Source organism: Peromyscus maniculatus, chromosome 3 (genome assembly GCF_049852395.1).
Source record: "Peromyscus maniculatus bairdii isolate BWxNUB_F1_BW_parent chromosome 3, HU_Pman_BW_mat_3.1, whole genome shotgun sequence".
Classification (NCBI taxonomy): domain Eukaryota; kingdom Metazoa; phylum Chordata; class Mammalia; order Rodentia; family Cricetidae; genus Peromyscus; species Peromyscus maniculatus.
The window spans coordinates 104,109,988-104,398,345 of NC_134854.1; the positions used below are offsets into that span (position 1 = coordinate 104,109,988).

Below are 288,358 nucleotides of genomic sequence, written 5' to 3' on the forward strand. Positions count from 1 at the left end.
GAGGAGAAGCCGAGTCTCACTGTAACTTGATGTACCACGGCTGGCTAATATCCATGGAAGGCCCTACTGTATATGAAGGGAAACAGAGGAGGAGGAGTGGGATGAGGGTGGGGACTGGGTGGAGAGGAGGAAGGGGAAACTTTGGTTGGTATGTAAAGACAAAAATAAATAAATAGCAAAAAACGTAAATATATATGGAGAGTTGTACATCAGATCTACGCATGTGCATAGACATAATACTATATAAATATGAATATAAGTATTTTATATTAATTGTGTGTTGCCCATTGCCCAGCAATCCCACTCAAAACTGATCACACAGAGAAGAATCACCACTGCCTAGGAATGTAGCCCAATGCTGGAGTCCTTGTCTAAACTGTGCGAGGCCCTGGGTTCAATCTCTTGATCTGCATATAAGCAAGAAGGAAAGGAAAGAGGAAGGGTATAAGATGAATCTTAAAAGGTCTTATTAAAAGAAAACCCAGTGCCAGCTATTGGGGTAAATTCTGAAAGATCAGAGAGACAGAACAAGCCACAGCAAACCTCACCTCACCAATTCCTCAGCTGGTCTTGTTTCCTCAGATTGAAAGCTTCTGAGTCCTCACTCAAAAGTGTCTCCACTGAACTGCTGCCAAGAAGCCTAAAAGCTTAAAAGCCCTAGTTCCTGGTCCTCATGCCTTATATACTTTTCTGCTTCCTGCCATCACTTCCTGGGATTAAAGGTGTGTGTCTTTCCCAAGCAAGACATGAGATCTCAAGTCCTGGGATTAAGGTGTGTGTCACCATGCCTGGCTCTGTTTCCAGTGTGGCCTTGAACTCACAGAGATCTCAATGGCTTTCTACCTCCGGAATGCTAGGATTAAGGGTGAGTGCCACCACTGTCTGGCCTCTATGTCTAGTGTGGTGGCTGTTCTGTTCTCTGACCCCAGGTAAGTTTTATTAGGGTTCACAATATATTGGTGGACACAATATATCACCACAGAGGGGAGAATGAAAGAAAACATCACAGCCTCAGGCTTTGGAGACATAAGTGAAGAATGTCTATTGTAGCCTTGTCTTTCGTAAGGCTTGTTTTTCATTATGTGTCTGTGTGTGAGCATGTGCATGTCATGTCCGTGACGACAGAGGCCAGAAAATGGTGCCAGATCCCTGTAGCTGGAGTTACAGGCTGTTGTGAGCCCCCTGGGCTGTGTGCTGGGGACTGAACTCTGATCCTCTCTCTGCAAGGTCGAAGAATAATCTGAACCACTGAGTCACCCTCCAGCCCTGTAGAGTATTACTCAGTGGCAAAAACTCAAAGTGAATTTTCATGAATAGAAAAATGTATATGTGAGCTAGACTGCATCTATAGCATAAAAATAACACTTAGCCATTGGATAGAATGGGTTAAATCCATACCTGCTGGCTTGGGAGTGTTTGGACAAGATTTCAAATGAGGAAAAAAAAAAAAAAGCATGCAGAGCACAATGGAAATCCCCTGTTTGCATTTACCAGCATTGGTATTATGTGTTTGTGTTTCTGTCTGTCTACAGAAAGCCTGGGCAAATAGGCAAGGATTTAGACTACTTTGTCAACAGGATTTACTTTGGGATGGGTGACTGTCTTGTGTGTCAAGGAGGAACAACAGTGGAATGGGAACAAAAGGAATAAGAGAATAAAGTGGGGAAAAAATCAACCCTCAGAGGAAAATTGCATGCTTAGTCAGGGTGTGCAGTCAGTCAGGCTGTGCAGTCAGGGTGTGCAGTCAGTCAGGGTATGCAGTCAGTCAGGGTATGCAGTCAGTCAGGGTGTGCAGTCAGTCAGGCTGTGCAGTCAGTCAGGCTGTGCAGTCAGTCAGGGGTGTGCAGTCAGTCAGTCAGGCTGTGCAGTCAGTCAGGGTATGCAGTCAGTCAGGCTGTGCAGTCAGTCAGGGTGTGCAGTCAGTCAGGGGTGTGCAGTCAGTCAGGGGTGTGCAGTCAGTCGGGGTGTGCAGTCATCAGTCAGGGTGTGCAGTCAGTCAGGCTGTGCAGTCAGTCAGGCTGTGCAGTCAGTCAGGCTGTGCAGTCAGTCAGGGGTGTGCAGTCAGTCAGGGGTGTGCAGTCAGTCGGGGTGTGCAGTCATCAGTCAGGGTGTGCAGTCAGTCAGGGTGTGCAGTCAGTCAGGGTGTAGTCAGGGTGTGCAGTCATTGCCTAGGTGGAAAAGCTCTTATTCAGAAGAAAGCCCCAGAGAACATCCCTCCCTGTTCACAGCGTGAGTGACACCTCTCAATTTGGGCTGAGGCTTTTTTGTTGTGGTTGTTCCACTAATTGCAAACCCAACGTGAGAATGCTTGGTTTTTCCTGGGAGAGATGTTAACTTCAGCAAGTGCTAAGTACTCCTGGTTCAAATCGTCAGTCCCGCTCAAGCCAGCTTCATCGACGCAAGCGTTGAAGCTCAAGGCAAGACTGCAGATGTGGTTTTAAATGAAAAGGGTGTTCTCTGTGGACTTCAACCAATGTGACATGGGTCAGTTTATAGAGCCTCTGGAATATTCTTCTCTATCTCACCCTGGCTTCTTCTGGTGCTAGCTCATCCTTCAGGCTTCTCCCTGCATTTCCCTCCTTGGGTAAGGCTGCCTCCCTCCTCTCTGGGGCCTGAAATAATGCCTATCTTGTATAACCATTGCCTCTTTGTTCACAGAACCATGGGGCTTGTTTTCTCCACCCCTCTCTTCTCTTCTCCTCTCCTCTCCTCCTTCTCCTGTATCCTCAGCTCAGCAGTGAGAGATCTGAGGTGGAGAAGGCAAGCGCTTCCACAGCCACTCACTCCTCTTAACTAGGGAGCTGAGAGCTGTCCTCTGAAAGACATGCCAGGAGTTTGTGCCCAGGGGCTTAGGGGTTTTAGGGATGCCTGGGAGACACCTGCAAACCGGAAGCTCGGTTCCGGTAAGTGCCGAAAGCTCAGCCTCCAACAAAACCGGAGTTTAGTATCCCTCCTCTCCACACTGGAGGAACCAATATTAGCCTAGCAATACATTTCAGAGCCTCAAAGCACCTCATGTGCGACACAGTGCGCGGGCTTGCTACACTAGTGCGTAAAGGCATCTCTCCCAGCGCCAGGAGGGATGCAACCCATAGCAACGGGACCGGTGCTCTCCCCACCCCCGCAGGCATCTCACAGATCCTAGAAAGGCTGCGCTAGAGGGGACCCGCTGAGGGGCAGCTGGGATCCCCTGGAGCCTCGCCAAGGGCAATCTGCCAGGAACACACTCCTGAGCTCGACCCATCTAGATTTCTTCAAAAGGGCTGATGTTGCAGGGGAGGCTTGTCCATCTGCTCCCTGTCCAGCCACCAGCTTGGCCCTTTGAAACCGCCTTGGAGTCAGGCGGAATGGGGAGAAAAGACAGGCAGAAACTTGTCATTCAGTCCGGGTGCAAAACTGGAAACTGGCGAAGACCCTTCTCATGCTTCTTCAGTTCCACCTAGCCTCAGGACACGGACAGGCTCAGAGAAGGAGGCTGCGAGGTTGGCAGGCGAGGCAGGGGGCGGGGCGGTGTGGAAGCTAGTCCGCAAAGGGTGCTGGCCAAGAGCCCAGAATTGTCTGTCCGGGCGACAGGCCATCGGGCTTCTGCCCGCTCTTGCACTCACCAAGCTTTGCAGAGAGCTGCGCATAGTCCCCAGTGTCTGCAGCTGAGAGGGTAGTCGCTGGCTCTGTTGGAAAGCACAGACTAGCAGCTCCTAGAGAGGGACCAAGTCACCAAAGTGACATGGGAAGGTATCCCAAATGCTTGGAGCCCATCACTGCTTCAGGGGTTGGGGAGCAAGGGAGAGGAATCAGTCCACCAGAGCTAGGTATCTAGGGGTTTCCTTAACACAAGGAAAGTTGTCTTCCGGACTTCTGAAGCAGGGTGTGGTCACCTGTCACTCCGTGGTAGCAACCGGAGCGCAGCAGCGGCTCTCCACCCCCACACTCGCCCGGCTCCCACCGAGACAGTCTAGCGTCTCCGTAGAGGTTGTCGTGGGGCACCGGGGCTGTTTACTCTGGGGTACCGGAGGACAGAGTTAACTGTCCTCCACTTCAGCTGTTTCCAAAATCATTCCTTTTCTGCTAGCATCCCTGGTACAACCGCGATTCCAGCTGAGGACCCTATCTGGGTCTTTTCCTTCCAGGCCACCTTGTCGCCCCCTCGCGGAGTGCTGGGTTCATCTGGCCTGCAGAACGCCCACGGCAGGTCACGAGCAGCAGAAGGCGTGGTGGTTGCGGTGGTGGAGCGACACAGCTGCCAACAGCTGGCTCAGCTGCTGCGCTGCGCTCGGGGACCAGCGAGTACGCAGCCCAGGTACAGCCCCTTCCCAGTGACGTCTCTGCAGCGGGTTATAAAAGCCTAGTGCGCAGCCTGCCAAGGTTCTGCTAACTCCTGAGCCCAGAAGGACCCGCGCCAAGACGGAGAAGCTGCTGCGGGCGGCAGCAGAGGAGAGAAGCAAAAGGGAACTCACCCGCTGGATGCAGACCCCAGAATCCGGGCGGAGGATCAGAACTTTTGCAAGCGGAGCTGAGAGCGGCCCTTCTTCCCCCTCCAGCCTTCACTCAGCACCCAGCGTTGCCTTTCCCGCCGCCGCACGCGTGTTAGTGGGAGTTGCTAGCAGCAGCAGCAGGTGCAGAAAGACCGGGTCTTGCCATCTAGAACTGTAAGGAGTACAAGTGTTTTAAGGCAAACGAGAGCCTACCTTGAAAGTGGAGGAATTTAGAGGCACCAGGGCCAGGCAAAGAGCATACACAGGAGAAGCATTGCTCCTCTGAGCAAGTCTCCTGCTAACAAGGACTGAGTTCTGCCCAGGAAACTTCCCACCTTCTGTGTGGCAGGACCTGAAGCCTCAGGCGACTGCAACAAGGTTCTGCAGCAAAGAGGGGTGCGTGGTGTGTGTGTGTGTGTGTGTGTGTGTGTGTGTGTGTGTGTGTGTGTGTGTGTGCCTGTAAAGAGGCCAGGGCTTTGCTGCCTTGCTCCAACATGGATAATGTACTTCCTGTGGACGCAGACCTCTTCCCCAACATCTCCACCAACACTTCTGAGTCCAACCAGTTCGTGCAGCCTGCCTGGCAAATTGTCCTTTGGGCTGTTGCCTATACCGTCATCGTGGTGACCTCCGTGGTGGGCAATGTGGTGGTGATGTGGATCATCTTGGCCCATAAGAGAATGAGGACAGTGACCAATTATTTCCTGGTGAACCTGGCTTTTGCTGAGGCCTCCATGGCTGCATTCAATACGGTGGTGAACTTCACCTACGCCGTCCACAACGAGTGGTACTATGGTCTCTTCTACTGCAAGTTTCACAACTTCTTTCCCATTGCTGCTGTCTTCGCCAGCATCTACTCCATGACTGCTGTGGCCTTCGACAGGTGAGTCTGTAGAATTGAGAAAGCACCCAGAGTACCGCGACTTGACTAAGGAGGTCTGGGGCTGGAGGTGTGGTCTGAGAACCAGACTGTGCATCTAGGCCCTGGGGCTCTGCCAGCCTGCCTGCCTGCTGGGTCCCTTTGATCATAGGAGCCCATTGTCTTCCTCATCATTTTTTCCCACTCCTCACCAGTCTCTCTTCCTTTCAATTCAATACTTCCATTTCCTTTACTTAGCGTCCCTTTCTGCAACCATCCACCAGCCCCCTCCCCCAGTCTCTGTAACTACTTATTCTTTCCCATACATTCTTTCTCTCCTTTACTTTAGTGCCTGGATGTGGGATATCAAGGGCTTGGCCAGAGACCTAGGCTCTGCCCAGGGCATCATGAACTCTGGATCTGTTACTGTGTCGCACTTTGTTGTGGCTTTGTGTTTTAAGTATACCTTAGCAAACTCCTCATTTTTTTTTTTTTCATTTTTTCCCCCCTGAAGATTCAGGAACTTTCCATTCCCACTTCAACTCTCCAGTGTTACATGAGAGTGGAAAACGATTTGACTGCAGTATTGAAACACTTCAGACTGATTTAGCCTCCTCCTCAGATTGGAGAAGCAGGTTCCTTTCCAGGGCTTCCCCAGGCAGGGGTCCAGGAAGCTAGCCCAGGGAGACTCTCAATTTCTTCTTCTATGAAAGGTCAATGTTTTTCAGCCCATACATCCACAGAGAAACGTGCTTGTTAGAAATAATTGAAAACTCATCTCCTCCAACCCTCAGATTAGGGCTTAAGACGCCTCTTGGAATTACAAAGCTTGGCTCTTTCAAACAGAGGGCCTGGTACTCTGGAATTAAGGGCTCCTCAGGTGTCATGACGGGAAACTGGTGACTACAGCACAGATTCATTGGTATTGACTTTTCCCTGAGTGTCCCAGGTCTTTCGTGTATGGTTTATATAAACAGGGTTACCCGGTGTTTACTGAGATGTAAAAGTGTGTTTAACAAGTGCCGCAGGGACCTGAAAGTGGATTGTTTTGCCATTACTGTTGAGATAAATGAATGTGAGAAATCTAAGGAAAGTGTTAGGTAAAAACATCAAGGAAAAAAAACCCAAAATACAACCCTCTTTTATATGGAGACCATATATTATTTGTAGTTTGTGTCTGTGGTGAGTAAATACTTTTAAAAGCCAAGGAAAATCGTCATTCCTGTCTTGATAGTGGCATACAACTGTTGTTTATAAGTTCCTCACGATGTGTCTTAGATAAAACATGTGTGAATCAATTTGTATTTTAAATGCAGGATGTAAAATAACTATTCAAAGTGCTAGTGAAGGAACTATTTTACAAGCTTGTCATTTGGACTGTGCAAGCTCTCAGATACTGATTTTGCTGAAATGAGGTGTGCCTGTAAATATTTCTGTGTTGACATATTCATTGAACTCATAGAAGATTCCTTAAATGAATAAGCCCTAGTATGATGTGTAGCTAGGTATATTAGTACAGTGAAACGTGGCGTTTTTGTTCCATACATGCATGTTTACTCATTCTTCCATGAATTAGAGCTGAGCTGATTTTTTTTTCCCACTGCAATGGGGCCTTGCCTGAGCTTCAGGGAGACCTGTCCATTGGTGTGAGCCTGAGCACTGGACAGCTGATGGAGCACCAGCAGACACCCTCTCTTTCTCTCCCTAACTTGCACAGGAACGTGTTCCACAACCTGCTTTTTCTAGGGAACTTAGGAGATTAAAATAGGGAATCAGAGTTGGGGTCTTCACAATGGATTGTTGCAGAAAGCCAGATTTCAGCCCCACAGCTGTTTACCTTTATAAATCATGACTGGACCTTAATGCAGTGGGACAACTGCCCAGTGGCTCTGAGGACCTCAGATGCCAGAGCACAAGAAAGGCCAGGTGTTTGCTATGTGCAGATGTGGCTCAGGGGTGCTAACAGGAACATGCTCTGGGTTACACTTGAAGTTAGAGTTAGGACCCAGGTTTGTGAGCAATTCATGTCCCCCAAGGACATGTTCCTGTTCTTGCTCAGCTTCAGGAGCACCTGATGAAGGGGTCTTTTGCATGAATGCCCATTTTCTCCCCCCAAAACCACTGCAGAAAGAAAGGGTAATAAGTTGTCTCTGAGGGAGTGCTCACTCACAATATATCACCACACACTCCTTCCACCAACATGGATATGCAGTTACAAGAAATGCTTACAAGAGATGCTAAATATTTTAATGTCCCTTGAATTATTAACAGAAAACTTCTGAACCAAATCTTCGAAAATGACAGCATGGGTTTTTTTTTCCTGGCTATAAAATCAAACCTTATTTATTGCAGAAGATTTTGGAAATAGAAAGAGCATAGACACAAAAAATTAAAATTGTTACCTCACCATCCCAAATAACACCTGGTAACATTTGAAATTCTCGTTTATGAGTATTCACTACCCCATGGAGGTCACGTTCTGTGTTTCTGTAACTCACATTTTCCATTGGTATTAACAGGAAACATTAATAACTTACCTTCTTTAGACAGGAGATTCTGATTAAACTCAGTAGGTCACATACAAAAGGAAGGCATGGGGGGGAGCTGAGGAGAAGGGTCCTCATGGAGAGAGGGAGGTGAGAGAGGAGGGTGGGGGAAACATAACTGAATCCATTTTATAAATGTATGCAACTGTCAAACAATAAAAATTTAATGTCTTCAGAAATATATTTAATGTCTTCATGGTATTGCATTGTAATACCATGCAGGTGGTATGCAATTCTAGAAAATTTTTGCCATTCTTACCAATGCTTTCGTGAACATTTCCATATAATTTTGTTTTATATTTTTTAAACTAGAAAAGATTCCTGGGAGTAGACTCACAGGATCAAATGAACCATCTGATAAAAAGCTATTCCACTGTATTTTTAAAGGACTGTAAACTCTGGGCAGAGCAAGGAGTACATTGTGCTACCTGGTTCCTTTGAATCTCCGGAGCACAAAAGAGAAGATTTGATAGCTCACTACCTGTTGATGGAATAGTTCCATGAATTGATAAGTAAAACATCCCTAGAAGGACGTTTGGAAAGAGACATAATATTGTAAAGAGAATATGCGTAGTACCTGAAGATCCCGTTACTGATAGTTAGCCAGCTGAAAATCCCACCACCGCTGGCTCACAGTTGCTTTTCTGGATGTGCTATACACCTCCATTTATGCATTGAGGAGTAAATTTTAGATCATAACAACAACTGTTAATAGGTGACTTTCTTGATTTTATTTTCTCAGGCTTTTGATTCAGTCACTGTTGTTGCCTGATATTGTTGCACGGGTACATTCTGTGTCATGAAATATTTTAAAAAATAAGATTCCTGGCATGTAGCTCAGTGGTAAAACACTCACACAGCACACATAGAGTCCTGGGTTCAATCCCTAGGACCGTAAAAAAAAAAAAAAAAAAATGGAACACTTAGTAGATGCATTATATTACAAGACTACAATAATTTTCCATTATTCCAATAACTTTGAAAATTAGTGTCTTAGACATAAATATCTTACACTTACATATTGTATGCCTAGGCGATAATTGTTTGTCATGATGTGTGTGGAGGTCAGAGGACAATCTGCAAGGGTCTGGTTCTCTCTTTCTATCACGTGGGTCCTAGAGATAAATCTCAGACTTGGTAGCAAGGACCTCCCCCAGCTCCGCCATCTTGCAGGCCTCTAGACCTAAATCTTCGAGAGTGCCTATCTTTCCTGAGAAGAAACTCCTTGAAGTGGTTTGGTTAAGCTATCCTTCTAAAATTTGCCAACTTTCTTCTTAGGACCAAATTATATAAAGAGAAATAAAGCTTCAATTGCAGACTGCAGCATTAATTCAATGCTCCATGCAGTCACTCTGTAAATGGAGGTGGGGGTAGAGGAGGGTCTCTCCTCTAGAAGGAGCATTTTTAGAAAGATTTATGTGTGTCTTCTTCTGTGTGTACAGATGTTTTGCCTGAGTGTATGTTTGTGTGTCACGTAAATGCCTGGTGTCAAGGGGCTCAGCAGAGGGCATTGGATCCCTGGAAACCGAAATTACAGATAGTTGTAAACCGCCATGTGGGTGCTGGCAACTAACGCCAGCTCCTCTCTACAAGAGCAACAGGTGCTCTTAACCAGTGAGCCCTCTCTCCAGCACCAAAATACCCATTTTGTGAAGGCAGTGCTTAGATTTCTGAGGCAAACAAAGCTGAGTGAGTTCAGCTTTCTCCAGCTAAACTTCAACAAGCATAAGGAATTTTGCATGTGTCACACTTAAAATTCAAACATCTTGTTAGGTGTAAAAGGTACAGGTGTGTGTGTGCGTGTGTGTGTGTGTGTGTGTGTGTGTGTGTGTGTGTGTGTGTGTGTGCTGTTGAGAGGTGGGACCTCAGTTTACAGGGGCTGTCGATGATGAGCATTTTATCAGTGGACCCTAAGGAGTGAGTAGGCAGCTGGACCCCAGAGCCTAAAAAAACAGGGAAGTGGATCAGGAACCAGGCCCACAGCAGCAGGAGGTTGTGAGAAGCAATGGCTTCTCTCCCAGAGAGAGGCAGGTGTGACTTCAGTGAGATAAAAAGATATGCATTGGTTGCTGTTCAGACTGGTTCTGGACTGTTGTGTTTTGAGTGAAATGAAACAGCCCAATGGGACTACCTCTAGGCGGCATGAGGATGGCCAGGGCTGCACAGAGAAACCCTGTCTTTAAAGAAACATTTAAAGAAATGCTTACCTCCTTTCTGGAGCAGCCCTGTTATGCTCTGTCATGTGTTCTCCCAACTTATGGGACTCTCTAGTGTCACGTTGGTTCAAGGAGGGCTGCATAAGGTGGCGACCCCATCTGAGAAAGGGGTTATTTGTGTGTCTATGTCCATGTGTATAGAGGGGGCTATTCTGGGTGGAGGAAACCGCACGGCAAAAGCATTGAGCTCGCTCAAACATATTTGTTGGAGGAGGACAGATGTAATGAATGAATGGATTTATATTCACATACAAATGTGGGGTGGGTGACTAGAAGGGTCAGTGGGAAGAGAATGTGCCCAGTCTATTTTGGGGTTTGCTGTGAAGATGCATTGATAAGCTGGAAGACCAGATAAGCAAGTATTGAGGGATGGGTTAGAAATGAGTCAGGGATCAAAATACAGACTGGTGAGTTTTCTGCACACCGAGGTGGTAGCCATCTGGCTGCCTAGAATTAGAAAACACCTCTTGGTTAGGCATGTCCCAAGAAAGGCTTGAGAGTCACAGGAATGTCCTACCAGGCACAAGGATGAGAAAAAGCAGATGGAGAGGGAGAGGAGACATCAGGACAAAGGTTACGAAAAGCAACCGGTGTTGGACTGTGTTCATTGTAGTCAAGGACATAGAGAACACTGGGCTTTGAAGTTAGAGAGCACTGGTGACCTGCAAAGCGACAACATCCACAGGCTGTGGACAGCATGGCAACATGGGGAATGAATGAGCTCCTCCTCAGTTATCCACCCACGGAATCATCATTGAGCGTCTGCTCTGTGCCAGATGTTGAAGCACTAACCTTGGCTTTTGGCCCCAGATGTTGAGGTTGGTGTCTTTGCCCCTGTTCACTCAGTCTTCAGGGATCAACAGAGATGTAGAGAATGTGTGACCAATACCACACTGGAGATGGGAGGCTGAAAACAAAGCAAAGCACTCCCTTGGGAATGTGGGAAAAGTTTACTGGTTCCAAGGGAAGAAGGGGGAGGAAGGGAAGGAGGCAGAAGAGGAGTGGGTTGCAGAGAAAAGAACATATAGCTTTGTATTTTAATTAAGTTCAAGGACATGGGATTGGAAATGCTCATAATGATTTATTAATATTTGTTACTTGGAAACTAGGCAGATTTCATGTTAATAAAATTGATAGTGATGTCTTCTTTCTGTATGCTTTCCAATTTATTGTCTCATCTAGCCTTCCTGCTGCCAGTAGGATGCTTTGCCTACCTAGCCAAGGCAATTAGGTGCAGCATCTTTTATCATTGTCCGCCAACTCTCCATCTTCTCAGAGCCTGAAGATCATGGACATTGTGTCTGTGTGCCTATGCATGCCACGGACTCATACATGACTACTCATGGTGGCCTTTGGATGATAGCTAAGGAAACTTGCCATTGAAAGAAGAGGCTGTAAGGCTTCTCTAAATACCAAATGCAACAGGTGCAGCAGATGCAGCAGATGCAGCAGGTGCCCCCTTTACAATTTTCTACCTCCAAATAAATTCAACCTTTCAGACAGGGGGAGGGCCAGAGTTTCAAACACATCTTAAATGGTTTTTTTTTCTGTTTGCTAATTGGCTCAATTTGATTGTCGCATCATTATAAATCCTTTACCTGTGTGTAACTGAAATCCGCCTATCTGGGTTGGGGTAGCTTCTACTGGTCCCTTCTCTGTGTCAACTTTTACAGTATATCCTTCCTGGAGCTTCCTCATCCTTAGTTCACTCACTGCCCATGACTCTTTCATCTTTCCATTTTCATGATTCTTATTTGTTGATGGGATCCTTAGAAGAAGGTGACCAGAATAAAGCATCCATCCTGTCAACATGACCCTGTCCAACACCATGTGCTGTAGGACTCATATCCTCAGCTCAGAACACTTCTGATTAGTGTTAGAAGCTGATTTTGACCTGCTGTTCTAAATGACATGTCATTACCCATGCCCATAGCCTTCATCCAATAGCACTGCAACTGTCTAGAATGTGCCGCTTTCTAACACTCCTCCCTGCTCACTTGGCTGCAAGCTCTATGCAAACAAGGGTGCTCTATATGGTTCCTGTTCCCAGCGCTTACCCAGCACAAAGTAAGAATTCACTAAACTGTGTTCAGTATAGATAAACTGACTGTGCCTCCCTCTACACACTAGAAGATCTGAAAACCAAGCTCAGTGCATGAGTATTACATCCTAAAGCATGTGTAAAATGTTCTCTGTTGAACAAAAGAAAAACCTTGCTAAGTGTCTGCTATATGGAGCTGTCTGGCAGGACAGAACACTTTTCATCAAGGTTTCTTCATTCTAAAATACCTACAAGTTCTAATTCACACCTGTCTCTTCCTCATACCACTTGGCAATCCCCATGGGGTCCTCATCATTCCCTGATGGTCCCGATATACACTGTTACAGGAGTAGAGCTGTAGTTGGAAATGTGTTGGTCATTGCCACCACACCCCCAATCTCTCCAGGCATACTGGGATTGTATAGTCAATTATCTTCCCTAGTCTATTATCAAACCCATAGGTTTTTTTCCAACTCTACTTTCATCTGCCTTCTGAATCAATACCTACAGAAACTACCCTCCATCCAGTCCTCCAAGCACTGCCCACAGCAGCCAAGTGCCTAGTCCAGGGCTGGCTATGTGGCTTTGTAAATAGTGTTCACCTCAATGTCTAGCACTCAGACACGGGAACATTCCAGCACAGAGTGACCCATGAATGCTATGGGATAGGAGACCGAGTGCATGACCCTCTCATGCCCCCACAGGAAAGACTACAATTGTACTTCAGAGGGTGCAGTAGCAGGAGAGACTCCCGGAGGAGAAACCCCAGGGAAAGGAGAGGGACTTCTACTGTGACCCCAAGGTCTCAGCCCCAGCATGAGTTTGCTGCAGCACATGAACTGCTTTAAGAATTGGATCTAGGATGGGGAGTTGGCATGGTAAGCATCAGGACTGGGTTTGATTCTCAGAACCCACACTTTTTTCATACAGAGCCGGCTGCGCTCAGTATGAAAGAGCTCAGGCAGCTGGGCGGTGGTGGTGCTTGCCTTTAATCCCAGCACTCGGGAGGCAGAGCCAGGCGGATCTCTGTAAGTTCAAGGCCAGCCTGGGCTACCAAGTGAGCTCCAGGAAAGGTGCAAAGCTACGCAGAGAAACCCTGTCTCGAAAAACCAAAAAAAAAAAAAAAGAAAGAGCTCAGGCAATAGGTTCCAGCACTGGTTCTACCATGCCCCAGCTAGGCAAACTTCATCAAGACACTTGATTTAGCTGAGCTTGACTGTCTGATAAAATGCACCCAATAAAACTAACCCCAGGCTGGCGAGGTGATGGCTCAGCAGTTAAGAGCACTTGCTGCTCTTCCAGAGGACCAGAGCTCAGTACCCAGTAACCATGTTCAGTGGCTCACAACCACCTTTAATTCCAGCTCCAGGGACTCTGACATGATCTTCTGACCTCTGTGGGCATGGTACTCATGTATGCAAATCCATACACAGACATGCACATACACAGAAATAAAAAATAATAAAAATAAACCTTAAAGAACCTAACATCATAGGATATTATCACAAAGAGAGAGTAAAAGGTATGAAAATGTCTCAGATCATTGACTGACACCCAGTGAGACCCCATTAGTGGTAATTAGCATCCTGACCTCTAATAAACCCTGACTTATCCTGTCTCCATTAGACACCCCCATTTCTATCTCAGCCTCCCCTTGGCTTCCTTGCACACCAGGTATAATAACACTAGGTGAAGCATCTTTCCTCGATGAGAATACAGTTTAAGGTCGGCCTGATTGAGCCGCCTGTCTCTGGCTAAATGCTTTTCAGCACCACTGCCACCCATGGAGACGTACACACTCCGCTAGAAGTCCATCATCTGCATAATTACAGCTCATGCTGCAGAGACACTAAAAGCTTTCTTCAATACCATGCATTAAACGTGCGTGTTCAACCTTCTGGCACTGTAAAATGACATTGTCTTCTGCCGGATTCAAGTTTAAGAACCGCCAAATTGAGATTTAAAAAAAAAAAATTCATAGGGTTTTAAGTAAGTTTATGGTTCTGTGTTGGGTCCACAGTCACAGCTATCAATAGATGCGTGATGCCTGGGGGCTGCAGGTGGGATATGCCTCCTGCCGATCTTTAATGGCCCCCAACACCACCTTCTCAAGGAGTGTGCATTTTGTTCCTTGCATGGATTCTGGCCTCTGTGTGAGTTTTCATTGACTTCTAACTCAGCACAGCTGCAGTGTTTATTTGGCCCTCAGCACTTCCTACATATCAGGAAACGACCCCATTAAGCATCACTGTCTCCTGACCTTTGACTAAAGCTCAAGGAGCTCTTACATGTGAGGTAGGGCCCCACCCCTAAGCATCTCAACACCACTTCTGAACCCATCAAGGGTTCTTTACATATTTTCAGTTAGTCACAGCTCTCTCAAATACAGCAAATCAAAATGCAATCTTTAAAAATCTAAGCACCACTTATAAGCTTGACTAATTAAGTTCTTCCTAAACATTCCAAGCGATAATCACACATTTAATACATCTGATTTTTCTTAAAACCATCAAATCCCTAACAGGAGGATTTATAAGCGTTAGGAACAAAATTGTTCTCAGGACTTAGCATAGATCATATAAGCCAAATAGATCATATAAGCCAAATACCTCAAAACTCCCCCAAGTTAGCATTCTCTTAAAGCACTCCAACTGCCTAAGAATTAAACTTGCAAATTCAGCAAGCATGCATCTAAATATCAAGTACAAAATACATTTGTTAATCCTCTTGAACACGGCAATTAAAATTACAAATCTCATAAATAAAATGCTCCTATATGTTAGGTTCTCATTTCTACAAATTCATAGAAAATCACACACAGCAACTTACGACCACCACAAAACTCACTTCCCTACACACACACACACACATACACACACACACACACACACATACACACACGTTCCTTACACAACATTGCTATTTCTTTGTCTATTTCATTTGTGTATATGTGTGTGTGTGTGTGTGTGTGTGTGTGTTTCTGTGTGCACATGTGCACCTGTAGACTCTAGATATATCTTCTTCAGTTGTTGTCTACTTTAGTTTTTTTGAGACGGTATCTCTGCTTGAACCTGGAGCTCATCAATTCAGCAAGACTGGCTTGCCAGTGAGCTCCAGAGATCCACGCCCACTGGGCCTACTTTTGTATGTGGGCATCTTAACTCAGGTCATTAAGCCCTTTCCTGACTGAACCACATCCACAGTCCCTTTGTTTTTTATTTAATGCCTTCCCAGCTTCCCAAGCCGTCCTCTGCAGAAGGCCTCTGAGGTCCTGAAATCAGGGGCTGAGTCAGAGGTGTGAATCTGAGGGTTCCATATGGAGTCTTGCCCAGAGATGCACCCCAGATCTGAGCTCCTTTCCCAGCAGAGATCTGCTTACCCAGTACCCTTAAGATTTGCCTACACTTTTCCCCTAGAATTATTTTAAAGTTCTGAGAAACCCTGTCCTCTGCTCCCTTGGCTTCCTTCAAATTTTACTCTTTCCCAAGTTTTACCTTAGCATTTTATCAAGGATGGATGGGATCATGTGAAACCATGTCCTACCCACCCTGGTTTACACTTCTTCTTCCTTCCCTTAGTCCTTCTCTTATTTTACCTTATGGGGGTCAGTCCTCTGTTGTCAGTAATGGTGTGCTACACACAGAACAGGAGTTTATTCTGGCTCCCCATTCTGGAGTTCCAAGTTGGGGGGCCACTTCTGGTGATGAGCTTCTTGTCAACAGAGTCCAGAGGTAGTGCTAGGTGCATCATGGCCAGAACTGATAGAATTAATATACACATATACACACATTATGTGTGTGTGTGTGTGTGTGTGTGTGTGTGTGTGTGTGTGTGTGTGTGTGTGTGTTTGTATGCAAACAGGCTGTGGTCCAGCTAGTCTACCAAAGTCCAAGAATCCAGTCGTCGTTCGGTCCACAAGGCTGGAGGTCTCAGCTGGTCTTCAGTATACACCAGAATTGTGAAGAAGTACTCTCTAATGCCAGTAAAGGAATGAACTTGCCAGCAAGAGCTAAAACTTCCTTCTTCCATGACCTTTAGATAGGCTGCCAGCAGAAGGTGTGGCCCAAATTTAAGGTGGATCTTCCACCTCAAAAGACCCAGATTAAGGGTGGGCCTTTACACTTTAAATGATTTAATTAAGAAAAAATCCCCCCACATAGTTGTATCCAGCCATGGAGATTTTTGTTAATTCCAGATGTAGTCAAGTTGAAAACCAAGAATAACCATCAAACATGTGATGTGTGTGTGTGTATATATATCTATATCTATATAGATATATTATATATATAATTGTTGAAATATGTATTTCTCCCTATGTATTTCATATATGCATATATATGTACATGTGTACACACACACACACACACACACACACACACACACACACACATATATTTCAACCAGAACTGAATTTATGGGAGCTATGGTATACCTCTCCAAAATAAAGAAACCCCCAGATATGGTGTTATGCACTTGCAATCCCAGCACTGGGGAGGCAGAGGAGTCAGACAGATCCCTAGGGCTTACTAGCCAATCATGGTAGGCTACCTGACCAACTCCAGACAAGTGAGAGACCCTGTCTCAAACATCAAGGTGGGTAGCACCTGAGGAATGACAGCCAAGGTTGTCCTCTCGCCTCCAAGCTCACACACCTACACCTGCACAGACACTTGCGTGGACACTTGCACTCACATGAACAAACATACACAAGTAAATAAAGTCACCACAGACACTCTTGGCATGCACCTCTGATGTAGAAACAGCAGTGCCCTTTCCCCTTGAGAGACTTCCTTTCTGGAACCTGGAAACCACCCAGAATCAACTACTAGTTCTTGTGGCAGTCTTTCATCAGATCAATGAGTTGAAGACCTTCTTGTAACTCTGGAAATGCTGGGATCCTCCTCTTCCCTTTCACCTCACTGCCTTGGATTTTAAACAAATACATTTATTTGTTCAATTCCAGCACCTGAGTGTCCTCCTTTGCTACTCCATAGATGTATGAGCTCATGTAGGAGGCCACGGAATAGTCAGGGCAGCCTCCTCTCTGCTCTGTCTATCATAAAATATAACTTAGACATTCATCTTTAAAAGCTTAATATGCACATTAGTAGCATGGGAGGGGATTGGGAGCATAAACTTAAATACCCACCTTGTATGATTTAATAATTTTATTTTACTCTGGAGAAGTGACCTCTTGATGAATTAATATGTTTTCATAAGAGGATTTGTCTGATTCTGAAATCCGTTAAACAAAAGGAAACCCTCCTTAAATACTCTTCTAAATAGTCCCAGAGATACAGATGGAGCTAGAATTTCAAACAGAAGCAGCCCTGAGTGTGACTATAATTAGTCAGTGTAGTAACTGAACTGGGATATCCAAAGAGATACCTCATGGGCCAATCGTCTGGAGTCATCATTTAAGATGGTTTCCTTAATTATTTTCTCTCCCCACCTGGGATGCTGAGGAGCTGGGAGTCAGTCACAGGTGCGGCATGGTGGTCTAAAATGCTAGACACACTGCAAAGGCAGAGACAGTGCCCTTATCTTCCTGGAGCAATCCTGTCACTGCCGCTATCACCAGCTCAAGTCAGCTTTGAGATGCTCCTGGGTCCTGCTTCACAAATCCATGGTCCCAAATTGCTGCTCCATTCTCCCCACAGCCTCAGACTGATTTAGCAAGTTAAATTGAACCAAGAGACATGCAGCTGTTAAAAGAACACCAAGGTGGAGTTCATGGGGACCTTTTACTACTCAGAAGGTCTCACCTGTACTTCAAGGAAAGAATGTGCTCTTGATCATTACCTATTCTTTGAATGGTGTGAAATGCGGCTAATTAGCATAGCGGAGGACTTGAGCTCTTTAGAGAGGTACCATGAGATGATCCTCCCTGGAGCCACACTTTACATTTGTTCCCCAAATGCTTTCCTCTTCCCGTGTGGAGTGGCGAGGATCTGAAAATCAGAAGGCCAAGATCCAACTGGAGTGTCAGCAAAACTTGAATGTTCTTGGTTTTTCAGTGGCCTGGTGTAATGACACAAATTAGTCACCTGAGTAGGGGTCTCACCTACAGGATTGTCCCTGGTTGCCTTAAAAGATGTGGGGAAATAATGACACAAATTAGTCACCTGAGTAGGGGTCTCACCTACAGGATTGTCCCTGGTTGCCTTAAAAGATATGGGGAAACCCACCCCCAAATGTGGGTGGCACCCTCTGGCAGCAGCCCAGAAGAAATGTGGCAGATTTTGACTCCTTGGCCTCTTCTTGCCTCTCAGTTAGTTTACCCTGCTGTTGCTGCAGCTGCTGCTGCTGCTGCTGCTGCTGCTGATGATGATGATGATGATGATGATTCCTTTGCTGGTATCAGAACCGGCATTTCCAGGCTTCAATCACTAAGGATCAGTGGATCTCCAGGAAAGTCTTAGGTCCTCGGTGCCTGGTTGGGACTAGTGAAGCCCTCAACCTTACTGACTGAGCAACCTCCCAGGTTGTCAGACTTTCCATGGTGAGACAGGCAACATGGGGCTACTATCCTGACTGCTGAGGGATTCATTTCAAACACTGAGCAACCCTTGGCTCTCAGCCTCTCAGGTGTGAGATAGCTGTTGTTACTGTTTCAACAAAAGCTGACTTAATAAATTCTATTCATAATATATTCATCCTGTGGGTTCTGACCCTCTAGAGAACTCTGACCAATCCACCCTGAGAATCATTGAGGAGGTAGAGAATCAAGATAGCTAAGCTGAGCGACTAGAGCAGTGTGCAGTGTAGACGGTAACAGAATCCGGATAGTACAGAAGTATCTGGAGCTGCTTTCTAATGGAACGGTACTGCATACTATGCCAAGGAGAAGACTGGGGGCCTGTTGCTGTGAGCCCAGATTGCTACTAAAAGGCTTCCTGTCTCCATCAGAGTTCTCTTCACCCTGAGTGCCAAGGAACTCTGAATTTAGATCTCAAATGAGGTTGAACATGCCTTCTCTTCCTCTCCTTCCATCTTTGTGAGTCACTAATGGTCTTGGCCATGGCTCTAACCTAGAAGAAAGTCATTATTAAGAAGTGGCCATACTTCAACCTGGAAGAACGCTATCATTAAGAAGAGACTTTAGGGCTGATGATATGGCTCAGCAGTTAAGAGTACTTACTGCCCCTGCAGAGGACATGGGTTCTGTTCCCAGCACAGGGCACCTTATCCAATGCCTTCTTCTAGCTTCATTGGTCACTTGATACATATGGTGCATATATACCTATGTGCAGGAAAAGACGCATACACATAAATAAACCTTGAAGACATAGAAACCGAGATAGACAGAGAGGGCAGGGAGAGGTGGGGCGGGGAGGGGACAGACAGACAGACACTTTGGACCACAGTTCCACACAGCCCCCAGGATCCAGCAGATTGGGATTGAGATGAGAGGTGCAGTCCTGCTGGGAGAGCAGAGTTAATTCTTCAGCTCTCCTGCACCTTCATCAGTGGAGCGTGCTGCTCAGAGTCCTGGGGTGAGGCCAGTTTTCCAAGCGCTGGGCTCTCTGCCAGGGTTTGTCTTCTCCCCTCCTCTCTCCTCTTCCTCCCCCTTTGTCTGCACTTTTCTTCTCCTTTCCATCCCTCCCTAAACAAAACCCTCTGTGTCCTCCCTCGTAGCCCTGCCTCTGCTTCGAGAAAACAGCACAGATTCAATAAATGTCAGTGGCTGAAAAACCGAGACAGAGCAGGTGAAAAAACAAGAGCTGTTATGTACAAAACATTTACACAGCAATATAAAAAATCAAATTACTGGTGTTCTCATTAAGCAAATGAGCCCATAAGAATGCCGAAAAGATTCTTGGAGGCTGTTCATTATCGAGGTATGAACATAAGCTACTTTTTCTAAGGAAAAAAAAATAGCTTATTCTTTAACAACATCTGCAAAACTTCAAATTTCTTCCTGGTCTCTCTTGATGTACCTGTTTTATGCCATAAAAATCACAGATGTGTTCAAAAGAATTGGCAACTCACCAACAACTATAGTATGCAGCGAAACAAAAAGCAAATCAAACCTTGTGTGAGTCCAAATGCCTCCATCACCAATCCTTAGAAATTTCATTCCAAAGCAATTTTTCTATGCGTGGGATTGTTTCCACATTTAGAGCCCTTGTCTTAGCCAGTTTTCCATTACCATGGCAAAATGTTGGCGATAACCAACTCAATAAGAGGAAAGGTTAGTTTTGGCTCATGGCATCAGATGCATCAGTCACCCCATGGTCACATGTCCCCCTTGCCTCGAGGCTGTCACTACAGGCTCACACAGAACATCCCAGAAGGAGCACAATGTAGAAGAAGCCTGTGGTCTTCAAGGCAGTGGGTGGATGGGTGCAGTCCTAATACGCCCTTCTACGCACATTTCCTGTGATCTTACTTCCTCCCACTAGGCCCCCATCTCTTGAAGCTTCCACCCCTTCCCAGCAAGACCACAGGCTGGTGACCAAAGCTTTAACAGATAGGCCTTTAGGAGATGTTCAGGATCCAAACAATAGCAGTCACCCAGTATATGTTTTTAACTTTTTAATTTCACATAATATATCAGTTACTGTTCTCACTGATGTCACAAAATACCTGGCAAAGGCACTTAAAGAAGGAAGGATTTGTTTTGGCTCACAGTCTGAAGGCACTGTCCATCGTGATCAGGAAGGCATGGCAGACAACAGGAGCATGAGGCAGTTGGTCACATTTTGTCTGTAGTCAGAAAGGAGAGATGAATTCTGGTACCCAGCTCATTTTCTCCATTTTCCCTTTTTATTCAATCTGGTACCCCAGCATATGCTGTGCTGCCCTCCTCATTGAATATGGGTCATCTTGCTTCAGTTAAAACTCTCTGGAAACACTCTCACAGACATTCCCAGAGGTGTGTCTCCTAGGTGACTGCAAATCCAATCAAGCTGATGAGAAAGATGAACCATGACACAAAGTAACATAAGAAATATTTCATGCAATAAATATTTTCCACAAAATTATGTTGGATGTTTGGAAAATACCACCATTTAAATGATTTTTTTATCCTTAATTTAATGGTGTTTTTAGTTCTTTGACACAGTATATAACTTGTCAGTGTTTTCACTGAACTTGCATGTGTACATAACTATCGGGATAAATTCTTCAGAGAAAAGTCTGTTCAGAATGTTAAATGCTTTCAGACTTATGCTTTGTTCAGCTAAATCAAAACTAAATTAGGAATATCTAAACAACTGAGCAGCAGCTTGAAGGGGACTGTTTATATACAGCACACAGGAGTGTTGCTTTACCTATTTTCTAAACATGGTCTATGTCTTTTTTTTTTCCCAATAGCAAATATCTAAAATGTTGTTTAGGGACTGGAGAAATGTTCAACTGTTAAGAGTACTAGCTGCTCCTGCAGCGGACCCAGGTTCAGTTCCCAGCACCCACTGGATGCTAAACTCCATTTTCAGGGGATCCAATAACCTATTTTCGCCTCCATGGGGACTGCATACATGAGGCACATGGACACACATTCAGACAAAACATCCTCACGTGTAAAATGCACTTCTTATGGATAAGTATCTTTTTATAAATTTATTACATTTTTCCTCAATTACATAGCCAATTTTAAAATCTTCTTTTTAAAGAACCCATTCTAGATTAAGAATCTACCCTTTAACTTTCATACCATGCAAAAAGTCCCGTGTTTCCAATTCCACTTTAAATTTCTTCTTTAATGGTCACTCTAAATAAAGTGGTTATATAATTATGACATTCGCCTTTAAAAAAGTGTTTCTCTCTTTTGTGTCATGCTTAGGAAAACCTTTCTTGATCTAAAAGTAAATAAATGTGCACAAATAATTTCATGCTATGGTTCCAAAGGTCTTCAGTTTTCTACCCATCAGTAATTTAATTCAGCTTCCCTCTTTTCCAAAATGCTATACAATTATTGAATGATTATTTCCATACTTATTTGAGATATTACCTTTGTCCTACCTTGAATTTTGCTCATCTTTGGGTGATCTATATTTTTAATTAAGCAAACTGTTTTGTTAACACATGTTAATTATGTATATTAATGGAATTTCATGCAATGTTTCCAAATACATGATGCATTGACCACATCCAGCTACGCTTCTTCCACCCTCTCCTCTGCACTCCGCCCAGGCCCTGGCAATCAGTATTCTGCTTTCAAGTGAGTTCTCATTTTCAGTTTTCACATGTGGAAAAGAACGTACAGTATGTCTATCTATGCTAAATTCACATGAGACATGCATTTATCCTTCCTATAGACTCTGGGTTTATTTTAAATACCCCTGTTGAGGTTGTGACAGGGAAGAAAAGGTCTAAGTGGGGAAATGGCAGAGAAGGTAATGCAATATGTATATCAAGAAAGCAGACAGATTAGGAGACATGGGGGGGGGGGAGTAGCAAAGGGGAAAAGAGACGGATGGAGGAGTGGTTAATGATATGGATGTATGAACACATAACAATACAGTGAAACCTATTTCTTTGTATGCTTACCAATTTTTTTTATCTTGATAATGAATAAAATATTCCTACTTAAAAGCCCAAGTGGAACTTTCCCTGAAATGCATTAGACTCGGTACATTTGCAGAGTACCTCTGGAGGAGACTGTTAGCACATCAGGTGCTTTTCAAGGTGCAAATGTAGTGCGTCATCTATATAGGTTTCTTCATATGGAGAGTGTGCATTTCCTTAAAATTTTCAATATACTCAGGGTCTGGAGAGATGGCTCAGTGGTCAAGAGCTCTGGCTGCTCTTGCAGATGATGTGAGTTTGGTTCCTAGGACCAATGTAATTCCAATTCCAGGGTACTCAGTACCCTCTTCTGGCCTCCCATGGGCACTGCACATATGTGGTGCACATAAATACATGCAAACACTTATACACATAGAAGAAAGAAACAGATCTTTAAAAATAGATTATTTATATCATGTTTATAAATTATAAATATTTCATATATAAATTTAACAGTTTTGGTTGCTAAATGCAATTCAACAATTTTCCTACTTTTTTCTAATGGATTATTGCTAGTCTATTAGAAAGCTAGTGATCCTACAATACTTAACAGCCCTGTAAGGAAATAAGTCCTATGCTTTAGCTAGAGTGCTACTAATTTTCCCCAGGTCTTCCTAAGATTGTGATATAGTTTACAGTCACCAGTCTTTTTTTTATTTGCTATGTCCTTTACACCTTTATTTACTAGCTCTTTCAGAGAAATATTAGTTAAAACTGGCCAGTGTTAGCATCTTTTTCTGATCTGTTACCAGAACGTTTTTCTTAAAATCCCTGTCTCTGTTGGTTTCTGATAGATATTTTTTAATGATATAATTTCACTCCCAGTTTACTAAGAGATTTCATGAGATCTTAGTGTTTAAGAATTTATTTTTATTATTTTTAATTGTGTGGTGTGTGTGTGTGTGTGTGTGTGTGTGTGTGTGTGTGTGTGTGTAGCTAGAATTTTCCTAGTCCTGCCTGGCCCACAGTCAGGACAAATCTCTCTCACCCGCCAGTCCCACAGCTGCTCAGACCCAACCAAGTAAACACACAGAGACTTATATTGCTTACAAACTGTATGGCCGTGGCAGGCTTCTTGCTAACTGTTCTTATATCTTAAATTAACCCATTTCTATTAGTCTGTAAGTTGCCACGTGGCTCGTGGCTTACCAGTACCTGACATCTCGCTTGTCATGGCAGCGGTTGGCAGCTACTCTGCCTCAGCCTTCCACTTCCCAGAAATCTCCTCTCTCCTTGTCACATCTATACTTCCTGCCTGGCTACTGGCCAATCAATGTTTTATTTATTAAACAATCAGAGCAACATATTTAACGTACAGAACATCCCACAGTGTGTGTGTGTGTGTGTGTGTGTGTGTGTGTGTGTGTGTGTGTGTGTGTGTGTGTAGTGTGTGCATGAGTGAAGTTGCTCATAGGGACCAGAAGAGGGCACCAGATTCCCCTGGAGCTAGTGTTACAGGTTGTCCTGAGTGGGCCATGTGAGTGCTGGGATCCGAACTCAGGTTCTCTGGAAGAGCAGTACCTGCTCCTAACCTCTGAACTGTCTCTCCAATTCACCCACCTTTTAAAAGATTTGTTATCATTTTTAATTACTTGTCTTTCTGTGTTTCTGAGTGCAGATACTGATATTTCATTTACCATTTGTCTTATGGGCATCTACCTCCCCCTTTTTTTTTTCTGTTACTTAATTTCTTATTTCTCTACTGTTTTAGCATTCCTATAACAAACGCTGTTTGGTCTGAGGCTTTGTTATTTGAGCATACTGCTCACTCTGCTCATTAATTTTTTATTTATGCTTGGACATCTTTGCAGTGAAGTACAACTGGCAGACACATTCCTTTTTTTAATGTTGTCTTTTCAAATTCCATTGCTGGGGCTATGAATAAGTGAAATGAGTTCTTCCTAGAGTTGATTCTGTTAGGTAAAATAAAATGAACTTCAGTAAAAAGCTTCTCACCCAATAATTTCTTAAATAATATGACTTCCTTCTTTTCTTGTTTATTTATGATGCACACCTGCGTGGGCTTTTCTGAGTCTTCAAGTGAAGCAGAGAGAAGAGAAAAAAAAAAAACCCAGTAAGTTAATGACTCAGAAAGCCGAGGGGAGCCGAGTCTGCACAGGAAGCTGAGAACCTCATCCTCTTGCAGACTTTGGTAAGCTTGGCATGGCGCCTCGCCTCACACAACACACTCCCTGCCCATCAGGACCACCTCAAAAGCCATCCTCCAGACAGAAGCAGGGAGCTGTTCATCAGAGTTTCTGTAACATTGCTGCTCCTCAGTGAGGGAGGGAGTTTAACCCCAGGTGCCACCTTTGTCTGCCACATCCTGAGAGAGAAGCTTTCTCCAGAGCAGACATAGATTTTAACCAAATCCATGATACAAAGCAAAGTAGAACAGCACGGCTTTTTCAGCTTCGGTGTGCCTTTTGTAAGAGCTTTCACAAGCCTGTGATTAATACAACTGCCTATTTCAGATCATAATAATAACATGTAGAGGGGTGGAGGGAAATATGGATTACAGAGTTGTTTGTTTTTTTTTAACATTAACGCATTAGGTTTTATTTTTTGCAAACTCTCTTTTCCCGTAAACAATATGAATAATGCAAACAATCAGATATTGTTGAATAAGAAATATAAATAAGCCTTAGGTGTGTCTTTAAAAATCATCATAACATGTAGGGTATTTTCTTCCAACGTGTTATTGACAGATGAAGTCTGGTACTTTCATCATTGGTTTGCTTTTGAAGAGGTGGTTGTGTTATTCTGGCCTCCTAATATCTACACTATGTAAATGTTGATCTCCATATTTGTTTATTTCTTTTCCATTTTTCATGGATATATGTGGTATGCACATGTGTGTGCATGTATGCATGTGTGTGGGCACACATGTGGGGGTGCACTTACATATGCGTGTGTGCACGTGGAAGCCTGAGGTTGACAATGGGAATTGTTTTCCATCCGTTTTCCACCTTATGCATTGAAGCAGGGTCTCTTCATCAAAACCAGAGGCTGCATCAAGCTTCTGAGGCTGGAATGACAGGCACTTGAGTGTTTCTATGCATCTGAATTCTGCACCTCATGCTTGCAAAGCAAGTACCTTAAGCCTCGAGCCACGGTCCCAACCCTCAGTGTTTGTCCAAACTATGAAATACACACGCTGATCCCAAGAATACAAGTTAGTAAGATTCAAGAGTTTCTGCCCACAAGCCAAGCCCTCACAGTCAAGTGGGAGCCACTGATACTAATCAAATGTTTATTCAGTGACTTTTTACATGGCCATGACGGTGACACCAGATAAAACCATATGAGGGAGGAAGATCGATTTCGGCTCCAGGTTTCAGAGGTTTCTGTTCAGTGTGTTAGAAACAGCAAGGTGAAAACTCCTCATATCGACACAAGCATAAAGCAGAGGGGAGCTGTAACCAGAACAGGTCCAAACCTTCAAAAACCCACCCCTAATGACCCGCTCCAACTAGCCAGACCCCCCACCTGCTCCATAGCACCACCTGCTGGGAGACAAGTGTTCAGAACATGAGTTCTTGGGAGGGAGCATTTCAGATTCAACCCATGACATGAATCCAATGGGTTTTTTTTGTTTTTTTTTTTTTTTTCAGATCAGTATATAATTTTGACTGTTTTAACAGCTGACAGGGAATATGAGCATTCAAAGTATATAGAAAACACACATTCTTTGAATGGATGGCTTTAGGTTAAGACTTCCAGGATGGCGTAGTAAGTAGGGACAGAGATTATGACAAGCACTATAGATGACCCATGTAAATGCCATCCACATCCCCCTTCTCTTTGTTCCACCCACATGCTATCAGTGTTCCAGCCTCCTTTCCAGGGAGTACAGGCCACTTAGGACTTCAGGCAGTTAGGTGGGCAGGAAACCTCTTGATCAAGCTTCTTGTCCTAGATTAAAAAAGACAAAGGTTGGGAGGACCTGAGTTTGATCCCTAACACCCACATACTAAACCAGGAATGCTGGTGTGTGCCTATAATTCCTGTGCTGGGGAAGCAGAGACAGGTAGACACTTAGAAGCTCATTGGCCAGCCAGACTAGGCAAACTGAGGAGTTCCAGGTTCAGAGATTTGGCCTCAAAAGTAAGGAGTGATGAAGGAAGATACCCAGCAGCTGACCTTTGGCCTCTACATGTATAAGTATGCACACATGGACATGAACATGAACAGACAACATATACATGCACATACCTATGCATACAAAAAAGGCAACAAGAAGAAGTGCTTTGTGATGCTTGTTCCACTCCCTTGAGAACAAATAAGAGGCCTAGAAGGCAGCAGAAGTACTTTTTCATCTGTGAGATGAGCCTCTGCCTACCGACAATCATTCCCTTCAACATATTGATCCGTATGCCAGCCTTGCACCGCTTAGCTCAGGGCTTCTCATTAGGAACAGTGGTGAAGTTCTCTACGCCTGTGACAAACAGATCCTCTGCTGTTTGCAGCCAGATATAATCCCAACTAATTAAGAGGAGTGAGGTCAGATGTGGGGGACGGAGCTGTAACCAAGATCAGTGCATTAATGAAAACACTGGGTGGGAGGAAGCCAGACTCACCGGAGAAACAAATACTTTTCATTTAGCCTCCCCATCTCTTGCATTAAAAATTTATCCACGGATAAAATTAGAATGCAAATGGGAGACACACAAGAGTGGGAGGGAGACAAGAGAGGGCCGGGGGAAAGAGTAAACAGAAGAGACTATATAAATGTATGAAATTGTCAAGGAAAAACTGAACCAATAAAAAAATGTTTAAATGGAAGAAGCACAAAATTATAACTTCGAAGCATTATGATAATTTATTACTACCATCTCAGCTATTAATGAAGGCATGGTAAGGAAAGCTCACTACAGGTCAGTGCTAACTGCCATGGGAGTCGACACTATGGGTTCAACCATGGTTTTGTAAGTAGGAAGGCAACAGTAAGAACATCTAACACAAAGATGATGTTAGAGCCACATGATTTTACCTTTAACAGCCCTAATAGTTTCTATAAGGAATATTACAGTTCCCTAGAAAAATGGATCTAACATCATATATAGTATATATCATATCATAGCATTTCATTTCCTATTGAGAACCCCCTAGAATGGCTCCCATGGTAGGGGCTCAACAGTCCAGCAATGGTTGTCTACACACCAACCAAGCTGAGAACCCAGTGGCGGCTCAGTCCACAAATCTGGGTTCCTCGGCAGTCCCAATCTGGTACTGTAGGCCTGGAAGATTCTCATAAGGTTTCTAGTCTTCAGTCCACAGTGGAAGGCTGAAGAAGTGCGTTCTGATATCAGCCAAAGCCAGCCAGCCAGCCAGCCAGCCAGCCAGCCAGCCAGCCAGCAGCAGCAGCAGCAGCAGCAAGAATCAAAGTCAGGCAGCCCCATCTAATGTCTCTTCCAACTGGGCCACCTGTTGGGAGGTGCTAGCACTCTGGGAGAAGGACTTCTCTTGGTTAATCCTTTCTGGACATGGCCTCTCAGATCCACCTACATGGGTATCTTAGTCGATACCAGATCGGGTCAAGTAAACAAGCACAGTAGGATATTGCAAGTGAACCATTTAGCAGCAGGTAGCTAACAATCAGTCCTCTCTTGTATATTTTCTTTTGTGTCTCCTCACCCTGCCATGTGTAACTCAGGCTATTTCCTTTCCATTTTTAAAAAGTTGTTTCTTAAGTATTTTGAAAGGTAACTTGGGAAGGAAGTATTTTGAAATGACCTTTCAGTCTTGATATAACTATAATTCATATTTGATTTGGAAGCTAATGAAACTAATAGAAGTGGGGAGAATGTGAGGAAGAAATGATTGGCATAGATTTCGAATAGGAAGTTGTCACAATATTGATACAAAATGTGCTCAGAACTATGGACTGGAGAAACCAGATCCCAGAGATTATGTGTGGAACTGGATGACTCAGGAGCTATTCGTTGCTTGTAAGGGAGGAAAGAAGACAGAGTGGAGGGTTGTCCCTGGCTACTAACTTGGTAAGTGGTCAAATCAGCAAGTCAAGACACAGAACACGCTGAACAAAAAAAAAGGCTACCCACTGTAAAAAATCTCCACTCCCCTGTGGACATTCAGTGTTTATTTACCGAGCCCCGGTTGTATCAGGCACTTATTGCCGCATTAGTGCAGTGTAAGGAGCATCCCTAAGATTCCACTGGTCTGTAATAATGAATAACTGTCCCACTCACTAGACGATAGCATCCAGCTGGTTCGGGCTAGTCTGTTTCCTGAGTGGATCCCATCTCAAGTGTGAGCAGTTAGTTGCCAAGTCATCTAATCTGGCTTCAGGGAAGGCCAGCGATGCTCAGCTCAGCTCCACATGTACGTTCCTCCTCCAGTAGTCTGCCCAAGGATGTTCTTGGGAATAGTGGTGTGCAGAGGGCAGACAGGTGCATCTGTGTTGTTTCTTTTTCATGTTGTGACTGAGTACTTGACAGGGAAGCAGCTTAAGAGAGGGAACTTCAGTTTGGACCACAGTGTGAGGTGAGGGAGGCACTGTGGTAGGACCCAGAGGCAGCTGGTCGGTCACAGTCCATCCATAGTCAGGAAGAAGAGAGTGGACCGTGAGTAAGGCCAAGCTGTAACAGGTCAGCATCCAGTGACCCCGCTCCACCATCAGTGCTCCACTTCCTAAAGGTTCCATAACCTTCCAGAACAGCGCCAGCAGCTGGGGCCAAGGGTTCGAACCCGTGAGCCTAAGGGAGATAGTTCATATTCAAAGACAACACCATAATAGCATCTTTCAAATCTATGCTGGTGTCATAGCTGTCAACTCCCCAATGGCCAAAAGAAGTCCTAAAGCTAGACCAGGTTCAAGGTTGCCAGTGACAATAGCATCAAACTCTGAAGGCAAAGAATAAGGATAAAGAAAAAGACCGAATAGTCAAGCCATTCGTATTACGTATGTGCAGATATATCAGCTGTGTGCCAAGCACAGATCAGCATCTTCTCATTGCTGTAAGAAAACATCTGACAAAGCAACTTAAGGAAGAAAGATCATGGCTACAGAGTAGCTCCAGTTGTGGAGGCAGGAACATGAGAAAGAGGTAGACTGACTGAAGGAAGAGCAGATACCACCACATTACAGGGGAAGAAGGGAAGGAAGCCATTCAAGAGGAGGGAGGAAAGTTTACTGAAGGCAGACTATGTGTCACATGATGTTTGAAGCATGTAGGGGGATGTCAGGCTAGGAAACATTTGTCACCGTATTAGATCCAAAGGCTAGAGCAGTAATTGGTAAACGGAGAAGCTGAAGCCTCTGGTGGAGACCAGAGAGCAAAGGAATGATAGGATTGGTCCTGGGATGATTAGGAGAAGACCTACAGTCTCCTGTAGGAGAGCTGCCTCCTTGACATTAAACATGGAGGCATCTCTTAGCAGTGCCATGGGGAAAGGATGGGGTCTCAACAGGAGTGTGCAGGGCTCTGTGGGGTTCCTGAGGTCTTGCTGTGGGCAGAGCAGCCTTGCCAATGGCCCTGGGAAGTACAAAGGCCTTCTCCTTTCTTGGGAACTTTCATGATTGTGGGAGTGGAGGAACAAGAACTCCGGCATGTCTCCTGGGGAAGCCACATGGTGACTTCAGCAAAGATGCCTCTAGCAGAGCTTTGAAGGAGTGGAGAGGGATGAGATGGACCGCACAGGCAATAGGTCATCTGTGGGAAACAGGATCTGCAATGCACACAGCAGACTCCATGCCCTACTTTTTAAGCCACAAATATTTTAGAATATTCCCATGTGGAACTACAATAAAATGTACAGATTTTACACTCCAGATACTCATGCATTTTCAAGAGCAAAGATCAATATATGTACTGTACTACAAAAGAGGAGTAGGAGAAAAAAATCAATTTATAATCAAATAAGTTATTTCAACATGGAAATACTCAAGGCACCTGGCATCAGGAGGGAGGGAGAATGAGGAAGGCTTGCGGTTTTATTCACAGTCAAAATTCTATGATAGCAGTAGATTCTGAAAAAAATGGGAATGGGCTTTCTTATTCCTTTCTCTCTTTATTTTAACCCAAATACAGCAATCCATGCTATTATCAGTAGCATGATTTTCTGAAACAGAGATCTATTCTTGGTAATCAACAGAAAATAAACCTTTGTTTATATGACAGATTCCTAGAAAACTTAAGGTACATTACAAGCCATGCCAAACCACTCTTTATGTGGTGAACACTGTATTATAGCAATAGTAACTTGGATTACCATATTTAGATTAAAATAAATAAATGAATAAAGGAATAAGGCAGATTCCTAGAAAATTGGAAACATATTACAAATGATGCAAAACCACTCTTTATGTGGTAAACACTATAATGGACTTCTCAAAATGTTACATCCTGACACTTTGAATCCACCAATGTGCTAGCCCATTCTTGTCCTCCATTTTGCTTGCCATAGCTTCAGCTACCCAATCAACTATGGTCTGCAAAAAACTAAAAGAAAATCCCAGGAGTAAACAACTTAGTTTTTACATTGTGACCTATTTTTGAGTAGTATTATGAGATCCAGGCCATCCTGCTCTGTTCCACTGAGGATGTAATTCAATGCTTTGTTCAGAGTGTTCACTCTGTGTACATCACCTGCCCACCAGTCACTAAGCAGCTGTGAGATCCCTTGCCATGGGATTACAATTCTTTAATAATGACTTCAAATAGTAAGAACAATACAATGGCAATTTTATTATAGTACATTGTTGTTTTTATTGTTATATTTTGTTAATAGTTATTTTTGCTGATTTCTTTCTCTGCATAATTAATACATTGAACCTTGTCATAGGTAGGTATAGGAAAAAACAATCTGTAGACGGTGCAGTGCTATACAAGCTTATGGGATTGTGAGCCTTGGGGAGTGGAGAGACCTCATGGCACAAGGGACTTCCCAGATAGACCAAGTTAAGGGTCCTAAGATGGGGAGGTGATCCTGGCCACCTGTGTGGGCCCAGCACACTCACATGGGCCCTGAAAAATTAAAGTGGGAGAGGAAGGTTAAAATCAGAGAGGGACTAAAGATGCTACACTGCCAGCCTTGCCAGGGGAGGATGCAAGAGGATCACAGGCAGCTCCAGCCCTGGGAAACAGAAGCCATGCGGACATCCAGATTCTAGCTTAGCAAAGCCTACTTTTGATTTTGGATGATAAACCTGAAAATAATGTGTATTGTTTTTAGTAAAACAGTAATTCTGGTCTTTATATAAAATGAGATCCAGGCTTAGGGTTTGGGCAAGAGGTTTTTAATCACCTGTATGGACACTTGGAGGAATATTCCAAAACTTATTTGGGGGGGGGGGAGGACATGGCTCATATGATAGAGTGCTTGCTCTAGCATAATGTAAGTAGTGTGGTGGTACACGCCCATAATCCCAGCATTCAGGAGGTGGGGGCAGGAGAATCAGAAGTTCAAGTCTGTCCTCAGCTACATAATGAGTTTGAAGTACATGAGATTATGTTTCAAAAAAATTATTTGGAGTGTAGTACAAGGCTTCCTGATGCAAGACCAGGCCATTCATCACAGGGTACCCAACATCCCTGGCTCCACACGTGAATGCCAGCACTTCACCCAGTGTCATTTTCATCACCAGGCATGTCCTCCCACACGAAAATTTGAAGATGGAAGTACCCTCTGTCTAGAAGCAAGAATTTGAGTACTGGTCTAAACTACAAACCTAGTTTCAAAGATACTTTCCAGGTACCCAACGGCCTCAAAGCAGACACTGTTGTAGATCAATAGCCTACTGGAATGCTGATCAGTCAATAGATTCCCAAATTGATTTCTTAAAAGCTCTTGCTTATTTGGTCCTTCCTGGGTCCTGTGCCTGATGGCAACACTGAGACCAGAATCTGCCTTTGATAATGAAAACCGCCACCGTCCATAGCCATCCTGTTTCCCAAGGAGACATCTTAATGAAATCCCCAGTTACTATAAAATTTAGCAGCAGGGGGAATTGGTGTAGTTAAAATAGCAAAAGGAACCGCTGTCCCCTGCTGTGGATTCGGGGTTGTGTGGTGGCCGGGGCTTTTATCTAATGCTTCCTCCCTCCACAGTCATCCCTTAGTATCTACAGAGGTGAGACAAGCTTAGCGTAATATGATTCCTTCTTGCAACGGATGCTGTCATTCAGATTCCATTTGAGGGACCCAACAGGGGATTCTGGTGGAACATCCAGAGAAAGAATTGTGGATTTCTAAGAGGGCCAGGCACATTAGGAGCCGAGGCAAAAAAAAAAAGCCCTCTGGTTTAGGAGAAGCCCAGGAGAGGGTAAGCACTGAAGGCAGGGAAGACATGCTTCCTTCCTGACGCACAGTGTTGTAATTAGCCCCTCACCCAGGAGACTAGGCACCCACACTTTGCACTTCAGGCTGTCTGTCCTCAGGGGAGACTGCCAACTGTGATGTGAGGGTCGGGATGGAGCAGGGTGAAACGGCTCATTACAGAACTGTTCTGTACATGGGGGTGGCAAGCTCTAAGCCCTTCTCTCTACTTAAGAACGTGGTTTGATCCTTACCAAGTCAAGGGATGTTCTTTTTTGGTGAAGGGGAAAGTATGATGAATAGTCTCTCCAGTTAAAAGAGTAGATAATTGTTGCATAATTAGACAACACTTCACCGGAGGGTTTGCCGGAGGCACAACCCAATGCAAAGGTTGAGAATGAGGGTGTTGTCCTTCCTTCTTGCCTGCATGATAACGGAGAACTTGGCAGCTAATTTCCCCAGCTATTCCCATCCCTTCTTTGTTTTTCACACTCCTTTAGTTTAAGTAGATTTATTTGCCAAGTAGATCAAAAGCCTTCCAAGATGGAAATGACCCCTCATTATTTGTGATTCAGTAGGCTGCCCAAAGAGGGCCTTCGTATAATTGACAATGATGACATATTGTGAAGTACTGTGACAAGGATTCTGAAATCACTCATTTATCAGCAAATACCGGATGACTCAAGTCTCAAGGTTAATCTAACAGTAAATTAATAATCCCTGACAAAACCTCTGTGGACTGTAGGCTTGCAATGCTGTGTTCAATGGGAACTGATGCTCCCAGAAAAACAAAACAAAACAAAACAAATAAGAAGTCTGCCTCTGTGTTAATGATTCTCCAAGACTGAGTAGAATTCAGTGATTGTTCAAGAGTCTGAAAGTTGTGGTTTGACAGCCAAGTTCTATTGGACTATATCTTTAGCCCCATAAATAGCCATTCATAGCCCACCCCTGTGTGTGATTAATATCCTTGTGTCTCTGGTAAAATCCTTTTTGAATATACAAAAAGGTCTCCAGTTTCATCAACCAAATGGCTAAGAATGCCATTAGATAAACAACACTTGAGACCTATAGCAGAGATGTCCCCACTCGGCTCTAACCGTCTACCTGATGTTTCCGCCAATGTATTCTTAAAGCTCCTTGGTTCGTGATTTTCTTGGTTCTGTGACTATAAAGACTTTATGAAAGTTAACATACTCTTGGGGATAAGCTGAATCTGGTTCCTAATCTGTGGTCATTCTTATTTGGCTCAAGAATAAACTGTCTCCTATTCCCCTTGAGGTGAGCTGTGTTTTAGATTTGACATCCGTGATGTAGAAAAAATTAAGAGCCCCTAAGAGCTTTCAATTTAATAGTTAAATTTACACCAGTGGTAGGGGCATCGTTCACTGTGCACAAGAAGCTTCTCAAGGTCTACCCATTTGTGCCCCTTGACCAGAACTGTGCTATGTCTAGAATCACAGGTGAAGATTTGACATACTCTCAAATCTCAAATCACAACTCAAATTGTGAATTGAATTTTACACCCCACCCACCAAAATGAATACATTAAATTCCAAGGCCAGGCATAATAAGGTATGCCTGTAGTCCAGCTGTGTGAGAAGAGGAAGCAAGTAGGGTCATTTGAACCCAGGAGTTCAGAGATAGCCCAGGCATGACAGCAAGACCCCATTTTCCAAAATCATATATTTCATACACACATAAACACCACCACCACCACCACCAGCAGCAGCAGCAGCAGCACCATAGTCATGGTAGAAGAATTAGAAATGCAGAAATGTGTAATGTAAGACACATATTCTTCTAATGAAGAATTATTCTTTGAATAATATAGCACAAAAAAGAAAAAGAGGCAGAAAATGTCTATATTAGAGTCTTTGCAAATGTAAGGAAAAAAAAACAACAGCAACAAATGTCCTCTTCCAAATGTCTGTGTCAGATAAAGGGAAAATCAAAAAGACCCTATTGGAAGAAGAGAAAACCACAAGAAAACTAAAATGCAATTTCAGGATTAAAACTGCACTGAAGATAACAGCAGACACAGAAAAGCCAAATTTGTCCCATAGAGGGGAAAAGGAGTAAATTGTTCTAGAACAAAGAGAGGAGAAGAAAAATGAAAATTTGAGAGAAAAGTTATTAGTTATAAAACAACAACAACAACAACAAAATGAGCCCCAAATCCAATTTCAGATCTGCTTATTCTTAGAGAGAAGTCGAGCCCAAGCTGAACAACCGCACAGAATTTCAATAGAACCAACCTTCCTGAGTGAAGCCACCTCCCAGAACATACACCATGTACTCCTACATCCCAGGAGCTCTAACGAAGGAGAACTCTGCTCTCATTAATTCTAAAGTCTATGCTAAAAATGAAAAATTCTTTTTACATATCCCTGTGGGAAAAATAAGAGACTCGATAAGAAGGAAAAATTACTATGAATTAAGTCTTCTGATGGAATGTTATAAATGTCTGAGTGGAAATGAGTAAAAGCAGAAAGGATAATGACCTTATTGGTCTGTGGATATGGCTCAGTTGGTACAGTTTCTGCCTAGCATGCAGGAAGCTATGGCTTTAATCCTATCCCCAGCAGTACATAGAAACTGGGCTTTGGTAGCATGTTTATGGTCCCACTAGTTAGGAGGTAGAGGCAGAAGGATCAGGAGTTCAAGGTCATCCTCTGCTATGTCGTGAGTTCAAGGCCAGCCTGTGCTAGAAGGGACCCTGTCCAAAATGTCATCTACGTATGAACTGACCTACATTATCACACTTGGAAGATAGTCTCAAATGTGCAAGAATTTTGAACACAGAGCAGTCACACCATTTCCTTAGATGACTATGCACAAGTACCAAAACTGTGAAGAAATTAATAAAATTGAAAACTCAGAGGAGGAAGGATGGAGGCAAAGTAAGCAATCATGAAATTACAATCTATCTAATAGTATTTCTGCCCATTTTTACACAGTAATTAAGGTGGAATCTGTACAGTTGCTTTTCTCTTGCTGTGATTAAACACCATGACCAAAGACAGCTAAAGGAGGAAGCTGATTTGAAATAAGGTTCCAGAGAGGGGGTTCATAATGGTGGAGAAGGCAGGACAGCTAGAGGCAGGTATGGTGCCAGGAGCAAGAAGCTGAAGGATCAAATCTTCAATAGCAAGAAGAGGGGAGAGCAAACCGGAAGTGGGTGGGGCTACAGACTCTAAAATCTCACTCTTACTGAAGTGCTTCCTCCAGCAAGGCTCTGCCTCCCAAAGGTTCTACAACCTTGCTGAACATAGCTACCACCAGGAACCAAGAGTTCAAATTGTGAGCCTGTGGGCAACATCTCTAGTTCACACCATCACAGAATCAAAATGTTGGAAATTTTAAGAAAGAAAAATAGTTGAAAGATCCATAATTTGCTAATAACAACAATATAGCAATAGATTATATTTATACATGTAAGAATTAGAGAACTAGGAATATGTCCACTGTGAAGGGTACAGCCATTGGAAGGTAGGTTATTATTGACTTAATAATGGAAAAATCTAGATTCAGGTGGAATTTGTTATATCTCTTTGTAATATTTCTGATCGCAAAGGAGAGCTATGTTACATATATTAATTGGGAGACTAGAAAATCAAGCTATAATTGCCGCTGCTTCATTAGTCTGCGTGCTTAGAGTTTTGTGACCTGCTTGTTATGTGCAGTGAAAGCAGTCTTGCTAAAATCAGCTTACATTAACTGTGCCAAGTAAAAGGTGTCACTATTCCATTTCCGTTCATGAATATAGTGCACTTTGATCATACTTCCTCTATTACCCTCCCCTTAATCTTTTTATTCTTTGAAATGTTCATACATTTATTCAATGTGTTTTGATCATACCCATCCACCATTACCTCCCTCCAACTCCCTCAGTGTCCCCACCCCATCTCTTCTCAAGTTCATGTCCTACACTATCTTAACTGTTGATAACCCCCAGACATCTGACCAAAGTCTCACTTGTTTGAGGTCGTTCTCTGCTGGCACACTATGTCCTTGCTCTTGCTGGCTTCATCAGCCCACCTCTCCTCCTCAGCTCAAGCTACTTTCCTCTGGCTTCACTGACCATTCTTCCGCCACCCTCTCTGGAGCTACAGGGGCCACATTGAAGAAATAACCTGCTTCCTCAGGACCCTGGTCAGGAGACTGATCAGCCCAATACCAGGGTGATTCCTTTATGTCAAAGACCTTAGGGACCTCTTCAAAGTCCCTCCTGCCATGCAAAGTGGAAACACTTATCACAGATTCCCAAAGTTAGGACTTGGACCTCTTGAGGTGGGGAACATATTCTACTCACCAAAATATTATGCAGCCATATCTCATTCAACCAATTCTGTTTATTTGGCATTTGTATCACTAGTTTTAAAATAATAACATATGCGACACCAGCCTGTGCAAACTGAATATTTCCAGAGGGCAACTTTCTAAAATTGGAATTCGAAGTCAAGGACTTTTTTTTTTCCAGTGCCCAAACTCTTGATGTATTGCTGAATTTCCTCCCCAAAATGCTTGGTTTTGTACCTTAGAAACCAGGAACTGGGTATCTGGGTTTTATTTTCAATTATAATATTTAACAATTTGAAAAGTACAACTAGTATCATTATTGCACTAACACTAATTCCTTGATAATTAATGAACCTGAACTGGTTTTTAATTGTATTTTGAAAGAGTCCTAAGGGATAGCAAAATGGCTGAGTGGGTAAAGGCACTTGCTACCAAACTCAAAACCTGAGTTTGATCCCTGGGACCCATGTGGTGGAAGGAGAGAACGAACCCCTTAACATTGTCCTCTGAACTCCATATGAGTGCTGTGACATGGTTATGTATGTGTCTTTGCACACACACGTGACAAGTAAATATTGTTTTTTAATTTAAATAGAAAAATCCTGAACCCATAGAATTCTTTCGACACCATTAAAATGTAGAAACTCCATTTTCTAATCCAAAGTCTTAATTCTGAAACTGGACACCCCCAGATCTTATTAACCAGCCTGATGAACTGTTTCTTATTTAGAGACGTGATGCCATTCAGAAAGTCTCCATTAGCTGTGTTTGGAACTGTCGAGGTTTGCTGAAATGGAGCAGCTGAACTTAAAACAAGTTCAATGTCACTTCCATCAAGGATTAACTCATATTTCTGCATTTGAGATAGTAAACAAGCAATACTTGGGTTTATGTGAACCCTGAGAATCTATTTTTCAGACTTCAGTAAGAGACCCATTCTGAGCCATTACAGTGATGAGACAATTCACACATTCAAGCCTCCAGCCCCTGTGACAGCCCTGGTAGTGTTCTGCATGAGGACAGAGAGCCAGGCCTAGCTCCTCACCGTTAATCAGCCAAGGAGACTGACTTCTACACTGAGGGGATTGAAGACCCTCCGGAGGGTTCCTCTGGACCCTTCACAATAACTGTCCCTCTCATTAGGGTCTTTGTGGCTTTTAAGTACACTTTTCCAAGCCAGATCCCCCTAACGTTGTAAAGTCGGTCTCTGCTCTTTGCTCATTCTCCGTGTTGGGGTTTCTCCCCCTGCTCCTTCAGCTGGTAACCATTGTCTCCAGTCACAGTCCTTAGTCTTGCACAGAGCCGATGGACAAAGTCTAGTATAGAAGGACAGATGCCACTTGATGGCGCATAGGTTGGGAATCTTAAAAGTTTATCTTATTGAACGAAGTTGGGAAGGGTGTGAGAGAGAATTGAAGAAAAGATGGTGTAATGGATGCAGAGGCGCAGTTAGATTAAAAAAGTAACTTCCCATGCCCTCTAGTACAGTCAGATGACTATGATTGACAATAAATAATATTTCAGTATCACTAGCAGAGAAGAATATGAATGCCCCTCACCCAAAGATAGAGGTCTGAGGTGATGGACATGTCAATTATCCTGATCTGACTTTTATACAGCATATACATGTATTGAAATGTCACACTGTGTGCAAAATATGTACAGTCACTGTGCACCAATTTAAATGTCATGAAAGCATTAAGTCTCTTAATAAAAGGTAAAAATATATTTTTTTAAGTTTCTTTGCTTCTTAAATTTTTCTGGTATGTCTTTGAATTCAAGGTTTTATAGTCTGTTAAGATATTTTTTTTCATCTGTTATTTTTAGTTAAGAAAGCTCTCTGGCAACCTGTGGTGTTTATGTCTCTTTTCTTGAGAGTTTTGTATGGGGGTAAAAGAATGATGTGTGTGTGTGTGTGTGTGTGTGTGTGTGTGTGTGTGTGTGTGTGTGTGTGTATGTGTTTTGCAGATATGCATGCGTGTGAGTGAGAACAAATGTAGAGGCCAGAGATCTACATCAGGTGTCTTCCTCAACCACCTATTTTTTTTTTTTATTTTTTGAAACAGAGTCTCCCATTGTACCTGGCACTCACCAATTTATCTAGGTTGGCTGGCCACTAAGCCCTGGAGATCCTCCCATTCCCCCCAACACACACACACACACACACACACACACACACACACACACACACACACACACACTGATGTTACAGTTGCATACTTCTGGCCTGGCTTTTTGTTTTTGTGAGGGTACAAAATGTCAAACCAAGTCTTCATACTTTCTCAGCAAATGCATTACTGACTGAGCCACCCTCCTGGCCCGAGGCAATGATTTTCCCCCAAAATATGACGAGATTTCTTTGCAGATCTTTCCTCATTGCATAAGTTTATAATGCCGTGGTTGTTTAAACAAAATTATCATAGGCAGCAGTCTGCAGGCATTTTATTACAACTCTTAGAGCCGTCTTTCCAAACTTGTGTTTATACCATGCTTTTTAAAAATTACTGAGACTTCATTTTACTATTTGTCTGGATGAGCAGGCTCCTTTTACCACCATCATTAAGATACCACACTTTGTGGTATTGCTTCAGGGGTCTTTGCGTGCAGTGAAAACTGTTTCTTGGTTTGGGGAAACTAGGGCCCTGGAAACTCCATGGCCACCTGAGTCACTCTGAGCCAGCAGCTCTCACAACCATCACCTCTTGATGGCAAAGCTGACGGGTGAGTGAGTGCAGTAGAAGAAAAAGCAATGCTTTACTGGAGTTGGGGGTGGTGTTGTGCCCAGATCATAACCCCCAGAGAGACCACCAAGGATGAGCATACCAGAATGCAAAAGCAAGGTTTACTTCTGCTGCAAGTCATGACAGGGAACTCATCTCAAGCCATCTCAAGTGAGGCAGGGAAGAGTTACTCTTTCTTGGGGAAGTTAGTTTTTATAGGCAAAACCCATAAAATTTCTTAGAGGGGAGGGGGTTAGTATGGGTCCACCCTTGATTGGTCCAGTTTTTCCTGGGCCTGGACTTTATCTTATTCTAGCTTATCTGTTTGCCCTATCAGGAGTTTTACAACTCATCTCCGGGGTCTGGTCATGTTATCTCTGGAGAGAAGCATCTTGTGGTTAATTGGTTACCATCAGACATCCTGACTCTGTTCTTTTGAGTTCCTGGGGCTGACACCATCATTTCTGGGGACTTGAAACTGGCCTGGGTCTATCTATATTGAGATATCTTTGTCTAAGGCCCCCTTTTTGAGACAATAGAGTGAGGGTCTTGTGCCTAGATCATGTCCCCAAAGCTGCCACTGGACACTTTAGGTACAGAATGCAAAAGTAAGGTGTTTTCTAAGTTTACAAGCCTCCAGGGAGGCTCTTTCAAATCTCTCATTCACAGCAGGGAGGTTGGAAGGAGCGCTCCCCTTTCTTTGTGAGGCTAGTTCTTAAAGGCACAGACCATATAATTTATTTTAACTCGCCTCTTTTTTTAGTCTTTTGGTCGAATATCCTGACTGTGTTTTCCAAAGTCCCTGTAGCAGATACAGCCACCTGGGGAAAAGGGGTCTAAGTTCTTATCTACACTTAGGAATCCTGGTTTAAGCTTCTCTTTGTCTGTAGGGGATAGAGTGGGGGGTTTTACTGAGGTATCACAGGTGGGGCTCCCTGCAAAGATGGAACTCAAAAGGGAGTTGCCAGTTTGGCCTTCTGGTCGAATCTGTCTTCCACCCAATGCTGAACTTTATTGACTCAGGTTTGTCCGCAAAATAGGGGTTGGATTAATTGAGTGGATGGGGGTGAGACCTAAAGAGGAGCGCAGGCTGAGGAAAATCCCTCCACAAAGTTTCACAAGGAAAGAAGAACCAGGAAGTGAGGAAAGCAGGGCCTGGTGGTGGTCAGTCTTGATCTCGGTGACTTGGAGCTTTTTTTTTTTTTTTTTTTTTTGGTTTTTCGAGACAGGCTTTCTCTGTGTAGCTTTGCGCCTTTCCTGGAGCTCACTTGGTAGCCCAGGCTGGCCTCAAACTCACAGAGATCTGCCTGGCTCTGCCTCCCGAGTGCTGGGATTAAAAGCGTGCGCCACCAACGCCCAGCCGACTTGGAGCTTTTTATAATCCACAGCTCTGAGCTAGACTTACAGAGAATGAATTTTACCCCCAGAAGCATCCAAGGCCCAATTCAGTACAAGGAGGTGCCTGAGCTAAATTTATGGCTCCTAAGGTTTCCTGGGTCCAGCCTCTGCATCGCTGTCTGGGTCCTTTGGGAAGGGTTCTGTGAATTGTCACATGTCTCCTTCCTGGATAAGCTTGGGGCCTCCACCTGTCTAGAGCTCAGAGAAACTAGCTTCCCCATTATAACAGTCTCTCTTCTCTGCCTGCCCCGTATTTTGTTTTTGTTTTTTGTTTTTGTTTTGTTTTGGTTTGTTTTTTTGAGACAGGGTTTCTTTGTGTAGCCTTGGCTGTCCTGAAACTAGGTCTATAGACCAGGCAGGCCTCAAACTCACAGAGATCCACCTGCCTCTGCCTCCTGAGTGCTCTGGGAGCCTCTTATTCTCATATCAAATAAAAAGAGAAGAAGGGAGAAGCTGCCCTTCTCTTCTCTATCAATATTGTAGATTCTTTTTCCAGCCCATTTTCCCTGTAAACTTTGGGATCACTAAAGTCGATGTTCTACAAAAAAAAATCTATGAGTGAATTTTATTGGTATTTCATTAAAATTGTAAAATGAGAAATAATTAATGTCCTTGTCATGATAATTATTTTACATTTCTCTGTGTGTGTGTCTTCACGTTCATACCTGTGCAGATGAACACAGAGGTCAACCTCAGCTACCATTCCTCAAGCACAGTCCGTCTTGTCGCTCACTGGTCAAGAGGGCTAGGCCAGCTGGCCAGCGAGGTCCAGGAACCTGCCTGCCTCTGCCTCCCTGGCCTTGGGATTACAAAGACACTCCACCATGCCTAGGTTCTTCCATGAGTTGTAGGGATTGAACTCAGGTCTCTGAGCTCACAAGACACTTTACCACCATTCCCACAGCGCAAAGCCTTTTCTTTTTCAGATTTCCATTTTACCTCTGGCAAAATTGTTAATGTGTTCGTTAAATGTGCTCATCACATTTTAGATGAATTGTTACCATAGTTTAACTTTATGTTCCTATCATGGAACAGTATTTTATTAGCATTTGCAGTCTTAGTTATTATTGTGAGTGTGTGAAAGGTCTACTATTTGATACATATTTTGTAACTAGCTACAGTAAACAAAAAAGCACATTTTATTTACTAAAAACCAACATGAAGGCTATCCCCAGAAAATGGAGGCATGGCTGTGCATTGGAAGGAACTGAATGGGTTTTCTTTACTTCTGTATCTCACTGAACATTTGCTCCACATGGCAAAGAGCCTTCCTCAGTTGCCCTGTAGAAAGTAACAGAGGGGTACCCTCTGATGGCACCTAGGTGTTTCGTGGTGTGACGCCAGCCACCCCTGACACACTATGGTCTCCCTCCTGTTCTCTGTCCTCCGACACATTTTAGGAAGAGATTCTCACCCTGGGGGAGTTGGTGATATCCCAGAACCCAATGAGCGGTAACTTCGGTAACTTCGAGTGGGGGTGCAGCCAGGAACAAGGAAGGAGGTGGAGGTGCTGATGGTTTGGCCGCAGCCAGGCCGATGTCCATCTATCTTAGTGAGGGATTTATTGCTGTGATAAAACACAATGACCATAAGCAACTTGGGGAGGAAAGGGTTTCTTTAACTTAAAGTGCCACATCAAAGTCCATCGTGGAAAGAAGTCATGGCAGGAACCTCGAGGCAGGAACTGAACGGAGGCTAAGGGTGATTGCTGTTTACTGGCTTGTTCATCGTGGCTTGCTCAGCCTGCTTTCTTATACATCCCAGGGCCACCAGCCTAAAGGTGACACCACCTACAGTGAGCTGTGCCCTCCCACATCAATCATCAATCAAGGAAATGTACCACAGGCTTGCCCAAAGGTCAATCTGGTGGGAGAATTTTCTCATTTGAGATTCCATATTACAAAATGACTCTAGCTTGTTCAAGTTGACATTTAAAAACAATAGCCAGCACACCAACCTGATCTTAAAATTGACAGGTTGGGTGACCATGTTAACACTGTAGAATTGTAAGAGTGATGGCATTAAAGCATGGTTTTTATAACAGTCCTCTTACACAGGATGTTTTTCTAGTTCTGTATGGTGCCTGTTGCTGGGGATGCTTTCTGCCAAAGAAAGGGTTTGCTCTTGTCCCCAGGTTTTTATCAAGAACAGATGTTGCATTTTAGTGACTCCATTTTGGTCTGTATCCAGATACCATGTTACTGTCTCCAGTACCCTATTTTAGTTTTCTGCTGCTGGGAAGAGATACCATGACCAAAACAACTTATAAAAGAAAGCATTGAAGGGGGAGCTTGCTTACAATTTCAGAAGGTGAGTCCATAACCATCTTGGCAGGAAGCATGGCAGCAGGCAGGCAGGCATGGCACCGGAGCAGTATCTGAGAGCTTGTATCTCATCAGTAAATTGGAGGAGGAGAAAGGGAGGGGGGCTCAAAGCCCACCTTCAGTAGTATACCTCCCCCAACAAAGTCACACTTCCTCCAATAGGGCCACACCTCCCAATCCTTACCAAAATAGTTCCACCAACTAGGGATGAGGCATCCAAAAACATGTGCATATGGCCTAATACTTACTAAATAATCCTAATCCTTACCAAAGTAGTTGTAATAACTAGGGACCAACCATCTAAGTATCTGAGCCATTCTCATCCAAGCCACCATAAAACCTAATGGTGTGACATTTGATTATTAATAAACATTCTAACCCGGATCCAGTCTCATTTTAATAGAGCAGCATGCCTGTCTGAGCGCATGCTTTAGATTGTCCTGCAACCACCTTCCTCTCAAGTCACAGAGGACAAATGCGTGTTCTTGAGTGTCTCCATTTGCATGGCTTTTTAAGTGTAAGGTGCACTTGTCTGGTGGACACTAGTTGTTCTCATCAGCTCATGAGAGGAATGAGTTTTCTTCTTGTTAAACTTCACTCAGCAGGTTATAAGCTTGACCTGGGGCATGCTGTGGGACCAAAGGAAAGAGAGAGCTGAGGCTGGAACCTGGCAGAGTGTGGGCACGCTCCCTGCTCCTGCCACTGGCCACTTGTGGAAGCAGAGGTGGAAGGCAGGAAGACATGGACCTGAAGCTGAATGGTTTGTTGGGGTCAGGAATGTCAGCCAGAGCAGAGGCATGTCCTGTGTTCTGGGAACTCACTCAGAGACAGATCCTTCTGGGCTAGACTTGCAGATCAGAGCTCTGACCTGCACAGAAGGTAGGCACCATTAACAGGAACCTTCCCTGGACTCTGTGAGGAGCCTGCAGTGAGTAGATACAGGCTTCTCTTTCTTTTTAGCTTCTTTGACTAAAAAAGGGCTTAATACCCTTAAGAGGGAGATGAGGCCACAGTCTACTGAGGCCATTTTATGAGATGTTGATGAAGTCTGGTACCAGCATTGTCAGAGTCTGCAGAGGCCAAGTTGAAGTTTCAGCTTTTTCAACTAAAAAGGAGCACAGTGGTTCAAGACCCCAATAGACAGGGCCTTTGTACATGTGGATAACCACAGTTCTGGAAGATTCTGTTTAAAATACAGCATTCTTCTTACCATACATGTATCATAGATCACATAGTCACCATGTGTATTGCAAATATCTTGCTTATCATTTGGGGTCTATAAAAAGAGTATTAGGGTCAAACAAATCTCGCTCTCCCTTTCCCCTCCCCTTCTCTCCCCTCTCCTCTCTTGAACTGCTTAGGCCCAAATCCATTCAACAAAGGATCTTCTTCATTTTATTCCAAGATGACTGTCCTCTTGCTATTACCAGCTCATGCTTCGATTGGTCGGGATAATTTGTATTTCCCTAGAAAATCATCTTTTCATTCAGTGCATTCAATTCCCATGACTGTTGTATTTTAGGAAATGTCTTTTCATCTTACATGGTAATTTATTGTCATCGTTATTTTCCCATTATTTTTGTGCAATGTAAACATAGTTACTCCTGTGTGCTTTACTTTGATTTTGCCCGTTCGTCTTTGTATAGCCCATTGTTCATTATTCTAGGGCACGTGGGTTTATTTTGAGACTAAAGGGACAATGTTGACACTGTTTTGTGAGACTGTCTAAAGAATTAAAAGAATGATCGTTGTTCACACAATACACACTAGTTAACCTGCATGCAGAGACCCAAATGATTTCAAGTTTTATTATCTGGATGAATGAGAGCTAGAAGGAATAGTGACGCACTGTTGTGTAAGGATCTGTCTCAGGGGACTGAAGAGAGGGCTCAGTGGTTAAGAGCACTGGCTGTTCTTGCAGAGGACCCAGGTTCAGTTCTCAGCACCCACATGACAGCTCACAGACATCTACAGCTCCAGTCCAAGGGATCTGATGTTCTCTTCTGGCCTCTGTGGGCACCAGACATGCGTGTGGTGTACAGACATCCACACAGGGAAATCACCCATACACACAAAGTAAATTAAACAAGTTAAATCACAGTGTTGTAAGAATCTACCCCAAATTTTTTTGTCCGTTCTCCCTTAGCTTCCTTTACCTCATTATGTCTACCAGACCGTCTTCTATAAAACAAATCATAAATGCTTTTAGTGAAACAAAGTGGAAGATCATGATTTTTTTTTTTTTTAAAGATAGGGTCTCACACTGTACCACAGATAACCTAGAACTCATTATGTATCACAGTCTGGCTAGGAATTCATGGCAACTCTCCTGCCTCAGCCTCTCTAGTGCTGGGATTGCAGCATGAACAGCTTGCTTGAACAAACATGACATTTTTAATCCACCTGTGTGCTAACTTTGTGGAACAAGTCATTAGGAAGGAAATTATAAGTTCAATGTTCTCTAGCTCAAATTCCTTCCTATTTATTTAATGGTCTGCTAAGACCTTCCATTATAAAAGAATAATGAACCTGGTACTATCTGCCCTCCCCCAATGACTTATTAAACACTGAGCTGGTTATGAAGACTTATACAGACACCAATCATGGGCACATCTCACTTTCAAGCTCAACCCTGGGGTATGAAGAAAAACCTTCTGGTAGAGAAGGCCAAACAGGCAAACTCTGCCTTCCTAGAGCTCAGCACAACAGCTTGCTCTCATTGTTTCCTGAAGGCTGACAGGAGGCAGTGGCTGGTCCCCCACCTGATGACCCCTGGCATCAAACCCCGCTCTTCCTTGTGGTGTGGCCAACTAAGTGTGTGACCAGGTGAGAGCGAAGTAGAGATGGGAACTCAACTTTTAACTGTCTCAGCCCACGGTGACATCATCACTTCTACTTAACACTGTATTGCCTGGGTGTGTTCCCAAACACCTAGTTGCAAAGACTCTGGGAAGTGTGTGTCTCACGTGAAACATGTGAGGACAGAGGAAGAAACTGGGCATGCAGAAGCACCAACAGTCTCTTCTACTGGTGTCCCACAGTGCACTTCCTACTTAGGAGAGTAGATCTAAATGAAATTCTGGCACAAATTAACACTCTCAATGCATTAGTGACATTTCAGAATCGCCCATACTTAAATGAAATTACAGAATTTATTAATGTGGGAAAACATTGAAGATTGTGTGTGTGTGTGTGTGTGTGTGTGTGTGTTTTTATGCATGTGTGTGCAAGTGCCCTTGGAGGCTCAAAGAAGGCATTAGTTATCCTAGAGCTGGAGTTGCAAGTGATTCCACCCATTGTAGATACTAAGACCTGAACTCTGGGCGTGCACAAGAACAGCAACTGCCCTCAAGTGCTGAGCCATCGTCTCTCCAACTCACGTGTGGTGGTTTGAAAGAAAATAGCCCCCAAAGGGAATGGCACTCTTAGGAGACATAGACTTTCTGGAGTAGGTGTGGTCTTGTTAAAGGAAGTGTGTCACTGTAGGGGTGGGCTTGAGGTTTCCTATGCTCAAGCTACACCAGTGTTGTAGTTCACTTCCTGCTGCCTGCTGATCAAGATGTAGAACTCTCAGCTCCTTCTTCAGAACCATGCCTGCCTACATGCCGCCATGTTTTCTGCCATGATGATAATGGACTAAACCTCTGAAACTGTAAGCCACCCCAGTTAAATGTCTTCTTTTATAAAAGTTGCTGTGGTCATGGTGTCTCATCACAGCAACTAAAACCCTAACTAAGAAACCATGCTAAAAGATTTTAAGTAAGAGAGAAAAGAAAAGAAGAAGAAAACACAGCCTACATCTTAATTATCTCCCAGGCATAAATAGTTCACAAAAAATGCAATATATATATATATATATATATATATATATATATATATATATATATATATATGTGTGTGTGTGTGTGTGTGTGTGTGTGTGTGTGTGTGTGTGTAATCATATTGACTTTCAATGACAGGAAATGCATCCCTAATCAGGAGAGTCATGAAATATAATTAAATGTGTCTTACATTAGGTAGGGGTCAGACAAGCCTCCTCCTTTTCCTGTATTTTTCATTGGTGGCTGAAGCTTGTCAATTTTCACCACCACATCTTGCTGCTCTAGTTTGGGGTTTTCTCCTTAAAATGAGTAAATATTGTAGTTTTTTATGCAAAGATACTGACTTTCTTCCATAATGCGGCAGTCCAGACCACTGGCCCCTGGGTTCCTCAGTATGCACCACAGTGGGTGCCTCCATCTAGAACATGTATTTCGGGTTCTGTCATTTTTCTTGAAGAAATGCTTTTGAAGTTCATAAAGCTGACTATGTAAACTTTGTACTACATGCCTGTCTCCTTTTGAATGTGCTGGTGTACAAGCGATACCATTTTATCCTAAAACGCATTCTCAGAACATTCTTTGTTAAGTTTGCAAATAGATTTCCCATGTGCCCCTATATGGTATTCATGGAAAGATGAATACCCCAGCACAGCCCTCTCCTTCTTCCTTTAAATTCTGTTCTTGTTACCGTCTTATTTGGGCTTCTCCCCTTCAGTTCTGCCATCTGTCCATTATTCGATTCTGCATTCATGATTATCTCATTCACCAACTTGCATCAGACCTGAAGCTGCACGTGTCATTCAGCGCTTTTGTTGGGGGGCGTGGGGCTCAGGTCTGTGAGCCTATTGTTGCTTACATCTCCCAGGTATTAAGGGGTTATTTCTTTTAAGAAGTCTATATAGTTTTGGGGTTTTGCTTTTTGTTTTTAGCTGCTCACGATCTTTTAGAGTCACTGTCTTTTAATAACAATGTTTCCACCATTTATGTGTCATGTGATAAGTCTGCCTTCCCTTGTTCTTTACCTCCTTTACTACACAGATTATATATTTTGTATTTCAGTTCCTCCGGGAAAGTTGCATGTTCTGATGTTGTTCTAGAGGTTACTTTGACACCTGCAAAACATTTACTTAAAACTTTTCTTCTTCCTATCAGTGCCAAGGAGAGAACTGTATTTATTGGTTATCTGTATTTTAAAAGTTAACATTTAAGCATGTGTTATAAATTCGTCCTTCCACCTCTCAGACTTTTTTAATGGTATGTAGAGTTTTAACTCATATTTTAAAAAAAATATTCTTATTTTTTCAGGTGTGTGTGTGAGTGTGTGTGTGTGAGTGTGTGTGTGTGTGTGTGTGTGTGTGTGTGTGTGTGTGTGTGTGTAAATGCAGTACCCACAGAGGTCAGAAGAGTGCATAGGTCCTGGGATCTGGTGTGACAGGTTATCATAAGCTGCAGGACATGAGCGCCAGGAACTGTATTTGACTGCTGTCATAGCAAGGAGCAATTCTAACAGCTGAACCATCTCTCCAACCCCTCCTGAAATCATTTTAAATTTAGTGTCCCAACCATATGAAAGAAGACTTCTTGATTAAGTAGATCCCAAATATGTCTAGTTACTTTGGGCTCCTATTGTTCATCACAAAATCCGAATTTTGTTAATTTAGTCATCAATCTTTACCACTCTTTCTCCTCACCTACTCTCAGGACACCTCGTGCTCCATAGGAGAAGCATCCTCTCCAGACCCTTGATTCACAGTCTTACTATTAAATAGAAATTGCTAAGGGGAAAAAAAACGAAAAGAAAATGGAGCCACCACAGCACCTAGAGATACCACATTGCTGTGTTATTCATATCAATCGAGTTTTGAATTTGGCCAAGGTGTCCATCAATGGATGACTAGAGCTATATTTGAACATAAAGAAGGACAAACTTGTGTCATGTACTAGAAAATGGATGTAACTAGAGATCACTACATTGAAGGCAATAATTCAGACTCCAAAAGACAAATATTGCATGTTCTCTTATTTGTGGGTCCTGGATTTTCTATGAACACAAAAAATCATTAATATATTTGACACAAAAGTAGAAGTGTGATTGGCTGGCCATGTAGAAGGAACTAGCTGAATGAGGGGGTAGGAAAAAGGAGAGGAAAGGGGTTAGCATGGGAAAGGACATGACATCATTTTGTGCGAGTGTCTTAGTGAATCCCATCCCCATGAACAATGAATATATATGAATTACATTTGAACATATAAAATTATATGACATAATTTCTCATTGAAAATTTATTTTTACAATAAGATTTGTAAGCATATTACAACTATTGTAAATCCTTAATTTTCTATTTCAATGTTTGCAATGCTTGACCTAATTCTTTCAGCTAACAACTTTCCATTCCTTGTCTTGTTCACAGTTCTCTCTCTATCAAAGCTGTGTCTTTGAGAAGGCTTGTGTTTCTGATTTTGTTCTTTGGGCATTGTTGTCTTATTGTTTTTGTTTCATGGACAGTATTGCTGGGAGGTGTACTTTTTGATGTCTTATGACCCCAAGAAGTTCTTTGTTATCTGAGCACATGAACAGCAACTTAGGTAGATAACCTTAAGCTATAAGATTTCTCCTGCCATAATTTTATAAATATACTTCCATTTTCTGATACTATGACAGAAAACTTAGAAAGCAGTCTGATATATTTTCTCTCCTAAAAAAATGTTTATTTAATAATTGTATAGTCAGGATTCTCTAAAGTAACAAAACTTATAGAATGAATCTCTCTCCATATATATGTTTATATATATATGTGTGTGTGTGTATGTGTGTATACATACATATATATGTGTGTGTATATATGTTTATATATGTTTGTGTGTGTTTGTTGTTTTACTTTAAGAATAAAAGTAGAGGGACTAGAGGGATGGTTCAGCAATTAAGATATATATATTAATTATATATATTAATTATATATATATATATAGAGAGAGAGGGGGGAGTTATTAAAATGACTGACAGACTGTGGTCCAGCTAATCTAACAATGGCTGGCTATGAACAAAAAGTCCTAGGATCCAGCAATTGCTCTGTCCATGAGGCTGGAGGTCTTAGCTGGTCTTCAGTATACACTAGAATCCTGAGAAGTAGACTCTAGTGAAGGAATGGACATACTATCAATATGAGAGCAATCCAGTAAAGAGCAAAAGCTTCCTTCTTTCATGTCCTTATATAAACCTCCAGTGAAAGTATGGCTCAGATTAGGGGTGAGTCTTCTCACCTCAAAGTCTGGATTAAAGATGTGTCTTCCTGCCTCAAAAATCTGGATTAGCAGTAGATCTTTCCACTTCAAATTAAGCAAAAGTCCCTCACAGGTATGCCCTCTATTTGGGGCTTTTAGTTAATTCCAAACGTAGTCAAATTTACAACCAAGAATAGCCATCACAAGTATTCTATTTTTATTCTTTAAAAAGATGTATTCATTTTTTATTTTATGTGTATGAGTGTTAGCCTGTGAGTATGTATGTATACTATGTGTATGCCTGGTGCCTGTGGAGGCTGGAAGGGGGCATCAGATCTCCTGCAACTGGAGCTACAGATGAGCGTGAGCTGCCATGTAGGTGCTGAGAACTGAACCTATGTCCTCTGCTAGAACAGTGAACACTCTTAATTACTGAGCCATCTCTCCAGCCCTTCTACTTTTCTTCTTAAAGTAAAAGAAAAGTATACAAAATATCTCCCCAACAAAATCCAGTTTCCCTCAGTATACACACCGAGAGACTTCGGTTAGGTCTGGTAGCATTTTCCTCTAGCAAACCTTAAACCATTGCTTCAGCCCAGATCATCCAGTTCATTTGATCAGTAATCCAAAGTCCATTCTTATTTTTACCTTACTATCCATTCCTTTTCACTCTTGACCAACTCCCGAAGCTGATTCGTGCATTGACATTTGGCCTCCCTGAAAGTGTCCTGGTCAACTTCTGAATGTGATCCTGTAACTGCATTTTTAGCTCCAGGACTCTTCCACATCAATCATTCTTTCAGCCTTGCCTCCCCCTCCACAGTCCTTTAATTTCATCTTTTAATCTTTTGATAGTTAATTTAGAACAGTCTATAGAGTGTTGTTCTAAATCATATTTAAAGCACCAAACTTTATCATTTATTTAACTTTTTATCAATTATTGTTTGTATTATCATTATTCCAAGATATGGTCTCCTACCCACACTGGTCTGAAACTTACTGTATAATGCATGCTGGCCTCAGACTCATGATCCTCCTGCCTCTGCCTCTTGAGAGCTGGAATAAAGGTGCACAGCGTCATGTCTGGCTTAAATTCCAGTCTGATCAAATCAATTTGTTTGATTTAAATGTGTCCTGTTTGCTTTCATGTATGATTTCTGAAGCCTGCTCCTTTAAAACTGATCTTCCTCTGCCTGTTACTATTATATCTTTCCGTGGCATGTACCTGTAATTCATTGCCACCAAATTCCTCTCTTCTTTTTTTTTCCTGTTTATTCATTCTTCTTAAACTCTTTTGGATGTAGAATTAGTCAATATGCCAAGCTGGTCCAGAGACCAAGGTTTGCTTACTCTTTGGTCTTTTCTACAAAATTAACTATTTGTATATGAGATTTTAAAAAAAGAAAGAAACCAACAAAACTGTCTAAATAGTGATTCTTATAAGAATTAAATGAGATATTAGAGCTGAACTTGGCCCAACGACCTTGTGAAGCTGGTATGGTGGACAGTTCCATTCATGCATGAATGTTGCAGGTCCTCAGATGCCCACCTGATGGGTGGCAGAGCCTAGGTGGGACACAGGACCCTTTGAGTTTGTAGAGGGGGCTGGGCTCAACTGAGTGGCTGCGGAGAGCACAGCTCACCTGACGGCAGCTCACCTCCCTTTTCAGCTCCGTCTCCTCTGTTCTCCTAGCTATGTTCATTTGAGGAATACTTAGCTTTCAGGGCTCAGCTGACAAATTAGATTAGGCTGCAAACCTCCAGCTGTCTCTATGCTGCACCACAGACTCAGCAGGCATTTCAATGAAAATTAATTGCTGAAAAATCCATGGCAATCACCCAGAGCTGATAAAACCCAACTTGTAATATTACTGCTCAGAACTAACAAATTCTCAGGTTAGAACTCCATCTGAGGCCAGAGATAGAGACACATTCTTTCAGGACCATCCCGGTTTTGCTATTTATCTAATTAAATATGTTTTACTATCTTGAAGAACAGCTGCCCTGTTGCTGCTTTTAGACTATTCCCCTTTATTAAGTCGGGCCCTGGGAATACATGATATTCATATTCAGCCCAGGAAAAAGGCCGAGAACTAAGGCAAGCTAATAAGCCTCAGGAGTCTCTCCAGACCCACTTGTTCTGATTGAAATTACATTGATGAGGTGGATACCTTGCACAGGGCTTTCCCCGTAGCTACCCAGACCCTTAGCCACTGTAGATCTTGCTGAAAGTGAGTTCCATCCAGAGGTAGTGAAGGATATTGGGGCATCAATCCAAGTCACAGCTGGACTCATATTCTGCCTGACTTTAATCAGTCTAAGATCTCAGCTTGGTTCTTTGTGTGGCCAAGTTTTCATTTTTTTCACTGGTAAAATGATGTTTAACCCTAGCCCATTAGCTTAAACATGAATGTGTATATACATATGCAAGTTCTTGAGAGGTAAGCTCTAAACTAAAGCTGTTCCCATGGGGGCTTGGACTCGGCTGCTCACTGGGAACGCTTTGGCCATTGAAAACCCTCTCCCAGTTACCAGATTTCCTTGCATTTCTTATTCCCACGTCTCCCTAATAAAAGCCAGTAGCCAGAATCAAAAGAATGGGGAAATACTCAACCCGTTCAAGACCCACCCCTTCTGGTGTAAGATAATAAATGTATCGGCTTCTCTTTTGTTAGGGGACAGTTTTACCTAGGGGTGAGACTAGTTACCCTTGTGTCTGGCCTTAGTCTGGGGCTCCGCACCTGTCATAGTCCTCGCCCTGGGCTATGGCATGGTGGCCTCTGCCACTGACCTGCCCTTTCCCTTACACTCTCTATGAAAGCATCCGGGGTACAGGTGGGCATCACCTTCCTGTGTAGCTTTTAGCACAGCCATCTCAGATGCCATCTCAGAGCCTTGTTTTTGTAGGTCCTTGCTGTGGTGGTATTTGCTCCACCCATGATCTTGGGCTACCCAGCCCAAAAGAGGCAATGCCTCCTGTGACCTCTTAAAGGGAAAGGGAAAAGGAGTCAGGAGGTCCCTTCTCCCTGCTCCCTGCTTCCTGGCGATCGAACTGCCAGGTAGATTTCTTGCTTTACCCTGCCATCTTTACCAAAGCCCTGCTCACTGAACTTGAGGGCTGCCTTTGGAGGAAGCAGGAAAGGGAGGTGTGTGCATCTACCAGGTCACCAGATGGCTACTGCTCCCATGGGTGGGTGGGGAGGACTGCAGCGGGCAGAGAGCAGAAGAGGAAGGAAAGAAGAGGCGATTTGCTTAGACTTGTAGCAATTGTGTCCAGCCTTCCTCCAAGCCTGAGTTTCCGGTTTCCGCCAAGATGGCACCTCTTCTCCTCTCCCGTCATCGTTACCGGTCCCCAGTGCCTGTCCTTCCCTGACTGCAAGCCTGAGCAAAAGCTAAGCAGACGGTGCCCCCAGAGTCTGTTTCTGATCAGCTCTCCTAACAGTTGAAATACACCAGAAACAGGAGCGCTCAGCCCTGCCCCAGGCCGACAAGTGAGCAGAAGCGTGTGGGTTTGACAGTGCAGGCCAGGCTTTCTCGGTCTCCTTCATCTGTGTGGAGAACTTGGTTCCATTTGGTTTTTGTTTATTTGTTTTGTTGTTGTTGTTTTTAATTCTTTTTGGTTTGAGGGATGTTTTGTTTTATTTTATAAAACATCTTTTACTTAAAAGAAGAAAAAAAATCCCGCCCCCTCACCACCAAAAGAACAAGGCCTCTCCAGGCCTGTCAAAATAAGCATGTATGTTACATATCAATACACTCAATTTATAAAACAAAACGTGACTGACGTGGAGTTGTTGTTGTTGAGTGTCTTTAAGCCAAGGCTTTCTGTCTAGCCCAGGCTGGCTACAAGCTGACAGGGTTGCCCAAGCTGGCTTTGAAATTACAATCCTCCTGCCTCAGCTGCCTGAGTGCTAGGGTTATAGGTAGGTGCCATGATATCCATCTTCATTTTCTTCTCCATCTGTTTGTCTTAAGATTTTATTTTACTTCTTACTTTTACTTATGTGTGTGTATGTATGTACCTCATGTGTGTCAACACTTGTGGAGGCAAAAAGAGGGTGTCAGATCCCCCAGAGCAGGAGGTACACGCAGTTGTGAGACACCAGACGTAGGTCCTGGGAACTGAACTCTGGTCCTCTAGAAGATCAGGGGTGCTCTTAACTATTGAGCCACCTCTTTATAGCCTGTTACCACCTTCACATGAACTGGTTTGGGGTGACTCTACTAAAATACAATACCTAAGGCAAACCAGATCAGAATGTGTAAACCTCCTCCTCCGGCAGGCCAGCACCCCTGTCCTGCTGCATATTTAAATTTCTTAAAGCAGACTTCTTTCTGGATAAGGCAAAGCCATTTGTTTTCCCTTTTTCTAAGGAACTTAGGAACCTTTTTCTAAGGAACCTTGGTGTGAGAATGGGGCACCTCGTGTCTGGCCACAGCCTTGGGGTTCCCCCTTGTCAAACAATAACAGAAAACTATTTTTGTCAGAGTTACTAAGGCCAGACGTCCAAACACTCCCTCCAAGCCTCTGGGGACAGATCTTTACTGGCTTCCTCCAGCTTCTGGTAGTTCCCAGCAGTTACCATGGATCACACTATCCTGACTCTAGTCTCTGCTGTCTTCGCCTTCTCTGAATCATACAAGAACACTTGTCTTTGGATTTGGGGTCCACTCAGAATATCCAAGGTGATCCCCCAAGAGCCTGAATTGCATCTGCCAATTCTGCTTTTCCAAATAAGGAAGCATCCACAGGGCCAGGCACGGGGGCATGGACAAGGCTTATGGGGGGCCATCCCTCAACACATCACAGTCATATGATAAACACGTCAGGTTTTATGGGCCATGTGGTCTTCATCACAGATGTCCAACTCTAGGGAAGCTGCAAAAGCCACCATGGACCCTGAGGAAACGAGTGAGCCTGGCTGCACTCCAGGAAAACTTCATTTAGGGCCGCCAAAATTTGAATTTCATGGAATTTTTACACATTATAAAATATTCTCTTCATTGTCCCCCAGACATTTAAAACTATAAAGATTATTCTTTGTCTGGAGGCCATTAAAAAAAAACAGGCAACCAGCCATCTGACAATCTTGGGTTAGTACAATAAAATTATTATAAATCATTGTTTGTAAAGATCTCCCTCTCGTAAGTCTGGCCATCTGTTCTCTCTTTTCATTCTCTTAGCTTTTTCTGTCTTTCAACATACATTGGGATCACCCTCTGTCCACACTCCCTCTCTATCCATGTGGGGAATATTACCAAAAAAAAAAGTCACTGGTGGCAGGAAAGAGGTGGTCCTGACTCTGTTGACATGAATCTGAGCTCTGTGACCTTGGGGAGACAGGCTATGACAGTATCTCTGGTAGGACTAGAAGCTTGCCGACAGGGCCAGTTGGGCTGGTGATGTGGGGCAGGACTGTGGATGGGGCAATTGTGAGAAGCTGATGCACACTGGAGAGGGAGATAGACGCAGGGAAATGAGGAAGAAGGAGGGAACAGGAAGGGGTAAGAGAAGGGAAAGGCAGAAGGATGGCTGAGGTTATTCATGGCCAGAGAGGAAGTTAGATCCTCAGGACGCGGGGTGAGCTCAAGGCTTATCAGTCCATGCCAGGAGAACAGACACTTGGAGATGTCTCAGAGCAGAGGGAAATTAGACAAGGAAAGAGCCACGACCCCAGGATGGAAGAGAGGATCCCTGGGGACGGGAAAATGCTACTCTTAGGCAGTTCCCACCTAGGTCGGAGTTTTCTCCCGTGCCCCCCCCCCCGTCTCTGTCTCTGTCTCTGTCTCTCTCTGTCTCTCTCTCTGTCTCTGTCTCTCTCTCTCTCTCTCTCTCTCTCTCTCTCTCTTTCTCTCTCTCTCTCTCTGTCTAGTTTCTGAGATGGAGGGCAGAGTATAAGAACCTTTGCAAATCAACAAAGCTGAAGCTGGAAGCCTTCCCCTCCAGCCTGGGAAGTTGGGGTCAGAGATGCTCCTCTAGTGTAGCTTTCATCAATACAGGAGAGAGAATAATAGCTCAGACATGTGGCAGACAGTTACTTCCTGTTCCTAAGCCTGCTGCCCTGAGTGAGTATCAAGGTGGGACGTTGGGAGCCAGGAGCAGAGTCTTGGGGGAAAGAAGAGTAGGGACCCAGGAGTGTGTGGAGAGAACACTGCACACAGCTGCAAGGATACAGATGAACAGAGACACTTGGAGGAAGACCAGAGAGCACAGAACAGTTAGAGCGCTCAACCACCATTCAAGAGAGATGAGCCTGGGCCTGGCCTACTGGCCTACTGGCCTGAGCCAGGACATTGCCTCAAAGAGATACCATGGCTGACAGGCTTGCATTCCCCCCTCAGCTATGCCGGGATTGGTATTGAACTTCCGTTGTTTGGATCTTTAGATCTAAGTTTTCCATTTAATTTACTTATTTATTTTCTTGCCTAATCATCTTCCTTGACCAGACTTCCCGTTGTCAATCTCTGGAGGTGAACAGCTTCAGCATCGCCACCTTCCCTCAGAGCACCTCGGTCAGGGATGGTCTGTCTCTGTGTCCTGCTAAGCCCTCAGGGCACTGCGGTTTGGGGTTTGCAGAATAGGACATTGTGTTTCAGCAGCAATAACGGGACTCTTGCTGTTCCGATAAAGTGAAGCCAGCAGCCTGCAGGAAGCCACATCAGGCCAAGCTTCCTGTGGGCCACACAGTCTTTGATCCCTGAGAGAGGCACCCAAGGGATCCTGTTCTGCACAATAAACCTCTAACATGTGTTCTTTAGAGAGTCTGTCAACCAGCAGGCTCAACCTTTCCCAAAGTCCTACAGGAAGGCCAGGGTCCTTTCCTAGCCAATGTCCATAGAACACAGGGTCAGCCCAGTCCTTTGTACAGCCACGCAGATATGGCACAGCCATGCTGTTCACCGTGGGCTACTCCCACGGACCTTTAATTTCAAGGGTACCGATGGCCTGGAGTTTGTTTCAGCAGAAAAAGGAGACAGGGCTAGGGAGATTGCTCAGTGGTTAGGGACACTGCTTGCCCTTCTAAAGGGTCTAATACTCAGCACCCACAAAGTGGCTCACAACTGTCTGTAACTACAGCCCAAGGGGATCTTCTGTCCCCTATGGGCACCGCACACATGCGGCACATAGACGTATATGCAAGCAGAACATCTATACACATAAAAGAGGGAAAGTTGGGGGGATAATACTGCCTCCTCCCTTTGGCTCCTCTCATTGGCCAACCTAGATCCTCTGTTGCTCCAAGTTAAAGGTGTCAGCAACCATGCAAAGGGATAGAGAATGTGCTCCGGTGAATTTCCAGGACCCCACTGTTGCTTCTCCATGGGTGTTTATGCTCGCTGGTTCAAGAATCCTCCTATGATTCGGAGGTTTCATTATTTTTCTGATTCTGAAATTGCATCCAAGGCTGGCACATCTGGTAGAGATGCTAGAACACAACCATCTGGCCTTCAGAGTTCACAAATGATGTCAGCGATGCTCAGAGAGATAAGTGGCTTGTCCTGCCTCAGTGGTCCCATTTTGGGTGCCATACTGTCTTCCCGCCAACAATCTTTCATAACTGAAGTGAGGGTGACTTCAGAAAAGACTCCTTTCAATTGTTTGCACGGTGTTCTTGAGATTCCAAAGATAACCGTGATCAAGGTGTTGCCCCTCTCCTGCCCATTGAGATTCTGCCTGGAACAATTCTCATAAGCAACCTTGGCCACACCTTTGGTTTCATAGTCTTCGATCCACTTCCTGACACTTGATGGAGTGGGAGGGCTACCCCCCACAGAGATTCCCCTTAGAAGTGGGATTAAAAGATGGTTCAATGATAAGAATGTTCACTGTGCATGAGTAAGGACCTAAATTTGGATTCCAGTGCTCACATAAAAAGCTGGGAGTGGTTGTGCTTGCTGTGCTGAAGCAGGGAGGGTATAGACGTCTGGGGCTTGCTGGTCACTAGCTAGCTTTAGATTCAGTCAGAGACCCTGTCTCAAAAGAATAAGGGGTGGGGGGAGATAGAGCAGGGCACCCATCCTCCTCCTCTGACCTCAATGTGTGTGCATGGTTGTGCACACCCGTCTCCAGACGTATGCATACACCATGTACATTCACAACACACACTTGCTAAAATATATATATTCCCGTAATGGGAGGGAACACAGTAGGGTGGTTAAGAATTTAATTGTAGGGGCTGGAGAGATGGCTCAGAGGTTAAGAGCACTGACTGCTCTTCCAGAGGTCCTGAGTTCAATTCCCAGCAACCACATGGTGGCTCACAACCATCCGTAATCAGATCTGGTGCCCTCTTCTGGCCTGCAGTCATACATGCTGTATACATAATAAATAAATAAACCTTTAAAAAAAAAGAATTTAATTGTAATTGGCCTTTTTAGTAATATTCAATTATTTACTGAGCTTTAGTTGAACTTCTACTGTACATAGCTATGTTCTGTGAACAACTACCAGGGCTGCTGTTGGCAGAGTTACAGGGAGACAGACCCTGACCATCTCAGCCTCATGTGCTTGTGAATGACCTGGTATATGACATCCCCCCATCCAGGCTCCCATAGAGCTCTTAGAACACGTTTACTAACATTCTCATCTTGTCATATTTTCATTAAGTGTGAAACATGTTTCTGATTTTTCACTAAACTGTGAGGTCCTTGAGGGCAATCTCATTCATGTCTGCACACCTTATCCTGGCCAAGTACCTGACATTTAGCAGGTGCTTAGCGGATGCTCTCTATAGAGATGGATAGAAGATGGGAAGGATGTGAGAGCTAAGTCCCTTACATTATAACCATTCAACAATCCTCACTGGAATGTCCCATTGCAGGTCTGAGAAATGTCAGCCCTGTGGCCATTTGAGAGCCTTAGAATAGAAAGAAAGGACAATTGAGACGTCAGCTGGCCTGGGCCACGTGCCAAGCGTCTCTGGGTTGTGTTTGGGGTGGGTGCTTTGCCACTGAGTTCTGGGAAGGAAGGCGCTGTGTATTTAAATGTTGGCATCTATTTAGACTAGCGGGAAAACATTCTGCCACCTTGCTTGACTGGAACGGGAATTCTGCTCCTCCCTTGACAGCCAAAACAATGCATTGCATTGCAAGATGTTTCAGATCCCTTGGCATCCCGGGCAGCTTCTTTTACGTCAGTGCAAAGGCACACAGTAGATTGTGTTTCTGTGTTCACAAGGTTACAGAATTCATCTTGGGATGAAACACTGGCTCTATGGAGGGGGTGATGAGGAAATGGGGGGCCCTACCTATTATCTTGGTGCCACTTCTCTAGCACATCACATCTTAGGGAGTTGCCTGGAAGAGCAACAGAACCCAAAATAGCACCATCTGTTCTGCAGTAATGCGTAGTCTTTAAACAAATGACGATCATCATTTCATTTCTTCTGAAATTCCACAGGTGAGGAAATTGAGACTTGGTGGGACTTAGTGGCCTCACATCGTAAGTAGTAGCTTTCAGGTGCCCTGGCTTCTCTCTGGCCATTAGCATCACACAACCCAAGCTCAACAGTCTTGAACTCAAGTTCAATACCTCAATAATCCCACTGAAACCTCTCCCTCCCTCCCTCCCTCCCTCCCTCCCACCCTTCTTTCTTTTTTGTTTTCTGATCATTGTTGGGCTTTTTGATTGATTAAATCAGTTCTTTGACACTTCACACACGTACACAACATGCTGTTTACTCTCTCTCCCACCCTCTCTTCTCTCCCTTCTACCGCTGTGACTGCCCTTTCCTACAAATTCTCTTTCCACATTCACGCTTTTCCATTTTGTTTTGTGACCCCTGATGTTAGCCAGGACGATCTCTGTGGCCACAGGTTTGGAGCTGTCCTTCGGAGCCCGGTGGGCTTACTGAAGGCAATGGCTTTTCCCTAACCAGGAATCCATCAATTGCCAATGGTGCAGCAGGGAGGGGTAGGGCCCCAGAAGCCCCTCCCAGATCCATGGCTGATGGCTGGCAGGCACATTCTTGTGCAGGACCAGTGCAGGCAGTGACAGCCGCTGTGCGAGCATGCCTGCAATGGGTGCGTGCGTCATGCCCCGAAGATAGCATTTTGTACCCCTTCTCCCTCCCTTCTGGCTCTAGTGTTCTTTCCACCCCCTCCTCATCAAGGTTCCTGGAGCCTGAGCTGGGGCGGTATGAATGTTTGGTTTAGGCACAAGTACTCGACTATCCCTTATTCTTGCCACAAGGATTAATACTTTCCAAGAAGCCAGATATAATAGACCCTCTTCCATCTTGATCTTGCCTTATCATGTGGACTAAAGTTCTCACCTACTTTTTGAGGTCTACCTTGTTTGATTTCCGGGATTCCGTCAGAATTTTCCTCCTGTCTGATCCCATTTGCTGCAGTCTCCCTCCTGTATCTCTTAGGGATGGTGATGATCATCAAGATGGGCCTTTGAGACCTTTCTCTTTGTCTTCTGTGCACTCCTGAATTGATCTCGCCCCTGTTGTGGCTTTAATAATTCCCTCTACAGCCTTAACGTTCAAATTTTTGTAGGCAAGTTAGATCTAGCCAGTGAATTCAATATATGTAGAGTGATTGATGACAGACAGATGATAGATGATTGGCTGATAGGTGAGACAGATAGATGAAAGATGATTAATTGGTGAATAGATGATATAAAGATAAATGGTTGATGATACATAGAGATGTGATAGTGTAGATATATAGATAAATACATAATAGATTTAATTGATAGGCAGATGATACAGAGATGAATGATAAAAAGTAAATAGATGATTAGTGGGTATATACATAGATAAATGATGGAGCTGATATAGTAAATAATAGATAAATACGTAGGCAAATAGATATAAACTGTACAAATATACAAGTCCAAAAAAGAATAGAGTCACTCACACATACATGCTCTCTTTCACGTTCCAGAACCACCAGCCTCACACACCTGAGTCTGAATTTACTGAACTATCCTAATGTTTCAGTGTTAAAGCTGCCCATTCAACAGTGCATCATATTTCTTCACCTGTTCATATTCACTAGTCTTTGGTAAATCAATATCTGGCAGTTTTTGTCACATGTATCTGACCTATTTGAACAGCATCTCTGTTTCTAGGTACTGAGCCGTTTCATGGCCATTGTATAGGATGCTATACCACTCACACTTTACAAACAACCAGCCTCAGACCTACTGATTCTCAACACACTTGGTTTGAAACCAGCTGTTTCCTGAAATCCAATTTGTTTGACTTTGGTTTTAATTAGTTTTTCAGTTGATTGCGTCTGGTTTGTAAATAGGCTTGCATCCACAATAATGACAGTTTTCTCACTATTTATACCCATCATTCCCTTTGCTTCTCTCAGTTACATGGGCGAGCATGCCTAGAAAAACACCATGATGGGGATAAATGCTCATTTATCTGGTTCTCAACTCTAATGGGAGTAGACCACTTGTATTTTTCAATGTTATTTTTAAAATACTTCCATCATTGTGATAAATGTGTCTACTTTATTTTATTAATGACATATCAGTCTATTTCTGTTTTGCGTAGTAGATGATGTTAAATTTTTATTAAATGGTTTTTAATCATTCCAAAGAAATGATTACAAATTGCTTCTCCTTTGATCTGGTCATATTAAAAATGATATTAATAAAGTCCTAGCACTGAATCATTTTGTAGTAATATTTTCCCACAGGGTTTATTTAATTTAAAAACTTAAAATCTCATTTAGCTCAGGAGACTACATTCCAAATTATGGTGTTTCCTTGATGGCTTCCTGTTATATTTTATCTCCAAAGCCTACCTTTAATATCTTTACAAATTACATCTGCTTATTTATTTGTGCATAAGGTGGACTGCGCTTCACAGCACTAATGTAGATGTCAGAGGACATCTTACAGGAGTTAGTTCTCTCCTAACATGTGGGTTCTGGGGCTCAAACTTGGGTCATCAAGTTTGGTGGAAAGTGTCGTTTACCTGCTGAGGCAGCTCACCAATCATCTTTCGTGTTTTAACATAAAATACATTCATCTCTGTCTTTTGCTTGTGAGTTTTTGGGAAACCATCTCAAACTAAACTTTTGAAGCATTGGTGTGGTTTTCTGTATTAACTAATCTGTTATTCATTGCTGCTACTTGCTAATAAAAATGTTGAAACTCAAATTTACAAATTCATAAGACAAATTTACACTTAATTTTTAAATTCTGGGGCCTCACTTCCAACCCTTCCTCCTCTGTGAAGCTTGGACATGCACCAAGAGAAACCTCTTTGGAAGCAATGGTGCTCACTGTCAGTTTTCCTATGATGGATGGTGATTATCACGGCTGTAGAAATCAGGAAGGAAGCTTATTAAATGCAGAGGTAGCGGATGTACAGGTGAGAAGACTCCAGTTTGTTTTGTTGGGGATGGGAGCTGCGATTCCGGAGATTCACAGAACAAGTGGAGTGATTCTAGGACTCAGTCTGATTTTAGCTAACAACACAACCTCTCTGTTTACTGTATCCTCCATCCTGGTGAGCGTATGCTTTCTCCAGATAACCTTCCCTCCCCACCGATGGCCTGCTCTCCGCCCCAGTGACCTGTTAGCTGGGCCTTCTTCTCTGGGAAGCACATTCATGGATTCCTGTAAGAGAAGCCCCAGGTCTCGTCTGCGTTATGTCCCCAGTACCTTACACAGTCCCTGCACTCAATATTGTGTTCCAGAACAGATGAACAACTGAATGATTTCTTCCAGGGATACAAGCCTTTCTGTCCTTTGTAGTTTAAATGCTTTTGCTAATTCCCATCGGGCTTTCAGATACTTAACTGAGGAGCGTGTAAGGTAGGCAGAGGCCATTGTTTCATCTTTGGCAACAATCAGTGGACTTGTTTGCGCAGCCCCGTGAACCTTCTGTCTCTTCTCCCTCCTTGTCTTCCTGAGCTAGGAGCCTAGGGGATCAGAGGACTATTGTGTAACAACTTTCCTCTAAGACTTAAACATTTGCCAGTCTCAAGCTTGGCATGAGGATCGGCACAAAGAACGGGAGAGCTGAGTGTTCAGGAAGCCAGAGCCAGCACCTTAAATGGACTCAGTGGGGAGACAGACAGACCCTGGCAGCAGCAGCCTGAGGCATAGAGACTGCATCTCATCTCTTCTTCTCAGACCTCCACTGCTGGTCATGTCAATCAATTCATGGCAGCTCTGGTCCCCCGAAGCTGATGTCACGGTTTGCTTATGAGGAGCCAATGACACGATTTGTGATGACTGTTTCCTCCATACCTTCTGTCAGGTCTCAGGCTGTGGCCTGGAGACTGCAGTAAAATAGTCAGGAGCAGCTTGAGGCCCGGCTTGGACTCCTATGGTAGGATGGACGGACATGGGGTATGCAGCCTTCCAAAAGGCAGAGGAGACGGCACACAAAGTTCTAAGTCATAGGCCCTGGCGGAGAACCTACCACTATTACTCTGCTAAGTGGACCTAGCAGTAAACAGCTACTGATAACATGGTTACGCCCATACACCAGTGCCTCTCTCAACCCTCATCAGAAAAGTTTCTGTTGGCAGTAGATAGGATTAACACAGAGACCTGATCAAGGTGCGGAGAATAAGAGACTAGGGGATGCCCTGCTCTATGTGAGACATCTGTATCACACCCCATCCTCCCATGACTTAGGGATCACTGTGGAAAAGAAGGCATAGAGTGTCAGGGTCAGGGGTAGTGGGTGACCACAGGAAACAGTGTCTTCTGGACACAGCAAAGCAGCTGCACACAGGACCTCCCAGTGGTTAGGACAACGGGGTACTTAACCTATGCAAGCTCAATCCAGATCAAACCCCAACCCAGAAAGGAGTCGGACGTGAAGTCCTACCCTTAGCTGAGGAAGGGGCTGTTTATTGGTAATCGTTAGCTGTTGGACAAGGGAGAGTCAGTTTTGTCTAAGCATATAGGCCTTGGTAAATTGGGTAAGTACTGAAGGGGAGATGGATCTGGGGGGAGTTGTGGGAGAGGTGAGTATGATAAAAAAAAATACTTGCTATAAAATTCTCAAAAACTAATAAATTTATATTTCAGATTTAACTTTGGGATATATCATACAAGATACCTTCTCAAACACCCAAGTGTCCTCAGGAGGCTGCTGTAATGCATATGGCCTCATACTTTTCTAGCAGATGTAAGTGCTTTTTGGGCAAAGGGTCGTGTCTCACTCATCTTGGTAACCCTGATGCCCAGTGATGGCTTTATTGAAAACCAAGAAGCATTTGCAAATTGAATGACGTGTGGACAGAGACACAGCCTGGCACTGTCTCCCTGCTTCCCTGGTTCTATTTTAGCTACATCATTCAGAGAAATTGTCAGCTCTTTGTTTGTGTGTCTCTTCTATGTGAAATGGGAAGAAGTTGGTGGTTCCTGAAAATCATTCTTTTGGTGCATCCCTCTGCCTCTGTGCTTTGATGTTGTCATGCAGTCCCAGAATTTCATCTCCCCTGCTGTTCCTCAGGGCTTCCAGAGTCCCCACTGCTCCTCCCATATGGCAGTTTCTGCTCTCAGAGAAAGACCTAGATCTCACACAGGACCTTTGTTTGAAAAGAGTTCCATGTTGGAGACTCTGCAAATTCTGTGGAATGCACTAGGAAAGGTACCTTTTTCTAAAGGATGGTGTCATGTGGTGAGATGGCTTTACTTTACTGAATATACAGCCCTGTGTTTGTAAAGAAGGGAGCCGGACAATTTCCAATCCTAAAGTAAGTATGGTGTTCTAGTTTCACTGTCTTGCTATGATAAAACCCTCTAATCAAAATCGCCTTCGAGGAGTCAAGGGTTTATTTGGCTTACAATTTCCAGTTATAGTCTATCATGGAGGGAAGCTGGGGCAGGAACTCAATCGGGAATGCTCACACTCATGCTTATCTAGATTTCTTATATAGCCTGGCCCACCTGTCTGGGGAATGATGGACCCTTCTGCATCATTTAATAACCAAAACAAACCCCCACAGACATACCCACAGGCCAATGGGATCTAGACAATCCTTCAATGGAGATTCCTTTGCCAGGTGACTCTAGGCTCCTTCAAGACAACAGAGCTCACTGGTACAAAGGAGTTGATGCTTTGAGACAATCCCAGAGGGAGCTGAGAGGAGGAAAGAGTCAACCAGGCAATGAGACCCTCCTGAGGGCTCTAAATTCCCAGTACTTACTAGACTCGTTAACGTTTATGGACATCAGTAAAAGATTGAGTTATGCACCTATGCCAAGGAAGGGGAAGGTGAGACCATCCTTGTACTGAAGAATTATTCACAATGGAAGCCACAGAAGAAAAGACCTGGAGCTCACTCATTCACTGAGGGATCTTCCTGTCTCCAACCCCCTCAGCATTAGGATTATGAAAGAGAGCCCTCACTTGCCCTGGTTCATACTTTGGACTTTGCCAAGATATGAATGGAAGGGTTTCCCCTGAATTAATGTGGACTAAGTTAGTGTCACAAATCACCCTTATCAGAAGGAGACTCTTGTTGGAGAGGAGAATATTTTGTTTTCCATTCTCTGAACTTGGTGTTCTGGACACTATGAGGAATACAAGATTGATGTGCAGCCTGATCCTTGTCCTACAGGGTTCATAGCCTCACTGTGTAGATGATCACTGCCCAGGGTGACCATGATGACATTTTAATTTCAGTTGAGATGAGTGGAAGCAGCAGAGATTAAAGAAAAATCTGGAAGGGGCTTCTTGACAGACGACAAAGAGTTACTCTGTGTGTGTGTGTGTGTGTGTGTGTGTGTGTGTGTGTGTGTGTGTGTGTGCAAACATATATATGGAGGCTGTAGTGATTTGAATAGGAATGGCCCCCATAGACTCATGTGTTTGGCTCATAGGGAGTGGTACTATTAGGAAGTGTGGCCTTGTTGGAGGAAGTGTGTCACTGTGGGGGTGGGCTTTGAGGTCTCATATGCTCAAGCTACACCCAGCATGAGGCACAGTTCACTTCCTGTTGCCTGCAGATCAAGAGGTAGACCTCTCAGCTACCTCTCCAGCTCCATGTGTCTGCCTGCATGCTGCCATGCTTCCTGCCATAATAGTAATAAACTAAACCTAAGCCAGCTCCAATTAAATGTTTTCCTTTAGAAGAGTTGCCATGGTCATGGTGTCTTTTCACAGCAATAGAAACCCTAACTAAGACAGAAGCCAAAGGTTAACCTCAGATATCATCCTGAGGTACCACCCACATTGTTTGGTCTGTTGTGTTTTGTTTATTTTTTCTTGAGACGGGATCTTTCATTTGACCCAGAGCTCACCCATATGTCTAGGCTGGCCAGCCTGGGATCCCAGAGAACCTTGTGTCCAACCCTCTCAGAATAGGATTGCAAGCACACACCACCACACCTGTCTCTTCTGCACGGATTTGAGAGACTAAACCCAGGTAATTACTAGCCCTTTACCAGCAAAGCCATCTCTCTCCAGCACCTGAGTTAATTCTAAAAAGGAAGTGACAAGATTTGGTCCAGAAGACTCTAGGGTACGGTGCTTTCAAAATCTGTCAGCACAGACCAACAGGAAATACCCAAGACAAAAGCAGCTCTGGCCGCTGCTCACTTTAAGCCCATGCCGCCACAGGAAACCTACCCATGAACTCTGCAAGCACAATCGCCTCCCTTATTTCCTACAATAACTTAAAAATAACTTCTCCAAGTAGGCCTGGATGTTTATTTCCCTTTGCTCTTTTTTTTTTCTAAACAGAAGGGCAGAGGAGAAGTTCTTCCCCTTCACCTCCATTTGCATTTGCTTTTGATGACACAAGAACACAATTCCCATCCCAAAGGGAATACAAGATGGTTCCTTCTAGAGCCAAATATGAGTGACCATGATGGCCTGAGAACATACATTGAGGTTACCCTGAATTTTGTGGTCCAATGTGGAAATAGTTTCATGGGGGTTTTTATAGTAATAGAATAAAGAACACCATAAACTAAGATGTTTTTCAAATACACTGGTGGAAACACTGAGTAGGCAATTGGAGCAAAGCAGAGAAAATCTCAGCTACGGACTTTGGATGCTGTTTGATGACACCCTGCCCCCTGATTGGTGGAAAACTGGGGTTTTGTTAGGTTAATACATTCTAAACTGGTTTTTATCTGTTAGGATGTTGGGTCTGGCTTTATCTGTTAGTGACAGAATGTTAGGTCTGACACAGAGGGGGAAAGGAAGAGCCAGCTATTTAGTGGGATAAAGATAGCCTAAGATAAGCTGTAATGGGGCTCCAGGCCTCCAGCATTCCTTTTCTCCACATCACTGACAGTCTGACCTGTCAATCAGCCTTTGCAGATACAGCTTCTTCCAGAAATTTTCATTTACATTTTCTGAATTTACTTGGATACAGGAGGAAGCCAGGCACTCACCATCCTCCCAACCCCTGTGCCTATAAACAGTGCTCACACACAATGCTGAGCATAGTAGGCTACTTTGAGACATTCATAGTTGCAGCTTCTAAAGGATAATGGGTGAATCTGAGTGCTTCTGTTCACACTGTAACCAAGAATAACAGAGGCCGGGCTGGGGAGATGGCTAATGGGCAAAGCACTTGGCTCAGCAGATGTGAGGACCTGAATTCTAATCCCCAGAACCCGTGTAAAGCCAGGTACGGTAGCACATATATGTATTCCTATGCTGAGATGGGAGGCAGACACAGGAGAATCCTCAAAGCTTTCGGGTCAGCAAACAAGGGACAGGTAAAGGTGGAAGGTAAAGATCAGCATCAGAGGTCAACTTCTGACCTCCACACATGCACCTGAGCTTACACATATGAACATGCACACACATGCATTCATCATACACACATATACAACATACATATACATCATATATACACATATATACACCTTATACATACACATATATGCATAAATTATAATGCATATGTACATGCATGTATCATGTGCCGTACACACATATACACAAATGCATCATACACAGATACCATATACACAATTACATCACACTCATACATCATACACTTACATCATATACACCCACACATAGACACACACACTCACACACACACACACACATATGCAAATGCACACAAAGGTCAGAGGTGATGCTACATTACTCAGGAATGAATGCTCCATATGGTAGGACTTCAATTTCCATATCAACAGAACATGTTTATTTCAAGTGACAGAAGCCGATTTGAGAATTACAGATCTTCCTCCCCAGTAATCCATTCCTTCCAGTACTACACCTCTTCGGCTGATGGGTTGACCAGGATTGCATTAAGCATGTCACTCCTCCTGGTCCTCTCCTCTCCACCCCACTGTGTTTCTTCCCTCATGAGTGAGACGTTAGCATTTTGACTGTGTCTCACATAAACTTTCCATGCAGGCTCTGTCTTTCCCCCAGTGGTTTAGAAAATTCCTTATCTTCAGCTCAACAGGAAGGAGATTACTTTTGTTACACGAATATTGAACAGCGGTGATTTATATGTGAGGAAAAGAAAGCTCCGAACAATTTTGTTTACTGTACAACAGTTCCTGGCTCTCCATGGAGAGACCCATGGTGGTCTAAGGGCATTAAGAACAGGCTAGCATTACCGTACGGGAGGAAAGGACACTCAATCCCAGCTCGCAAATGGCATTCAGGGGTTCGGGATGCAGCTGTGGCTCCACACCAGGCTTCTCCTTCACTGCTCTTATTTGAGCAGAAACATTAGAAGTTCTAACGTGAGACAGCCTGGATGACAGGCCATCTGCCGCTTGACTCCAGCCCAACGTGCCTGCTTCTTCAAACGTTCCTTCTGCCCCAAAGACTGCCTAGCAGAGTGCCCCTGGGGAAAAGGACTCTCCTTCATTGCTCTGTGCTCCGTGTTTTGGGGGTATGAATTACAAATGCAATACTTTAGTGATACATTAATTAAAAATAAAAGCTATTTATTTATATAGTGTGATGTTCAGTAGACCTTATTAGTCAACCATATTGTACTGAATGCTTGGATAGTGTTGAATCTGTTATTTCCTTTAGAACTGAGCTTCTCAAACATTCTCAATTTATGACCCCTTTTTGGCCCGAGAAATTTTTAAATGACTCCAGGTACATAGATAAAAACTGGTATATAAATAATTCAGTTACTGATAATAGACCATAAAGGGATTTTAAAACAATTATCTAGTATACATGTAATTTTAACATTTATTAGAGTTGAAAGCAAATCTGTATGCTAATGAGATGGATGAGCTTGTTTATTTTTACATAAATAATTAAATCTTGGGTGAATATTTGATAGTGCATGACATAAGGCATCTTCAATATTTTTCAGAGTAGATCAACATTTTTTAATGATTTTTTAAAATTTATGTGTCTATGAAGGTGCCTGTGGTGTGCCCTGGACCTCAAGTTACAGAAGGCTGTGAGCCATCCGATGTAGGTGCTGAAATCCAAACTCTGGCTTCTGCAAGAGCTATCATAGCTCTTAGCCACTGAGCCATCTCTGCAGGCTCCGATTTTTTAATTATATAATCACCAATGCTAAGAATGCTGGTTCACATAAACATGTAGGGGGAAAAATGACAGACATACATTAAGGACAATTTCAGAAGTTGTTGGGAATTCGGTCCTAATCCCAAGCCAGATCTCATCTAACAACTTTTTTCCTGAGACTCAAGTCAGCAACTCAAACAATAATACTAAAAATCAAAAATTCTAACACAGTGCAATCCAAACATTCAGTGCTTACATTCTAGAAATGACAGGGAATGGTGAAAGCTTGATTTGGGGCTTGGGGAGATGTCTCAGTGGGTAAGAACACTTGTACAATCATTCAGACCTGAGTTCAAATCCTTGGCTCCCACATAAAAGTCATGACAGAGTGTACCTGTAATCTCGGCACTGGGGGGTGGGCAGAGAGAGGAGAGCCACCGGGGTTTGCTGAGGAGCCAGTCACACTGCAGGAATGGCAAGCTCTAGATTTAGGGTGCAACCCAATTTCAAGAGATTTTAAGTGGAAAACTTATAGAGCAGGACACTCAACATGCTCCCCTGACTCCACACACATGAACATACATGCACATATGTATCACACACACAAGCGCACACAGTCGTCATTTTTCATAAGTAAAACATGTTTCTGTAAGATAATAGCATTTTTTTAAAGATTTATTTTATATATATATATATATATATATATATATATATATATAATTATACAGTGTTCTGTTTGTATGCATCCCTGCAGGCCAGATCTCATTACAGATGGTTGTGAGCCACCATATGGGTGCTGGGAATTGAACTCAGGACCTCTGGAAGAACAACCAGTGTTCTCAACCTCTGAGCCATCTCTCCAGCCCGATAATAGCATTTTTGAATGATGGTCAAAGGACTGCAATTTGTAACACGTAGCATTCTCGAACCTGAGCCAAGGTGTGTGTTGCAAGCAGTGTCCATTTGCATTGCATGGCATGATGGCATGTGCATGGCATGATGGCATGCACATGGCAAGGAGCACACGTTGTGTGTTCAGAGGCGAGGCTGCAGCTGATTTGCGCAACAGATCAAGTGCTACCAGAAACATCTCAGACTTATCACACATTTGCTTCTGAGTTAATTTGAAGGCACCATGCATTAGAAAACCTTTTACTGTTACCTAATTCTTCATGAGACCCACAACCAGTTCTGCAATCCCATATGAGATCATGACCCACACGGTGTAAGAAGTTGAGCTTTAAAGTTGAGCTTTAGAAGACTAAATTCAGGCTGGAGAGATGGCTCAGTGGTTAAAAGCACTTATTGTTCTTTTTTTTTTTTTTTTTTTTTTTTTTTTTTTTTTTTTTTGGTTTTTTCGAGACAGGGTTTCTCTGTGTAGCTTTGCGCCTTTCCTGGGACTCACTTGGTAGCCCAGGCTGGCCTCGAACTCAAAGAGATCCGCCTGCCTCTGCCTCCCGAGTGCTGGGATTAAAGGCGTGCGCCACCAACGCCCGGCTCACTTATTGTTCTTGAAAAGAACCCAGATTCAAGTCCCAGCACCCACACAGTGTCTCACAATTATCTATAACTCCTGTCCCAGGGGAACCGGACTCACATGCACGTAAAACAGAAGATTAAAACCCCATTTAGACCAAGTTCCCACTTAGTGTGGGGACCAACAAGCTATGGCCATTGAGCCAGATCTGTCCAGGCATCTGATCTATTGGTATAACTAGCAGGCACTTTTCTGGTGCTGTGGTAAAACACCATGACCAAAACAACGGAAGGGAAAAAGGCTTTCCTTTAGCTTCTGGCTCCAGAGGAGCAGACTCCTTACGTCAGGGAAGGCATGATGGAAGAAGCAGTAAGCTGGTGGACCACATCTCACCCACACACAGGAAGCAGAAAGACCAGAAGTGGAGCCAGGCTGTAAACCCCAAAGCCTGCTCCCAGGGACATGATTCCTCCAGCAAGACTCCGCCTCCTAAAGCTTCCATGACCCTCCAAACAGTGTCACTAACTGGTGACCAAATGTCTGAGTACATGAGTACGTTCTCTCTTACTCAACCTCCACCATGTACTCATGTATTTGCATGTGGCCTTCGTTCTGTAAGGGTTTCTTTGGTGGTGTATCCACTGGCAAGTCACCCATGCTCCCATAAGCAATGAATCCCACTGGATCATCAACAAAGAAGGAAACAAAAGCAAAAGCAAAGCTAGTTGGGAGGAAAGAGGGCTCAGCGGGAGTGGGAAGAGGGGATGTACTAAGTGATAAATATGGTGGAAATAAGTTACATCTAGGTGTGTGCATGTAAATGTCACGATGAAACCATTATGTATAATAAAAATGTTTAGATTTACTTTTTATGTGTATGGGTGTTTTGCCTGCATGTATGTATGTATACCATGTGCATGCCTAGTGCCCACAGAGGCTAGCAGGGGGCATTGAATCCCCTGAAACTAGAGTCACAGGTGATTATGAATTGTAATGTGTGTGCTGGGAACCAAACCCAGGTCCTCTGTAAGAGCAACAGGTGCTTTTAACTGCTGAGCCGTCTCTCCATCACATACTATGTATAATTAATATATTCTAACTAAAAAGACAAAAGAGAATGTTTCTCTTTGAAAGTAAGAATAAAACACATGTGTAGCCCAAAGTTTTCCTGTGTGCCACCCAGTCCACAGACTCTCAGATCCAAATAAACACACAGAGGCTTATATTAATTACGAACTATATACCCATTAGCTCAGACTTATTACTGACCAGCTTTTACACTTAAATTAATCCATAACTCTTATTTTTGTTTAGCCACATGGCTTGGTAACTTTTCTCAGTTCTGCCTTGTCATCTTGCTTTCTCTATGTCTGGCTGATGACTCTGTCCTTCCCCGTCCCAGAATTCCCCTCTTCTGCTTGCCTGCCTATACTTCCTGCCTGGCTCCTGGCCAATCAGCATTTTATTTATCAACCAATCAGAGCAACACATATTCACAGCAGGCAGAAGAACATCCCACAGCACACATGGCTCACAAAATGGAAAACATTTACTGTTTCGCCCTTAAGAAAATGTTGGGCAATTCTGGAACGGTCACAAGTTTTCTGAAATGGCAGTGAAAGACTCAAATCCTGGTTCTGATATTTACTGCCAGAAATTCACACTGTTTCCTCATGCTAACCTGAGAATAATGGTAGAACCCTAAAGATGGTAGGACCCTAAAGTAGCAGACTGGGCATCGAACAACAGGAAGTACATACAGAGCCAAGCCCGCTCTCTGCCTCCTCCTGTCCCTCCCAGAGTCCGTGGGTGAAAGGAAACCTTCAAATTGTCATGTGTAACAAGAAGAGATCTTAGTGGTGACCTGCTTTCGCCTGGGAGCCTGTCACAAAATCAGACTTCTAGACGTCACCGCCGAGTTCTGATTTGATAGCTCTCAGGAGAGGCAAGAGCATCTGCCTTGATTGGCAAAGTCATTTATGTAGCTCTGTGACCAGTCTAGAGGTGGAGATCCAGCTTCTCCAGACACATTACCCGGAAACAAAGCCCTCAGGGCTTCCAAAGCCAGATCCTGTGCCAGGGCAACCAGTCACAGCAGCCTGGGCAAGCCCATGCCTGAATTCTGCTCAGACCTTACACCAGAGCAGAGCCTGGGTGAAGGAACAATGGTCTTCATAGACCTTCTGCGGTCTTGTCCTTCCTGAAGCCTCAAACCCCTGAACACTAAGGACCTGAGATATTGCCTTATTTATAACTGAGTACCATTTTACACGCCACTAGCCTCATGATTACACATGCCCCAAAGGGTATGAAGACTGGAGGCAGAGAGTCTGAGAAGACCTCAGCCTTCAGCAGGGGAGCCTGTGTCCTGCACTGAGTGGTTTTAAACTGTACAGTGTCTCTCATTTCTACCACGCCTGATGCTGCAACACCGCTCCCTTACCTGGGGCCAGGCCACCTGCAGAGCCACACTGCTCAGCCGCCAAGCAGCCTTGTGTGCATTGCTTAATTTCCTGAGGCCCAGCTCCCTCATCTGTGCAGCATGGGACACATTATCATCCACCTCTTCAGACCCCTGAGGGATTAAATGGTTTCCCATGCACGGAAAACTTAGCCAGTTCCTGGCACACGGCGAACTCCCAATGGTGATGGCAGTGGTCTTTACCTCACACAATTTTCTTACCACCTGTATCCTGGTTCCTCCCACGCTTTCTGGATTGCTTCCACCTCCAAGGTCACCTCTTACCTGCCAGATCCAACTCATTCTGGAAGCCTCGGCTCAGATGTCGTTTCCTCTGAATCGTTCCCTGACCACTAAGGCTGCCCAGATCTCCCTGTCATGGACTCATACACCCATTCTTTTTCCACGCTCTTGCCACAGGTGTACCTAGACATTTACTTACATGTTTAGTTGAGAAGAATCTATCATATCTATCGTATAATCGTAAGACTATACTACCTGAGAGGACAGGTGATATGCACAGTGTCTTCTTCCACATCGCCCTGTTATCATATACTGCTGATGGGCACTCAGTATAGAATGAATGAGTGAATGAATGAATGAATGAATGAATGAAGTGAGTCTCCAGAATACCCTCCAGTGACAGTAACCTGAGGAGAAAGTCCACAAGAGGTAGGTCCCCCCAACTCTTTACATAGCTGCAGCCCAATCAAATTCCATAACATACCAAGATACAGGATAGTTGGAAGAGCCATGAGAGGACCCCCACCATGACAGCTGAGTGACAATCCCACTTGTTGTGATGCATTTGTTCAAATGCCTCCTCAATTCTCTGTCAAGAAAGCAGAGGACCTCTTTATATACGTGGTGCCATCTTAACTTCGTGGTCTCTTTGTATTCAAATATACACATTTCCCTCGACAACAAGGCAAGAGATGAAGATAGGCATTCCCAGTGTGGGCAGGAGGAAGAAAATGATGTTTTCCAATTGCTAATTTGCCCAAAGTGGAGTTGTCTCGTGGTGCACAGGACCAGGCAGCAGAGATGATTGAAAAAAAAAAAAGACCTGCGGTAGCATCTGTAGTAGTTACTCCCAGCCCTCTGCCTCTCTGCTGCCTCTGACCTCAGGGTGCTCTGTATACATATTCCAATGCCCAGAATGTGAAATTAAGATGGAACTGAGACAACCAGAGGGAGGCAGGACTCATCTCTACTACTCAGTCCTCTCCCATGCTATCAAGAGATACAGTAATGGTGAACATGTTCATCTGGTCTGATACACCATGCTGCTGGACTTCAGACTCAATGCCACTTTATTCATTGAAGCTCTTAAGTTGTCTGAAGTGAAAACAGGCCCTGAGTAGCATTGGGGAAGCCCAGCATCTCCTACTTGGTTCCTTGCAATGTTTTAGAGCCAAGTTCCTATCACGAGGAAACACTGAGAATCTAGGAGGTTGGGGAAACTGGGTGAGTATGAGTATGAGAGGGCCGAAGGCACTCACTCTCAACATCTCACATGCCAGAGCACTCTGGGGTCAAATTCTCTGTATGTAGCTGGGTCTCTGAGGAATTTTTTGTCTTTTGTAGGAGGAAGGTAATGGAAGAGGGTGCCCTATGTGACCACGCTACAAAAATGGCTTAGATTCTGTTTATAAAAATTCTATTTTAGAAATACTATTTTAAATAATTTGGAGGAATGGGTTAAAATAGGCTCTTCCTTCTCTTAGTAAACTTGGTCTTTTTATTAAATTCTGCAAAGGCTGTGGGTGTGTTGTTTGAAAGCTAAAGGATGTCAGAGACATGCAAACATTGGGATTTCCTGAAGCCAGCATCCAGAGAGACACCAAAGTCTGCTACATATGAAGGTAGTGTTCCGGGTAGCTTTCTATTGCTAAAACATGACAATAAAAAGCAACTTGGAGTGTGTGTATATGGGGAGCTGTATGTTTCATCTTACAGTTCACATTCAGTCATGAAGACAAGACAAGAACTGAAAGTGTGAGCCTGGAGACAGAGCTGAATCGGAGGCTATGGAAGAACACTGATTACTCCCCATGGCTTGCTCAGCCTGCTTTCTTATACAACCGGAGTCACTTGCCTAGGAATGGCACTATCCACAGTGGACTGGGCCCTCCCACATCAATCAGTAATTTAAAAAAATACCCTACAGACTTGCCTACAGGCCAGTCTAGTGGAGGCTTTTCTCAGTTGAGGTCTCCTCTTCCCAGGTGACTCCGGCTTGTATCAAGTTACAAAAGACCAACCAGCAGAATGGGTACCATAGGTTGGTGTCTGCCCTAAGATATCACCTCCAGAGAGGAGCCATTTTACCTCTTCATGTGAACCGTCGGTCGCATAACCATCACTTTACTGCATTTTAATACAAGAGCTCTGCACCCTCTCAGCCCAGCCATGTTCCAAATGACAATATCTCCTAGCAGAACCGTATCCCTTCTTCCGTCCCACCTCCTCACCATCTCAATGTACAGCTTCCCCGGCTCTAGCTTGAGTTCATCACTCTCACAAGACTTTACAGAGACAGCAGGAAATGAGCCCATAAATCCCTCTGATCATAATGCTCTCAAGTGAACGGCTAGAGATCCAGCTAACAGCATGCAGAAGGCCACATGCTGGCTGTGTGACAACCATCACCGAGCTTCCACCCTACCACAGGCTCTAACACATCTCCCCTTGTACAGTAAGCCAATGTCATCACGTTTTGTTTTTTTGTTTTTTTTTTTTTTCTTTGCCGTAGCTGGTTTGTAGATGCTAAACTCATTGTCAGGACTCAGAGCAGCAGAGTCACTGGGACCTGATTGCTGCTGTCTTAACCACACAAGTTTATTCTGTCACCTAAAATAACTCCATACACATGTAAGGCAATGTCTTAAGAATGGCTTGAAAGCCAGCAGACACAGACACATCAGTATGATGTCCCATGAAGCCATGGAACACGCATACTTCCTTAAACTCTTTGTCTCTCTATGGGAGGCTCCCATTCTCCTGGCTCAAAGTGGCTTCCACCATTGCATTCACATTCCAGGCAGCAAGACAAAAGGATGGAGAAGGGAGGAGAGAGACTTCTGAAGTTCTTACATAACTCTTCATTTATCTTGTTGGTTACAACTTACCTGCTGAGCAAAGAGGGGAATTGAAGGTAGGAGCAGGCTACCAGATAGATGTCTGTGCTCTAGGGATTAGACAGTGTGTCTCAGAGCACAGTGAGTTGGATGTCTGTATAAAAACAGCCTCCAGACAAACAGTGATTCCTCAGAATGGCTATAGATGGTCACAGACCACTGGATACCGAAAAAGTGAACAGTTGAACATGAGTAAGACCAGACAGCGGAGGCAGGCTTGTGAAGGTAAAACTCAGGTAATTAGTATTTCAGAGGTTTTTACTAGATGCCTCCACCCCTTCCAGGCCTGTACCCCATTTCTTATTCCATGTCATTCCCACCCTTCCATTCATATGGACCCTTTAAAAGACGGAGGAAGTGCTGGGGTGATGACCTAGCCAGTAAAGTGCCTTCCTTGCAAGGTTGGGAGCCTGGGTTTAACCCCTGACTCCATATTACAAAGGCAGATATCAGGACAGGGGACATAGCTCAGGGAGTGTGGTACCTACCACAGAAGAATAAAGACCTGGTTAAGATCCCCAGAATCCAAGTTAACAACTAGGCATTGTGGTATGTGCTTGTAATCCCGCAGCAGGGAGGTGGAGATAGGTGAATCCCTGGGCATTGCTGGTCAGTCAGTCTAGAGTTCCAGGCCAGTGAGAAATGCTCTCAAAAAACAAGGTGAATGGTGTCTCCAAAAGTACAGTGAAGGGTGACCTCTGGCTTACACACACACACACACACACACACACACACACACACACACACACACACAAGATGGAGGGAAGCAATGGGGCAAGGACTCAAGGATAGAGAAATTTTCCACGTATTATAGTGGATATTTGGGTCCATGCTGCCTCATGCCACCTGACTGGGTCCCCATCATCCAAGGGTTCAAGAGGGAAAGGACCCGCATACGTGCTCTCCAGGTCTTAAGCTAGCCAAGAGGCCATGCCCTAGGTGCTGGTACCTCAAGGCCATAGGTAGAATGCATACCCACTACAATGTGTTGTTTGATATTGTAAAAACTCTGCTGTCCATTGGCCTTTTCCTATTGAAGAAGCCACATTGACTCTATTGAATCAAACGACCCCACTTGGTTTTCTGTAGGGTGCCCCAGGTAGTCACATATCCACCCTGAGACTATAGGAGCAGCTTGGAACAGGAGCCATCCCGACCCTTTTAAGACAGTAGCGTCTGAAGTGGTCCATGGCCCGGGGAACTCAAAACCACTCTGAGCAAACAGTCTGAAGAAGAAAAAGAAAAAGAAAGAGAAAACTTAGAGAGGAGAGGCTGCTCAGCCAGCTGGGCAGCCGTGAAACAGATACCAAGCCGCTGAAGCTGTTCAAACAAATGTCTTTAATCTGTTGATGACACCTGTCACCAAGGCACAGAAAAGAGGGCCTTGGGAGGTCAGAGCCCTTCAAAACACAATGGGAGAAAGCCTTTTCACAAACCCTTCGGAGTGCATTTTGAAACCAGCAGAAATTGGTCTCTTTTCTTTATGCAGTTACCATCACACATAAAGCCCTGTTCTACCGAGTCGTTGGCCTTCCACGCGTGCTTTGTGGTAACAGAGGTTGGTGTTAACAAGTGCGCGCTCATTGGTAGAAATTGCTTTCCCGGCTGTCTAAACTGGGCAGAGACAGAGGGCCCAACATCTCTGTGCTGTGAGCAGGCATGACTGGGCCTGTCTTTGCTCTCCTATCTGTCTCCATGGGACCCTGGCAGAGGTAGGACTGGACTGCCTGGTCTAGAGTGAGAACTCATGGTGGTGAGGGTTCATCAAGGTCAGGGCTTCACTCTTCCCATGACTCATGGGAAAATGTGGAAGGGGGCTAGGAGTATCAACTCACAGAGGTGACCCCCCAACACTATGTCAGCTCTTACCTTCTCTCTCCTGGCATAGTCACTTGGCAGATGGTCACCCATATGTAAAATGTTATGCCAAAAGCTTCTGGGCCAGAGGAGAGGGTTTGCCTTGCAAGCACAAGACCTGAGTTTGATCCCCAGAACCCACATTGTCTAAGCTGGGTGGTGGAACGTACCTGTAATCCCAGCTCTGGGAAAGCTGACCAGGCAGATCCCTAGGATTCACTGGGTGGCTAGCCCGGTCTACTTCGTGAGCTAGTGAGAAATCCTGTTTCAACAAAACAGAGTGGATGGTGCCTTAAGAATGATACCTAAGGTTTTCCTCACTAGCCTCCACATACATGTGCGTACACACACACACACACACACACACACACACACACACACACACACACGCAAACACAGCTTCAAGACAATCCTCTCTCATGCTTTCAACACAATTTTCCCCTTGGCCTTTCTAGTACAAAATTCTGGAACCATGCCTGACTTCAAGCATAGCTTGGTGTCACCCTTCAGTATTCATGCACCTCATTGGACCTCAGGGCTTTTTTTCCCCCTGGTCCCATGAAGGAGCTGGATTAAATAACACTAAATCCACCTTCCCATTCTAGCAACCTACCTAGCCACTAAAGTCCCGGGTGCCATCAACATCCAGCACCATAGACACATGAACCTAATCCCTGGGCCAGTTGTTCCCAGTGTGTTAGCCACTGGCCCAGCATCTTCTCCTTGAAGCCCAGGCTGAGGAAACACATAAGCCAGTGGTTAGAATATCTTCCTCTGAGGCCCAGATGTCAGGCAGTGTAAGCAGCAAAAACACCCTGGGAGCCCACCGGGCCTTTGGCTCTGTCTCAGTCCACCTTCAGCTCTCTTTTAAACTCTCTGTGTGTCTGCTCAGCACAGATTGTCTTCCTGTCCATCTTTCCTGAGCCTGGTGTCTGGTGTGGCTCATAATGATGCCTCACAAGGCAAAGATGGGCCCCTGCTGTTGATAATCGCTGACACTAGAGTGCTATGGTTAGACTCCATGGTGGTTGATATCCATGATCAACTTGATGAGGTTTTGACTCGCCGTGGAAACAGACTGTGTGCCTTATTGTGCAGGCTTCCTACTGCTGTGATAAAGCACCATAACCCAAAGGGACTCATGGAGGACACAGCTTATTTTCGTGTATGGTTTCAGAGAGTCCATGACGGAGTGGAAGGCACAGCAGCAGCAGGCGGCTGGATCAGGAAGCGGAGAGATCACATCTTCAGGCACAAATAGGAAGCAGAGAAAGTGAACTGGAAGTGGAGTGAGGCTATGAACTCTCAAATATGTCCCCAATGACGTACTTCCTCCAACAAGGCCTTCTACCCATCTCTGAAGGTTCTATAACCTCCCCCGAACAGCACCACAAACTGGGGGCCAGGCATTCAAGTGCATGAGCCTATGAGGGACATTCCTCCTCCAAACCACTACACAGACCTCTAGGTATGTCTGTAACTGTGTCTCCAGGAAGTTTTGATTAAGCAGTGAAGAGTCACTGTGAATAAGGACAGCACCACCCCTTGTGCTGGGTTGAGAAATCTGATAAAAATGAGAGAGCAGGCTGGCCATCAATGCTCATCTCTCTGCTTCTCTATGGAGGACGAAGGACTACCAAGGTGGCCCGTGCTCCTGCCTCACGCTCCTTCCCTTCACTGTGTGGTGGACTGTGCCCTTCCACGGCAAGCCAACACAAACAAAGCCTTGCTAAAGTTGCCTTTGGCAAGTGTTTTGACACAGAAACAGGAAAATAAATGACTAACACAGACACAGCACTGGCAGAAGGTAGGGCCTAGATGGAGAGAGTCGATGGCTAGGCTATTTGAGACTATTGCCTTCTGAGACTATACCTGGTCCCTGGTCCTCCTCTTCCTCTGCTTCCTATGCGCCATGGAGCAAGCAGCCTCTGCCATATGCTCACACCACCAACATGTTCTTCCTTTTTGTGGGCCCAGAGCTGACAGAGCAAAGACTGTAGACTGAACCCCCTGAACCCATGAGCAAAAAACGGGTCATTCTTCCTTTAGGTTACGGCAGGCACTTTGTCACGGTGACTATAAAACTGACAGAGGCGGGAAGGTAAAGTGCTGCTTAGGCACCCGAACGCTTATGATGGAAACAAGCAGACTGCGGAGGACGGAGGCTGAGAGGTGCTGTAAGGTGGAGCAGGGTGGAGATGGGCCTTTCAGGAACAGAGAGAAGTTTCTCCAGCTCTGCCCCCTGCCCTGCCCTCTTCCTGTAGCAAACTTACACCAAGCTCTCACGGGAACTCCTTCCCAGTAAGGAAATGAGAATGCAGAAATGAGGCGATTGGCCAAGAGCCCGCATCCGTGCGGGTAGGACAACCAGAGCGCTGCCGAGTTCCTTCCGCCCCTGGAAACTGGTCCATGAGTTCTGTCTGTCTGGCCCCACTGCAAGGGCCAGAGTCAGCTTGTCCTGGGTTATGGCTGATGGGGACACACAGAGCAATAAGTACCAAGCCATGGGAGGTAAGAACCGTGTCTCCAGAGGGGGCATCGGAGGAACAGGGCAGGGAGGTCCAAAGATGACTGTGTGAATCTTAGGGGCCCCGGGCTGTGCCCTGCCAGGTCGCGTGCCTGGGTCTCTGTCCACAAGGCTCCTGGAACACCAGCCCCTGCCTTCCTCCGGCTTCCTTCTCCCTTGGGAAGGTGATTTCCTCTGTGATGGTAACGCCCCAGCCTAAGCATTTCAGTCTCTGACATCTCACTGGTTCCTTGCCTCATAACCTTGTATCTGGAACTTCTCCCAACCTCTGGCAGAAATATCATCTTCAAAGAGCATGAAAAGGACCCTAAGTGGAGAAGGGAGGATGCAGAGGAGAGGGGGGACAAGACTCTTCCTCCATATGGAAGCCAGGTCCTCATTCCAGTGTACAGCTGGCCAGACACTGGGACCCCTCGCTCAGCTCCGATTCCAGGTTTCAGCAATTATTTTGTTGAATTGTCTCACTGGACTGTAGGGGATGAGTAACATGGCTTTAATTTATTTTTTTCCCCACGAAATACTCAATTAGACTCTAATTGAGTACTTCCATCCTTGACAGGAGCTATTAAGCTGACGCCACTGTCTCCTCGGCATTTTGCGTCTTCGGGCGTCTGGCCCAGGATCCAGCCAGTCGCACCGCGGTTCAAGCGTCTGGTGTCCTGGGTACCCTGGGCTTCAGCTGGGCACCAAGGCTCTGAGAAGCAGTTATGTGACCGCTGGGTAGACAAGCACACAGATGCAAAGGCAACGTGAGCACACCCAGTGTGCACAGTGCACCTGACACGTCCATTAGCTTGAAGAGCGTTAACTCACTCTGCCCAGTAAATACCGTCAACCCTCATTTCCGGAGGAAAAACAAACGGCGATTCAGAGGCACCACTTTAAGAGAGATGAAGTGGTTTTTGGAAAGGCAAGGAGACAGGCAAGGAGGAGAGGCAAAGACCATGTCCCGTGTTGGGAGCCACACTGGAAGAGGGAATTCATAGCTTTATTCCGGCCAAGGGCACCCACGGCCTGAGGCCCCAGACCAGGAAAGCCTTTCCCCCACCAGTGAGCACAGGTGGTCAGTAAATAGAGAGCTACGGAATGTTTACTTTCTAGAAGACGTTTCTTTTCTTTTCTTGACACTGTGTATTTACTCCTTAATCCAGCACCTCTCCTAGCCTCTGAAAATTAGTGTTCCCTGTGGGCCATCACCCTCGCAGGCCACAGACCTTGCCCTCCCTCACCAACCCTGCCTCCTTGTTTTTCCCTCTGACATTAGCAAGTCAGATGCCAGCTTCTCTGCCTACGGCTGCTCCTGCTTGACGGAAGACAAGGGCTGCTACATCAATCTTCTGGTAGCTACTGAGGCTCTGTCTTGTCTCTGGTCGGCTGCCATAGAGCTTCAGAGGATGCAATATTTGAAAGGCATCAACCAGTGATGGAACTCAAGAGAGACATTTTGGATAAACAGTTTATTAAGAGTTATTAGCACTATGGACTTACAGACAGACAGACAGCACGGCAGGGACCCTGATGAGAGTTCAGGCTCCCAAAGCAGGTTCTAGGTTCCTTCTTATAGACCCCAGAGGAAGAGGGCCAGGCTGCATGTAGTCAAGGTGTCGTCTCTGATTCCTTGGCCATAGGAGGAGAGGAGGGAATTTCAGGGAAGGAATATGGGGGAAGAGAGGAACATTTAGTTGGAGTGTGCCCATTGTGTGGGTGGGTGACAGCTGCCACAGGCAGCCTTCTGATATCAGACAACTTGAGGTTTGTAAACTTCTGGGAACTGAAAATAGACTGAGAGCCCACAGTTAAAAAGACAGACATGGAACCAACAACCAGGGAGCCCACATGAGACCAACCTAAGCCCTCTACATATATGTGACAGTTGTGTAGCTTGGTCTATTTGTGGGACTCCTAACAATGGAAGCAGGGGCTAGCTCTACTCCTCATAGTGGGTCACCTTGCCCAGCCTAAATACAAAGGGAGGTGCTTAGAAATACCAAAACTTGATATGCCATGCTTTGTTGATATCCATGGGAGGCCTGCCCCTTTATGAACAGAAACAGGAGGATTAGATTGGGGCGGGGAGTCTGGGGGAGACTGGGGGAGGGAATGGAAGGAGAGGAGGGAAGGGAAACTGGGGTAGGGATACAACATGAGTTAATTAATTAAATTTCTTAAATGTAAAAAAAGAAAAAGAAAAAAACAGACATAATGGCAAAGGCTTGTAATCCCAGTGCTGGGGAAGTGGATTCAGGCAGGTCCCTGGAGCTCCCTGGCAAGCCAGCCTAGCCTACTTGGTAAGCTCCAGGTCACTGAAAGACTGTCTGACACAAATAAAACAAAACTGGACAGCTCCTAAGACACCATACCCAAGGATGCCCTCTGGCCTTCATATCCATACTCGAACACATGGGTTGCACCCACACTTATGTGTGCCCCCTCACTCACATGCACCAAGAGTATGTCACATGCTGCTTTCTATACACATCTATCCTAATCACCTTCCCAGATCAAATTCGTGTGTCATGTCCACTGAGATGCTCCACTGACTGCCGTGTGGACACCCACGTGGCCTGTCTATGCTGGCTGCTGTTCCTCACATGGTAACTCTCCATACCAGATAGAACCTCATGTGGCCATCATCATATGTGTTCCTGTGTGTGCATGTGCATGTATGTGGTGTGTGTGTGTGTGTGTGTGTGTGTGTGTGTGTGTGTGTGTGTGTGTGACTTTACCTGAGGCTCAGTTACCTCATCTGGCAAATGAGATTCTGACGTCAGCCTTCCTCAGGGTTGGTGGTTGATAAATAAGTCAACAGGAAGAAAGCAGGTAAGAGTAAGACCAGCATTTACCATGTGTGCTGAGAGCCCGAAGACTGGTGTGCAGGAGGGATTTTTCTTTTCATCTTGAAATCTATTAGTTGACATTTTACTAGACAACAAAAAGAAAATCAAAAAGACAACAGCACTTCTCCCTGAAAAGGTGGTGCACTAGGTATCTTGATGGGTGCTCTTGAAGTTAACTAAAAATGCTCAAATAGACACCACAAAATATCACCTCCTATGCCTTCATTTCTCTGGAAGAAAGTAAAGAATGCTTAGGTAGAGAGCTGAGGGAATGCACTCTGTGACTTGGATTAGAGCAAGAATGTGGATTTGTTATCCTGAGTGTTTGACCTTGATCATGACCTTGTATTAAAGTGTTAAGACAAAAGGCAAAGCTTAGACCTTGACTGGGAAGGGATAAGATCCAGTCTCTCAAAGGCAGGAGCTTGATGACTCTACCTATAGCAGATAAAAGTTGGAAAGCCATTGACTTACCTGTTCAATGACTGCAGAGAAGATGTCCCATCTCTAATCTTAGTGCTCAAGTCAATCACCTCTCCTGAGAGTCTGAAGCGGAAAGAGGGTTTTCACATAAGAGTACAGGCCAAGGATGGTAAGCAAAATCAAAAATGTAAGGCAAATCAAAATTGTAAAAAGGAAACAGCAATAGCTAAAATGTAGAAGCTCAGTAGACAAGTCAATTACTACATCCTGAAGACAGTCTGTGAACTGGAAGGTTAATCCCAAAATTATCCAAATGCAGAACAGACAACAAAAAAGTATAACACAAGGCATCTCCTGTGGCTAGAGAGATGGCTCCGCAGTTAATATACTGGCTGCTCTTTCAAAGGACCAAGGTTTGGTTCCTAACATCTATGTGGGGGCTACAACCATCTATAACTCCAGTTTCAGGGGATCCTGGACACTCTTCTGGCCTCCACAGGCACTGAATGCACATGGTGCACAAACATTCCGGCTGGCAAATGCTCACATGTATAAAATAATTGTTTTTAAATGTTTCTTAAATTCAAGAGATAAAATTGAGCATATAAAACTAAATTGTCTTAGTAGAGAAGGCATCTCCATATTCTTTTTTGAATACTTTTCAAATTTAAATATTGCATAACTAAGTAATTTTCAAATTCCAGCACTCTATGCTGATACAGAGCATAAATTATTGAAACACATAGATCCATTGAAAAATTCTTCTCGATAGTCAAAATAGTTCTGAGGATTTAAAACTAAATTATGCATACCACACAGGCTTTGTAGGGAGACATTTGAATACACTTTGCCATGTTTGCATTCAAAAATCATAATTTGTGGGGCTGGAGAGATGGCTCAGTGATTAAGAACCTTACTAATACTCATGCAGAGGACCTAGGTTCAGCTCCCAATTGGAGGCTGCTCTCGATTATCACAAGCTCTACTTCCAGGGGCACCTGCTGCCCTCTTCTGGCCTCTGCAAGCACCCAGTGTATGTGGTACACATACACATACTCAGAGACACACATATAAAATAAAAATAAGTCTTCGGAAAAAAGACATCATTTACCAAAACATTCAGAATTCAGTATTTTAGGATTCTCCGTTAAAAACATTTTAATTAAGGATCTTCAGCTAATTTTAAAGAACATGCACCCACAATCAATTTTATGACTTGAATTAATTCACAGAAGGTTGTCCAAGGCTCAAACACATTTGAAGTGTTAACTGAGTCAGAAGTTTGTGTTCATCAAATAAAACATATTACAAAAATAAATTAGTTCAGTTACCCTAAATGCCAACACATTCTTTGTCAATTTCAACGCTATAGCCTCTATTTCAATTGACAAAACATCAGCTTGTTTTGACACAGTTGTAAATTATATGTACCATCTAGTGACATCAAAGTTTATTTATGTTCCAAGATTTCTTAATTTAGTAAAAACAGTATTTTTAACACAGTGTATTCATCAGCAGAAAAACAAATCACTTTATCTTCACTTCTTAAGTCTGAATCTGTGGCATGCACAACACCAGCTGTTTCACCTTCCAAAAACTTTGAATCCAAGAATTAATCAGATTAAAAGAGAATTGAAGCATCATTGAAATGAGCTGGTTTTCTGTCTGAAAAATCTGATGACTCCAATACAAAATTAGAATCCTTTAGCTATCTGGCAAGTTCTTCTGCTATCTGAGCCAATGGATTAATAGCTCTGACCTGACCTTTTGTACATGCAACAAGAGAAGTGAAATTGAAAATGACTGAAATTAATTACTTCTTCTAAGTGAAACCTTGTGCTTCTCAGGTAGGCCGGCAAACACTCCCTGTCCCGCATAAGAACACTCTCTCAGTGTCTTTGGGAACAAGCACCCTCAAAAAGCCAACAAGGCCCCCGTGTGTAGCTGCCCTCCCCTGTGATTCTCCTGCTTCCACTTTCTGAGTGCTGGATTCACAGGTGTGGGCTGCCAGGGCTGCCTGCATGACTGAGAAGATGGCTCAGTCAGAGAAGTGCTGGTTGTATGAGCCTAAGGACCCAAGTTCAATCCCCGGGACCCACAGAAAAGGCCGGGTGGGCTGGCTCAAGACTGGAATCCCCCGAAAGGAGGATGTGGAGATGAGTGGATGCCAGATACTCACTGGCCAGATCCCAGGCAGAATCCACGAGCCACAAGGGATCTGGTCCCCCAAGACAAGGTGGGGAACCCCTGCAGAAGGGCATCTGAAGTTGGCTTCTGGCCTCCGTTGCACCCCTTTCACCCTCCCCATCTATCAGCTTTTTGGTGTCAATCTACTCCTTTAGCAGATTCACACACCTTGGCTTTTTTTTTTTTTTTTTTGAGTCAAACCCAGGACCTCCAGAAGAGCAGTCAGTGCTCTTAGCCACTGAGCCATCTCTCCAGCCACTCACACCTTGGCTCGTACACTTCCTGTAGCAGCATTTTGGCTCCTTGGAAGCAAAAGGTCTCACTGTTTTTGTGTCTCTTACACGTTCATCAGAAACTTTGACAAAAAGCAGAAATCCAGTATTTGCTTTTCATTAAACACGAGCTTTTGTTTACTTAAAACACTGTTTAAAAAAAACACTTTGTTTTAACAAGAAAGTACTATGAGTCAGTTGATTGTTAATAACTAAATAATAAAACACAAGACTGTGAGAGGGTACCCAAATTAATAATACACTCCACAGCAGGGTGACTTCTCATCCGGGATGCTCACCATACTGATCATCTCCCAGACTTCTCACTGACCCTGCTCCACTGGGGCCTGGGGACTCAGGGCAGTTCAATACTCTGATAGTCATAGGAGCCCCAAAGCATAGTGTTAACAGCTGAGGGGTACCCTAGATGTGATCTTTCCTCCATTACCAAGTTTCCACTAAATCAAGAAGTCCTCTTCCCCAAATAGCAATTAAAATACCAAGGAAATAGAATCCAGAGTTCTGCCTTTGCTTGTCCTGCCTGTGGAGCTGAAGTGGCCCTTGGGGTTCTCTGCACACAGAGCCTCTAAGACCTGCCTCAGCCCTCCTACTCATCTCCATTTCCGAGTCCCAAAGTGGAAGTGCCATCAAGAAGCAAAGTACATCCAAGTGCTGTCTCCCTGTGGGCTGGAGGGATGTGACCCAGGCAGCAGTTTCTGTGTGAAACATACCAGCACCCCCAGGGTCTGATCCCTGACTCAAGTGTGAGTCCCCAAGGGAAAAAAGCAGTCATCAGAGATGCAGTGGACCAGCAGGTTGTTTGACGAGAGGCCATTTCTGACTCTCCTCCGTTGCTCTTTTTTCAGTGTGTGTCTTGGTGTACATTGGTGTTGGCTTCATAGAGGCAAACTCTTTCAAGTGCATCATATACTTGGATCTTATCCACCCTTTCCCTCTGCCACCCCCTAGTCTCCTCCCTTCCCTCATGTCCCTTCTGCTTGCCTGGTGTGTGTGTGTGTGTGTGTGTGTGTGTGTGTGTGTGTGTGTGTGTATGTGTGGTTTTGTGTGCCTATGAGAGTATTAGGTGCTGAGAACACAGCTCAGTAGGTAAAGTTCAGATCCCCCAACAACCATGTACAAAAGCCTGGCAAAGATGCACATGTCTGTAACCCCAGTGCTAGGGTAGCGGTGGTGGAGACAGGCAGATCTCTGGGACTCACATGCCAGGCGGTCTATGCAAAATGGTGGGCTCTACTCAGAGAGATTTTGTCTCAGATAATAAGGTGGGAGAAAATAGAGAATGGTTCCAGAAGAGAGGCTAGAACTCCATATTGCACGCACACACAGGCAGCATATGAACTACACACACACACACACACACACACACACACACACCCCACAGGTACACACACAAAAACTTTAGGATCCCACAAATGGAAGAAAATATGTAACCTTTTTCTTTCAGCACCTAACGTATTTCACTAAAAATGATGATCTCTGGCAGTATCCCTTTTCCATTAAATGACATAATTTCATGTCTTCTTTACTAATGGAAAGACCTCCATTGGGTATATCTAGCACATTTTATTTCTCCATTCATCTACTGGCACGTACAGGCTGATTCCAGAACTTGGCTCCTGCGAACAGTTGGGCCACAGACATGGCTGTGCTGGTCTCTGCAGTACGTTGACTTAAGTAGGCGTGTCCAACTTGCAGCTGTGGGGCCACTTGCACCCCAGCACAGCTATGAATGTTGCGCAGTACACTTGTAGATAACAACATTATGTAGCAGTGTCAAAAGGCTGGACACCTCTGACCTAGCATCTTTTGGGGATGTACCAAGAAGTGGTTTTGCTGGGTTATAGGGTAGTTCAGTTTGTAAATTTTTGACAAAGCTCCTCAGTGGTTTCCACAGTGACTGGACAATGTATTCATGCATTCCCACAGCAGTGAATATGGTCTCATCTTCCCATTTCTTCTTGCACACAGAGAAAAGTCTAAAAACAAAGCCATGGCTGGTCTTTCCATTCCACCTAAACCACTCAGTCTCAGCTTCAAGCCACCCCCGAGGCATGGCATTTATTTTTATCCTATTTTCAATTAATTTTTAGTGCACAAGATAATGCATCATTTTGATGTTTTCATACACCTATAAGGTATGAGTTTTGTTCTTTTATATGTTTGAATGTGTGTGGTATATGTGTGTACACATGCTTATGCTGGTATGCCTGCAGGGGTATATATACATGGGGGGCCAGAGATCAATGCTGATTGTCTCCCTCAACCATTCTCCACTTTATTTTTTCAGACAGAGTCTCTCTGAGCTGAGATCTTCCTGGTTTGGCTAGCTAGGATGGCTAGGCAATGATCTCTAGGAATCTGCCTATCTTCACCTCCCCAGCAGATGCGCACAGCATACCACTGCCATATCCAGCTTTTTATGTTGGTGCTGGGGACCCAGGCTCAGGTCCTCATGCTTGCAGAGTGAAAGCGCTCAGTGAAGCCATCTCCCCAGCCCCCTATTAGTCTTACTTTTACTAATTTTAAGTTATTATGCAGGACAATGAGCTCCATTGTGACATGAGTTATACAGGATAATGGGACTCATGCACATAGAAGATGCAGGTTTCTGTTGTGCATTGCAGAAGCCGCTGTCACCACCGCCCTTGGGGCCTGGGCCACCGCTGCTGGCAGAGGCTCAGGCTACATTTTTGGTTTGGTTTTGGACTGCACCGCGTTTTCTCAATCAATCACATCCGATTTTAGTCTCAGGGACCTTGATGACCTGAGGGGTCACCTTTTATACTTTCCCAACCAGAACCTTTTATCTAAACCAGCTTTGTATCTCACATTCCAAAATCGTTTTGAGGAGTTCTTGAGGAAAGGACACCCAGAGCTCAGGCATCCAGCCCTTTACACTCCGTCCTTTTCAGATTAGTCTGTGTGCTCCGAGAGGAGCTGCTGGTTTACAGCTGCCGGAAAGACATGCATGGGGAAGGCCAATGGGTGACCAGGCAAGCTTGTACTGATTAGCTAAGGCTCCCAGAAGATTAAGAGATAGGTGTGCACAGTCTCCGGGGGATGGGGACGGCCTACTGATAGGAACAGGTGCCTAAGTTATCTTCCTGTAAGATGGAAGGTGAGGATGCAGCAGGGAAGCATGGCTAACAGGAATGTGAGGGGACACTCATTTGAAGGGCATACAATATTTTTCATTTGAGAGAGAGACGGCCTGAGCACCCATGTTTAAAGGAATGGAGGACTTTCTACAGATGCTAGAAGCTTAGGAAATAGGCTCTAGAACAGGGCCCGAGCCTGTGGAGTCTCAGATCACCTCCTCTCCTTGCTCCCCTACAACAGACACTGCAGTACTCAGTGGACTGGGGACTCTGTTCTGAATCTTCCTTGCCCCACGTGGACCACACATAAGGCATACATCTCTAGCAACAGCAGGCTGCATCCTGTCCTCCATTTCACCTCAAACTGTCACAGATTCCCAGTCCCATCACCTCACATCCACTTTTTTTGTCCTTGTTGGTGGTGCTCCTCCTATCTGCTGGCAGCTTTTGAAGTAAGTCATGGATGGACCACTGGAATAAGAAACGGGTGCTTTATAGAGCGGGCACAGGATAAGTAGAAATACTTTTTTCTGCAAGAGGCTTTAGAAATATTTTCACAGTGTGTGATCTGTACTGCCTCTCTAGGCCATTACAAGGCCTCTTTGGCTACAGCTTCAAGAGTCTGCATTTATCTAAAGAACTGAATTTCTGGTCACGCAAACTTTCTAATTTAGATGTCTGGAGTTCAGTAATGAAAGTGATAACCTGGCTCGAACTCTCAGCTGATGAAATATTACTGACCTCTAGTGAAAAGGGATGTGTCCTTTGCAAAGGAAGGAAGGAGGAAGGAAAAAAGATGGGACACCCTTTTTCAGGAAACGTCCTGGAAGATGTCCCAGCAGAAGACGAATCTTGAGTGGCTTCCAGCACACTGTCTGTGCACATGTTAGTAAGTGAACAAATACTTTTAAAAAATTACTGAAGGGGTGAAAGTCAAAGGATAGGAATGTCTAAGGACTAGGGACCAATGAGGTCACTCCTACAGGATGATCTTGTCTATCCATATAATAGAAAATACTTTGAACAATGATTATTCTCATGTGACAGTCCTGCAAGTTGTTCTGACTGGGAATAATAGAGCGGTAACATACATGCCTGTATTGGATATGATTTTTTTCAGCAACTATTTATGGGGTACCTTCTATATGCCAAGAAATTTGCATACTTATTTATCCAGTTAATTTTTCACTGAATGTTTACTAGATCCCAAGCATTAAGGGAGCCCTTTGTGGAACACAGAGAGGGGAGATGGACAGGCAAGTAGGAAAGTAAGTGAGGTGTGGCCAGCACGAGATCAGTGACCTCTGCAGCATTGAAGATGGTCATTGAATCCTTCCATGACAGCAAGGATGATGGGTCCAGGCTGTGGACACAAGCAGGAGCCAGACAGGAAGAGAATGAGATCAAAAGTGTCCTCAACTGAGACCTCTGTGTTTAGATGGGAAACCAGATTCCAGTACCTGGCAGACGATGATCACCTTCCTCCCTGATGACAGATTGAACATGTACTGACTTCACTCTGGGCTGTAGCTAGAGAGTTTTTCCTCCGGGTCCCCTGGCAGTCCGACACTTATAAAGTAAACACACAGATGCTTATATTATTTAAACTGTTTGGCCTAATGGCTTAGGCTTCTTGTTAACTGTTCTTATATCTTAAATTAACCCATTTCTATTAATCTATACTTTGCCATGTGGGTCATGGCTTACCGATACCTTACATCTTCCTTGTCATGGCAGCAGCTGGCAGTGTCTATCTGCCTCAGCCTTCCCCTTCCCAGAATTCTCTTCTCTGCTTGTCCCGCCTATACTTCCTGCCTGGCTACTGGCCAATCAGCGGTTTATTTATACAGAGCAATATCCACAGCACTGGCCATGCCCTGTTGGAGGTGGAAAATGTTTCTGAAGATGATGCCATCTTTACCTGTTGTTCTAACTCCTCTTAGTCATCACTTTCCACAACCTACCAGGTCCCAAACCAGCCCACAATCTGTTTCTGTAAATAAAGTTTTACTGGCACACAGTCATATCCAATAGTTTCCTTCCTGTCTATGGCTGTTTTGACACACAAAGACAGGGTTGAGTAGTTATGAGAGAAACTGACGGACCCTGAAGGCTGTATTTGCTCTTTGACCTTTACAGAAGTTTGCTGACTCTTTATCTACAGGCATATTCTGAGCCATCACTATTCCTAGGCATATGGCGTTCTTTAGAGGATGTTTAGATCATGCTGGGAAAGAGTGAGGATCTGATACTGGGTTGGGAGGAAAGACTGTAGATGAAGGGTTTGGAAGGCACTCTGCCCAGTGATGTGAGGACAGACTAAGAAGAAGTCAAGAGGACAGAGCTTCTGGGGAGAGGATGGATTCTTTTTCACAATAAGATCACTTCTGCCGGGCGGTGGTGGTGCACGCCTTTAATCCCAGCACTCGGGAGGCAGAGGCAGGAGGATCTCTGTGAGTTCGAGGCCAGCCTGGGCTACCAAGTGAGTTCCAGGAAAGGCGCAAAGCTACACAAGAGAAACCCTGTCTCGGGGAAAAAAAAAAAAAAAAAGATCACTTCTATCTGTCCATGACAAAGATGTGCAAGAGCACACTCCCCCAGATTGAAAAGATGTTTCCGTGGGACTTCTTTTTAGAAAGTGCTATCATCAAAGGGAACTGCACCTCCTGTTTCAGCTAGGAGGTCACACACAGCTTCAATGAGAGCTGACAGACAGGCTTCTGTGAGGCAGAGGCGACCTGAAGTGGAGAACATAATCCACACGCCACGTAGCCTCTGGACCGCTGACTCTGGCAGTCTGGTGATTAATGTGTAAATCAGAAAGACATTTAGTTGGCTGCCTTGGAATCCCGTGAGCATGGAACAGTCAATAAATATTTATTAAGTGTATTTTCCTAGGGCTTGAAGCACTTGCATGGTGGTATCTTATAATCAAATAAGAAAGAGTTGTTGAGGGTGGATCCAGATAAAGGCACTGTATGTTAATGGAACGCAGGCTGGGGATGCAAAATAGGGAGGAAAAAGTCCATCGTCTGTGTTGGGGTTATCCAACTGAGGCTAGCCGCTGAGTAAATAAGAAAGAAGTGTGTTATACAACACAAGCCACCGGAGAGGGGAGGAAAGGACAGAGGGATGGAGAGAGACAGAGAGAAGGAAGAAAAAAAGGAGAAACCAAGAAAAATGTATAACTATTTTGGACAAACGAAAAAAAAATGTATTTTTTAAAGCTAATCTTTGATGCTAACTTGGGGTTGCTACATGTAATCCATTCATTTGTCATCAAAATGACTCCTAGTCTAAAACAATGGCACAGAGTTCACTGAAATGGGCTTCCAAACAGCAATTTTTTGCAGTAATGATAAAATATGGCTTTCTGTCACCCATTTGGAGACATGTCGCCAGTAGTCTGGTGCAATGCCCCTAAAGCGTAGTCGCATTCGATTCTAAGTGGTGCATCGCCAGTTTGGGGATGGGCATTGGGATTCATTTATTTAAGCTTTAACATTTATCCTGGGTTAGAAGCAAATTAAAACCTTGCATTTGAGGTCCTATGAAAAGAGGGTGCTGTGATTACTGCATGCTCCCCTGTGGGTCTCTCTCTAGTTCAAAGCCCGGGAGCACACAGCTGCAGTGAGGGAGGAAGTCTGCATGGGGCTGGGTGAGATATGACAGCTTCATGGCTTCCAGAACAGCTTTGGGATTGGGGAGGGAAATCTTGATGAAAGATGCAGGAATTCCTGGGGTATTGGCTAGGGGTGCATATGTGTTTATGTGTGTGCACTTGCATGTAGAGGCCAGAGGTCAACCATGATGTCATTCCTCAGGATCTTTCCACCTTGTTTTCTGAGGCATGATATCTCACTGTGTGGTGCAGCCTCAAAGACTCTCCTATCCCCACATCACAGCACTGGTATTTTAGGTGTGTGCCACCATGGCCCCCACTTAATGTGGCTTCCGAGGATCACATCCTCAAGTCCTCATACTTATGTGGCAAGCACTTTACCAACATCCCCAGCCCTTGCATAACATCTAACTGTTTATAGAAAGGCTGACCTTAGGCATCTTCTGTAGCTGAGGTTTTCCTGTGTCCCACCCAGTCTGCAGCTGCTCAGACCCAAGTAAACACACAGAAGCTTATATTAATTAAAACTGCTCAGCCATTAGCTCAGGCCTACCACTGTCTAGCTCTTACACTTAAACTAAGCCATTTCTGTTAATCTAAATGTTGCCACCTTTTCCATGGTTTTACCTGTGTGCCATTACATGCTGCTTCCTGGACAGTGGGCTGGTGTCTCCTGATTCAGCCCTCCTCTTCCCAGAATTCTTCTTATCTGCTTATCCCACCTATACTTCCTGACTGGCTACTGGCCAATCAGTGTTTTATTAAACCAATGCACAAAAGCATTATTCCACAGCATTTCCCCTTTCCTGTTTAATTAAAAGGGAAAGTTTTAACTTTAACATAGTAAAATTATATATAGCAAAATAGTTATTAAGCAAGAATTATAGTTACAATATCTAGTCTATATTTGAGAAAATTAAAGAAAATATTCTATTTATCCTATATTTGTGAGTCTAAGCTTTCATATCTAACTAATCCTTTATCATAACTAAGGAAAATTGTAACTATCTAGTCTTCAACTACATCAAAGACCTCAGAAAGATACAATATTACCTAAGTAAACAGGAAGAGCATTGTAAGCAACTTCCAAAAATCTAAAATGACAGAGACATCTGCCTGCCTGGACAGTCATTAAAAGTTCTGAAATGTTGGGGCATCCATTTTTCAGTCAACAGGCTTAGAGTCTCTCAGTTACTTTTTTCTGTGTCCTGTAGAAGGTCTGGAAGTTTCTTCTGCAAAGCAAGAACCTGAAGGACCATCTTGTCTTACAAAGTTCAGTGGTCACCTTCCTATGGGTCCTGCATGTCCAGTCAATCAAGCAGTCCAGGCAAGAACAGTTTCTTGTCCAAATGGCTAGTTTTGCCAAGAAGAAGATAAACTTCATATGGAGTGACTTTGATGCCCATCTTCCTCTCTGAAGTAAATCAGTGCTTCCAGAAGCAGACGTGTCTCATTGTTCAGGAAAGTCTAAGTTTTCAAAACATTTTAAATGCCATATTCTGTAGGTTGATGTGTTTGAAGATTACCTACCTAACTGAAATCTATCTATGTATACCCAGAAATTTTAACTAACATGACTATAAGTTTGATTATCAAAGATGATTAACTATTAATCTGTATTTCTTAATGATACAATACAATTTTAAGTGAGTTGTATAAACATAATACCTTAAACAAGAGTAAAAATATACATACAGTATAACAAAATTAAGTTTAAATTTGTATCAATAAACTAAAATCTATAGCAATGTAAAACATTTTAAACAAGTTGCTCTTTAGAAGTAGGTTCAATAATCTACCCTTTCATTTTATGATATGTATACTATCCCTTTTTCTTCTTTAGAAAGAGATTGCATTTATAATCAACTTGCTTTAAATAAAAATAAACATTCATGAACAATATTTTGGGACTTTGGGCAGAGCTTCTCATACTACTTTCTTCTGGTTGAAGGCGCTGGCAATCTAATGGGGATCCTGAGAAAATTAAGGATTATGGTCAAGTCCTGACTGGAGGAGTCTGTGACAGTGCATTGTCTGAGCCAGTTGCCTTGAAACTGTTCTGGATGTTGGATCATCTGGGCCATGGTGTCAGTGGAGACCTTTTAGGGAGTCTTGGTTATGCAAACCTGATGTATCTTAACCTGGAACAAATCCATAGCCTCCGGCTTCCTGTGAAAACAAAAGCAGAGCCTTTCTAAAGCCACGTATCCTTAGACATAAATTTTGAAGCTGAGATGCCTTTAAAATATACATATTGGTTTAACTGAGCAGCCTTTACAATCAAATGTCTCTTTGCAGTAAAAAATCCCAAAGACAATATAATTCAGACTCTGTGTGTGATTTCCATCTTTATGTGGCTCATTTTTTATATTACCTTTACTGTCTTTTTAAAGATTTTATTTTTTAAACTATCTATTTCTTTATATAACTCTCTATATTATTCATTTTCCTCTCTCTTTCAAGCCTATGTAGATTTTTTTACACACATTGTAAACTGTTTAGAGATTTATTCCATCTGAATCTGTCTTGTTGTGAATCTATATGCAGTGTGGCTAAGACAGAAGCCGCAGCCTTGACTGCTGACTCTGCCCACCTCAGCTTTCCAACATAGCAGAAGTAATTCACCTCATGCTCTGGGAGCCATGCTCTCCACTGACTCTGGGAGCTAGTGGGTCCTCGTTTCTATCAAAGCAGCATGTAGCCCAGAAACCTTTTTGTTGTTGTTATTGTTGTTGTTGTTGTTGTTGTTGTTGTTGTTGTTGTTGTTGTTGTCGTCTGTACCAGCAAAAGCTAAATCCACCATGCAGCATAATGTGTGGCTTGGAGATACTTCTGTGTACCATGGCAGGAACCCACCATGCTGCAGGTCAATCCCACAAGCCAGGAACCCACCATAGAGTAGCTCAAGCCCACAGGCTGCAGCTGGCCTGAGAGAGACAGCTAGGAAGCTGTTTTTAGCTCCGTTTTAGAATTTTTTTTTATTTTTTTTTATTTTTTTAGCTTTTTTAGGTTTTAGGTGGAAACTCTTGCTCCACGTTTTGGCGTCATTTTTTTAAAAGCATTTTTCCACAGCAATCTTCCCAACATTCAGGCTCCTCACACAGAGTATTGTCAATGTCCTTGTTCTCAGAACCCAGAAAAGGAAAACCCAGACCCCAGCACTGAACATGGAGAAAGCCAAAGTTTTAAACCTCTGTCCAAATCCAACTACCAACCTTCCAGAAAGTCAGACCTAATCCCAACCTAGAAAGAGGGAGAAGACTCCAAGCACTTCACAGTGTTCTTGGAGAAGGATGCTCTGCAGGCTTAGTTCAAATCCAGTGAGCATCTCTTTAAGACCATCTGCCATTCAGAGGCTTGACTGCCTCTACAACATCCCTTATGGGGTGGAGGTATTGATCCAGTTTCCGCTTGAGGTCATTTATCTGCTGTTGTGGTTTGTAGTTTTTTATGGATGTGCCTGCTCCTCTGGAGAGAAATGCTCATAGCCTTCCAGAGGGAGGGCTGCTCTCTGCATGCAGCAGGTGCCTGGTGAGAACTGTTGAGGCTCATACTGACCGAAATTGCTCTCCTAGTACCCTGGCTCCAGTCCTTGCCCAGAGTTCCTAGGAGACCAAACAATGCACTAAAACAATTACACACAGCTGTGTGGAGCCAGCAGACAGCTGTGCAGATGTTCGCGCATTGCTCAAGTCTGCATCGGGCCTTCCGTCCCATGGAAACAAGAAATACCTGCCTGTCAGACAATGTTTAGACCCTGAAGGCTGTGTAAAATGCCATTCCCACTCTGAGAGGAAAGTGCATATTTTAAAGAAGTAAATCCATAACATTTTTAGGATAAATACACATGGAAGATCCCTTTATAAGGGATAAGCAGGGTTGTTGTATGATATGAAATGCAGATTGTCATGACTGCTGACCCTCAGATCTCTGTGGCATCTCGGAGACTGTGCACACAGCTCCTGACATGGGGACAGTCTCATCAGGATGACATCTTTTAATCTAGACCATAGGTGTGAGGGAGCCCAAGAATGGCTGACCCTATAAGCCAGTGGTTCTCAACCTTCCTAATGCTGCAACCCTTTAATACAGTTCCTCATGTTGTGGTGATCCCCAACCATAACATTATTTTATTACTTCATAACTGTAATTTTGCTACTGTTATAAATAGTATATAAACATCTATTTTTTCCAGTGGTCTTAGGTGACCACTGAGAAAGAATTATTCAACCCCGAAAGAAGTCAAGACCCACTGAAAAAAAGCTGTTAATCGCCGGGTGGTGGTGGCACACGCCTTTAATCCCAGCACTGGGGAGGCAGAGGCAGGTGGATTTCTGTGAGTTCGAGGCCAGCCTGGACTACAGAGTGAGTTCCAGGAAAGGTGCAAAGCTACTCAGGGAAACCCAGTCTCAAAAAAAAAAAAAAAAAAAAAAGCTATTAATCATTGTACCCCTTACATCCCACAAAGAGGCTTCTTCCAGACAAACCTTACAGACTCTAGTGTCTGCCTCATGAGGGATGTGTTCTTAGCTCTACTCTGACTCTTAGATGCTCGAAGGCGTGGTGACAATTCTTCCAGGAACTGCATGCTTTTCAGACCGGGTCACTGTTGTCTTGAACATAAAAATTCATGTCTCCTCGGACTATATGAACTGATGTTAGATTCACCTTTGAGTTTTCTGGCTGTTTCAGTTCAGTTTTAGTGTGTGTGTGTGTGTGTGTGTGTGTGTGTGTGTGTGTGTGTGTGTGTGTGTGTGTGTGTACATTCCACAGTGTGGCCCACATGTGGAGGAGGTCAGAGAACACTTTTCAGGAGTGGGCTCTCTCGCTCTCTCAGCTAAGGCAGGGTCACACTTTTGCCACACTGAGTATGCCGAGCCAGGTCGTCCTTGAGATCCTGAGTGATTCTTCAGTCTCTGCCTCCTGTCTCATGGGAGGAATGCTGGGATTACAGACGGAAGCCATCACTCTAGGCTTTTTGTTTGTTCTGAGGAGTGAACTCAGATCATCAAGCTTAAGCAGTGCACACTTTTACCCACTGAACCATCCTGCCCGCCCTGTTGTTCTGGGGGGTTGTTTTGTTTTGTGTCCAGATCTCACGTAGCCCATGACGGCCTTAACTTGATATGTGGTTTAGGATAACCTTGAACCTATTTATTTATTTATTTATTTATTTATTTTGGTTTTTCGAGACAGGATTTCTCTGTGTAGTTTTGGTGCCTGTCCTGGATCTCACTCTGTAGACCAGGCTGGCCTCAAACTCACAGAGATCTGCCTGGCTCTGCCTTCCAAGTGCTAGGATTAAAGGCGTGTGCCACCGCCGCCCAGCCAACCTTGAACTTATGATCTACTACCTCTACTTCCTGTGTGCTCATATTACAAGCATGCACCACCGTGCCCAGTTTTTTGTGGTTCTGTGAATCCAACCCAGGGCCTCGTGTGTGCTAAGCTATGTGATGGCAGGTGGCATGTCTCCATCCCAGGAGTTCTCAAAAGATAGCGCCCAGAGTTATGAACTCTCCCCTCTCCCCACATCCCTTCCTTCCCAGCTCCCCCCCGCTTCCCAGCCCCAGTGCAATCCCTCTGAAGTTTGTGTTTTACAGTATGTCTAGGGTTTCCTCACAAAATTGTACTCCAATCGCCCAGGTGGTAGCCAATGCCATATCACCAACTGAGCTCTTAGTACACCCCAGATCATTACTAAGCTTTTCTAATGCTACATAAGGACTCTTAACACTGCTACAATCACACTCTGTTTAAGGAGGACATCGCCTAGAAATGTTAGCAGGCTTTTTTCATCATTCATCAAGCATTTACATGTTCCTACAAGCTAAGACGGCTGTAGGGTCATGAGACCATGTCACCTCATGGTACCACCAAAGCAGAATTTTGCAGACCGAACCTGTCTTCCTATCAGGACTGTCCCTGAGTCCCAACAGCACAAAGGAGAAGGTTGGGGTGTAGCTCGGTGGTAGAGCACCTACCTGGCAAGAACGAGGTCCTGGGTTCAGCCTCTGGCACCAGGAGAGAAATGGGAACAAAATTCCTTTTTTTCTGCTTACTTTTTTTTTAATTAAGTGTATGCATGTGTATGTGTATGAGTGTAGGTGCACATGAATGCAATTGCCCAGAGAGACCAGAAGAGGGCATGAGATTCCCTGAATGATGGACAGTTTTGAGCCACCCAGTGTGAGTTCAGGGAACCAAACTCAGGCCACCTGGAAGGTCAGTAACACTCTTACCCACTGTGCCATCTTTAGAGCCTCAAGGACAAAATCCCTGATGTTGAAAGTAACCACAGCATGTCATTTTTCTCACTTTGTAAGCCCCCAACATGTGTTTGGCCATCGGGTATGTACTCCAAGCATGTCAATAATGAAAATACCTCTTAGAATGTTTCTGATGGGTAACCAACTTTTTGAAATCTGACTTTCCTTAGGGGCTTTTGGTATTGTATGTCATAAGTCAGAGTTCAAGGATAGACTATAAAAAATAATTCAGAAAATACTTTAATCATTGGGAGGGGCTGATGGAGAGCTACCTCAGTCAGTGAGTACTTCCTGTGCAAGTATGAGGGACCTGAGTTTTAAAGGGTTTACTGTGTGTGTGTGTGTGTGTGTGTGTGTGTGTGTGTGTGTGTGTGTGTGTGTAAACACACATATTACATGGGTGTCCTTCTCTATCACTCTCCACCTATTCCACTGAGGCAGTGTCTCTCTCTGAACCCAGAGCTCATATCTTGGCTAAGGTGGAAGCCAGAAAGTTCCAATAATCTTCCTGCCTCTGATCCCCTTGGGTCTAGGCTAACAAGTGTGGTACACACTGTAATCCCAGCATTAGGAAGGCAAGGTCAGGAAGATCCCAGAGCTTGATGGCCAGCTGGTGAGCCCCACAGTCGAGTGAGAGACTGTCTCAAAAGACAGCATAGCTAGCTTCTGATGAAGATACCGGGGGTTGGCAGGTTGACTTCTTGCCTCAACACATACACAAACACAAATAACTGGAAAACAATGGGCTTCTGGGAATCCTTATGAGCAGGAAGAACACATCCTGACAGAACGTGGTCCTTTCTTCTCTACTGCAGATATATGGCCATCATCCACCCCCTGCAGCCCCGGCTGTCGGCCACCGCTACCAAAGTGGTCATCTTTGTCATCTGGGTCCTGGCTCTCCTGCTGGCCTTTCCACAGGGCTACTACTCTACCACGGAGACTATGCCCAGCAGAGTCGTGTGCATGATCGAGTGGCCGGAGCATCCCTACAGGACTTATGAGAAAGCGTGAGTAGAGATGTGTCAGTCTCGCGTACCTACCCGGAAGCCATGCTGTGCTAGGCAGAACCTTCCTTGCCCTGACTCCTTCCTTCTTCTGTATTCTTTCATCAACGAAGATTTCACATGTGACTGTCTACCTTTCTCACATGCACGGCTCTGATAGCGTTGATACACCCATCACTGTCAGGGATGGTACTCCCCCAGTGCTGTGAAAGTCCTAGTAAGAATGTTAAGACCTAGTTCCCATTGCAGGTTCCTGGAACAGCAGTGCCCCACCACCTTCTCTCTTGGACCTTTTACCTAAGATGCTTCCCTGCCAGGATCTGTGTTTCTGTGATGCCACTGTACCAAGCACAGCATCCTGGAAGGTGGGGATGTCTCTACTCCAGTCACGCTCGGCAGTAGCCTGCTCCCCTCCCCTCTGATACAATCCCTTTGCAGCGTGTGTTTCACACTGTAATTTCTTCATGAAGCTCAGCGGCCATTGCTCAGGTGGTAGCCAGTACCAGAACAAGTGCATTACAGGCCACACCCCTTTCCTATGTACCACAGCCCCGCATCCTGTGCCCTCTGTTCCTTCTCCAAACAAGGCCACTGCCGTTGAATCTTTTATCTCATAAGCTGCGTCTAGGGAAGCATCAATCCAAATCCTTTCAGGAGTTTACAGTGTGAGAAATGAGACGTCTCCGCTCAGATGAAACCATGGAAGGCTTTTTAGTGTCTGGGGTTTCAGGGTACATGCGAGCAGGCCTGCTTGTCTGGTGGGAGGAGGGCGAGCCACAGACGGGCTTTTCCAAGATGTTTCAGTAATTTTCCCTAATGCTTCTTGCCCTGGAGGCATCACTGAAACAGCTTGTTCTTTACCTTGTTCTGCCCAGCTGAATGGTGATGTGAAATTTATATAAGCATCCCTTTTGGGGGCTGAGAGCACCTGGATAAAGTGGGTCTTTCGGGAAAACCCTCTGCAATCGTCCAATGTCGGGCTTGTTACTCCAATCAAAAGGCAACACTGATACTAGAGACAGAAGGCCTGAGTCTTTAATTATGAATTGCCACCAGCCATGTGACCACAGGCAAGGATCCCAGCATCTCCTCTTTCCTAAAATGGAAGAAAACAAAACACGGTTTCCTGTAGACAAGCACCGTGACTATCGGATGAAATGACGCATATCTCACGTTGCAAGCTATTAAATGTCAGGGAGGACTTATGGACCGAATTCACAGGATAGCAACATAATTGTGTGGCCTTTACATTCACTAAACGCTAAGGTGAAACATGGTATCTGCCATGCCACTTAAATCTGAGGGTTCCAACGCCTGTCGCATAGTCACCCCGGTGCGTCTGTTACATGCAGCATGGAAACGCAGCTTGCCAGGAAGCAGCAATGCATGAGACTGAGACATGGCCCTCCAGATGCCAACAATGAGATCTAACCCATCGAGCATATAGGTGCATGCTCAGCCTATAAGCAGACACTACAAAATTATAAAATAAGTCTGTCTGATAAAGCTACAAGCGTGAACAAGGTCTCAAAGGGACAGAGTTTGGCTCCACCACCTGTACGGGGCCCATGAACATGACCCAGCCAGGTTTCCTCCAGGCAAGGAGGAAAATACCACAGAGTTTAAATTTCCCACTAAAAAGTAAAACAAAACAAAATACTTCAGAAATCCCCATCTACCAGGCTCTGCCCTGGGTTCTCATGATATTCTCAAAGTCCGAGCACTTCCTACTAGCTTACTCACAAGATACCCACAAGTTCTTTTATCTCACAGCAAATTTAAAGCTGAATTCAAAGTAGATTTCTCTTACCCACAACTTGGGGGTTTTAGTCAGTAAGCGGTGATGCTTAGAGACTGGCTTGTGAACATCTTGGTGATTTGTGCTTGTTAATCACTAGAAATTTCCTTTGGGACTCAACACAGTGCACTGGGATTGTCATCTTTCCTAGTTTGGGGAACTCAGAGGAGGTGTTATGGGTTGTGTGGGTAGGTTTCCTGACACTGTTGATTTTATCATAACCACCACCCTCATTTCATTCCATCACTGTAGTAAAACACTCTGACCAAAAGAAACTTAGGGGAATTTAGGGTTTATTTGGCTCACACTTCCTGGTCACAGTCCATCACTGAGGAAACTCAAGGCAGAAGCTTGAAGCAGAAACCATAGAGGAACACTGTTATCTGGCCCACACCTGACTCCCTCTTAGCCAGCTTTATTTTATAGCTCAGGACTATCTTCCCAGGGAATGGTGCTTCCCACAGTGGGCTGGGCCCTCCCACATCAATTAAGACAATCAAGACAATCCCTTAGAGACAAGCCAACCCGAATAAAACAGTTATTCGATTGTGATTCTCTTTGGATGACTCTAGGTTTTGGTTTTGTTTGTTTGTTTTTTGTTTTTGTTTTTGTTTTTTTGAGACAGGGTTTCTCTGTGTAGTTTTGGTGCCTGTCCTGCATCACACTCTGCAAACCAGGCTAGCCTTGAACTCATATAGATCCACCTGGCTTTGCTTCCTGGGTGCTGAGATTAAAGGCGTGTACCACCACGGCCTGGCAGACTCTAGGTTTTGTTAAATTGATGGTTAATGAACAGATGCTCCCAAAAAACATAATTCTGGGTTATGAGCATCTGAGATTATTTACTCAGAGATATATAACATATTTATTTTCCAATACAAAGTTTAAAAAATCTGTTTGCCATTCATTCACACACTGACTGTAATACAAACATAATTCAAGTGCATAACACAGTTTCCACATTCAGCGCTATTTTCTGTGTGTCAGTATCTTCTATAATGCATTACGCTCTATTTCTAGAAATTTAAGTTTTAACATATTTACTGAAGCATGTAATTATATTCTCTTTTTTTAGAACTAATGATTGTCCTTTCCACAATACACAATAATCCCAAAGCTGACACCAGATGGAAACTGTTTGAGGCATTGGGATCATTAAGACAAACATGTTGGCTCCAATTCAATGACAGATCAACTCCCAGCCTTATCACTCTTTAGTTCAATCATCAACAGTCAATTCCTTTAAGATTTCATGCCTGATAGTGTATTTCACATCGGTCTGTTGGAAGAAGTAAGTGTGATGGTTGATCCTCATTGTCAGTTTGACAAGATTTAGGATCACCATGGAAACACATCTCTAGGCATGAGGGTGTCTCCAGAAAGGTTGATCTGAGAAAGGAAGACCCAATCTGAGTATTGGAGGCACCATCCCCTGAACTAAGATCCAGGAGGAAGCAGTGTGGCCAGCTGCCCCAGGCTTCTGCCTCCGTCCCTTCTCCCTGATACTAGACCATATCTCCTCAAAGATATGTCTTCATTTTATATATATATATATATATATATATATATATATATATATATATAGAGAGAGAGAGAGAGAGAGAGAGAGACTACATCTCCTGTGAGCCAAATAACCTTCCTTCCTTCCTTCCTTCAGTTGCTTTTTTCCCAGGTATTTTGTCAGAGCAAGACAAGTTACTAGTCTAAGAAACAAAATCATGAAATGTTAATTCCAGGGCCCCACCTGTGGTAAAGGTCTGGTGAATGCTGACTGCTGATACCAGCAACATTCATTGGCCAGGTTGCTGGCAGGTAGACAGTATGCTGAGCAGGCGCTTCGGCTTAATTTCTCTGATAGACCATTTGTGCAAACATATTAATTACGTGGGAGTATTGTGCAAAACAGCATAAATGCCTTCTGAATACATGGTGAGCCTCCAATGCTAATCATTCATCATTCAGACCCTTCGATAACACACAAATTCAGTGAAGAAGTGTGAAAGGCAGACAGCTTCATAAAAATGGACCGAATATTAAAGATGCTCATCACAAAACAGTTCAGATCGCCAACTGGTACGGAAAGAGGTAGCCAACCTAGTTCAGGACACAGTGGTTATACTCCTTGAACTTGATGGTTGTAGCATCTGTGTTGGCTTAAAAAATGTTCATAGGAAGGGATAACTTGACTTCTTACTCTGGGCACTGAATATTTCATATTTTAACCTAAAATTAAATGTAATGCAAATGTTCTTATTGCTATAAGCTCTTAATAAGGTGTTTTTAAGAAGGTGTTTTCTCTAGGATGAGACAAAATGTTCTACCCAGAGTAAATAGAAGAAATTTTCTCCTGAGGTGTAGCCTCTGCCTGTGATGACACTCCTTACAGGAACTTGCCTCTGAATAAATCACATGAGAATAGTCCTCATCCATTCTGGCATTTGCTGGACCTCTTGTTTTTGCTTTGATGCCTATGAATCATTTCACCTTGAGTTTTCCCAACTAGCTAAAAAAAGATAAAACAAATGCTTGTCCTTACAAGGGATGTACCCTTGCTGGTGCTATCTTCGTGGACAGGAGAATCTGGACCACAAAAATCTGTAGATGTGAAGATGTTCACCTTCCACAATGTCATTTGTAATTTTATTCTGCATTTTAAAAGATGAACATATTATGGCCTACAGCAGAAGTTCCCATGACTCTCTAATCACTCCAGTTCCCATCATTTACTAACTGCTGTCTTAGTTTTCTTTCTACTGCCATGATAAAGATCATGGCCAAAAGTAAACTGGGAAGGCAAGGGTTTATTTCGCTTACACTTCCACATTACAGTCAGGGAAATCAGGACAGGAACTCACACAGGCATCTGGAGGCAGGAACTGCAGAAAGAGTGTGGAGGAACACTGATTACTGGCTTGCTCCTCATGGCTTGCTCAGCTTACTCTCTTATGCCACCCAGAACCTCTTGCCTAGGAGTGGTGCCACCCCCAGTGGAATGAGCACTCCCACATCAACTGTTAATAAAAAAAAATACCCTCATAGACTTTCCCATAAGTCAACCTAATGGGGGCATTACCTCAATTGAGGGTCCCCTTTCTCAGGAGTCTCTTGCTTGTATCAAGTTGGCAAAAACCTAATCAGACTTTATACTGATGAATATTCTTCCAGGTGAATGCTATTCTTCATTTCTTTTGAGGAGACGTATTTAGAGTCCACACAAATATAATCTCTCTCTTGCAACACAAATACAACTTATTATGCATAATATTCTGCATACTGATTTTTATCTTAGCAATGTGTCTTGAAATCTTTCTGTGCTGACACCAAATGGCTTCAGTGCCCTTATTCCAGTGACACAGTTCTATTCTTTGAATGTACAACATCATTTCCACAGTCATTAATTGGTGGAAATTACATTGCTTCCAGCTTTTGGCTATGTACTGTAAATAAATTTACAACTATCATGTAAGGATATCTCAAGTATAAAATACCAAAAGTGGAATGTGCATTTTTAATTTTAACATTTTCCCACTGTACAGAATTATATTAAGGTACCTTCTCCCCAGTAACGTGTGAGAGTCCCTGCTCCTCTGCTGCATACCAATGAAGTATATTGCCAAAGCTTTAGGATTTTGCCCAGCTGATGGGGAAATATGGTATCTCATTAAAGCTAAAATGTATATGTCTCGTGTCATGAAAGAGCTGTATTATCTTCTCATAATTTCTTAGAGACTTTCACATACACTTTATAATTATATCATTCCCATGTCATAAATTATTTCCTATGTCATTAAGCATAACTTTACAACATGTTGTGAATGTATATGATAACTGATAGAAAGAGATAGACAAATAAATGATTGATTGGTTGATTGATAGTTAAATAGGTAGATGATAGAGAAAGGGAGTACAAATATAGATACAGACACAATTATATATAGATAAACAAACAGATGATAGATAGACAGACAGACAGACAATTGACTGATGGATATCTAGATATATGTAAATGGTGATAGTTAATGAATGGATAGCTAGGTGATAAATCAATAGGTGGGAAGATAGATATGAAAGGTGGATAGATGAATAAAGCTCAAAGTGGACTGCCCCTAGCTACATCCCTGGGTCCCCAGGAGAATGAGCTAGGTTTCTTCTAGTGCTTTCTGTTGATGTTTACAATCTTCAGTAATAGAAAATTATGCCAACGCAATAATGTCACAAAAATAGGGGCTTGGGCTCATCATGAATACTAATTTGCAATTGAGTCCTGCCTTAATTAGCAGTCCAGCAGCTTGTTTGTGGCTGATATAGCAAGACAGTGACCTAGCCCAGGGAGTCCTTTAAAAGTAGATTTGATTGACAAGTGTTGAACAAATATTCCATGTGTAGCCAAAAGTAACTACCAGCTAGAGGAAAAATCACCAAGATAAAATGAGAGAATAAGGAAGAAAAAAGTATCTATCTAAAGTATTTCCCCTTACCACTTCAATTAGACAAAAAGAGATGTACAATATTTTTCAAAGGAATGTAGCTAAGGCTCATCTCTCTTGCCTGTGCTGTATGGCTGCTTGGTGGCAGTGGTCCAGGAGGCACCAGGGCAATGCCCCTAATGACAAGGGAGATGAATGAGGTAATCTGTCTCCATTGGAGGACCTACCATCAAGACTAAGAAAAAGTCTGTAATGAGGAAGAAAAATGAGAAAGACATCCAAAGCAATTTAGGCAGCTAGGGGGCTTTCAATGTCATTAATTCATTTATTAATTTTGGTCATCTGCCATGTACTGCTAATTATAGTGCTATGTACATAACTTTGTGGTATAGTTTGAGTAAGACATGTCTATTCTGAATTCAAGTACTCCCTGTAGCCTTCAAAGGAGATTATGTGAGAATGTAGTGTCATTGTTTATGAATTACCTGGAGCTGCTGTGGAAATGTAAGTGAACATGGACATATTAGCTAGTATAAATCTACATCTGTGACAATTCTAACTGAAGACTATATACATATGGCATTGCTGGAGCTGGAGAGATGGCTCAGTAGTTAACAAGAGCACTGGCTGCTCTTGCTGAGAAGCTGGGTTTGATTCCCAGCACTCACATCATGACTTAGAATCAACCTTGATTCCAGTTCCATGAGTCTAACGCCCTCTTCTGGTCTCCATGAACACTATGCGCACATAGTATATGTATATATACATGCAGGCAAACATTCATATAGGTAAAAAAAATTAATCTTTTTTGAAAAGTATGACTTGTTAATATTACAGCATTTTCTCTTCTTTTAAAACCTATTATCAGAGATTAGCTAAAATTTTACATTCGTTTTCTTTACTTCCATTAATAACAGCAATTGAAAATCAATGCTTGGCAGGAAATGAAAAGAGAAAAGGAAAAGGAAAAATTAGAAAATATATGTCTGCAAAACTTTCTGGATTGTTCGACCTTTTTTTGATTACTTCAAAGAGAGAGATGTTTCTGGTTTTGTTTGTTTTGTTTTATTTTGTCTGCCAAGCTGCTTTGGGATTTTGGCCAAGAAATGTAGGCATATTTGTGGTTTGCTATAGTACTTCATCCCTTTCCCCATACTCACTGCATTTCAAACACAGCCCAGACCTGAGCCTCATCCTCGCAGTAGTTGAGAAGCTGTCAAACCAAGAAGGAAGAAGTCATTGACATTGTAGGAGAGATGGTAGCAGGGAATGCAAGACTAGTGGGACCCCGGCAGTATGCGGGAAAAGAACGATGGAGGCTGGGAATAACGGGAATGGAAGAGGAAGGCAGAACAGAGGAGGAAGTGGAGGGGACAATAACTAACACTAAGATTGTTTGGAAAATCCACATGGAAACTTACTATTTTATAAGGTGTGTGTGTGTGTGTGTGTGTGTGTGTGTGTGTGTGTGTGTGTGTGTGTGTATGTGTGGTTTAAATGTAGTTGCTCTCTATGAATAATGCTCCTCCAACATGCACTAGGTTATCAAGAAAAAATCTCAATTCCAGGAGGGGTATACCCCTTTTGAGTTGTTAGACTTGGGTCACAGGATAGGGAGAAATCAAGTTGGTCCTGATCTGGAAGCTTTCTCTCTACTGGCTAACTTTCATAGCAGCAGAAGATCCTGTGCAGGCTACTGAAGGAGATACATCATCAATACCTGTGAACTCTGTGAGCTATAACAATGACTGGACTGCCAAAGTATACTCATTGATTATGGATGTTCTAGGGGTCGCTGACTGCTTTCTGATTGGATATACGTCAAAGTACGGAACTTATGCCTGGTATTGTAAACCTGTCTGTGAACCAATGACTCAGGAGCTCACAGGCCCCTGAGCTCTGAATCATCCTGAGCTACTATTATTTTGTTAAATGGACACAGTATCAAACTGCCTTCTAAGTCCTTATCTTTATACCCCTGGATTAGTGCAGTCCTCAGTCCTCGTCAGCAGAGCTGCCTTCTGTAATGTATATGATTAACACTGGTACAAATGACACACCCTTCAGGGTCTAGTTAAAAGGTCAAACCATGAATCCAGAGGCCTTAAGATGGGATCACCAATTCAGGATTCTTTTTGGAGGATGCAGTCAACTTCTAATGCGGCTGCCCTCAGACTGGGAAGATAAAGCTTAGACAGGCCTGGGAGCATAGTGGTTCATCAGATAGAAGATAAGTGCCTGCAAAGCCCGGAATAATCAAATTGGCACAGGCTGGAAAGCAGTGGGGAGGAAAATGCTGATCATAAGTTGTACTTAGAAGCTGGGGGTGTGGCTCAGTGAGAAAAAATGCTTGTTGTATAAACATCAGGACATAAGTTCAAATCCCCAGCACCTGTGTCAAACGCCAGGCTCGGCCATGTGCATCTGCAACACCAGCGCTATGTGTGGTGGATCAAGGCAGCGAGTCAAGGGGATCGACAGAGCGTGCTGGCCCCCACCCTAGCTCCAGGTTCAGTAAGAAACAGAGTCTCAATAGAATAAAATGCAGAGAGATAGATCAGGACCCCCAATGTCCTCCTCTGGCTTCTGCAAATGTGTGCAAAAAGACATGTACACATTATATACACAACATACTCACACAAAGCACAACACACCTCCAAGTATGCTCATGCTGACCACTTACATAAAGTGCTTTGTGCCTTTTTAAAATGTATTTGTAGAAGTCACTGGAATAGAAAATTCTGTGCAAGGAAATCCTTTCTGGAGTACAGAACAATATGGATGGCTTTATCATGTACTATATGCATTTGGCATAACTTAATACAAACAGCTGACAAGGAAGTCTCCAGACACAACCCATTAAGCCAGTTCCATTTACAAATGTAGCTAAGAACATTCCAATTAAAGTATTCATCAAGGAGCTGGAGAAATGATTAATTAAGAGCACTTGCTGCTCTTGCAGAGGACCAGGGTTCGATTCCCAGAATCCACATCATAGCTCACAAACATCTATAACTTGAGTTCCAGAAGATCCAACACCCTCTTCTGGCCTCCACAGGGTATGCACACAAATAGTGCACATAAAATCATGCAAGCAAACAAGCATCTACATAAAACAAAAGCATAAACATCTCTTTAAAATGCCAAAAACTTCAAAACTATAGTAGAATAGCGATTCCTTGTTTCTGAGCATGACTTTTTCAAGCAAATAAGATTAGTAAGTTATCAGAAAATCTATTATTATATTTCATTAACTTAATTGCTCAAAGAGAAGCATTTTATTCATCTCCATAAATGCCAAAATGGTTGGTTAAAATGTTATTAATCTCCTAAGGAAAAATGGCTCATATCAGAAATAACCCCAAACAACAACAACAACAAAAACCAAAGAGATCTCTTTCCAACAGAAACAAAACAAGACTTGGAATAATTAGGAAAGAGTCAGGGTCTGTACGAAAGCAGTGAAAAACACAGGAAGTCTAGGACTGCATTGAACGATGCACGAGAATGTTTGAGAAATGTGACTTGCAAGATTGAAAACTCAGAAAATACATCATTGTGTCCCCTCTGTCTAATATAATTCCATAAAGGTCTGAGTTCCTCAACCAGCTCCAAAAGTAAGTTTAGGTGATTAATAAAGGGAAACTTGGATGACTCAATATATATACTATTTACAGAAAATGTTGAACAAAAATAAGTAATTTTGGTATCAACAAAATAATGTAAAAGAATGACAAGAAGCAACTTGCTTTTCCCAGATATTGAAGTACTCAATACTAAGGACAAAGAAAACAAACAAGGAATCATGTGTACATACACACACACACACACACACACACACACACACACACACACACACAGTACAGAGAAACCCAAGTATATAAAATAGTACCTAAAATATATAAAATATAAAATACACTAAAGGCAGATTGGCAAGTCATAAGGCTCGTTACATATTTGCTTGAAACCTGAATACCTCAAAGTATTATGGAACTCTGCACTACAGTGAGTTTGTGGATCTCTGTGTAAGCCACTACCAGCTCCTCCTGGAGAAGCACAGTGTGTGTTTGTACACTGGAGCTGTGAGTATATTTAAGCCCCCTTGTTTAAAAAAAAGTTAGTTTGTTTTTGTAGGTAACAAGCGTGGCTTAAAAGGCAGGACAGATAAAAGGGTAGGCAGGAGAGGTTTCTCACTGTCTCTCTCCCTTTCTCCAACACCCACTCACTAACGTGTGCAGACCCACTGTTCTCAGTCTCCTGTGATCCTTCCAGGGTTTCCTTCTGACATCTAACAAAGACAGACATTTGTTCTAACTTTGTCCTTTCTTAAAGTATATCACACAAGCTATTCTTGCTGTTTTCTGCTGTAGCAAGCCTCTCACTGCTTCTGTACAGCTGCGTGATAGGCTTTTGTGTGCAAACCCCATCGTGAGCTTAGGGAATACGCTGCTGACTCATAGCGGGAGTGTTCCTGGGGTTTTGCTGCCTTTAATCATACTGCAGCTCATACTTTCCACTGTGATACGTTGTAAGACTGATCACTTTGCTTAAATCTTGTGTTTTCTAAACGTATTCGACTGCAGATTATTGTGTTAACTCTGTTAGCATCCTACAGGGATATTATTCTTAAGACGTACTTTGAAAAAAAATTCCAGGTTAAACATAAAGCTGGATTTCCTGCTAGCAAATTAAAACCTATATATCTTCCAAATAAGATGGGATAGAGTAGAGGCTCTTGCAGCATAGTGCCCAAGGCTAGAGCCAAAAATTAAACAGAGTGCTGGTTCTGACATAATTATAGATACAAATATAGATGGAAATCTGTAGCTAGAGGATAGATGTAAGATAGATAGATAGATAGATAGATAGATAGATAGATAGATAGATAGAAGATAGATAGATAGATAGATAGATAGATAGATAGATAGATAGATAGATAGATAGATAGAGATAAATACAGAAAGACAGATAGGTAGATAGATGTAAGATAGACAGATAGATTGATAGATATAGATGATAGATATCAAATCTTATACATCAAGAAATTTAAGATAACATCTTCAAAAATAGAAGAAAATGTAAATATGAAATAAACTATTAATATAAATAAGATGGAAGAGTTCTAGCGAATTAATAACAATAAATCAAGACCCTTAAAGCCTACATCTTGTGAAAGAATATAAAAATGTATATTCCAAAAATGGAGACAATTTTCTGTTCATTTGACCAGCTCACACTAAACTTAATGAAAATACTAAGTTTAAACAAGTTTCTGGGGCAGGTGAGTGCTGTTTGCAGAAAGATGGTTGGTCAGGGTCAGTATGTATCAAGGTCTCTAAATATGGGCTTGATTTGAGTCAACAATTGCCCTCTTAGGAATTCTTTGTTTTCTTAATTTTATGTGTATGGATGTTTTGCCTGTGTGTATTCTATGTACCATGTCCCCCCCTGGTGACTGCAGAAGCCAGAAGAGGGCACCAGATCCCCTGGAACTGGAGTTATACAGGATTCAGAGTCACTTTGTGAATGCTGGTAATCAAATCCAGGTTCTCTGGAAGAGCGGCCAGGGCTCTTAACCACTGAACTACCCCTCCAGGCCACCACCTTAGAAATTAAGGGTAAAAAAATGTATACACAAGTCCTTGGTGTCATGATGATTAATTAGGTTGTAAATTAGAAACAAATATCCAACAATTATAAACTGGTCAAATAAGTAAGGCAAATGAGGCTTTTGTTTACAAGGTTATTGTACAAACACATAAACATGGAAATACACTTATGACATTCTGATCATAAATATTAAATAGGCTTCTAAGTAACACATATAGTTATGTCCATGCGTAAGTCTTATTAAGCTTCATGTGTACTCACAGGTTTCACGGGGAAATGGTTGAATAAAAACAAGTCTAATGCTCAATAATTTTTTTAAGTCTTTGTGGCTGGGTGGTTAAGAATCCTACTGCTCTTGCAAAGCGTCTAGTTTTGGTTCCCAGCACCCACATCAGGTGGCATATAACTGTCTCTAACTCCAGCTCCAGGGGATCTGATGCCCTTTCCTGGACTCCACAGGCATCTGCGTTCACATTCGCACAGACACACAGACACACACATACACACACACACACACACACACACACACACACACACAGAGAGAGAGAGAGAGAGAGAGAGAGAGAGAGAGAGAGAGAGAGAACACATATGCATAATTTGAGATGAAATAAATCATCTGGCCTCTGAAGCCACCAGGTGTACACATGCTCAATAATTTGTCTTGAATGTAAGAATTGGGAGGAGAAGGAGATCTGTGGTTGGTATGTAAAATGAATAGAAAATGTCTTAATAATAAGAATAAGTAAATAAATAATAAAATGCAATGAGAATTTAAAAAAAAAAAGAATTTTGGTTTTGTTTCCCTGCAGTCTTAATCCATGCCGACTATAAATCATTTCATCTACAACATTTTTAAAAACTTTATTGATCATTGTGTGTGCACTACAACCCACAAGTGGAGGGCAAAGGACAACTTTCGGGAGTCCATTCCCTCCCTCCACAGCGGCTTCCAGGGATCCAGCTCAGGTCACAGGCTTCTGTGGAAAGCAGCACTTCCCCTTTCAGAGCTGTCTGGCCTGCCCTGTGAAGGGTAATCTTCATCATCCACCTGATGAGAGGCAGAACACCATGGAAACACACCTGAGGATGTGCCCCGGTGTTCCTGTCTAGTAATAAGGCCTTCACTTTTAGAATAAAACTATTGTCCCAGGAGAATAAAAGATACCATAAGATGTATATCTTGAATCTGGAAAATAGATCCAAAGAGTTTTTTTTTCTTCTGAATTCTCAAGGCATGGTTTTCTGCTATTTTATTTTTGTGAAGAAATCTGACACTAATTTTTTTCTGCTTCAGATAATTTGTAATTTCTACCTCCATGAATTTAAGATTTTTCTCTATTATATATTTTTTTACTTATTACATATGTGCCATAAAATATGTTTAGAGATTTTATTGTATGTACATATTATATTTTTCTGTCATTGCTAAGGCCTTCCAATCTGCACCCAGAGCTCTAATTAGGAGAAATTTCCTTCTAACTATCTAACTTCTGTGACTATCTGCCCCTCTCCCACTTTGCTTCCAAGGTAGTAGTTAGTGAGTGTGTGTCCCCTGCCATGTTACTCATCTCAATCCATTTTTTCCATTGTTTTTCAAGTTTCCAAATGAATTCACTAGCATTTCTAATGAACCCATAAGATCAGGAGATTATCTGTTGCTCCTTGCCTCTGTGCACTGGAGTTCTGTCAGCCTGTTTGCATTTGAAAGCTGTATTTGCTGCCCTTTCGTGGCTGTCAAGGCCTCTCAAATGTTGTTTTAGAAACAAATAAGGGCTTACTTTAAATTTCCACCTGCCCCTGGAAATAAGATCTTTCACAAAGAGACACTGGCTTTTCCCCCAGATTGGTTCCCGCGCGAGTCTGCCAAACACCCCTCCATTGAGACTTTTGGGTCATCTTTGTTCAGTGGAGTCTAGGAATGGGAAGCTACAGTGGATTAAAATCGGAGAAGTTCTTGCTCAGAGCTTCTGGTCCTAGATGAAGAGAGGGTGAACCAGCTTGGCTGCCCTGTGGGTTCAGCCCTACCACTGCTTACACAGGGGTAGCCGAAGCCTTGTCCGTTGACGTTTCCACCTCTTCCAGCTAACGGCAACTGGACACCCATCCCTAAGCTGTTAGTTCCCTATTCGGATATCTACTGTACATCCCCAAACTGCTAGAAAGCTTAGGGTATGACTGCCCTCACTCTCTCAGCTCTGCCTCAGCTCCACCTTGCAGCCTCTGTGCTGGAGCAGGCTCCTTTAACTGACCTCAAGTGACTTGCTCTTCTAGCTGGTCAGCCTTCCCTCAGCCAGGTCCCAGCAGCTCACACTCCGAAGAACTTGGTTCTATCCAGTGGGTGGCACCTTGCAAGCATTTCCAGAGCTAAAATGAATATCGACATTTCTCTGATCACTGAAGGGACTAATTCGGACAGAGAGAACTAACTATATTGGGTTTAAACTAGAGCACAACCTTCACGTTTTTGAAGTGGTTGCTTTTACATTTCCAAATAGCAGCATAATAACTTACTTTAAGAACATCTATTTTACCCAGCACTGTATTGGCTCCAATAGTGTTCAGAATTATATGTTCCTGGGAATACAATCAGATGATCTGTAAGTGGCAGCTTCATCTCCGAGGTTTTAGTGGTGATTCTTGCGGCTTACACCTCATGTTGTGCTGCAGTGGCTGGAAAGATTTACACTGGGAAGATTTACACTGACTCATTCACTGTCTTGCTTCTCTACCTCTGCCTTCTGTTCTTCTCCAGGAAGTTTGTGGTTATTGGGCTCACAGCTAAGCTCAGTGTTGGAAATTTTTCTGAGAAAACTGTTTCTCAGTAGCCATGCATTATATTGTTGTAATGATCCCTGATTTGATGGATAATTTTATCAAAATATGGGCTGGGGATACAGCTCAGTTTGTAGAGTTCTTGTGTGAAACCCTGGGTTTGGTCCCTGGCACCACAAAAACTCAGTCCAGAGGTGCGTCACTGTAACACCAGAACTTGGGAGGTAGAGGCAGGAGGATCAGAAATTCTAGGCCATTTCCTCTTGGCTACATAACAAATTTGAGGCCAGCCTGTGATACATAAGACCTGTCTCAATTTTTTTTTAATTTTATCAAGATATATCAGCATCTAAGACAAGTGTATCCCACCTCCCCATGACTGAAAGTTGTTGTCTTTGCATCTCTGTGTCACTTGGGTAAACCTATGTTGGTCCTGGTGCTTTGTGCATTCAATAGGCTGATGACTAGTTGTATTAAATATGATATCTATATCAATACTGAAAGGTGGTAGTTTGGTACTAGAATATGGCATTAGAAACTGGTGTTTGAACACTGACACCAGAAATCAAGATCTGAGAGGCTGGAGAGATGGTCCACTTGTTAAGAGCACATGCTGCTCTTCCAGAGGACCCAAGCTAGGTTCTCAGCATCATGGCAGGCGGCTCATTACCACCAGTAAGTCAGCTCCAGGAAGCCAATGCTGTCTTCTGGACTCTTGGAGCATCTGCTCTCTCTCTCTCTCTCTCTCTCTCTCTCTCTCTCTCTCTCTCTCTCTCTCTCTCTCACACACACACACACACACACACACACACACACACACACACACACACACACACACACCCTTAAAAATAAAATAAGTATTTTTAAAAGAAATCAGGATTTAAGCTCTAAGCATATTGCTGTTATTTTGCCTGACTTTCACTCTGGGTCTCGTGTAGCAGGGATCTTAAAAGTTCTTATTAATAAAATCAAACCCGGGGCCAGTTATTGGGGTAAACACCGGAAGATCAGAGAGACAGAACAAGCCACAGCTATCTCACCTTGCCAATTCCTCAGCTGGTCCTCTTTCCTCACACTGGAAGCCTCTGAGTCCTCATCTAGAATGAATCTCAGCTGAACTGTGTTGCTCCAAAGCCTGAAAGCTTAACCAGCCAAATGCTTTTAGTTTCTGGTTCTCACACCTTATATACCTTTCTGTTTTCTACCACCATTCCCTGGGATTAAAGGCTCGCTTTCTGGGATTAAAGGCGTGATGAGTCACCATGCCTGTCTGTATCCTTGAACACATGGATTTCAGGCTCTGGAATGCTAGGATTAAAGGTGTGTGCTACCCCTGCCTATCCTTTATGTTTAATATTGTGGCTGCTCTGTCTCTGACCCCAGATAAGTTTATTAGCATGCACAATATTTGGGGGAATACAATATCACAGTCTCGGGTTTCCTCTCTAATGTGGTAAGCACTGACAAGTAGAATCCACACAAACAAAAGCTCCTTAGGTTCTTAAGTAATATTTGTAGTAGTAGTTTCTCATGGGCCATTAGCCCGCAAATAATGACAGAGACTTATTACTAATTATGAAACCTTGGCCTATAGTTTAGGCTTGTTCCTAACTAGCTTTTATAACTTAAATTAACCCATTTATATTAATCCACATTCTATCATGTGGCATTACCTCCCTTCCATTTTGCACCTCCTGTTTCCTCTCCTTGTCTCCTGGCATCACCTGTGTGCCTATATTCCTCCTCCTACTTCCCCTTTCTCCCTCAGGAAGTTCCATTCATACCTCCTACCTAGCTATTGGCTATTCAGCTTTTTATTACATCAATCACAGCAATACATCTTCATCCAGTGTACAAATATTTATTAATGAAAGTAGATCCTGACACAAACCTGCTGATATCAACTGTTACAGACCTGCTGTCTCAAGAATGTTTTCTAACCCACTTTATAACGGCATAATCAACAACTGGCTCTCTCCTGTGTACACTAATCATGACCAGCTACTATTTCGGTGGCCTTCTTATTTTTAAACTCTTGGTTTCGATTTGTTTTTCTTTGTCTCAGAACATACCTTTTGGTCGTTTATTTACTCCACACTTAAAATCATGATTCCTTGTGTATTTGAGACTATGTCTCTTTTCTATATAAATGCAAATAGCCATTTGACTGGGTATAGATTATGGGAATATCATGTTTTCATTTAAACTCCACAGAGATTGCTTTTTTTGCGCCCCTCTCAACACTTACAGTATTATATGTTAATCTAAAAAGGCAAAATGGATTTGAAATATTAAGTCTTCCATAGCCAAAAACACACATTCAGTTTTCAGGCCCAGATATGTCTTAGCCTTTAACCATTTTAGTTAAATTTCTTTTGGCTACACATAATAGAAAGTCACTTTGGATTGGAAAAGGAAACTTTAATTGAGAAAATGCCCCTATCAGATTGGCCTAAGGGCAAGCCTATGGTACAATTTCTTCATTGATGATTGATGCGGGAAGGTCCAGTTCATTGGACTGTGCCATCCCTGGGTGGGTGGTCCTAGATGCTATAAGAAATAAGGCTGAGCAAGACACAGGGAGCAAGTCAGTAAACAGCACTCCTCCATGGCCTCTACTTCTGCCTTGAGTTCCTGCCCTGACTTTCTTCCATGATGGACCTGAGAGTTGTGTGCTGGAACAAATCCTTTTCTCTTCAAGTTGCTTTTGGTCATGATGATTTATCAGAGCAATAGAGCCCCTAACTAAGACATTTAGTGATTTAAAAAATAATAGCAGCTATTCAATATGACCCAAACTCAAAAAGACAAAAAACATATGTCCTGTCTCATAGGTGATCCTAACCTGTAACATATGCATGTGCTACCTAAAATTCTTTCCCTTGGGGAGAGATACAAACAGTGTCTCCCCTCCTTCTGAGACCCCAAACCACAAGCCAAGTAGTGTGTAAATATGGGTAAACTCCAAAAAACCTTAAAGGGAAATTGAAAGAGTAAAAGTGGGAGATGAGGAAGATTGGAGTTGGGCAGAAGGACACATGGAAGAGGAAAGGGGATTGGAGGGAATTACAAGAGGAATTGGGAAGCCCAGAGGATGGGAAAATGAGAAGGAAACAGAATCTACTAAAAAACAACTTGTTCAAAAATGCCACAATGAAGCCGGGTGATGGTGGCACATCCCTCTAATTCCAGCACTAGGGAAGCAGAGCCAGAAGGATCTCTGTGAGTTCAAGGCCAGCCTGGTCTACAGAGTGAGATCCAGGACAGGCACCAAAACTACACAGAGAAACCCTGTCTCAAAAAATCTGCCCCCGAAAAATGCCACAAAGATACCTAATACCTCCTGTAATAATTCACAAAATAAAAAATTAAAACAAACAAAAAAAACCCCAGCCATTCATTTAGGGAATAATTATGAGAGATCTGGTTTGTACTGGTTCAGCTAAATTCTGTGGGAACATGCCTATATTAAGCAATGAGTTTTCTGAATAAGAAGCCCTATGCAGGCATGAGGCCCCTAGAGAACTGCCAAGCAAGGTGGCATGAATGACTGGTGCCCATCACTGTGTTTCTTCAGGTGGTGTCTGGATCCCAAAGCAGCGGGTGATCCCCGGTGGCACTAGTGCTCTCAAAACCTCTGCTTGTTTTACAAATGTTAGCAAGGCACAGGCCAAGAAAACCAGATGGCAGATAAATATGTACACATCCTTGTTTTTCGGTCGCTAAAGGGAACCTGAAATTTATATCTCATATGGAATTCCAGAATTGTTATCATTTTCCCAACATGAGTCAAGAGCTCATTTCCAGAGGGATCTAGAGTACAGTCACCACTCCACTGAGCCTCGGGCTCCTAGTCTGAAAACTGGGAGTAAGTACCTGCACCATGGATTATTATGAGGCTGGATGAAATGGTGTGTGTGTGTGTGTGTGCGCGCGTGCGTGCGTGCGTGTGTGTGTGTGTATTTGTGTGTGTGCACGTGTGCATGAGTGCAGATGTAAGTGTGGGTAGAGTCTAAACTTTAGAAGGGAGACCAAGAGAGTGCAGTACTGGGTGATGAGAAAGGACAGAATACAGGCAACAAGACATATAGGCCATGAAAGAAGATAAAGAAGATGTAAAGCTAAATTTTTTATAAGTGAATTCAACTTTGTGGATGCTGAAGTAGCAAGAATGATTTCGGTGTCCACAGGGCCTAACATATGCCATTCCTTTAAGGCAGTAACTGAGAAAGTTAGACTTTCATTTTAATTCCATAGACCATTAGTGCAACAGGAATTGGACATGACTATCATTGAATGCATTTATCGTACTGACTCACTCACAGGAAGAACTTTTTCAAAAACTTGTTCTGAGAGAAGAGGTTTTAAAGTCTGAAATTTTCCCTTCTTTTCTGTTTAAAACTATATCAAATCATTCCGTTATAGGGTTATTTAACATGTAAACTGTACTGCTATAGATAAAGTATGGTTTCAAAAATATACACATTAAGCTGGGTATTTTGATGCATGGCAATTGAGGTAGGCAGAAGCCGGTGGATCTCTATGAGTTTTAGACCAGCCTGGTCTACACAGGGGATTCCAGCCCATCTAAGGCTATTTAGTGAAACCTTGTCTCAAAATTTTATATATATATATATATATATATATATATATATATATATATATATATATATTATTGGTATATACTAATATTTGTCACATTAATACATATAACTTTGTATAATATATAATTATATAGTAATTAATCATTATATACCTAGTACATAATAGTCATGCATTTAATTTTTAATTTATTTTATTTACTGTTGTTGCTGCTCTTGTTGAATTCCTTGAAGTATCATCAATACAAGGACTTACAAAAATGATACTTAAGCCAGATACGGTAACCCAATGATTATAATCCCAGCACTTCAGGAGGCTGAAGCAGGAATTACAAATTTAAATCCAGCCTGGGCTACATAGTAAAACCCTGTCAGTGTGTAGTTTGGTGGTCAAGGCTTTGTCTAGCATCTGTGAACCCTGGATGTACTACCCAGCACCGAAACACACAGAACACAATAAAGCTACAACTGCAGCACAATGGTTGATCGCTTTGTCTCTGTCATCTTGATATCGTTCATAAAATCTGATTATTGGTAGATAGTAGGTAGGCTCTCTTGAGATTCTCACTCCTATCTCTACTGTATTTCTTACATTCACTTTCATTTTTCTAAAATATCCACGCCGGGCGTTGGTGGCGCACGCCTTTAATCCCAGCACTCGGGAGGCAGAGCCAGACGGATCTCTGTGAGTTCGAGGCCAGCCTGGGCTACCAAGTGAGCTCCAGGAAAGGCGCAAAGCTACACAGAGAAACCCTGTCTCGAAAAACCAAAAAAAAAAAAAAAAAAAAAAAATATCCTGAAAAGACTCAATTTATCCTCTGCCTGATTAAATTGAGCTTCCTTCTTTGTCCAATATGTTATTCATCATTTTTTTAATTTAACAATCATATTGATCTCCATGGTTGGCTAGGTATAGATACTGGAATTCATTTAATGGCAATTGCCTTTTGTTAAGGAAAATCTGATGGTCATGTGCGTGCTTACGCGTATGAATGAGCTATTTTAATAGTATTCTTTTTTTCTCCTTTCATTAATCTGGTTAGGGAAATACATATTCACATCATCAAAGGTGTTCAGTAAGTTTGCAGTTGCATTATTGTCATAAATTCTCCTAGAAAATACTCATGAACCTATAGCAAGTACTATGCTGGACATAAAACAATGGCCAAGATGCCATCTGTGCAGGCTTGAATAAGAGCCAACACAGGCTCATATATGTGAGCATTTGCTTCCAGTTGGTAGATTGTTCTGGAAAGATTAGGAGGTGTGCCCTTGTTGGAGAAGGTGTGTCACTAGGGGTGGGCTTTAAGGTTGGAAAAGTCCATGCTACTCTCTCTCTCTCTTTCTCTCTCTCTCTCTCTCTCCTGCGTGCAGATCAGGATGTAAAGCTCTTAGATAATGCTCAAGCACCATGCCTGCCTACTGGCCACCATGCTCTCTACCATGATGATTGTGGACTAACCCTCTAAAATTGTAAGCAAGCCTCCAGCTAACTGCTTTGTTTTATAAGTTGCCTCAGTCCTGGTATTTCATCACAACATCAGAATAGTAGCTAAGACACTCCCTTTACCATCAAGGCTCATAAAATTTCCAGGGCAAAACAATAAAAACATACTGTAGAGTCAATGAGTGATACATCAAGAAAAAGTCCATAGTTCCAAAGAGTACAAAGACAGAGTGCTCCTTACCACAGGGTCATGAAATGTGTCAAACAGACAGGCAACCAGTTGATTCATAGCATATGGGGGAGGAGGGCGAAGAAGTGTTCAGTGGAAGGTTGAATTCCAGGTGGAGGTGGCTTAGAAGAGAGATGCTAGGTGATGTTTAAGAAACTAAAATTTAAAAGTGATAACAGCTAATGGTCACTAAGCACCATGATGGTTAATCCTTCTTGTCAACCTAACAGGATTAGGAAATATCCAGGGCATTAGTGAGCCACTATTTCACCAGAAATGAATGAAAAGACAGGATGAGCTTCCTGAATTTGAGCTGCATCATCTCATGGGCCATGGTTATGAATTGAGTAAAAATGGGGAAATGAGAAAGCCAGTTGAATAAGAACACTTTCCCTTTCTCTGCTTCCTGCTCTTCCCAGATGAGGAATGTTCATAGTCCCAACGGGATGAACCCAGCCACCTCCAACATCATGCTTTCTATGCCATGATAAACTGTTTCCTCAAACTAGGAGCCACACCATTCCCCCCCTTAAGTAGCTTCTTGTCATGTTTGGTCACAGCACAGCAAAAAATAACTAATGCAAGCACCTCTAGAGGTCCAGGCACTCTGACCTGCATAACTTCTGTTCTAGTTTGTTATATTGTGTGATTAAAAAACAAAAAACACAAACAAACAAACAAAAACACTCGAAGCAAAAGAAACTTAAGAAGGAAGGGGCTTGTTTCAGCTTACAACTCCCAGATCACATGCCATCATGAGGGAAGTTGAGGCAGGAACTAAAGTTAAAGCCATAAAAGAATGCAATTTTCTGCTTCATTAGCTTATTGGCTTGTATTCAGCTGCCTTTCTTATGCAGTCCAGGACTACCTGCCCAGGGATGGCACTGCCCACAGTGGGGTGAGGCCTCCCATATCAATTATCAATCAATTATAATCTCTCACAGATATGCACACGGGCCAATAGGATCAAGGCAATTATTCAATTTTAACCTCCCTCTTCCTAGATGACTCCAGTCTGTGTCAAGTCGACAAACTGAGAATAAATAAAAATGAACCAAATACATACATGTCTGCAAAAACAATTGATGAAAAAAGAAGCCATGAATTTGAAGGATGGGTAGGAGTACATGGGAGGTTTTACAGGGAGGAAATGGAAGGGAGAAATGTTGTAATTAAAATAATATATACCGATCCTATATATTATATATGTGTGAATATATATATATATATATCTTGAAAAAACAAAACATAAGACAACCTCTTTACATGCCCTCAGCTACTCAGCAGTGTAGATCTCCAATTACAAAACTAGATTTTGAAGCAAGTAGACTTGGGAGTTCATTCACTGTGGTCGCATGGTGTGTGTCAGTATCTGTGGTGGGTAGGTGAGGCGTGATAGGAATAAGTCAAGAAATTCCAAGCTGGAGATCATTAAGACTCGCGTAGGCTTTGCCTTGTGGAGTGTTCAGAAAGCTGTAGCACAAATTGTTAAAAGGTCTTATTAATAATAAAAAAAAACCCCTAGGAGCCAGATATTGGGGTGAACACTGAAAGATCAGAGAGACAAAACAAGCTGGCTTCACCTTGCCAACTTCTCAGCTGATTTTGTTTCCTCAAACTGGAAGCCTCTGAGTCCTCACTCGAATGGATCTCAGCTGAACTGCTGCTCAAAAGCCTAAAAGCTTAAAAAGCTTAGTTCCTGGTCCTCATGCCTTATATACCTTCCTGCTTCGTGCCTTCATTTCCTGAGATTAAAGGTGTGTATCATCATGCCTGGCGTTTTCCAGCGTGGCCTTGAACTCACAGAGATCTGGATGGATCTCTGACTCCCAAGTGACAAGATTAAAGGTGTGTGCCACCATTTCCTGGCCTCTATGTCTTGTCTAGTGGCTATTCTGTTCTCTGACCCCGGATAAGTTTATTAGGGTGCACAGTATATTGGGGGACACAATATCACCACAGAAAGCCCCACCACACATGGGAGAAATGGCCTTTGTTTGGGAGAAATAGAAAAGTAAGTGCTCAGGACAAAAAGTCACAAGGAAGGGAAACTTCCTGCTCATTTCTGGGGGTGAAAAGCCAGAAATACTCAAACTCTCATTCTTGAGGTTCAGCAAAAGGACTGTCAGTCAAGAAGGAGGGAAGCTGAGATGTGTGTCCCAGGGACACAGAATCCAAATATGTCAGTCAAGCTGGCAGTATGACCTTTCCTAGCACAGAAGATAACATGTGCCTGGTTGGAATCATCCTGGCTAAGGTCTGTGTCATTCGAGCCTTGGAGAGGAAGAGGGGATGAGGAAATTGGAGATTTCTGCAAAGTAGTGATTAGGACAAGAAAGGAAGTTGAGGGCTGCGTGTCACTCACTAAAAGTGCTTAGGACCAGAGATGATGCATGCAGATTTCTGAACTGTTTTCAATTTTGGCATATTTGCATATACATAATGTGATATCTTGGAGATGGAAATCCTGGACTGGTGATCATATTTCATGTATAATCTCAACTCATGTAGCCTAAAGACAATTTTATGTCACAGTTTTGATAATATTGTGCATGGAACAAAGTTCATGGTAAGGAATTTTCTATTTCTGGTATTAGAAAATTTCAGATCTGGAAGAACTCAGATTGGGGGATTTGTTATGCTCTCCCTGAACCTGAAAGGGTTAAAGGGTAGAAAAAGAGTAGCAGGTTCAGGGACATGGATCCTCAGAGACAGGCTGTGATAGAGGAGTTCTGGGGCAGATGAGTTGAGGGGGGATGTGAGCTTCACATGGACATTAGTTTCCCTCTCTGATGCTGTGATAAAGCACTCTGACAAAGGCAACTTAAGGGAGAAAGGGTTTTATTTGGCTCACAGTTCCAGGTTACGGTCCATCACTGCAGGAAAGTCAAGTCGGCAGCCGGTCACACCACATCCACAGTCAGGGGCCAAGAGCAGTAAATTAATGCGTGCTGGCTGGTGCTCCGCTTGCTCCCTTCTCTCTTACACAACCCAATATCCCCTCCACCAGGAATGCTGCCACCCCACTAGTGGTCTTCCCACCGACAAAGATAAACCCCACAGACATGCACACAGGCTAACCTAATCTAGATAGTCCTTCATCGAGACTTTATTCCCAGACAATTCTAGATTGCATCAAGTTAACAGTTTAGACTACTGTCCCAAATGTGTAGAAGTTTGCCTTTTGCTATAATGAAATTTCTAGGCTGGGTACTTCTAAAGGAAAGAGGGACAAAGTCCAGGCAGTGTGAACACCAGGTCTTGTGATTGTCCCCCAAGATGTGTCACTGCCTGGAGACAACATCACAGGTATCTTCTGAGGGATGAGCACAGCGATGGTGGATGCATGTGTTGGCAAAAGAATGAACATTAACAGACAGGAAGCTAGAGAGTGATGCGGGGTCAAGCTTGCTCTTACAACAATCTGTTCTCACAAAAACAAACTCAAGGTCCTTCAACAGCTACTTCATACCTTCTGGGGGCAGCACCCCTAGGGACCTAAGGGCCTCCCACTAAGTTCCACCTCTTACAGGTCCACCTCCTTCCAATGCCAACACACCAAAGTTTCCAGCACACCACCCCTCAGGATATATGCTTAAACTGTATCCAGAGCACAGCAAACAGGATATTTGAAACCTGCATCTGGAAAGTGGTATACACTCCAAAGGTGTGGCCAGCGAACAGATGACTGGGAGAGAGGAGAAAGCATGGCCACTGGAGAGGAGGAGCCTGAGCACCAAAATGCCAACAAGATGAGCAGTGGTCCTTGGAGAGAATGAAGTCATTGGAGTGAGGTGGAGCTGGGATGGAGAGAAAGGAATTGAATCAGAGTTAAGTCCCTTGGGAACTAGCAGAGAACAACCAGATCAGGTGACAGCATCAATAGAAAGATATGATATAACAGTGCTTTGTGCTCTTCAGAGGGATGTGCTGATAGGGTGGATGGATGGAAGACATGGCCTGGAAGGGGCATTAAAGCGTTTTTTGCCCACCTGCTGTCTCTGAGGGAATAGAATGGCCAGGGTGCTCTATTCAGACAGGAAACAATGCCTTCCTAAAACTCCAGCAGAGATGGGAGTTTACCTGCCACCAAGTGTCAGCAGTTTGTAAGAAAATTAAAAGAGACTGGGTAGCTGATGGGACAAAGTAAGGTAGTGGGAATCACTTCCTGGGAGACCCCGTGTGTGGTGTGAGCTGTAGTGATGTAATGAGTTTTGAGACTAAGCCAGGAGTCTTCCAGCCTAGGAGATCCTTCAGCTTGGTTCCACAGACACCAAGGATTGGCCAATGCTCCTAGAGGTACCTCCATCTTCCTTAAGGGACAACTACTCCATGAGGCTTCCTCCAAAATATTTTTGAGAGCCTTAATAGAAGATGAGGTGCCTAGTCTCACTGCATCCATGGGAGGCATGGCCTTTTCTGAAGAGAAAAGGAGAAGGTGTGGGTGGTGGCGGGGAAGTACTGGGAGGAGAGGAGAGAGGGGAAACATTGGTCGGGATGTAAAAACAAAAAATACATATATATTTTTGAGAGATCTGATGATGACAAAGTAGACAAGATTATTGTTATCAATAATTGAAAATTAGGGTGGAGAGATAGCTCAGTTCATAAAGTGTTTGACTTGCAAGTGTGAGGACCTGAGTTCAATGCCTAGAACCCACATAAAAATCTGAGTATGGTGGTTCATTGCTTATTATCCCAGCAATGGGGAAGCAGCGAGACAGGCAGTTCTCTGGGGCTCTCCAGTAGTCAAGTAAAACTGAAAGAACTTGCCTTAAAACACAAGGTGTTTTTGGTACCTGAGGAACAACACTCAAGGTCTTCATCTGGTCTCCCAGGCTCATGGACACACACAAACATGGATACACATGGGGGCAGAGCTGAAATGGAAGCTGTGATGATGGTAGACCATGCCTGTAATATCAGCACCCAAAAGGCTAACGCCCGATTGCTGTGAGATCAAGGTCAACTTTCATTACAGTAAGAGATCCTGTCTCAATTAATCAAGTGAAAAAAACTGGAAAGCTCAGGGTGTCATGATGTAGTCCAGCTCAATTGCCCACTATCATACCACTGCTATGATGCTTAGGATAAATTCTTAATAGCACTCAGAAAGGCTTGTGATATTTAGGGGAGAAAGGATGAGTGGGGACAGAATTACAGAATTGGTGATGATGTCCTGGTACTAGACATTAAGAGCAATTTGAGCCGAGAATGCTCTCTCCTCTTTGAAAATGGAATGTGTTTAATAACTGTCTTTTCTTTGGGGATGCTCCGGTCCTTTCTCTCTGCCTGCATTCCTGCAACTGAGGGTTTAAAACATGTGCATCATCTTTGAACAGAATGTGCAGGCTCAGGTCAGGTGCCAACTCCTGCTCCAGCTCCAGCTCCAGCTCCGACAGCCAATGCGTGTCCCTCTTCCCAGCCCCACACTCAGCCATATTGTCATTTGAAACTGAAACTGGCAGAAGTATTTATACTGCAGTGTGCTATGGATTAGGCACGTGTCCCCAGCAAACCACCACAGGCTGTGGACTACCACTAGGAACCTGCAGACACCCAATTGTCTTTCATCTGAACAAATGCCTAGAGACATAAGGAACAATTTGTCCATGTACCAGCTACAAAAAAAAAGCAGAGCCTACCTCTGAAATGTGAAGAGTAAAAAGCATCAGTCACCATGCCGGTGACTGGCAGGCATGGACAGTACCCAGTGGGTGCTTGCCTCATGACTAAAAGTAAGAAGGATCCCTGAGATCCACTCAGCACTGACGGCCTTGACTCATGCACTGTGATCGGTCCCTGCCATATCTTAACATGCTACTCTTGGGTCTTGTGTATATATGTATGTGTATGTTTGTGTGTGCAGGTGCCCATGTGTGTATGTGAAGGTCAGAGGTCAACCTTGGATGCCATTTCTCAAGGTTCTATCCATCTTGTTCATTGAACAGGGTCTTTTGGGCTTTGAACTTGCTAAGTAGGCTGGCTGGCCTCTCCATGTATTCTTAAAAATACGTTCATTTTATTTATATCTGCGTATATATGTGTTGGGGTAGTGCATGTGCTCTTGTATTTAAATGTCTGCAGAGACCGGGGTGTTGGATCCTTGGAACGATAGTTATAGGCAGCTGTGAACAGCCTGGTGTGGGTGCTGGAAACCAATACCGGTCCTTTGCAAGAGCAACAAGCACTCTGAACTACAACCCATCTCTCCTTGTTCACTTTCTTATACAGCCCAGAGCTATCTGCCCAGGATCGACACTGTTAGGCCCGCCTATATCAGTTAACGATCAAGAAAATGCCTCCATAGACAGATCCACAGGCCAATATGATGGACGCACTTCTTCAGTTGAGGTTCCCTCTTCCCGGGGTGTCAAATTCACAGTGCAGATTAGTTCCCACAGGAGAGTTACACAAACAAAATACCCCAAAGCTCAGGTTCTTGATCAGAATATTTCATTTCTTATCCACAGTATAAGTCACACTCATGCCAACGGTCTTTCTCCTTATCACCAAGAAGTGAGTAATGGAGGACCTCCCCCCCCCCCATCATTTTATAGCTTTATCACCTGGACCACTTTCAAGGCCACCACTTCTTCCGCCACCATCCCCCCCCTCTCTGCCAATGTAAACATCCACACCGTTTGACCCTGTCAGTTTACGTACACCTCTACCCTCCCCAGTGACAACTGCCCCACCAGCACCAGAGCCGCTGATCACGACCTTGGAGACGACATCCTATAGAGTTTGAGAGTCAAAAACTGAATAACATAAAAGTTGTCCATTTGTCCGTCCAGAGGGACTTCAGAACGCTGGGGTCACTGAACTAAAGCCAACATTTGTCACAGCTACAGCAGCTTTGTACCCGGAAGACAAATTAAGGACAGGAAGTTTCGTTCAATTTTCTTGTTACACTCAACAAAATTCCACAGCCTACCTACAGCTCTTGAAATGGAGTTCATTTGGGGGCTGGAGAGAAGGCTCAGCAGTTAAAGGCACTGGCTGCTCTTGCAGAGGACCTGGGTTTGATTCCCAGCACCTACACACACAGCAGCTTACAGCCATCTGTAACTCCAGTTCTGGAGGACCCAATGCCTCTTCTGACCTCTAAGCGTTTCTGCACACACGTGGTATACATCCATACACTCAGGCACACGCAATAAAATAAAATAAAAATAACTATTTAGAATAGAGTACATATGAAAACCATGGACCTGAAGCAATGATTTAACTCTCCTATTTATTCAATTTTATTTATTTTATTTACATTTTTTTTAGATTTTTGTTTTACTTTTAATTGTATCTATGTGTCTACATGTGTCTGTGTCTGTGTGGAGATGTGTGCACGTGTGTGGGGAGGTGTCTGTAGGGAGATCAGAGTCATTTTATCCCCCAGAGCTGGAGTTATAGGCTGCGTGAATCCTCCAATATGTGTGCTAGAAGTTACACTTGGGTCCTCTGTAAGAGCAGTGCATGCTTTTAAGAGCTGAACCACCTCCTCAGCCCTATCTTTTTTGTTTAGAACCCAGCTTCTTAAATTGAGGGTCACACTTCCTGCATGAGGTGGTATAACTGAATGTGGGGGTCATGAAAACTTTAACCACAGTGTAAGGTTTATAAAATGCACAAACAATCAAACATAATGCAGCCAAGATGTTTCTAGCAGTGGGTGGCCAAGGTGCATTGTGCATCTTCACTGAAGTCTTTGCCCAGAACACACAATACACACACCACACAATCACACTGTCCACCACCACCCAGCACCAATCCACACTACCTAAACCAGCCCAGCTCAGATGGGAGACTATTACACATTTTAACTGCAGGGTTTTAACTGTATGTGTAAAGTCTCCTGCTCTCAAAGAAACATAATGGCTTAATTACATCAAACAAAGACTTCTTCATTTTTTAGATATTTTACCATGCTCTCTCAGCACCTTAAGTATCAAATTAGCCTGTCTCCGGGCTGTATCATGTGAGAACTTTGATTTTGTAAATTGCTGTTTGAGTTGCTAACTCAAGTGTTAGGGGGAAAAAATCATTAAATTAATTTTGGCTTGGGATTAGGACAGAATTCTCAACCATTTCTGAAATGGTCTGAAGCACCCTTCTGTCATCTTGCAGCTTATATTTGTATGAATCAGAGTGTCCAGAACTGATGATTATAAACTCAGATGTATAAATAAATATATACTCAGATGTATAAATAAATATAAAGTCAACTCTGAAAGACATTGAATATGCTCTGTTTCCCAAAGTAGCAATAATTAAATTAATTAAATTAATTAATAAATTTAAAATAAACAAACATCCATCTCCTTAGTATGCAAGTTTGCTTTTGTCTTTACTAAACGATAAAATTATATGGGTACCAAAATTGTTTTAAGACGAATGGCTTTATTATCAGTGGTTGTTTGATTTGTATACTTATTTTATATACCTATACACTCGGAGTTTTGTAAAGTTTTCTTAGGAAAAATGGAGTCTCAAGTAGAAAAAGTTTAAGAATCTCCTAAGATCTCATCCATAGGGCTTTGCACAAAAATCACCTACAAATGGGTCAAAGACCTCAGTGTGAACCTGGATCTCTGAAACTACTAGAAGAAAGCATAGATGTTGCCCTGCAGATGTCGGGGTAGACAACTTCCTGAATCAGAGTCTTTCTATTCACTTAACGATTAAGGACAGCCACTGACAAACAGGACCTCATAAAACTAGAAAGCTTCTGTCCACCAAAGGAAACAGTCAGTTGAGGGAGGAGGGAGCCCGCAGAGTGGGAGAGAATCTTTGCCAGTTATACACCTGACAGAGGATGCATCTATGGGATATACAAAGAATTCAAAAACAGTGAGTCAAGACCACAAACGACCCAATCAGAAAATGGCTACAGACCTGAGCAGAGTTCTCAAAAGAAAAGGTGAAAATTGCTAAGAACACTTTAAAAGTCTTCAACATCTTAGCAATTAGAGAACCACAAAGGAAAACTACATTGAGATTTCCTCTTACCCAGTCAGAAGGGCTAAGGTCAGGAAAGTACCTGCAGGGTGTGTTTTACTCTCTTATCCGTGAACTAAATTAACTAAAATCAATAACATAATTGATCACCAATACATTTTGTAAGAATCATTCTCATATGGTATTCCTTATACATAGTATGGTATTTTTAATAACCATGGAAACGTGGTGTCAGGAGAAAAAACAATAAGTTGGAAGACTTAGTGCTTCCCCCTGGTCTGGCCTATAACAAAAGCCCCCTGCAGCCGAGTGTCCTCATCAGTGGAAAGACAGTTGCTTCAGAATAGCTATTTCTTTATTGTTTGTCTTGATAGATATACACACAAAAAACAAACTATGTAGCCAAGAATGACCTTGAACTTCTGACCCTCCTGCCTTATCTCTGATGCTGGGATCATAAGTATGTGGCACCAAGCCCAGTTTATTCAGTGCTAGGGATCAAAACCTTGGTCAGCACTCTACCCACTGGGCTACCTGCCCAGCCCAACAAGACCATTTCCAATATCCCAGGGTTCTGAGGCAAAAATGTCCAGGCTTTGTCTCAAGTAAATTCAGTAAATAAGGAAAAAGCCATGGTGTTTTGTCTTTATAATAAAATATAGATACTGTTCTTATTTATAAATTACTATGTACTACAGTCAGTGCATACCAGTGGTTACTCAAGTGTTACAAATGAAACAGCATCAGTCAGAACCCTTTAGCCCCTTAGAATTACATCCTGCCTAAGCACCAGTTAGAAAGATTCCGCAGTTGACATGAATGGGCAATTCCAGAGAATCACAGATTCCCAAGACTCTGGTTTCCAACACCCCCAACTCTATCTACATATATTTTTCTCTCGCTGGCTCATTCCATCTTGCCCTTTCTCTCACTGGCTTCCACTCTTTCTCCTTTAATATCTCAAAAGAGCAAAGTTTTAAATTGGTCTACTCTCTCTTGCTCTCTCTCTACTACTTCTGCTTTCTCTTGTTCTCTCTCTCTCTCTCTCTCTCTCTCTCTCTCTCTCTCTCTCTCTCTTACTGGATGCCTCATATTTCTAAAGAGCACAGTCTTTAAAAGGTCTGGAATTCCACAAGGATTTGCAGCAGGTCAGATGTTGGCTGAAGAGAACATCTAGCAGAGAGAGCAAAGCTCACAGATGCTGCAGACAACCCTTCTGGTTCATGCCTTTGCCAGGCTCCAATACCCGTGAGGAATTGTAAAGATGGGGAATCAAAATCGTTAATGGTCAGGGAAATGCCTTCCCTGCTCTTGGGAAGAGTCAGTCCCGATTCCATCCTGAGGCTGCTGTAAATTGTAGAAAGTGAAATGACAAGACGTCTCTCCTCCCGGTTTGTCCCCTCCTCTGCCCTCACTTTCAAATGCTCAGCCTGTGTCACCTGCATCCAGGGGATGATGTACAGCCCCAGAAAACAATAGAAATGAATTTAATTTGCCACACTTCAAATAACTTGGCTGGTCGATAACAAAAGGCACCAAAGGCTCCTGGCCATGAGTCTTCTTGTTTTGATAACTTGAACAGCACCTCTCTCCTCCCTGCCACTCCAGATGGCTTCCATTCACCTCTTCCAGAACTACTTGATTTCTACTAAATGTTTTCTGAAAGAAACATCCAGAAAATATTAGTCACACTGGCACAATAGGTTCAGGAAAGCACTCTGCAGTAAGAATGCTCATCTGTGAGGTAAATCTCATGAACCAGAGTGTAGAGGACCCTGTAGGTCACAGCAGGCCATAGGACTCTTGTCTTCTGGGTCATGCAATTTTAAATGTGCCTCTGCTCACCCACTCCCAGAAGCTGTGACAGAGGAGTTATTATTGTGATCCAGTGGGTCTTCAGGTCTCTTGTAAATAGGAACCATCATTATTATTGGACATGGGGTGTGCTAAAACAAAAAGAACTGGGTCCGATCTCTACAATATGAAAACTAGAGAATATTTGAATGCCCTGTCATTCTCTTCCTTATTTGTGAAATAAAGATAATGGGAGCCAGAGTGGTTGAACCATTTCCCCAAATTACCATAAGTTATGTAGAGCGAGGAAAGGAAGTTTGCTGAGAATTTGGTGGGTGGTTTTTGTTGTTGTTGTTGTTGTTTTTAACAAAGTATATAGGAAATGGAAGATTTAAAACCAGGACCTCAATGTGAGGAGTAAACCAGTTCATACCAAGAAGCAATCAGAAGGAGTGAAGACAAATAAAAACACAATTTACAATGAAGGCTAAGGCTCGAGTGGAAATTGAAGGGACAGTACGTTCCCAATGGTGAGAGGGACGGGGACATTTTTCAGACAAGGTAAGCAGTAAGGAAGCTTCTCTGGGTGGCCTTGTTTCCACAGGATGACTAAGGGCAGGTCTGTCAGAAGAATTCTGCTGAGGATAAGCATAAGCTATTTGTCACACTTGAAACTTAGATGATACACTCCATTCTTTCAGGAGAATTATGTTGGGATCCACGAGGACACATTCTGCTCGTGGTTTTGTTTTTTTAAATTTATTTTCTTTAATTCATTCTTCTCTCATATATTGCATACTGACTGAGGTTTCCCCTCCCTCCTCTCCTCCCACCCCTTCCCTCCCATCTCCCCTCTCTCCCAGCTCTGTTCCTCCTCCTTTCTCTTCAGAAAAGGGCAGATGTCTCAGGGATATCAACCAAACATGGTATGTCAAGTTATAATAAAACTAGACACGTCCCCTCATACTAAAGCTGGATGAGGCAACCCAGTAGGAGGAAAAGGACCCCAAAAGCAGGCAAAAGAGTCAGAGATAGTCCCCAGTCCCACTGTTAGGAGTCCCACAAGAACACCAAGCTACACAGCCATAACATATATGCAGAGGACATAGGTCAGACCCATACAGGCTCCCCGATTGTCAGCTGAGTAAGAGGACACATTCTTTTTTGTTGTTGTTTTTTGGGTTTTTTTGCAAGACAAGGCTTCTCTGTGTAGCTTTGGCACCTTTCCTGGAACTCATATTGTAGCTCAGGCTGACCTCGAACTCACAGAGATCTGCCTACCTCTGCCTCCCAAGTGCTGGGATTAAAGGCATGCACTACCACCACCCAGCAAGGACACATTCTTGAGGGACTGCTCACTACCTTTCCTTGGGGATTTTTTAAAAATAATTCTCAAAGGTTATTAGATAACATAATGATTTAGAGGGTAGAAATAACACCTCTTCTTTCATTAGTATATGTGGCAAACCAAGTGCTTCACATATTTTATATATTCTAATCTTTGCAAAACCACGATGATGTAGATGCTCTGATTGTCCCCATTTTATACATAATAGATCTGAGACAGAAAAGATTAAGCAGCTTGCCCAAAGCCACAGACCTGCTTCTTAGTAGATCCTCCCCCTAGTGCTTATTGTGTAAAACAACAGAAGCTTTGGAACTAACATCTGGGATCAAGTCCCTGTTCATCCACCTTCTAAGATGCATCTGCACTTTTCGCCCAGCAATGGCTGTGACTTTATAGGGATTTTCTAAGATTTGCAAAGTAGGTGATTCTGTATTTTTACTTCAAGAGAATTCCCACCAAATTTTGTAAGTATTGTCTCAGAAAAGACATGACATCGTCTGGTTTGCACATGTAATATTTCCTTCTAGTCTCGGAGTGGCAGAGAGATGGGAAGACACCAGACAGATGGAACACTACAATAACCAGATGGAGGAAGCCTGAAAGGCCAGGAAAGGAAACTCCTTAGGGATGGAGAAGGTCTAGGTGTGTCCATTATTGGGAAAGTGAGGAATATGGATCATTCTTGGATGGTCCTAGAGTCTGGAGCTTAAGTGGAGGATTGGCAAGTTAAACACAAGACAAGAAATCAGTCATGATATTTACTTATTGCTATTTGCTTAATGTGTGCCTGACACAAATCAATACCAATGAACAAAACAAAGACCCTGCTCATGCTGCACTCTATCTAGAGCTAAGGGCAAGAAATGTCTAATTTAGGTCATTTGTTAAGAGGTAAGAGTGCTGTGGGAATTCAAAGAAAAGGAGCAGGAAGGGGTGGGGTGACGGCTCATCAGTAAAGTGTTTGCCTTGCAAGCATGAGGATTGGGTCCCACCCACAAGAACCAATGGGAAAAGCTGGTTGTCCTTGGGGCTCAGCAGCCAGCCAGCCTGGCCCACTCAGTGAGCTCATTGCAAAATAAGAAAGCCTGTCTCAAAAACTCAAAAAGATGCACCTGAGAAACAATACCTAAGGTGGACATCCGGCCCCCACACACGTGCACTCATGAAGGTACACACACACACACACACACACACACACACACACACACACACACACACACATGCGCACAGACCTTAGGAGATAGACATTTGGGGAAGGAAACGAGAAGGTGTCACACTTCCAGTAGGATGGGCAGGTCCCTAAGAAGTGACCCTTGACCTGATGGAGATGGGAAATAGTCAATAGTTGTTTTAGTAAATGAATGTAGTCATCCCTAACACTCACCTGTTGAACAAAATGATGAGCATGATTAATGAATGTGGCTGATGGTGAGGTTGAAGATGACAAAGAGGCAAGGAATCTCCATGTCTGGTGTATTTGCTCTGATCAAAGTGATATCTTCTAGGAAGCTGCTTGCGGTATTTCTAAAACTCCTCTAAGGCACGATGATTCAGATCGGAAGGCTGGGGACACGACTGTGTAAGCTATTCTTCCATTGCTGTGATAGAACGCCCTGACTAAAACAACTTAGGGGAGACAGAATTTACTTTAGCTTACAGCTGGGGGGGGGGGCGGCAGGCAGTCTGTCATGGCTGGGAACCTATGGCAGTGGGAGATAGAGGCCATTCCAAGAGTCAGGAAGCAGAGAGATCTCGTTCCATCTGCACACAGGAAGCAGAGAAAGAAAGAAACAGTGTGGCCAGGCTATAAAATCTCAAAGCCTGCCCCTAGTGATGTACTTCCAGGCTCCACCTCCTAACGGTGCCACAACCTTCGCAAAAAGCAGCACCAGCCAGGAGCCAAGTGTTCAAACACGTGAGCTTATGGAGAAGATTTCTCCTTCAAGCCTCAACAGTGGCAAAGCTAATACATCTAGACTCAGGCCCTGTATCAAAGAGTTAAGCCAACTGGGCCTCAGTGTTCTCATTTGTCATGGAGGACAGTATGAGCCTCTACCACTGTATTCCATGTGTGCCGGCCATGGTCCACTTTAGACATCTGTGTCATTCTCTAAAAACTGGAAAAGTTAAGGAGCTGGAGAGATGGCTCGGTGGTTAAGAGCACTTACTGTTCTTACAAGAGGACACAGGTTCAGTTACCTGTTGTTCGAATCTTTGCGCACTTCCTGGATCTCGCTCTGTAGACCAGGCTGGCCTCAAACTCACAAAGATCCGCCTGCCTCTGCCTCCCGAGTGCTGGGATTAAAGGCGTGTGGTCTTTTAATTAAAAAAAAAAAAAAAAAAAGACAGAGCCAGATATCAGGGTGGAAGCTGAAAGATCAGAGAAGCAAAGTAGCCAGCCACTAGTTCTTACCTCTACGAAATCCTCAGTCTAAAGAGAGTGAGTTCCTGTTTCCTCACTCCTTATAGAATTTTCTCTGCCCAGACATCACTTCCTGGGATTAAAGGTGTGTGCCACCACTGGCTGGCTCTTTTTCCAGTGTGGCCTTGAACTCACAGAGATCCAGACAGATCTCTGCTTCCTGAGTGATAGGATTAAGGGTATGTGCCACCACTGCCTGACCTCTGTCTAATCTAGAGGCTGGCTCTGTCCTCTGGTCCTCAGACAAGTTTATTAGGGTACACAATATATCACCACAGTTACCAGCACCCACATCAAGTGGCTCACATGGGTACCTGAATGCATGTGGTGCACACAAACTCATACAGGTCCACATACACGTAAGAAAAGTTTGCAAAAGTGGTATCTCAGGCACATGGTTTCACTTCATTCAAGACTGCCACCCTTTTTACTAAGTTTGGAAGCATTGTCCACTTCTCTAAGACTATTATACACTATCATAAGCTCTTGTGAAAACAGGTTGTTCTGATGAGATCAGGCACCTTCAGAATGGATGGCTGTAGACAAGTGTGGTGGTTCTGTGAAGTAGATTCCTGAGGGCTGGAGAGATGGCTCAGCAGTTAGGACTCCTGTTGCTCTCAGAGGACCTGAGTTCAGTTCACAGCAGCCATGCTCACAACTGCCTATAGCTTCAGCTCCATGAAATTTGATGTTCTCTTCAGGCCCCATAAGCACCCATAAGCACACGCAGATAATCACCCAGAGATACATACACACAAATAAAAAAATAAAGGTTTTTTACATTCCCACATTAAAAATCATCTCAACAGCGTGGTTTTCTGTTTCAAGAGTAGAAAGCAAAAGGAGCCAGATAAAGGGTGTGTGTGTGCCGAGTTTGCCTTTGTCGGATCCTCTGCGGCAGTCTGGAGGAGGAAAGCACGCCTGAAGCAACATCAACTCAGGCAGAAGGAGCAGAGGCAGAACATCTTTGAAACAATCTGAGAACCAGGAGGAAGTCTGCTGCTGGAGAGCAGCGGGCTGAGGGAGCAAAGTAAGGATGAAGTCTGAAGAGCCCAAAGGCGTGGACTTGACTTCCCTCTGAGTAAGTCTCCCTGGAGGATCCTGAGCAGAGGAAAGGCAGAGCCACGTGAGATTGGAACAAGAACTCTCTGACACCGCTGTTGAGATTGGGAAGTAGAAGACAAGTGGGGAGACGGGGGCGATAATTCTGGGAGCACACAGAGATGTCTTGGGTCGCTGACACTGAGGAAGTGAGAGGTGGTCTGACAGGATGGATCTTCAGCAACCCAGCAGACCTTCCTAATGAAAAAATCTTGAATGTCACAAAAAGTAAATCTGGCTGCACCAGCCTTATAAATTCATGACAGCTATGGTCCTAGGAAATGGAGAATTCCCCTACCAATGGCTTTGACATGGCCCTGGCCCCAGTTCTGTGTGTGTGTGTGTGTGTGTCTGTCTGTCTGTCTGTGTATCTCTGTATGTGTGTGTCTGTGTGTGTCTGTCTGTGTGTGTGTGTATGTGTGTGTGTGTGTGCGTGCATGTGTCTGTCTGTCTGTCTGTGTGTATCTCTGTATGTGTGTGTCTGTGTATGTGTCTATGTGTGTGTGTCTGTCTGTCTGTCTGTGTATATCTGTGTGTGTGTGTGTGTGTGTGTGTGTGTGTGTGTGTATCCATGCCGATTGAATCTATGTTGTTTAGAAGAACCCATGCTCAGACAGGAACATGCCTCTGTACGTCCTGTAAAGTTTGACACTCCCATGGGAAAATGCCAGCCTAGCAGGAGTGAGGGGACAACATTAAGAAGGGAGAGGGAGAAGCCACAAGCAGCTCAAGAGATGAGCCATGGAAAAATGGAGATTAAGATCCAAGGAGAAGGAAGTATGGGGTGAGGAAGAACAGCGCAAGCTCAGTGATGAGGAAGGAGAAGTGATGGAGGTCCAGGCCCGAGAGGAGGCCATAGCTCACATCTTATACGCAGACCAGAGCTGGCCTGACTTGCAACTGCCATGCCTAACTCATCGCTCATCATCCCACACACAGGATAATTATGATCTAAAGCACAGGGGTCTTCTCTCCTGATGAGAGGAGGAATGGACAGAAAAGTCCCCTCTGCCGTGAGTATTTCCAGCAGGGAACTGCGACAGTCTGCAGGAGGAACAGACCAAACTTGTGCATTCTATCATTCCACAAATATTTACTGAGCATCTAGTCCTGGGAGAGCAAAAGTGAACCAATTAATCATTTTTCCTCAGCTTCCAATTACTTAAAATCAAATGCCAGAGGGACTAGAGAGATGGCTCAGGGGTTAAAATTCCTGGCTACTCTTCCAGAGGATCACGGTTCAATTCCCAGTACCCACACAAGGACTCAAAACCACCTGTAATTACAGTTCCAGAGCATTCAATTCCCTCTTCTGGCCTCTGTAGGCACTGCATGCACGTGGTACACAGACATACATTTAGGTAAACATCCATAAACATATCAAATAAGCCTTATGTCATCAGTTAGGATGAATATGGTGAAAGTAATCTATGACATCTGTGAGACCACATACTTATTGGAAGGTCAGGGAAGGTGCCCTAAGGAGGTGAACTGTGAGGAGGAGTTACCTGCTGAGATATAACCCAGGCAGAGATCTCTTTAAGTATGCACAGCCACTTCCTCTGAATAGAAACATTCTTTCCTGGAGAAAGAGGCTTAGGCTAGCAAACCAAGGAAACTTACAAGGCTCAGGGAGCTCCTGAAACTCAGTAGGATGTTGGGAGGGGTGGTTCTGCCAGCAAGCCGTGTAGGGGCTCCAGGCAGCTTTCAGGAGTCTGTCACCAATGCTGTGATGGGCTATTCAGTTACAGCTGCCTGAATCACTCACACCATAAGTACCCTGTAGACTCATTGGTTCACCATGATAGACTTGGGTGGAATGGTTCCTTTGGTCTGTTGTCAATGTTGTATCTGGAGTTAATAGATGCTTGTTCAAGTTTCTGGGAGGGGTGATCACATAATAGCAAGGAAAGACCAGGGGCCTTGAGGCAGCCTAATCAGTTTCAGAGACAAGAACAAGGATAGAGGGGGCAGCTGGAGTCTGGTGCAGGGAATGGGATCTAAGGTGTGGTTGCAGAATGGAGCCAGGCCAGGTCAGGCAATGCATTGCTAGCCACTTGGAAGATCTGTGCCTTCATCCATCCAGTCACAGAGGCAGGATGGAGCTTCCAGCCCCAGGACCAAACTGGAAGACAGAGGCAAAGAATTGGGCACAGTCAGACTACACATGGAGGAAGTCCATTCCCCCACTGCAAAGAACTTCCCTGAGAAAGATCCAGAAACAGCCCCACGTGCTGCTGCTGCCCAACCAAGACCCTCTTTGGTAACAGATCCTCTATGTAACTTCATGCAAAGCTTTGCCAGCTACCACAAAGAGCAGCCAGGGAACCAGGCCCCCCAATCTGTCAGATGTTGAGGCAAAAGTATCAAAAATGCTTTAATTCCTAGAAGCACGTTGACTGGTTATGTTTACAGGACCTGGCCTCTGCTGGAGAGAAGTGATTGGGAAGGACAGGGAAGTGAACAGAAAATGCAATTATTTACTGTTTCAAAGGAAACTGTGGGGGTGTGGATCGGTGACAACCTGGAGGTACAGCTGGGGAAATGTTGACTAGCACGAAAGGGAATATAATCATAGATCCTTCTTTGAAGTCACTTAGGACTGATGGAGCTTCTGAAGGCAAGGATTTTAATTAGTTTCTATTTGGATTTACACTTCCACAGCTCCTCTCAACACTGAGGCCTGTCAGATGTGTTTGGGGAACAATAATTGTTCTTTGCAACCATCTATTAATAGTGTCTTCCAAGCACCCCAGATGAATAAGCACAGTTTTGCTGGAGGAGGCTGGCAAATTCTTGTCCTGAGGAGGGAGCTACCAAGACCTTTTTTTCCTGGATCTGTGGCCAAGTCATCTTATGCCATGAGTCCAGATCAGTGCCGCCCAGGGTAAACACAACACAAAACATAATGCAAGCTGAATGTGGAATTTTTAATTTTCTGGTAGCTAAAGTAAGAAAAAAAAGATAAATATCACTATATGCACTGTTGAATCTAATACATCCATTGTATTATCAGACAAGTAATGTGTCCTGGTTTCATTAGTGTTGCTGTAATAAAACACCCTGACAAAAAGCATCTTAGGGGACAAAAGATTTGTTTTAGCTCACAATTCCAGGTTACAGTCCATCAACACAGAGAAGTCAAGGCAGGAACTACAAATAGCTAGTCACATCACACCCACAGTCAAGAGCAGAGGCAAATGAGTGCATTTTTGTCCGCTTACTGGCTTGCTTGTGATCAGCTCAATTTCTCCATTCTGACACAATTCAGAACCCTTGCCTAGGGAATAGTGCTGCCCACAGAGGTCTGGGCCTTCTCACATCAGGTAATTAAGACAATTATTCACAAGCATTCACCTCAGCTTTCCCTCTACACACCTGACCACAAAAACAACCCTATAGACAATCTTTCATTGAGAATCTCAGTCTGCAAATGTACTCATGGAATGTTTTATACACTTTGGGTGTAAGTGTGAAGTATCTTTGAAATTGAGCAGGTTTTTAGACAACTCAATTTGACCTAGACAGGATGAATACAGATGTGACAGAGCTTCTACCAGAGGTCTCTCACTCTGGATGTTTCATTGCCAGTGACTTTCAGTGGCCTCTCCACCCAAGAAAGGTTGCCATGAGTATCCGAACCTGTCATAGGTCAAATTGCTCATAGGTCAAATTGGAATTAAACTCTCTCCTTCAAACACCTCTTTATCTTTTTGTTTGCAAAGAGAATAGGAGATTGTTTATTCTGGAGCCAAATATGAGTAACCATGGCTGGGGAACACAGATCCAGGTTACTGTAAATACCATGTTCCCGCGTGACAAGTTTTATGAAGATTTTACAGTAATCGTGCTAGTTAATTTTTTGTGAACTTGACACAAGGTGGTCATCTGGGACGAGGAAACCTCAGCTGAGAAAATGCCCCCATCAGACTGGCCAGTCAGTCAGGCATTTTCTTGACTGATAATTGGTGTGAGAGGACCCAACCACTGTGGCTCTGCCACCCACAGTCAGGTGTCGCTGAGTTAGATCAGAAGCTGAGAAAGCTCAAGAGCAAGCCAGTAAGCAGCGTTCCTTCATGGCTTCTGCTTTAGCTCCTGCCTCGGATTTGTGCCCTGGCTTCCCTTTATGATGGACTACAACCTGTAAATGAAAGAAACCCTCTCCTCCCCAAGTTGTTTTTAGTCAGTGTTTTATCACGGTAATAGAAAGCAAATAAAAACAGTAACAAAGTCATAAATCAAGAGATTTTAAAAATATATATAGGAGCATCATATAAATGGGGTACAGCAAGGTGGGAGATTCTCTACAAGGTTCCAGATGCTATCTGATGGCATCCTTTGGACTGTCTGTACTTACAAAAAGGATTTTACCTGATAGGTACAAAGACGTTAAGTCACACGTGGAAGTGGGCAGTCAGTGGCTATTAACTTGGCTCCAGGCCTGCAGCACTCCGCTCGGCACAATCATAGATACCACACATCCCTGTTCCCAGTCATTCTTGTGCGCCCTCAATCTGCAGTCAGGACTCTGATCCCATTTATTCCTCCTTTGAAACTGTGGGGTTCTAGACCCTCTAGCTTCCATGTTCTCCCAGAAATCAGGCCATGACGCCTACACACAGGCACACACATATACACATGTACACACCACACACACACACCACATACACACACACATATACACACACACCACACCACAAACACATACACACACACACATACACCACCATAAACACCACACTACACACACACACACAAAACATACACCACATACATACCACACCACACACACACACACACACACACACACACACACACACACACACACACACAAGCAGAGTTGATGAGAAAGCATGCTACGGCCTTTTGGGTCTCCTGGGACTGAGCTCTTTCTCTCTTGCAACTGGAAACAAGGCCTGCCTCCTCCCTGCTGTCCAGACCCACAATGGCTTTGAGTTATGGCCAGATGTCATCAGTGCCTTCCTGACTTCCTGACTTCCAGCATAGACCTGATCTCCCCACCCGCAAAACCTATAAGAGCAAGAAACCCCCCTCTTTGTCCTTTGGAACTGAAGCTGTCTCTCCATACGGGGTTTCCTGATGGCTGTGATGCGTTAACTCTCCCAGTGCCGTTCTGAGGGAGTCGGCTCAGCTTCCCTTCCACACACCTGCTTTCTGAGTTTTATCCCAAGGCTCTTGGAGATGTAGCCTCCCCTCTTCTGCTGGCACCCTCAGCAGCCCTTCCCTGCAGACACGGACTGTTAGCACTCACTGCTCACACTACCCAGGCATGCAAACTCTTGGGGATACAGTACAACAAACTGGGTGTGTGAAACTGCCCAGTGAAATTCATTCATTCATTCATTCATTCATTCATTCATTCATTCATTCATCATTCGCAAGTATGCATCCCACATCCTCTATGTGCCATGTGCTGCGTGCTGTGCTTGACCCTGATAATAATTCGCACTTTATAAAACAGTCATGATTAGACCTTTTAAGAGAATCATTTTCACTCAGCGATGAATTTTTTTTTCTGTTTTGTTTGGTTTTGGGGTTTGAGGGTTTGGTTTTTGTTTGCTGATTTATTGGTTTTTGGTGTACAATCTCTTTATGAAGCCCTGACTGTCCTGGAACTCACTGTGTAGATTAGACTGGCCTCAAACTCACAGAGATCTGCCTGCCTCTGCCTCCCAAGTGCCTAGCTAGTGATAATTTAACACTCTGTCTTAACACATATGAAAATGGATCCCAGAGTAGAATATAAAATTCACATTTGGAGCTGGATAAATGGTCAGTGATGAAGAGTACTGACTGCTCTTGCAGAGGACCAGGATTCGATTCCCAGAACCCTCATGATGACTAACATCTGTAACTCTAGTTCCAGAAAATCTGACACCCTTTTCAGGCCTCTGTGGGCACTGTAAAATGTGGTATGTAGACCTTTATTCAGGCAAAACACTGATACATATTTGAAAGAAAAAACTTGAAAAGAATTGAATCTACTCTAAATTTTAAAAGATAAAACAAGAGACTTCACACAAATGTTTAGGCTCAACATGTACAGCTTGGGGTTGTGCCCTCAGCGTCCCGCAGGACACAGTGATTCAGCCGCTCTGCTGTGGAAAGCCGCTCTGACCGGGGAGTCTAGGAAGTCCAGCAATTGCATCCTGCACCATTGTCTTTCTCTTCCCAGAGTTCCAGTCGAGCTGTCAGATCAGCCAGTCACTGCCTGATTTCATCTTCACTCTTCGGGTCTCCACAAGTCAAAACTAACACTACTAAAACCACTGCTGGATCGATTTCCTTCTAAACTGGCTAGCACCCATATCAATAAACTCTTAGAATGCTTGTCCATGCTAAAGGCGTAAAGAATTGCAGAAAGTGATCAGAACGAAGGAATCTGAAAAAGCTCCATGGAGGAAGTGTACCTTCAATAATGCACAAAGATGGGGATTTAGCCATGGCAGGGAACAGAGACCGTGGTGGAGGAGAGAAAGAGCCAACAGAGACCGGCTCCAGCCGGGTCAGCATTGCTCTCCTCACCTTAGGGACATTTTCCATTACACCTATTGGGATTCTTGCCCCCACCCTCATTTAATACATAATTCAAGGCAAAGGTGAAATCCCAGGCTGAGTCCTCCCAATACTGAGCTTCCTCCCATTCTTTTGTTTGTTTGTTTGTTTTTAAGATTTGTGTTTATTTTATGTGCATGAGTGTTTTGCCTGCATGCATGTGGATGTACCATGTGCATGCTTGGTGCCTCTGGAGGCCAGAAAAGAGTATCAAATCCCCAGGAACTGGAGTTACAGATGCTTATGCTGTGTGGGAGCTGGAAATCAAACTCAGGTCCTTTTTGAGAATAAGTAAATGCTCTTAGCCACTGAGTCCTCCCTCCGGCCCTCTTCCTCCTGTTCTTAATATCCCAGAGTGTAAGTAATATTCATGTAACAACTATTGGAATAATTAGAGAGTAAACCTTCCTCCACTGTTAGCATCAGTGAGCAAGTCAGCAGAATTACTTCAAAACCAGCTTCCGACATCCTTCCCCACATCCTTGTGATGTGTCAACCTGCCTCGGGAAATGCATCTTCTTAGGAAATGTTGGTCTCATCTTTATCTAAATTACTGCAAAGTTCAGGCTGGCTGCTAACATTGACAAGCCAGAATCTAGAGATAGCCTGCACATTGTGTCTAAATATTTAAAATCGTACAAGTCAAGCTGTTATATCATACATTGCGATCTCTTCCTGTTGCCTTGAGGATTTATAACTTAATAGTGTCCTGAAAACAAATTGTAAAACATGGATTTCTTTTTGGGAGCCTGGCCTTGCAAGACAGTACAAGCCTGGGCTGTTAGCTCAGTCCAGAGAGGTTTTATACATGTGCTGTATCCAAGCTTTTCCTACATTAAGTCCCCAGAAGCAGGTGCACCTTGACCACCTATCAGGCAGCATGAACAGCACCATCCACCCTTGGGAAGGTTCAATCAATGAAAAAAGCTCACATGGGCACCAGAAGTTGCCCCAGGGGGTTCCAAGGTACCTCAAAATGAGAGGAGCTATCCCCTATCGACCTGTGACATATGTCTTCTGGGTGACCTCTCACCCTGTATATTGGTCAAGGTTGTCTAGAGGAACAGAACTATACAGTGAACATATTATATCAGCCAACTTCCATAGTAGCAACAGCTGTCTCACACCTGAGCAGCTCAGAACTCACCAGTTGCTCAGTCTTCGAGGATGAATGCTTCAGCAGTTGGGAGTCATCCCATGGTGGATGTCTCACACTGGAAGGGCCAGCAAGTTGCTCAGTGAGGAGTCTGGGTACCTCAAGAGTCCCGACCTGTCACCAAAACCCTGGAGGATTCCTGGAGAGCGCTGGTCCTCAGTCAACAAAGGATGCCTGAAAATGCTAGTTCTGGTGTCATTGAAGAAACCAGAGGCAGGATGAATGAACTGGGTGGCGGCAAATGAGCAAAAGGCACACACTCTTCCTTTCTCCGCACTTCCTTTTGTCGGGGCTGCTGCTGAAAATCGCCACTGACCCTGAAGGTGGGTCTCCTCACTGGAATTAAGACAACTCCTCAATTGAGGCTCCCTAATCAGGCGATTCTGTATCAAGTTGATATTAAAACCAATTACCACCTATCCTGTGTGGAGGTGGGGCTGATGCTGGAAGGATCCAGGGTGGCTTCCAGGACAGGGACCCCCATTGACCTGAACAATGCAGCCGAGTTGTATTATTGCTGGTGTAATAACAGAGGAGGTGGCGCTAAGTGCTGACTTCATATGATGTGCTATTGATTGTGCCTCTAATTCTGTTACCTGGCTGATATCATGTTTCTCACTCAATTGTAGTTTCCCCACGGAGCCAGCCCAGCTCTTCTGACTTTCTCCTAGCACCTGTGGCATGATGGATTGCATGATCCATGCATTGATTGACATGTCCATTATTCTCTCAAGCAATCTGTCATATGGCCTGGAAGTGTGGCAATTTCCTAGTTGACTTTTATAAGGATGATTCTTCCCTGTCGCAACTGATGGTTTCCCAAATTCTCCATCCCAGAACTTATGGTTTAGGACTTTTTCATTACATGTATGCCAATCTATCTATAATAGGTAACCTCTAAGTAATAATTACACTGTAAATTACTCGCTCCATAGGAAAAGAATTATTGTTCTTGGGTATGGTGACAACTTGTCTGAATTTAAAATCTTACTTAGGAGACCCGTGTCTGGGCGTTACTTTGAGAATGTTTCTAGGGAAGATTAATTGAAAAAGGACAACCCACTATGAATGTCAATAGAACCAGCCTTGTGGACTGGAGTCCTGGACTGAACAAAAAGGAAAGCAGGATTTGAGCTCCAGGACTTATCTCTCTCTGTTTCTTGCCTGGGGATACAATGTGACCAGCCACTTCTCACTCTACTGCAGTGCCTCCCTAGACTGTACCCTCAACTTGTGAGTTGAAATAAATCCCCCCCAGTTGATTTTGTCACACAATGAGAAAAGTAACTAATACAAGAACACTGTTTTGTTTTCTTTTAACTTTCCTAAGTATATTCCTATTGATTCCTTTTAACTGCTAGGAAGCTGGGGGTGCCTCTGTTATCCCTGCCTGAAACATACAAATGTGGAGAAGTACTCAAGGGAAGATATAAGATGGCATGTGCCTGTTCATCTGTCTGTCTGTCTGTCTGTCTGTCTCTCTCTCTCTCTCTCTCTCTCTCTGTGTGTGTGTGTGTGTGTGTGTGTGTGTGTGTGTGTGTGTGTGTGTCCCATCACATCCTTTTGTATGATCAGTCTTTAGGGATATTTTCTATAAGATGGAATGAATGAGCAGTAGTACCTAGTTTTTCAAATTTCAAAGACACATTCAGTGTTCCAGTCATTTGAAATTGAATCATGCTCTTATAAATATTTATATGGGCTTAATTAGAAAGTTCTAATTGCATTTTGATTTCTAATTTCTGTAAGAATTGACTTCATCCCGATCTTAATATCCTGAAGCATAATAGGTAGGCATCAACCTTTTGCCGGATTGGAGAGTACCTGCTTCCTCCAGTGCTGGCCTGTGCAGATGGGGAAGCTTAATTGCTTCAGATCAGCTTCCAGCTCCCTTCCTTGTTCTCAGTGACAACCCATCCCCCAAGCTGACATGCTGCTTAGTAAATGTCACCTCTGTACCAGGAGTGTTTCTTTCCCCAAGATACCAGCAAAGACAGAAAGCTGCTGAAGTTGAGAATTTCCCCCCCAAGACCAATCTCAAAGAACAGTTGAAATGACTCACCCCAGAGGAAGACTGGAAGACATTAGGTCTAGCTGCGTATTTTGGACTTTTCCTGAGAAGCAGATGAATCACATTTGAACACAGAGGGATGACTGTGGACACTTCCCAGAGAAAGACTAAATTCGGAACAATGCAATCAAGAAAGCCGAGATCGCACGCTATTTTTGGCAGCAGCTGTCCCAGGTGGTTGGAGATAGTGCTGGGAACCACTTGCTGGGTTAGGGGTGTGTTAAGGCGGGTCAGGACCAGCAGTGGGGGGCAGGAAGGATATTATGAGATGCCACTGACTCAGCTGCCAAATTTATCCCTTCAACTTTAGCTACCAGGTGGTAACCCACTGTAAGAGAGAGAGAGAGGGACGCTACAGAGAATTGTTAGAGCAGCCTCTTGTGAACATTATGACACTGTAGCAATGTGCATGAGCTCGATCGGAAGGGATATACGTGAAAGGAAAATAGGTCTCAGAGAGGAGATGGAGGGCTGTCATTGAGTCTCCATGAAAAACAAAATTCTGACAAACAAATAGAAATGGACTGAAAGTGTGCTGTATGGCTTCCCTGTCAAGATACTGTGATTGCTGGCTTTAATTGTCAACTTGACACAACCTAGCATCCTTTGAGGAGAGTCTCAAGGAGGGATTGTTCATATTTGGTTGGCCTGGGAGCATGTCTGTGGTGAACTGTCTTAATGAAATTAACTCATGTGGGAAGACACAGCCCACTTTAGGCAGTATTATTCCCTAGGTGCAGGGGGAGGGTCCCAAACTCTGTAAGGGTGGAGAAATTGAGCTTAGCACCAGCAAATGAGCGTGCATGCGTTCATTTCTCTCTGCTCTTGACTTTGGATGTGATGTGACTAGTTGCCTGTAGCTCCTGCCTTTATATACATGCAATTATGGACTCTACCTATAATTGAAAACTGAAATAAACCCTTTCTACCCAGAGTTGATTTTTGTTGGGGTATTTTAGCACAGCAACAGAAATGAAACAAGATCAGATACCTTTAGGATAAGTCCCCTCTTGTGGTATGGGCTCCCTCATATTGAGAGAGCATCAAACACAGGCAGGATTTGCAGATTTTGATGTGGCTTCTACAGAGCTGGTAGGTATGTAATTCAACCACACTGTTCACTTCAGGTAGACTTTGAAATTACCTTGTCACAATCTCCCTTACACACCTGCAAATCTCTGAGCTTTTTGACTCACTAAATGATGGGCAGAGGAAGGCAAACTAAAGGGACAGAGGTCTCTTCACTCAGGACATAAAGAGGCAAGTCGTGGGACTCAGCATTTTCCACACAATGTGATTATCAGAAAAGGAACAAATGAGACCAGGAACACTAATGGCCTGAAAACCACTGAAATGTTCTCCATCTTCTAATGCACAAGGAAGATCCTTTATACCTATGCACATCCCGCCCTGCCAGGGCCATGGGTTCAGCTCTGTGCTGCAATTATAATGGCAGACATAGCAAGAATCATATGATTCGAGCAAGTTAAGATGGAGCACAAGAAAGCAAACCAAGATCGCCTGGGGGAAAACTGCCGTCACAGAAAGAGGAAACAACAAAGCAGAAACGTGGGATAAATAACAAAAAATTAGATATTTAAAAAAATAATTTTCAATTTTTCATCAAGTTTTTACTATAAAATGGGCACAGTGTGAGGCAGTATACAAGAATAGCCCCATTTTTAAAGACTTTAGTTGTCGTTTTAACTATTGTGTGTGTACGTGTGCGGGTTTGTGCCCTTGAGTGCTGTGTCTGTGATGACCAGAAGGGGGTGCCAGATCCTCTGGAACTGGGGTTACAGACAATTGTGAGCTGCAGTGTGGTCTGGGAACTGAACTCATGGCCTTTGTGAGAGCAGTTTGTCCTCTTAAGCACTGAGCCATTTCCCCAGTCCCTGGATAATCCTATTAGGGTCCCACAAATTCCCATCCTGAGAGTTGAAACATCACCTCTACTCTGTAGACACATAAGATGAAACTTGAGCTGTTCAGAAATTACTCAGGTGATCAAACTTGAAAGAACGATGCAAAACTTCAGTGCTCTGATCTCCAGCAAGACAATACACAAGAACCCAAACAGAGTCTGCAGAGAGACCCTGGTGCCAGCATCCGGTTCCTAATTCCTGGATACTGCACTCAAGCTTTGCAGGTACGCTCTGCCTAACTCTGCCCGCCAGAAGGAGTCAGAGATCTTACTTTTCTTGCTGCTGCAACCTAACACTCGACAAGAAGTGACCCGAGAGGTGAAGGACTTGTTCTGGAAAGACATGTGTAGATGTAACCAACCGTCTTATTAAATAAGAAACACAGAAACAATGTAAAAGAGAAAGCCGAGAAGTCAGAGCTCAGAGCTAAAATCTCACCCTTCTTCCTGCTGTCCCAGCTTCGCGAAAAGAGACCTACTTCCTGTCGGTTCGTTTTTTTATAGTATGTTGTTCTGCCTTCTCATTGGTTGTAAACCCAAACACATGACTGCCTCGTCACTGTCTGAATGTACAGCCCCCTAGGTCTTAAAGGCATATGTCTCCAATGCTGGCTATATCCCTGAACACACAGAGATCTTATGGGATTAAAGGCGTGTGCCACCACCACCACACTCTTGCTATGGCTCTAATAGCTCTGACCCTGAACACACAGATATCTATGGGATTAAAGGCGTGTGCCACCACATTTCCCCTTTTCTATTTTAATAAAAAGAAAAAAAGCAAAAGGTTATAACTAACAAAAGAAAAACTATATACAAAAGTACAATAACTATATACAATATATACAAGTAATAAATACCTAAACAGGTATTTCACAAATCAGAGAAAATAATTCCATTATCTATCCTATTTTGGTAAATCCAAGATGTATCTAATGCACTTTCTATCCTAATTAATTTTCAACTATAACTAACTAATCTTCAACCATAACTAACTAATCTTCAACTCCCTCAGAGACCCAAGAAGGGAATAATATTAGCTAACAAAAATAAAAACAGGAAGTGCATGCAAGCAACTTCCAAAAAATTTTGTGAGTTGACAGAAACAGCCAGCTGCCTGGGCAGTCACCTGAGGTTTCTCCGCAGTGTTGGGGCATCATCTTCAGCCTATAGGCTTAGTGTATCTGACAGACTCATTTGTGAAGTAGGATGTACACAAGGTCAACAGTTCAACCTCACATTGGGTGAGAGCAGTCCACGTACCAGAAACACCTGAATTCCACTAGTGTCCTGTCATGATTCAGGATTTTAAATTCTGGAAATTGTTGACAGTTTTTAAGTTCAGCTGTCCATTCTTCTTGGCTGTGTATATATGGCTTCATCTCAGCATCCCCTTCTTCTCCACATCCCTCTATTAAATGCCAGTCTACTTTTGAGAGGCATGAGCTTTCAGCTGCTGTTCCATTGTACAACAGAATCCATCGGCCCTCTTCCTGTTAAGCTGCCTTCGAAGAAAAGGGCACTGTACCTTTTCCGGATGCGAAGGCCACTTCAGGGATGGGGCCATATTGTCCTGGCCTCAGAAGATGCCTTTTGATAAAGCCATAACCACACTTGTTTTGGCAAGAATCAGTAGTCCCTTGTTTCGTGATCTGTCTGTCCATTTTGTCCTGTTGATTCGAGGATACTTTGTTGTCCAGTGGCTAACTTTTGCCAGAATGAAAGTTGACTCTATATGCAGTTTCTTCAATGCCCATATTTTCTCTAAAGTAGATTGGTACTGCCAGGAGCCGACATGTCTCAAAAAAGAAAAATTTTCTAAGTTATTAAAACATTTTAAATGCCATATTCTGTAGATCTCTGAAGGGTTTGAAGATGACCTGTCTAAAACATCTCTGCTCAATTTTTAAAACATATCTAATATGACTACAAGTTCTATGATAATGTCTAACTACTAGCTTTCATTTCTTCATATCCTAATAGTTGATAATAATAACATTCAAGGATCAAAAATTTGCATTACATTGTTAAATGAATGGTATAAATACAATTAGAAATATACATATAGCATTTTCTAACAATATCAATTTCAAATTTGTATACAATATAAACAATTCAATCCAATGTAAAGTATTTAAAACTAGTAATTGTCTTTTTCTTTTCTTTCTTTTTTTTCTCTTTCTTTCTTTCTTTCTTTTTTTTAAACAAGAACCTTAAATCTAATCTCCTTTGCTTAGCCTTTTTCCTAACCCTTGACAATAACTTGTAACCAACCCCCCTAAATACTGAAAATTATCCCAGACCCAAAACCCATTAAAAAGACCAAAAAACCACCCACCCCACACCACCTCTTTGGGAATGTGGGCGTTGTATTCTTAAAATTGCTTCCTGCTGGGTATGGGCGAAGTTTTCTTTATCCTGAAAGAAAAATTTTAGGTTAATTGTCAAATTCTAGGAGAGGTAACTATATCCTTCATTATCCAGTCTGTGTATAATGCCAAAGTTCAGGGTTTATCTCAAGTCCTTATTCAAGTAGTCTTTGAGACTGGATCATCTCAGCTAGTCATCTCAAATTTGCTCTGAGCACCTTGTAGTTCAAAGCTGATCTATGGATGATGTTTGTCAGCTTAATGATATTATTATTGTCCACGTGGAATTGTTGTTGTTGTGGGGCCCCATCTTCTTTCTGGAGACTTCAGTTGATGTTAGGCCTGGCCATGATTTCCTGCAGAAAACTGATAAGAGACTCGAACACAAAAACATATATATGCAGCTAGCCTTTTTTCTAGAATTAGTTAGTACTCTATGTGACCATTCATATCTTAACAAAGTTTAAAATGTATATATATATTAATCTTGTAAATTTTGATATAAAATTTATACTTTGAGAAAAGTTTAAAGAATCAGAATAGAATCAAAGAGTTGAGATTAGTAATAGAATCGTCCCTTAATTAATTTTGCTTTTGTCCTGTACCATAGCAGAAGATGGCTCTTATTCTGGCATGATACAGGGAGTTTGCATTTACCTTTTAACAACATGCTTGACTTTAAAGAAGGAGAGAGCCATTCTCCAACTCCAAAGTCAGCTTTAAATTTTAATTGAACTGGGACTGTTAGAAGACCAATAGTGTTAAATCTTTAGAGAAAAGCAGAAACAAACATTTAGGAAGACATAAAATTTTTTTAGATAATATATACCCATACACGATTTCACTCTGTTTCTTGGGATAGATGATTTGTCCCTTTTCTTCAGTTGTCTCATTTGTCCAGTGTTCTTCAGATTCCTTAACCTTCATTCTCCTAAAAGACAAAAACAAAAACCTTTCCCCAAGACTAATTTTGGGGATGTTCCTTTTTGGCAAGTTATTATCTGATTAAATGAAAAAGGCATGTGTTATTGATACAAGTTAGTTTAAATTGGATGTTCATGCTGGTTAATGAACTATCACCTCCTCAATTAAGAGGTCTCTCTTGTTCAAATCGAATCTTTATCAATTTTGACGGTACCCACAGCTTATCTTCTCCTGTAGAAACAAAAGCAAAACCTCGTCCCCAATGTAATACATACCCTGGTTTCCATTCTGAGGTCAGCACATCCTTAAAGTATATAGGCTGATTTAATTCTGTAGTTTTTTCTATTATCCAATGTCTCTCTGCAGCTGTTGTTCCTTTCTCATTGGCATTCAGAAAATTCAAAGTTAGAAGAGCATTATGCAGTCTATTTCTGGGGGTTTTTGTTACCCATTTCTGTTTATTTAGCATATCCTTTAGAGTTCTGTTTGATCTTTCTATAACTGCTTGACCTGTAGGATTATGTGGTATGCCTGTAATATGCTTTATATTGTAATAAGCAAAAAACTGTTTCATTTTAACAGAGACATATGATGGAGCATTGTCAGTTTTGATTTGTGAAGGTATACCAATGATGGCTATAACTTCTAGCAAATGAGTGATTACAGAATCAGCTTTTTCAGAACTCAAAGCAGTTGCCCATTGAAATCCTGAATAAGTATCGATAGTGTGGTGTACATATTTCAATTTTCCAAATTCTGCAAAATGAAACACGTCCATCTGCCAGATTTCATTTCTCTGAGTACCCTTTGGGTTACATCCTGCTGGTAATGGCGTTTGATTGTAGAAGGAACAAGTAGGACATTTCTTTACTATTTCTTTGGCTTGTTGCCAGGTTATGGGAAAATCCTTTTTTAAACCTTTACTATTAACGTGATGTTTTTTATGAAATTCTGAGGCCTCCAGCACATTTCCTATCAATAATTTATCAATCTCATCATTGCCTTGTGCTAGAGGGCCTGGCAGACCAGTATGGGATCGAATGTGAGTTATATATAAAGGATGATTCCTTTTCCTGATTGTATCTTGTAATTGAATAAATAGTGAAGTTAATTCTGAAGCATCAGGGATAAATTCTGCAGTCTCAATATGTAACACCACTCTTTCAGCATACTGAGAGTCAGTTACTATGTTGAGAGGTTCTGAAAAATCCATTAATACCAACAGAATAGCATACAATTCTGATTTTTGAACTGAATTATACGGACTTTGAACCACTTTACTTAAATTTTCTGATTTGTAACCTGCCTTTCCTTCTTTGTTGGCATCTGTATAAAATGTACGAACTCCAGATATGGGTTTTTGCCGTACAATTCGAGGCAAGATCCAATCAGCTCTCTTTATAAGATCAATTCTATTACTTTTGGGATATTTGCTGTTAATTTCTCCCAAAAAATTACTGCAAGCTCTTTGCCAAGGTTCACTTTCTGCCCATAATTTTTCAATGTCCTCCTTAGTTAATGGTACGACAATTTCTGCTGGGTCTATGCCTGCTAATTGACGAAGTCTCAATTTTCCTTTGTAAATCAAGTCAGAGATTTTTTCCACATAAGTTTTTAATTTTTTATTTGGTAAAAATACCCATTCCAATATAATATCTTCCCTCTGCATTAATATTCCAGTAGGAGAACGCCTAGAAGGTAAAATAACCAAAATGCAATCCAGCTTTGGATCAATACGATCCACGTGTCCTTCATGCACTTTCTTTTCTACCAAGGCCAATTCTTTCTCAGCTTCAGGTGATAATTCTCTTGGACTATTTAAGTCCTTGTCACCTTCTAAGGTTCTGAACAAATTAGTCAGTTCATCATTTTTTACCCCAACAATAGTTCGTAGATGAGAAATATCTCCAAATAATCTTTGAAAGTCATTAAGAGTCTGTAGTCTATCTCTCCAAATTTGCACCTTTTGGGGTCTAATTTTTTGTAGCTCTATTTTATATCCTAAATAATTAATAGAATCTCCTCTTTGTATCTTTTCAGGAGCAATTTGTAATCCCCAGCAAGGCAAAATTTCTTTACTTCTGCAAACATTATTTCTAAAGTATCTGCATTTGAGTCAGCTAGTAAAATATCGTCCATATAATGATAAATTATAGATTTAGGAAATTTTTTACGTATCACTTCCAATGGCTGTTGTACAAAATATTGGCACAGAGTTGGGCTATTCAACATTCCCTGAGGGAGGACCCTCCATTGAAATCTTTTAACCGGTTGAGAATTATTATAAGTAGGCACTGTAAAAGCAAATCTTTCTTTGTCTTTTTCTTGTAAGGGTATTGAAAAGAAACAGTCTTTTAAATCAATAACTATGAGAGGCCATCCTTTTGGTAACAGAGTAGGCAAAGGCATCCCAGATTGTAGAGAGCCCATTGGCTGAATTACTTTGTTAATTGCCCTAAGGTCTGTTACCATTCTCCATTTACCAGATTTCTTTTTAATAACAAATACAGGAGAATTCCAAGGGCTGGTTGATTCTTCAATATGCTGAGCATTTAACTGTTCTTCTACCAGCTCTTCTAAAGCCTGGAGTTTCTCTGTTGTTAAAGGCCATTGCTGGACCCATACAGGCTTGTCTGTTAACCATTTTAAAGGTAGAGCTGTTGGTGTCTTTGGAAGATCATCAGTTATTGTGCCCTGTTCTTGTATAATATGGATGGCTGGTGACCACTCATTAGAACAATATCTTCTAATATTTCTCTCAGTAACATGTGCTAGTTTATGATTTGTTTCTGAGATTGGAGGGATGTTAATCTGAGTATTCCATTGTTGCAACAAGTCTCGACCCCACAGGTTCATAGTTATGTTAGCCACATATGGTTTTAATTTTCCTCTCTGTCCTTCTGGACCTATACATTCGAGCCATCTTGCACTCTGTTTCACCTGAGATAATGTCCCAATTCCTAACAGTTGAACGTTTACCTCCTGAAGAGGCCAAGTTGGATGCCAAAATTCTGGTGCAATTATGGTAACGTCCGCACCTGTGTCTACCAGACCAGACAACAAAACACCATTTATTTTTATCGTTAATTTTGGTCTTTGTTCATTAATAGAAGTTTGCCAAAAAATTTTCTTTATGTTTTCTCCTGAATTTTCTATTCTCTCTGTTTCATCATCCTGACCAGCATGATTTATTCCAATAGGCATTTGGTTATTTAATCGCTCTCCAGAGCAGGCATTTCCTCTATGGCTGCAGGAAAGGTTTGAACTGGATTTGCACTGGGGGCCTGCCTGAGGCCCCTCTGGGAGTTTCCCGAAGACTGAGGCAAAGGATTACCCTGTCTGTCCTTTGTTGATCTACATTTGTTGGTCCAGTGTTTTCCCTTACCACACCTTCTGCATACTCTAGAAGGAAGGGGCATTCTGTTGCCATTGTTCCTTGAAGAAACATTGTTTCTGGGAATCACCTGTCTACAGTCCCTTTTCAAATGTCCTTGCTTTCCACATCCAAAGCATCTAACACTCCTCAAACCTTTTGAAATTACTTCTCCTACCCATGTATCATCATGCTCATCAGCTTCAACATTAATTGTTTCTCTAATCCAATCTTCCATAGGTGCAGATCTTGCCCTTAATGGCCTGATTATTCTTTTGCATGCTGCATTCGCATTCTCAAAGGCCAAAGATTCAATTATTGCCTTACTAGCTTCTGAATCCGAGACCATTCTCTTTACTGCTAAAGCCAGTCTTTGTAGAAAATCAGTAAAAGACTCTTTTGGGCCTTGCATCACCTTTGTAAATGACTCGGATTTTTTTCCTGGTTCCTCAACTTTGTCCCATGCATTCAAGGCTGCCGTTCGACATAAAATTAGGGTTTGGACATCATATAAACATTGTGTTTGTGCTGAAGCATATTGGCCTTCGCCCATAAGCTGATCCTGGCAAACTTGTATTCCTTTATCCCTCCATTGTTTTTCTATGTTTTTAGCCTCCTCCTTAAACCAAGTCAGAAATTGAAGTCTCTGGCTGGGTTCCAGAACACCTTGTGCAAGGTCCCGCCAGTCCTGTGGTACTATCCTATCATATGTTGACCAAGAGTTTAACATTTGCTTTACATATGGGGAATGCATGCCATAAGATACTATTGCCTCCTTAAACCTTTTTAAATCCAACATTTCAATTGGAGCCCAAGTATTTTGTGTAGCCATTTGATCAGGCATCTGCTGTACAGTTACAGGATAAATTAAGGGTGACTGTGTGAAAACAGGCTTTCTTTCTGCAACCTTATGATCCCGACTTGAAACAACTTCACTGTTAATTTCTTCTGTCTGAATTTTTACAGGTTTAACAAGTTCTTCTAAAGCTGTTATCCTGGCACTTAAATTGACTATCTTTTTAAATATTAAAATGTGGATTATTATAGTGAGAAGGTGCATAATTCCACCAATACTAATATTATATAGTTGTTCCATTGCCAGACTGCCTAAAATTTCGAACAAAAACCAATTTTCTTCCAATGTACACATAAAACCCATTTGTTTTTTAATGTGGAAAAAAAATTCTCTTTTAGATAGTTTCCTTTAAAATATCTGATATGTTATGACTTACCAAATCTGCGTAGAACAGTAGAAATCCGAGGGGATTTTCAAAGCAGCCACCTAGTGTCCCAGGTGTAAATCCAGAAAGAGAGAGAGAGAGAGAGAGAGAGAGAGAGAGAGAGAGAGAGAGAGAGAGACAGAGAACAAGAAAGCGTAGCTGGCTAAAGTTTAAATGCAGCCACGTGTTCCCTCTTGTGCTGAGTCAAGGCTTGGGTCTGACTTCCTTAAGCTCCAACCACGTGCGTTGGCTTTACAGGCAGGGCCCTGTTCGGCAGGGCAGGTCTGAGTTGTTTGTAGCACCGGCTTTAAGCAAGCAGGATTTAAGCAAGCAGCTCACCGATAGTCCAGCCTGAGGTCAAGCAGAACTAGACCCAGGCTAAGAAGCCGCTGCTCGGACTAAGAAGCTGATCGCCGCCGGCGCCACCGCCGCGGGCCGCCTGCCGCCCTTGCGGGGAAAGCGGACCTGCCGCCAAGCCAAGCAGTTTTTAATGGATTCTTGTCACGTTGGGTGCCAGATGTAGATGTAACCAACCGTCTTATTAAATAAGAAACACAGAAACAATGTAAAAGAGAAAGCCGAGAAGTCAGAGCTCAGAGCTAAAATCTCACCCTTCTTCCTGCTGTCCCAGCTTCGCGAAAAGAGACCTACTTCCTGTCGGTTCGTTTTTTTATAGTATGTTGTTCTGCCTTCTCATTGGTTGTAAACCCAAACACATGACTGCCTCGTCACTGTCTGAATGTACAGCCCCCTAGGTCTTAAAGGCATATGTCTCCAATGCTGGCTATATCCCTGAACACACAGAGATCTTATGGGATTAAAGGCGTGTGCCACCACCGCCACACTCTTGCTATGGCTCTAATAGCTCTGACCCTGAACACACAGATATCTATGGGATTAAAGGCATGTGCCACCACAGACATGGTAGTGAAGGGATGGCTAAGGTAGCCAATAGCAGAGCGTGCTCCTGGTAATTCTCCTATGGAGTGTGGGCTAGCCTTGTACTTCAGATGCTTCCTCTGAATTCTCAGCAGAGCTGAGACCTGAGAGAGGAGGGCTTGGCTCTATGTTTTCATTCAATAAAACCTCCGCACCTCAGGCCTGGGACACAGAAATTCTGATGACACGGAATAGTTGATGAATGGGTGCAGAAATGAGTAACACAAACCCTGGCTGTTGGCTGCTGGGCTGCACCTCGGGACAGTTTGCTAAGCATCCCTCTCCGAGATATTTGTGGTTTTGTGTTGTTTCTGTGTAAATCACGGAATACGTGAGGGTTGTGCAGTGCCTGTTTCAACCATTTACCTCTGACAGAGAGGAAGGTATATAAGCATCTGCCTGTGTCGAGCCTGGAGAAGGAGGTGGGGGGGGGGCTGGTGAAGTGGTATGTTCATCAAAGCAAGTAATGGATTCTCGGGGGCATGCTGGAAAAGAGCACCCGCTGCCACCGCCACTGGGTGCAGCCACACCCACTGTGCGGCAAAGCGTGCAGCTGCACTGTGTTTGAGACTCTGCTGGGCGCAGGAGTGTGGGTGTTGTGTAGATGCCTCGCTTTCCTGGTCTGGTGCAGTTCTCTTTTTCAGTGATGAGAAACCAGGATCTAACTAAAAGGGTTCTCTCCGGGTCACATAGGAAATTAGGAGGGACAGACCAGCAAAGGTGTATCCATGTGCAAATCTACACTTGGAGGGAGCGCTCGGCTGTTTACAGTGCTGCTTCCTGGCGGTCAGGTCAAGGTTTCCTGTGTCACTCTTCTCCGGGGGAGCTTCTCTTTTGTGGCTTGAACCCAGTGCCTCCCACATGCTGAGCAAAGGCCCTGCTATTGAACTACACCCCACCTTTCTTTTTCATATTTAATTTGAGACAGGGTCTCCCTAAGTAGCCCAGAACGGCCTTGGATGTCCCCCTCTGTACAGCTCAGTCAGGCTTTGCACTTGGGATCCACTTGCCCTGGCCTGACCTACTGAGTATCTGGAGTTACAAGTCTACACTGTTGTTCATGGCGGGGGTTATTCCTGACTCAAAGAATTGTCTCTTAAATAATAGATGGCTGGCCCTACAGCCTGCCAGTATGAAAGGAAGGTTGGCTAGAAGAGCAAGAGGTCAATAGGGCCACACCTAGGGCCACCATCTGTCCTAGTTTGCCTAGAACTAAGGGTTTCTCTGATGGAGGGCTAAAAGCTTTGAAGCCAGGAAAAACCACAGGCGCACCAAGACTAATTAGTCCCAATTTACACTGCACACCTCGATGCCCTTTGATCCTGTTAGTCCTTACTGTTCTATGCCATGCAGAAAATGCAATCTTCCTGCTCACATCCGGCTCCACACTAGCCTGTGTGGGACAGATGAAAGCTGTCACAGTCAGTTTTCTCATCGGCTCACAGTGTGAGGGAGGCACAGCCGGGGTTTGAGGTGTGTCGGGAAGCAGAGAGAGATGGATGCTGGTGCTCAGCTCATTTCCCCCTGTTTGTTAAGTCTAGGGGTGGGACTGGAGAGATGGCTCAGTGGTTAAGAGTGCTTACTGCTCTTGCAGAGGACCTGAGTTCAAGTCCCAGCACCCATATCAAGTGGCTCACAACTGCCTGGAACTCCAGCTCCAGGGGATCCAATAGCCATAGGTACCTGCACTCATGTGTACGGAGACACACACATGCACACAATTAAAAATAAAAGAAACCTTTAAATTCTGCAGTCTAAGGGATGGGACAACACTGCCTACCTTAGTGGAGTCTTTCCACCTCAATTAACTGTCTCTGGACACAGCCTCACCGTCATGCCCAGAGGAGTGTCTCCTAGGTGGTTCCAGATCTTGTCATGTTGACAACCAATGTTAGCAGTTATAGCAGCCTATAGCCTGAACCTACCTTCTCAGAAAGAAAGAAAGAAAGAAAGAAAGAAAGAAAGAAAGAAAGAAAGAAAGAAAGAAAGAAAGAAAGAAAGAAAGAAAGAAAGAACCTGTTCTCAAGTATCATCTCCTAGTGGCCAAAATGAATGAAATAATTTTTTTTTTAATTCTTACTTCAAAAGAAAAATCTACATCATGTTGTGGTTTATGTCAGGGCATTCCTCAGTGGCTTTTTTTTTTTAAACCTATTTCCCTAGGCTGGAGCTGTGACATCTCAACACATCTCAGAAGTGACATGGACTTCAGGTCCAGTCTGCCTGGAGAATCAGCAGCATGCTGCTGTCACGCCACAGAGTCTGAGTTCTGCCTCCCCCACAGTCCTGGGCCCATCCTGCTGCTCCAGCTGGATGCCTGTGTCTAAAAATCCAACTTAATGGGGTTCTTGCTGAAGGCTGGAGTTTCAGGGACTGAAAATGACAGGAATGCACAGTGTCAATTTGTTCCTTTGCAACAAGTTAGGACAGCACCAGTCAACATTTGTGTGGGTGGCTTCTCATCCTGCAAAATAAGCTTGGGGCTCCTCATGCACTCTGCGGGAACACCCGGGTGCAGAGGCACAGCCATGGAAATCTGTTCATACTGCCCCTGCGTGTGGTTATATAATAAGTTTTAAAAATTAAAAAAAAAAAGGTGACGTGTGTGTGTGTGTGTGTGTGTGTGTGTGTGTGTGTGTGTGTGTGTGTGCACGTGCATCCGTAGGCCAGAGCACATCCTTAGGTATCATTTCTCAGACACTACTGACATTTGAGGCAGGGTCTCTCACCATGCAGGCTAGACTGGCCGGCCATCAAGCCCCAGTGCCCCATCTGTTCCTGTCTTCCCAGCACTGGAGTTGCAGGTGCACACCACGTGTGTCTTCTTTACATAAGTTCTGAGGATCAAGCTCAGGTTCTCTTTACAAATTGAGCCATCTCTCTGCTCCCCACCAAGTGATTATTAGTAAAAGTTTGGGGTGCGTGTTTAGTCTCAGCCACTGCGCATGCATATGACTTTAAGGCCTGTTTTTGGTTTATGGAGGGCATGACAGATGCTTAGTGTTTATTTCAGGGGTTGATATCAAAGGGTAAATTTCAGTGATCAGTTTTTTTTCCTTCCATCATGGATTCCAGGAATGAAATCAGGTCATCAGCTTTGCCTAGCAAGCAGTTTTACCTACTGAGCCATTCACTGGCCCAAAATCTTGTCCTTGAAAGCATGATTGAAGTAGCTGTGCCCCAGGGACTACACACAATGAAAGACAAGGCTTCTGGGAGCAAACCCTGGCTAGAACCAGTCCCTCGGCTGGTGAGAACATCTCAGCGTAAATACTCTTTGGGGAGATGTCCCAGCAACCAGCCACCCACTTCCCCTGGGAGCACCTCTGTGTGCCACAGATGCCTGTTCTTTTTCTGAACTGCAATAAGGGTCACTAGTGAGTCTGTCTCTAAGGAGAAATTTGAATGTCTGCCTTGAACCAGAAGCCATCGGGACCTAAACCATTTGTCTCACATAGACAAGGGCTATACTCCCAGTGCCTCATTCAGGGTGGAAGAAGGAGGTTAAGATTTTACCATATGAATTTGGGAGGACATATAAACTCCTTATCAGGAGTCGTCTGTGGGGCCAGACATGAAGGGCAGAGAAGGTTGGACTTTGTTTATTTCCCATTCCTGGTTTCCTAGACCAGATAACAAATTGAAGAGTAACTTCTCTATTCACCCACCCATTGCCCGCTCCTCCCTCCGCCCCACCCCGATGGAAACTGGTCTCATCTCAGGTCTGCTTGATGCAAACAATTCAGAAGACCATGGACACCATCCATGTGGGTGAATGAACCATAAGGGGTTAATCGAAGGATGTAGGATTCGACACAATCAGGATTCCAGGCCTGGGGAGATAGTTCAGGTGGTAAAGTTCTTGCCTTGCAAACACGAAGGCCTGAGTTTGATATCACAGAACTCATATATTAAAATAAAAAAAAGAATAGAAAAGATAGACAAGGTGGTAGACCCATATGACCCCAGCATCCCAGCACTGAGGAGATGGCTGGGTTTCAGATCCCTTGGACCAGGAGGTATACATGATTGTGAGCTGCCTGACATGGATGCTGGGAACCAAACTGGTCAACTGCTGAGAGCAATTGCTGTCCAGTCCCTTACCTGAGGCTTTCACACCCTTAACTACTCTCTCCGAACTCTCCACCTCTCCATGCAATCCACACGGACTTTCCGTCTCGGCTGTGAAGATCGGCGGAGCTCTTCTATTAGCAGTCAAGGCTCCTCTTTTTTTGTAAGACAAGGAAGCAGTACAAAAAGTGGTCCAGAAGATGAATAGATTCTCTTTGGACAACTTGAGAAGGTAGAGGGCAGAAATTCTGTCTACACTCCATATTAAGAATGTTTGTCTTCTCACGTACAGCTCCCAGCAGACTTCAAATTGATTAATGCCATCCTCTGGGTTAATTCTGTGAAGCATATCAGCGCCATTGCTCACTCCGTTCATGGAAACTACAGACAAATAGTCTATGTGGTCCATGGCATAATGGTCTATTTATGCCAAGAAACTGTGGCTGTGGAATAGAAAGCAGGGTGTTTATCTTTCCCACATATTTCAGACAACTGACAGCCTTCCTGGGTTCAGGATGCAAGACAGGCCAGAGCTATGGAAATACGAGAAGGAACACACACATACACTGGAATCTATTTGGCTACTCTCCAAGTCACCCATCTTGGTGAAATTCTATTTTGAATCTGACTCTTTTTAACTATGCTATTTTTATATAAATTATCTGTCATTATTATTGAGTAGCAGACAATATTTGCACTTAATATCTTCACTCATTCTTGGAAAAGTGTGGTTTCACAGATACGAGTAGCATGGTTTCTCTCAGCGCATCTTAGCAGAAAGAAAACAGGATGAGAAAATGACACTTCTGTGTCCTATTCCCATTCCAGTTCTGAATTGCTTGAACAAGGCAATTACCTTCCCATCCCCTTAATTTTTCAATACAAAACAGGGTAAGAGGTAGCTGCCTCTCACCCACAGGGTAAGGAGATGAAGTGGAGTCCACTTCCCACACCTCTGAAACGAAATCACTGCACAGAGGGACTGTTGAATTTCGTTTGGTTTTGATTGACTTTTTTTTTTTTTTTGAGACAGGATCTTCTGTAGCCCAGGCTTGCCTTGAAATCACAATGTAGCAGATGGCACCAAACCCCCTCATCCTCCTGCCTCCACCACTGAGGCGCTGGAATGGCAGGATGTGTTCCCATGCCTGGCACTAAAGGTGTGAGATTTCTGCCTTCCCCACGACCTCAAGGTCACTTCCATTATATCACAGCAGACCAAAGGGCTTCAGGAGAAAGATCTCTGAGCATGTGTTAGCCTTTGTTGGGCTGCAGTTTCTCCTGTAGTGAGAAAACTTGCCCCAGGCCAGCTACAGGGCTGGGCATTTTGCATAAGAGCCAGGATTCCCGGCACTCGGTCTAGACCTCGGGACATAGACTGTCATTAGTCACAGGTTATTATAAGCAGGATTATTTCAATTATTTTAAGTGTTTTTTTCTGGCCCCTGGGAATACCAGAAGTGTTACATAGTGGCCAGAATCCACATTTATGGCTAAACTCATTTTTATGAGGAAATATTAATTGATATCCATTGGCACTGGTTGAAGTGGTTTCTAAGCAATGCCCTACTCCAAATAGTTGTGTTTTGTCTGGGAAGATGGCCCAGTTACTGTGTGGTGTTCAGTAAATGGTAGCATGTAAAAATCTATTCACCTTACTGCTCAGCTGAATACAGTATAAGGAATGGATTTTGATCCCCAGAATTCATGTAAAAAAAGTCAGGTGTGGTGAGTGATCCATGCTAGGGAGGAAGAGACAGGTCAGAGTGGACCAGACTGGTGAGATGGCCAGGTGGATGGAGACACTTGCCCCCAAGATTGACAACCTGGGTTCAAACCCTGGAACCCACGTGATAGAGGAAGAGAGTCAACTCCAGCAACTCTGAGGTGTATGCATACTCAAAGTCAACAAATAAATATAATTTTTAATTAAAAATAAATGAGGATAGAGAGATGGCAGTTAAGAGCACTGGCTGCTTTTATAAAGGATCTGAGTTTGGCTCCCAGCACCCACATGGTAGCTTACAACCACCTGTAATTCCATCTCCAGAGGATCCGATGCCCCCCTTTGGCCTCCACAGGTGCCAGACACACAGAGGTGCACATACATCTGTGCAGCCAAACATTCACATATATATATATAATAAAAATAAATACATCTTTAAAATAACAAGATACATCATTCCTGAAGGATTCAAGACTGACATCTGGCTTCTTCATGCAAATGCATGTGTACCGGCACACAGAGAGAGAGACAGAGAAAGATAGAGAGCCAGAGAACTCATTTTTAGTGTCTGACAGTGTGAAAAACACAAGTTTCGTTTCTGCTGCCTAGAATCCATCCCTCTGCAGTACAGTGTTCATATCAGACTGCAGCCACTAAGGCACAAGCCTATGCCCCTCTGTCCCCTGGACACGCAGCTAGTGGGAACACGCTGAAGTGACTCAACCCACCCATCCTTAGGCAGAGCATCCCCAGCAGAGCTCAGACCCTTCTAGTATGCCTGAGGGTGGGTGAGGTACAGAATCAAACACTGATGAGCAATCCTCTGATATTCACATCCACTGATGAGCAAACGTGTCTCTGATAAAACACAGCCTTGCTCTCTACAGGGCTGGGATATTCCAGGATCTGCAAAAGTTCATGCTGCACGAGACATAGGGTGGAAAAACTGCTTCATGCATGTGGGACAAGGGAGAGGGGTTGGGCTGAGTATGGTGTGCTGTGGATCCACGCACACAAAATCTGTATTACTTTATTGCCCAGCTACTGAAATGCCAGCAGCCTAAAGGAACCAGACTGGTCCAGGTACAGACTGCAGCGTGGAGCCACCTAGTGGTAGCTGTCTACCACAAGTTCCCAAATGAGCCTGCACTACTTCTTGCTGGGAAACCAGTTCCACGCCTTCACTCTCAGACTATATGGAGCTGTTGGGTGGTGCATGTTTTATCAGAGATTTGGACAGTGCAATTGGGGTATGATAGCGTAGGGCAGGTTGAATTTTCTCTGGATGCTGCCGTTCCTTACAATGCACAGAGTCATGGCCACAGGAAATTTCTTGCTGGCTGTGTTCTCTCAAGTCCTTCCAACTACTGTGCTTGAGATTTTCTCTCCTATACCCCGCCCACCATTACTTCTGTTCCTGATGCTCTTATCCTCCACCAGAACAATTCCTTTTTGCCTCATCTCAAATTGGGCTTCTGTCTTCTTTCACCGCATCCCGAATCACAGTGAGCTCCTCATCCAAACCAAAAACCTTCTCATTTGTCATCTCAGAAACATCAAGTGTGTAGAGGCTTTTCCTGTAGGGTTTGTTTTACACACTCACCCAGTCAAATGCTGGGCAGAACTGTTGACCCCCTGCCTACCCAGGAACGAAAGTGCAGATGCACAACACGCACTCCCAGCCTCCCCACCATGCATCTGCCTCATGCTGCCCCTAAGCAGACAGGAGGAGAAGGAGGGGTGCAGGAGCTTGGCTCTCTCTGCTGGAGCCCATAATGGAGCTGCATTATTTCTTTTTACTGCATTTTCAACTCTAATTGCAGACCAGGAGGCGCAACAAGAGGCAGAGGTCTTTGTCTCTCTCTTCCTCTTCCACCAAATGCATGCTATCTTGTCTTGGCCTTTGACCCTCGACTCCATCTTTCATAGCTAAGACTACTGAGAATGGAGTCTCCAGCCACCATCTGTCTCCATTTCCTCATTTCCCATGACTCATCCCACCTGGTCCAATCACTGACCTCCTAAAACAATTTTGTTGTTGTTTTTTGTTTTGTTTTGTTTTCTCAAAGCCAGACAGGAGGTTCACAACCTCATCCTCTCTCTTCTCAGAGGTCTTCCCTGGAGCCTCTTACCCTCTAAATGTAGTCTCTCCCCTCCTCATGGCCATCCGTATCAAGTCATCATCTCATGGACTCCTAATCTAATACCAGCCTTCCTGCTCTAGATCCAGACATCTACCTGCCTTCCCTCAAGGTCAGTTCCCCTATAAGCCTGCTCCTCCTTTCTCCTCCTTGCTCCTCCTCGCTCCTCCTCCCAGAGTGCCAAACTGGGAGTTCATGTTTGTGGATATGCACGGTAGCTGCTGTGTAGGCCGACTGTTAACAGTCCTGCCTGGGGCTTGATTGGGTGGATATGTAAAACCTCACTCTCCACTGCTCCAAGATCGAAAGTCAGGTCAATTATATTTTCTTTTCTTTTTTTTTTTTTAAGATTTATTTATTGATTATGTATACAGTGTTCTGCCTGCATGTATGCCTGCAGGCCAGAAGAGGGCACTAGATTTCATTACAGATGGTGGTTGTGAGCCACCATGTGGTTGCTGGGAATTGAACTCAGGACCTCTGGAAGAGCAGTCAGTGTTCTTAACCTCTGAGCCATCTCTCCAGCCCAATTATATTTTCAGAAGACAAGTCTCCAGATCTTCCTCCCAGCCATGACACCTACAAAATCCCTTCCCTCCTACCCATCCATCTAGCCTCTACATCAGTGATTCTCAACTAGTGTGGGTCGTGATCCCTTTGGGTTGTATATCAGATATTTACATCATGATTCATGACAGTGGCAAAGTTGCAGCTATGAAATAGTAATGAACTAATTTATGGCTGGGGGTCACCACATGAGGACCTTATATTAAAGGATTGTGGCATTCGGAAGCTTGAAAACCACTGCTCTACACCCAATTATTCTCATTTCTGCCAGATCACTTCAGAGCATCCAGAAGACTGGATCTTCCAGCCTTGTCCAACTCCACCAAAGTTCCACCGTGCCCTGATCCAGTTAATCCTCTGTAAGAAGCAGTTTCATGGTTGCCCATCAGCTTAGAATTAATTAGGAATTCTCTAACCTGTCGTAAAATGTTCCTCATGATCTGGCTTCTATCTTCCTTTATAGCTAAGACTCCCAGTGATGTTCCATACACAGAGTACCCAAGTTTCATTCAGTTTGGTGCATTGGTGAAGTACCCACTTCATGCCTTGACCCTCCCTAAGTGCCTTCACACTCACTGTTTTCCATACCCAAGATTCCCTTGCTGTCTGGGCCTGTCTGCCTCCCACTTCTATTTAAATAGCAGCTTCTCTTCCAGGAAGCTCCCCCTGCCCAATGAGATGGAAGACTCTGTATTTGTCTCACTGTCCATATACTTAGTTTTAAAAAATCACTATGTATCTAAGGTTGTTGTTGAATGTTTATCTATTAATATATTTTACATTGTATCCATATTTGCAAAGGACTTCTCCTACTAGGCAGGCTTTACACGGCCACGGATTCCCAATGTTCAGGCTTCCAACCTGAACGGGCACATGACACTAAAGCAAGCACACATTCTGGAAGGTGATGCCCGTGAGGCTGCAGCTCTGACAAGCTCCCCAGGGTAGCTGTATATAGCTGAGCTTTGGAGGTAGTGAGCAGCATGTGATGGGGGTGGGCAAGGCGATGCTGGGTGATGCCTGCCATGGGGTGGATACTGAAAGGCAGCTAACGGGCTGGATGGAATTAGGATCACATACGTGACCATTCTTTAGCAGCTGAAAATTTCCACCCACTGCCTTCCAAGCCCAGAAAGCCAGTGCATCAGCAACACAGTGAAGCTACATCCTTAGAGTGAGGATGGGGAACACAGATCCATGCCTGCTTGGCCGCCTTCCTTTCCTGCTCCAGAGCACCTAGAGTCCCCATCAAGTGCACTGTGAAGACACCAAGATGCTATATAATTAATGTGGCAACACTGATCTCAAATATTGAGGAGTATTCCAGAAACTGGCATGGCTGATGCTTTGAACAGCAAAGTGACCCAAGCTAGTGAGATGTAAGGAAACCTGGGTTTGTGTGCACTGAGGTATTAAGGGTGGGAACCTGTGGGATCTGAGGGCCACTCAGTCTACATTTGGCAAGCTCACTCTGTATAAAGTGTGTCAAGCCTCCCCAGCTGCTTAAAGAAGTTAACTAGATGAAATAAAACCAGAAACGTGTACACTCCCTTCTGAAAGCTCCCATGAGTGCGTCTGAAAGACGAGCACAGTCAAAGTGCGCCTGCCTGTGTCTACACAACACAGCACACACCTCCGCCATCAGACAAGCTGTCGCTGCCTCTTGCCCCAGGCCTGCTTCTTCCTTGGCTCACTCTTAGAGCATCACCGACCCCAGATCTCTTCTCCCAAGGCAGATATTACTTCCGAGAACTCATAAAGTGCTGCCTGAAAGAAACTTAGGAAATCTCAAGATGGAAAGCCAAAACAGGTGTGGAACTGCACAAAATAGGATCACTCGGGTTTATTGACCAGCTTTCTAAAAGAATGATCTTGGAACAGCATCGTACGTACACACACACACACACACACACACACACACATTGGCTAACTCCACTTAACCACAGAGTATGGTAAAAAAAAAAAAAAAATGTCTTCAAACACATGTCCCAGTGAAATGTATTTATTTTTATGTTTTGAAATGATGGGATTTCATTCATTTTAATCGAACTCGTGCAGAAGTTTTGAGAACCAGACACCATTTGGACAGTTTTCTTGTAGTTTCTGTGTGATAGGAGTCTATCGGAGCAAGATTCAGGGATGTGTTTAAACTTTGACCTCATCTAGGGATTAGCTCCACGTTTCAAGGAGGGGTCTGCCGAGGAGTTCATGGGGAGGAAAGAAGCAAAAGGCTGTAGATTTGCAAATTTGGAGAAGTAGGATTGGGAAGGCCAGGTTAAAATACTTTACATAGTTATTTTGCTTTGAAAATATATATTTTAAGATCTACCATTTTAACCATCTTAAAGTGTACACTTCAGGGCTCAGTGGTTAAGAACACATACCAGTCTTGCAGAGGACCTGAATTCAGGTCCCTGTGCTCACACTGGCCAAGGAATCTGACATCCTCTTCCAGCCTCTGTGGGTACTGCACTCATGTGCACAGACATACACACAGAACACATTCAAACACATAATTTAAAGTAAATCAACTTTTTTTTTATTTTAAAGAGCACAGTTCAGTGGCATTAAAACATTCACAATGCTGTAACGCCCTCATCAGTTCATTTTTAGAACATTTTCATCATTCCAAACAGAAACTCTGCACACACTGAGTATGAATTCCTACTCTGTCCCTCAGATACCCGAAAACCTTTCATCTGCTCTCTGTCTCTATGGCATATGTGTTATATGAAGTGGAATTCTTCAAAATTTACCCTTCTATGGCTATCTGCTCATTTATTCACTCAGCGTAGTGTTTGTAGAGTTTAACCATACACCAGGATACCACTCAATACACAATACACAATACTTTATTGTAAGATATACCACAATTTGTTTACCAACTCATCTGTTGATCTGTATTTGTGCTGTTCCCATATTTTAGCAGTTATGAATAATAGTGCATAAGTATCTGTTTGTGTTCAGGATTTCTGTTTCTTTAAGTGTGTGCCTAGAAATAAAACTGCTAATAGCCAATATACACATTATCCTTAATTATCCCTGTTAGGTACTAGAAAAGGCAATGTTCAATCTGACTATAACACTGTGTGTATATGTTTGTGTATACGTCATGTGCATATGTTCTCACACACACGTATTTGAACACTCACGTGGAAACCAGAGGTCCACATCAGTCGTCACTCTTCACCTTATGTTTTGAGACAGGGTCTCTTACTGAAGCTGGAGCTCACCATTCTAGCTAAACTGTCTGTATAATGTGCTCCACGGATCTGCCTGTCTCCATCTCCACAGTGTTTGGGTTACAGATGGGTACTGTCACATCTGGATTTTTTCATGTGTTCTGCAGATTTGAACTCAGGTCCTCAGGCTTGGGAGGCAAGCTTCTTACTGACTGGACCACCTCCCCAGCCCCTGTAATATCTTTTCACCAAAATTAAGTCCATATTGCTTATTTCCAAAGAAATAACAACATTGCTTTGTGGATCTGCCTGTTGTAGTGGTGCACACGTCTGAGGGAGCCCATGGGAGGAAGATACAAGTTCAGGAGCCAGGCTACACAGTGAGACCCTGTATCAGAAAAAAAAACAAGGGAGAGGGAGAGAAAAGCTACTACTATTATCTCTAGGAATTAGCTACCCCTGTGAGCACAGGCCCCTCTGATCAACAAGAGCCCAGATACCAAAGGATAAGTTACAGGAGGAAAGTGATTTAACACACACTCTAATGAAGCCATTCAATTACAAACACCCATGGAGTCCCAACAGAGACTCATCAGTCTTGCAGATTCAAAGCCTAAAATAGAAGTCTCCCATCCTCACTATCTATTACAATAAATTAGGAAATTTTCTAGATTATACTCTCCTACTCCCACACCCAGGCTGATTGAGTGAATACCTTCAGCCACTGGGCATTAAAAGCTCCCATAGTGACTCTTGTATGCATTTGAGGCTGAGAACCACTGGTTCAGGGCAATGTTTTTCAATTTCTGAACCAGGAACAGAAGCAGCATCTCCTGGGAATTTGCTATAAGTACAAGGGATTTGGCACAGGGGAGACAACTCTGCTGTGGGATAAAGCTCTTGTACATGGGTTTAATAAAATGCTGATTGGCCAGTAGCCAGGCAGAAAGTATAGGTGGGGCGAGCAGACTAAACGAATTCTGGGAAGAGAAAGGGCATTCAGGAGTCACCAGCCAGACACAGAGGAAGCAAGATGACAAGGCAGAACTGAGAAAAGGTACCAAGCCACGTGGCTAAACATAAATAAAAATTATGGGTTAATTTAAGTGTAAGAGCTAGTCAGTAATAAGCCTGAGCTAATGGTTGAGTAATTATAAATAATATTAAGCCTCTGTGTGATTATTTTATAAAAGGCTTCGGGACCGTGGGCCAGGCAGGACACAGAAAAACTTCCAACTACACAACTCAGTGGGTAAAGTTCTGATCAAGCATGGAGACCTGAATTTAGATTCCCAGGACCCATGCAAAGAGCCCAGTGAGTGGTTCACACCTGTAATCCCAGAATTGGGAAGCAGACACAGGATGATCCCTGGAGCTTGCTGATCCCACAGTCCAGCCAATCAGTGAGCTCCAGTTGAGTAAGAGACCCTACCTCAAAAAATAAGGTGGAGAGCCATAGAATAAGATAACCAATGTCAACCTGTGGTCTGCACATGCAGATGGCTGGGTACACACACCCTTAGACACATAATCACCTACATATACACATGCATATGATTGTATGCACCACAAACACAAATGGGAAAAATAAATGAATGCTGATTTTTTTTAATGCCCAGTCCTCTGCAATTACTTAACTTCTCCAGGGGATTCTGAGACCAACTGTGCAGACCACATGGATCCAAAGAAAGAAGCATCTATTGGACAACAGTATCTTCCCACGCATCCTTCACTAGACAATCCCAGAGAACACCCCAAGGCAGTAGCCCATCAAGGCACAACCAGAGCATTTGGTCATTTGGGCAATTGTTAATAAATCCACAGGAGGCAGAGCTGTTCTTTCAGGAAGGGACCATGGGGGAATCTTGGAGTGTTCTCTGGTTCGGTCCATTCCTGCCATCTCTAAATGCTTGCTCGCAAGCATAATCACCACAGCAACCTGAAGGAAGGACTGAAAGCAAATTATGCACACAATACATGGTCACTGCTGTGGTGGCTATAGGGGGAAGGTGACTGCCCAGGGGACCTTGAGAGCCCCAGGAGCCAAGATCAACCTGCCTGCACATAATAGATGTGCTACCACTCTGCCTCACCAGTTCTACAGCTTGTGACTCAGGACTCCTCAAGTGTTTTTAAAGTGTTGATTTTTGTATTCAGAGAAGGCTGGAGACGTGGCAGAGCTGTTGAGATTTACAAAGAAATGACTGAAAGCAAGTGGAGTGTGCTGATGAAGGAGAGACGGGGTGCTGGCACGGGTTCCCTTTTGAAGAGGGAGAGTTTAGCCCTGACTGTAAGAGAGTGGAAGAAAACAAGGCTGTGGGTGACTCTTCCCCTGTGGTAGGAAGTGGGATCAGGGCCGAGAAGGTGTGGTGCCCACCTATAACTGCACTCCCAGAGCTCCAGAGGCAGAGGCAGGAAGATCAGGACCTCCAGGTCATCCTCCAACCTCCGCCGCTACCGTTGCAGTTTGAATGTGAAATATCCTCCACAGGCTCCTGTGTTTGTACAGTTGGTCCCTAGCTGGCCGAGATATTTTTGGAAGGCTATGGAACCTTAGGAAATGGAGCCTTGGAGGAAAAGGGGATGCTAGGAGCTAGCCAGTTTTACAGTCCAGATACACTTCCTTTCCTATCTCTGCTTCCTGACTATAGCAAGTGTGGCCAGCTGCCTGTCCCACCACCATGCCTTCCAGCCATGATGGACTGTATCCCTTCAAAATGTAAGCCAAAATAAACACTACCTCCACCAAGTTGCTTCTTTGTCGGACATTTGCTCACAAAAAAAAAAAAAAAAAACAAGAAAAGTTATAAACATGGGGAAAGTCCACTAGAAGAATATGAATTAAATTGAGTTGTTCTCTCTGGCTTATCATCCATTCATTCTATATGGATGTCATTCCTCCCTACATGATGGCCGAGGCTGGACAAGGTGTCCACAAACTGTAATCACCTGCTATTTCTGATATTGACTCCTCTGTCTACCTCACAGGTACCACATCTGTGTGACCGTGCTGATCTACTTCCTGCCCCTGCTGGTGATTGGCTATGCGTACACTGTGGTAGGGATCACACTGTGGGCCAGCGAGATCCCTGGAGACTCCTCCAACCGTTACCATGAGCAGGTCTCTGCCAAGCGCAAGGTGAGCAAAGGTCAAGCAGGCATAGCCTACATTGGCACTGATGGTGGGAGAGCAGGGAGTCCCCAGAGGCAGAAGCCATAAGGCATCTCTGGACCTCAGGAACAGGCGAGGAAAGCAGGGTCTTTCTTCATACCACGTATACACACCAATAACCACTCATACACATATACATATACACACACATACCCACATGCACACATACATATATTGGCACTCATCAACATACATACAAATACTCATACACATGTACACACACATACCCATGTACATAAACACATATTGATGCTCATATACATATACACTCACAAACTTTATACACATATATTCATATATCCACATATATACAAATACACTCAATCACATAAATTCACACACATATACATCACATGTGTATTCACTCATATATAGACACATATACTCAAATACACTCATACACATACATATTTATACACAAATACACATATACTCATATATATGTATATATATATATATATATATTATATATACACTCATGTACTTTCACACAATCCTTCATGTGCAGATATTCATACACACATTAACATACACACATATATGCACATATTTATATACATAAACACAAACACATGAGCTAATACATACATAAGCAAACATACACAAACTCATACACATGTATACTATTCATACACACACACATATGCATACACTTACACATACACAACTCATGCACTCACCTATACATACATACAATTCAGACAAATGTACACAACTCACACACATGCACACATGCATACACAAAGCACTTTTGCCTGGGAATTTATAAACAAGAGAAATTGGTCTTCACAGCTCTAGAGGCCAGGAGTCTGGGACCAAGGCAGAGTCCCTGTCTGGTGAGGGCACTTCCTGCTCACGGCAATTGTCTTTGCACTGAGAGCTCTCACAGTAGAAGGGCAAGAGAGCTCCCAGGCCTCTCTTACAAGGGCTTTAATCCTGTCTATAAATCTTTGCTATCAGTGTCTAACTGCTTCCCAAAGGCCCGTGTCCTAATGCTGCCACATGTCACTGGCAGCTGTGATTCAGCATGTGATGGGGCCCGACTTGAACATTCAGGCTTCTGGGTCTCACAGACCCTCCTCAAGCCCCCTTTAAACACTGGACAGGTCCTTACAGGGGCTCTCCAGAGAACTCCCTCCTTCCTGCTGCTTCAGTCTCCAAACCAAGCACCTTCCTGGATTCTTTTCCTCCCAGCCCAGCCCTCTGCTGCTGTCTCTGGGCCTTCTCTCCTGAATCCCATTCACTTCTGCTCACTATCTCTCCCTTGGCTTCTCTGTACACTGCCCAGCGGGGTCACATAACAGCACATCATAGTCCTCGGAAGGGTTCCCGGTCCACTCTCAGGTTATAATTCTATATATCTGGGACGGGTCCAGGAACCTGTAACTCCTAACAAGTCCCTGGTGGCAGTGATGATGGCAGTCCTGGGCTGCACACTGAGAACTGTAACCAGGATCCTTCAGCCTGAATGTCAAAGGTCTCCCAGCTTCCTTAGAAGAGGACATATAAACAACCCCCCCACTTCCCACCCACACGTACGGTGACAGGGAGGGGACAGAAGCCACCCCACAGAAGGACGTGCTGATGGACCTGCCTGCCTTGCTCTCTTCCCAGGTGGTCAAAATGATGATCGTGGTCGTGTGCACCTTCGCCATCTGCTGGCTGCCCTTCCATATCTTCTTCCTCCTGCCCTACATCAACCCAGATCTCTACGTTAAGAAGTTCATCCAGCAGGTCTACCTGGCCATCATGTGGCTGGCCATGAGTTCCACCATGTACAACCCCATCATCTACTGCTGCCTCAATGACAGGTGAGGACACTCTGCTCACACACCCCAACCACCACCACCATCAGAAGGGAGCGGTAGGTCTACAGTAAGCCAACCACACACTCCAAGCCATGTTCACTGGGGCTTTACAACAATATGAGCCCAGAGTGGGCTGGTTCTCTTGAACAAAGGAAACAAGTTATCTTTAAATTCATGTATGACATTTTTTTTCTGTGTGTGAAAATTTTTATGAGTTGCTAGCTGTGCCTGCAGGTGGAGGCCAGAGAGGATGTAGGGTACCATGCTCTATCACTCCCCACCTTATCCCCTGGAGACAAAGTCTCTTATTGAACCTAGACCTGGGCTGGCAGCCAGTAAGTCCCAGTGATCTTGCTCTCTCCACACCCCAACACACACACACACACACACACACACACACACACACACACAGTGAGAGAGAGAGAGAGAGAGAGAGAGAGAGAGAGAGAGAGAGAGAGAGAGAGAGAGAGAGAGAGATGAGGATATAGGTACTCTACAGATGTAACACAAATTCCTAAATGGTCTTAATAAAACCAGAGCCAGATACTGGGGTAAATGCTGAAAGAACAGAGACAAAGGAACAAGTCACTGCCACATCTCACCTCGCCAACTCCATGAATCTCTGACTGAAATCCTCTGAGTCCTCACCCAAAAGGCTCTAGCCAAAAAAGCCTTTAGTTGCTGTCTCCTCGTGCCTTATACATTTTTCTTGCTGGGGTTAAAGTCATGTGATTCCCAAGCACTGGGATTAAAGGTGTGTGCCACCACTGCCTGGCTCTGGTTCTCTCCTAGACTGAGTTAATCTCATGTAACCTATGTGTGACCTTGAGCTCACAGAGATCCAGACAGATCTCTGCCTCCTTTTGGGGGGGGCAGAGTTCGAGACAGGGTTTCTCTGTGTAGCTTTGGAGCCTGTCCTGGAACTCACTCTGTAAATCAGACTGGCCTCAAACTCACGGAGATCCACCTGCAGCTGCCTCCCAAGTGCTGGGATTAAAAGCGTGCACCACCACTGCCTGGTAGATCTCTGCCTCCTGAGTGCGAGGATTTAAGGTGTGTGCCACCCCTGCCCGGCATCTATGTTAAATCTAGTGGCTTGTTCTGTTCTCTGATCTTCAGGCATATTTTATTAGGGTACACAATCTATCACCACACACAGCCACACCTGACTTTTACACGGGTTCTGCGAACTTGGGGCAGGCCCTCACATCTCTGAAGCCAGCCCCCTAACCCGCTGAGCCATCTCCCCAACGTCTAGTCTTCTGATATTTTAAAAACTGGAGACTAGGTTAGTGGGACTGAGGGCATGTTGTGACTGTTGCACATAGACAAGCCTGCATACTAGATACTCTTCCCGTCCACCATTCCAGCGGGGTCACTTGATCAGATTCATCTTGCATTTCCAGTAACACAGAAAAGGAAAGGAAGTCAGGGCCTCCACGGTCTGGTTCCCGACCTTACATGATCTGACAGGCTCAGGGAGCCTTCTCCCAGCAGAGGTTAACTCAGACAATCCAGAGAAGGGAGACCCCCAGGGACTGGCTGTCGGCAGTAAAGAATTCACTGTGGCAGGCAGAGAGCACCCAGGACAGGCCTGGGACACCAGGCTGTAGTGTAATTGTCACCCAAAGAAGCATCCAACCTCTACTTGCGGAAGGATGCTGAGATGAAGGGGAAATCCCTGTTACCCTCTTCTCTCTCTCTCTCTCACCAGTTGGGAAGGGCCCCCTGTAACAGAGACATTTAGCACTAGAAGTATGTGAATGATATCTTCTTGAACTTGCTCCTGTGGTCTCTGTGCATCTCACAGTTCCATCTTCTAAGAGCTTGATGACCTGTCTCCAGTTTTTTTAGGTTAAATCTCCCAGTACATCTTTAAGTAAAGATGTTTCTCCATGTTTAACAAGTGTGGAAACTGAGGCACCCTGATAAAACACCAGTGGCAGTCAAGGGTTGAGTCTAGATACATACTTTTGTGAGCCTGGTCTGTTAGTTACCTTTCTATTGCTGAAATAAGACACCATGGCCAAAGTAACTTATAGAAGGGTTTATATAGGCCTACGGTTCCAGAGGAGTGAGAGTCCATCGTGGCAAGGAACGGTGGCCGTGGGTAGTAGACATGGTGGCAGGGACAGTGGGGAGCTCACATCTCCAACTGCAAACAGGAAGCAGAGAGAATGAACCTGAAATAGCAGAGGCTTTTGAAATCTCAAAACCAGTGACATGCTTCTTCCAGCAAGGCCACACCTTCTAAGTACCAAACAGTACCACCAACTGGGGACTGAATATTCAAATGCCTGAGACTATGCTTCTTGTTCAAACCTCACCTGGCAAACAGACCAGTAGATACACACAAATACCTACAGTGTGGAATAGTTTTTGTAGCTGTTCAATTAACCCAACACCTTCTAGTCACACATCTGAGGGCACACCCTAATTCTAGGATGTCCCAAAGACAGACTTGATTTCACCTTGACAACTGTCCTTGAGGGGGACTTGTCCTCAACAACTCCTGATGTGAATTAGCTTGAATATGGAATGACACAGAATCAGGCCTGTGTAGGTCCCGTGCTGAGGAGCTGACACCATAGGGTAGAAATCCCTCTTAAAGCAGGCAGGCCCGTGGCTCACCTCTCCATCCTCCTTCCCCAGGTTCCGTGTGGGCTTCAAGCACGCCTTTCGCTGCTGCCCCTTCATCAGTACCGGTGATTATGAGGGGCTGGAAATGAAATCCACCCGATACCTCCAGACCCAGGGCAGCGTGTACAAGGTCAGCCGCCTGGAGACCACCATCTCCACTGTGGTGGGAGCTCATGAAGAGGAGCCAGAGGAAGGCCCCAAGGCCACCCCCTCATCCCTGGATCTCACCTCCAATGGCTCTTCTCGCAGCAACTCGAAGACCATGACAGAAAGCTCCAGCTTCTACTCTAACATGCTGGCCTAGGCAGAGGGCACATTTCAAGGGTGCGGCCACCAACCCATCCTGTGTCCTGAATCACTTATTCATGAAAGTCTTTGATCTGGAATCCATTGGAAATACCCTAACCCTGGAGCTTTTGGAAAGGGTCACGATAGTTTAAGGAAAACATTCCATGCTGTATTCAATCTGGATTCCTTCCTGTCCTTGTCCACCATCCTCCATGACTGTGACCCAAGGCAGGTCAATGAACTTGTATAAAATGAGAAGGCTGGACTTGATCCCCTACAGTGCATCCCATGATTCCTGAACTGACTTCATCTGCATGAAGGTACTCATTTGGGAAGGTGTGCTGCAGTCGTAAATCCAGCAGACCTACCTGCCTGGAGCTTCTGTCTTTCTTCAGTAAAGTCATGCTCAGCCATGTGCAGACTAGCTCACACCACTCCAGGCTTCCACAAGACAGTGTGAATAAGAGAAGGTGTGACATAAATCCAAACAAAAGCTGTATCCCCCAGCTAAGCGCACATGAATAGAAAACACATATCCTCCTTTTTGTGACATCTCAATATTTCAGTTCATGTAAACATCATGGAATGGACAGCTGTGTCCTTTTCTGCATTCTGTCCCCAATGCAACCAATTCTGATGGAATATGTCTACAGAGGCCACCTAATGTGTATTCTAACCAAGAGCCAAGAGACTAATGCCAGGCTTGACCTATCTGGGCCTCTTTCCATCTTTGTAAAGCAACAGGGCTGAACCAAATACTCTAAGTATCCTTTTGAGTCTCAGTGTTCCATGATTTAATGATGTATATGCTTTGTTTTACCTCTCTCTCTCTCTCTCTCTCTCTCTCTCTCTCTCTCTCTCTCTCTCTCTCTCTCTCTCTCTCTGTCTCACACACACACACACACACACACACACACACACATATACACTATTTTTTTTAAAAATGGCAGTCTCAGAAATACTAGGATTGCCAACCCCTAGAGATGGGTATATGTAAATATTCTTCTATTGATCTCAAAACCCTGGTCCAAACATTCCTTCTCCAGGAAGATTCTGGTCTTTGATAGAGCAGAGGACTCCATAGGAAAGCTTGGATCTCTCCAGCAAGCTGAGTCCATCTCTGAGAGCAGCATCAGGAGTGTGTGAGCTTCCTGGCCTGGCTGCTCCTGTCTTCATGCAGGGATCCTAACTCAGATTCTTCACTTTTTGCTACATACAGTGTAGAGTGAGGAGGCTGCCCTCTGCGGCTACATTCCTGGAAGGAGGAGGATTGCATCTTCTCTTCAGACTCTGAATCTTGCCCTCCTGCTCTACTTTGTTGGTCTCTGTCTATTAGAGGTTGAATCCAATCACAAAGGACACTTAGTCTGCCAAGAGCTGGGAACTGAAAGCATCATGTCCTGATAGTTTCAGGGTCTCCAGCAGGTGAGCACACCATTTCTGTCTCCCAGAGACATGCCTTGCCCAGATGTGGCTGGAAGCCAAAGCTTCCTGTAACATTCATGAATGTCCTCCTGGTTCAGATAATTGGATGCACAGAAGCTCCATCCCTCACATCCGAGAGAACAATGCCACCCACCACCAGGGTTTGTAGCTTTTGCCAGCCTTGTTGGCTCTAACCCTATGAGGGAATTAGCATGCCTGGGGGAGGCAATGATTGTATAAAAAAAAAAGTGGTATAAGCCAGAAAAAAAGAAACAAAGGCATATTCTGCAGCTCATCATGGGAAATGTTTAATAAACTAGGTAAATCCTGCTCAATGACACTCTATGAGTGGAAAATAAATGTAGGGGCAACAAAAGTCAATGCCCAAATTGTTAACTATACTTCCAATAATGAATCTTTCTACATGTGGATGCAAAGAAACGTGGTTATGAGAAGTACCCAAGAAGAAAACAGCAAGTGTTGAAGACATCCCATCTACAGAAGAGAAGGTTAGGGTAGAGTTGGCAAGGGTCTACGGAGTGCCTGCTCTGAACTTTGCCCTGGGCTGAGGACACACAGCTCCTTCCACCTGCAGGAGCGTCCTGTGCCTGCCATTCCTGATACACCAGTCCTGGGGAAGCCAGGCTGCTCACCAGTTCTGGAGGCACTGAGAAGCAGAATCTCCCCAGGGTTTTAAAGAGTGACTTTCAATATGTGGACTTAAGCCAACGGGTGAGGCTCTCAGAGGGCCTCTGCAATGGCAGTTCTCTGAGTCAGCCCAGCGGACCTTAAGGACTGAGATGAGCAATTTCATTCCATGTGTGGTAAGAGGGAAGACGAGGTGGACCTGGGCTTTATGGATATGGCAAAGCATCCCTTACAGAGGACCAGTGAGCTTCCCACTACCCCTGCTCCAAAGTCCATTTAATTTGTAGAAATGTCAATTCCTGTGTGTGAGAACACTGTGATTTGTGCTCTGTGCATGGGTCTCTTATTGAAATGTGTCACCCTGTGTTTATCTCCTATGAGTTTCCTTGATGTACCCTCCAGTAGTGATAGACTGGGAGTCACCCTGGGCCATCCTTCCTGTGTTACCTCTAGCCTGTGGGATTCCAGTGCCATTGGCATGCTCCCTCTGTGACAGTCTCCTCCCACCACCATTCTTGGTCAGAAAGGAGCTCTGAAGTGTACCTCATACTCAATAGAACAGAAGGGGGGAAGGAACCCTGTGGAAGGAACACCCTTAACCCTTCAGCAGAACGCTAATACAAAGGGTTGAGTGGATCCTAGGAAAGGAAGGGCTCAGGCCTGGGGAAAAGACTGTCCATGGAGAGGGGTCTGTGTTTGGGGCCTGGGATGCTGGAAAGAATCTCTTACGGAAATAAAGTTATGCTTTCAGCCAGCTCATGCCTCTGTCTCTTCTCTAGGGAACAGGAAGGAACACTACTGGGGGGGGGGATGGTGCTGGGGACTCTCACAAACTGTACACCCAGTAGGATGAAACCCAACATCTGCTCAACTCTGTGGTGCCATAGGTATGGGCTGGCAAGATCTAGGATGTGTTTCCAGACTGGGAAACAGGAACTTGGGGTGGGATTATGTGGCAACGCCAACGATGTCACCTATAAATAGAGAGGTGTCAGTTCAAGCTGTCCATGGGCAGATGATAAGGTGGTCAGATGTACAAGAGATGTCCTGGAGGCAAGGTCAAGGCACATCATGTGGGAAGAGAGGGGGTTCCAGCTAAAGGACACAGTGGGAGACAGGGAGGACTTTAGATCACCAATGAATGGAGATAGGGTGTTGGGGTTTGAATGAGAAGCATCTCCTATAGGCTTGGGTATTTGAACAGTTGGTCCCCAATTGGTTATGGTATTTGGGGAGGTTGTGGAACCTTTGAGAGGTGGAGCCTTACTAACAGATGCACATCACTGGGGAAGGAGCTTTATGAACTCTAACTCTGGAACTGTTAGCTCGAATAAACCGTTTGTTCCATACATTATGTAAGTTGCCTTGGTCATGGTGTTTTATCACAACAGAGAAGTAACAGCGTGTGTAGACACTGCTCAAGGGAAACCAACATCTGCCTTAGCAGAAATGGTCAATCTGGCACCGATCATGCTCAGTGACTGCCTGGGGTCTCCTGGAGAAGTGGGAAGGAGATGTCCACACTTGAACAATGTGGCAGACCCAGAATGCTGCACCTGGGCTGGGGGGAGGGTGTCGGCTGATGGCACTCGTCGCCTGGTTTTTCTCCAAGCCAATCTGGGCCATGCAGCTGCACAACTGTGCAACAGCTTCAGTCCAGGCCTCTGCGTTTACTAACATGGCAGGAAACCATTGCAGAGTGGAAACCTGGCAACCTGCCTCTCCTGCTGGGCCACTTCCCATGGGCAGTGCCATCCAGAGAGTCATAAGACACTGGACAGACTTGCAGTGGCAGAGAGAAGGAAAGAGGAAAACAGAGACAGCTACCTGATAAGGCATCCAAAATTAACAACAAAGATGCTCCTTTCTAAATTAAGGCATTTTAGAAAACAATCCCTAATCAAGCTTCAAGGAATCCACAGTCTCCTTCAAGATCCCCACATTTCACATGGAAAAAGGTTGCAGGGCTGGATGGGGCCAGGGAGATCCATCTGAATATCCTCTAAAGCATCATTAACCCTATGCTGTCCAGCAAAAGGAGAGACCGTGGAATGTTTCTAGGAGGGGGATGAGAAGCCAGAGGCCTTCCGAACTCAGCAAGAGGTAGATGAGCCCCAGAGGAACCAGCCTGGCTGCCAGGAAACAGCTTTGGAATAAAACCACACTTCCTCTCAGGCACCACACGATTAAAAAGCTTTAGACAAAACCAACGAGTTCATGACGAAGGGGTGTGCTCACTCTTCTCTACAGCAAGACAAGCGTGCCCCTTGCATCAGCAATGGTGATGCTTTAGTTACAGGTCAACAGATCACCAGGGTGTGGGGGAGACCCACACATACTACAGAGACCCAAAGATGTTTTCATTTGCTCCAGGAATGTGTGGCAAGCATCCTAGAGACAGTTACCCCAGGACAGGGCTTGGTAATACTCTCCCCTGGGCTCCCTCAATCCCTTTGGTACAAGAGTGAACAGACCTCCTCAGCTCTGAACCCCAGAGTGGTAGTTCAGTGAAGGCCCTGAGCACAGGCAGATGAGGTGGGGACACACGAAGACTGTCCCTCTCCATAAATGGGGCATTTGAATCCCACAGGCAATGCTCTAAGACACCATCACTTATTTCTACCTGTTCAGGAGAGCAGAGGGGAGGGAAAGGCTGAAAATCAGCAACCTCACGGTGTAGGTGCAGACTGAACACAGGTGTCGCCCTGGCTTCCCTCTCAAGCAACATCGCTTGTGAGGAGGAAAGATTGCTAATGAGCACCAAGTGACCAGAGGCTATCAGAGGCAAATGCTGGTGTTGCCTACTCAACTAGCTCTGGAAACTTCCATTCCAGCTCAAACCTGGGTTCTCTGCACTGCATCTTCTTTTTTTTTAAACTTTTTTAAAATTTATTTTTAATTTTTAAAATATTTTATTAGATATTTGACAATTTTGTACATGGTTTGATCATATCCTTCATTCCTCAACACGTCTCAGATCTACCCCACTTTCCTACCCACTCAACTTTGTGTCCATTTTTGTCCCACCCCCTATCCAAGGAGCTATTGGCAATGGATAGCCCCCCCGCCCCCGGGAGAGAGTCCACTTTCCCTAAGATTACAGCCTCTAGTAAGTCAACCACACTGCAGGGGAGGGCCACTCATCCAAGAATCGTTTTTCCTTTTATTTCCAGTTCATTTTGTTCCCCACTCTTTAATCCAGCACAGCTCCTGGCCCTGGAACACCCCTCCTAACTTCCTCCTTGCTGAAATGTGACCCTCCCTGTCACTATTTCCAATTTAAAATTTCTTTTTAATTTTTAAAATATTTTATTAGTTATTTGACACTTCCTCCATTTCCAATCCTTCCTCACTCAGCCCCCCTCCCCCATTCCCAGTTACTTCTCTAACTTGAGATGATCTGAAGAGCAGGGCTTCAGTGTTAAACCTAACACATAAAAGAAGCAGCTGAGGCTTTGGGGAGCCTGCTCCCCATCCTGGATTACCTCAGTCGGCCTTGATGCACGGGGAGGAGCTCAGTCCTGCCTCAACTTGATGTGCCATGCTGTGTTCAAGCCCTTGGAGGAGGAGTGAATGGGAAGGGAGGTAGATGGGAGTCTGTGTGTGTAGGGGGGGGGGACAAGAGGAGAGGAGGGAGGGGAAACTGGGGTCAGTCTGTAAAACCAATGAAAAAAGTTAAATGAATAAATAAATAGAATAAAGTTGTTCATATGTTTGGAATTGCTTCTAAAAATTAAGTTGTTTTAATAAAGAATAGTATTCTTAAAGCAGGGCATGGTGGCACTCAACTTTTTTTTTTTTTTTTTTTTGGTGCTTTCTTTTTTTTTTATTTTCTTTTTTTTTGTGATATATATTTTTTATTTTACAATACCATTCAGTTCTACATATCAGCCATGGGTTCCCCTATTCTCCCCCCTCCCACGCCCTCCCCTTACCCCCAGCCCACCCTCCATTCCCATCTCCTCCAGGACAAGTCCTCCCCCGAGGACTGTGATCGACTTGGTAGACTCAGTCCAGGGAGGTCCAGTCCCTTCCTCCCAGACTGAGCCAGGTGTCCCTGCATAAGTTCCTGGTTTCAAACAGCCAACTCATGGAATGAGCACAGGACTTGGTCCCACTGCCTAAATGCCTCCCAAACTGATCAAGCCAATCAACTGTCTCACCTATTCAGAGGGCCTGATCCAGCTGGGAGCCCCTCAGTCTTTGGTTCATGGTTCATGTGTTTCCATTCATTTGGCTATTTTTTTTCAATAATTGAGTAAAACTGAAATTTATTATATGCCACAGTCGTCCTACGGACCTCCATGCTATATATATATAGCCTCTATGGTTCTATGGGTTGTGGTCTGATTGTTCATTTTATATCTAGAATCCACCAATGAGTGAGTACATACCATAACTGTCTTTCTGGGTTTGGGTTACCTCACTCAGGATGATATTTTCTAGTTCCATCCATTTGCCTGCAAATTTCATGCTTTCATTGTTTTTCTCTGCTGAGTAGTACTCCATTGTGTATATGTACCACATTTTTTTCATCCATTCTTCCGTTGATGGGCATCTAGGTTGTTTCCAGGTTCTGGCTATTACAAATAGTGCTGCTATGAACATAGCTGAGCATGTATCTTTATGGTATGTATCAGCATTCTTTGGGTATATGCCCAAGAGTGGGATGGCTGGGTCTTGAGGTAGTTTGATTCCTAATTTTCTGAGAAACCGCCATACTGATTTCCATAGTGGTTGTACAAGTTTACATTCCCACCAACAGTGGAGGAGTGTTCCCTTTGCTCCACATCCTCTCCAACATTGGTTGTCATTGGTGTTTTTGATCTTAGCCATTCTAACAGGTGTAAGGTGGTATCTCAGAGTCGTTTTGATTTGCATTTCTCTGATGATTAAGGATGTTGAGCATTTCTTTAAATGTCTTTCAGCCATATGTAGTTCTTGTTTTGTGAATTCTCTGTTTAGCTCTTTAGCCCATTTTTTAATTGGACTGTTCAGTGCTTTGATGTCTAGTTTCTTGAGTTCTTTATATATTGTGGAGATCAATCCTCTGTCAGATGTGGGGTTGGTGAAGATCTTTTCCCAATCTGTTGGCTGTCTTTTTGTCTTATTGACTGTGTCTTTTGCCCTGCAAAAGCTTCTCAGTTTTGAGAGGTCCCATTTATTAATGGTTGTGCTCAGGGTCTGTGCTGTCGGTGTTTTATTTAGGAAATGGTCTCCAGTGCCAATGCGTTCAAGAGTGCTTCCTATCTTCTTTTCTATTAAGTTTAGTGTAACTGGATTTATGTTTAGGTCTTTGATCCACTTGGACTTGAGTTTTGTGCATGGTGACAGATATGGATCTATTTGTAATCTTTTACATATTGACATCCAGTTATGCCAGCACCATTTGTTGAAGATACTTTCTTTGTTCCATTGTATAGTTTTGGCTCCTTTGTCAAAAACCAGGTGTTCATATGTGCATGGATTAATGTCAGGGTCTTCAATTCGATTCCATTGGTCCGTATGTCGGTTTTTATACCAGTACCAAGCTGTTTTTATTACTATAGCTCTATAGTAGAGTTTGAGGTCCGGGATGGTGATGCCTCCAAGGGTTGCTTTATCGTATAGGATTCTTTTAGCTATCCTGGGTCTTTTGTTTTTCCATATAAAGTTGAGTATTTTTCTTTCCAAGTCTGTGAAGAATTGTGTTGGGATTTTGATGGGGATTGCATTGAATCTGTAGATTGCTTTTGGTAAGATTGCCATTTTTACTATGTTAATCCTACCTATCCATGAGCATGGGAGATCCTTCCATTTTCTGATATCTTCTTCAATTTCTTTCTTTGGAGATTTAAAGTTCTTATCAAAAAGGTCTTTCACTTGTTTAGTTAGTGTTATCCCAAGGTATTTTATATTATTTGTGGCTATTGTAAAGGGTGATGTTTCTCTGACTTCTTTCTCAGCCCTTTTATCATTTGTGTATAGGAGGGCTACTGATTTTTTTGAGTTGATCTTGTATCCTGCCACTTTACTGAAGGAGTTTATCAGCTGTAGAAGTTCCCTGGTAGAGTTTTTGGGGTCACTTATGTATACTATCATATCATCTGCAAATAGTGAAAGTTTGACTTCTTCCTTGCCAATTTGTATCCCTTTGATCTCCTTTTGTTGTCTTATTGCTCTAGCTAGAACTTCTAGTACTATATTGAATAAATATGGGGAGAGTGGACAGCCTTGTCTTGTTCCTGAATTTAGTGGTATCGCTTTGAGTTTCTCTCCATTTAATTTGATGTTTGCTGTTGGCTTGCTATAAATTGCTTTTATTATGTTTAGAAATGTTCCTTGTATTCCTATTCTTTCTAAGACCTTTATCATGAAGGGGTGTTGGATTTTGTCAAAGGCTTTTTCAGCATCTAGGGAGATGATCATGTGGTTTTTTTCTTTCAGTTTGTTTATATGGGGTGGCACTCAACTTTAATCCCAGCACTCAGGAGGCAGAGGCAGGCAGGATTTCAGAGTTTGAGGTCAGCCTGGTCTACAGAATGAGTTCCAGGACAGTCAGGGCTACTCAGAGAAACCCTGTCTTGGAAAAAAATAAATAAATAAAATGAAAAAATAAACAAATAAACAAAGAATATTACTCATTTAGTTTTAATGTAGAAGGTGAAAATGCTTCCCAAAGAGACTCTATCAACTTTTATTTTGCTTGCAGCAAATGCTTGTTTCCCCAACCCCCCACCAAATGTAGACATTTTAGAACTTTTTAGTGTGTGCTAATTTAATGGGGAAAATGCTTTGTTTTAATTACATGTTTATTACTGGAGATTTGACTTATTCTTTGCTGGTTCTGTATCATTAAACATTTGTATAGTTAACGTAAAAAAAAAAGTAGCTGAGACAAGGATGACGTTGAAGTTATGCACCAGTGTATTATTACTTACTGTGGCGGTTTGAGAGAAAATGGCCCCCAAAGGGAGTGGCACTATTAGAAGCTGTGGCTTCGTTGGAGTATTTATAGCCTTGTTGGAGGAAGTGTGTCACTGTGGAGGTGAGTGTCGAGGTCTCGCAGATGCTCAAGATTCCACCCAGTGTCTCAGTTCACTTCCTGTTGCCTTTGGATCAAGATGTAAGGACTCACAAATCCAGCACCATGTCTGCCTGTGTGCCACCATGCTTCCTGCCATAATGATAATGGACTAAACCTCTGAACTGTAAGCGAGTCACCTCAACTAAATGTTTTCCTTTATAAGAGTTGCCATGCACCGGAGACTATTTTCTAAATAAAACACTAACAGCACAGACCCTGAGCACAACAATTAATAAATGGGACCTCTCGAAATTGAGAAGCTTTTGCAGGGCAAAAGACACAGTCAATAAGACAAAAAGACAGCCAACAGAATGGGAAAAGATCTTCACCAACCCCACATCTGACAGAGGATTGATCTCCACAGTATATAAAGAACTCAAGAAACTAGACATCAAAGCACTGAACAGTCCAATTAAAAAATGGGCTAAAGAGCTAAACAGAGAATTCACAAAACAAGAACTACAAATGGCTGAAAGACATTTAAAGAAATGTTCAACATCCTTAATCATCAGAGAAATGCAAATCAAAACGACTCTGAGATACCACCTTACACCTCTCAGAATGGCTAAGATCAAAAACACCAATGACAACCAATGTTGGAGAGGATGTGGAGCAAAGGGAACACTCCTCCACTGTTGGTGGGAATGTAAACTTGTACAACCACTGTGGAAATCAGTATGGCGGTTTCTCAGAAAATTAGGAATCGAACTACCTCAAGACCCAGCCATCCCACTCTTGGGCATATACCCAAGGAATGCTGATTTATACCATAAAGATACATGCTCAGCTATGTTCATAGCAGCACTATTTGTAATAGCCAGAACCTGGAAACAACCTAGATGCCCGTCAATGGAAGAATGGATGAAAAAAAATGTGGTACATATACACAATGGAATACTACTCAGCAGAGAAAAAAAATGAAAGCATGAAATTTGCAGGCAAATGGATGGAACTAGAAAAAAATCATCCTGAGTGAGGTAACCCAAACCCAGAAAGACAGTCATGGTATATACTCACTCATAAGTGGATTCTAGATATAAAATAAAGAACAATCAGACCACAACCCATAGAACCATGGAGGCTATATATATATATATATATATATATATATATATATATATATATATATATATATATATCATGGAGGTCTTTAGGACAACTGTGGCTTATAATAAATTTCAGTTTTACTCAATTATTGAAAAAAAATAGTCAAACGAATGGAAACACATGAACTATGAACCAAAGTCTAAGGGGCCCCCAGCTGGATCAGGCCCTCTGAATAGGTGAGACAGTTGATTGGCTTGATCTGTTTGGGAGGCAACTAGGCAGTGGGACCGAGTCCTGTGCTCATTGCATGAATTGGCTGTTTGAAACCTGGAGCTTATGCAGGGACGCTTGGCTCAGTCTGGGAGGAGGGGACTGGACCTGCCTGGACTGAGTCTACCAGGTTGATCTCAGTCCTCGGGGGAGGCTTTGCCCTGGAGGAGGTGGGAATAGGGGGTGGGCTGGGGGTAAGGGGAGGGGGTGAGAGGGGGGAGAACAGGGGAACCCATGGCTGATGTGTAGAACTGAATGGTATTGTAAAATAAAATAAAAGGAAAAATTACAAAAAAAAAAAAAAAAAAAAAAAAAAAGAGTTGCCATGGTCCAGCTGGGGATGAAAACTTGAGGGATTAGGGTGAGGGGTAGATGGAAGGGGAGAGTACTGAAAGATGACTGGAAAGGGAGTATGTTTGGGGGTCAGGTAGAAACCTGATACAAGGGAAACTCCCACGAATCTACAAGGATGGTCCCAGCTAAGACTCCTAGCAATAGTGAATATGTAGCCTAAACTGGCCATCTCCTGTGATCAGATTGGTGACTCCCCCAATTCTCATCAGAGAGCCTTCATCCAGTAACTAATAGAAACAGATGCAGAGACCCACAGCTAAACATTAGACCAAGCTCAGGGAATCCTGCTGAAAAGAGGGAGGAAGGATTGTGGCAGCCATTGGGGTCAAGGACATCACAAGAAAACCCACTAACCTGGCTCATAGGGACTCACAGAGTCTGAACCGACAACCAGGGAGCCTGCATGGGACTGACCTAAGCCCTCTACATGTATGTGACAATTGTGTAGCTTGGTCTACTTGTAGGACTCATAGCAGTGAGAGTAGGGGCTGTCTCTAATACTTTGGCTGGCTCTTGGGAACCTATTCCTCATACTGGATTGCCTTGCCCAGCCTTAATACAAGGGGAGGTGCTTAGTCTTACTACAACTTGATAATGCCACGCTTTGTTGATACCCATGGGAGGCCTACCCCTTTCTGAACAGAAACAGGAGGAGTAGATTAAGGAGTGGGACAGAGGAGAGGGGGGAGGGAATGGGAAGAGATGCAGGGGAGGGGGGACTTCAGTCAGGATGTAAAATAAATTAAACTTTAAAATATTTTAAAAAGAGTTGCTGTGGCCATGGTGTCTCTTTACAGCAATGGAAACCCTAACTAAGACACTGACTTTTCTTGTTGCTATGATAAAACATTCTGACAAGTGCAACTCATGGGAGGCAGGGTTTCTTTTGACTGACCCTTCAAGGGTATAGTCCATCATGGTGGGAAAGCCCTGATGGCAGGGGCTTGAGGAGACGATCACACTGCATCTGCAGCCAGGAAGCAGAAAGCAATGAACGCCACGCTCAGCTCGCTCTCTCCTTTTTCACAATCTCGGTTCCCAGCCCAGAAAACAGTTAAAATGAGTATTCCCACATCAGTTAACTCAGTCATGATAATCCCTGACAGAATAAGAGACTGAGTGCTCAGTCCTGTGTGGGATGCCTATAGCCATCTCTCCTCCTAACCAAGGCAGAGGACATCGTAAAAAAGGGTGTAAAAAGGATAGAAGGGTCACAGGATGGGGAGGACTGCTAAGAAATGCTGTCTTCTGGTCATGACATGGCTACCACACACTCATAAACTCACAGCTGCTGTGGCTACCTGCACAAGATCGAGCTAGCCAAAATTCTAGCAGAGGGCATAGGCCTTACTCTAGCTATTGGTAGCTGATGGTTTCACTCTGTTTGGAGGGTGTGGCACTCAGAGGATTACCATGGCAGATGGCCCCACCCCCAAGCACATATGGGCAGGAGGGGCTGGACTTCATAGGTCTTTAAAAATACATGAAATTAGAAAAAATAGGGAATATAAGGAAAGTTGGAGGAGGGATTAGGCCAGTAGATATGATCACATTTCATTTTATACGTGTATGAATTTATCAAGAATACCATTTTTAAAAAATAATCCCTCACAGACATTCTCAGAGGCTAACCATCATCTAGACAATTCCTCACAAGAGGCTTGTCTCTTAGGGGACTCAAGATCTCAAGTTGACAACTGGTATTGACCACCCCCACAGCTTGCAGTGAACTCAGCAGAATCCTCCTCAGCCAGTCACCGTGACTGAGTGCCATTTCCCCTTTCTTCAGTGTCTTCCCCATGCTTGAGACCACTTCGTTCCTCCGTGCCATATTGCCTGCACTGTGTCTGTGCCCTAAGCAGAGTGCAGACACAGCTAGGTCCCTTGGCTTTTGCTTGGCAGAGCAGATCACATTAGTGAACGTACCATGTGTGCTGGTGTGCTTGAAACTAGTTTGAAGACCCCAAATGTTGAAGGACAGGGCTATCATCTTCCCTCTCCCCCACCTTAAATGAAATATGATAACAAGTCCTTGCATCTCTGGGGCCATGAACTTTATGTACATTAGCAAGATTGATCCCCACATGCCATGAAGCCAATGTTATTGTCCTTAGTATGAGAATAATGGGGTATCATTTAAGTAACTTGCCTAATATACCACTGATGGAACACAGTTGCCACTGATACCCAACTCCAACGCCCAGAGTCTAAAGCAAGTCCCTCTGCTATCCCCTTTATTCCTCACAGTGCTGTGGTGATATTTTATCTGTGTACCCCAATTAAGCTTATCAGAGGATCAGAGGAAAAAGCCAGCTACTATAGTAAATATGGAAGTCAGGCAATGGTAGCACACACCCTTAATCCTAGCATTTGGGAGGCAGAGATCCATCTGGATCTCTGTGAGTTCAAAGCCACACTGGGAACAGAGCCAGGCATGGTGGCACACACCTTTAATTCCAACACCAGTTAACCATAAACGTCTAGAGGTCTGTACAGACAGATAGGAAGTGGTAGAGCTGGGCAGAGAGAGGAAGTGATGTAGCTGGCCGGAGAGAAGTGGTGAAGTGGCAGGGACAGAAAGATGTATAGGTGTGGGGATACAGCAAGTAGGTCTTTCTCTGGAGGCTGAGGAGTTGGTGAGGTGAGGTTGGCTGTGGCTTGTCCAATTCCTCTGATCTCTCAGTTTTAACTCCAATATCTGGCTCCGGGGTTTTTATTAATAAGACCTTTTAGCAATTCATTTACACGGTGGCATTTCTCTTCAAGTTGCCATAGTCTGGGTGGGTCTGACCTCCCTGGACACATTGCCAGGAAGTTAGTTCATGAAGTGGCATTTTCACCAGCAGCAAATTTTCATAGGATCATCAGAAGAAGATTCCAAAGGGTAAACTGTCCTCATGTGTGTACATGTTTCTGGAGTCAACTGCCCTAATCTTGGTGTTCAGAGACCTCAGCAAATAGTCCAGCTGCAATTAATCTTGGCACCTTCAGTCTTGATAAAAATTCCCTAGATGATGCATTTCTTTAGAGGATAAAGGCTTATTTTAACAATAGAGAAGTCACTGGGAAAGATAATATACTTGAAACAAGCAACGTCCATGTCCTGCCCTCCAGCCAGGCTTACTTGGTACTGGAGGCAGAGAGAGGTAGATCCAGACTTCTTGATTGTTTATGGAGCACATAAAAGGGTATCCTGGAGCCAGGTTGTACCAGAACATTACCCAAAAGGTTATGCAAAGACTTTCTGAGTCAGGGGAGAAAGGTCAAGTCAGAACTCAAGCAAAGGTGCCAGGGGCACCAGGTTAATGGTTTTCAAATCCTATAATCACAGTGGAATAAAGGGCTTCCCATAGTCCAGGTTCCCAGCCTCATCCTCAGAGTGTTGGATGTAGTAAGTCACCACTAAGCCCAGGAGCTGCATTTGGTCAGCACATGAGTAACTACTGTGCAGATGACCGTGGGACTGCTAGAGTGGCTGAATTGAAACAGAAAATGGTTTAGAGGTCAGCAGGGATGCGATTCAAAGTGAAGGGTGGATTGTAACCAGGAAAATGGACCACTATTTTCCCAATACACAGGCTTGCCTCTCTGAGCGAAAGCAGAAGCCCAAAGTCTGGCATGTGGATTTGGTTAGGAGCAAGGTTTCAGGTTCCACCTCCCAAGAGAGAGGGGTACAATAGGAGCAGACATGGGGAGGTGGGGTTACCACCCAGTCCTCCTCTATCCCACGTGGCCAAATTTTCAATGTTTTCTTCCAGCATTTCAATATTATTCCTCTGATACAAGAAACCTCCATATCGCCCACCTGCCCCCTACCCTATTTTAGTCTTCCTTTCTGACAGTTTGCAAAATCGAAACAGATGTGTTATCTCCACTTTTTAGATTCCCAGGCAGACCCAATAGCCATGAACTATGATAGACCTTTAAACCTTATCCCAGTCTTTAAACTATGTCCAACTCAGAAGGGAATTGTCTGGCTCCCCTAAATTCTGTAACAATTCTCAGTGCCTTTTATAGGAAGGTGTGCTGCTTATTTTTGTGGCTGTCATAAAACACCATGACCAAAAGCAACTTAGAGAAGGAGGAGTTGATTCTGGCTTCAGGCTCCAGAGGGAGAGTCCATGACCATTGGGGAACCATGGCAGCAGGCAGGCAGCCGAAAGATCATATCTTCAACCACAAACACGCAAACAGTGAATGGGGAAGTGGGGCAAGGTTGTAAACTCTCCAAGCCCACCCCCAGATGTGCCCCCTCCACCAAGGCTCCAGCTCCTCGAGGCTCCACAGCCCCAGAGAGCATCAGCAACCTGGGAACCAGTGTTTGAAGATGCGAGCCTAGGGGGATACTCCTTATGAAAACCTCTACAGGTGTTTCATTTTTGTTTCATTCTAACACTCCATCAGTTTCATGACCACGTCAGTTATTTAGAGCTTTCCACCGACACTAAACTTAGATGTGTGTCCAAGCAAGAGCGAGGTCTATATATCATAGCAATGCTGCTTATGTGGACAGTGAAAAAGACAAAGCAAAAAATAACCAAGGCAAATGCTGTTGAGGTGGGACACATTTCCTTTTTACAAGTAAATAAAAAAGACTGTAAACTTCAACAGTCCCCGGTCTCATCCCTCTTCAGGTAATGTTGCTGAGTCCACTCATGATGAGAACAACGTCAGAGGCATGCTTCAGGACTTGGCTACCCAATGACAACAGGGATAATTGCAACGTGTCCTGAAACTCACCCTTCCAACAAACACTTAGCAAATCTCTAGAAATGGTCCCTCACAGATCACGACTTGTTGACCAGAAGGGCACATTGGTGCTTCTATACTACAGAAATACCCTCCAATGGTCATTGTGACCGGAAATATGAATCTTCCTTTCAGTCAGAGGATGTCTGGCCTTCGCTCTTTCACTCTTGGACCCACAGTGCAGCAAGATGTGTGCTGAGCATCAGGCTGAAGAAGGCATGAAAAGGGCCCAGATTCCCACAGAAAACAGCTTGCAGGCTAAAGGATATGTCAGCCTAGCAGCCCAAAGATAAGAATGTAACTAAAATCTGATATAGGGAGTTTAAAAAAAGAAATGGCCATTTATTTGAGCTTAGAGAAAAAGAATTGGATGTTGGATTTGAGGTCAGAGAAGTGAGCTCTGAGAAAGTGAGATCCTAGGGAAGAGTATGCATCAATGAGAAGAGGTAGAGAATATCCCAAGCACAAGAGATGGAAAGTTGTATGACTAGGATAATGTCGTATTTGAGCTACTGGAAAACATTAAACAACCAAACAAGACCAATGTCTGTGTGGAAGAAGGTTGGAGGAGTAGGGGGAGGGGAGGCTGAAAAAGAGAGAAGGGAAATAGTCAGAGACCCTTGTAAGCCCTGAAAACAATCTGGGTCTTTAGTCTTAGAGCAAAGGATACCAACAAAGGACTCGGGAGCTGACAGCAGCAATATAATACTAGAAAAGGGCATGATGGTGGCATAGAGACCAATTAGGAGGCAATTGCTGTGGTCTATTTGGGGGTGGGGGGGGAGATAGGATTGATGCTGACCTCTGAGAGTGATAGGGCATCTCTAGGCCCAGATGGGATTGACCCAGGAATTAAGGTGTGGACCAATCAACTGTCACCAAAAGTCAATCTGAGAGAGGGGCTGAAGTAAAGATGCAGACAGAGGAGACCTGAGCAAGTAAAAGTAAATTTACTGAAAAGCAGAAAAGGGTCCATAAGATGGATCAGTGGATAATGATGCTTGCCGTCAAGGCCAACCTGAGTTCAATTCCTGGAACCAACATAGTAAGCAAGAACTGATACCTGTAAGTCATCTTCTGACCTATGTACTAAGACTCTATCCTCATTAGGTTTCCATTACTGTGATAAGACCACAACCAAAAGCAACTTGGTGAGGAAAGTGTTTATTTGGCTTATATATACATCTTGACCACAGTCCATCACTGAGGAAAGCCAAGGCAGGAACTCAAGCAAGGCTGGAACGTTGGCTTGTTCCCCACAGCTTGCTCAGCCTCCTTTCTTATACAACCCCCACCCAGCTGACCTGGGGTGGCACCACCCACAGTGCCCTCTCACATTAATTACCAATCAAGAAAACAACCCACAGACATGCCCACAAGCCAATCTGATGGTAGCAATCCCTTTATTTTGGTTTCCTCTTCCCAAATCACTCTCATTTCTGTCAAATTACCCCCCAAATAAATAAATAAATAAAAACTAACCTGCACAGACTCCCATATTCAGTTACAGTCACTGGGGACTTTCCCTGGGACTTCTAACAGAAACTGGACAAAGATCAGGGTAATTTCTATTGAGATTGGTTCATTCTTTGGGAATATTACAAGCCAATGGAGAATCTACACACTCTGTATGTTCCCTTACCCAACTGGGGAGATGATCAGAGCAGAATGGTCAAGTGCCCCTGCTCATTATTTCTTAAGCTTGGCTTGGTTTGGCAGCCACTGGCCTTGGCTAGACCTGCTAATACCAAGTGCAGGTGGGTCCACTACCTGGTAACTAAACCATGCCCTTTCTTTTCACACGTATAGGAATAGCCCATATTTTACCATGTGCCTTGTCTTTACTGCCTGTGTAGCAGGAGCTAAGCCCTACCACAGCTCCCAAGAGGCATCTGTAGCATTCCTTGGTTACCTCATCTTTAGTTCCCTGTTCACTTAGGCAACCTGAAGTGGTTTCTTTACTGGAATAGGTGAGGGCATTTTAGAAGTCCTCCTTCTCTGCTTACCATTTAGTCTACTGTCATTAGCAACATTAGGTACAGGGATATGGGAAAGCGTGATGGTGTTGTATGTATGATCCTCAAGGTGGGCTCAATGGGAGCCAATAGGAACCTGCAGATTGGCTTGTTTTCCTTGGAGCCCAGCCCTCCTATCTAGCCACCTTCACGATCTCATACACAGCTGCCGACCCTCCTAATTTACCTTCCTCAATGTTCCAGGCCTTGGTTTTTGCCTCACCTAACCTTTTAACCCTAAATCTGTTTTCACTACATCAGAATCTCAAACTAAAATAGTGTGTGTGGGGGGGAAGCAGATGGACTTAAGAAGCAGTTTGCTTTGGTGTTCCACCACTGGATTACACTGTGGGGAAGAGGGAGATTCCAGAAGGAAATTTAACATTTCTTGTGTAGGCTGTTGAATGATAGAGCCATTCTTGGGAACAAAGACCATTAGGACACTAATCATGGGGGAAGGCTGAGAAACATAAGCTTGATCTCAAGTGTGCTGGCTGTAAGATAATGATAAAGACATCCAAGGAAATGCCAAGGAAGACATTGGATATGCCGGCCTGCAGTTCAGTGAGCAGTCTGACTGCGAATAGCGATCTACGAGTCAATTATAGATGGCAGCTGATGCTCTGAGCATAAGTAAGGAAATCACCAGCAAATCCCAACAGCTGTATAGAAGAGTTAGAGTCACTAAAGAGAGGAGAAGCAAACCAAGGGAATTTGGTGTCTTCCAAGTCAATGAAAGGTGAAGAGCTCTGGGGTATGAGGACCAACATCTAGAGCCAGCAAGGAAACACTAAGTGCCCAGGAGGTCTAGTGATAGAGAGATTGGTGCTAGACTTAACAAGGGCTGTGGGAATGGAATCAGGAGATAGAGCAGATCACAGACAGTGAAGAAAGAATGCCTGGTAAAGAAATACAGACCCGGGGCTGGAGAGATGGCTAGGTGGTTAAGAGAACTAGCTGCTCTTGCAGACGAACTGGGTTCAATTCAAGCACCCATATAACAACTCATAGACATCTGTCACTCTGGTACCAGAGGATCTAATATCTATTCTCTTCTGGCCTCCACAGGCAATGAATGCATGTGGTGCAATACACTTATACACATATAATAAAAATAAATATTTGTAAACAAAAAGACAGAAATACAGACCCAAACCTACAGAACTCCTAATTTAGGAGAGAATGAGCAACATGGTGTCTAGGGATGAAGAGATGGCTCTGTGCTTAAGAGTGTGTTGCTCTTGCAAAGGACACACGTTCAGTTCCCAGCACCTATTGTCAGGCAGTTTCCCATGGTGGGTAACTCCAGCTCCAGAGGAAATCCGGCACCCACTCCCTGACCTCCATAGATAATGAAGTCATGTGCCTACACACCCACACACATCTACATATAATTTTAAAATTAAAATAAAATTGGCCTCCAGATTTCCCACATCCTCCTCCAGGGTCTAGTCTCATAAGTGTAGTCTTCACCCCTCATCAAGGAAACTTCTCTTCGCAACAGACAGGGATCACTACAGAAGACCACAACCAATCAATATTCAGAGTTGTGGAGCTCAGTCCCAATGGATACATCTACAAAATACTCTCATACCAGGGAATATTTCAGAAGAGGGAGCAGACAGATTGTAAGGGCCAGAAGATCAGGGAGTTTGCTGTGAGGTTAGTTCCCTAGTAACAACAGAAGCTGCACCCATAAAGTCTCACAAACATGACCACAAACATGAGCTGAACAAGGAGAACACCAATGAACATCTTATACTGGTCAGGGAAAATCCCATGATGTCCCAACACTACTCAAAGAACTACAGGCAACTGAGTAAATCTGAGAGCAAAAGAGGTGGTCCTCCCCAGGGAAGAGCACACCATCTAGTTGCCCAGTGTCAAACAGCCAGCCCTGATAACATACACACAAGTAACATTATATGGACTAAACAGGCTATATTTAGGAATATAGATGTATATACAAATACATATGGTCATGTAATAACAATTGATGAAAAAGAGGCCACAAATTTGAAGGAAAGCAGGAAGAGGTATATGGGATGGTTTGGAGGGAGGGAAGGAAAGGGGAAAGTGTTAAAATTAAAATACAATTTCGACATTTTTTAGGAATTAAAATAAAATCTTAAAACAAAAAGAATATGCTACAATAAGACCAGGCATATACCATCATATCAAGGCTGGACGAGGTGACCCAGTAGGAGGAAAAAGGTCCCACAAGCAGGCAAAAGAGTCAGAGACACCCCCAGCTCCCACAAGAACACCAAGCTACTCAGTCCCAACATATACGTAGAGGATCTAGGTCAGACCCCTACAGGTTCCCTAATATGCCATGTTTGGTTGATGTCCCTGGGAGGCCTGTTCTTTTCTGAGGGGAGACAGAGGGGGTTAGATCTAGGAAAGGTAGGGGGAGACTGGGGGAGGGAGGGACAGGTAACTGTGGTCAGGATGTAATATATATGAGAGAAGAATAAAAAACATGTAAGTTTTAAAAAGAAAGAATATAGCTGGGTGTAGTGGTACACACCTTTAATCCCAACACCCGGAGGGCTCTCCGTGGGTAGATCTCTGTTAGTTTGAAGCCAGCCTAGTCTGTAGTGAGTAGCAGTGTAGTAGTCAGCCAGAGCTACAGTACTGAGGCCACATCTTAACAACAAATAAATAAATATAAATATAAGAATTTAAAAAAATAACTCAGTCGCAAGAGAAAGCATGGAGCCACGGAAGGGTTTTCAATTTGCATCTGTTATTCAACAGAAGACGTGAACTTATTTCCTCGCCTGTGGCAATGACTTTTGTGAGACAGAGCAGCTCAGTTTACAGGAGTGAAAGGTAAGAACTCTTAGCAAACCATTTCCGGGAAAGCAGGATGTCATTATGCTGAGCACGGAGGGAATGGAGAGGACAAAGGGTGAAGGTGTCTCAATGGCAGACTCTCAGAAAAGCTCCCCTAGATGATTGTTTCAATTTCCTCTGAGAAGCAGAAGTGAGGTCTATCATGGATGTGGTCAGAGGTTATGCCGCACTCTATGAGCAGAGACTCGTGCAAATCTCTAGACGGTGTGAGTCAGCAGGTTCGGAGGGGGGGCGCCAAACCCTGACAGACACTACTGATTCTGATTATGGGACCAGGCTTTGAGAAACACAGGCCACAGCTATGAAGATAGCCATTTTCTGACCCCACCTGAAACCCACTATAAAAAATGGAATAAGGGCTGGGGGGGGGGGGAGGTCCCCAGGTGGCACCTACCACCAAGACTGACCATCTGAATTCAATCCCCAGAAACCACACTGTGGAAACAGAAAACCAATTTCTTCAAGCTGGCCTCAGACCACCACACATGCGCTGTGGCATGATCGTGTGTGTGTGTGTGTGTGTGTGTGTGTGTGTGTGTGTGTGTGTGTGTGTGTGTGTGTGTATTTAGGGTGTATCTCAGCTGCCAGAGTGCTTGCCTAGCATCACAAAACCCTGACTTCGAATTCTAGCCCCTCATAAGCTGGGCTTTGCAGTGAACACTTACCACCACCACCACCCTGGAGAGGAAGCCAGGAGGATCAAGAGTCTGAGGTCATCTGTGGCTACAGAGAAGGCTGGAGGCCAACCTGGGCTACACCAGACTATGTCTGAAATAAAATAAAAGCTCCCGAGGATGTTGTAATAGCTCACACAGTAGTCTTTGTGGTACTATGTCCCCACATAGTCACCTCTCCCTGGGGTCTGTGTGATTAGATAGCTCAGGAGCAACCAGCCCTGACCTTCTGGGGAGAGTTAGTAAATCTTTTTTCATTCCCAGCGTTAAATGGGCTCCTTTAAAGACATTGCACCTTTCCACTCACAACATAGGGATTTTGGATGCAACATTATTTCCTCTCCTCTGCAAATGTTGCATATTCGAGACCTGAAACTCGCCAGCAATTTGCTCTAACAGCTTAACCTAAAAACTGCCCATCATTGGCTACAAAATTGGAACCTTCCGTGTTTTGCTGTGGACAATGCTGCATCTGTGTTTGCATTGGCTTAATCAATCTCTTCAACGGTGGGACCTGAGAAAGCACCATCAGCAGGCAGAGCCCCGGTCCCCAACCTGTAGGGAAGGCCCAGGCATTCTCCTGGCACACCTCCCACTTGATGCTATAGAGCGGCAGACTTAACCCAGAGTTCTCTGCTGTTGTTTCTTCTCTGATTCTTTCTTCTCTAGCATCACTTTTGATTTTGATTGTGTTCAGTATCTTCTCACATACCATAGTAAACTGGTCCTCCTCTTTATACACTCTCATCCTCAGCGAAAGGCATTGAGGATGCCATTGGCATTAGTATCAAAAGTGGCTTCCATCTTAGCCACATAATGAAGGTGTGTAACAAGCTTGGCCAAGGCTGGCTCACCATCATGTGGCTGCATGGGCACAGAAGTCTTGGTTGTCAGAGCAGGTAAGCATCTTCACGGTGGGGATGGAATGTTGTGGCTACCGAAGACAGTGATGACCCCACCGTCAATGTCAACACCAAGGAAACAAGAAAGGTAAGGTTTGAGTCTGAAAGTCCAGTCCTCACCTCCCATGGCATTTTGGGAAGCACTGGCCACTTGGGGAAGAAAGACCTAGCTAGAAGGAAGTAGGTCACAAGGCAGTGGGTCCTAAGAACGCCTTGTCCCTGGCCACTTCCTGCCTCTCCCTCTGCTTCCTGTCCCATGAGATGAACTGGTTTGCTCTCTGGAATGCTATCTGCCACGATGCCATGATGATCAGCCTCACCTAAGGCCACAGCAACAGAACCAGTCGACCACTGAATGAAACCTCTGAGACTGAGCTGAAGAAGGCTTTCTAAATCCTTCTAGATGGCTTTGCTCTTAGTCACAGTGGTGAAAAGCCTGATTAACGTGGGGAACAAGTGAACAAGAGCAGTGATTTGTCTCCAAGCAGAATGGCTGCCTGGGCAGGTGTACTGCAAGCCACTGTCACTCCGGGGAAGGTGTTCTTATTCAGTTCTTTTCTGCTGAAGAAGTCTTGAAGCTTCTGGATCTTAAGGGTATGTCTAGGGCTGCTGTTGTCAGAGAAAGGCTACTCTGTGAGATGAGGAGTCAGGGGAATAGCATGCCAGAGCGAGCAAGGGCTGTACAGATGTTGTTGTGAACAATCAGAATATCTGTCTAAACTCATGGAAAAACTTTCAGAAAAATACAAATATTTTAAAAATCAAGAACCAGGGTTGGGGAGATGGCTCAGCAGGTAAATATTCAATTCCCCAGCACCTACATTCAAAGCCATGTGTGGTCATGTGTGTCTATGATCCCGGGGCTGGGAGGCAGAGGCTGGATGGTCACTGATGCTTTCTGGCCAATCAATCAACCCAAACCACTGAATTCCTGATTCAGTGAGAGACCCTATATCAAAACAACCAGGAGACCACGAACAGGAGACAATGTTCACCTCTGGCAATGGAGGGCACACACACATGCAAATGTGGGCATGCTGGTGAATACAAACAGGAACATACACACATGGGGACACCACACACACACACACACACACACACACACACACATACACACACACACACACACACACACACATACACACACACACATGAACAACTTCCACTGAAGAGCCCAATAAACCCTACATATTGCTAATGGTTGATCAATAACAGGCTAGCTCACATCTTGATCTTTATAGCATTCTTGTACATGGCAGCCTAGGCAGACATCTTGGTACAGGGCTGTTAGAATCTTTAGAAAACTCTAATGTGAATTTTTGGGTACCAAATTTTATTAACTCTTGATAATTCACTTAGTAGTTAGTAAACAAAGTACTTGCCTATACGAGCTTCCCTGTTCAGAGGATATATCCTCATGTCTTACTGGATGTCCAAGAAACTTACCTAAAATGGGCGCTCTAAAAACTGTGCAGTCCAGTCATTCCAAAGTCCCCTCTGCTCTATCTTTTAATCCAATAAGGGTATCAGACAGTCCCATCTGGGTCACATTGACTGGCTCCTGTTGTCCACTTTCATGGAGTTGTGCCCATGCTCTTGGCTTCAGATCAACGAAATCCACTTCTGCGTTAGCTATAACCACTGCAGTTACCATGCTATGCATCCTTATGTAACCTGTAAGTGACTTTTACATAATCCGAATCCTGATGAGGGTTAATATCCATTTCATCTACTAAACACCAATCACCCTTTGAAGGCCTCAGCCCACTTGGCCTCATTTATGTTCACTAGCCCCTAGGGAGGAAGAGGCTATTATTAACCCATTTCTTGCCAAGGTTTTGCTCCACACTCCTTAAATAACTTCTGCATGAGAATTTCTTCTGTTGTGTAGTGCCAGGAACTTTCTGACGCTCTTGGGGGAAGTAGTCGACTTCCGCTTTCCTGGTCCAGAGTTCTGTGGTGTTGATTGCTTGCCTTTCATCCCTGGATTCTGGGAAGTACACAGGAGACGCTGGCCCTCACCCAGCTGCGGCATCTACTCATCAGTGGCCCAGGATCCACTTACTGCCCGTCCCCACTTTATTTGATGGGTTGCACTGAACCTTGCTGTCGACTGTCTCGGAACTCTTGGGAAAGAGTCAAAACAGAACTAGATACAATTAAACAAATGGGACACTGTGAGCTTATGCTAAGAGTCCTGGGCTGAGGAGTCAGTGGTAGGGATTAGGAACAACACCCACCACTCTGGATGAGTTGGAAACCTTTTTTTAAGACAGTCTCATTCGCTATGTGTGTATCCCAGACTGGCCCAGGGTTAGTGATCTTCCTGCCTCTGCCTTCCAAAAGCTGGGATGACTAGTTTGTGCCGCCATACCTTGTAATGCTCATATATCTAAAGCAGATAGATGGAGCTCCTAAAGGATGTGAAATTCCCCTATTATAGAATATTACAGAATTGTGCTGAAATCAGTTATTGCGTAATCCTTACCATAATATGGACACATTTTTGTTTAAAGAATAATATTTTCTCTATTAAATGATTTGAATTTAGACGGGCATGTATGCCTGGGATCAAGAGGGCAAAGGACGATGTCACTTGTATTTGTTTTCCCTGGCAAATGAGTCCAGCTGCCCACAAGGGTCAACAGATGAGCAAAAGCTTGAACTGCATTCGGAATAAGCAAGCTACACTGTAACACCTCCCTTCACCTAAGGGGATTGGGACTGTCTGCTGTTCTCAAGCTGGAGATCTAGAAATGCCAAGCGCTTCCCTTCAACAGCTGGGGTGCAAACACAACGTCACTGTCTCCATGGCACACCCAGATTACCTTGGAAGGCGCACTATAAAGTCTAATAACACAAGGTGGAGAGATGGCTCAGTGGTTAGAATCGCTAGCTGCTGTTGCAGAGGACCTAGGCTGAAGTCCCCCCAGCACCTACATGGCAGGATCACAACCACCTGCAACTCCAGTTCCAGGGGATCCAACACCATATTCTGGCCTCCACTGGCACCAGGCATGCACGTTGTGGGTGTACATACAGACAACCAGGCATTCATATGTTGCTTGGGTTTTTTGCTCTTTTACCCTTTTGGGGAGTCCTGCTATCAGCTCCCCCAAAAAAATCACACACAGAGGCTTATTCTTATAAATGCCCAGTCCTAGCTTAGCTTGTTTCTAACCAGCTTTTCTTAACTTTAATTATCCCATCTATCTTTTGCCTCTGGGCTTTTCCTGTTCTCTTACTTCTGTACATCTTACTCTTACTCCACAGCTTGCTGTGTAGCTGGGTGGCTGGCCCCTGGAGTCCCCCTCCTTCTCTGGCTACTTCTTCTCATCTCTTTTCTTCCTCCTCCTTTTCCCAGATTTCTCCTGCCATATAATTCTCTCTGCCTGCCAGCCCCACCTGTCTCTCTTTCCTGCCTTGCTATTGGCCATTCCGTTCTTTATTAGACCATCAGGTGTTTTAGACAGGCACAGTAACACAGCTTCACAGAGTTAAACAAATGCAACATAAACAAAAGTAACACACCTTAAAATAATATTCTGCTACACTCATACTGCCCTGGCTAGTTTTATGTCAACTTGACAGAAGCTGAAGTCATCAGAGAGAAGGGAGCTTCAGTTAAGAACATGCCACCCTAAAATGGGCTGTAGGCCAGCCTGTGGGGTGTTTTCTTAATTAGGGATTGATGTGGAAGGGCTCATCCCACTGTGGGTTGACCACCTCTGCGCTGGTGGTCCTGGGTTCTACAAGAAAGCAGGCTAAGCAAGCCAGTAAGCAGCACCTCTCCATGGCCTCTGCATCAGCTCCTGCCTCCAGGTTCCTTCCCTGTTTGCGTTCCTGTCCTGACTTCCTTCAGTGGTGAACAGTGATGTGGAAAGTGTAAGCCAAAGAAACCCTTCCCTCCCCAAGTTGATTTGGTCATGGTGTTTAGTCACAGAAATAGAAGTCCTTATTAAGATACAGCCATACACATTAAAAAAAAAAAAAACTTCTCAAGTTTGATAACAAGGCACATTATCATCCAAATTTCACCAGAAATAAAATTGTAAAAATATAAAGTCGTGAGGGGAAAGAACTAGAAGGCTGTTTGTTGTACTGATTTCTGGAGGGGAGAGGGGAGAATGTCCTTGGGATTTCTAGACTGGTCAATGCTGCAGTTCTACGCAATCCCTCTAGAACTCCAGACAGCTCAACTCCATGGTCACGGCAATGGCTCCAAGCAGCCTCAGCAGTGGTGCCTGGAAACTGAGAAGTGCCCACTCGGGATCTCAAGCTTTGTTGCAATTCCAATGGAGTTCCAATTTTTTCCTCAACAGTGCTTGCTTCCAAAGCTGGAGCTAGAGTTCTGTACTAAGGCACTTATGTAGCATGCATGTGCAAGGCTCTGGACTCAGTCCATAGTACCATGGGACGTGGTGACTGATACCTGTAATCCTAGCACCTGGAAGGTAGAGGCAAAGAGGACAAAGAGTTTGACCAGTCCACACAAATCTTTCATTTTTGAATTAGTTCATGGCATTGTGGTCGAGGAGTTAATCCAACTCCTTATATAAAAATATATATGTCATATCCTTGCTGTACATCTGTGTAACTCTGTGTCTAGAATGGGACACCTAAAAGTCAAATTCCTGGACTGAAAGTGATGCATACTTTAAAATTCTGTAGAAATTCCCATATTGTTGTTTCATTTATCCTTGAGTCTATCCTACTTATTCTCCCACCAAGGATACAGCAAAGTATCAATTTCCCTCATAAATGATGGATATGATCAATCTTTTTTTTAATTGTCCATTGCTAATTTTGTTTCTCAGTTTGGCTAAGCTGAGCAGCAACCTAAATATAAACATGTTTGAAAGGTGAGATTAATATTTGAATCTGTAGATCTAGAAGAAAGCAGATGTTAGTGGCCTTTAACATGTGTTTCATCCAATCATTTGAAAACCTTAAGAGAAAAAGACGGTGGGCCCCAGAGACAGCATTCAGCTTCCAAACTGCCTTTAGACTTGCGCTTCAGCATTGACCCCTCCCAGCAGACTCCCGTGCCCAGTGGATTACCAACTTGTCAGCCTCCACAGCACTGCGTTTTTGTTGTTTGTTTTTTTAGAGACGGGGTTTCTCTGTATAATGGCCCTGGACATCCTGGAATCCACTCTGTAGACCAGACTGGCCTCTGCATCCTGAGTGCTGGGGCTAAAGGCATGTGCCACTATGCCCGACTCATACCACTGCATTTTAAATACAAAGAGAGCGAGAGAGAGAGTCACCCCTACTGTCCTTGAGAATCCTGATTAACACATTTGTTTAGTAAAAGGTTGTGTCTCTGTTTAGTTTCAATTTGCAATATTTTGATTAACAGAAAAGTACAAAAATGGATACATATTTTGAATCAAGTTCTCTTGTAATCCAGGCTGGCCTCAAACTACCTAAGTACCTGAAGTTGGCCTCTAACTCAAGATCCTCCTGCCTCACCCTGTGGACTGTTGGGGTTCCAAGTACATACCACCACATCCAAATATTTAGTTAAGGAAAGGTCTCATATATCCCAGGATAGACTTGAACTATCTATGAAGTTGAGGTTGCCCTCAAATTCAGGATCCTCTTGCCTCAACCTACACAGTACTGGGATTACAAGCAATTAATCCCACACCCAATGGCCACACCCAGTTTCAAAGTTGTCCACATTTTCTTGTTGTTTAGACGGTTTTCTTTCTGCACTGTTTTTAATGTGCTTTTTCTCTGAAGAACATTTTCCTGTTCTTTGCTCTTCCTTCACTTGTTTTGTGGTTCTCACTTCTGTAAATTGTACGTGTTTCACACAGCCATCGGTGCTGTGGACTTGTAGCCACTGATCCAAGACGCCCTCCAGAGGCCAAAAGGAGAACTGCTCTTATCCCTCCACCTACCAGCACACAAGCCTCTGGGGCTTGCTATTTTCTCTGTGCTTTCTCCATTACTCAAATGCATCTATTTTCTGTCTTCTAAAAACCCTCAACATACCTCTCCTTCCCCCTCCTCGTGTGTGTGTGTGTGTGTGTGTGTGTGTGTGTGTGTGTGTGTGTGTGTGTGTGTGTGTGTTTGCAAGTGTTGTAGAACAGACACCATCTACCTTGAGATTTGGGTCCCTCAGTGGCCTGGAACTTGCCAAGTAGCCAAGTAGTCTGAGCTAGCCAGACAGCAAGACCCAGGTATCTGCCTGTCTGCCTGTCCCCACTTCCCTAGCACTGGTGCCGGGATTGAGCTCAGGTATTTATGCTTACAAGGCAAGCACTTAGCTGACCAAGCCCTTCCTAGCCTCAACCTCAAAAATCTCTAAAACAAAATGCTTTTGGTCTGCAGTCTTAAAACCCTGAACACGTCTGGTTTTGTCGGATGGGCAATGCTTTTGCCAATGCATGCTTTCTCTCTTTAAATTTGTATTAGCATTGCTGTGGTTTGATAATCAATGTCCCCATAGGGTCATGTATTTAGACACTTGGTCCCTGTGGCTTCTTCATTTATCCCTAAAAGTTTGGGGAGTTTATAGAACCTTAGGAAGTGTAAAGTTGCTGGAGGATGTACATCACTGGGATGGGCTTTAAGGGTTGACAGTCTTTCCCACTTCCTGCTCTCGCTGCTTCCTGGATGCAGCTAAGACGTGATTCCCGGCTTCCTTCTCCTGCCATTGTCTTAATTACTTTCCTATTGCTGTGATAAGACACCATGACCAAGGCAACTTTGAAAGGAAGTGTTTAATGTGGGCCTGTATGACTTCCATGGGTTAAAGTGTGTGACAGTGGAGCAAAGGTAGCATCAGAAAGAGCTAAGAACTTACATCCTGACCCTCAAGTAGGAGGCAAAGAGAAAGACGAATCAGGAATGCCTAGAATCTTTTGAAACCTCAAGGCCTGACCTGGTAACACATCTCCTCCAACAAGGCCACACCACCTAATCCTTCTCAAACAATTCCACCCACTGGAGACCAAGTATTCAGACATATCAGCCATTTTCAGTCAAACTACCACCATTACGAACATCTAGCCCTCTGGATCCATAAGCCAGCATAAAGTCTTCCTTACTTTGCTTTCCGGTGATGGTCTTTTATCACTGCCATGGAAAGGTAACTAATATGCATATCTTTTAACTGCATGCATTTCTTTTCTTTTGGCTATTTTTCTTAGCATATATTTACTGTGCCTATTTTTTTATATCTTATTTGCAAAGCACAATGCAGGAGGGCAGATGGGCAAACACATGAACTCCACTGATCACACTGGACCAAGCAGTAAGCATATCACTGAACAGTGAGACCTGGGAGAGCATTTTCAAAGGCTCAGGGGCCCAGCTGGGCATATCTTTGAAAACACATGCAAATGCAGTAATAAAAGCCGAACTGTGCAATTACCCCTAGCTTGCCTGTGAAAAACAATAACAAGTACCATGCTTTTTCTCAAGTGGCAGTAAGTGGGTAACAAGTGGGCTGCATACAAAAGAGACCTCAGGAATGCGCTTTTGAAGATGTAAATGTTCACAGGAGAGAAGTGGGGATATGATCACTGGAGGAGTTAGAATAACATACAATTAATTATGCACACGACCAAGGTTCCTTTTTATGTCGAGTTCTATTTGATTTTCATTAAACAAAGGGCTGCATTTGATTGAGAAAATACTACTTTTTACATTACGTATAATTTACAACTAAGAATTACATGTCCATGCAACCAGGGACACCCCTTCTTTTTCAACATCTTACATAGAACAACCGGGAAACCATTGCTGACATTGGGGGCAGGTGGCAGGCTTCCAAGCCTATCTGGGTATGGGGAAATCAGCATGGATGGTGGAAGGTAGAAGCAGGCTGGGAATCTGGCTCCTGGGTTAGAAACAGAGGCTAATCCCACTTCCTCCATCTCCATCCGCCAGTGCCTAGACATCTAGTTTAGTTTATCTGCTCCAATCCAGCCAACCCTCTCCTTCTTCCTTGGAGATAAATTGCAGGGGACTGTGGTGGTTTGATGGGCTCATATATTTGAATAGTTTCTAGTGAGTGGACTGTTTAGGAAGGATTCAAGGGTGTGGCCTTATTGGATGAAGTGTGGCCTTCTCAGAGGAGGTGTATCATTGGGGGTGGGCCCAGAGGTTTCAAAAGCCCATGCCAAGCATAGTCTGTCTGTCTGTCTGTCTGTCTGTCTCTCTCTCTGTCTCTCTGTGTGTGTGTCTGTCTGTCTGTCTCTGTCTTTCTCTCTCTCTCTCTTCCTTTCCCCATCTCTCTGTGCCTCCAACTTGATAATAAAATATAGGCTCTTGGCCTCTACTCCAGCACCATGCCTGCCTCCTGCTGTGTTCTCACCATGATGATCATGGGCTCACCCTCTGAACCTGTAAGCAAGCACCCAGTTAAATGCTTTCTCTTATAGGTTGCCATGGTCATGGTGTCTCTTTACAGCAATAGAACAATGACTAAGGCAGGGACCATGAGGCATAGTGCCCTTGCCCCTCACCCTTGACCAAGGATGGGATGGGCTTAGTGGCTACACCATCCAAGTTGGCCTCAGAACACAATTTGTGTAGAACAAAAATTCAATGACCTTCATTCAACAATATTAAAATTTTTAAGATGCGGTGGTGGAACACTAAGAAGCAGAGGCCCTTTTTGAGGAATGCTTGCAGGCCCATGAAGCCAGGCTTGATTGGCTGTGTGTGTGTGTGTGTATGTGTGTGTGTGTGTGTGTGTGTGTGTGTGTGTGAGTTCACATACATGTAGGTACCCACAAAGTCCAGGAGAGGGCATCAGATCCCTTGGAACAGGAGTTATAGACAATTATGAGCCACCCAACATGGGTGCTGGAAGCCAAACTCTAGTCCTCTGAAAGAGCAGCAAAGAGCTCTTAAGACCAAGCCGTCTCTCCGGTGCCCCCATGGACTCCTTGAGAGGAGTGGACATAGGGACAAATGGGCAAGCTGAGTGTTGTCCTTGGAAGTGATCTGCAGGGATGTCCCTCCAGGCTCTGAATCCTCAGCAGAGCCCCAGCTTCTCCGTTTTCCTTCCCATTCTCCAAATTTACCTGGTATACTGTGAGTGCTCATCTCCTTGAGAAAATTCCTTTTTGGTCCTGTTTTGTTTTCCTTATAAGTGTCTGTGGTTTGTACTAAAGCATCTTGATTGACATGGGAAGTTAACAAACCTTAGCTTGACACCAACAGGAAGTCAATAAGTAGACACACTGAGGAAGAGTTAAAGGCACCAGGAGGAAGATAAATGGGGTAAGAGGACAGAAGAAATCTGAAGGGAGGGAAGGCAAGGGGAGGGGCCAGAAGACAGGGAGGGGAGGGGGAAGGAAGGAAGAAGAGGCGAGTTCCTTTCTCTGCTCCTTTGCACTCTGTCCCTTCCACTCAGGGCATCATTTCCAGACATTCCCACTTCTTACTCACCTGTCGCCTCAATAACGTGGCTTTCCCTAATAATTCTACTTAAATATCACCACCTCCAGCCCCTGGTCTCATTGTCTCCCCATTTTTTCCCCTTAGTCAATGTTTGTGTATGTGTGTGTGTGTGTGTGTGTGTGTGTTATGAACTTGTTAGCATGGGCATGTGCACATGTGTGTGGAGGCCAGAGGTTAATGCCAGGTATCTTTCCTGGTTAGCTCTCCACCTTTATTTTTTGAGGCAGGGTCTCTCCTTGAACCTGAAGCTCATTGATTTTGCTAGGCTAGCTGACCAATGAACCTCAGGGATCCACCTGTCTCCCCCGTCTACCTAGTGTTGGGGTTGTAGGTATATACCATCATACCTGGCTTTTTATAAGGGTTTGGGGGGTCTGAACTCAGGTCCTCATGCTTGTGCAGCAAGCACTTGGCCAACAGAGCCATCTCTCCGGCCCCCTTAGTTTTCCTATGTATCCTTCATAATATCTGTTACCACCTAATGCAACGTGTATTTACTTATTTCGTACAATTTCTTATTTCTTCCACCATATTACAGTCCAAATGGGAACAGTATGTATCCCATTGCACTGAGAGCAGCAACACTAAGGTGTTCAGTAAACATGCACTGAACAGAGGAGTAAGAAAATAGATGGCTAGGAGTGAGCACACGACGATCTCTCTACAGAAGCGACTTTAAAGCTAAAACCTAAGTGCAGAGAAAGAGCTGGCCATGTGCAGAATATCTCACACACCAGCAGCAGAACAGGAAGTGAAAAACAAGCAAACCACAGAAAGGGAAACAAGCTGCTCCTCTTCTTTCTCCTCCTCCTCTTTCTCCTCTCTTCCTCCTCCTCCTCTTCTCATCCTTCTCTTCCCCCTTCTCCTCCTCCTCCCCCTTCTCCTCATTCTCTCCCTCTCCTCTCCTCTCCATCCTCCTCTCCCTCCTCCCCCTCAATCTTAGTTAGAATTTCTACTGCTGCAATGAAACACCATGACCAAATAGCAAGTTAGGGAGGAAAGGGTATATTGGACTTACACTTCAATATTGTTGTTCATCACTGAAGGAGGTCAGGGCAGGAACTCAAAAAGGGCAAGAGCTGATGCTAAGGCCATGGAGGAGAGCTGCTTACTGGCTTGCTTTCCATGGCTTGCTCAGCCCACCTTCTTATAGAACCCAGAACCAGCAACCCAGGGATGGCACCACCCACCATGGGCTGGGTCCTCCACAGTTGATCACTAAATGAGGAAATGCCTTACCGCTGGATCTCGTGGAGCCTCCATCCTCTGATGACTCTAGCTTGTGTCAAGCTGACACACAAAACCACCCAATGCACTCTCCTCCCCCTTCTCTCCCTCCTCTCTCTTCCAGACAAGTCCCCCACCTGTTTTCATGCCTTCTTTTGTTTGTGGTCCCCTGAACTTAGGGCTTCTTGCCTGCACATAGGTGGGAGGTCACTTACTTGAGAGAGCAGCTGGCTACAGACTAAAGAAATGGCACATGTTTGAAGGACAGGAAGAAGGAATAGATGAGCCTCCCCGTACATTTTAAGGACATTATGGTGGCTCACACAGCAGTAGCCATCCCACTGCTTTCCTCTGGGCTCACCACGCTGCCATTCATCACTGTGGCACCATTGCTGGCTCCCAGTTCCCCCCAGGCTAAGGCTGCGGCTGCAGGGATGATGAGCTGGTAAGTACCTGTCATTCTGGGAGCCACTGCCAGACCCCTCCAGTGCTAGAATGGGGGTGTCAGTTGGGAGGAACTGTATCTGTTTTCTGTTTTATGAAACAGAAACTAGCCAGTATGTTACCACACTGTCACAGCGTCAGCTGCCCCTGGGCACAGGCCAACCAATGCTCTGTTCCCGGTAGAACTGGAGTCTGTCCACTGCTGTTGCCAAGTCCAATCAGCAGCAACACCTCTCCACACAGTCCTCCAGCAGTCACCCTTAACTAATCAGAGCTGGCAGGGGACATGTGTCACCAATCCTGACTACAGACGGAGGCATGAAAATCACCAAGGCAAGTCTCGAGCTGCTAATCAAGAATTAAGAGTAAATGGAGTCTCTAGAGTACAAAGCCCAAGTATATAGTTTTTAAGTTTCTTTTTTCTCATCTTAGAAGTTTATTTTATTTTTATTTATGTGCATGTGTCTTTGCCTGTGTGTATGAACATCAAAGACTATCACAGAAGAGAACGTTAGAGCTGGAGCATGGGAAGGAGGGATGGAGATGCCACCTTCTCGACATGACATGGTTGTTGTGCACATGAACTCATAGCAGCTGTGGTGGCCTGCACAAGTCCTGCACACTAGCCAGCCCATCAAAATTCCATCAGAAGTAGTGCAGGGGCTTGTGAGGCCCCACCCCTAACTGAAGGGGGCTCAGCAGTTAATGGCCACTGGGAGAAGGGACGCCATTTTTCTTCAGTGGTGTGGCCGCTGGTAAGTTGCCCATGATCCAATAAATAGCCTCACATGCATGCACATGGAAACAACCCCACCTACTCTGAGGGGTGAGGCGGTTAGAGGACATGAAAGAATAATGTAGATAGTATTTTAGAGGGACTATGAAAACATAGGAGAAGTGAAAATAGAGGAGAAAACTTTAAAGCTAGTGTTGGAGCTGAGCCTAAAGGATGAGAATGGTACCATAAGAAACAAAGAGGAAGGGAGATGTAGGAATAATATGCCATGGCTGGCGTTTATTGAGTGCCTCTGCTGCCTCTGCCCCCACACAGAGCTCAGACATCGCCACTGCATTCAGCCCCCACACCCACAAGGGAAAAGAGCTGCTTGCCTTCCCTGTGTGACAGCTGGAAACACTGTGTCGTGCAAGAATTGGATTTGTTTAGAGCTGGACCCTCCGTGCAGAGCATCTGCTTCCGAAGTCTCCATGTCTACTATTCTATACCACTTCTCCATGACAGTCTCAGTAAGGCTAACAAAATCAGCAAGGCTATAGAAACCCAGGGATTAATCCAGACGAAGTAAAGCAAAATCTCTCTCAGCCAACTGTGTAAAGACAGGATCTTGCTCGCCTTCCCCAGCATTATTAGGCTCCTTGCTTTTCCCTAGAACTGTTCTGGGTTTATTATGTCCACTCTCGCAGTATCCTAAGCCAGGTCTTCTCTGCTGTCTCTGACTCTGAGCTTAGAGCCCCCCCCCTCCACTTCTCTGTTTCTTATCAGCATGCTTTGTTCCTGACCAAAGCCTAGAAACAAGGACTCATCGCCCCACATCCTGTGTATGCCCCCCCATATCTCCCCACTTCTGAAAACACTGACTTAGAACTGTTACATGTACCTTTTTACACATTAGGAATACTGGTGGGGACAGTCACACGGCACAGGACTAATAGCTTAAAGACGAGTGTTAAGTATCACTGTCCATGGTGAGGAATTTCTACCAGCCACTGGATGTCCAGGGCCAACTCACCACTTCCTCCCTGTACTATCCCTTCTCTTCCATCTCTATTCAAGGACTCTCTACCCAAAAGAAGTACTGAATATTCCTGCCTCTCTTACACAGAGCAATGAAAAATGTGAAGTTCATCAGACCAAATGGTTCTCATGTAGCCTGTGGGGCAAGGGGCTGCTTGGTAATGAGCTAGAGATGGCTCAGTGGTTAAGCGCTTGCTGCACTAGCGTGAGGACCTGAGGGTAGATCCTGAAAATCCACAGAAATCCCAGGGGCTGTGGAAGCCCACCTGTAATTCCAACCACAGAAGACAGAGACAGGGGTCTCCAGAGCAAGCTGGCTAGCAAGGCCAGCCCGTCAGTGACAAGCTCTGGGTTTGGCTGAGAGACTCCTTGAATAAGGTGAAAGAGCCATCAACAATGACTCGAAGGCAGATCTCTGAGTTCGAGGCCAGCCTGGTCTACAAAGTAAGTTCCAGACCAGCCAGGGCTACACAGAGAAACCCTGTCTCAAATAAGAAAGAGCAAGAGAGAGATGAGACACAAGAGGAAGAAGGAGCCACCACAGCTGTTCACCATCCTCACACAGACGAAGAAGCTTAGAAATTGAAGGCATTCAGGGTCTTGTTTCTCTTCTATGCCAGCACAAACTCTCAGAGAGAACCTACCAACCACGGTCTCTATATGGAAAAAAAAAATCATCGAGAAAACACCCTCCCTTCTCATCCCCAGCAAATTTACAGGGACCCAGCAGTTATAAGGCGGGACTAAGAGGATTCTTCCCTTTTCACATGGAAAATGGAAAATTGCTGTATTAAGGGACTCTTAATGAAGAATCAATCAAATGTAGACAGAAGAAGAAATGGCAATACCTACCCATCATTTGATGCTACACACACACACACACACACACACACACACACACACACACACACACACAGTTATCCAGCATTTTGAGGGACACACACACAGTTATCCAGTATTTTGAGGGGAAGCAATTCTAGAAAGCACCACGAGGAGAAGGGGGAACTGAAGGTCGTGGGGGGGGGTCAAGCATGGGGGCATGGCTGGCTACGTAGCTTGCCCAGGGAAAGCCCTTGGTTGAGGAAATGCTGGTGCTCCAGCTAGGATCTCCCACTCTCTTTCCCTCGACCGTCGCCCTTCATTGTTCCCACTCATGACCAGGCTGTTCATGTAGATCTCGTCCATTTCTCCGTGTCTTTTTGGGGGGTCCCGTTTTCCAGGTAGCCTCACTGGTGATGTGAGTAGCAGTCCAGTCATCCCTGTTCCACATCTAGCATCTTCCTATGAGTGAGTACATACCATATTTGTCTTTCTGAGTCTGGGTTACCTCACTCAGGATGATTTTTTCTAGATCCATCCATTTGCCTGCAAACCGAATGATGTCATTGTTTTTCTCTGCTGAGTAGTATTCCATTGTGTATATGTGCCACAATTTATTTATCCATTCTTCAGTTGAAGGGCATCTAGGTTGTTTCCAGGTTTTGGCTATTACAAACAATGCTGATATGAACATAGCTGAGCAAGTGCTCTTGTGGTATGATCGAGCATTTCTTGGGTATATGCCCAGGAGTGGTATAGCTGGATCTTGGGGGAGATTGATTCCCAATTTTCTAAGAAAGCGCCATATTGATTTCCAAAGTGGTTGTACAAGCTTGCATTCCCACCAGCAGTGGAGGAGAGTTCCCCTAGTTCCACATCCTCTCCAGCATAAAGTGTCTTCAGTGTTTTTTATCTTAGCCATTCTGACAGGCGTAAGGTGGTATCTCAGAGTTGTCTTGATTTGCATTTCCCTGATGATTAGGGATGTTGAGCAATTCCTTAAATGTCTTTCAGCCATTTGGGTTTCCTCTGTTGAGAATTCTCTGTTTAGTTCTAAAGCCCATTTCTCAATTGGACTGTTGGTCCTTTTGATGTCTAATTTCTTGAGTTCCTTATATATTCTGGATATCAGTCCTCTGTCACATGTGGGGTTGGTGAAGATCTTTTCCCATTCTGTAGGGTGTCGCTTTGCCTTGTTGACCGTATCCTTTGCTCTACAAAAGCTTCTCAGTTTCAAGAGGTCCAATTGATTGATTGTTTGTCTCAGTGTCTGTGCTACTGGTGTTATATTTAGGAAGTGATCTCCTATGCCAATGCGTTCAAGACTATTTCCTACTTTCTCTTCTAGCAGGAATAGGAGACCATGGTAAATGAAGACCACATGAGAAGGGGAGGAAGCAGAGAGCTAGGGAGGCCCACGGAGATCCACAAAGATACCCCCTCAAAAGACTGCTGGCAATGGTAGAGAGACAGCAGGAACTGACCTACTCTGGTGATGGGATGGCCAGACACCCTGATAGTTGTGCCATAAACCCCATCCAAGGAAGGTCTGAGGAATCTGGATGCAGACATCCATGGCTGGGCCCCTGGTGGAGCACTGGGAGTCTAATTAGTGAGAAAGAAGAGGGTTTATATGAGCGAGAATTGTTGAAGCCAAGGTTGGATAAAGCACAGGGACAAATAACCAAATGAATAGAAGCACAGGATCTATGAACCAAAGGCTGAGGGGCCCCCAACTGGATCAGGCCCCCTGAATGGGTGAGACAGTCATTTGGCTTGATCTGTTTGGGAGGCAGCTGTGCGTTGGTGCCGGGTCCTGGGCTCGTTGCATGAGTTGGCTGTTTGAATCCTGGGACTTATGCAGGGACACTTGGCTCGGTCTGGGAGTGGGGGAATGGACCTGCCTGGACTGAGTCTACCAGGTCGATCCCGGTCCTCAGGGGAGACCTTGATCTGGAGGAGGTGGGAATGGGGGGTGGGCTGGGGGGAGGGGGGGCGAGAGGGGGAGAACAAGGGAATCTGTGGCTATTATGTTGAACTGAATGGTGTTGTAAAATAAAAAAAAAAGAAAGAAAGAAAGAAAGAAATGCTGGTGCTGGCAGTCAGGAGTCAAACCAGCCTGAACTTAGTGATAAACCGAGCAGAAATGCTCACAATGGAGAGCCAGAGCTGGTAAGCGCTGTGGCAGCCACTGCAAGAACTCAATTCCCTCAATTCCTTCCCTTCACCCAGCTATCCTATGGGCACCTCACCTGGTCCTTAGTTCTCAAAGCTGCCTCTCTTCCTAAGGGATGTGTTGATAGGGTTAGGAAGCACCCTCTGGAATGCAGCAGAGAGGCCAGGGTTGGGTCCATGGAAGCTGTGTGGGAGCTGAGAGAACCCTGATCAGCCATGAGAGGCCACATCAGTGGCTAATGGGACTCAGATCTCAAGTGACTGGGATGAAAAGAGGTGACAAACAGGGCAGGGGGGCATGAACTGTGTCCTTTAAGACAATTTTAGCATCTTAATCATTATGCCTTTCTTTCACGGAGTCTTCAAATCACAGTAGCTAAAAAAGCCCTCCTCTTTCCTACACCAGGGAAACCTGGCGACAATTCCTTCACCTCTGAACCAGAAAGGCTGGAAAAGAGGCTTCATCCCGAGGGTGGCTTTTATGGCTGATTGGACATACAGAAAGCCTCTTGATTAATAAGTGCCTGCTAATAAAAGCAAGCAGCTCTCACAAGAATTCACCCGGCTTCATTAGCACAGCAATCTATTCTGCAAAGCATGGTGTAAACGCAATATAAATTAAAAGGATTTGACCCATTTTTTTTCATAGCCAATTTCCCTAGAGTTGAAAATAATAAAATCTGGGTTCCACAGTCAACTCTTCTACCCTGATGGATCTACTCTCCAAAGTAACACTTGGAGAATTAAAACATGGTCCCATTAATGCTGCGTCCTTTTAATAAACATGCTCTCATTGACTCATTCACTGAATTCTATCAAACACTCATTACAGCCATGGTACAGCTGCCCCCATTCATCCAGGTTTTCATCTTACTGCGTGGAACTCTGAGTAGATATTGTCAAACACTTTTCTCCGTAGAAAATATCTCACCTAAGTCATTGGGACCCGCCATTGCTGCTGCCACCACGGCCAGCTGACACAGCACAAAAGCTGAATGAGTACCCCATGGGGTGATCTGAGCAGTGACAATGAGATGTGGAGCTAGATGGTAGCCTCTCACCCTTTTTTATAACAGTAGGGTTATTTGGAGATTGTGTTTGGGTGGGGGGGGGAACGGGGTACAGATACATATAAGTCTTAGTTACTTTTCTACTGCTGTGACAAAGCACCATGACTAAGGCAACTTATTTTTTTTTAAATCATTTAATGAAGAGACTCATGGTTCCAGAGGGCTAGACTCCATGACCATACTGTCAGGGAGCAGAGCAACAGGCAAGCAGGCATGGCTCTGGAGAAGAGCTGAGCACTTACATCCATAAGCATGAAGCAGGGAGCTAATTAGGAATAGCATGGTCTTTTGAAACCTCAAAGTCAACCCTCAGTGATGCACCCTCCAACAGGACCACACCTCCTAATCCTTCCCAAACAGTTCCACCAAGTATAGACCAAGCATTCAAACGTGCAAGCCTATGGGATCCACTCTCATTCAAACCACTACAACATGTCTGTGCATGTATACAGAGCCTCAGCTGACATTTCTCAGGTTCCATCTACTTTTTTTGAGTCTTGGAACTCACCACGTAGGCTAAGTTGGCTGGTCAGCAAATCCAAAGGATCCTCTTGTTTGCTTCCCCAGCATTGGAATTACAATTGTCATGCTACTATGCCCAGCTTTTTGATGTAGGTTCTGGGGATCTGACTTGGGCTCTCAGTTCACTGACTGAGCTGTCTCCTCAGCCCATGCTTGGTTTTTCTCTTCCCTAAAGAAGACATAAAAATGGCTAATAAATGCTTGGAAAATATCTAGTGTTGACTATATCACTAATCATCAGAAAAAAACAAAAAATCATAACTACAGTGAGATATCAGCTCGTGATCCTGTGAGGAAAGCTGCCATCAAAGGGGCAAAGTATCAGTCAGGATGTGCAAAAAAAAGAAACCTTCATTCACAATTTGTCCAGATCTCAGCATCATGCTGTGGCCTCCGAAAACCTTCCACCACAGCTTTCAATTAGTTTATTTGCTTCTTTTCTGTGTAGCTGTGTGAGCCCTTTACAGGTTTTGATTATTAGCACCTTGTCAAAGGCATGGTTTGCAAGCATCTCCTGCCCCAAAGGTTACTTTCCTCCTCCATGGAATGTTTCATTTCCTGCATAGAAATTTTAGTTTGGTGCCATTCCACGTACCTCTGTTTGCTGTGTCGGGTTGGTGGTGGCATTTGTCTGTGAGGGTTCTCCAGCGCTGGAGAGTGACTCTAGGACCTCATGCATGCTAGGCAAAAGCCAAGCCTCTATGTCCTCAGTTCTTTTAGTGCTTTTAGGGTCTGCTTTAGTTTGAAACTTGAATATTCCCCAAACCATGAGGTAGAAGGAAGTTAAGACATAAGGACATTCTGTTAAAGTGGATATTGAGACCCTGGCATGTGGCCTCTCTCTGTCTCTGTCTCTGTCTATCTCTCTCCCTCCCTCCCTCCTTCCCTCCCTCCCTCCCTCCCTCCCTCCTTTCACTGAGCCTACCTCTGTGTCTTATCTCATTCTTCTTCTTAGCCACAAAGAAATGAGTTGCCCCTCCCTCCCTGTGCCCACCAACGCTCTCCCAGCATAAAGCAAACCCTCACTGTCGGCCCCAAAGCAATATGAGCTGGAAGCTCCAAAACCATGAGTCAAAATAAACCTTTCTTTTTTGCAAAATTGGTTTATCGGGTGCTTCGTCACAGTGATAGAATGTTACCTCTCACAAGGTTATAGCCAAGAGACTTGTAAGGTCGGTGCCAAGAAACTTCGCAATTTCATTTTCTTCTAGTACTTTCACAGTTTGAGATCGTATGTTTACATCTTTATTACGATACACATGAGGTTGGTTTCTTTATAGGTGTGACATAGGATCCAGATTCATTCTCCTGCACACAAACATCCACTTTTCTCAGCACCTTTGACTAAAGATGCTACCCATTCTCCCTTGTGCGCTTTCTGGCACTGCTGTTGAAGGTGAATTGAGCACAGTATATAGATTTACTCCTGAGCTTCCTGCTCTGTTCTTTGGGTTGTGCTGGCTTTTGCCTTTAGCTTGCTGTTTCTATCACTACGTTATGTTTTAAAATCAGGGAGCATGACTGCCCCAGTGCTGGTCTTACTTAAGTTGTTTGTCTAGTCTGCTCTTCTGTGGCTTCCTACAAATTTTAGAAGCTAAAGAAATAGAGACAAAAGCTATCCCTGGGTCAGGAGACAAACCCAGTCTTGTGTGCCACAGTGACTCCAGGAAATCTCTATGGGCACCCTTCCCAGACTGCACCTACTATTGGGAGGAAGCTTCTGCCATGTCATACCCTCTCGAGTGGAGGAAGCTTGAAGGCAGCATGAGCCTTGACCAATGTCCCATTCTTGATTTTACAGCACCCCTCTTTCAACCTCATCAAGACTCACACCACCAGCTTTCCTCTCCCTGCCACTGAAAGGCAATGAGACCAGCTTCTCCCGTCACTCACTGGTCACCCAGATTTATCCAACTGATCTAGCTCATCAGTCTGCCCAACATTTTTCCCTTCATTTTTTGCCCCTCGTTCATAGCATTCTCCACACTCCGACCCAGAATGGTGTTTAGGGGCATGAAAACTACACCCCCCCCGCCCCCTGCATGCTTCCAGCCCCACCTCTGTGACTAGCTGTGTGATCTTTACATGCTAGTTCACCTCTCTGCACCCTGGTGCCTTCACAGGTATGAGGATGAAGTCATAGGCTTAGCTAGCGGGACCAGGAGAAGAGTAAATGGATTGGTGCACATAAAGTAATCGTATTTCCTGGCCCTTAAGTGCCCAGCGCATTATCTAATGTTATGATTCATTTTATGAGTGGCTTCATGAGGGTGTTTAACCGTCCACAGTCATGAACCATTCCACACATGTCAGCTGCTTAGTTCTCCCATGCCACTCCAGTCAGCCTGCCACCACAAAACACCTCAGAAGGGTGTCTTAAACAAGCGACATTTACTTCCTCGAGTGTCAGACATTAAAGTCCACGGTCAAGGTGCAAAAACCTGAATTCCTGGTGAGGGCTCCCTTCTTAGCTTGCAGTCAGCTGCCCTGTTAGTTTTGTTTTGTCTTTGAGATAGGGTCTCACTTGATAGCCCTGGCTGACCTGGAACTCACTATGCAGACCTAGCTGGCCTCCGACTCACAGAGATTTGCCTCCCCCTGACTCCCTGGTGCTGGGATCAAAGGGGGATAGGACCATACCCAGCCTCTGCTTTCTTCTCACTGCGTCTTCACATGGCTCTTTCTCCCTATCTACAGAAAGAGGGGGTTCTCTGATGTTTCTTCCTCTTCATCTTAGAATTTCATAATCCAGTAAGAGCCCTATTCTATTCCGGCCACACACAACCTCACAACCTCATTTAACCTTGGTCACCTCCTTAAAGACTTTGCCTCCAAATGCAGTCACATGTCAACATTATTAGTTGGGGTGAGGAGACAGCACAATTTCTGCCCATAACACACACACTTTTCTAGAGTTGCAGTCCAGAACATGTCATTGCCAGAAAACTTGAACACAAGCCGTGTCTTGCCCTTTAAGCCTCCGGTGGTGTCACTCACTAGCTAATGCATCCTAATGTTCCAGATTCCTCCACTCTCATCAGGAGAGTGGTTCAAATCCCTTCAGGGAGACATAAACAAGGTCTACTGTTGGGAGCTATGCAGCCTAGTCTTGGATCAGCATATGACTACCTGTCCAGTGGGTTTTCTCAGGGCAAGGCACCTGTGGAAATGAACTCTCACTTGGCAAGGACCAGTAGTCCATGGGACAGCATAGGAATTTGCAAAATTTATGTAGCTTACAGGCTCTTTTCTCTCTCATTATATTAGTGATTCTTTGGGTAGTTTTTAGTTTTACTTTGTCAGTTACACATGCAATAGCTGTAATTTTCCCTGGAAATTCTGTTCTTTCTCAAATATTTCCTCCTCAGATTCAACAGGGGGATAAGGATTCTTAAATCTCTTCTCTGGAATTACTAACTACAACTCCCAACCCAGGAACTTTTCCGACTCAATGGAGATAGTTAGGTGCATTTGAGAAAACAACACTTGGAACATTAACCATGTCTCACAGTTCTGGAAAGGAAAATATAGCATGCACACACAAAAGAGGGGGAAAGCCTCAGGAATATACATATAATGCCAACAGTTGAGAGTAAGCTCCCTGGACACCAAGCATAGAACCATTGGTAGGATCTGGTATGCTCCAAGAAGAAAAAAATACAATGCAAAAAAAATGGGATGAATAGATCCATCTTTACTATACATAAGAGCCTATATTGTTGGAAGAACTATGGGATAGTGAGATGAGAAAAGAGTGTTTTATCAAAGTTTGCCTTTTATAGAGAGATCGAAACATGGGATCCTCTTGTAGAAAAAGGAACCGTATAAAAACATATCTTGCAGACATGAAAGAATTGTCTGGGTTTGAATATTGTTGTCCTTAAAGCTTTGTGCCCGTGTCTATTACTTTTTAACTTCGTAACCACAAGTAACTGCCAGCTGTGACATAAGTGCTGCAGAGCAGGATGTGTCTGGCTCCATATTCAGTTTAGCCTGCAAAATGCTGGACTCTATGTCGAGAATAAGGTTATGCAGGAGGAGGGATGTGTTTGGAGAAACAGAAAGGGGGACGATGGGGGCTTTCATAATGATCACGATGTATTCCTTAAATTGTGTTTTTTTTCTTAAAGTCAAAAATAGAAGCCAATAATAAAGCCATTCATGTAACACTGATTTAAAAAAAAAGGAAGGAAGGAAGGAAGGAAGGAAGGAAGGAAGGAAGGAAGGAAGGAAGGAAGGAAGAAAGAAAGGAAGAAAGAAAAAAGAAAAGAAAAACCACCTCTGTTTAAGCATAAATAAAGATGCCCTGAGCTATTCAGGACCACTTGGTGCGATCCCCTTGGTGGTCAGAAGTTTTCCTTCTACCAACACCCCTTCCCCACCTCAGGACCTCAACCCAAGCTGAGGCTGGACCTCAGCAGTCCCCGCCTCCCCAGAAGGTCCAATGGCAGACAAGGCACAATTACACCAGAGTTCACTCTGGGAACCAGTGAGTTCACTGGTCTTACTTACAGAGCATAGGCAAGGGAGGTGGTTTCTCTCCCCCTCCCCACCCCAGAAAGGTCCCACCAGGAAGTCTTTATCCAGCAGGGATGATGGCTTCCCCATGGCTTCAGGGATGGAGTCTCCTCCCCTAGTCCCCTCCCCAGCTATACCCTCCAGCCCCGCCCTGAAGCCACACTTAGTTAAGGGAGCATTGAGTACAGCAGGTGGTAGGGAGGGGCTGGATACTCTAGTGAGGATCTTGTGACCCTTCCCCCTCCCCTTCCTCTTTGAAGGGAACAGTCAGCAAGCCTAGATGGAATATGTTCCGACCGGGCACAGCTGAACACGCAGACAGTTGTTGGCTGACGGAACAGCCCTGTTCCTGGTGGTCCTTATTTGTCCAGTTGCTGGACAAACTCTGAATCACACTAAAGGTTTATCTGGCCCCTCCTACCTCCTGTTTATCTTCAGTCAGCATCTCTCAGCCTCAACTTCCACACTGCACAAAAATTAAAAGAGAAATACCAGTTAGGAAACAGATGAAAAATATATTAGCAAACGTATGTAAAATTAAAGCTAGCCCAGTAGCTTAAACACTACAAACCATCAGTAAATGTTCACTCTTGTCCTGCTTCTCTTCTCTCCTTAGAGTATTTGCATCCCATGTACTCACTGTGTATGTTTATAAAGACTGAATGGGGAGTGCGCACTGGAAATATAGCTCAGAGGTTAAGAGCACTGGTTGCTCTTGCAGAGGGTCTGGGTTTGGCTCCTAACACCCACATGGTGGCTCACAGCCTTATGTAACTCCAGCTGCAGGAAGATCTGATGTCCTCTTCTGGCCTCCACAGACACTTCAGGCATGCAGTGCACATACATCCATGCAGATACACACACACACACATAAAATAAGAATGAATAAATTTTTTTAAAAGAGGGAAAAGTTTATAGTAACCCTGAACTGGGAAAAACTTAAATCATCAATAATTCCATCACCTTAACACAGCTAGTCATATTTTGCGTGTTTCCTTATATTCTCTGGTTATAAAAGTATATGTATCTTAGGGTATTGCAATTAAGACCATGCACAAAATTTCACATTATTATGTTCCTACATTGCTATCATTTCTATAATTAAAATTTTCATGACTACACAATTATTTTATCAAGGGAATTTAGTGGGATTTAATTAATCATCCTCTTATTTTTGAATAGTTAATTTGGTTCTAATGTTTCCCTGTTACAGAATAGTATGGCAATGAACATTTTTATGTTTCTTTTTCCCCTCATTCAGGGTTATTCCTTCAGCCTTATTCCCAGAAGTGGGATCTCAGTGTCAAAAATGTTCATATTTTCAGAACTGCTGGTGATTTCTGCCAAGTTGCCTCGCCAAGCGTTCCCACTTGTCACTGCTGCCTCGGGAGGCACCTGAGTGGGAGCCCTGACATTTTCTAAAGAACACTTGCTATTCCCCTGTCCTAAGTACTCCATTATCTAAAGGAATCAGAACCAAATGGCCAACTCTCGCAGGCTGCTTGACTAGAAGGGCTTGAAGGGAGTGAGCCTAGAGCTCGGCTTTCTCATAGTACCCCCTTTAAACTCCTCATTCTGCACAACGTGCTGTCCAATTGCTTCTCTTTATTGCTAGCCGGTCTCTCCACACCAATCCTGAATTCTCCCTATATCTGGGCACAGGTTAATCAGCTGAACGGGATGGGTTTGGGCATCACTTCAGTTTTATGACTTCTCTGGTTGCTCATAATTCAGATGCATTTCTGCTGAGCTCAGTTTCCAGGGATGGAAAGACATGAGAAGGAGCAGGTGGATAGCCCTCCGCACTGATACCTCTGGGAGGTCCTTGGGACCAGGAGCAGTGCGTTCGGTCTGATTTCCTGCCCTAGCAGATGGCCATCAAGGGGTGGCCTTGCCCCAGCCAAATCTGGAGTGATTGTTTTATTAACCATTAGTGTGGAGAGAATGTGCAAAATTGACAAATCCAGCTCCCAAATGCATCATAGACGAGAGGGACCATCCACCACCAGGTCATCCCATTGTAAGAGAAGGAGAACAGAAGCTTTCACTTGATAGCTTGATAAGATGGCGAAAGCAGGAAGCTAAAGACAAGGAAGGAAACAAGTAGGCAGGGAAGAGAAGATAGCGTGAGGAACTTGCCTGGTGTATGAGGGATGTGCTGAGGAGGCGTTGAGTATCAGAGAAGAGACCTTGAAGCTGAAGACACACAAGGAATCTGTAACCTTGGCTGTGCCTCCCTCTAGTGGCCAGGCAGTGCGTTGACTCTGGCTTTGTCTGGAGGCAGGAAGAGGTTGGCACCAAGAGCAGGGCCTGGACAGGTCCTGGTTGAGATTCACATGAAGGAAACATGGTGCAGATGAAGAGAGTGCCATAACCCTATGAATGAGGGAGAGAAACCCTTCCAGGAGCACCTCCCCACTGAAGACAATCATGTGACCATAACTCTAAGAAGACAAAAGGAGAACAACCATGATGTCTTGGTAAGCTGATGTTCTAGAATATTGATAAGCCATTCCTTAAGTTGCCTTGGCCTGGCTGGAAGCTGGAGGCAGAAATCAAAGTGAGCAGAGTCCTGGTGTCAGAGGAGAGGTAGCATTTGCAGTGGGTTGAGAAGCCACGCTTCCGTTGGGGTCTGGGTTAAGCATATAGGTGTGAGTCTCAATGACCAGCCTATGGAACTACTTAGTCAGCCTGCTTCCCACAAGCACCTGTATCCACTGGTGCCCCCCCCCCAAGACCTGGGACCCACTGTGTGCATTCTGAGGCACTTTAGGTGTCCTCCAAGGTCCTCTTAATTCTATAGCTATAGGAACTTAGCTGGGAAATGTCCCAGAAACAAGTTGTCCATGTCTCTCTCTTCGTGTCTTTGACTCTTTATCTCTCTGTCTCTTTGTCTGTGTGTGTGAGCATGTGTGCAGATGTGCATACATGTGTGCACATGTGTGCAGAGCATGTGGAATCCAGAGCATGACTTCATTCTTCAGGTGCCATCCATCTTGGTTTTATTTGGTTTGGGTTTTGTTTTAAATGAAAGGGTCTTTCACTAATCTGGAACTTGCAGAGTAAGCTATGCTAGTTGGCCAGCAGGCCCCAAGGATCTGTCTGTCTCTTCCTCCGGTGGGCTGGGATCACAGGTGCGCACTGCCATGCCTGGATTTTTTTTTTTTTTTATGTGGGTTCTGGGGATTAAACTTGGGTCTTCACGCTTGTAAGGCGAGCATGTGACTAACTGAGAAATCTCACCAGGCCCCATGTCTCTCTGCTGGCTTGACAATCAGCAGATGGCGCCTGGTCCCCAGCTGGTGCACCCGCTGTGGGAACTGGGCAGAGAAAGCTAATCAGCTGAGAAGAAGCACTTAGCACTTAGATTCGACAATTAGCTTCCAGCCACTCAAGTCAGCCATGATGCAATCATCATCCTCCACCTGGTGAGCATTGACAACAATGGAGACCGCTCAGCTATCCCGGGGTCTGGGGCTGCTTTCTGGAACTCCAGGACTTAGCATGGCAGCGCATCATAAAAACAAGCACATTAATGAATAAGTTGCAGACATTCTATGTGCTTTCTTTTTAACGGATATCCCTGGGTTGTAGTGAGAACACACTTGTCAACTGATAGATTTGTTCATGAGACTTTTTTCCCACCGTGTTCGAGACACTGTGATACTAGGTCAGTTCAAGTGCATTTGGTTGCAAGTAAAAATAAACAAAAAACAAAAACCAGACAGGAGGCTGAAGAGGTGGCCCAGGAATTAAGAGCATTTGTTGCTCTTACAGAGGACCCTAGTGTGGTCCCCAGCATTCATGTCATGGGGCAGCTCACGACCAAGTATAACTCCAGCTCCTGGGACCTGACGCTTTCTGGCTGTCAGGTACAGAAGCACCCATGCATATGCACATACCTACACATGCAATTAAAAATAAATCTTAAAATATAAATAAGATAAAAAATGAATAAACCCATAACTGATCGTGGCTTAAATCATCTCATAGAACTAGAGCCCATATGTAGAAAGTTCAGGACTGGTTTGCAGTTCAGCAATTCAAGTGGAATCACAGGATCGTCCCTCCTCTCTCCTCTGCTAACCTGCTGAATTCAAGATGGCTTCCACAGCCCCAAATCACAGAACCTCATATGATAGACTTCTGTGGAAGAAGGAAAGGATCAGAGGCAAAGCATGCACAAAGCAATGGCTTCCATCCCTAGCGCTGCATGAACCTGGCACACTAGTGCATGCTTTAATCTCAAAACACAGGAGGTGGAAGCAGAAAGATCGCACAGTGAAGGTCATCCTTGGCACATAGCAAGTTAGGAGTCAGCCAGGGCTCCATGGGACCCTGTCTCTAAAAACAACAACAACAACAATAAAGTCGGGGCCTGAGGATCTAGCTAAGAGCTAAAATGTATGCTTAGCACACAAAAAGCCTTGGTTGCATCTTCAGCACATAATTAATTAATTAGCTAATTAACTGATAAAGATAAAACAGAGGCCTTATTAGCCACTTAAAATATAAACCAATCTGCTAATTCCCAATGCCAAGCACCCGGTAGGACTGGTTTGGGTTTTGCTTTTTTTGTAACAAGGTTTATGATGTTGGGGGAGGGGCAAAACAGCTTGACCACACAACTGCCACAACAGGCTTAGAGGCCCAGACACAGCTTCTGTGACAGGCTTACTGGCAGGCAATACCTGGATCCAGGAGAAGCCATGAGCTGACCCCACCCAGGAAGGGCCTACATCTCAGGGGAAATACCTGACATTCCAAATATTCCCTATACCCTAGACAAATGTTAGCCAATCAGGGTCCTGAACCCTGGAAATCCCCTCACCCCAACCTCTGCTATTAATCAAAAGCCTCACCCTGCCTGGGCTCAGGACTCTTTGCTTTCACTGCTATGTTGGACAGAGAGTCCAAGCTCCAAGCTTGAAATAAAGGCTCTTCGCTTTTACATATGGGATTTGGTCTCTGTGGTGGTCTTTTGGGGGGTCCCCTCAATCTGAGCATAACACATAGGACCCTGCAGGAGCTGGGCCCCGTCTAGTTCCATACCACCTTAAGTCTCCAGGTCAACTGTACTCAGCTGATTGAGCATTCTCTGTCTTTGAATCCCATGTACTTACACACTCTCTTCCATCTCCAGCCACTGCACCCTAAATCCACCTGGACATCTCTCGATTGTTATCCTCCACCCTTTGAGAATTGGTCTTCCCGAACACCAGCACTTCCCTGTGCAGAAACTGTCTTGTATTAATTTCAAATGTCGATCTCCTCAACCAGACTATGAACAACATTCATAAAAGATTCTAGTTAATTTTCCATGGTATCCCTGGTAGCCAACATAGTCAGGTTCTCTAATGCTTACGAAAGATATACATAACCATCAGAGGGTTGAAAAGATGGCTCAGTCATGAGCTGTTTAAGCATGGGGACCTGCGTTTGATGCCCTACATGTATGAAAAAAAAGCATGATGTTCTTATAATCCAAGCTTTGGGAAGCTGGAGCAGACCCCTGGGGCTTGCTGGCCAGCTTAGCCTAATTGGTAAGTGTGGTGGTATTGCGTTCCCCAAAATATTGTGTACCTTAATAAATTTATCTGGGGTTAGAGAACAGAAAAGCCACTAGTTAGGCAGTGATAGCACACGCCTTTAATCCTAGCATTCCAGAGGCAGAAATCCATCTGGGATCTCTGTGAGTTCAAGGCCACATTGGAAACAGCCAGGCATGGTGACTCATGCCTTTAATCCCAGAAAGCGAGTCTTTAATCCTAGGGAGTGATGGTAGAAAGCAGAAAGGTATATAAGGTGTGAGGACCAGAAACTAGAAGCATTTGGCTGGTTAAGCATTCAGGCTTTTGAGCAGTAATTCAGCTGAGACCCATTCCGGACGAGGACACAGAGGCCTCCAGTCTGAGGAGACAGGATCAGCTGAGGATCCGGTGAGGTGAGATAGCTGTGGCTTGTTCTGTCTCTCTGATCTTCCAGTGTTCACCTCAATAACTGGACTCGGGTTTGATTTTATTAATAAGAACTTTTAAGATTCATGCTACAGGTAAGACCTACTCCAAGGTCTTCAGGAAGTTCAGGACTGGTTTGCAGTTCAGCAATTCAAGTGGAATCACAGGATCATTCCTCCTCTCTCCTCCGCTATCCTGCTAAATTCTCAAAAAACATAAGTGGGGGCTGGAGAGATGGCTCAGTGGGTAAGAGCGCTGGCTGCTCTTCCCAAGGACCCTGGTTCAACTCTCAGCACCCACATGCAGATGACAACTGTCTCTAACTCCAAGATCTGATGCCCTCATGCAGACACACCTGCAGGCGAAATACCAATGCAAATAAAAGATTTAAAAAAAGAACATAAGCAGTTAAAGAGTGCTTGCTGCAGAGACCTGCAGTCAAACTTTAGGCCAAGTTTGGGGAGTCCCGCTGAAGAGAGGAAGGAAAGATTGTAGGAGCCACAGGGGTCAAGGACATCACAAGAAAACCCACAGAATCAACTAACCTGGGCTCATAAGGACTCACAGAGTCCGAACTGACAACCAGGGAACCTGCATGGGACTGACTTATGCATATATGTGACAGTTGTGTGGCTTGGTAGGACTCCTGGCAGTGGGAACAGGGACTGTCTCTGACTCTTGTGCTGACTTTTGGGACCCTCCTCCTCATACTGGGTTGGCTTACCCAGCCTTAAAACAAGGGAGATGCTGTGGGATGGTCTGTATGTCAAATTACTCTGATTGGTCAATAAATAAAACACTAATTGGCCAGTGGCTAGGCAGGAAGTATAGGCGGGACTAACAGAGACGAGAAAAGAAAGAACAGGAAGGCAGAAGGAGTCACTGCCAGCCGCCACTATGACAAGCAGCATGTGAAGATGCCGGTAAGCCACCAGCCACGTGGCAAGGTATAGATTTATAGAAATGGATTAATTTAAGCTATTAATTAAAAACAGTTAGCAAGAAGCCTGCTATGGCCATATAGTTTGTAAGCAATATAAGTCTCTGTGTTTACTTGGTTGAGTCTGAGCAGACTGGCAGGTGACAAAGATTTGTCCTGACTGTGGGCAAGGCAGGAAAACTCTAGCTACAGGGAGATGCTTAGTCTTACTGCTACTTGATGTGCCATGCTTCGTTGATACCCATGGAAGGCCCATCCTTTTCTGAACAGAACAGAGGAGTGGATGAGGGAGGGGCCTGTAGAAGGGACTTGGCAAGAACAGGGAGGAGAGAAGGGAGGAGAAATTGTGGTCTGAATTAATTTCTAAAAAGTAAAAAATAGCACTTCCTGTACAATCTTGAGGGCCTGAATTCAGATCCCAGCATACATATAAGAAGCCATGTGTCCCACACATGCCTGTAACCTCAGCTCTGAGGGGGTCACCCTCTTCTGGCCTCCACATATGCATAAGCATATTCACTTGCACAGACACATGTGCATACACTCAGACACATACAGACATGTGTGCGCCCATGAGGCTGTGCATAAATAAAAAAAATGGAAAGGAATTTTTTAAGACAGAGAGTTATCAAGGAAGACATCCAATGCCAGTCTCTGGTGTCCATACTCACATGTGCATGAAGATAGAAAAAAGACTCAAGGATAAGAGGAGCCTGCCTAGCTCCTGAAAACACCTTCCTTGGACTCTTGATCCTTGCTCTAACTCTAAAGCCACACCTCGTGTGGGAAGATGGGCAAGGAGTATAGTAGAAAATACGTGTTTCTTGCTGCCAGAACATCCTAGACCTCCCTTCACAAGCAGTGCTACATTGTTGGATGTCATCATGTGTCATTTCTCCTTGTTCAAATGAGGGCATTCATAAGCATGTCATAGAATCATTAAGAGAACAGAAGGAAATGTTACCTGTGTAGAATTTTGATTGTGTCTAACAGGCAAGTCCAGACTTCATCCCACAGGCAACATGCATTCAAGGGGAGAGGGCAATGTCATATAATGATGTCCAAAGTTGGGCACCCTTGGCTAACACATGGTAAGCATTCAGCAGACATTAGTTGTCCATATCAGCACCCTGGATCTATGAGCAAGGGGAAAGGAGATGTCATTTAATTAGTTTGTTGAAGATATCATTCCTCAAGTTGAAGAAATTTCCTTTCGTTTCTGGGTATTTTTTTTTTCCTTATTCTTTCAATGTGCTTATTTCATTGATTTTTCTATTGTGATGTTTAATTTTTTATTTAATTTTATTTATCATTCATTATCAGTGTGTGTGTATACATGCAATTGGAGGGGACATAGGCAGGCCTGCATGCATGCACACACATACACATACAAACACATACATACACATTAGAGAGAGAGAGAGAGAGAGAGAGAGAGAGAGAGAGAGAGAGAGAGAGAGAAAGAGAGAGAGAGATTTGAAGACAGTGGGTAGGAACACTCTCATGCATGCTTAGCTTGCATCCTAAAAATGGTGGGCCCTGCTCAGTGCCACAGTGCCAGGCTGCTGCCCAGCACCCTTCTTCAAGCTGTCTACTTGGTGCCAGCCATAAGTAAAGCACAAGGAATGTCCTCAGAGACTGCTCTTTCTGAAAAGTCCTAATCTAGGCAAAGGAAAGGGCTCATCGACACTTACTTGCTGTCACTCATGGCCGCTGCCTCACATGTATCAGTTTCATGGGAAATTCTTGAGAAAGCTAGAGGAGACAACAGTAGGAAGCTCTCACATGTATCTCTTACAGATGCTCAAACTTGATGTGCATCAGATCACCTGAGAGGTGAAAAGAAATCCCAAGGCTGGAAGAGGAAGTCCTCCACACTGCCAGCACCAGGCCCGTGTCCAATCCCCAGAAGAACCATGAGAAAAAAGCCAAGTGTGGTGGATGGGTTAGAATCCCAGCACTGGGGAAAAAGAGAGATAGAGCTCTGGGCCTGGTGGTCAGCGAGCCTAGCCAGTGAGAAACACTGTCTCAAAAAAAATAAATTAATAAAAATATGTAGACACCATCCTCTGACCTCCAAATGCATACTGCTGCACATATGAATGCAAATAAATAATAAATACAACTAGGTTAGGCCCCACCCTATACTGTTGCTGTGGGATGTTCTCTGTGCTGTGAATGTGTTGCTCTGATTGGTTAATAAATAAAGGGCTGATTGGCCAGTAGCCAGACAGGAAGTATAGATGGGACAAAGAGAGAGAAGAATTCTGGGAACAGGAAGGCTGAGAGGGAGACGCTGCCAGCCACTGTGATGAGACGCAACATGTAAAGATACCGGTAAGCCACAAGCCATGTGGCAACTTATAGATTAATAGAAATGGATTAATTTAAGATATAAGAACAGCTAGCAAGAAGCTTGCGCCATTAGGCCACACAGTTTGTAAATAATATAAGTCTCTGTGTGTTTACTTGGGTCTAAGGGCCGCAGGAGCCGGGCAGGAACAGGATAACTTCAGCTACATACTGTCTTTGATTGAACAGGTCTGGGGTGAAGGCCCTTATTTGCATTTCCTCACAAGTTCCCAGGTGGTGCTGATGCTGCTGAGGGAGGGGCGAGTTTATTATTTTTATTTTATGTAGATAAGTGTTTTGCTTGCATGTGTGTATGTGCGGCACCATGTGTGTGCCTGGTACCAGAAGAGGGCGCCAGATCCCCTGAAACGAGAGGTGTAGGTGAATGTAGGTGATGGGAACTGAGTCTGGGTCCTCTTAAAGAGCATCCTGAGCTTTCAATCCCTGAGCCATCCCCCACCCCCGCCACTGCTGCTGCTCGCCTTTACCCCCTGACCCAGTGAGCCCTTGAGAGAAGAAACTGCGAAAGGATGCTGTGAGCAGCTCTGCTAGTTAGACTCCACAGGAAAGCAAACCTTACTGCTGCTTTTCTACTCAGGGGGCACAGTTTATGTGAGTAAGAGAGGTTGCCGAGTAGAACAGAATGTGTGGGGCGACATTTAAAGGCTGTGGTTGGCTGAGGGCCAGTCCATGAGGGATCTCCCCCCGGGGAGGTAGGCTTGGCTCTTCAAAGTAAAGGATGACTAGAAGCTAGAGCGGCCAAGTGGAGTACCTTCCAGGTGGGGGTGTGCAGGAATAGATAGCTGTTCATCTGTCATAGTCACTGCGCACGCATTTAATTTAATCCATTGTTTCACAGTCAGGCAGTGTAGCAGAACTCTGAGTGAATAAAGGAATCTTTACCACCCAACCCCCAACTCACAGCAGCCCTGTTTTTCTCACAGAGAGTCAAGACCAAGCTTTAGCAGTCCCACTGTCTCATCAGGCAGCACAGGCCTCTCCAGGTTACCATGGTAACAGAATACTCTCATCCCCATTTTTTTTTCCTACAAACTATTCAAAAGAATGAAATGCCATGCCACTAGGCTCGCTCCCATTTTTCAACTGAATTGCTTTGGAAGCCTCATATTCTGAGGAGCAGGCTGAAGGTTCCCGACGCTGAGCATCCTTTTGTGAGTAACCCTTGGCAGCAATCTATCTTTGCTATGCTGAAGCAATGCACAACAACTCTGTAGCTCAGCTCCGGGAGAAGTTGACTTGGGCACACTGGGTTCCCTATTCATTGTGACGTTAGATGCTTCTGTGCTTTCTTGATGAGGAACAAGGACCACAGTTTTCATACCAAATTTATTCCAGCCCTGGGCCATGTCACCTTGCTCGATAAAAGCCCTCGAAGGGAACCAAAGCACTAATTATTTATCAGAGGTGAGAGGGATTCTCGGTGGTGGTGCTGCTGAGTCACTTTGGCCCAGTCAGATGCTTGTGACTAAATAAACAGACAAAACTTTCTGTTTTGAAAGTGAAAAAAAAAGTACTGATTAACACACAGACAGCTATTGTAAGGAAAAGGGTAAGTGAAATAGAGTCAATTCTCTTTTAGTTTGAAAAAATATCTTCAAAGTTTTTTCACTTAGTATCTACATCCACCCCACCCCCACCGAGGCTCAGGGAACATCACGGAAGGGGGCAGAAAGTGTGGAAGAACCAGTGAATGGGGGGAAGTGCTGCGAAAAGCTAGCCTCCGGACCGGGCAGGGCTGTTGTCCACACGATCTCACAGCTGTGGTTACCTACATGAGACCTGTACAAGATCAAGCCAATTAAACATGCCACCATGGAAGGGGAGAGGTGTCCTGAGGCCCCACCTCTAACTAAGGAGCTACCAGTAGTTGATGGTTGCTGGAGTGGGGAGAGTCATTTTTCTTTAGGATGTGGATACTGGTATGTTTCCCATGTCCCAAGGATTGACTATGTGCCTGTTCCCATATGAACAACACTAACTGGACTCAGTGGTTTAAAACAAAGATAGATAGATAGATAGATAGATAGATAGATAGATAGATAGATAGATAGATAGATAGATAGATAAAAAGGTGGGTGAGTGGACAGACAGACAGAGATGTATTTGAGAGGTGGCTGTGGTTAGGAGTACTTCATTCATTCTCTTCCAGAAGACCAGAGTTTAGTTCCCAGTACCTATGTTAGGCAGATACTTCTAACTGCAGCTCCAGGGAATCTGATAGTCTCTTCTGAACTCCATGGGCATCTGCACTCATGTGCACATGCACATACACACACACACACACACACACACACACACACACACACACTCACAAAATCAAAAATATAAAATTTATTATTATGAAAAGAGGACAGAGAGAGAGAAAGAAGTTCTATGGGAGGTTGGATATGGTCAAGATATATTGCACACATGCTTGAAATTTCCAAAGATTCTTATAATGAAGTCTGTCATTCAGATCACCTATACCATAGTGTCCTACTTAAGCCTGCATCAGAATGCATGACTATGAGCTCCTCTCCCAGCATCTATGGGTCTAGAATGGAATCTAGGTATTCCTAACAAATCCTCAGGTGATACTGATGCCAGGGGCCCTGTTCCCAGAACCACTAATTGTCCCTGAAGCCAGTTCTCTTGCATACTTCTGAAGCACAACTGTGGTTAGCCCATTAAAAGCAATGCCTGGCAGGAGCTGAAGAGATGGCTCAGTGGTTGAGAGCACTTGCTGCTCTTGCAGAGGAGCTGAGTTTGGCTCCCAGAAGCTACACTGGGCAGCTCACAACTTCCTTCAGGTAGCTCCAGCTCCAGAGGATTCAAGTCCCTCTTCTGAGCCCCATGGGCACTGCACTCACAAGCACAAACCTACAGAGTCACACAGATACACATAATTTTTTAAAATATACTTAAATTAAAAGAAAAAAGCAAGAGCTGGGAAAGAAATCTCAGAGTACTCAATAGTCAGAGATACTGGTTCCACACCTGCATCCGCACCTGCATCCACACCTGCATCCTCACCTGCACCCATACCTGCATCCTCACCTGCACCCACACCTGCATCTGCACCTGCACCCACACCTGCATCTGCACCTGCACCTGCACCTGCACCCACACCTGCATCTGCACCTGCACCCACACCTGCATCTGCACCTGCATCCGCACCTGCATCTGCACCGCTCCTTCTCTCCCCACCACCTTGGTAATGCGTCCTCCATTCTACTGTAAGCACTGGGGCTTAAGATATTTTTAATAACTGGCTCAACCTGGGCAAAGCATCTGTGCTGGCTACTTTTATGTCAACTTGACACAAGCTATAGTCATCTGAGAAGAGGGAACCTCAACTGAGAAAGTACCTCTGTATGATCAGGCTGTAGGCAAGCGTGTAAGGCATTTTCTTAATTAGTGATTGATTGAGAGGGCCCAGCACACTGTGGGTGGTGCCAACCCTGGGCTGATAGTTCTGGGTTTTATAGGAAGGAAGGCCGAGCAAGCCATGAGGCATACTCTGAACCTGCTTATCTTTTTTTAATTATTTAAATGAGATGGGGTCTTATGCATTCTAGGTTGGCCTCAAGTTCACTGTGTAGTTGAGGATGACCTTAAACTTCTGGTTCTCCTGCCTCTACCTCTTGACTGCTGGGATCATAAGTCTGAGCCACCAAGCCTGACTTCCAGAGTGCTGAGAATCTAACTCAGGGAGTAAAACCCGGGCTTCATGCAGGTTAGGAATGCACTCTACTGAGTCACATCCCAAGCCCTGCTTCTGGTTACCTTTGGCCTTTCTAGCTCAATTCAATACAGAAATCCCTGTGAGACTCTTCTCCCAAAATTTCCCAAGTGAAGCCCTGAGGAATGTTTCCAATCACAAACTGGAAAATTAGCTGTTTCTGAATGTGACTCAGATATGACAAGACAATATGGAAGCCTAGAGCAGGGAGGCCATTCAGTCCAAGGCATGTTTTGAGCAGCTGGTGCTTATTTAACCCAGAAGGGAAAAAAAGGTAGAAAAGAAAAAGCAAGATAGGGTAGCTAAACAGTTATTGCTGGTCTGCTTGAGAGAGAGGCAAGGATTCAATGGCCATATTTTCCATAGCATTTCTATCTTTATGTGTTTTATAGATACTACTTCTTTGGTTTTTCTCATTTATTTGTTGGTTGATCAGCTGACTGGTTCTTTTGAAAGAGAGTCTCAGGTATTCCAAGTTGGTCTTGAACTCACTAGGTCGGAGAGCATAACCTTGAACTCCGATCCTCTGGTCTCCACCTCCTCAGCGCTTCTTAAGCATGTACCACCACAGCCAGTTATCTCTTTGTATCCATCTAGCAGATACGTTGTTTTATTCATATAATTGCTATTATCTCTACTATTATTTCCATTTTATGAAGGTCAAGGTCAAGGCCATAAATGTCTGGAAAATTATTATCTTACTTAGGGTTACTATTGCTATAATAACCCTATGACCAAAAGCACTTGGGGAGGAAAGGGTTTATTTGGCATATATACATATATGTATATGTACACATACATATATATATATATATATATATATATATATATATATATATATATATGCTGAATCGCAGTGCGCTGAGGGAAGCTGTACTAGCCAGGGTTCTCTAGAGAAACAGAACTAATAGAATGGGATGTATTAGAATAATGACAGGCTTAGAGGCTGTGGTCCAACTAATCCAGCAAAGGCTTGCCTCCCAGTGGAAAGTCCAAGAATCCAGTAGTTGTTCAGTCCATGAGACTGGATGTCTCCGATGGTCATCAGTATCCATTGGAATCCCAGAGAATCCGGTTCTAGTGCCAGTGAAGCAAGAGCAAGGGGCGAGCAAGAAAAAGGAAAAGCCTCTTTCTTCCTTATCTTTTATAAAGACAGCTGTGGGGGATGTGGCCCCGATTTAGAGTGGGTCTTTCTGAAGTGATCTGGATAAGGCTATCTTCCTACCTAAAATGATCCAATCAACTAAAAATCCCTCCTAGGTGTGCCCAGGGACTTGGGGTTCCAGTTCATTACAGGGGTAGTCAAGTTGACACTGAAGAACAGCCATCACAAATCCACCCAGCTAAACTTCCTTGTGAAATGGATTAAAAGAAAGCTTAGGCAACAAAGAAAATCATCAACAACCAAAAGCTAATGTAATCCGAGGAGAAGGCCAGGCTCCAACTCCAGCAAGCAGAAGAAGAACTTGGAGGCTGCAGCCATGTGGTTCCGGCTTTAGAGTCAAGGATGCAGGAGGGAAAGGCTTGTGGACTCTTCCTCTGTGGTTAAGGAAAGCTGATGAGACCAAATGTGTGTCAGGGGAATCCCTGTGTGGAATCCAGGAGAGACCATTGTGGGAAGCTATGAAGGTGAAACCTGGATTGTGTTAGAGACCCCTAGATGTTGTAGATGCCAGAGCCATGGGATACCTGCTGAGGACTGCTGAAGACCTTCCTTCCTTCCTTCCTTCCTTCTTTCCTCCTTCCTTTTTTCCTTTTTTCCTTCCCTCCTTCCTTTTTTCCTTTTTTCCTTCCCTCCTTCCTTCTTTCCTTCCCTCCTTCCTTCTTTCCTTCCTTCCTTCTTTCTTTCCTTCCTTCCTTTCTTCCTTCCTTCCTTCCTTCCTTCTTTCTCTCCTTCCTTCCTTCCTTCCTTTCTTCCTTCCTTCTCTCCTTCCTTCCTTCCTTCCTTCCTTCCTTCCTTCCTTCCTTCCTTCTCTCCTTCCTTTCTTCCTCCCTTTCTTTCTTCCTTCTCTGAGGAACCAACCCAAGAGAAAGAGGTGCATTACAGTCAACAAAAACTCAAAGTGTGGGAGATAGAAAGAGTCATCTAAGCCCTTGGGCATGGAAATAGAGATACAGAATTTGGAGTCAGCCTTGCTGATTTTTGTTTTTGCTTTGATCCAGTGTTTTCTCACTAGCTTCCTTTCCTCCCATTTGGAAAGGTAATATATATTCTGTACCATTGTGTGTTGGAGTATGTGATCTGCTTTTTTATTTTGATTTTACAGAAGGTTACAGTTAAAGAGATTGCTTTGAGTTTCAGAAGAGACTTTGAACTTTTAAACAGTGTTGAGACGGAAAGACTATGGAGATTTTTGAAGCTGGACTAAATTCATTTTGGATTGTGATATGGCTACAGACCTATGGGGGCCAGGGAGTGGTATGTGATGGTTTGAATGAGAATGGTCCAATAGGTTCATATATTCAAATGCTTAGTCACCAGGAAGTAGAACTATTTGAGAAGGATTAGGAAGTATGGCTTTATTGGAGAAGGTGTGTCACTAGGGGTGGGTATTGAGGTTTCAAAAATCCACTCCAGCACTCCCCCCCCCCCCCCCCCCCGCCCCTGTGTGTGTGTGTGTGTGTGTGTGTGTGTGTGTGTGTGTGTGTGTGTTACTACCTCAGGATGTAAAGCTCTCTCTCGGCTACGCTCCATCACCATGCCTGTCTGCTTCCCATCATGATGATAATGGACTAACCCTCTAAAACTGTAAGTAAACCCCCAGTTAAATGCTTCTTTTATCTTAATTGCCTTGATCATGGTGTCTCTTCACAGCAATAGAACAGTAAATAAGACAGAAGTTGGTACCAGGGACTGGGGTATTGCTGTGACAGGCCTGACCATGTTGTTGTTTGGAGGATTATGGGAGACTTAAGGAGTTTGGACTAGAAAAGCAGTGGAATGCTTTAAGCAGGACTTGATGGGCCATTCTAGTAGGAACATGGAAGATAGAAGTGCTGAGGGTGATATGAACTATGGGTGGCCGGCTCAAGAGGTTTCAGAGGTAAAGAATAACAGTAAGTGCCCTAGAGACCATCCTAGTAATTAATATTTTTTTAAAAATGTGGTTGCTCTCACCCTTATCCGAAAAATTTGCTGGAGCCTAAATTGAAGAGTTTTGGATTAATGGCGTTGGCAGAGATTTCAAGACAGCCTAGTACTGGCAGTGTCACATGATTGTTAGTGATTACTTTCATGCATATCTATAATAAAAAGGTGCAGGCTGGGCAAAGAGAAATATAAAATGTACAGTTTGAGGAGAAAAAGAGCACTGAGAAATGTAATGTTGGAGACAAGTCCTGTGCTCAAGGAGATCAAATGTTTAAAGGAAAGCCTGATTTTGGAATAAAGGGAGTGGTGCCCTCAGGACAAGATCCCACTCCTGATACCACAATCTGTATTAGTCAGGGTTCTCTGGAGGAACAGAACTGATAGGATGATAGGATAAATGTGTGTGTGTGTGTGTGTGTGTGTGTGTGTATGTGTGTGTGACATATATAAATATCCTGTCAATATTGTTCCTCTAGCTGGAATAATATATATGATTCAGTAGAGTGAATTTCAGGCTGTGTCCAGCCAGTTCAAAGATAGGCAAGAAGCCAAGGCAGAAACTCAAGTAGGTCAGGAACCAGGCAGCAAGTGATGTAGAGACCATAGAGGGGTGCTGCTTACTGGCTTGCTCCCCCTGGCTTGCTCAACCTTCTTTCTTAAAGAACCCAGGACTACCAGCCCTGGGGTGACCTCACCCCCAATGGGCTGGGTCCCCTTATATCAATCACTAATTAATAAAATGCCCTACAGGCTTGCCTACAGCCCAATCTTATGGAGGCATTTTCTCTGTAAAGGTTCCCTCCTCTCAGATGACTATAGCTTGTGTCAAGTTGACATAAAACCAGCTAGGACAGTCACCTAGTGTCCCCTGTTTTCATAGATTCAGCATTTGATCCCTGAGTCTTGGTAATGTATAAGAAAAGAGGCTTCTTTGACCCACATTCTGGAGACTCAGGCACCGAACACCATCTGCTGTGGGATGTTCTATATGTTAAATGTGTTGCTCTGATTGGTTAATAAATAAAACACTGATTTGTCAGTAGCCAGGCAGGAAGTATAGGTGGGACAAGGAGAGAAGAGAATTCTGGGAAGTGGAATGCTGAGGCAGAGAGACACTGTCAGCCGCCACCATGGAAAGTGAGATGTAAGGTACCAGTAAGCCATGAGCCACGTGGCAACTTATAGATTCATAGAAATGGGTTATTTTAAGATATAAGAACTAGATAACAAGAAGCCTACTGTGGCCATACAGTTTGTAAGCAATATAAGTCTCTGTGTTTATTCAGTTGGGTCTGAGCGACTGGGGGGACTGGCAGGTGAGAGAGATTTGTCCTGACCGTGGGCTAGGCAGGAAAACTCTAGCTACAACCATCTGTTCAGCTCCAGAGAATATTTTCTGATAAATGGTATCACAGTGTAGAGAGGACATTTAAGAAGAAGAGACAGGATAGCAAGGCAAAAAACCAGAGAGGAAGGACCAGTCTTGACTTTTGGTTTTACAACAACTCACTCTCATGAAAACTAAATGAGGGCCCAAGAGAACTCCTTAATCCTTTCTGAGGATAATACTTTCAGTCACGTCTCAGTAGGCTTCACCTCTAACAGGTCCCATCACCTCAACACTGCCACACTGAAGGCCAAGGGCCCAATATAGGAACCCTTGGTAGGAAAGCCATAACAAAACGTTTACACACATTGCAAAGTAGTACTTGCCAAGATCCTTCTCAGTGAGCTTAAAGACAGACTTAGTAAGAATTTTGGGGAGATCAGGAACTGGGCAAGAAGTGGGGGGTCAAAATGATAGAGGATGTGGGCTATGAACACAGGCATCAGGGATGCACTGAATGTTGTTACATGACATCAGATCATCCCACTAGCTCCAGAGCCAGCTGGGATGATTAGATTCCAAGGAAAGTGAGGGTGAGGGCTGAAAAGAATGAGGGTACACACGGCACCCAACCCAGGTTAGGGATTAGAAAAAATTCTTGGTGGCAGACAAAATTTTGTATCCTTGTAGAAAGTTCTATTGGACAGCACAGTTTGAAACTATATCTGGAAGCAGCTAACAGTAGAAGATAACGGGGTCCCTTGTCATCTGACAAGGCAATTAAGTAACCTTGACACGATCCTCACCTGGTGGAGCTAACAGACCTGCTTACAGGATTCTCACAGGAAGACAAAGATTGAACTATCACTGGCTGCCACACCTAGCATGTTCACATGTGTTGTGGGGGTCAAATTCAGGTCTTCACACTTGTGGGACAAGTGCTATACCACCTGTGATGATTTGAACTGAATGGCTCCCATAGGCTCATTTATTTTAATGTTTTGGTCTCCAGTTGGTGGAACTGTTTAGGAAGGATTAGGAGGTGTGGCATTGTTAGAGAAGGTATGTTACTGGGGACAGGCTTTGGGGTTTCAAAAGGCCACACAATTCCCAGGTAGCTCTCTGTCTCTTTCTGCCTCATGTTTGTGGGATCAAATATGAGCCCTCAGCTACTTCTTTAGCACCATGCTACTATGCTACCTGCTACAGTAGTCATGGACTTTAACCCTCTGGAACCATAAGCTCCCATTAAACACTTTCTTCTTTAAGTTGATCTGGCCATGATGTTTTGTCTCAGCAATCAAAAAGTAGCTGAGACACCAACTGAATCACACAAATACATACCCCAAGCCCAGTATTCACTATTTTTATTTTATATGCCTAAGAACAATATGAACCACTCTGTTTACCAGTTCAAAGCAAATAGGAAACAAAATAGAAGATACATTAAGTCCTTAAAAGCAAATTCTTGATGACTTGAGGAATAGTTGAAGGTCATTTCATGTAGTGTTCCATATTGTGGAATAATTAACTATATAAAGATGTGCTACATGTGTTTGTGCTGTGGAATATTACTTTAACTGTATAAAAATGTGTTGTGCTGCATTTGTTTAATTATGCAAAGATGTGTTGCTATTTCACCTTGCCTGCCTAGGGCACCTGATTGGTCTAATAAAAAACTGAACAGTCAATAGTTATGCAGTAAAGGGATAGGCAAGGCTGGCAGAGAGAATAAATAGGAGGAGAAATCTAGGCTCGAGAAGAGACAAGAAGAAGGAGAGAATGAGGGAGAAAGAGAGGGACACACCCAGGGCCAGAAGCCAGCCAGCCACCAGACAGATAGACAGACACAAGAAGTGGTGAAAGTAAGATATACAGGAAGGAAGGAAGGAAGGAAGGAAGGAAGGAAGGAAGGAAGGTAGGTAAACAGCACCGAGGCAAAACATAAATGAAGAGAAAGAGGTTAAGCTACAAGAGCTAGCAAGAAAAGAGCTAAGCTAAGGCTGAGCATTCAAAACTAATAATAAGTCTCCATGTTATGATATGGGAGCTGGTTGGTGGCCCAAAAGTTTTCTGGTACATCTCAATTGCTCTGTTTTACAACAGAAGCTTCTGGCAACTAAAGTACAAAACAATTAAACTTCAGTTTCTTCTGCTTAGGTCACCATTGCACATCTACCTCTTTGCAATTGAAATACATCCTCCCAGAGGGAATGATGGGGCTCATATGGCTCAGTAAAGCAAGGAAACTTAGAAGGCTCAGGAAGTTTATGAGACTTACAGGGCTCAGAAAACTCAGGAAGTTGTTAGAGTCACAAGGGCCCTCCCCAAGGTAACAAAAGCAGCAAATAGGGGCTAGGGAAGAGGGGACTCACTGATGAAGCTGCTTGCAAGTTCTTCACAGAGTTCTAGGTTTCAGCTTTGTGAGTCACCTATGTTCCTATAAATAACCCCGATAAACTCATCAGTTCACTAAGGTATATTTAGGGAACCATTTCTTTGTTTTGTTGTAGGTGCCCTATCTGGTGTGCATAGACATTTGTTCACATCTCCCCCAGCAAAAAAAAACACAAGAGTCACAGACCTGTAATAGTCATGTAGAAGATATAGACATACATATATATATATATATGTATATATATATATATATATATATATATATATATATATATATATATATATACTAAACTCTGTGTTAGTGGGTTTTGTTCTTGTTGTTATTGTCATCATTGTTAGCACTGGAGAAATAGAAAGAACACTGTTTCTCTAATACCAAGAGGGAGTAGAGGCCCTGAAGAGTTCTCATCCTCAGAAAAAGAGATAACTGGATCATGAAGAAGGGTAACTAGTTACATGGCCCAAGAGCAGTACAGAGGAGAGGGTTCCCATTTAATGGGAACAGAATTTGTTAGGGATGAGAGAGCTCTGGAAATGGAGAGTAAAATGTTTGTGCAATATTATGAACATAATTAGTACCACTATCTCATTTGTTTAAAATGGTTAAACCTAAAGTTTGATGTCCTACTTATTGTACCAAATTTCCAACTAATTAAAAAGTAAAGGCAGCTCAGTCAAAGGGCTGAAGAAGACAGAGGTGGAGAAATAAAGAGACACCCTGAAATAGCTCAGGGGACCTACTGCCACAATATAGCTCAAATTTTTCTTTTTGTATTGTCATTCTACCTGTTCTCAAAGAATTGTTCTGTTCTGGGCTATTTTGGTGGAGATAGAATCATAGGTCCCTCTGACTGATGTATCAGAGATCATAGCAATGCCCCTCACCTCCAGAAGCAGAATGAGAGGTCTTGGCCTGTATGACAGCTCTGAGCAAGAGGCAAAGATGGAATAAATTAGAGAAGGGAAAGATACAGTGTTGTCAAATATTATTTTAAGATGTGTTACATTTGTTTATGCTGTGGGACATAATTTGTTTATGCTTTGTTTAATGATGCAAAGATGTGTTGTATTATTTTCTGTTACATTTGTTTAACTCTGTGAAGCTTTGTTACATTGCCTGTCTAAAACACCTGATGATCTAATAGAGAGCTGAATAGCTAATAGCAGGGCAAGAGAAAGGATAAGTGGGACTGGCAGGCAGAGAGGATAAATAGAAGGAGAAATTTGGGAGGAAAAGAAGAGCAAGAGAACAAGGAGAGGAGGATACTAGGGACCAACCACTGAGCAACACTGCCAGACACAGAGTAAGAGTGAAAGTAAGATTATATAGAAGTAAGAAAAGGAAAAAGCCCAGAGGCAAAAAGTAGATGGGATAATTTAAAGTTAAGAAAATCTGGCAAGAAACAAGCCAAGCTAAGGCCAGGCATTTATAATTAAGAATAAGCCTCCATATGTGATTTATTTGGGAGCTGGGGAGTGGGCTCCCAAAGAACAAAGAGCTAAAAGAGAAAAAGCAAAAACAACCAATAGCAATACAGAAATCACATGAGTACTCCAAAGGCCTCTGAGAAACTACCGAAAGCAGATTCTCTCTCCCAGGCTGGACTTCCCACCACCCATAGTCTATGAGTCAGGTATTAAAGGTTGGACTGCTGACTACCAGCCCAACCCCTTACTTGAGCCCAGCTTCTTCTCAGCCCTGCCAGCTAGGTACTGCATTTGCACTGTGGTCCCAGCAGCCTTGTGAGGATGCTGTAGTCTGGTCCTCTTGCTGCCGAAACAAACATTCTTCAGTACACATGCAGTCCCTGTAAAGCAAACAATACTGAAAACGCACCTCAGGCCCAAGGTAGCCACCTCTCTCCACTCCCAAGCAGCCTTTGATCATCCAGGAGACACTGTCAGAGGCCAGCTCCCTGGGAGACCACCTCTCAGTCCTCTCATTGACCCAAGTGAACCACAACACTCTCTAGAGAAGACTCTTGGGCTTCCTCTTATTGGCCAGGGAGAAGGCTGCCTGTGCAATAGTCCACTTACAAATGCTCAGCACAGACCATGCAGGCGGCTGAACCTGCAGCAACAGAGCATTGACTGGAACATTGCAGACCTTTAGGCCACACACAAAAGAGAGAAAGAGCACCATTTCTGCATCACTTTGCATGTGTAAACCTCCAAATGCTCTGAACAGATTATACAAGAAACAATACATAGAAGGGCTAGGAGTGTGGCTCGGTGATTAGCATGCTTGCTAGGCATGCAGGAAGCCCTGAGTTTCATCCCTAGCACAGCATTAAACAGATATGGTGGTGAATGCCTGTAATCCCAGCACGCAGGAGGGGTGGTGGCAGGAAAATCAGCAATTCAAGTGTCTTTCTCAGCTACAAAGTGAGCTCAATGCCTGTCTGGCTACATGAGACACTATCTTAAAAATAGATGATACAGAGATAGATGTATAGATAGATGGATGGATAGTTGGATAGATAGATGATAGGTAGATAGATAGATAGATAGATAGATAGATAGATAGATAGATAGATAGATAGATAGATAGATATGCATACATACTCACATAGACAGACAGACAAGAAACAATCCACCAGAAATTGGACAACCTAGGTGTCCATAAATGGATGAATGGATAAAGAAAATGTGACACATTTACATAACAGAATATTACTCAGCCACTAAAAAAAATGAAATTTGGCAGATCTCTGTGAGTTCAAGGACAGCCTGGTCTGCAGAGTGAGTTCCAGGACAGCCAGGATTGTTACACAGAGAAACACTGTCTAGAAAAAAAAATGAAATTCACAGGTAAATGGACAGAGTTAGAAAAAAAAATAATCCTGAGTGAGGTAACCCAAAACCTTAAAGACAAAAATGGTATGTATTCACTTATATGTGGATGTTAACTGTTAAGACATTGATAAGCAAGTTATAATTCATATAACCACAGAGGCTTAGACATTGAGTAAGGGACTAGGAATGAGGGATGGATCTCCCTAAGAAGAGGAAATAATATAGATAGTTATGAATGGGGGGGTACTGCAATAGAAGGATCAAATGCAGGGGGAGAGGGAAGATGAGGTGAGGAAGAGAATACAAAGAGGGAGAGCTAAAACTAAGGGTCATTTGAGAGGCTGTATGGAAACCTAATACAATAGACATGTCCTAAAATATATACACATATGAAGTTGATCTAAATGAAATCACCAAATAATGGGAAAGACAGAGCACCAGCAGGACATCTCTCATCACCAAATGAAGTTTTCAATACTGACAGTGGTTTATATTCTAATCAGGTGTTGGCCAAAGGGGTCCCATGGGGACCCCCAAACAACCCAGGCTATTGCCAAGACTATAGGGTGCTCTCCACAAACTGACAGCAAGGCCCTATCGCTGAAGACAACACCTACACAACTCATTGAACATGAAGAAGTCAGGCTGGTGCCTCCCTAGAGCCTGCACCCCTACACTGAATAGTGTTCATGGTCCTGGAAGGTACTTTGCCTGCTACCAAAGGAGAAAGGTAAACATCAACCCAGCCACAAACTTTTAGATGTAGAGTGACCTGCCTACAAAACATGCTGATGCAGTAGTGGCACAGAGCTAATGGGAACAGTCAACCAAGATCTGATTTGATTTTTTAGTGGGGGAAGGTTTCTTTTTTGGTTTTTCAAGACAGGTTTCTCTGTATAGCTTTGGAGCCTTTCCTGGAACTCTGTAGCCCAGGCTGGCCTCGAACTCAGAGATTCACCTGCCTCTGCCTCCCAAGTGCTGGGATTAAAGGCATGCGCTGCCGCCATCGCCACCACCACCACCACCACCCAACAGATCTGATCTGATTTGAGGCCCACTCCGTAAGATGGAACCCATACCCGACACCAATTGAATGGCCAAGAACCTGAGACTAGATAGGTCACAGACCTGGAGGAAAATCAAATACTACTGTTCTGCTAAAGGAATGTAGCAGTAAAATGACTCTTACAACATTCTGCTGTACTCATAGATCAGTGCCTTGCTCAGCCATCATCAGAAAAGCTTCCTCCTGCAGTAGATAGGAACAAATACAGAAACCCACAGCCAGACAATGTGCAGAGAGTAAGAGAACTTGGAACACTCAGCCCTAAATGGGATGTCTCCATTAACTTCTTCCCTCAGGGCTGCAGGAAAACCTGCAGAAGGGGAGACAGAAAGATTTTTGAGAGCCAGAGGGGATAGAGGGTATCAAGAAAGGCCTTCTACATACAGCAGGACCGACACATATGTGAACTAACAGAGATAGAAGCAGCACACACGGGTCTGCATTGGATGGGGTCCTAAAGCTGAGAGAAGAAGTGGATACAAGCCTTACCCCTAATCCAGTAGGTAGCTCCAATTGATAACCATTTACAAATAAAAAATTTGTTTTCACAGGTAATGCCTGGGGGGTGCTCACCAACCTAAGACAGAGCACCTGTGTGGCCTGGGCAGGCATCTCCATGATGGGTAAGGTGACCTGCTGATGTCCCACGCAACCTAAGTCAGAAGCTCATTTTTTAGTAAAAGGGGGACCTGTAGGGCCCTGGCCCCCGTTTTGGGTAACTGTTGCCTTGCTTGCTGACCTTGACCTTGATATCCTCCCTAGGCTAATTTCCTGCCAGGTTCCACCCTCCTGAATGCCTAAGGGGAGTTCCTTGTCTGTGTATCCTGCATAATGGGCGTTATCAGCTTAGATGCAAGGTTGTAAAACATTGGTAGCGAACTTCTGCCCTCCGGGGTTCTCCCATTGTGCTGTAAGCCTGTATTTAAGACCTCTTCCCTCCTTCAATAAACAGCATTCGGCATTAAAAAAAAAAAGACAAAAAGATCTGCTATGACAAATGTATGGAAGGTGTACCCAGCTACAGATGGCCAATCAACATCTCTGAAGCAGCTGCTTTGAGTGACAATTAAAAACAATGCCCAGGTCCTTTCTGTTCATCACGTACTGGAAAACATGCAGCAGCATGAAGTGTTTTATTCAGTATATAAACACCAGGGGCTGTAATAAAATATAAAATAAAAAAAAATTGTTTTTGCCAAAGGAGTCTCACTGGGGAAACAAACAATCTAAAGTATAGACCCATGACCATCCGTAGATGCCAACACAAAAGGAACTCAATGGCATCCTTGGAGGTTCTTTGTTGCACAATGTTGTATCAGAGCATTCTTTTTTTTCAACCTAACAGGCCCTTTGTGTCTATATAATGGCTTCCGTTTTTCATGTTTTCACGGTATTCCTGTGTGTACAAACCTGTGTGTCTCTGCATCTGTGCATTTCTCCTGCCTTTTCTTTGACTCCTTTCCTGTTTGTCTTGTCCTATTCCAACTTGTTTGTTTTTGTTTTTCTCTTGTTTTATTCTATTTATTTTATTATTATTCCTTAGATGTCTGCTTGGTTTTGTTTATTATTGTTGTTGTTGTTGTTTTGGTTTTTTTCTAACGAGAGACAGAAACAGTGTGGATCTGGATGGGAGGGAAAAAAACTGGGTGGGTTGGGGGAGGGGAAACTAGAATATATTGTATGGAAAAAAATATTTTCAATCAGATAAAAAAGCCAAGACTTAAGACATTCTTGGCCTAATGGTGCTGAGCAAACCAAGCTGACAGGAGCAGTGTCTTGAGGGGATGCTGGGGAGGGCTGTGCGTCTCTCCTGTTTGCTAGGGAAGTTAGACATGAAGGCCCAAGGCTTCCCTTCTGTTATTGCAGCAGGTTTTCTTCTTATTTCAAATCTGAAAGCTGAGTAGCCACCCCACTTCTCTCTGCAGTCCTCGATGGTCTCCAAAAGGTTTCTCAGTCTAATTTTATCAGAAGCATCTTACTTGTCTTTTAGGTTTAAACTTTTTTTTTTTTTTTGGTTTTTTTGAGACAGGGTTTCTCTGTGTAGCTTTACGCTTTTCCTGGAACTCACTTGGTAGTCCAGTCTGGCCTCGAACTCACAGAGATCCGCCTGGCTCTGCCTCCCAAGTGCTGGGATTAAAGGCGTGCGCCACCACCGCCCGGCTGGGTTTAAACTTTTTATCAAGAGGAAATGATAGCCAGCTTGAGATACATAAGAAGACAGGCAGGTCAACAGAATAACACAGGTTATTGTGGTATTAGAACTCGTGCCCAGAGAGTGGATGGAATCAGAAAAAAATCATCCTGAGTGAGGCAACCCAGACCCAGAGAGACAAACATGTATGTACTCACTTGTAAGCAGATAGTAGCTCTTGAGCAAATGATAACCATGCTACAATCCAATCTGAGAAAGGCTAAGTAACAAGGAGGGCTCTAGCAAGGAAGCATGGCTCTCCTTAGGAATGTGAAATTGAATAGATTTTGCAGATTGACTGGAGGCAGATGGGGATGGGAACAGGAGGGATCAGTGGGGGACAGGGATGGAAGGAGAGAGTACAGAGAGAGAACCAGAATTGGAGGGCATTTGAGGGATGATGTGGAAACTTAGTGCAGTAGAAACTCCCAGGAATCTCCAAGGATGACCTAGTCATGGATTCCTAGTCATAGAGGATACAGGACCTGAACCGGCCATCTTCTGTAACCAGGCAAGGCTTCCAGTGTTGGGACCGGGACACCAACACAGCCACAAAACCTTCGACCTACAATCTACCCAGTCTGCAAGATGAGCTCCAGTAATGGAGGCTCAGAACTTGTAGGAGAGACCAACCAATGACTATCCTTACTAGAGGTCCAAGCAATGAGAGGGAGCCCCTGCCAGACCTGCCCAGATGAGCAGGAACCTGAGGCTGGGTAGCCCAGAGACCTACAATAGAGTGGGGAAAGATCAATAAAATGATTCCTAATGATATTCTGCTGTATCGGTGCCTAGTCCAATCCTCATCAGAGAGGCCTACCCCAGCAGCTGATGAGAGCAGATGTAGAGAACCACAGCCAAACACTGGAGATCTCCAAAACTGGAGATCTCCATTGGTCACTTCCCTTGGAGTTTGGGAAAGCCCGTGGAAAAGAGGGCAGAAGAATTGTCACCAGAAAAACAAGACCCACAGAATCAGCTAAGCTGGGCTCATAGAGGTTCACAGAGACTGAAGCAGCAATCACAGAGCCTGCATGGGTCTGTGCTAGGTCCTCCACATTTATGTTATGGTTGCTAGCTTGCTGTTGTTTTTCTTTTGTGGGACTCCTAACAGGTGAAATTGGGGGCAGCAGAGGGGCATGTCTCTGACTCTTTTGCCTACTCTCGGGACCCTTTTCCTCCTACTGGGTTGCCTTGTCTAGCCTTGACATGAGAGTTTATGCCTACTCTTACTGTATCTTGTTATGCCATGTTCGGCTGATATCCCTAGGAGAAAGATTTGAGAAGAAATGGTAAAGATGGTTAGGCTTCCCATAGGAAATTGTCAGAAGCAGCTGTTGGGGAAGAGGGGATGGAAATGTGTGGCTGAGCTGTGTGAAACCGGCTGCATTCCTCTGTGAGGTTGGTTTCTTTTCCTCCCCAGTTGTGAGAATTGAATTTAGGGCTTCACACTAGACAAATGTTTTCCTACTAAGCTGTGTTCCCAACCCTCATCTATGATTTTTGACCTAAAAAAAAAAGAGTAGTAGCCTGTAGTTCAAGTAAATACATCCTATTGCATGTTTCAAAACCAGTTGGGAAAAATAAATGAAAAGCAAAACCAAATATTTTTATGTAATAAATGCTTATTCATCTATTTTTTTAAAGAATGAAATAATTTATAGAAATGAACTCTAAGGGGAAAGAGGGATCTGAAGGATAGAAAATTTACTTTCCATTTTATTACTTTTTACATATTTTTAATAATGTCATGTATTACTTTTATACCAAAACTAAATCTACTTAATACATTTTAAGATCTGAGGGAGATTTAAGCACATCAAGTTCAAAAGAATTCACTGACATAATAGTTAATTAGAATGCCACAAAGTTACAAAGCATATTAGACAGAATGATTTCATTCACAAGAGCAACTAAAGGAATAAAATTCAAGACACAGGCGAAATCTACAAGAGGCAAACTTGAAAATTCTACTGAGGAACATAAAAGAATAATTGGATAAGTGGAAGAGCAGACCCCATTCTTGAGAAACTCAATAATTTTAAATTGTCGATTCCCCCTATATTAAACTATAAATTTAAGGCTGTCTCAATAAAAACAACAACAGAGCAGAGGGATGTGGCACACTGTTCCTAAAGCCCATACAAAAAAAGAATGAGAGCTAGAAAAGGCTTTGTGTAAATATGCACGGGCGTGTGTGCTTCTGTGGGTGTGCACACATGTGACAGAGGCTGGGAGTGACCTCAGGGGTCTTCCTCAATCACTTTTCCTCGTTTTTGAGATGGGGTCTTTAACTGAACCTGGAGCTCATCCATTCAGCTGGACTGGCTGGCCACCACACTCTAGGGAAATAGTTGCCTCGGCATCCCCTGGCTGGGGTTACAAATGTGTGCTGTTGCTCCTGGATCTTGATGTGGGTGCTGGGGATCCCAACTCAGGTCCTTGCTTGCACTTTACCCACTGAATCATCTCCCTAGCCCTAGGAAAACTTTTCACCCACTAGAGAGCAGCACTTCCATACCACATGCACAGGCTGGCCTCGAACTCACAGAGGTCTGCCTGCTTCTGCCTCCCCAGTGCTGCGATCAAATGCACGTGCCACCACATCTGGCTGACAGCTCACACTATTTTATCTATTTGCTGAGGTACTTAAAGTCCCTGCAGTAGGCCGGGGCTGTAGGTCATCTGAGACGGCTCTCCTAACATACATGAAGGCCTGATTTCAATCCGCAGCACTGTCTAGAACCAGGTGTGGCAGCACACACATGTAACTCCAGCATTCCAGAGTGAGAACAGGATGAGACGTCGGAGTCCATCTTCAGGTACATATCAATTTCAAGGCCAGCCTGGAAAAATCAAATAAAATAAAGCAAAGTTCTGGGGCTGGAGAGATGGCTCAGAGGTTAAGACCACTGCCTGCTCTTCCAGAGGTCCTGAGTTCAATTCCCAGCAACCACATGGTGGTTCACAACCATCTAGAGTGGGATCTGATACCTTCTTCTGGCATAAAGGCATACATGAAGATAGAGCACTCATACATAAAATAAATAAATGAATCTTTAAAAAAAAATAAAATAAAGCAAAGTTCCTACAGTAATCATGGACTCAAATGCTACTCATTTAAATGATTTTTTTCCGTGTGTGTGTGTGTGTGTGTGTGTGTGTGTGTGTGTGTGCTCCTAGAGTGCACAGAAGCCAGGGTATCACCTTGCTAGTTGTTCTTCAGGCACCATCCACTTTAGTTTTTAAGATTTATTTGCATTCTTTGTAATCATGTACATCCATATGTCTCTGTGTGTGGGTTTGCACCCATGAGTGCAGGTGCCTGTGGAGACCAGAAGTAGGTATTGGATCGACTGGAGCTGGCGTTACAAGCAACTGGGCCATTCGACATAAAGGCTGAGAGTGGAACTTGAGTCCTTGGCTAGAGCAGTCTGTGCTCTTAACTACTGAGTCAGCTCTCAGCCCCACACTATCCCTTTCTGAGATAGTCTCTCATTGGCCTGGAGCTAGCCAAGCAGGCTAAGTAAGCCCCAGGAATCCGCCTGTCTCTGACTCCCCAGCTCTGGGATTGCAAGTAAGAGCCAACATGCCTATCTTTTTCATGTGGATTCTGGGGATCAAACTCAAGACCCCACTCTTTTAAAACAAGCACCTTACTTACTAAGCCTCAGTCCATTAATATATATATATATATATATATATATATATATATATATATATATATATATTGCAGTTTCTAAACTAACCCTCTACTTGTCTCACACCAAACCTTAAGGGGAGCCCCAATGCTAGAATCACAAAACAGACAGGCCTATTGCGACCCTCATGAAAACAGCTGTGTGAAGAGAGACACACATCGTTGCACAAAAAGATGTGAATCAGCGAGGGGAAGGGGAGCCCTATGATAAGGAGACACACAGACATGGGGGCCCACGATACAGCCACCCTGCTCAGAGGGAAGGCAGAGAGCGGCTCTGTGTGTCAGACGTGGGCTTGAGCAGAAGCAAGTGGCAGGTGGGGAAGGGAAGGAACACACACTAGGCAGAGGAGGTGCCTTCTGGCTGGAGCAGGACACGCTCAAGGAAAGAGTGGCTGGAGCGAGATGGGGTCGGGGGGTGGATTAGCATGAAAGGAGGACTAGATCTCCTCCAACACCCGGACAGTCTTACTGGACAATTTCAGTACAAGCTGAGTCTGAGAGCAGCCACAGGACATCAAGCAAAGAGGGCTTTCAACTTGTCCTTTAGAATAATCAATCAGTCACCAGCGCGTTCTCCAGATTACATTCAGTCTTCTGCAAGTGCCAAATCCTCTTTTTATCTTTTAGAACAGTTGGTAATGTGTTTCTGGGGATCGGTGAAGGAGGACCATCCATCCATCTGTCCCCAGCTTTCTACTGCTGGCTCTCTCAATAGATGCATGCCCACTACCCTCACTCCCAAAGCAGAGTATCTGCTATTTTTCTAAATTGCTAATCAAAACTATGAGAATCAGCAAGGCATGGTGGTGCACACCTTACATGTCAGCAAAGAGGCAGAGACAGGCAGAGCTCTGTGAATCCAAGGTCAGCCTAGCCCACATGTTGAGTTCCAGGCTAGTCAGGGCTACACAGTGAGAACCTATCTCAAACAAACTAGGAGAATCAAATGCTAGAGAAGTAAGTGCAGTCCCTTCAAAAAGTGGGGCGCAGGAGTGGGCAAACAGCACCGTCAGTACAGTGTTCACCACACAAGTGTAAAAATCTGAGTTCAATCCCAAAAACCCACGTGAAAAGCCAGCACGATGCCTCTAATCCAGAGCTGGGAGGCAGAGACAGGAGGGTAGTTGTGGTTCCCTGGTCTCCAGTCCCAGGCCAACGAGAGATCTGGTCTCAAAAAGCAAGCTCTTGAGGAATGACACCCAAGGTTGTCCTTTGGCCTCCACATGTGTCACACACATACACACACACACACACACACACACACACACACACACGCACACACAAAGCACTCATGCACATGTGTACACACACATATACACAAAGTTTTACTTAAGAGTACTGGTGAAAATATTAAGGCCACTCCACGTAGTTAAAAGGGAGGTTTATTTTGTGGGGTAACTTACAAGTGAAGGGATAGGCTACAGGGTCTGGGAAAGGAGTAGCACAGTCCAGCGGTGTTCTCTGGAGAACTCTGCTTGGTCTGCCTCCAGCGTCCAAGGTCCAGGAACCAAGAGAGCTTGCCTATCCGGATCTTGGGTCTTCAGGGTCCTCTCTCAGCCCTGCTTTGTAGGTGTGATGACACTTACCGAAGCCTCAATGGGGGTTGGAACTTCCAGATCAAAGCTGGAATGGCTACCCACTACATCTTTGCCTTTTTGTCTAAATAAGAAGGTTCTAACCTAATACAAGACTATATACAAAGGAATGGTTATCAAATATTGTCCAGGAATAATGAGGGATAATGACCTAGATAAGATGGAACTACAACCAATGCAAACAATATCAAGCAAGAAACACATAGTAAAATCCAGAGAAGTCTAGAGCATAGGTAAATGGCATGTTACAAAGATCATTCCAGAAGGTGTCCTATCCTAAAGAACCTGAATCTAATACTTAATATGTTTTATCTAAGATATTATATATATATATAATATCTTAGATAAAAAAATATATATACTAAGTTGTAACTATAACTGCTAGTCTTCAATCCCATCAAAGACCTGAGGAGGAATATAATGGTACCTGAGAAATGGAGGTACCATTATATACATAAGAGCCCTTGTCAGATTCTACTAGGACTGGTCTATTGAGATATTCCAGGTTCTGCTGGGCCATGAGTACATATGACCGTCAGAACCCACTGGGCCTTGCTGCACACAGGTACTGATTTTCTCTCACCTGCTGACATGGCTGCTTTCTTGGTCCTGTCCCCAATGTCACCCCAGTGGAGGGCTGCTTCCTGCCTTGAGTCCAATTACCTCTGTTTTTAAGACAGTCTCCCTCCCTCCCTCCCTCTCCTCTCTTCCTCCCTCCTGCCTCCTTCCCTCCCTCACCCCCTCCAGCACTCCCTCTTCCCTCAACTTTTTACTTTCACAGACCACTTGATGAAATCACTGTTTTACATCTCCAGTCATTAAGAGTGACCTTAAGGAAAAAGCTAATTTTGTATCTCTCTTTTAGCATGCAACCTTGTCCTAACAGTGCAAAAAAGAAGAATCCAGAAATAAGCCTTCCACACCTAGCCAGCATCCCCCTAGTATTTTATTATTCCAAAGCACCAAAGACAGAGTCTCTCAGAGCAGGTGAGAGGAGTCAGCAATGCTGTCAGCAGCCTATTGTTTGGAAATAATTTTTCAGAATAATTTTCACTTGTCTTGCAGTGATGTGCATTTCCTGAAAACACCTTGAGCATCTTTAGAGAATTCATTATAGTGACTTGGGCTGTCTGAAAGGCTGGATGTTGACCTCTGCTTTATGACATGCGGATATGACAACCCTCAGATGAGGATGGCGAGCCCTGCAGCTCCCTGGTCAGTTTCTATTTATCTTCTCTAATGAGGTAGAGATGTGTTCATTACCAGCTCATTGGAAATATGCCATGAGCTGACCAACCACAGATGTCTTTTTAAAAACCAAGTCTTTCTCTGTGACACTCGACTCTATTAGGAACAGGAGTGTAAGGGACATGCTGTCTGTCTTAGGTAAAAGCTCTCCAGTTGTCTCCAAAGAGGCCCTTCAGGGTGGCATTAATAATCTCTGCAAGTGTGTTTCAGGCTAAGAAACCAGAGGTTATTAGCACATCAAAATGAGCCTTTTCTCAGAAAGGAGCACTCATTAGCTGACTCGGTGTCTGATGTGCCAACAAGCCATCATTTGTGAATTTCCCTTCTGAGAGTTAGAAATCACCCTCATTTCTTATGTAGAGCTTCTTTACCACAGGCAATCCACATTCACACCAGGAGAGTCCAAAATACTCAGTGAATTAAGAAAAGACTACGGTAACAAAAGCCCCATTACAGTGCTGCATTTGCTTCTGTCCTAACAAATAGCCATGATGTATTTCCTCTCTGTTCCAAAATACACCATGCTATTCTACAGTCATTCCATTGCTTGGTTGGTTGGTTGATTGGTTGGTTGGTTGGTTGGTTGGTTGGTTGGTTGGTTCATCTGTTTGCCTGAAACCCAGGCTAGCCCCCAGCTTGTTATGCAGCTGAGGGTAACTTTAAACTCCTGATCATGCAGCTTCCACCTACTAGGTGCGAGGACTACAGGCTTGCCCCACCATGTCTGGTTTGATGCAAGGCCAGTAGTGAAGGCCAGGGCTCCACACATGCTACGCAAGCACGTGACCCAGTGAACTCCATCCCCAGCCCTCCACTACCTTTTGAAGTGTGTGGCACTGCAATCTGTTAGACTCATTTCATTACTGAAGTAGAATATTTCATTAATTAGTATGAAGCTGCAGGGAGGGAATTACTCACTTTTTAAAATAGGCGTTAGAGAAAAGAGACCATGTTGCATATCGTACACTCCCCTCAACCAAACACATATCATTTCCACAGATCAACATGCATTATTTAATTTATATGTTTGTTTTGAAACAGGGTCTCATGGAGCCCAGGTTGGTCTCAAACTCACTATGTAGCCTAGGCTGGCCTAGAATTCCTACTTCTCCAACCTCTACCTTCCAAGTACTGGGATGCCAGGTGTGTACCACTGGGAGGCAACAAGCTCTGTTTCTTGAAGAGCTGTATGAGCTTCAACACTTGGCTGGCAACTTGCATGAACAGGTAACTCTGCTCTCAGAAGCCTTGGTCATTAAACAAAAATCCCAGTGCCAGGGGTGGGATACCTGCCTATGCGTGTTAGTCAGGGAGACCTCAGAGGCTTTCAAAACAATGGAAGTTGCAGGACGTGATGACTCACACTTTTAATCCCAGAACTCAGGAGGCAGAGGCAGGTGGATCTCTGTAAGCTAGACGCCAGCCTGGTCTATATAGTGAGTTTCAGAACAAATAAGGTTACATAGCCAAAAAATAAAAATAAAAATAAAAATAAATTTAAAAAACAAGTAAAAATGAAAGCTATTGCCATTGCTCTTGATCACCCACCAGAACTAAATAAAAAGACCCCCACTGCTAAAGATACCACGTACTCTGGAAACACACCGATAAATCAAGTTGGAACTGCAGTTTCCTCCCCTCTGGCTAGCATTCCTAGTGCTGGAAGGTGTTACGCAGACTGCTGTGGGAGAAAAGGCATTATAGACAGTCTTACCCAGATGTGGACCCTGGATACTAACAACACTGACCTGCCAGACAAGATGTTCCCACCGGTGCAGTAGTGGTATGGTGTCTGGGGGACAGCCAACTCCATGAGGCCCTTTCCCTGGACATGAATATATACCCCGGACTATAAACTGTTTGGAAGTCCATGGCAGGAGGAGGCCATAGACCCTAAGGGAGAACTTACTATGTTAAGTGGACATGCAGCCAGCCAAACTGCTTTCTACTTCTCGGCCAGAAAAGCTTCCTTCTGCGATGGGAGACAGATAATGCAGAGACTCGACTGCTCAAAGGACGGAATAGGGGACTACTGAGTGCTCAGTCCTATTTAGGACATTTGCATCACTCCTCCCAGGACCCAGGAGACAACACAGAAGTGGGCATGGAGGGATTCTAAGGCCTGGAGAGTAGGAAAGAGTGCTGTGAAATACTGTCTCCCAAATAAAACATGGCCAGCATAGTCACGGACACAGAGCAAATGTGGCTGACTGCACAAAAAAGAGCCGGGCAGTGGTGGCTCATGCCTTTAATCCAGTGGTTTCTCAACCTTCCTAATGCTGTGGCCCTTGAATACAGTTCTTCATGTTGTGGTAATCCCTTGTCTTAGTTAGGGTTTCTATTGCTGTGAAGAGATACCATGACCACGGTAAGTCTTAAAAAGGAAAACATTTGCCGGGCGGTGGTGGTGCACGCCTTTAATCCCAGCACTCGGGAGGCAGAGCCAGGTGGATCTCTGTGAGTTCGAGGCCAGCCTGGTATCCAAATCGAGTTCCAGGAAAGGCTCAAAGCTACACAGAGAAACCCTGTCTCAGAAAAAAAAAAAAAAAAAAAAAAAAAAAAAAAAAAAGGAAAACATTTACTCGAGGCTGGTTTACAGTTTCAGAGGTTTACTCTGTCATGGTGGGAAACATGGCGGTATGTGAGAGGATGGGCTGCTCCTAGACCCAGACAATTAAGAGCCACATAAAAAAATGAATTCCAGACATTTCCTGCCACAACCTAAAGGATATGATAGATTATATACCACAGCTCAGAGGGAGCAAGTTTCCTGCAGACAAGAAATGGGGTGTCTAATTGTCAGAGAAAATGGGTCTGCTGGTGATGTAAATGCATGACATAAACTGCTAGAGGATACGGCAATTTCCTTGCAGCTGCAACACTCCAATCAGCTCAAACCAAGCGTCTCCATCCTGGAGTAGGCACCAATCCTGAGCTTGTGACTCTGCAGAGTTGGAATTTCCCTAGACCCCCACCCCTAACCACTATAAAAATCCTATCCTGTTCCTGCTTGGGGTCGCACTGCTGTGGTGATGGACAAGGGGCCCAGGTTTGAACTCATGAATTAAAAAGACCCTTTGCTTTTGCACTTGGATCAGTCTCTTGGTGGTCTTTGGGGACATCGGACTTTGGGTGCTACAGTATGCAGACAGACATGGTACTGGAGAAGAAGCTGAATGTTCTACATCTTGATCCTCAGGCAGCAGGAGAGGCTGTGTCCCACATTGGGCATAGTTTGAGCATATGAAACCTCAAAGCCCACCCCCACAGAGACACACTTCCTCCAACAAAGCTACAGCTACTCCAACAAGGCCATACCTCCTAATAGCGCCATGCCTTACGGGCCCAGCATTCAAACACATGATTCTACGGGGGCATAGCTATGCAAACCACCACACCCCCAACCATAAAATTATTTTTGTTGCTACTTCATAACTGTAATTATGCTACAGTTGTGAAAAATAATGTAAATATCTGATATGCAGATGGTCTTAGATGACCCTCTGAGGGATCAAGACCCACGGGTTGAGAACCACTGCTTTAATCCCAGCAGGGGCAGGTGAGTTCAAGGCCAAGGCCAGCCTGGTCTACAGAGCAAGTTCCAGGGCCACACAGAGAAACCCTGGCTCAAAAAACAAAACAAATAAAAAAAATAAACAAGACATGGAAATGGGCAAAGGTTTACTTGGGAAAAGGGGGAGCTTCAGGGGTGGGTGGAGAAGAGAGGATAATGGGTATGAGCATGTATATTGTATACATGAATGAAACTGTCCTCAATTAAATTCTTTCAAAGTTTAAAACTTTAAAAATTGTAAAATGTTTAAATGACTAAGACTGACTAAACTTGCTTTGTAGTTGTGATCATCTTTACCACGTGAAAGGCCACAGAGATGCTAACAAATCTTGTCCTGGTTAACCTTGATTGTAACTTGGCACAATCTAGAGTCATCTGAGAAGAAAGCCTCTGTTGAGAAACTGCCAGGAGCAGATGGGAGATTACTTTGATGATTAACTGCTATGGGGGTTCAGCCCACTGTGGGCGGTGCCATCCTTAGGCAGGCAGCCCTGGGCAGGTTAAGAGAACTAGCTAAGCATGAGCCCGAAGCAAGCCTGCAAGCACCTGACATCCCTTTATGATTGACTGTGACCTGGAGACACAAGATGAAATAAACCCTTTCCTCCTCTAATTGCTTGTGGTCCGTGTTTTATCACAGCAACGGAAAGCAAACTGGAATTGACCTAGAGAAGTATTTGCCTCTTTAAAAAGATAGAATTCTCCTAATACCATTTCAAATTCAAAACAAAAGTATTACAACTAACAAAATTAAGAGAATGAAACAAAAAGACCTCCCCAAGAAAAACAAGTTTTATAAGAAAGGAGGGAAGAAATATAAAACCCAGGATGAGATAGAGAACATTCTGAACCAATAGTTCAAAAACATAAAGGGGAAAATGTCTTAAATTCTAGCTGCTCTGAGCTACTGAGCATGATGTGGAAACATCAGATCCCTGGTTCTATACAGGTTAAGAGAGCAAACTGCTCTTCAGGAGACAGGAGTTTCATTCCCAGAACCATGTCAGTCCTACAGGGGGGTGTCCAGCCCCGGGGGATCTAATTGACACCTCTGGCCTCTTGATTATGGCAAACACGATTATGTACACAGACACACACATGCATACAAAAAGTGCCGGCAGATAATAATTAGGCTTTATAATGTTAGCATCAGGTTTCAGGAATTCACTTTCTCCTCCATCCAGCTCTACTGTAGCACACGCCCAGCCAGACACACTGGAAATGCCCAACCCCTTCTGGCCCACTGGCCCAGGAGTTGACACAGAGGAAGGAGTGCACTGAGATACTGAGAAAGGAAGTTCTGCTTCTCCACAGCCTTAGAAGGACATGAAGAAAGGCAGAGTCCTGGGAAGCCCAAGAGCTTCCTCAGACTTGTCTCACCAACAGAGCTGAACATAAGAAAGAATTACTCATCGGACATTAAAATATGTATGTGGTGGGACCGGGACAAAGTATTTGCATAATGCATTGGATACATGCAAATTAAAAACCACAGTGACATGCCGCGAGCCATTACAGTGACTAAATGTTTCTTCCGTTTTTCAAGAGCCAGCTCACTTACTTCAATAATGGAACTTGAAAGTCACCCGCAGCAGGGATGAGGCAACAGTTTCCATCAACAAATCACTGTAGAGAATGCGGAAGGACGGCTGGGGTGGGCAAGGGGCGTGGCAAGCTCATGAGATTGAGATCAGCAGAGAAAGCCTAACACCCAAGCCAGATGCTGGGGCTACAGCAGTCAGGGATCAAGTCCTGGAAAACTCACTATGGCAGAATCCGTACAGGACTGAATGAGGCTCTATCTACGCAGGCCGCCTTTGATCTTCAAGACGCTGCCCACATTTCTGGACACTTTGCCCCTGTATCTGCAAAGCCAGCAACAGTTAAGAAAGGCCTTTTCTCCCATGTTTTGAATTTGACATCCTTTTGGTCAGGAGAAAGCTCTACCTATATACATACATACATACATGATTTATTTATTTTATGTATGTAAGTGCACTATCTGCATGTATGACTTTATGCCAGAAGAGGGCATCAGATCCCACTACAGATGGTTGTGAGCCACCATGTGGTTGCTAGAATTTGAACTTAGGACCTCTGGAAGAACAGCCAGCGCTCTTAACCACTGAGCCATCTCTCCAGCATCCCCGAAAGCACTGCTTTTAAGGGAATATGTAATTATTGGAGCTTGCTGAGGCAGCCCAGGATAACCAACTTTAATGTTAATTGACTAGTCAACCTAAATTCTATCTACATCTTGGTTTTTTTTGTTGTTGTTGTTCTTTTTTTTTTTTTTTTTTTGAGTTTTTGCCTGTAATATGACATCACAGTCATGTCACGGGGGAAAAGAAGTCTAAAGAGCAGGGAGTTTGACACGTTTTTTACATTTTACACCACAACCTAGCACCCAAAAGTAGAAAGGAAACAAAAATCAAAATATCTAACTGTAACAAGAATCTTAAAAGTCTTATTAATAAAATCAAACCTGAGGCCAGTTATTGGGGTGAACGCTGGAAGATCAGAGAAGCAGAACAAGCCACAGCCACCTCATCTCACCAGTTCCTCAGCTGATCCTGTTTCCTCAGACTGAGTCCTCATCCAAATGGATCTCAGCTGATCTGCTTCTCGAAAGCTTAAAAGCTTAACCAGCTCTAGTTCCTGGTTTTCATGCCTTGTATACCTTTCTGCTTTCTGCCATCACTTCCTGGGATGAAAGGCGTGAGTCACCATGCCTGGCTGTTTCCAGTGTGGCTTTAAACTCACAGAGATCCAGACAGATCTTTGCCTCTGGATTGCTAGGATTAAAGGTGTGTGTACCACCATTTTCTGGCCTCTATATCTAGTGGCTGTTCTGTTCTCTGACCCCAGATAAGTTTATTAGGGTGCACGATATATTGAGGAATACATTATCACCACAATCTAACTGAACTCAATACTAACTTTCTTTTCTTTTGGGACAGTGTCTCACTATGTAGACCAGGCTGGCCTCACACTCAAGAGATCCACCTGCCTCTGTCTCATGAATGCTGGGAGTAAAGGGATGTGCCACCATGCCTGGCTCAATACTACTACCTTTTTAAATCATGTGCACTGCTTTCGTAACTTATACACACACCATGTGAGTGCCTGGCACCTACAGAGGTCAGAAGAGCATGTCAGATTCCCTAGAACTAAAGTTAGGGATGGCTGTGAGTCACTAATTGGGTACTGGGAAGTGGGAAACAACCCAGGTCCTCTGTTCAAGCAACAAGTGTTCTTAACCACTGAGCCAACTCTCTAGTCCAATATGAGATGGTTTCATCTACCTAATCTTTATCTATTTATTTTGAGACAGGGTTTCTATGTGTAGCCTAGGCTATCCTGGAACTGTAGAGCAGGCTGGCTTCAAACTCAAGAGATCCACCTGCCTCTGCCTCCTGAATGCTGGATCAAAGGCATGCATCTCTGTGCCCAGAAATTTTTCAAACATATTAACTCATATTTTTCTAGTGACAGCATCTAATATCCTTTCTGTTTATATTTTTTAAAAGTACACCAACATTAAGGAATTTTTATATTTCAAGAATGTGGCCAAAGTAGATGGTTCAACAGGTAGAAGTATTTGCTACATCAACACAAGAAGCCGAGTTCAGATACCTGGCATCCATGTAAATGCTGGGTGAGCATAGCAACCCACCAATAATCCCAACACAGAGGCAATAAACCCACCACAGCAAGCTGGCTAGATTTACCAAACTAGCAAGCTGAGTTTAGAGACCCTGCCTCAATAAAGTGGGACACCTGAGGAAAACAACCAGCATCAAACTCTGGCTTACACACATATGTGAACATACATGCACGCCACACACACAAACTAAAATAAACACAAACATTAACCTTGTCATATAAAGAAATGCTGATAACATACACTGATTGATCTCTCCCTATTGGCCAAAGCCTATAATTTTAACTTCCTCTTGAAAAAAAAGTGTGCACATTCAAATATGTGTAATAACAGGCCTTATTGTTGGGTCTATGTAACACTCAAAATTATATTCAGTTACAGGTGTAACTAGTCACAGAAAAAATGCAAACCAGGGCGGGAAGAGGCTACAGGGTACTTGGCCAGCATTAGTCAAGGCTGCCAACGTAATCAAAAACAGGGAAAGGGCCAGCAAGACGGCTCAACAAGAAACCACACCTGCTGCAGGAGCCATGGAGCTGGCCTGGCCCAGCTGCCTTGAGAGGCATTCGTCACAGGTTTTCAGGTTAGGGTCGATGGCTCCTGGGGCACCCGTGTGCCTTCCAGCTCCTGAGAAGCTGGCACACTCCTTCAGGCAGTGAAGTGTTCCCTCAGAAGTCAAGGAAACATGGAGGCTCGACAGGACAACTGGTCTCAGACATTAATGTGGTGTACCCTGTATAGCTTGCCAGTTTCATTGTGTTCTGGCAATACAACTGTATTGATCCTGGCAACTGCCATTATATTCTGTTTCTGATAAAAGTATAAAAAGTCTGATTACTCTCAATAAAATTGTCACAGTCTCAGTTGTGCTGTGGTCCCTCCAAACAGGCTCATTTAATTTCTCAAAACCATATCAGGTGACCTTGGTAAATAAACACTGGCACTTACAATCTGCTCCTATGCCATGGCGCCCATAGGCACAAGCATACACACTCACAATTAAAAGAGACAGACAGACAGACAAGGAAATAGAGCTGGCAAGATGGCCCGGCAGGTAGTCACTCGCTACCCAACAATTAGGGCCTGATGACCCAAGTTTGATCCCCGAAACCCACATAAAAGCAGATCCCTGCATGTGCAACCACACACAAATGAAAAACAAAACTAAGAAACTTGAGGAAAGACTGGGGAGACACAGGAAGCAAGAATAATTTAGTACTCTGGATTAACTCTCAAAACAAAGGATATTAATAGAAAAAAATAGTGAAATTCAAATAAAAACTTGAACTCAACAAACAGCAACCCATTAATGTCAGTCAGTTCCTGTTAACACTGAAATGTTAGCCATGGGGGACCCATAAGCAGGACCCAAAAACACTTTTCTATAAATCTAGTATTTTTCTGAAAGTTTATTTTGAACATGTTACAAGATTAAGTTTACTATTCTGAAAAAAAACATCCTGCAGACTTTATATCTTAAGAGATCTACACTGCAGAACACTATAAGAAGCCCTGGCCAAGCTTTCTGTTGCCTTCCTGAACATTCTAAGTTCTCCAAACACACTGCCCACACCTTCTCACAAAAACACAAGAAAATGAATTTAGCCAGGCACTGGAGGAGTAAGGGAAAGGAAGTTACTGTCTCATGCTGTTGCAGGCTGAGAACATGACCCAAAGTTCTGGAGGCCAATGATGGTGACGGTTGTGCAACACTTTGAAAATATTCACTGCCACTGAGCAACACACTGAAAAGCGGTTAAAATGGGAAACTTTATATTATGTGTATTTCACAACTTAGGGGTACAAATACATATCACAGCACAGATAAAATTTAAATAACATTATTGAAATTTTGTCCTACACAAAAGATTCATGTCAATCTGTTCGCAGGAAAATGTTCAAAATCTTGCTACACATACCTATGAATATCTCAAAAAAAAATCCCACTGAATTTTACACTTTAAATTGTTTATGACAAATGAACCATACTTCAATAAAACTGCTAGGACATCGCTTTGACTCCTAAGGAAAAGTGGAATCCCATAAATTATAGACTCACATTCCAATGACACGCTGAGAAAGAACAAAGTTAATAAAAAGGTGACTCAGGATGGTTGGTGGAAAGTCTGTGCCTGACCACCTGGTTCTCCAGTCACAGGGCAAGAGCAAAGGCAGGACTCGAAAACATGGAACGAAGCTGAGCAGAGACCTTCACTCTGGTCTTCCTGCTCAGTGAGCCACTGTGTAGTCCTTCCGTCCAGCAGCAGCTATATCCAGGCCTGAAGTGGAAGACAGACTCGAGTAATGGAAGACTTGGTTGGTGGAGAATGCTCTCAGAGAGCTCTGCTTCGTGCAGCTTGAGGAAGTAGAAGAAGACGACTGTGTAACTGGCAGACTCTCCGAAGTTGAGGCTTGCACAGGAAAAGAGGAAGGTGCAGCAAAGGCTCACAAAATCTTCCAGCTCCGCAATCAATCCAAAGTGCCTAAAAACACAAAGGGCAATGTGTAAAGCAAGCAAGGTGTCTCAGTCTGGGGGCGTGTCCCAAACGGGGCAGTTAAAGCACATGGGGTGTTGCCGGTAACAGCAGTTCCAATCTGAGGAACATCTATCCAAAAGTCCCAGGGGGAGACGTCACTGAAGAAGTAGCCAGTGGAAATTAAGCCTACCAATGCACAGAATTGGAACTAGAGCTGGAAAAGAGCTAAAGAATCGATACATTACTCAATGAACATTAAAAATAATAAAGGCTCCCTGAGCAAAGCATTTATAATGTTAAAAATGATTCCCTTCTAATTACATGTATTTTTGTACGTAAATGTGTATATACCATGCCCAGAGACGCCAGAAGACGGCATCAAGATCCCTTGGAGCTAGAGTTACAGAGGTTGTGAGCCACCTAATGTGGGTGCTGAACTCAACTGGGATCCTCTGCTATCCTACAGTCTTAACTGCTGAGCCATTTCCCCGGTCCCTCGAATCTTTTCTCAGAGAGTCCCAGTTTATGTTGTTACCTGAGCACACAAGTTTGCATACTCTCCAAGATTCTATTCAAAAGAGAAGAAGCTTTTAAAAAGACATAAATCCACAATACAGAACAAAGATCCACTAGCAGTTGGGCAATTCAAGAACAGAAAAAGAATGAATCATCAACATCTCACTGAAGCATATTTATAAACAGAGCAAAAAAGACGGGAGCCTAATAGAGGGGATGCAAGAGAAGAGGTGCTGTCCCCACCCCAGAACCAGCAGAAGTCATGACCCCTCAGCAAATCTCTATCTCCAAATATATTTAATTACCACTCATAACAGTACAAAGTTACAGTTATGAAGGGGTCAGCACCACATGAGGAACTGTATTAAAGGGTCACAACATTAGGAAGGTTGAGAACCACTGCGCTAGACCTAGTTACCAGGACTGACAGGGCAGGAAGTGAGAGGAAAGGAGCTGATGCCCTACATGACACAGGCTCGCCTCCCCACATGCCTCAAACAACCCTCCCTATATGCAGATGCCAGGGACTTAAACATACATGGAGAAGAAGACGAAAAAAAATCACAGGAGTTTCCTCAAAATAACCAAGTGACCTGGCTATCCAGGGAAACTAAAGCAGCCTCGGCAACCACACGCCCAGTTAGCATTCTGCATTCTGGCCTGTGGGGCCTCAGTGTGACATCTGCTCCCACACCTGTTTACCCCGAAGTGAAGGTACAAAGCACCAACCACACCACTTTACAGACACATGGCTTCCCAGCCTCATCGTTCCTCATGTTTGCAAAGAAGAACAGCACTGGACTGAAGGAGCCTACACAGTACACGGAGAGGCCAAAGGCATTTTTTAATCCTGTAATAAGGCATAATTCAGGGGACTAAACATTAGAAAAATCAAACCAGAGAGACACTTGGAACTAAAAACTCGTAACTTTCTTTGGTGTTTTGTACTGTTGTTTAAGGAAGTATGTCACTGGTCAGGATGGAATGGAGCTCCTTTTGTAGCAAAGGCTAACCGCAAACTTAAAATCCTCCTGCCTCAGTGCCCTAAGGACTGCGATTTACAGGCATGAGGCATCATGACTACCAACTTGGGCAAATCTCTGTTGAGAACAAGGAATAAAGCTAAGCTTATTATAAAAATAAAATTTTTCGCCGGGCGGTGGTGGCGCACGCCTTTAATCCCAGCACTCGGGAGGCAGAGCCAGGCAGATCTCTGTGAGTTCGAGGCCAGCCTGGACTACCAAGTGAGTCTCAGGAAAGGCGCAAAGCTACACAGAGAAACCCTGTCTCGAAAAACCAAAAAAAAATAAATAAATAAATAAAATAAAATAAAATAAAATTTTTCAATAACTGAAAATCAAGAAGCAAATCTATAACCCAGAGAGGGCGAAGTCACAAATTAAGGCCAGCCTCCAAAGCTATGGTGGCCCAAAGGCATCTGCCAGCCTTTGAGAGGGGCTGTTTGGCAGGCTGAGGGAAGCAATATTCAAACCTCTGTCTGTCCAAATGGGAGGGTGGAATAACCCCCTTTAAGCGGGAGTCTCAAAATCACTACCAGAAATAACAAGTCAATCTATCCATTAAATACTACGGGCTGTCACAAACAACATAATATTAAACTTTTACATACCTAACCACATGGTCTTACATAACAAACAGATCAGAATTATAAGTGAAAATAACCTGCAGCTATGATTGGAGAATTTAATAGGCAATTCTTACCTGGTAACTGATAAAAATGAGTAAAGAAAACGGGAAATCTGCACTGCATCCCTTGCACCAGCAACTAGAACACTCTCTCTTCAAGCACACACAGAACACTGCCAAGGGTGACCATACACTCGGCTATAAGCCAGGCGGAAAGACAAAGATCTACAACTTAAAGAGAATACCCAAAAACCTAGACTTGAAGCAGATATTAGGAAGGCATCTTTCAAAAATAACATATAAAGAGTGCCAGGACACAGGCTGACACAGAGAGGCAGAACAGAGTGAAAAGAGTAAGCGAAGATTATATTAATATTATTATTATCATTATTATATTATTATTTAATGGCACTTGGGAGATGATGCAGGAAGAAAAGGAATTCAAGGTCACTCTCAGCTACATAATGAATTCAAGGTGCTTACATGAGACCCTGTCTTTAAAAGTTAGGAACCAAGGGTAGAGAGATCACTCGGTGATTAAGAGTGCTTGCTGCTCTTCCAGAGGACCTGAGTTCAGTTCACAGCACCCAGTTTAGTAGCTCACAACCACCTGTAACTCCAGCTCCAGGGGATTAGATGCCCTCTTCTAGCCCGTGGGTATCTGCACACATGTGGTATATCATATACTCACACAAAAACACATATACATAAATAAAAAATTAATCTTTAAAAACATTTACAAATTGTTTCTAATTCCTAACATCATGATATCTAGGATGGAGATTTAAGTAAGGTTCAAACTGTAAATCCAGCTAACTCTACCGGTGTTTTTTATACTCCCTCCTTCTCCTTTTAAGCTAGCACTTTCCCAGTAGAAACTCTAATTCCCAAGAACAGAAAATGTTTCTTTTTTTCATAAAATAGGAACCAGGGAGAGCTGTTCCCATGTACACAGAGGAGAACCAGGCGTGTGTTTTTGTAAGGTTTGAACTCCTGTCATCTGCAGGGAAATGACTTATGCAGCCGGTGAACTCACCTTCTAGAAAAGCAAATTCATCCACAGCTTCTATAGCATTATCTGAAACACAAGGAAAAGGGGTACTTGATTAGTTCTTGTCATTTAGACGTCAGACCCAAAACTGCACGGTCCACATAGTACCAAGGCACGGGATTTTATGCACATAACATCATTTATAAAATATATATCCCTTGATATCGTAAGATCTATTTTTACACTATTAATTCTTACGTATTAACTGCCTTTCTATAAAAGCCCACGTAAACGCTGTTCAGTAAGACCTCCTACAGTCCTGTTTAGAATCTAAATTCACTTTTCTCTCAGCTCTGAGGTTACTAGAAAAGAGTCTGGCAGCACAGAAGGAGGTGAGAGATCCAGTCTGTAAAGGCTTACACATGTGCAAGCGTTACCAGCTGGATGAAGAAACCACAAACCAAACTTGCCCTTGCCTCAGTGATGCCTTGGGAACCAGCTATAAGAAAGCCTGGGGGGTGGAGGGGGAAGCCTTTAATCCCCGCAGCACTGTGAGTTCCAGGCCAGCCTGATCCACAGATCGAGTTCTAGCTAGACGTTATTACACATCTCGAAAACCCAAAATGAAGGAAGGAAGGAAGGAAGGAAGGAAGGAAGGGAGGGAGGGAGGGAGGGAGGGAGGAAGGAAGCCTAGCCCACGGTTCCCTTGTCCACCCTGAGGTACCACAGTGACTCTACCCAAATCTCTCCTCTGGAGGGTTTTCCTCTTTCCTTGTTGAGCACAGCAGTAGGCATCTTTTGCAATAGTCTCCACGAACAGTTCCTGCGAAACAAACAAGCACAGCAAAGATCAGTTAACTCTAGTAGAGGTGGGGGCGATCCTGTGGAGCAAGAAGGGTGAAGGGAACTCTATCACTCAGGAAAGTTCTAGAAGCTAAGGTTGCCCTAAGCTTCATGAAGATACTTCTGCTATTCCTTTCCCCATAGGCTAGCTCATCATCCCCCTGCTGATACTTATAAATCCACCCCACTCATTCCCGAGGGACCCCTTCAAGTTCTGTGTGAGCCACCGGAGCCGCACACTAAAGTGGCGTGGGCCCTCGGGAAGAGGCGAGCGGCCAACAAACTCAAAGCGCCCTGCAGAAGCCTTCCCAGGCCTCTTGGTAAGTTAGGTCAGCACACCTTGGCCCGCCACGCCACGCCCCTCGCGCCACGCCCCCCTCGGATGCCACGCCCCTACCCCCCCCCCCCCCCGACCCCGGCGCCCTTGCTTTCCCGTCGCACCGCGGCACGCGCCAGGATAAAGATGGCTTCCTGTCCCGCGAGCGTTACGTCAGGGTCCGCCTTCACCAAAGCCTTTACTCTCGCCAGAGGCAGCCGCGAGAGCCGAGCCCCGGGTGCACTCGTCGGGGCCTGGGCCTGAGGAGCTGCTGCCTCCCCTCCGGAAGCCTCCTCCTCTCTGGGCGTCCCGCTCCCAGCCGCCGCCGCCGCCGCCGCTGCCATCCCCACCCTGACCGTGCTGCGCGCGATCGCCGGCTGAGCGCGCACACGCCGCGCCGGCCCCTTTCCCGCGCCGGCTGGAGGCCACGCCCTCCGGTGTGGGCGTGGCTCCTCCCTCCCAAGGCGGGGCGGGCCGGAAACGCCCTCTCGGGCTCGAGTGTCTGGTGTTGCCTTCCGGGCGGCTTCCTCCTGGAAGCGGCTGGGTGTGGCCTAGTTGACCCGGAAGTCCGGGTGCCTCACCCGAGCCTCGGTCGGCGCTGAGAGTTTAACTCTAGGCTGGCTTAGGGGCACCGCGGGCGTCTCCACAGCGCAGCGGACGCCACCCGGGCCAGCGCCGTTGGTGAACGTGTTTTAGGTGGAATGGGACGTTTCAGGGGAAGGAATGGAAGAAGTCAGGCCAGGGTGAGGTAACCACTACAAAAAGGCGTGCGGACTTGGAGAGCAAGTTGTGGTGTCTATGGTTGTTCAAACATGAACACCAATGTCCTTACTCCTAAAAAAAAAAAAAAAAAAAAATTGAGCCGGGCGGCGGTGGTGGTGGTGCACGCCTTTAATCCCAGCACTCGGGAGGCAGAGCCAGGCGGATCTCTGTGAGTTCCAGGCCAGCCTGGTCTACAGAGCCAGATCCGGGACAGGCGCCAAAACAACACAGAGAAACCCTGTCTAACAAAAACAAAAAAATTGAGGGCCGAATGAGCTTGTGTTTCTGTGGGATATATCAACATTAGTTGCATTGGGTTTATGTCTTAAAATACATGGCAAGTAACTTCAAAAATAAAAATTTGAGTGAGAAGAAAACTAATGTCTCCTTTAGAAAACAGTTGGATCGTCTAGCTGCTTCTGAACATTAGTACTATCCGGTTTTGCATGGTTATGGACAATCCCACCACACCTTAGAGAAGAGAATAACCTCTGGGTATTAAGAAAATACTTTGGTGGGGTGTGGTGGTGCACACCTTAAATCCAGGCACTCAAGTAACAGAAGCAGATCAATCTCTGTGAGTTCGAGGCCAGCCTGCTCTACAGGGAGGAGTTCCAGGCCAGCTAGGACTACATAGGAAGACCCTATTTTAAGACAGAAAATAGCTTTGACCTCTAGAAAGAATCTCCAAGAAGCCCCTTTGTCCCCCTTCCCCATGGGTTCTCACACCGCACTGAGGTCTGGGATGGAGGAGCAGTTAATACTTGCAATAAGTAAGGGAGATGGCTCAGGCAGTAGAGTGCCTGCTGTATACATCAAGGACCTGAGCTCAAAGCACAAGAACACAAAAGGCCAGGGTGACAGCTAGCTCCTGTAACCTGCACCACGGGAGTGGGGCTGCTGCAGCTGGCTAGCCTAACCAAACAGTGAGCTTCTGGTTCTGTGTCAGACGCTGTCTCGAAAAATAGCAAATACATCCAATGCACATACACCACACGCAGAATTTTTAATATATCATAATAAAAACTCACTTTTAAAACTCTGTGTGCCTAGTTGAATGCTTTGTATACCATTAACGTTTAGTCGTAATACCTGTACTGTTGAGGCAGGTAAATAATTTTATTTACAACTAAGATTGAGCCACAGAGTGCTCCATAGTGCCCCTGTGGAAGAATGGGAAACCGCAGTCACACTGCATTGGGTAATAACCTGAAATCATTCGCTTCCAAATTTAAGTAATAAACTTTGGTTGGATCTACACACAGGCCCCACTAGAGCAGAATGTATCTTGGCCAGAATTAAAAGCTCCAGGGAAGGAGAGATGAATCATGGTACCAGAGCTTTCCTTAGGACCTTTGTCTTGAATTTGTACTTGAGAAAAGAGAAACAAACACACCAAGGAGCTTCATTCTCGTTGATTGATTGATTGTAGAAATTGCCTAGATTTCTGATCGTTTCACCCCAACTTAAGTGCTATGACTCCAGTGTAACCTACAATGATCTCTGCAGCTGGGCTCCTGCCAACCTCCCCTCCATTTTGTAACACCCACCAGGCCCTCTCTGCACCTGGACCATGCAGACTGTATCTCTAGTTCTTCTGTTCTGACCCAAAGCCTTTCCCAACTTCAAATCCCAGCCTCTCTTCCTTGTGGAAACTTCTTTCTTCCTGCCCCATGGTTCCACAGTTGAAGTGAAATCACTCATACCACTAAACACCTGTCTTTCAGAGCACTGGGCCAAGTAGCATCCAGCCTCTCCCTGTTGGGTTCTTTTTTTTTTTTTTTTTTTTTTAATCAGTATTCAACCCTGCTGGCCCCACCTTCCCCAGATTGAAAACCCCTGAAGGAAGATATCCCTATCTGGTTTTGTTCATTGAGTCTCCAGACTGTGATAAAGTGCCTGACACTTAGTAGTCATTCAATAAGAATTTATGGAGGCAATGACTTGTTAATAATAGCTCATCTGAAATTGACATCTCCTTGGAAGGTGTGTTAGAATCTGAAGGCAAAAGTCATTATTTGAAAATGCCTGCTAAGGGTTTCTGGTCATTTCTGCAATCACTGTCTTGGGCTATCAACCCCCCACCCGCCCGCCCACCCGCCCGCCTGCCCGCCAGGTGTTTTGAGACTGTAGCCCAGACTGGCCTAGAACTGGTGACAATCCTCCTGCTTCAGCTTCTCAAGTGCTGGGGTGACCAGCCCAAGCCTTCACATTCAGCTTCAAGCAATCAACTTGACATTTGCTTATGTAATTTGTTTAACAAAAGGCAAATACAACTTTAAAAACCTGAGAATCAGTTAGAGAGTGTAACGACTCCTTTGAATCATACCCTCCCTCTGTTCAGCCTCTAAACAGCATTACAGAGCAGCAGTGCTCAGAAGTCAGCATTCAGCTTGTCCCGAGCTCTCTTCTGTGGGATCTGGCTGCCCTTGGCATGGTTTATGAGCCTTTCTGAGCAGCAATCAGGAAGGACCGACGGCTATCCTAACTCATTCCCAGCAGATTCCTTTTCAGTTCAGTGGTCTGGGATATTAGATTTTCTTATTCTCAAGAAATAATGTGAAGAATTGGAACTGTGTATAGTCTATAAGAAGAGAGGAGAGGAGAGCCTGAGGTTCAAGGCCTTGCCATAGATAACTAAGAGGTTCATTCACATAGCGATCATAAATTAAAGTGATACATAGAGCTGAGTTTGGTGATGCACACCTCTACTCCCAGCACTCAGAAGGCACAGGTGAGCAGATGGCCACAGCTTTGAGTCTAGTTCGATCTACATGCACACTGAATTGCAAAGCAACCAGTGCTATATAGTGAGAAACAAAACAAAACCTAATGTTTGGAATTATTTACCAAATAAGCATACAGTTAGGAATCACTTATGCTGGGCAGTGGTGAGACACGCCTTTAATCCCAGCATTTGGGAGGCTGAGGCAGGAGAATCTCTGTGAGTTCCAGGCCAGCCTGGTCTCCAAAGCAAGTTCCAGGATAGATAGGGTTGCTACACAAAGAAACTCTCAAAAAAATCCAAAGGGGAAAAAAAGATCATTTATTAGTCTTTTACTACTTGTAATAAAAATATCTTCATTAATTCTTTGGAAATTCCATACAACATATTTTGCGTATATTCACCCAACTCCTCCCCTCAACTCTCCCCAGCTCAACCCCCCTTCCTTATGTCCCAATTTCCTGTCCTCTTTTGTTTTTGAACCATTTTTAATTCTAGGTTTAATTCCCAGAGAATATGTAGGTTGTTATAGGTTTGGGTTTTTTGTTTTTGTTTTGTTGTTGTTGTTGTTGTTGTTGTTCTGGTTTTTTTTTTTTTTTTTTTTTTTTTTTGGTTTTTCGAGACAGGGTTTCTCTGTGTAGCTTTGCGCCTTTCCTGGAACTCACTTGGTAGCCCAGGCTGGCCTCGAACTCAGTGTTTTTGTTTTTTTTAGTGGTGTGTGTGTGTGTGTGTGTGTGTGTGTGTGTGTGTGTGTGTGTGTACCTAAGAGGTCAGAGGAATGGATCCCCTTAGAACCACCCACAGTATGGATGCTGGGGATTGAACCTGGGTCTTCTGGGGTAACCACTGAGTCATCTCTCCAGTCCTCTCTTTTTTTGTTTTTTGTTTTTCGAGACAGGGTTTCTCTTGTGTAGCTTTGTGCCTTTCCTGGATCTCATTCTGTAGACCAGGTTGGCCTCCAACTCACAGAGATCCGCCTAGCTCTGCCTCCTGAGTGCTGGGATTAAAGGCGTGCGCCACCACCGCCCGGCTCCAGCTCCAGTCCCCTCTTATGAGTATTTTTCATCAAGATTAATTTTAACAGTGTTCTCTTTTATGTTGTTTTGTTTTCATTTTTGACACAGAGTTGGCCTAGAACTAATGGCAGTCCTTCTGTCTCAACCTTCTAAATACTGAGATTATAATCCTATAACCCATGGGTGTTATAATCCTATAACCCATGGGTGTTGTAATCCTATAACCTATAGGTATGCAGCATAACACCCAGCTGAGACTTCACATTGTTTCACCCATTTTGGACTTGCTGTCTAGGTTGAGACAGAATATGAAATTCAGGGTCCCATGAGCCATGACCGCCTTGGCCAGCATGGGAAGTCCCCAGACAGGCTGAGATGAAGCTGGTAGCAAGCATCATCAGTTTTCATAACTGTCATTCTGCTCACTTGGGGAAGAGCAATAAGAAGCTTTACCACTTGAAGAAGCAGAATTTCCACCCAACTGTCAACATCACACAGATTTTGGTGAAGCAAAGAAGATCACTGCTGCTCAAATAGTGCTAGGAGCCGTCACTGATGACAGCAAATTGCCAAACACTGCAGGGTGAAAAGACTCCAGAGGCAGCCAACCATCATGCAGGCCAAATACTCAGCAATAGACCTAAGGAGGAGATGAAGAATATGGAACAGCCAGTCTCTTGGGGACCAAATGAAGTAGGATTATTGAACACTGTGTTTGCAGAAAGAGAAGGTGGTAGAGACTTCTAGAAGAAAGGAGAGAAGGATGGAAAATATAAGCAGCAGCAAATCCACACCTGTTCTGAGTAAGCTTGACATTGCTTTACTTCAGAAGTTGGTTTGGTTGATCCTGTTGAATTTTCTACAGTGTCAGGAAACCCAGTTCAAATCAGTCTTTCTCCTGATTCAGGCTAGTAAGAAGTCATTCTCATGCAGGAAAGCATAGCGAATAACTTAACCTGGGACTCCACTTGACTTGGACTATTCACATATACTGCTAACAATGCATCTAGCAACCTAGAATTCCAAACTGCATGTACACTCCACCTCAAAACATAGAATAAGTTACCCCTTTCTAACAGCTTGGTGATGACTTCCACTTTATTGCTGGTGTCTTAGTTATTTTTTTTCTTTTTGTTTTTTGTTTTATTTTTCCCCTTGTCTTATTTTTCCTATTGCTGTGAAGTGACATGATGACCAAGGAAACTTATAGAGGGAAAAGGTTTATTTGGGAATTGCTCACAGTTTCAGAGGGTCAGTCCATGACCAGCATGGTGGAGAGCGTGGTGGCAGCAGGCAGACTTGGTGCTAGAGCAGTAGCTAAGAGCTTACATGTTGAGACAACAACCATGAGGAAGAAAGAGAGCCAACAGGAATGATGTGGACTTTTGAAACCTCAAAGCCCCAGTGCCGAGAATGGGTTTCATCTAATCAAGTTGCTGGACAAAGGGCCCCCGATGGAAACTCCCGAACAACCAAGGCTATCGCCAAGGCTATTAGTTGCCCTCCACAAACAGATAGCAAGGCCCTGTTGCTGAAGACAACACCTACTTAACTCACTGCACATAGTGTCTACTTGGAACCTTCATTCCCACTTAGTATTATTCATGGTACTGGAGGGTACTCTGCACGCTACCGGAGGAAAAAGGTAACCACCAATCCAGCTACAAACTATTCCATCTACATCGGTGACCTGCCAGCAAGATACACTGATGCAACAGTGGCATGAAAGTTGTGGGCGTAACCAACCACTGTCTGATTGGAACTAAGGCCTACTCTCTGAGATGGAGCCCATGCCCAACACTGCTCAGATAGGCCTCAGACCCGGAGAGAAAGCAAACACTCCTGTTCTGCTAAAGGAACAGAGCAATAAAATGACTACTATTAATATTCTTCTACACTCATAGATCATACACTCTTCCTCAGCCGTCATCAGAGAAGCTTCCTCCTGCAGTAAGTGGGAACTAACACAGAGACCCACCACTGAACACTGTGCAGAGAGTGAGAGACTTTGAAACACTCAGTCCTGAATGGGAGGTCTCCACCAAATCCCTTCCCTCTGGGCTCCGGGAACTCTAAGAAAGAGGGGTGGGAAGACTGTGAGAACCAACGAAGCAAGGCCCTTTAGACACAATGGGATGGATGTGTGTGTGAATTCACAAAGACAGAGGCAGTGTGTGCAGTGGCTGCACAGAACTAAGCCAGATGGGTCCCAGTGCTGAGAGAGGACATGGACACAAGCCCCATCCCCAACGCAGAAGCTGTCTCCAATGGACAACTGCTCAAAAAGGAAAGTTAATTCTCTCCAAGAGAGTCGCATTGTGTACACAGACCACACTTAAGGGCAGGCCCCACGGCAGCAGTAGATGACCAACACAAAATGAACTCATTGTATTTTTGGAGGGTTTTTGTCTCATAATGTTTTATTTGGGCATTTGTTTTTCCTTACAGGTCCAGTTTCTGGTTTTGTTTTTGTGCTTTCTGTGTATGTGAATATGTCTGCACTGTGTGTATTTCTAATGCTTTTTCTTTGGCTCTTGTTTTCTGTTTGTTTGTTTGTTTGTTTGTTTGCTTGTTTGTTTGTATTTTATTTTATCTTCATTTTTGTAGATGCCTGTCTTAGTCAGTGGTTTATTGCCGTGAGGAGACATCATGGGCCGGGCAGTGGTGGCTCATGCCTTTAATCCCAGCACTTGGGAGGCAGAGGCAGGTGGATCTCTGTGAGTTCAAGGCTAGCCTGGTCTACAAAGCAAGTTCCAGGAAAGGCACAAAGCTACACAGAGAAACCCTGTCTTGAAAAAAACGGAAAAAAAAAGAGAGAGAGAGAGAGAAAGAGATACCATGATCACAGCAACTCTTATAAAAGAAAGTATTTAATTGGGGCTTGCTTACATTCAGAGGTGTAGTCCATTATTGTCGTGGCAGGAAGCAGCATGCTGACAGACATGGTGCTGGAGAGGTAGCTGAGAGTTCTACATCCAGATCAGCAGGCAGCAGGAAGAGGGAGACACTGAACCTGGCTTGAGCGTTTGAAACCCTAAAGCCACCCCTAATGGCACACTTCCTCGAGCAAAGCCACACCTACCCCACCTACCCCACCAAGGCCACACCTCCTAATCTCTCTCAAGCAGCACTACTCCCTGAGAGCAAGCATTCAAACACTTGAGCCTGTGGGGGCCATTCCTATTCAAACCACCACAATGTCTATTTGTTCTCTAATGATGGAGGGAAAAGGGTGTGGATTTGGGTAGGTGGGGAGGATCTGGGGGGAGTGGGGGGAGGGGAACCATAATCAAAATATATTGTCTGAAAAAAAATCTGTTTTCAATAAAGAAAAGAAAGAAATCTCTACACCCACTCCAGTGGCACACCAGCAAGGCCATACCTCCTGATAGTTCCCAAACAGTTCCACCAAGTATGCACTAAGCCTTAAAACTTATGAGCCTATAGGGGACATTCTCATCCAAACTGCCACAGTTGTTTTTCATTCAGACATTCAGTAACTAGAGGAAAGGAGGTAAGGAGCCTAAACCACCTTGGAGAGCATGCACAGTAAGATAAACTGTTCTCTGACCTTTTCAGGAAAAATCCCTATCTACTATCATATGTCTATGCAAAATTATGAATGCATGGGATTAAAATCAGATGCATCATAGAAAATGACCTGCATAATGAAGAAAAACTTACCTAACTTAAGCCTGTCAATCACAGCAGAAAACCACACATACACTGCCTCTGGCACCTAACTCCTCCTTTTAGATCCTATAAAAGGATTCCATAAAACCCAGACAGTAACATACTGCTCCTGCGCACTCCAGCTTGGGTAGCCTGCTGCTCCTTTGTAGTGTATCCTGTACTCTCTCTTTAAATGAAACCTCTTTCTTTCTTGACATCTACATGCACTTTGTCAGTTCTTTTAAGGTCATAGGAACAGGAAGCAAAAATTTTCCTAGTGAGTCACTAGGGGGGTGATAATGAGTGGAACTATTCCCTTTTCCACCCTTGATTCCTGGACCTGTGGATACTGGCTGTGGAAGAAAACATACCATATATTGGATACTGATGCAAAGCCTTATGGAGAACCCTGACCCAGCCCTCCAGGCTGCTGCCACCTAATTGGCATTGTAACTGTGTCTTCAAAAGGCCAGCTGCTTCAGGATGGTAGGGAACACAGTAAGACCAGTGGATTCCATTATTGTGGGCCCACTCGCACATTTCTTTGGCTGTGAAATGAGTTCCTTGGTCAAAATCAATACTATTTGGAATATAATGATAATGAATAAGGCATTCTGTAAGTCCTTGTATGGTAGACTTGCATGCAAAAAGACAAATCTATAACCAGAATAAGTATCTACTCCTGTAAGAACAAATCAATGTCCTTTCCACAAAGGAAGTGGGCCGATGTAGTCAGCCTGCTACCAGATCGCTAGCTGGTCACCCTGGGGAAGGGTGCCCTATTTGGGACTCTGTCGGACTCTGCTGTTGGCAGATCTGGCACTCAGAAACATCTGTAGCCAGGTCAGCCTTGGTGAGTGGAAGCCTGTGTTGTTGAGCCCATGCATAACCCCCATCTCTGGCACCACAGGCACTTTGTTCACGGACCCATTGGGCAATGACAGGAATGGCTGGGGGAAGAAGCTTACTATCTACAGAACAGTGAGCCTATCTACTTGATTATTGAACTCCTCCTCAGCGGAAGTCACCTTTTTATGAGCATTGACATGGGACACAAGGATCTTTACATCTTTTGCCCATTTGAAGAGATCTATCCTCAAACTTCTTACCCAGATATCTTTCTCACCAATTTTCCAATCATGCTCTTACCAAGTCCCGGACCATCCAGCCAATCCATTGGCTACAGCCCATGAATCAAGGATATCAAGGTCAAGGTCAGCAAGCAAGGCAACAGCTACCCAAAACAGGGGCCAGGGACCTACAGGTCCCCCTTTTACTAAAAAATGAGTTTCTGACTTAGGTTGCATGGGACATCAGCAGGTCACCGTACCCGTCATGGAGACGCCTGCCCAGGCCACACAGTCTTAGGTTGGGCTCCACCTTATTTTCTGAGATAGGGTCTCAGCAAAACTTTCTTTGAGCTGAACTAGCTAACCAACAAGCCTATGGGATTCCCCTGTCTGCACTTCTTGGCTCTGGGCTCTGGGTACTCACTGTGATGTGTGGCTTTTATGTGGGTTCTGGACATGTGAACTGAGGTTCTAATGCTTATACAGCAAGTACATCACCCACTGAGCCATCACCCCAATGGAGGAAAAGTGATGGGGACTGAACTTATCTGAGGCCCCCAAGAGCATAGGGCACAGATGTTAATAGAAAGTTCTGGAATTTAGACATGAGATTGGGGCTACAGATGTACAAACCACCACCTGTGGCCAGAGGTTGAAGGCCTGAGTGTGGATGAGGGGTGAGGAAAGTTAGAGAGAAACCCCATCACGGTAGTCTCTACTCTCAGGGACAGACAACTGTCCTACAAGAGCAGAGTCCACAGTCCCAGGTGGCAGGAAATTGCCTCCTGTAGTGACTTTCCTAGGTTCTGTGAGACACAGCATGATTTGGTTTCTTCAAATCTTGAACTGGTGAAATCGGTTTTTTTTTTTTTTTTTTTTTTTGCTTTGTGTTTTTTTTTATTTTTATTTTTTTATTTTACAACACCATTCAGTTCAACATAATAGCCACAGATTCCCCTGTTCTCCCCCTCTCGCCCCCCTCCCCCTCCCCCCAGCCCACCCCCCATTCCTACCTCCTCCAGATCAAGGTCTCCCCCGAGGACCGGGATCGACCTGGTAGACTCAGTCCAGGCAGGTCCATTCCCCCCCTCCCAGACCAAGCCAAGTGTCCCTGCATAAGTCCCAGGATTCAAACAGCCAGCTCATGCAACGAGCCCAGGACCCGGCACCAACGCACAGCTGCCTCCCAAACAGATCAAGCCAAATGACTGTCTCACCCATTCAGGGGGCCTGATCCAGTTGGGGGCCCCTCAGCCTTTGGTTCATAGATCCTGTGCTTCCATTCATTTGGTTATTTGTCCCTGTGCTTTATCCAACCTTGGCTTCGACAATTCTCGCTCATATAAACCCTCTTCTTTCTCACTAATTAGACTCCACTTTGGAAATCAATATGGCGCTTTCTTAGAAAATTGGGAATCAATCTCCCCCAAGATCCAGCTATACCACTCCTGGGCATATACCCAAGAAATGCTCAATCATACCACAAGAGCACTTGCTCAGCTATGTTCATATCAGCATTGTTTGTAATAGCCAAAACCTGGAAACAACCTAGATGCCCTTCAACTGAAGAATGGATAAATAAATTGTGGCACATATACACAATGGAATACTACTCAGCAGAGAAAAACAATGACATCATACGGTTTGCAGGCAAATGGATGGATCTAGAAAAAATCATCCTGAGTGAGGTGACCCAGACTCAGAAAGACAAATATGGTATGTACTCACTCATAGGAAGATGCTAGATGTGGAATAAGGATGACTGGACTGCTACTCACATCACCAGTGAGGCTACCTGGAAAACGGGACCCCAAAAAAAAGACACGGAGAAATGGATGAGATCTACATGAACAGCCTGGTCATGAGTGGGAACAATGAAGGGCGACGGTCGAGGGAAAGAGAGTGGGAGATCCTAGCTGGATCAAGAAAAGAGAGGGAGAACAAGGAATAGGAGACCATGTTAAATGAAGACCACATGAGAAGGGGAGGAAGCAGAGAGCTAGGGAGGCCCACGGAGATCCACAAAGATACCCCCGCAAAAGACTGCTGGCAATGGTCGAGAGACGGCAGGAACTGACCTACTCTGGTGATGGGATGGCCAGACACCCTGATAGTTGTGCCATAAACCCCATCCAAGGACTGAGGAATCTGGATGCAGACATCCACGGCTGGGCCCCTGGTGGAGCACTGGGAGTCTAATTAGTGAGAAAGAAGAGGGTTTATATGAGCAAGAAATCGAGTTGTTTTAACTACTGGTTGCCTGTTACTCCAGGCAGTTTCTCGAGCAGCCATGCAGAACAACTATGCTAAATATTCAAATATGCAGAAGACACATTGCTAACATTAAAGATTCAGTTGAGAGCTAAAAAAAAAAAAAAAAAAAAAAAAAAAAAGACAGTAAGGTTCAGTTCAAGCTCGAATAGGATTAGAAAGTCAAGGGTAGATGTACAAAGGCCCTGAAGGTGACACATGAAAATGTCGGGGATAGAGGGCTTAGAGTGTGGGTTGAAGGTTTGAAGGGCCGAGTGTGCTTACCCAGCATGTGTGAAATCCCAAAGCACTGCCTGGGCCACATACAGTGGCACATGCCTGCAATCCCAGCATTCAGAAGGTTGAGACAGGGGTGTGAGAAAATCAAGGTCATCCTTGACCACATAGTGAATAATGAGCTAGCTTGAGCTACATAATACCCAGATTTTAGAAAAACGAAGGAAAAAAATGGTGGCTGTGAGCTGACCTGTGGTTTCCATTTCTTCTCTCTGCACCCCAGATTCCTACACCATAAAATACTAATAGAGCTGAAGGTTTTTTTTTTCCCTTCCCTGAAGCCTTGAGTAGAACCTTACAGTGCTTCCAACTCTGGGAAGGAAAGCCTGATGGTTACTGTTACTGTGAGGGACATGGTAACAATAAAAAATGGTTTTGTCAGGCTATCCTAGTTCAATGCCCTCAAGCATTTTCACATCCTGGATCCCTTCCTTTGGACCCCACATTCCCTAAGTGGCTCTCTCCCATTTGCCTTCCTTGCAGGTCTGCCCTCAGTGGAAGAATGTGAGAGCCCAGACAAGTATTCCAGACACACACAGTCCCAGTGCTCTTAGGAATCAATAGATTGGCATGCTGGTTTCATGAATCAGCTCTCATAGCTTAATTAATTAAAGATAAAGCTACAGATGGATCTGCACTCAGTGTGCTGACAGACTCAATTCCTAAACTCAGAGACCCAGACCCTGAGCAGAGGCAGTGTGACTCCGTGAGGTCTCTCAGAGGAGCCAAATACTCACTGTGTGATGCCTTTGGCAATAAGGCTCCTCTAAGTTTTCTATCTGAGAGTGTTATAATATAGAGGTGGAATGATGTGGACGGGAAAATCCCTGATCCTGACTAGAGAGAAGGAAAAGCCGTAAATCCGGGGAAGCAGCTCCCCACTGGCTAGATTGTCGCCTCTTTGGGTAGTCTGTGCTGAGGATCGTATTTGGTCCTGGTCCACTTTCAATTAACTCTGATCCTGGAAATGCCATTTGTGTCCCAGGCTGACTAAGGATGTGTTCATAGCTGTCTGTCTTGCCCACTTCACAGTGAATGTAATAGTCCCTACTCTGCGGTTGACTTACTAATCACTCTTTTTGTTAGCAGATAATGATTAGACACCTGCCACGTGAGAGCCACCAAGACAGGCACAGTGGTACCTGGGAACACAAAAATAAAGGGCTTGTGCTTTTTAATGGGGAAAACAAAATTTAAATCAATTGCATGAGTGTACTTTGCCACCTTGACAAAATGTCACCGATTGGGAAGTGTCAGCAATAGTTCTAGAAGCCAGCAAGTCTAGAGTCAAGACGTGAGCTGGTTTCGTTCAAAGTGAGGACCTCTTCCTGCGTGTTTTCTGACTTGACCTTCACAGGAGCCTTTCTTTATGCTTTCTCAGAGAGAATGAGAGCGACGGAGATAGAGAGGGCTCTTGTTCTCCCTTCATAGAAGGCCACTAATCCTGCAGGACTGAGGTCCTACCCACACAACGCCCCATCTAACCTGAAATACTGAAGTGTAGAACTTATCACCCAGTATGGTCACATTGGGGGTGGCGGTTCAGCACCGGAACTGGAATGATGAGAGGGTCCACAGGCTGCAGGGGCGGCAGGTAATTCATTAACACCCTACAAGGTGCTCCGAGCTGCAAAGGAGACAAAGGACACTCTTTTGGGTTGGCTTCTGTGCGATTTCTTCTGTAGTTATTTGTGGGGCCCATTTTCAAAGTTTGGGCGTGGCGCAGAACAGTCTCCCACCAACTTGCTTAATTTGGTCTTCTGAACTTTCTATTCTTTCCCATGAACCTAATTCTCAGCCAAACCTGGGAAGCATAGCTCCCCGTTGGGATAAAAAATTTGATCCCAGCGGCTCCTGCAGTGTGAGCATCCGGTGGAGAAGCTCGTGAACTTCTCATTTGAGAACCCACGGGCCTCCGCTGTGTCCCAGCCGGCCCCTGAAAAGAGTTACCAGGGCAACCATGGTCACTGGAGCCTGCGTACCTGCCACTCTTGCTGCCGCCGGAAGCCAGCAAGGTACTGCTCTTTTGGTGACAACTGGGTTTGTTTGGTTGGTTTTTTGTTTTGTTTTGTTTTTGATTGTCTTCCTTGTTTGGGGAACTCAGAATAAATCCACTCGAGTCCTGGACTGGAAGAAGTGCCGCTTCATTCTACTCAAGGGGAGTTGTTTATCCATTCAGAAGACGTTTCCGTTGTGGGTGTTGGGGGCCCTCTCTCCTCTCTCCTAGCTTCTCTGCAATAGTAATCCAAGGGGTTGTGGACTGAATTGTGTCTCCCCTCCCCCAGAAAATATTCAGACTGAAGTTTATGTAGGAAGCATGTAATTTGCTTTTTTTTTTTTTTTTTTTTTATCTTACAGCGGGCTACAGTTAAGACATCGCCTGGCATCTCAAGAGACTTCGGGGCCATTTTCATTCAAACCACCATAGCAGTCCATCCTCCTTACTTTATCTCCAAGGCCAACATTCCTGTCCAAGCCATCACTGACTCTCTTTTGGAGCACTCCAATAGTGTCCTTATTGGGGTTCCTACCTCATCTCCAGGTGGTCTAAGCACAGCAGCTGGAACAATTCTCTCAAGATATAAATAGAGGGCTGGGGAAAGACTCAATGATTAAGTGTTTGCCACCCAAGAATGAAGACCTACATTTGGACCCCCAGAACCTACTTGAATGCCAGGTCGGTGTGACAGCCCAGCTGCAGTTCCAGCCTTGGAAGGCAGAGACAAGGGATCCTGGAGTAAGCTGGCTAATGAGACAAGCCATATCAGTGAACTCTGGGTTTGATTGGAAGACCCTGCCTCAGTAAGTAAGGTGGACGAGCAAAGAGGACGATTCCAGACATTACCCTTGGGCCTCCACATTCGAATATGCCCACATGTGTTTCCTACTCACACACGTTTTTCCACACTCATGCAAAAAACAAACACCATGCACAATGAAAATACAAACAGTAAGATACAAATATAAACCTTTAATCTCTCAATGCACCTCTCCCCAACACACACACACTTCACACAAAATAAAATCCAGGCTCCTGTAACTGCCTGATACAGTTTCCAACCACTTCTAACATCATCTCGGATGTTCCTCTTTGCTTGCCGTACCCCAGCCTCGCTGTCTTCTCCTTCCTTAGACTTGTCATTCATTGTCTACCCTCAGAGACCTTGTTTAGCAACCTCTTCCTGAAATGGTGTCCCACCAACCTCTTTTCAGGTCATAGGCAAAAGCAGCTTTAGAATATGTCCTCATATTCCTTCGATTTATCTTATCAAAAGGCATCGACTAGCTCCTCTCCCCTTGATGGTGGCCCGTCTTGAGTAACTTCACAAATAAAATGCCGGGTGATTTCTAAGACTAAAAGGTGCTACGTGGTTTCTATCTGGCTCTCTCTTGGAAGACCCATGCCTACAACTCAGCCACCATGCTGTGGCACAGACACAAAGCTGTGTCTCAATTGACACTCTCTACCTGAGACCCTGTCAACAGGCCACCACCAATGTCAGAGCCAGCCGACAGTCAGCTGGGCAGCTGGGTAGAGGTGTGCGGATTGAAGAGACAATGAAGAAGACAGAAAAGAGTCGAGAGGTCTGCTAGTCAATGCCGGACAGTCCCGAGTTTATTTCACAGCCAGCTTATGTACAGTCTTGAAGGACAGAGGTAGAACAATGCACAGTGCAGGCATTCAACCACTATCTATCCTGTCCTTCCTTTTGTCAAGGAGCAGGTAGTTTCATTTTCTAGCTCAATGTACCTCTAGCTGGATCAGCAGCCTGCATCTAGCTAGATAGTATGTTCCTTTCCATGTGCTAATCAGAACAGATACTCACAGCCCTGGAGCAAACAAGCTTGAACTCCATTGACTCAGAGTAGACTTCAGATACAAACTGGGAAACTGAGTCAGTTGTGGGCTCCCACACACCAACTACTAAACGTACAAGGGGAAAGCCCTCAGATGTTTCCCGTTGCCCCTTCAGTTGACTCCGGGTGGGCCAGAGACACTTTGTCTCCATTCTCCCTGCCTGAGTTGAAAATCCATGGAGGAAATAACCACCAGGGTCAAATGAAGTCGTTAAGTTTGGGGGCGGTTTGCTACATCGCAATAAATACCTGGAACACAGCCAATGAGTCCCCACCTCAGAACAGCCCCCCCACCCCGACACCATCCTATCTAGTTACCCCCTGGCTTCAGCTACAACCTACTGTCTCTGTTAACCTCAGCACTCAGCCTGCTGCCTGGCAAACAGGAAGCACTCGATGAATATTTGTAGACTGGCTGCACAAATGAATGAATCCTCTTGTCACATTAGCATCATTAATAGGCTGGGGGTTTGTTTAATAATGCGGCAATAGTAGCAGGCACCAGTTCAAGCCAGATACGGAAGCGCCTGCCTGTAATCTAACATCTGGGAGGGAGAGGCAGGAGGGTCAGGAATCCAACAGCACCCCTGGTTACATGGCAAGTGTGATGCCAGCCAGGTGACATGAGACCCCATCTCAAAGAAACAGAGCAGAGGGGGCTAGAGAGATGGTTTGGTGCTTTAGAACACATGCTGCTCTTGCAAAGAGCACCCCACTTCAGTTCCTAGCACCCATGTCCAGTGGCTTACAACCCCCTGTAACTCCAGTCCCCGAGGATCCTCTTCTGGCGTCCTCAGAAACATACACACAGATACGCACATACATGTAAAATGAAAATAATGATAATACTATAAAAAAAAGAAACAAAACAAAGAGAGAGGAGAGAGAGAGAGAGAGAGAAGAAGAGAGAGAGAGAGAGAGAGAGAGAGAGAGAGAGAGAGAGAGAGAGAGAACCAATTTTGAGAAAAAGAAGGGTAATGAGTAATTATGAAACAAGCTTCCTGGTTATTGGTACCCAGGGATGTTGGGAAGACTCAGTGAGCTCTGGTTAGAGGCCAGATGACCAGAAAACGCTGGGGCCTGGGTTAGTAGGCTCTAAGGATGCTAGTCCCAGGCCCACACAGCAGTCAGCCTGTCTTATTTGTTGGGAAGTAAGCAAGGACTCTTCCTGCTGTTGGTCATGCCTGCCAGAACATGTCTTTCCGAGGTGAGCAGATTTTCAGTGTGGGAAGCTGAAGACTGCAAGGGATTGGCCCAGAGAAGTTTCAGAGAATTGTTCCTTCTACACTTGGGCCCAGTTGCTAATGACAGACTTGTCAGGCAGCTGAGTTTCTAGCTCGTTCCTGGGGCCCCTTTTCACTGATGCGTGGTTTCCTTGGTGACCGGATAGCTGCTGTACACACAGCAGCTTTTTTGGAGACACTTGACTGGTTCTGATGCTAACTAGCCCTGACAGCTGTGATTGGAATAAAAAGACAAAGGGTCTCTACTGGCTTTCTCAAATTAAACATTCCTTCCATGCTTCTATACACTGTTTCAGACTGGGGAACTGTCCTGGGCGAGGATTTCCTTTACCTTGGAAACTGATGTGCTGGAGATTCCAGCAACATTTCTGAGACTGGGCTCCTTGAAACATCCCATGAGGGAAGCTGCACCCTGGCATGATTCTCAGGTCATGCCTTCAGGAGCATGTATCGGTCTTAGGTCTACTGGTTGATCAGGAGTAGCTAGGAAAACAAGAATGACCTAGCTTTCTTCAAGAAAAAGGATTTAATCTAGGCTGTTGGTTGAGCAGGCACTGGAAAGGCAAAGGGGGAAATCAAGATAAACAGAGGCCTGGGTAGATGCTCATCTGGTAAAGTGCTTTCCTTACAAACATGAGAATCTAAGTTAGAAACCCAGAACCCACAGGAAAACGGGGGTGGGGGGTAGGGGGTGGGTGGGCAGCACCCACAGAGGGCCTCTCCCACAACAGAGACTCCATCTACCACACCACATGTTCCGGACGGCCATAACAGAGCAGGCACTCCAATCTTCCAGAAAGACTACAGACTGCAGGCAAGGCTGTGGGGGAAGCCAAGAGAGCTGAGGACAGCAGAGGTGACAGGTTCACGGAGGTGACACAAAGGTCAGAAGGTCATCAGGCAGCCCTGGACACTGTGAGAAGACCATGTATGATCAGATACAAAGACTTCCTGGGTGTGTGACCTCTACCATCACACAGGCTCTCAGCACCAGGAAATCCTTAAAGTGTGTGTGTGTGTGTGTGTGTGTGTGTGTGTGTGTGTGTGTGTGTGTTGTGTGTGTGTGTTATGTGTGTTCACGTGCACACATGTGCAAACACATGACTATGTGACTGTGGATGCCAGGTGTTCCCTGGTTACTTGCTGCCTTGGTTTTTGTTTGTTTGTTTGTTTTTTGTTGTTGTTTTTGTTTGTTTGTTTTATAATCTTTCTTTACATTTACTTCTGTGTACACATGTGCTCAGAGGTCAGAGGACAACTTTCAGGAGTCTGTTCTCTCCTTCGACCATGGGGGTTCTGGGAATAGAACTCAGGTTGTCGGGCTTGGTGGCAACACCTGCTGAACCATCCCCACGGCCTCACTTTGCTTTTTGAGACAGAGTCTCTCGCTGGCTTAGGGAACACCATTGGCTAGAAAGGCTAGCCTGGGAGAGCGCAAGATTTACCTGTCTCCACCTCCAGGGTGCTGGGATGACAAGCGTGTGTCACTGCAACAGGATGGGAATTCTGGAACTTTTTTTAAAAATTCTTTTAGGGCTGGAGAGATGAGTCAGCAGTTAAGAGCACTTGCTGTTCTTCCAAGGACTTGGGTTCAATTCCCAGTGACCACATGGCAGATCACAACATCTCTAACTCTAGTTCCAGGCCCTCTTCTGGCCTCTGTGTGTACTACATGCACGTGGTTGGTACACAAATGTACATTCACACATACAGGCAAATCACTCATACACAAAAAATAAAAAAAAATCTTTTTAAAAGGTGTGTGTGTGTGTGTGAGTGTGTGTGTGTGTGTGTAGTTCCCGACAGAATCCAGAAGGTGTCAGGTCCCCAGAGTTGGAGTTACAGGTGGTTATAACCCAGAGTGGGTGCTGGAAAGTGAACTTAGGTCTTGTGCAAGAGACCTAAGTGCCCTTAACCACAGAGCCATCTCTCCAGCTTAAAAATTTTTAATGTTTCAATCAAGGTCCTTGAGCATTAGTTTCACGATGGTCTCTGTCCTGGCACCACCTGTCCACCATGAGTTCCTGAAGGCTTCCTGGACGTGCCAAGAGAGGGCAGAGCCAGCTGACCGAGAGGCTGAGGGCTAGTAAGGAAGGGCGTGTGTATTTTCCCACAGCTGTCCGCTGAGATTTAGCTACCTCTTAAAGGGGCCTACCTCTTAAAGGGGCCTGCGGGTGGCAGCACCGCCCCCCACTCCCCAACCCTCTCCTGACAACATGTTTATCCAACACCCACAAACATGCCTGCACATACACACCCCGCACACACAAGCACACACAGAAATCAGTGGATTTTTGTAATAGTGTGACCTTGTTCACAAGCATAGGGAACACTATTAGGGAATCTAGAGTAGAGACTTGAGACCTTGTAGTGCTGGGGTACTTGATACCCACTTTATTTATTTTGAGACAGAGTCCCTCTATGTATCCCTGGCTGGCCTAGAACTCACTATTTAGACCAGGTGGAACTCAAACTCACAGACTCCCCTGTCTTTGCCTCCCACGTGCTGGGATTAAAGGCTCACCACTCCCGACTATTTTTTCCTCTTCTTCTTCTTCTTCTTCTTCTTCTTCTTCTTCTTCTTCTTCTTCTTCTTCTTCTTCTTTTTTTTGAAACAATGTCTTATGGAGCCAGGCTGTCCTTGAACTCAGTATATAGCCAGATAAGGTTACTTTGAATTCCCAATTCTCCTGCCTCCACTTTCCAAAGGCTGGGATTGCAGACATGTACTCCACACCCTGCAGCATCCACTATTATTTTAGTCCTCTAAGTGGGTCAAGGAGATAAGAAATTATTAGCCCAGTTTTACTGAGAGACAGTACAGCCTAAGGCACGTACTTGCCACCTTCGGAGCAGGCAGTCATCAAGTTCCCACCAGATTCTAGATAGGTTAAAGCTAAATCAGCCAGGGGCTACGACAGTGCCCTCCTGCAGGACAGAGGGGCCCAATCAGCAGTTAGGCAAGCCTGACCAGAGCGAAGCCGCTGTTGATCAGAAGTGACCTGATGCAGAAGAGGCTAGAGTTGAGGGCAAGAATACAAAGCCGGACAGTGGTGGTACACTCCTTTAGTCCCAGCACTCAGGAGGACCTTAG

General features: G+C 44.2%; 2 protein-coding genes across 2 annotated transcripts; one reads left to right on the top strand and one right to left on the bottom strand.

Annotated features, from left to right (window-relative positions):
* The first annotated feature begins 4,863 nt into the window (after positions 1–4,863).
* Tacr1 (tachykinin receptor 1) lies at positions 4,864–179,635 on the top strand. Its single transcript, XM_006994683.4, has 5 exons — positions 4,864–5,355; positions 101,132–101,326; positions 173,055–173,205; positions 174,853–175,049; positions 177,699–179,635. The coding sequence occupies exons 1-5, from the start codon at positions 4,967–4,969 to the stop codon at positions 177,988–177,990; spliced, it is 1,224 nt and encodes a 407-aa protein (XP_006994745.1). The 5' UTR covers positions 4,864–4,966; the 3' UTR covers positions 177,991–179,635.
* An 83,696-nt stretch (positions 179,636–263,331) lies between these two features.
* Positions 263,332–268,909, bottom strand: Pole4 (DNA polymerase epsilon 4, accessory subunit). The gene is made up of 4 exons (XM_006998291.4): positions 268,496–268,909; positions 267,950–268,034; positions 267,257–267,298; positions 263,332–264,063 (listed from the first exon to the last, which is right to left on the bottom strand). Exons 1-4 carry the CDS (start codon positions 268,712–268,714, stop codon positions 264,050–264,052), a joined length of 360 nt encoding a protein of 119 aa, XP_006998353.1. The 5' UTR covers positions 268,715–268,909; the 3' UTR covers positions 263,332–264,049.
* Positions 268,910–288,358: the final 19,449 nt, after the last annotated feature.

Excerpts from the sequence above, each read along its gene's own strand:
- Tacr1 (XM_006994683.4), top strand. The coding sequence starts at position 4,967 with ATGGATAATGTACTTCCTGTGGACGCAGACCTCTTCCCCAACATCTCC. Across the intron at positions 5,356-101,131 it reads ACTGCTGTGGCCTTCGACAG|ATATATGGCCATCATCCACC; the intron begins GTGAGTCTGTAG and ends TCTCTACTGCAG. Across the intron at positions 173,206-174,852 it reads AGGTCTCTGCCAAGCGCAAG|GTGGTCAAAATGATGATCGT; the intron begins GTGAGCAAAGGT and ends CTCTCTTCCCAG.
- Pole4 (XM_006998291.4), bottom strand. The coding sequence starts at position 268,714 with ATGGCAGCGGCGGCGGCGGCGGCGGCTGGGAGCGGGACGCCCAGAGAG. Across the intron at positions 268,035-268,495 it reads TTATCCTGGCGCGTGCCGCG|GAACTGTTCGTGGAGACTAT; the intron begins GTGCGACGGGAA and ends TTTGTTTCGCAG. Across the intron at positions 267,299-267,949 it reads CCTCCAGAGGAGAGATTTGG|ATAATGCTATAGAAGCTGTG; the intron begins GTAGAGTCACTG and ends CTTGTGTTTCAG.